Genomic DNA, 288,358 nt, shown 5'->3' with positions numbered 1-288,358 from the left:
TACCCATTTATTAATGTAAAAATAAAAAATCAAAGTTATACAGTCACCTGTCAGCTGATAATCCATAATGCTGGTGTCCCACTAGGATCGGCAACTCTGCTACATCTAGTTGCATTACTGAGCGGTGACATCAGTAATGTTACCGCTCAGCAAGACAGCCTGCTCACACTGAGCTGAGAGTGAGAACGAGGCTGTGTTCGACCGGTGTTAACTTTAATGACGTCACTGCCGATCATACACAGGTGCATTCTCACGCTCAGCTCAGTGTGAGCTGGTTGCTGGGCTGAGCGGTAACATTTGTCACCATTCAGCAATGCAACCAGATGCAGCAGAGTTGGGGATCGTCGTGGGACATCAGCATTATGGATTATCAGCGGATAGGTGAGTATAACTTTGATTTTTTTTTTTTTACATTAATAAATGGGTAAAAGAGGGTCGGGGAGTATTTATTTCAATTAAAGGTATTTTTCTGTGAGTGTCTTTATTACTTTTCACTATGGGGTTAGTAATGAGGGTGTCTGATAGATGCATCTCCATTACTAACCCCTGGGCTTGATGTCAGCGGACATAAAACAGCTGAAATCAACCTTACAAAGCTGACATGAACCCAAAAAATATTACTCCACCGCACCAAGGCAAGTGGGAAGAGCTGGGCAAAGCGCCAGAATTGGATGCGCCTTTTCTCGGGCGGCTGCGGGCTGCTATTTTTAGGCTGGGGAGGGCCAAATATCCATGGCCCCTTCCCAGTCTGAGAATACCAGCCCCCAGTTGCCTGCTTTAGCTTGACTGGTTATCAAAAATAGGGGAACCACACGCTGTTTTTTAAATTATTAAATTTTTTAATTATTTATTTAAATAATTTAAAAAAAAACGGCGTGGGGACCCCTCTATTTTTGATAACCAGCCTAAATAAAGCTGACAGTTGAGGGCTGCCGACTACCTGCAACGGTTATTAAGAATAGAGGAGGCCCCACGTCTTTTGTTTTTATTATTTATTTATTTTTTCTACATAGTGTGCCGGTCAATCACAACCATGCCAATACTTGACATGGCTGTGATAGAGACAAGAGTGCCCACACCAGAAAAGCTTGATGATTGCCTGCCCTGCAGCCTTTCCACAAGCTTTGTTTGGGCTGCCAAACCCAAACCGTAACATGGACTTCCGGGAGAAGTCCGTGTTACGGTTCTGTGCACAGACACTAGGTGTCCGGTATGGACCCCAAACTTTACTGTTCAGTTTCGCCCATCCCTAGTTAGGAATTAACCCCCAAATTCCCTCCCTAAGTGCCATCTGACTGAAACAGAAGCAGAGTGAGTACAGATACGGATGTACAGTAACAGTCACTGGTTGATGCTGTCTGTGTAACACAGCCAGCATCTGCCGTGTATGGTGCTGGCTCAGCTCCTGTGTGTGCTCCATATATGTAGACTTTTAAATCCTATGGTAATAATGAACATTTGAAGGAGCAGATAAATTTCCCAGCATTCTAATTTTCACAGATTATTTTATTAAATTAAGTATTCTATAATTAAAAATAAAAAGTACTTTAATATGTGAATAACAATTTTGGTTGCTCAAGCAACTGTGAACAGTAACAAATAGATAGAGATTAATTTTTTCATGATGTAGCTGCATACTGAAATTGTAACAGGCTGAAAGTCAATCTACTGACTAATTTTGTGTTTTCAATACTTCATTCACCTGACATTCTGTAGTGGAAATGAAATAATGGATGTCTTTTGTTTGAGGAGAGGAATCTGCCTTCCTCCTTATTTGTGAAATGGTGAAAAATTGCTGAGAGATGGTAGCAGAGTCTATGCAGTGGAAAGATTTCAGGACACAGTAGAGACAAGGCATGTCTATTTGTTTAACAAACTGGAGCAGATTTCTTCCATATGTTGAGCACCATTGTGCTTTCCTGTATACTAATGTTGCTGGTCAGTTTTTTTAGCAATCTCTGTACCATGTAATTAGGTAATGTGTTTATTATTTTCTCCACGTTAAGAAGTTTTCTGGTCTCAAAAGCACTCAGTCAGAAAGTCTTGTGTTGAGCCTATTCTTCTCCTCTAAATGGTCACCAACCTGTTAAATGAACTGCTAAATGTGGCACCCCAGGGGTCTGGTTTCCACAGTAACAGCAATGTTATGTCTGAGAGCAGGTGGGAGGTCTCTTGGTCAGGGATCCTGTGCATGCCACACCTCCTGCCCAGTCCTGGGAGGGGAAGAACTTCCCCTATATAAACCTAGGGCTGAGGCAGGGTTAGTGAGTAGAGAAGAAGTAGAGACAGAGAAGAGAAGCAGATATAGGAAAAGAACATCAGGAGCTCTGTGGGCGCAGTGCTACAAGGAGTCAGGGGCTGGCAGCTGCAGAGCTCGCCCTGACTGAGAAGCTATCACCGGACCCGGAGTCCGAGGCTGTGGGGACTAACTCCTATCCAGCAGCAGAAACCGACCGGCAGGGGATTTCAGGTCCTCTGGCCAAGAAACCCGAAGGCACGGTCACACGCGTGGGACCAGCACCGCCGTCGTGGAGCGGAAGCTACTAGAAGGCCCCGAGTCACCGGCCATACGGGTGAGCACCACACGGTACACTCAGGGACGTGGGCTACTTATACCCGCCTCTAGCAAGGTAGCCAGAAGAGTACAGTTAGTTTGGGAGGCCTACAACTCCGCCTGGCCAGGGGAGATCCCATCTGCTCAAGGACTGACCAGGCCCCAATCGCTAGCAGTACTCCGGGAGGGTCTATCTTTGTCACCAGTAAAGACCCTGAACTACACCGTACCGTCTCCGAGTGGTTCCTGCTACCCCCATCATCCACGTCGGCTGCCCTGAGGCCATACCCCTCCCGTTGGGGGTGATACTATCACGCTGCACAATCCTACCACCGGCCTCAGCGGTCTGCCCTGCAGCGGCAGCTCCTTCGCTGCATTCAACGGGTGGCGTAGTCGTACAACATCTACCGCTAATACAGCGCCACTTAGTCTGACTCCCTGGGCACGGACCGGGTCACCGCCACGAGACTACAACCCTCAACAGATCCGGCTCCGGGTAAGCTCCCGCGTGCGCAACGCTGCGCGACACAGGCCCAGGGGTGCGTCACTAAACTCCTTTCTCGTTTTTACTGGTGGACCAAGTGGAAGAAGACATAAAAAAAATTGTTGCGATTTGTCCTCAGTGTGCACAGTTCAAACCCTCTCGGCTGGTTCCTCTCAATCCTCTTCAGCTTCAGCCTACACCAAAAGAGCTCTGGGCTGAGATTTCTATGGACTGTTATAGAACTTTCTGAGGTGCAAGGGTTCTCTTGCATCTGGGTTGTAGTGGTTTGTTTTTCCAAGATGTCTCATTTTGCTTCATTACCAGAACTTCCATCTGCTCCACAATTAGCCCAAGTGTTTTTTCAAGAAATTTTCCAATTCCATGGTCTTCTAGCTTGTATTATGTCTGACCGTAGGATGCAATTTGCTTCCAGGTTCTGGATGGTGCTCTGCAAGAATATAAAAATCTCCTTGGACTTCTTTTCAGGTTATCATCCCCAAAGCAATGGAAAAACTGAGAGAGAGAATCAATCAATTCATGGAACAATACTTGCACATTTTTATCAAACTCCCATCAAGATAATTGGCTGTATCTGGATTCCTTGGCCTGAATTAGCCCACAACAATTCAGTCTCATAGTGTTTTGGGAAATTTCCCTTTGTCACAGTGTATAGTTGAGAGCCTTGTCTTCCTCTGGCAATTGATTTAAAAAGTAAATTTCCTGCTGTGTACAGCATCTCTCTGAGCATTCATAACATCTGGACTCAGGGGAAATTCAATTTTGTTGCTGCTGAAGAGAAGAAAAGTGCTGATAGATACCATTGACCTATCCATAACATCTCTTCTGGAGATTAGGTTTTGCTTTCCATCAAAAACATCTGTTTACAGACTTGTTGCAAGAAGCTAGCTGTTACTTTCATCACTTCATTCCAGAATATTCAGCAGATTAATCCAGTCACTTTCCATCTGAGGTTACCTTCCACCAGGAGCGTAACAATTGCGGTCACAAAGGGTACGACTACGGCCAAGCCCATGGAGTCAGGGGGCTTGCCAATGTCAGCCCCATTTTAAGCTGAATGTGTGTCCTTGGACAAACATTCAGCTGAAATGTATTGCGGCGCAGAGATCCACCCGTTCTCTGCACCGGAATTGCTATAGTGACTGCTGGCCTATCAAAGGTTGGCACATCATCGTGCCCGTCTCGGGTGGCACATTACATCATTCCCATGTGCTGTCCACCACCCTGCACTAGCTATGGAGGAGGAAGAAGGCACAGCTTGCCGCAGTAGCAAGGAAAGTTATTAATAATATAATCATTTATTTTTTTTTTGTGGTTAAATGTCTTAGAGGAGAGTTCCAGGAGGGGGGGACATTATTACCGAAAGGGGCCCAGAATGGAGGCTATTATTAAAGGATGGTACCCAGGACGGTGGACATTATTACAGGAAGAAAGAAAATGACGGCACTTCCACTGCAAGAAATAGGTGTGAACAGGTGCTTACTAAGAGGAGCTACCTCCATATACAATGAACAAACAAAGTAGCACACTGTAACGCTGAGTATGTAAATATGAAGTATGAAATATGAATAGCATTACTGCTGTGGAATATAGAAATAAATGAGAAATCTTAGCGCATAAATTGGCCAATTCATGTGTACCTGACAGCCGCGGTGTGCTTTGTTTGTTCATTATTACAGGAAGAGGCCAGAGTGGGGGACATTAATACAGAAAGGCCCCCAGGACAGGGGCCATTATTTAAAGATGGGGCCTAGGATGGGGGACATTATTACATGATGATGCCAGGATGAGGGACATTATTACTGGATGAGGGGCATTTTTACAGGATGGGACCCAGGACAGGGGATATTATTACACGATGGGGCCAGAACGGAGGACATTATTATAGGATGGGGCTAATGTTGAGTGCGATTATTACCAAATGAGGGCCATTTTTAAAGGATGTTGTCAGGATGGGGGTCTCGGCTGTATTAAGATTTGTGTCGTAGCGAACGCCGCCACTCATCATGAATTTGATGAGCAGCGGTTGACACGCTCCTGTCCATTTTGTCAGAGCTGGATGAAAATGGCGTAAGGAAGCCAAAATTCCTAAAATTTTAGCGCAGCCTCAAGTTGCGCCCAAATTATGCGACTTTTCAAAGCTTTTTACGCCTGAATACTAGCATAAAAGCTTTGATGAATTAGGCCCATTTTCTTTAATGTAAGTAGCAAAGTTTGCAAATGAAGCAGGATCACCATCCCAAACTATTATTAGGTTGTCAATACATTTGAAGAAAATTTTGTTTAGAGAACAAAGGATTATTTATAATGTAGATGTAGTCCTACAAAAATCTAGTAACTAACTACCTAATTCATGGTCACTTTGTAGAAAAAAAAATAAGACTGAGTGAATTTACTCCTTTGGGTAATCATAGGTGTACTACCTGCTAATGATGTTTGCTATTAGGCTGAGTTCACACGATGCGTTTTTAATGCGTTTCCGTGGCGTTTTTGCAGCTGCGTAAACGCCGCAGAAACGCATTAAAAACGCATGGTAGAAGGGCAGCAATGTTCCCCAATTGAAATCCACATGTGCTGTGCTCATGATGCGGATTTTTCCGCAGCGTAAACGCTGCGCTCAAAAATCCGCAGCATGTCAATTAATTTTGCGTTTCCGCATGCGGAATTGCCTTTGCAATGCAATAAAAAACGCAAGGCAATTCCGCATGTCGAAAACGCGCGAAAAACGCGCGATAAACGCTTGCGAAATTCCGCATGCGTTTTTCCGGGAAACGACATGCGGAAATGAAGCGCAAATTTTCCTCTTCATTTCCGCAACGTGGGCACATAGCCTAAATTAGACAAGAAATATTGAATGTGACATTAGTTAGCTATACAGTGTGTGATTTCATTATATGTAAGTCCAACTTTATTGTTTATGTAGCATTTTGTCCCTGTGGATAATACTACATAGGCAAAACGCTCCACCCATTGTTTAAGGGAGTAAAGGAACACATGTGATCTATTAGAACAGTCATAGAACATCATAGACTCATACAACATTTCAAGAAGGCACACTCGATTACTCCGAAATCACTATCATTTGCAGGAGTAGAAAGAGTAAATAGAAATCCAGTATCTACAGTGGGTACGGAAAGTATTCAGACCCCTTTAAATTTTTCACTCTTTGTTTCATTGCAGCCATTTGGTAAATTCTAAAAAGTTCATTTTTTTCTCAATAAAGTACACTCTGCACCCCATCTTGACTGAAAAAAACAGAAATGTAGAAATTTTTGCAAATTTATTAAAAAAGAAAAACTGAAATATCACATGATCATAAGTATTCAGACCCTTTGCGCAGTATTGAGTAGAAGCACCCTTTTGAGCTAGTACAGCCATGAGTCTTCTTAGGAATGATGCAACAAGTTTTTCACACCTGGCTTTGGGGATCCTCTGCCATTCTTCCTTGCAGATCCTTTCTAGTTCCATCAGGTTGGATGGTGAACGTTGGCGGACAGCCATTTTCAGGTTTCCCCAGAGATCCTCAATTGGGTTTAGGTCAGGGCTCTGGCTGGGCCAGTCAAGAATGGTCACAGAGTTGTTCTGAAGCCACTCCTTTGTTATTTTAGCTGTGTGCTTAGGGTCATTGTCTTGTTGGAGGGTGAACCTTCGGCCAAGTCTGAGGTCCAGAGCACTCTGGAAGAGGTTTTCATCCTGGATATCTCTGTACTTGGCTGCATTCATGTTTCCTTCAATTGCAACCAGTCGTCCTGTCCCTACAGCTGAAAAACACCCCCATCCCTTTTGGGATTGTATTGGGCAGGGGATGAGCAGTGCCTGGTTTTCTCCACACATACCGCTTAGAATTATCACCAAAAAGTTCTATCTTCATCTCATCAGACCAGAGAATCTTATTTCTCATAGTCTGGGAGTCCTTCATGTGTTTTTGAGCAAACTCTATGCGGGCTTTCATATGTCTTGCACTGAGGAGAGGCTTCCATCGGGCCCTCTGCCATAAAGGCCTGACTGGTGGAGGGCTACAATGATAGTTGACTTTGTGGAACTTTCTCCCATCTCCCTACTGCATCTCTGGAGCTCAGCCACAGTGATCTTGGGGTTTTTTTTTACCTCTCTCACCAAGGCTCTTCTCCCTTGATTGCTCAGTTTGGCTGAACGGCCCGGTCTAAGAAGACTTTTGGTGGTCCCAAACTTCTTCTATTTAAGGATTATGGAGGCCACTGTGCTCTTAGGAACCTTGAGTAATGCAGAAATTCTTTTGTAACCTTGGCCAGATCTGTGCCTTGCCACAATTCTGTCTCTGAGCTCCTTGGGCAGTTCCTTTGAGCTCATGATTCTTATTTGGTCTGACATGCACTGTGAGCTGTGAGGTCTTATATAGACAGGTGTGTGCCTTTCTAAATCAAGTCCTATCAGTTTAATTAAACACAGCTGGACTCCAATGATGGAGTAGAACCATCTCAAGGAGGATCACAAGGAAATGGACAGCATGTGACTTAAATATGAGTGTCTGAGCAAAGGGTCTGAATACTTATGACCATGTGATATTTCAGTTTTTCTTTTTTAATAAATTTGAAAAAATTTCTACATTTCTCTTTTTTTTCTGTCAAGATGGGATGCAGAGTGTACTTTAACCCTTTCGCAACCTTGAGTTTTGTCGTTTTTGCTTTTTCGTTTTTTGCTCCCCTTGTTCCCAGAGCCATAGCGTTTTTATTGTTGGTCAATATGGCCATGTGAGGGCTTATTTTTTGCGGGACGACTTGTACTTTTCATCGCCATTACTAGTTTTACCATATCATGTATGGGAAAACGGGAAAAAAATTCCAAGTGCTGTAAAATTGCAAAAAAAGTGCAATACCACAGTTGTTTTTTATTTTATTTTTTTACCACGTTCACTGAATGCTAAAACTGACCTGCCATTATTATTCTACAGATCATTACGAGTTCATAGACACCAAACATGTATAGGTTCTTTTATATTTAAGTGGTGAAAAAAAATTCGGTAAAAAAAAAAAAATAGCACCATTTTCCGAGACCTGTAGCGTCTCCATTTTTCGTGATCTGGGGCTGGGTGAGGGCTATTTTTTGCGCACCGGGTTGACGTTTTTATTGATAACATTTTAGGGTAGATCCGATGTTTTGATCGCCCGTTATTGCATTTTATTGCAATTTTGCGGCGACCAAAAAACATAATTCTGGCGTTTAGAATTTTTTTCTCGTTACGCCGTTTACCGATCGGATTAATTCTTTTTTTATATTGATAGATCGGGCGATTCTGAACGCGGCGATACCAAATATGTGTATGTGGGGTTTATTTTTTATTATTTTATTTTGAATGGGGAAAAAGGGGGGTGATTTAAACTTTTATATTTTTTTAATTTTTTTTATTTTTTTAAAAACTTTTTTTTTTTCACTTACTGCATGCTTCAATAGTCTCCATAGGAGACTAGAAGCAGCAGTTGTCTGATCGGCTCTGCTACATACAGGGGACCAGCAGGTCCCCTGTATGCAGCAGAAATGGTCCTGTGCTATGAGCGCCGACCACTAGGTGGCGCTCATAGCGACCAGATCATTACAACCACAGGCGTCTGCTGCAGACCCTGGGTTGTCATGCACGCCCATCGGTGACCCGCGATCACGTGACGGGGTCGCCGGTGGGCGGGGCTTAGGACGCGCTTCCAGAGATTGACAGCGGCATTTAACAGGTTAACAGCCGCGGGTGGATCGCGATTCCACCCGCGGCTGTTGCGGGCACATGTCAGCTGTAAGAATCAGCTGACATGTGCTGGGTTCAGGGAGGGCTCAGCGCAGCAGCCCTCACTGAACGGGCAGTACGCAAATGTGCGTACTAAGACGTCTTGGGCTCTAAAGGGGTTAATGAGAAAAAAAATGAACTTTTCAGAATTTACCAAATGGTTGCAATGAAACAAAGAGTGAAAAATTTAAAGGGGTCTGAATACTTTATATCACATCAGTACAGATATAATTGATCTGGAGATAAATGAAGGATTCCTAGGCTTCCAGTTCAGCTTCCAGGTCAGTGGTACCTGGTGGCAAAACAGGAGTCCTGCAAATCTCTTACCTGTCCCCAGAGAGGCATTTGATTTGTCAAGGCGCTAGCGCAACATCATCTGTTTGACTTGACACACTGATGATGTCACACCAGCCCTGATCAATCAAAAGCCGCACCAGTACAGCATGAGAAAAGTCTTGGAAACAATAGTGGAGGATTTATTATGGAGGATTTTAGTCTTAAATCATTAGCAGAATAGAGAGCCTGGGTAAGGTGGTACAAAAAGATGAGGAAAGAGATGTAGGGTGGTGCAGCACTGTGGAGAGCTTTGTGAGTGTAGTAGATGGGTAACCAGTGTAATCACTGGCACAGTGTGAAGCAGTGTAGCAGCTGGACATAAATATGAAACTGGCTGCTGCATTCAGGATAGATTGGGGAAAGTTTAGTAAGAGGAAGAACAATTAGGAGAGAGTTGCAGTAATCAAGACGATAAAAGCGACAGTAAGAGTTTTGTAGTTTCAAAGGTAAGAAAAGTATGGACTTTGGAGTTGTATTTGAGGTGCAGGTGAAATGAGTGAGCGAGTTATTGGATATAGGGAGTGAAGGAAAGATCTGAGTCAAATATAACTCCAAGAAAGCAGGCGTGCAGCTTGGGAGGATTTGTAGGACCTCACATGGAAATGAAAATATCAGGTTAAGATAGGTTAGTAAAAGGAAGTAACACAAGAATCCTGGTTGTGCAAAGATTCAGTTTCAGATACAGGGAGGATATGATATTAGGGACAATAGACAGACAATTCTGGTACTTTGTAGTAGCGCAGGGCTGATATCAGGAGATGATTATAATTGAGTGCCACCAGCACACAGATGATACTGAAAGCACAATCTGCTGATGGCTTGTACAATCGGGGCTCAATAAAGAGAAAAAATGAGGGAACCAAGGGTTGAACCCTGGGGAACCCCGACACTAAGGGCAAAAGAGGAAGAACAACCAGCAAAATATACAGCGGGTAAAATAATTTTCGAAGTAAATATATTTCTAAAGGTGCTATTCACATGAAATTCTCACCAGATCCAATTCACACCCATCCAATTCACACAGGCAATGAAATCAAATCATAGATGTCCATAAATTAAGTTATGTGTAATAATGAGAAATGACACAGTGAAAAAGTATTGAATACGCTTACTGAAATGTAATTAAGACTTCGTACAAAAGCCTTTGTTGGTGATGACAGCTTTAAGACGACTCGTATTTGGAGAAACTAGTGACATGCTGTTATGATCTGCTACAGGGACTAAGGAAAGACAGGAGATCTGTCCCTACAATAGAACTAAACTAGATCCCTACGATGTAACGGGGAACCTGATCCTGCGATCAGACCCGCTAAAGTCCTCGGCTAGTCTGTACGAAGACCTATAGATGTGAGGGAGGGATCCCTACAAGAACTAGGGACTGGGATAAGTTGGACACCTCCTAGCAGAAATAGTAACAGTCAAAGACAAACACACAACAAAAAGCATAGAGGTCAGAAGACCTAGCAAAACTAACAGAGAACGGCAACAGAGCACCAAGCTAGCTCAAGAGTAGTAAATACAATGAAGTCCAGCCAGGCCAGGAGGGCGGAGCCGGATTAAATAGGCAAAAATGGTCATGTGACCAGCAAACTAAGAAAAACCTAACAGGAGAGTTCTAACAGAACCCCCTCTTCTAAGAGGATCCTCCGGATCCCCTAGGCCCAGGCTTACCAGGAAACCTCCTGTGAAAAGCTCTGACAAGTCTGGAAGCAGAAACATCATCCGCCCTCACCCATGAGTTATCCTCAGGTCCGAAACCCTTCCAAGCGACGAGATACTGCAAACTCCCTCTATACCGTCTAGAATTTAGGATGCGGGAAATTTCATATTCCCCGTCCTCCACCACCGGAGGAACAGTGGCAGAGGCGTCACCATCCGACACATCAGCTTTTTTCAACAGAGAAACATGAAACACCGGGTTAATCTTCCAGGACGTAGGAACCTCCAACCTAACAGCAGATTGGTTAACTATCTGAAGCACCTTAAAGGGCCCTACGAACTTGGGACCCCATTTTTTAGAAGGAATCCTCAATCGCAGATTCTTAGAGGACAACCAAACCATGTCACCAACAGCAAACAAAACCTCTTGCCGTTTCCTATCAAAGTACCTCTTAGATTTTTTGTTAGCCTCCTGAAGATTACCACGCACATCCGTCCAAACTCTCTCCAAATCACCGGAAAAACTCTCCTCCTCAGGCACAGCTGAAACCAATTTGGAGAATGACCCAAAAGACGGATGTCTCCCAGAACAACAAAAAAAAGGCGAACACCCAGCAGAAGAGGATGTATGGTTGTTAAGAGCAAATTCAGCAAGTGGCAGAAACTCAGACCACCCCTCTTGATTGTCTGCCACAAAACAACGCAAGAACTGCTCAACATCCTGGTTCTTCCTTTCAGTCTGGCCATTAGACTCAGGATGATATCCGGATGAAAACGACAAATGAACTCCCAACCTGTCACAAAAGGCACGCCAAAAACGAGCCACGAACTGAGGTCCCCTATCAGAAACAATGTCAGTAGGAACACCATGTAGTCTGACAATTTCCTTGACAAAGGCCTTAGCGAGTGTCTTAGCGCAAGGCAGTTTGATGAAGGGAACCAAGTGACACATCTTGCATCCCTACAAGAACTAGGGACTGGGATAAGTTGGACACCTCCTAGCAGAAATAGTAGCAGTCAAAGACAAACACACAACAAAAAGCATAGAGGTCAGAAGACCTAGCAAAACTAACAGAGAACGGCAACAGAGCACCAAGCTAGCTCAAGAGTAGTAAATACAATGAAGTCCAGCCAGGCCAGGAGGGCGGAGCCGGATTAAATAGGCAAAAATGGTCATGTGACCAGCAAACTAAAAAAAACCTAACAGGAGAGTTCTAACACATGCATTGCTTAGGTGTGATTTTGACACATTCTTCTACACAAACACTCTTCAAATCCTAAAGTCCTCGATTGAGCGTCCTACTTCTGTTCCTATGTATATCCACACTCCTGGTTCTGGTTCTTCTGATGTATCTTGTTTGCTTGTCGGCCTGCCATCCTTCATACCCTGCTGTCCTGGTCCCCATGCTGTCTGGCAAGTCTTGCCCACTGTGCCATTACATTCACTACAGAGCATGGGGCACAGTACCCCTACATTAGCAGCTTGCAAATTTCACCCACAGAGCATGGGGCACAGTACCCCTACATTAGCAGCTTACAAACTTCACCCACAGAGTATGGGGCAGAGTACCCCTACATTAGCAGCTTACAAATTTCACCCACAGAGCATGTTTCCACACTTATTCCATAGAAGCTGATAACAAATTTCGCTCACAGATCATGTATCCACATTTCACCCACAGAAGCTGATAACAGGGGTTATCAGACCAGGAGTTAAGGCTATGTGCCCACGATGCAGAAATGCTCAGGATTTTTTCCTGAGCTTTTCTGCATCTCCCTGGCAGAAAAAACGCATGCGGATTGTACATGCGGATTGTACATGCGTTTTTCCTGCCAGGGACATGCGGATGTGAAGCGTTCTTCACATGCATTTCCGCATGTGGGTTGACAAGCGCTTTCCAAGCGATTTTAGCATCACTTGGAAAGTGCTTGGCAACTTGGTCACACTATATAAATCCAAGAGAACGGCATGGATTTATATACTGTGACCGAAAGAATGGTAAAAAATAAAAAAATAAATCTATACTTAACTTCCGATGGCCCCCGCAGTCTTGCTTCGCTCCGTCCTGGCTGCCGGCAGATCGCGGTACGCTGCACTGAAGGACCTGCCGTCACATGACTATGACGTCAGCGCAGGTCCTCCAGTCCATCGCTAGCTGCCGGCATGAAAGGACGAGTGCAGTTGGGGCCGCCAGAAGGTAAGTATATATTTATTTTTTATTTTATTTTTTTTTTACAGTTTTCTCTGATGCCCAGGTCCGGAGGAGAGTCTCCTCTCCTCTAGACCTGGGTACCATCCGCACATTGGAACGCATGTATTCCTCATCTGCTTATCTAGTGAAGCGGAATACATGCGTTCTAATGCAAGTCAATGGCGGCGAAAACGCAGCACTTCCACAAAATAATTGATAGTGCTGCGTTTTTTTCCGCAATGATAATCCGCAGCGGAAATTTCCGCAGCATGTGCACAGCACATGCGGATTATCATTGGGAAACATAGCAGACCTTCTACCATGCGTTTTTTAAGCGTTTCTGCAGCGTTTTTGCCGCTGCGGGAACGCTTAAAAAACGCATCGTGGGCACACAGCCTTGGGTTCAGCTCCTGCCCACACAAGGACCAGGTGATCAGGTTTACGTTCAGCTACACGGGATACTAGGACAGGGGACCTAATAATAATCTTTAATTATATAGCACCAACATATTCCGCAGTGCTTCACAATTCAGAGGTTCATATACAACAGTCATAAGTAACATAGCGAAAGATAGTACAATAATTAAAGCAAAATTAAAGACGACCCTGCTCGTAAGAACTTACAATCTACAATGAGGTGGGGGTGATACAAAGTACAATGGCTTATTTACAATGATGTTCCAGCCATCTTGAGGGGATGAGGGATAGATAAAGGCTGCATGAGCTCATCACCAGCCAGTATCTGTAGTGGTTTTGGGTTCGGTGGAGACTTATGTTTGGAGAAATCCGGGTTGGAATATAAGAATATAAAAGGACTTCGATTAGGGAATGTGACAGGCCACCCTAAACAGGTGTGTTTTTAGGGAGCGCCTAAAACTGTGTAAGTTGTGGTTCGTCCTAATTTCTTGGGATAGAGCATTCCAAAGAATAGGTGCAGCTCGGGAGAAGTCTTGAAGCCGGGAGTGGGAGGTACGGATTAGTGCGGATGTTAGTCGAAAGTCGCTTGCAGAGAGTAGAGAACGGGTAGGTCGATAAAAAGAAATGAGGGAAGAGATGTAGGGGGGTGCCACACTGTGGAGAGCTTTGTGGGTGAAAACAAGCAAATTAAATTGGATCCTATAATTCATGGGCAGCCAGTGCAGTGACTGGCACAGAGCGGAGGAGTCTGAGTAACGGTTAGCAAAATAGATGACCCTTGCTGCAGCATTAAGGATGGACTGGAGAGGGGAAAGTCGAGTGAGGGGGAGGCCAATTAATAGTTACAATAGTCAAGGCGGGAGTGGATCAGGGCAACAGTGAGGGTTTTTGTTGTTTCCAAGGTGAGAAAGGGGCGGATTCTAGAGATGTTCTTCAGGTGCAAGCGACAAGAGCGGGCGAGAGATTGTATATGAAAGGTGAAGGAGAGATTGGTGTCAAACACAATGCCCAGACAACGCGCCTCAGGCTCGGCGTTATTGCGGTGCCACACATGGAGAGAGATGTCAGATTTAGGGAGGTGAGTAGACGGTGGGAGCAGAAGAAGTTCAGTTTTGGAAAGGTTGAGTTTCAGATAGAGAGCGGACATGATGTTAGAAACTGCGGCCAGACAGTCACTGGTGTTCTATAGTACAGTGGGGGTAAGGTCAGGGGATGAGGTGTATAGTTGTGTGTCATCAGCATAAAGATGGTACTGAAAACCAAATTTACTGATGGTCTGTACAATTGGGGCTGTGTAGAGAGAAAAGAGAAGAGGGCCAAGGACTGAACCCTGAGGAACCTCAATAGTGAGCGGAACGGGGGAAGAAGTGGAGTCAGCGAACAATACACTGAAAGAGCGGTCAGATAGGTAGGAGGAGAACCAGGAGAGAGCAGTGTCCTTTATGCCGATTGAGTGGAGCACAGGGAGTAGGAGGTGGTGGTCAATGGTGTCAAAAGCTGCAGAGAGGTAAAGAAGAATTAGTAGAGAGTAGTCACCATTACATTTTGCTGTCAGAAGGTCATTGGTTACTTTGATGAGTGCAGTTTCTGTAGAATGTAGGGGGCGGAAACCGGAGTTTGATGGGTCTAGAAGAGAGTGAGTGGAGAGGTAACTGGTAAGGCAGGAGTAGACCAGGCGCTCCAAGAGTTTAGAGATGAAGGGGAGATTGGAGACTGGTCTGTAGTTGTTTGTGCAGGAAGGGTCAATGAAGGTTTTTTTTTAATAATGGAGTAATGATGGAGTGTTTAAAGGAGGAGGGGAAGATACCAGAAGAGAGGGAGAGGTTGAAGATTTTAGTTAGGTGGGTGAGTAGTGACGACTGAAGAAAGAGACTGGAGTAGATGTGAGGGGATGGGGTCAGTGGTGCACGTAGTAGGATGAGAAGAAGAGAGGAGACTGGAGACTTCTTCTGTGACTGGGTCAAATGTGGAGAGTAATCCAGAGGGGATGTGGGGAGGGATGGGAGTCACGGCACTTGGTGGCTGGGAGCTGATTTCCTGATGGATGGTGTCTATTTTCTCTGTGAAGTAGGAGGCCAAGTCCTCAGCACAAATGTCCGTGATGGGGGCATGGGCTTTAGGACTGAGGAGGGAGTGAAAGGTGTTGAAGAGTTTTTGGGGTTGTTGGATAGTGAGGAGATCAGGATGGTGAAGTAGGTCTGTTTGGTGAGGTGAAGGGCAGAGTTATATGTTTTTAACATAAATTTATAGTGGATAAAATTTTCTAGTGTGCGAGTTTTCCTCCATAGGTGTTCGGCACTTCTAGAGCATCGCTGGAGAAATCGGTGTGAGCCAGGGCTGTTTTACTCTGTGTTTAGAGATTCTGAGGGTGAGGGGCGCTACTTGGTCCAGCATGCTTCTGAGAGTGTCATTGTAGTGGTTTACAGCCAGATCAGGACAGGACAGAAAGGAGACTGGAGACAGTGATGACTGAAGGAAGTCTGTAAGTGTATGAGGGTTAATGGCTTGTAGATTTCAGAATGTGTGATAGGTAGGAGTGTGCTGGGGCGGGTGAGGATTTGTGAGCGGGAAGGAGAGAATGTTATGATCAAAGAGGGGAAGAGGGGAGTTATTTAGGTGGGGATTGAACAAAGCCAGACAAAGACCAGATCAAGGGTGTTTCCGTCTTTGTGTGTCTCAGAGGTTGAAAGCTGTGAGAGGCCAAGGGAAGTGGTTAAAGATAGAAGCTGGGATGCGAATGAGGAGGTGGTGCTGTTTATGGGGATGTTGAAGTCTCCCAGGATAAGGGTTGGTAACTCTGAGGACATGAAGTGCGGGAGCCAAGCAGAAAAATGGTCAAGGAACTGCGTCGGTGAGCCTGGGGGCCGGTATACGACCGCTACTCTGAGGGAGAGGGGATGGAAGAGCCTGATGGTGTGGACCTCAAAAGAAGGGAAGGAGAGTGATGGAACTGGGAGGATGACCTGGAAGGTGCATTGTGGGGACAGGAGTATGCCGACTCCACCACCAAGTCTGTTCGCAAGTCTCGGGAAATAGGAAAAATGCAAGCTGCCATGAGAAATAGCGGCAGGGGAGACAGTGTCAGAATCCTGAATCCAGGTTTCAGCAGATTGAGAGAGTTGGTCAGAAAGTAATTGTGCAGGAAAAGAAGCTTGTTGCATGCAGACCGTGGATTCCACAATGCACAATTGAAGGAGGGAGATGAAGGAGTACAGCTGATGTTAATAAGGTTAGCAGGGTTTCGATGTGAGGTGGGGGAGAGGTTGAGGTTGGCGGAGGGTGGACCGGAGTTAAGAGAGATATCCCCTGAAATGAGTAGTAGCAGTAAAGAGAGAAAGAGCAGATAGTTTTTCGATTTGTGACGTGGTTTCTTGTGCAATACCTTTGGATAAGATAGAGTGAGATTTTTCAGAAAGTTCAGAAGAGCATGGGAGCTGTACATGGGAGAGGGAAGGAGAGAGGGGCAGATATGGATGAGTGGTGATGGAGGGGGGATGAGGCGGTGAATGTGGATGAAAAAAGCCCTTAGGAATATGGACGCAGGAATAAAGTACATAGTTGGAAGAGACTACAAAGTGTGGGTTACCTGACTCCTGCCCTGAATGATTGCCATTGAAATGACTGTCAGACACTTGTCGAATAGGACACTTTGCTGAAGAGGACAAGTGCGTGCACCCCACACTGCGTGCACCCCTTATGATGCATCTAGATTTATAGGAAGGACTATAGCATCAGGTGAGAGGGATTGTGGGAGCTGCTTGTGACTAAATTGGCAGCTGCTCAGCTCACCAGAGGGGTGGAGAGCTGATCAAAGTCACAGACCTAACACCTTATGCCTGACACAGTATATTACCTCCCATGAGATAGAGTTTACAATGATGGAAGGACAGACATATATCAGTAAATATTGAATACAATGCATCAGATAACAGAGCACAAATACAGCAAGCAGAAATTTTATACCATAGAAATTGTTTCAAGATGAGAATTCAGCAGATGACATAGATACAGCAAGCAGAGATGTTATACCATAGAAATTGTTTCAAGATACACACAGGATCTGGCAACATACAGTTGCACACACACTACACAAGGAACTACAGGAGTTCTCCAGGCACCTCCCTACTGGGGAGGGTGCCTTTTATACAAGATGCCTCTCAGCTATTGGCTGGGGGCATTTTTAAACTATGTTTGCTGCCTCTTTAAGAACAGGGGAGCACGCATTTGCGGGAAGCCTGTGCAGCGTGCACAGGAAGCAGGGGAACAGGAGACGGGAGGTGAACGAGCGCCCAGGAGGTATGTCGAAATCCCTGCATGGAGTGAGAAGGAGAACCATGCAGGAGCACCAGCATTTGTGTTACAATTTGTAATTGCAATAATTTTCTGGCAGAAATGCTTCATTTTCTGGAACAATTTCAAGGATGCCAACAATTTTGGCTATGACTGTATTGTCCCTATATAGTGAGCCAACACTGAAATGTCACATATAGATAAGATAAAGGAAGATAAGTATGATTAGTAACATACCTGTATAGAAAACCAGAAAGGACAAACAAGATAGGAGATTATAGGATTATATTTTGTAATTTTATTTTGTTCCTTTCCCCCCACTCACACCCTACCTTCTCCCTGTTTTCTTATTTCTGTATGATATGAAATATTAATTTTGATTTATATGTGTTGTAAGATGGCCGCCGGACAGGTCCTTGAGGGGAGATATATATCATCGAGGTTGGTCACTTCGGTGATGCAAACCCGGGAAAGCATGCACGTATAGTGCTGAGAGGGTTAATAGGGCGTACCAGGGCCGGGTTTCACGAGCAGTCAAAAGAGATGGGAGGGAATGGCTGCTCACATATCCCCACCCCGTGGGCGTAGGTTCTGTAAATAAAATGGAGACCAAGTGTCTCATTCAGTGTCTGTGGTTGGAGGTGTGGAGACCTCCTATGTGTTTTGCTGAAGGACATTTGTGGCACCCTGCTGTTCACAGGTACCACAGGACCCAAAAGGGTGCGTGGATGGACTTCTCCACAAGAGGCCCTCATTACATACAAACACCTCCACCCTTCCACCTCATACCACCAGAGGGAGCCTGTTAGGGATATATATATGGAGGGTGGAGCCAGGCAGTTCAGTCAGAGTTAGTAGTTCAGAGAGTGTGCTGCCACTGAGAGAAGTGAAGACGCAGCACGTCAGCTGCTGGATTGTGGGCCCCGAGTGTGGCCGAAGGCAAAGAGGAGAGGAGAGAGGAGTTGAGGGAGTAGAGGAGCATCATAGGCTCACCCCCGAGTATACAAACCGGACACCGGGTCCGCACGTACAGGGTCCCTTTATATCCAGTAGGGATCACCGGCATACCTGGAGGACTACAAGTCCCTGGCCGACCTGAAGCTAAACCCATTACAGGACCAGGAACCACGAAGGCCACTGCGCCCAGGGATAGTGGTTGCCAGCGGAAAGTCCTACTACCAAGCGACAGGTGAAGGGAGCAACACGACACAGAAGCTAGGCCCAGTTGCAGGCTGGCCAGGAGCTTAGAGAGAGGGAGACACAGACCAGGAGGCCCTATACCCGCTCACTGGGGAGAAGTCCTGAAGTGCACTTTTCCTACCGAGTACCCTGGACCGTACCTGACATCCGCACCAGTAAAGGTATTGACGCGAATCCCCTGTCTCTGTCAGTTACTCCTGCTGCTCCATCCCGACTGCACTACAAGCCCCAGCATCACCACCCACCATCAAACTCTACACTGCCCTGAGGCCCGCTCCACCTGTGGGGAGCTGTTCCATCCTAGCTGCCTATCAACTGCCTCAGAGGTCTGCAGCAGCGCTGGTACAAATTACCAGAAACCACAGATGGAGTTACGATCAAACTACAAATCCCATATAAACTATCCCCTTTTTGTTGACCGCCCTGGGCCATGGACCGGGCCAGCCACTGTGACATATTCCCCCTCAGCATCCATAGGCCCGGACACCGAGTACCCCACTGCCCTCGGGGCGCGTCATCTCTGGCGTCACGAACAGGATTTCGTGTCCGTTGCCACCGGGTACTGTGTGCCGTAATTGAACTGTGTTTTTACTGTGGTGAACATCGCCGCCATTACCGCGTCTCCGCGCGGGAAGAAGAGGGGCGTAACCGTGGGGAATCGGAGAGGCGTGACTGCTAAAAGTGCGCGAAGCTCAAGCCCTGCCTCGCGCTCTGACGCAGCACCTGGAAGCGTCAGGTCCTGGAAGGAGATCTTTGTCTGCGTAGCTGCGGCCTACCCGAAAAAGAAACAGGATGTAGGCTACGGTTCACTAGGGGGGCGCCAACATGGCCGATGACCAGCAAAATGCCGGAGCACCGGTTAACGCTCCTGTTAAATATTTAATAATGGATATTCATTTTCTCCTTAATTTTGAGTTCTATACACTGCACAAGGATTGTATCAGCCATCGTGTCTAGTTGACATGCGCTATTTGTGTGTGTATTTTTAGTTCACTACCATATGTAGAACAGGTGTGCCATACGACTGGCTATAAAAGCCCATGGTACAGAAAGGGGGGGCTCTCTTGCTCTTCCCACCCCACAAGACACAGAAGAATCTTCATGCTGAGAAGCAGCTGACATGTAGGCATGGACACGTGCTGGACAAAGACATGATTTACCAGCCAGGATCCAAGGAAAGATGGGTGAATCTCAACAATTAAGCTAATTATGGACAAATGGACAATTACTTTATAACTAATTATTGTATGTACCTGCTGCAATCTGATTCTTTTTAATGGACAATCCAAGAATAAATAGATACATTTTTTTATAAGAAAATCTTGATATTGATACTTTGCGAAGTCCTCAGTAGAAGATAAATAATACAGAAAAGAGTATTATTTTACAATGGCGATCCAGCCAGTCCTGTTTTTTAGTTTTTTTTTTAAAGTGAATTTCTTTTTTTGAACAAAGGGGGGGGGGGAGTCCTGATGAGTTGAACAGCTGTTGTTCACGTGTCAGTAAATTCACTAATTTGTCACGAGAAGCAAAAAGGAACCTACAGACCGAGGACTAACAGGAAGCAGAGGTACTAACAAGGAACAGAATCACACAGGAAACGAATCAGACGAACCGGAGACAGGACGTGCTGATAAAGAGAAGCTAAGGAATCTTAAGGTAAGCAAAATATGGATATAATTTCTTCTTTTGCTAAACAAAGTAATATTAATTTCAAAGTTAATGTAGGAAATGACTTAGACGTTTTGTGGCTCAGTTTACACAAAGAATGTGAATTGCAAAATTTACAGTTAACTTCTAAATTGGTAAATAGAGAGAAACACAAATTGCGGAATATTTTATATCTTGTACAAGTATTTCATAATTTTGTACTTGAGATTTCTAAGCAGGAAAATAGTGTAGAAGAAGTGTCAGATGATGATACTGATTCTGACTGTAATGTGGAAAATGAACAAGATTTGAGACACGTGTCTGTAACTGAAGGTGACCTTGGGTCTGACCAAGAGACGGACATACAGAAACCTGACATGGGAGGAGACATGACTGACATACGAGAAACTGACATATTAGGTGATGTGGGAGGAGACGTGAGTGACGTAGGAGGAACGGACGTACAAGAGCCACTAAAAATATCAGAGAATTCAGGAATTACCCAGGCTCAACTACAAATTAAAATGAGGAAAAATTTGCTGAAATTATACAAAATCATGCCAAAATATGATGTCAAAATCCATCCCTGTAGAAATTCAGAGACATTTGAGAGCTTTTCTGATAAGTTTGATTTATCCAATGAGGAGAGGAATCAATTATTTAAAATATGGATTCCTGTGACATTGTCCAGATGTTACTCTCCTAATGGATGGGAAAATGATTCGGACAGGTTAAAATATTTGATTTATTGTGTCACAAAGGATTTTCCCAACATAGAAGATCTGCAGAAACTAAGGATTGGTAGGAAGGAATGAAAATATACATTCATGTCCATATTTGAACGGTAGTACAAAGCTCTCATCAAAAGTGGAAAAGTACAACAAATGATAACAATTTTTGTACAAAAATTCAAATTCCTAAATCCAGTTTCCCAAGTTATGGCATCACAAAAAAAATCATTATTTGAATGTGCTCAGTTGCTGGATTTTGTTAGAAAACATGAGAATTGTGAAAAGAAAATAAATCAAGTTAAATTTACAAAACCAGAGAAGGTAAAATCTTACCAAAAGCCAATATCAAACTCTCCTAGACTGAGTCATCCCCATAGTGAACTCTATCAAATACGCAGAAGATTTCATATATGTTATAAGCCATATCAGCCAGTGCAAAGGTCCATCTCTTCACAGAAAGAGTTAAAAATTCAAAGCTGTGACTTCTCCCTGGAAAGGAAAATGGCTGAAATTGATGGACAGAGACAGGTGAGACGACCAGCTCAAAGTGACGTCATGGAATGTGGACAGAAGAACAGGCAGTTCTCTGAGGTTTTGAAGGATAGAAAAATGTCTTTCCTAAATAGGGCGTTTATGGAGATATTTGAGAGAGACAGAAGATTTGATTTAGGGAGTGGCTAAGAAAAAACTGTAATACAATGTATCATTATTAATTTATAATCTTATACAGTAAAATTGTAGCTACATAGTTTCTAATAGTTCATACAGTTATATGAAAAAGTTTGGGCACCCCTATTAATCTTAAGCTTAATGTTTTATAAAAATTGTTGTTTTTGCCACAGCTATTTCAGTTTGATCTATGTAATAACTGTTGGACACAGTAATGTTTCTGCCTTGAAATGAGGTTTATTGTACTAACAGAAAATGTGCAATCTGCATTCAAACAAAATTCGACAGGTGCATAAGTATGGGCACCTCACCAGAAAAGTGACATTAATATTTAGTAGATCCTCCTTTTGCAAAAATAACAGCCTCTAGTCGCTTCCTGTAGCTTTTAATGAGTTCCTGGATCCTGGATGAAGGTCTTTTTGACCATTCCTCTTTACAAAACAATTCCAGTTCAGTTAAGTTTGATGGTCCGCCGAGCATGGACAGCCCTCTTCAAATGATCCCACAGATGTTCAATGATATTCAGGTCTGGGGACTGGGATGGCCATTCCAGAACATTGTAATTGTTCCTCTGCATGAATGCCTGAGTAGATTTGGAGTGGTGTTTTGGATCATTGTCTTGCTGAAAGATCCATCCCCTGCGTAACTTCAACTTTATCACTGATTCTTGAACATTATTGTCAAGAATCTGCTGATACTGAGTGGAATCCATGCGTCCATCAACTTTAACAAGATTCCCGGTGCCGGCATTGGCCACACAGCCCCAAAGCATGATGGAACCTCCACCAAATTTTACTGTGGGTAGCAAGTGTTTTTCTTGGAATGCTGTGTTTTTTTGCCGCAATGCATAACGCCTTTTTGTATGACCAAACAACTCAATCTCGGTTTCATCAGTCCACAGGACCTTCTTCCAAAAAGAAATTGGCTTCTCCAAATGTGCTTTTGCATACCTCAGCCGACTCTGTTTGTGGCGTGCTTGCAGAAACGGCTTCTTTCGCATCACTCACCCATACAGCTTCTCCTTGTGCAAAGTGCGTTGTATAGTTGACCGATGCACAGTGACACCATCTGCAGCAAGTTGATGCTGCAGCTCTCTGGAGGTGGTCTGAGGATTGTCCTTGACTGATCTCACCATTCTTCTTCTCTGTCTTTCTGATGTTTTTCTTGGCCCGCCACTTCTGGCCTTAACAAGAACTGTCCCTGTGTTCTTCCATTTCCTTACTATGTTCCTCACAGTGGAAACTGACAGGTTAAATCTCTGAGACAGCTTTTTGTATCCTTCCCCTGAACAACTATGTTGAATAATCTTTGTTTTCAGATCATTTGACAGTAGTTTTGAGGAGCCCATGATGCCACTCTTCAGAGGAGATTCAAACAGGAGAACAGCTTGCAAGTGGCCACTTTAAGTAGCTTTTCTCATGATTGCATACACCTGGCTATGAAGTTCAAAGCACAATGAGGTTACAAAACCAAAAAAAGTGCTTTAGTAAGTCAGTAAAAAGTAGGTAGGAGTATTTAAAACAAGAAAATGATAAGGGTGCCCATACTTATGCACCTGTCAAATTTTGTTTGAATGCAGATTGCACATTTTCTGTTAGTACAATAAACCTCATTTCAAGGCAGAAACATTACTGTGTCCAACAGTTATTACATATATCAAACTGAAATAGCTGTTGCAAAAACACCAATTTTTATAAAACATTAAGCTTAAGATTAATAGGGGTGCCCAAACTTTTTCATATAACTGTATATATATATATATATATATATATATATACATATATATATATATATATACTTGTCTAAGTAGAGATTGTGTATAATTGTATTTATATATATATTTATAAAAAAATATATATATATTAATTAATAAATTAGAACTTTATATATAAATTTAAGTAGCAATATTTTGAATTACATTAGAACCAACCAATATATGTATAAGATATTTAAATAATTCTGTTTCTGTATGAATTTGATATTTAATTTTATTTTATTATATTTCCTTAGAGGTTTCATTCCAAAGCAGGATTTGATCAAACAACTCTAAAATGGATTTATTTCTTTATTCACACAGGAAGTTGAAAATTGCATGATTTTATGAGTATAACATTTTATTAATATTTTCTGTGCATGAAGTGTTCATGCTAATTAAAGTAGCTTTACAGCATGACGTGTGACAGCTGCGGCCTTTGAACTTTGAGCTAATAGTATAGAATCCCATTCATTCTATTTCCAGCTGATGTAACTTAAAACCTGGCAGCCAGTGAAAAAAATCTAAGTCAAGTCAAGAGTTTTTTCAAGTGTCTGAAATTTCAGTGACTTACTCTCATATTATATAATATGTACTTAGGGAATATTCAAAGAAATATTAAGATATTAAATATAATTGATAAATTGGGATACAACAATTTTGGGTTAAATATATATATATATCTAAAACTTCATATGTGGAATGTTTGAGTTGAACAGATCTGTGAATGTCAGAGTGAACATGACAGATGAGTAAATCAGCAGCTGCTAAGTGTGATGGATGTGACAGAGGCCTCGTACGTTTGTATGTTTGAAAAAAAAAATGTTTCTTTATGTGAAGGTACAAAAATATATTTAATTCTGAGAAAAATTATAATACATAATTAGGTATTATCTACATATATATATATATTTCAATATTTCTTTAATAATTATTATTTCTTGATTTAACTAATAGTGGATAAGGGCAACCACACATCAAAATGGTTTACAAAGCAAATTTACATTTAGAATAATTTTCCACATGATAATATTCATGAATAACTATGATATTATTTTTAATGGTTACCTAAATAGGTACACATCTCTCTTTAGACAAATCTATGCTACTCATCGATATGAAATTTATGTAAAATGTTTATAGAAGAATAATTATTTTTAATTTGGTTCTGATATATATATAAATTATTTTCTAAAATAATATTTTTGGTATTAAAGGGGAAAAAAATGTGTTTTTGATCCTGATTACATAATCACTTTTGATCAATATTTGTTTTTCACACATTTTAATAAAGAAGAAACAATAATAAGGTACAATGGTATAATTAAGAAGGATATTACATGCAAGTTGCATAGTTTAATAATTTTTGGTAATACAAGGTTATGACAAATATGAAATCATCCAGATAATGGAAATATAAAGGTATTTTCATGGAGAATATAATTACTCTTCATTTGTCATTAACATATGAAGACTTTATTTTTATTTTCATTTTTTATTCTTATTTTTATTTTTCATTTTTAAATTTTTATTCTTACTTACTTTCTTATTTTTTCCATTTTTCATTTTTAATTCTCAATTTTTGATTTTATTTCGGTTCAATATCTCAATTGAGAAAACACATTAATATTTGATAAAATAATGTCTAGTACAAAGAATATTGCTTCATTAAATATAATGATATAAATTAATATAAGAAAAATGTTTACATTTTCTGAGTAAACACAACAATTCATTCATTCATTCTTACATTCATATATTTATTCATTTTAGTTCAGGAGTATACATTCTTTGGTATTATTGGTTTAATAAAGATATAAACACTTGTTGTTTCAAAACACACTGACACCTATGGGTTGGAAAAGGTAATTACACCTATGACATAAAAATATTTTATCACATGGAGAACTTGATTGAATTAATATCTATTATTGTTTATTATTCCAAATATAATTTATTTTAATATTTTGATAATAATTAGATGGATATTATTGATTGCTGTGGTACGCTGTGATATTATAGGTTAGGAAAAATTGCCAGATTTGGTATCAGATTAGGGAATGAAGACTTCAATCAAGACATCGCAATTATGAATTTTATCTTAATAAAGACTTTTCATATTTATAAATCAAAGAGACTCTCAAAGGTTACAAGAAGAAGCAACCGATATCCGGAAGTCTCAGAAGGTAAAGATGTTGTGAATGCTGAGTGTTATAATAGACTGTGTCAAATACAATACAATTCACACCACTGATCACCAGGACGGCAGAGGACGATGATCCTATATGTACTGTGTTGTGTTCAAGTTTCATCACGTTCCAGTGGTTTCTTATCACCTGCAACGCTTCAATGAAAGCTGGTGAACAGGTAATACCTGACATATGTGTCCTGTATATAAAGGACTGAGTACTGGTTATGGTGCTATATAAAGCAGGGAAGTGTCAAGTTAACCCTTGCTTTACTGACCAAAGACGTCACATCTGTTCCAAAAGTGACACGAGACCAGTGCGGACACACGGAAGATTCCAGAATATCCAACGTAAGTCCAGGTGACACTGCACAGATATTAAAGCTACATCCATGGACTTTGTTTTCTTACCAATTGACACACATGATCTTTCTAATAAAGAGTACAGTTTATGGACTTGAACAATAAAGAATACAATTATGGACTGTACAATATCTACACGCTATAATTTATTTCAAAGGAGTTTTCATCTAAAGACTGTGTTATAAAAGAACCAAGAAGAAGACGAGACGACGACCCGATGACATCAGATGATGACGATTGGACCCGCGATTGCTTCAATTTAGATATAGGGAAGTATAATTATACATATTAAATGAATATTAGTCACGGCTTACCATAACATGAATTCACATTATTATATAACAATAATCCGATATTGATATTATTATTATTATTATTATGGAAATTTAATGATATTGCCAAGGAAGAAGGAAAGGAAAAAATGATTGTTATCCTAATGATAAACCTGTCTTCTTTTGAGGATTTTCAGTTAAAGTCCTTTTTATCCTCAAACAGGGGGGAATGTTAAATAATTAATAATGGATATTCATTTTATCCTTAATTTTGAGTTCTATACACTGCACAAGGATTGCATCAGCCATCGTGTCTAGTTGACACGCGCTATTTGTGTGTGTATTTTTAGTTCACTACCATATGTAGAACAGGTGTGCCATACGACTGGCTATAAAAGCCCATGGTACAGAAAGGGGATCTCTCTTGCTCTTCCCACCCCACAAGACATGGAAAAATCTTCATGCTGAGAAGCTGCTGACATGTAGGCCTGGACACGTGCTGGACAAAGACATGATTTACCAGCCAGGATCCAAGGAAAGATGGGTGAATCTCAACAATTAAGCTAATTATGGACAAACTAGATGGTGGCCCGATTCTAATGCATCGGGTATTCTAGAAGAGGTATGCGGCCGACGGGGCGCAATTAGCAGAGCGGTGTTTAAATTTTGTGCCAAAATCGCTGATTGGTCGCGTTCGGCAACCGCGACCAATCAGCAAAGCGGTGTTTAAATTTGGCGGCAATATTGGTGATTGGTCGCGGGCTGCGGCCGCGACCAATCAGCGGACCGTGTTAGTGAGGACTGGAGAGCGTGTTTAAATTTGGCACCAAAATCGCTGATTAGTCACGACCAATCAGCAGAGCGGTGTTTAAATTTGGCGCCAATACTGCTGATTGGTCGAGGCCGCCGGCCGCGACCAATCAGCGATTTTGGCACAAAATTTAAACAACGCTCTGCTGATTGGTCGCGGCCGTCAGCCGCGACTAATCAGCGACTTTGGGGCCAAATTTAAACCCCGCTCTGCATCGCTCTGCTGATTGGTTGCGGTCGCCGGCCTCGACCAATCAGCAGAGCGTTGTTTAAATTTGGCGCCAATCTGGCTGATTGGTCGCGGATGGCGACCGCAACCAATCAGCAGAGCGGTGTTTAAATTTGGCGCCAAAGTCGCTGATTGGTCACGGGCGGCGGCCGCGACCAATCAGCGAACCGTGTTAGTGAGGAATGGAGAGCGTGTTTAAATTTGGCACCAAAATCGCTGATTAGTCGCGGCCGGCGACCAATCAGCAGAGCGTTGTTTAAATTTGGCGCCAATCTCGCTGATTGTTCGCGGCTGATGGCCGCGACCAATCAGCAGAGTGGGGTTTAAATTTTGCGCCAATACTGCTGATTGATCTCGGCCAGCGACCGCGATCAATCAGCAGAGCGTTGTTTAAATTTGGCGCCAATCTCGCTAATTGGATGCATCTGGCATCCGCGACCAATGAGCAGAGCGTTGTTTAAATTTGGCGCCAAGCTCGCTGATTGGTCGCGGCTGGCGTCCGCGACCAATTAGAACAGCAGTGTTTAAATGTCGCGGCAAGATCGGTGATTGGTCGCGGCCGCTATTTAAATGTGGCGCCCAAATCGGTGATTGGTCACGGTCAGCGTCCGTGACCAATCAGCACAGCAGTGTTTAAATGTGGCGCTAAGATCTGTGATTGGTCGCGGCCGCTATTTAAATGTGGCGCCCAAATCGGTGATTGGTCGCGGGCAGCGGCCGCGACCAATCAGCAGAGCGGTGTTTAACTTTAGCGCCAAGATCACTGATTGGTCTTGTGCGGAGAGCGCGACCAATCAGCGAATCGTATTGGTGAGGAACGGGGAGCGGAATCGTATTAGTGAGGAACGGGGAGCGCCGCTGCCTGTGCGGCTACTTCCACTGCGAGAACCCGGGACATGAGCGACTGCTCGCAGCAGAAGTATCCCGACCCGCAGCGCTGCTCCCCGGTCCTCCCTTCACACCCTAACCGCTGATGTCTCCACAGTATCCGCATAGTGTTACAAAGGTCCGGACATTTGTGTGAAAAATCGCTGATTGGTCGCTGGCGCTGCCCGCGACCAATCACCGATTTGGGCGCCAAATTTAAATATCGGCCGCGACCAATCACCGATCTTGGCTCCACATTTAAACACCGCTGTGCTGATTGGTCGCGATATTTGAATTTGGCGCCCATATCGGTGATTGGTCGCGGGCAGCGCCAGCGACCAATCAGCGATTTTTAACACAAATGTCCGGACCTTTGTAACACCATGCGGATACTGTGGGGACATCAGCGGCTAGGGTGTGAAGGGAGGACCGGGGAGCGGCGCTGCGAGTCCGGATGCTTCTGCTGCGAGCAGTCGCTCATCTCCCAGCTTCTCTGAGTGGAAGTATCCGCACAGGCAGCGGCGCTCCCCGGTCCTCACTAATACGATTCCGCTCCCCGCTCACCAATACTATTCGCTGATTGCTCGCGCTCTCCGCACGCGACCAATCAGTGATCTTGGGGCTAAAGTTAAACACCGCTCTGCTCATTGGTCGCCGACGCTGTACGCGACCAATCACCGATTTGGGCGGCACATTTAAATAGCGTCCGCGACCAATCAGTACAGCGGTGTTTAAATGTGGAGCCAAGATCGGTGATTGGTCGCGGCCGATATTTAAATTTGGCGCCAAAATCGGTGATTGGTCGCGGGCAGCGCCAGCGACCAATCAGCGTTTTTTAACACAAATGTCCAGACCTTTGTAACACCATGCGGATACTGTGGGGACATCAGCGGCTAGGGTGTGAAGGGAGGACCGGGGATCGGCGCTGCGGGTCCGGATACTTCTGCTCCGAGCGCCCGCTTATGTCCCGGGTTCTCGGAGCGGAAGTATCCGCACAGGCAGCGCCGCTGACATCCATGCGGCTAGGGCGTGAAGGGAGGACCGGGGAGCGGCGCTGCGGGTCCAATTGGTCGCGGCCGCTATTTAAATGTGCCGCACAAATCGTTGATTGGTCGCGGACTTGGCCCGCGACCAATCACTGATCTTGCGGCCAAAGTTAAACACCACTGTGCTGATTGGTCGCGGACGCTGCCCGCGACCAATCACCGATTTGGGCGCAAAATTTAAATATCGGCCGCGACCAATCACCGATCTTGGCTCCACATTTAAACACCGCTGTGCTGATTGGTCGCGGCCGATATTTAAATTTGGCGCCCAAGTAGGTGATTGGTCGCGGGCAGCACCAGTGACCAATCAGCGATTTTTAACACAAATTTCTGGACCTTTGTAACACCATGCGGATACTGTGGGGACATCAGCGGCTAGGGTGTGAAGGGAGGACCGGGGAGCGGCGCTGCGGGTCGGGATACTTCTGCTGCGAGCGCCCGCTCATGTCCCTGGTTCTTGCAGCGGAAGTATCCGGACAGGCAACGGCACTGACATCCATGCGGCTAGGGCGTGAAGGGAGGACCGCGGAGCGGCGCTGCGGGTCCAATTGGTCGCGGCCGCTATTTAAATGTGCCGCACAAATCGTTGATTGGTCGCGGACTTGGCCCGCGACCAATCACTGATCTTGCGGCCAAAGTTAAACACTACTGTGCTGATTGGTCGCGGACGCTGCCCGCGACCAATCACTGATTTGGGCGCAAAATTTAAATATCAGCCGCGACCAATCACCGATCTTGGCTCCACATTTAAACACCGCTGTGCTGATTGGTCGCGGCCGATATTTAAATTTGGCGCCCAAATAGGTGATTGGTCGTGGGCAGCGCCAGCGACCAATCAGCGATTTTTAACACAAATTTCCGGACCTTTGTAACACCATGCGGATACTGTGGGGACATCAGCGGCTAGGGTGTGAAGGGAGGACCAGGGAGCGGCGCTGCGGGTCGGGATACTTCTGCTGCGAGAGCCCGCTCATGTCCCGGGTTCTTGCAGCGGAAGTATCCGCACAGGCAGCGGCGCTGACATCCAATTGGTCGCGGACGCTATTTAAAATTGCCGCACAAATCGGTGGTTGGTCGCTGTCTTGGCCCGCGACCAATGACTGATCTTGGCGCCAAAGTTAAACACTATTGTGCTGATTGGTCGCGGACGCTGACCGCGAGCAATCACCGATTTGGGCGCCAAATTTAAATATCGGCCGCGACCAATCACCGTTTTGGGCGCCAAATTTAAATATCGGCCGCGACCAATCACCGATCTTGGCTCCACATTTAAACACCGCTGTGGTGATTGGTCACGGCCGATATTTAAATTTGGCGCCCAAATCGGTGATTGGTCGCGGGCAGCGTCGGCGACCAATCAGCACAATAGTGTTTAAGTTTTGCGCTAAGATCAGTGATTGGTCGGGTCCGAAGACCGCGACCAATCATCGAATCGTCTTGGTGAGGACCGGGGAGCGCCGCTGCCCGTGCGGATACTTCCGCTGCGAGAACCCGGGACATAGCGGGCGCTCGCAGCAGAAGTATCCCGACCCGCAGCGCCGCTCCCCGGTCCTCCCTTCCGCATGGAGGTCAGCGGCGCCGGCGGTCCTTCCGCTGCTACCGGCCGGGAGATGAGCGCCTCGCGCCGCTCATCTCCCGGCTGCATCTCCGTCCCGCAGATGGGTCCGGCGGTCGGGTTCCTTCTGCTGTTGCCGGCTGGGAGATGAGCGCCTCGCGACGCAACACCGCTGAGCTCCGTCCCACAGATGAGCCGCCATCTTTTTTTAGAAATCCCCCGGCGCTAATTGGCCGCTGCCGGACCAATGAGCGACGCGGGATTTCTTGGACAGACAGACACACAGACACATAGACAGACAGACAAACAGACGGGATAAGATGATTATATATATAGATGGACAATTACTTTATAACTAATTATTGTATGTACCTGCTGCAATCTGATTCTTTTTAATGGACAATCCAAGAATAAATAGATACATTTTTTATAAGAAAATCTTGATATTGATACTTTGCCAAGTCCTCAGTAGAAGATAAAAAATACAGAAAAGAGTATTATTTTATAGCTCCTGATGCTCAACTCGCGCCCGGCGCTGCTCAGGCCGGAGCGACCGCCCCACCAGCAGGGGTCGTGACTCCGTTGATACCAATGGCCCTGCCATATATCCTTGGAGAAAAATGGCTTCCTCAGTATGACGGCAAACCAGACACCCTGTCTGGATTCAAAAGGAAAATATGCGGTGTACTGGATATGTACTCAATGACTGGTAAGCAGAGAGCCGCTGTTGTGCTGGGACAATTGACTGGTGCCGCAGAGCGGGAAGTTGAAACCTGGCCAGCCGCAGACCAGGAATCAGTATCCATTATCTTTAAGAGACTGCAAACTGTCTTTGAAAACCGCACTGAGACAGATCTCCGGATGAGGATCTACCATTCTACCCAGAAACCTGAGGACAGTATCCGGGACTATGCCTGGCGCTTACAGGAAGCCTTGCAGGCCCTGAAACAGGTTAGTCCAGCCAGCATACAAGATGAGAATAAAATGCTGACTGAACAATTCATCCGGGGGTTGAGGTCCCAGGATGAGAGCAGAACCATACGGTGGTGGGCCTTAGATCATCCAAATGCCACCTTTGACACCCTTAAGGACATGGCTATTAAGGGCCTTCAGCCCTGTAAACATCAGGGACTGCTATCCAGCGTTACCAGGGTGGGGCCACCCCAGTGGCCGCAGCACCCACTGCTCCTTCATTAACGGCTGAGACAAAGATGCAAACAGTGCCCCCTAGCAAGCTGGACAGCCTGCGCTCTGAAGTGCGTCAACTAAGTAAAACCCTGGCCACTGTCCTGAGCACCCTGCAGCTACAGACGGAGCTCGAGCCGGAAGGAAGGATCCTACTCGCCGACAGTCCTGAGGATGTCCCCTGGATGAGGAGAAGAAGGAGGACAACGCCACCCCATAAGAGGACAACGCCACCCCGTAGGAGGACCACCCCACCCCGTGGGAGGACCAACGACCAACGTCGCCCTCCAGGAGATTTCATCTGCTACCATTGCCACAATGCAGGCCACACCGCGTGGAACTGTCCTTTAAACGGGCAAACCCTGGGGCCGAGGGCCGACACCCAGGAGTAACTCAACCAGGCCCATCAAGCTGGTACGACCGGTTCGTAGGAGGAAGGCCTTTCCTGTCCATCGTGCTGGACGGCATAGCAACACCTGCGTTACTGGGCACCGGCTCACAGGTAACCATCATACCTGATGTCCCCTACAAAAGGTAGATGAACTCTAAGGACGTGACAGTGATGGTGGGGAGAGTGGAACTCAAGGACCAAGGACTAATTGCTATAGAATCTAACCCTGGTGATACCAATCTGTATATGATACTTGGTACAAATATTGTTGGTAACTGTTTGGGAGAAGTGTTGTTTTTACTCCAACAGATTGCTGACACTGCCAAACCAGGGCAAAGGAAGGTGCTCCAGAGAGAGATTCGAGCCCTCCTGTACCAGCAACAGGTAAAGCTAAAAGGTGGTGAGATTGGTAATGTACGGGTGACAGACCCGATACCCATTGTGATTCCCCCAATGAGAGAGATGCTGATTTGGTGTAGGGCAGCAATAGGTCTCAAGGGACATAACTACCAGGTGGTAGTGGAGCCCATTAGCTCAGAGCACAGACCTACACTCTTAACTGCTAAAGGGGTAGTTCATGTACGCAATGGGAGGGTACCCATACGTCTCCTAAATTGTGGGGAGAAGTTAAATTGCCAAGATACGCCACTGTTGCCAGATTGTATACTGTGGATAATGATGCCATACACACAGTGGAATCCTTGACCCCACCAGATACAGTGGAGGACAATGACTCCGAAGCTCAGCTGGAGGATTGGTGTCAACAGCTCCATGTTGGAACTGATGCCACTCCTGTCCATCAAAAACACAGTGTCTACAGAGTGGTTCAGGAATATGAACATGTGTTTAGTAAACACCCACTTGATTTTGGAAGGGTTAAAGGGGTACAACATCACATACCCACCGGTAACCATCCACCCATTAAAGAGCGTTACAGACCAGTACCACCAGCACATTACCAAAAAGCCAAGGAAATGTTGCATGACATGAAAAAGGCAGGGGTAATAAGGGATAGCTGTAGCCCCTGGGCAGCTCCCCTGGTCCTGGTCAGGAAAAAGGACGGTAGCATGAGGATGTGTGTAGATTATAGACAAATTAATCGAATAACACATAAAGATGCATACCCTTTGCCCCGTATAGAGGAATCCCTGGCTGCATTAAAATCTGCCAATTACTTCTTTACATTGGATCTCACTAGCGGGTACTGGCAAGTCTCTGTTGCTGAGGAAGACCGGGCGAAGACAGCCTTCACCACCCCGATGGGACTGTGCGAATTCAACAGCATACCGTTTGGACTCTGCAACGCACCCGAAACGTTCCAGAGGCTGATGGAGTGTTGCTTGGGACACCGGAACTTTGAGACAGTGCTGCTGTAACTGGATGACGTTATCGTGTACTCGAGGACGTATGAAGACCATCTGAAGCACCTGGCGGAGGTGTTTGAAGCACTGTCCCGGTATGGGATGAAACTAAAACCTTCTAAATGCCACTTGCTCAAGCAGAAGGTTCAGTACCTGGGACATGTAGTCAGCTCAGAGGGAGTATCGCCAGACCCGGAGAAGGTCACTGCCATCCAGAAGTGGCCTGAACCGAGAAGCATCAAAGAGGTACGGCAATTCCTGGGACTGGTCGGGTACTGCAGGAGGTTCATAAAGGACTATACCAAAAAGGTAGCACCTCTACAAGACCACCTGGTAGGACAGTCCAAAAGAGGAAAGAGTCCCCCATTCCAGTGGGGCAAAGAGCAGACTGAGTCCTTTGCATCAATGAAGGAAGTCCTAACCGGTGAAGAAATCCTGGCTTACCCTGACTACAGCCAGCCTTTTCTGCTGTACACCGACGCCAGCAACGAGGGACTGGGAGCTGTGTTGTCCCAGAAGCAAAATGGCAGAGAAAAGTTAATTGTGCATGCCAGTAGGAAGCTTCGCCCTACTGAGAGGAACCCGGAGAATTACAGTTCCTTCAAGCTGGAGTTCCTGGCCTTGGTCTGCGCTATCACTGAAAGGTTCAAGCATTACCTAGCCTCAATGAAATTCACAGCCTTTACTGACAATAATCCCTTGACACACCTGGAGACAGCCAGGTTGGGAGCCATGGAACAGCGTTGGGTGGCCAGACTGTCGAATTATCAGTTCACCATCAAGTATCGGGCAGGTCACAAGAACACCAATGCTGATGCCCTGTCAAGGATGCCCCACCAGTCAGACACCGAGGGTGAAGTGGATGATTTAGAGGAAGTTGAATTACCTGCTTTCCACCGAAGCGGAGTGGTCCACGAGCAACACGCCACCAGAAGACGTCATGGAAGGACGCTGAACCCTCTACCTCTTCACAGCTGGAAGGAGACCCAGGACAGTGACCCGGTTGTCAGCCTCATCAAAAGACTGATAACCCAAGAAGGTTCTCACCTGGAGAAGGGTTCTCCCCCACAAGCTAAACACCTGTGGAATGAGAGAAGCCGGCTGTTCATCTACAGAGAGAAGCTGTGCAGGAGGTATGTCAACCCCAAGACTCATGAAATGGTGTGGCAGATTGTTGTACCCAGGACGGATATCCAGATGGTGTTGGACGCCTATCACGACCAAGCAGGTCACTTTGGCTGGAAGAAGCTGGAAACCCTGCTGAAGGACCGGTTCTATTGGGTTGGAATGCGGAGCTCCATAGAGAGGTGGTGCCGGAATTGTGGGCCCTGTAGCCTCAGAAGGAAAGACTACAGCAGCCAGAAAGCACCCTTGCAGTCCATCAAAACAACCCAACCCCTGGAGATTGTCGCTCTGGATCACATCAAGCTGTCACCCAGCAGGTCAGGCTATTCCTATGCACTGACCATAGTGGATCATTATTCCCGGTTCCTGGTGGTAGCTCCTGTCAAGGATCTGACAGCAAAAACTGCAGCAAGAACGTTCCAAGCATACTTCTGCAGGCCCCATGGATACCCGGAAAAAGTGCTGACAGATCAAGGCCCTGCCTTTGAAGCCGAGCTGTTTAAAGAATTCTGTCATCTGTATGGGTGCAAGAAGATCCGGACTACGCCGTATCACCCTCAGACCAATGGTTTGTGTGAGAAAATGAACAACATCGTCATAGACCTGCTGAAAACCTTACCCTTGGAAGAAAGGAACCATTGGCCAAACAAACTACCTGTCCTGGTAGATCTGTACAATCACATACGGTACCTGTGAGTTCTACTAATTGTACCCCAGCGTACCTCATGAGCGCAAGACCCGGTAGAACCTGCAGCAGATATGTCCACTGAAGACTGGGATACAAATCGGCAAGAGCAGTACAGGAGAGTACAGGCCTGTGTCGATGACAGTCTAAACAGAGTAAGGGAAAAACAAGAAGAACAGTACAATAAACAGGCACCAGCAGAACCCTTGCCACCTGGAGAGATAGTGCTTAAGCGGAAAAGAAGAGGTCACAAGCTCGATGACCAGTGGGAAAGAGAGCCCTACACTGTGCTAAACTCCAGATTTGACAACAGTAAAACCTGCCTGATCAGTAAAGATGAAGGTAAAACAACCGCAACAGTCTCAAGAGACCACTTGAAGGTGTGCCCAGGTCTACTGAAGACAACGGATGAAGAAGTACCTCCTATAGCACCGGAAGAACCCAAGGAAGATGTGCTTCACACAGTTCTAGGAGATTTCCCTGCGGACTGGCCTCAACTTGATGGAGCAGTTATTATACCAGTAATACACTTCTATCAACCACAAGAAGAACCTGTGAGCGCCCTAGAGGAACCTGCTCAGGAACAGGAAGAGTCCCCAGTCAGAGGAGGATCACCCGTTGAAACAGAGCCTGAAGGCCCAGTGGACAGTGCACTTGCCAGTCCCATAGAGAGATTAAGGCAGTTTTAAAATCTACCAGCACGTACACCTGCTAGATTAACGGAAAGTGCATGCACAGACACTAGCAACACCCCAGTGCTACGAAGGTCCACACGCAGCACACAAGGACAAATCCCTGCCAGGTTTAGGGAATAGCACAAAGTGCCTACATTATAAATAGTTACCCAGTTGGGTATTGCCTATTGTTTATTGTATGAACTGAAATAATATGCGCATTTAGTTACCCGTAAGGGTACAGAGACTTGTAGGCTGAGGACTGTGAGCAGCCAAAAACTGTCCTTGTAAATAGTTGCACTCATTAAAAGTGCCCCCTTATAAGACCACAGAGTAAAAACCCGTTTGGCGTGGCCGAAGACGTGGTCCAGCACCTGGTTCACTTATACTCTGTAGCCACGCCCAGGGCCTATGTTGAGGGTTTTCAGGCGGGTCCCTCATGTTACCCTTGTTACACTTTCTTCGGTGAAATGGACACTGGGTTACGGGACTTACTGTAACTTTATTGTTATTATTGTTATTGTTATTGTTGTTACCTGTTTTGAAAAAAAAAAAATCCTTTAGTCCAGGAGTACTGAATTGTACAAGGGGGGAATGTGGCACCCTGCTGTTCACAGGTACCACAGGAACCAAAAGGGTGCATGGATGGACTTCTCCACAAGAGGCCCTCATTATATACAAACACCTCCACCATTCCACCTCATACCACCAGAGGGAGCCCGTTAGGGATATATATATATGGAGGGTGGAGCCAGGCAGTTCAGTCAGAGTTAGTAGTTCAGAGAGTGTGCTGCCACTGAGAGCAGTGAAGACGCAGCACGTCTGCTGCTGGATTGAGGGCCCCGAGTGTGGCCGAAGGCAAAGAGGAGAAGAGAGAGGAGTTGAGGAGCATCATAGGCTCACCCCCGAGTATACAAACCGGACACTGGGTCCGCGTCTACATGGTCCCTTTATACCCAGTAGGGATCACCGGCATACCAAGAGGACTACAAGTCCCTGGCCGACCTGAAGCTAAACCCATTACAGGACCAGGAACCACGAAGGCCCCGGCGCCCAGGGATAGTGGTTGCCAGCGGAAGGTCCTACTACCAAGCGACAGGTGAAGGGAGCAACAGGACACAGAAGCTAGGCCCAGTTGCAGACTGGCCAGGAGCTTAGAGTGAGGGAGACACAGACCAGGAGGCCCTATACCCGCTCACTGGGGAGAAGTCCTGAAGTGCACCCTTCCTACCGAGTACTCTGGACCATACCTGACATCCGCACCAGTAAAGGTATTGAAGCGAATCCCCTGTCTCTGTCAGTTACTCCTGCTGCTCCATCCCGACTGCTCTACAAGCCCCAGCATCACCACCCACCGTCAAACTCTACACTGCCCTGAGGCCCGCTCCACCTGTGGGGAGCTGTTCCATCCTAGCTGCCTATCAACTGCCTCAAAGGTCTGCAGCAGCGCTGGTACAAATTACCAGAAACCACAGGTGGCGTCATGATCAAACTACAAATCCCATATAAACTATCCCCTTTTTGTTGACCGCCCTGGGCCACGGACCGGGCCAGCCACTGTGACATATTCCCCCCCAGCATTCATAGGCCCGGACACCGAGTACCCCACTGCCCTGGGGGCGCGTCACATTGACCTGAGCGGGTGAACCCGCCATACTGTATGGACTGTTTATTTTCTGTTTTCACTCCGTGCCGGAAAAGGCTGTCTTTTTGGTTGCTTATGCTGAGCGGTTTATGAAGTCTGAATGAACCAGCCTAAACATTTTTATGAAACCGCTTCTTGTGCCTACCTCAAATGCAGCTGAGCGAGTACCAAACTCTACTGCGCTAGTAAGGAGAATGACTTTTCACTCCTCTCCATGTCCATAGTCCCGGCGTGGAGAGGAGTGAATATCCCTGCACCTCACCTCGGCGTCTGAGGGCGCATGGCAGTGACATCATGCGCTGCTCAGATGCGGAGGTGAGATGCTGGCAGAACAGGATGCAGCGCTGGAACACAGGGGAGGAATGTGAGTAGAAGTGTTTATTTTTTTTCATGTGTGCAGTGATGGGGTGCCTCGTATACCAGGATAGTGGAGCCATGCATCCCAGGATTGGGATGAGGGATGCCATGCATACCAGGATTGGGATGAGGGGTGCCAATCATTAACAGAGCTCTTTGTTAGCAATTTCCTGGCACTTGCACCTTATATTTGCACATAGAACTGCTGCTAGTACCCATTATACAAAATTTTGCACATAACTCACTTCTATAACCAGCAATTCTTTGGCACTTGCGCATTATATTTATATATAGAATAGTTGCAATATCATTGGGATTTTTATAATATTGTATATTGGGTCTGAAAAATCCTACAGAGCAATCTTGTGGCACTAGCACCTTAGAATTTGTGAATAGGCGCCAGATAAACTGGTGTACAGGTGCTTCTCACAAAATTAGAACATCCTCAAAAATGTAATTTATTTCAGTTATTCAATACAAAAAGTGAAACTCATATATCATATAGAGTCACTCCAAACAGGGTGATCTATTTCACGTGTTTTTTTCTGTTAATGTTGATGATTATGGCTTACAGCCAATGAAAACACAAAAGTCATTATCTCAGTAAATTAGAATACTTTATAACAACAGCTTGAAAAATGTTTTTAAAATCCGAAATGTTGGCCTACTGAAATGTATATTCAGTAAATTAACTTAACCCCTTAAGCCCCGAGGGTGGTTTGCACGTTAATGACCAGGCCAATTTTTACAATTCAGACCACTGTCACTTTATGAGGTAATTACTCTGGAACGCTTCAACGGATCCCCCTGATTCTGCGATTGTTTTTTCGTGACATATTGTACTTCATGACTGTGGAAAAATTTCTTCGATATCACTTGCGTTTATTTGTGAAAAAAACGGAAATTTGGCGAAAATTTTGCAATTTTCAAAATTTGAATTTTTAAGCCCTGAAATCAGAGAGATATGTCACACAAAAGAGTTAATAAATAACATTTCCCACATGTCTACTTTACATCAGCACAATTTTGGAACCAAAATTTTTTTTTGTTAGGGAGCTATAAGGGTTAAAAGTTGACCAGTGATTTCTCATTTTTCCAACAAAATTTACAAAACCATTTTTTTAGGGACCACATCACATTTGAAGTCACTTTGAGAGGTCTTTATGACAGAAAATACCCAAAAGTGACACCATTCTAAAAACTGCACCCCTCAAGGTGCTCAAAACCACATTCAAGAACTTTATTAAACCTTCAGGTGCTTCACAGGAATTTTTTGAATGTGGAAGAAAAAAATGAACATTTAACTTTTTTCACAAAAATGTTACTTTAGACCCAATTTTTTTTATTTTCACAGGGGTAACAAGAAAAAATGGACCCCAAAATTTGTTGTGCAATTTCCCCTGGGCACGCAGATACCCAATATTTGGGGAAAAAACACTGTTTGGGCGCACGGCAGGGCTCGGAAGGGAAGGAGCGCCATTTGACTTTTTGATTGTAAAATTTGCTTGAATAATTAGCGGACGCCATGTTGTGTTTGGAGAGCCCCTGTGTGCCCAAACTTTGGAGCTCCCCCACAAGTGACCCCATTTTGTAAACTAGACCCCCCAAGGCACCTTTCTAGATGCATAGTGAGCACTTGGAACCCCCAGGTGCTTCACAAATTGATTCGTAAAAATGAAAAAGTGAAAAAAAAACACTTTTTCATTTTTATGAATCAATTTGTGAAGCACCTGGGGTTCCAAGTGCTCACTATGAATCTAGATAGGTGCCTTGGGGGGTCTAGTTTCCAAAATGGGGTCACTTGTGGGGGAGCTCCAAAGTTTGGGCACACAGGGGCTCTCCAAACGCAACATGGTGTCCGCTAACAATTTGAGCCGACAATTTGTTAGCGGATATCATGTTGCATTTGGAGAGTCCCTGTGTGCCCAAACTTTGGAGCTCCCCCACAAGTGACCCCATTTTGGAAACTAGACCCCCCAAGGCACCTATCTAGATTCATAGTGAGCACTTGGAACCCCAGGTGCTTCACAAATTGATTCATAAAAATGAAAAAGTGTTTTTTTTTTCACTTTTTCATTTTTACGAATCAATTTGTGAAGCACCTGGGGGTTCCAAGTGCTCACTATGCATCTAGATAGGTGCCTTGGGGAGTCTAGTTTCCAAAATGGGGTCACTTGTGGGGGAGCTCCAAAGTTTGGGCACACAGGGGCTCTCCAAACGCAACATGGCGTCCGCTAACAATTTGAGCCGATTTTCCATTCAATTCGTTAGCGGACACCATGTCGCGTTTGGATAGCCCGTGATGTGCCTAATCAGTGGAGCTCCCCCACAAGTGTCCCCATTTTGGAAACTATACCCCTCAAGGATTTTATTAAGGTGTATAGTGAACATTTTGAACCCAGAGGTACGGCACAGAATTTGTTTACATTAGGTCATCATATTGAATAAGTTGTCATTATTCTTGAGCGCAAGTGCTCGCTACTTGAGTTTGCATCGGGTACTCAGGTATGCACCATGTACAGCGTGTGCTCGAGTGACATGCTCGAGTCCCTGCTCCGCATGTTTCACGGTTATTAGACACCCAAAAAAAAACATGCGGGGATCGCTCGTGCATGGCAGGCAATCCCCGTAAAGTTTTTTTGGCCGCGAAGCATATGGGACAGAGACTCGAGCATGTCACTCAAATACTCACGATACTCAATGCATACCAGAGCACCCGATGCAAACTCAAGTAGCGAGCACTTGCGCTCAACACTAGTCGCCATATCGTCATCTTTTTTTCTTACTTTTGAAAAAAATCCCAACCCCAGCCCTAACCCTAGCACAACCCTAGCCCTAGCACAACCCTAGCCCTAGCACAACCCTAGCCCCAGCACAACCCTAGCCCCAGCACAACCCTAGCACCAGCACAACCCTAGCCCCAAACCCAGCCCTAACCCTAGCCCAATCCTAACCCAAGAGTTTATTTTTGACGCCGTTCCTTGTGCGGTATAAGTGATTAGACGACTTTATTCTTCAGGTTGGTGTGATTACAGCAATGCCAGAATCATATGGGGTTTTTATGACTGACAGCTGTCACACACTAAAAGACACATTTTTTGTAAAATCTAGTTTTTGCATCGCCATATTTTGAGAGCTATAATTTTTCCAGATTTTGGCAGACAGTCATGTGGTGGCTCGTTTTTTGCGGGATGACTTGACGTTGTTATTGGTGCCATTTTCAGGCACGTGACATTTTTTGATCGCTTTCTATTCCGATTTTTGGGAGGCAGAATAAACAAAAACCAACAATTCAGAAATTGTTTTTTTTTTTTTTTTTTATTCTGTTCCGCGTGTGGTAAAATTGATGAGGTAGCTTTATTCTTCGGGTCAGTACGTTTACAGCGGTACCACACTTGTATAATTTTTCTATGTTTTGGCGCTTATACACAATAAAAGCTATTTTATAGAAAAAAATATTTTTTAGCATCGCTTTATTCTGAGAGCTATAACTTTTTTATTTTTGGGATGATGGAGCTGTATGGTGGCTTGTTTTTTGCGGGACGAGATGACGTTTTCAGCGGTACCATTTTTATTTATATTTGTCTTTTTGATCGCGTGTTATTCCACTTTTTGTTTGGCAGTATGGTGATAAAGCATTGTTTTTTCCTTCGTTTTTTTTTTTTTTTTTTACCGTGTTCACTGAAGGGGTTAACTAGTGGGACAGTTTTATAGGTCAGGTTGTTCCGGACGCGGCGATACCAAATATGTGTACTTTTATTGTTTTTTTTTTCTTTTTTTTATAATAATATTTATTGATGGGTACATTATATTTTTATTTTGGGTGGATTATTTTTTTTATTTTTTTTTTATATTTTTGCAATTTTTTTTTTTTTTTTTTCCACTTTCAGACAGTTTATACACTTTATTACTTTGTCCCACTCTGGGACTTTCACTTTTTTTTCTCTGATCGCCTGCATGGCACAGGAATGCAGCACCATCCCTATGCCATGCAGGCTATCAGCGGTGCACAGTGTGAAGATTGTTTGGAGATGCACTGCGCATGTTGAAACAATCTTCCTGCTGTCTGGTGACCCGGATGTTGTCATGACGACATCGGGTCGTCATGGCAACACCCGGGAAGCCTTTGCAGACTGCGCTGGAAGCCGGAAGAGGAGGTGAGTATCGGCGATCACCTCCCCTTGCCCCCGCAATGCCGCTATCGACTTCGATCGACTTCGATCGCAGCATCGCAGGGGTTAATGTGCTGGGAGCGGTGCAGGACCGCTCCCTGCACATAGTACCGGGTGTCAGCTGTGACAATCAGCTGACACCCGGCGGCGATCGCGCCTACACAGCCTGTGTGCGCGCGCGATCACGATGACGTACTAATACGGGTCTGGCTCTTAAGTCCCAGGGCACAGACGCGTATTAGTACGTCAGATGTTGTTAAGGGGTTAATACTTGGTCGGGGCTCCTTTTGTATCAATTACTGCTTCAATGCGGCGTGGCATGGAGGCGATCAGCTTGTGGCACTGCTGAGGTGTTATGGAAGCCCAGGTTGCTTTGATAGCAGCCTTCAGCTCCTCTGCATTGTTGGGTCTGGTGCCTCTCATCTTCCTTTTGACAATACCCCATAGATTCTCTATGGGGTTAAGGTCAGACGAGTTTGCTGACCAATCAAGCACAGTGATGCTGTTGTTTTTAAACCAGGTATTGGTACTTTTGGCAGTGTGGACAGCTGCAAAGTCCTGCTGGAGAATGAAATTTCCATCTCCAAAAAGCTTGTCAGCAGAGGGAAGCATGAAGTGCTCTAAAATCTCCTGGTAGACGACTGTGCTGACTTTGGTCTTGATAAAACACAATGAACCTACACCAGCAGATGACATGGCTCCCCAAACCATCACTGATTGTGGAAACTTCACACTAGACCTCTAGCAGCTTGGATTGTGTGCCTCTCCAGACTCTGGGACCTTGATTTCCAGAAGGAATGCAAAATTTACTTTCATCTGAAAACAACACCTACTGGCGTTGTCTATTGTTCATGAGTGGCTTGACACAAGGAATGCGACACTTGTAGCCCATGTCCTGGATACATCTGTGTGTGGTGGCTCTTGAAGCAATGACTCTAGCAGCAGTCTTGTGAATCTCCCCTAAATTTTTGAATGCCAATTTCTTAACAATCCTTTCAAGACTGCGGTTATCCCGGTTGCTTGTGCACATTTTTGTACCACACTTTTTCCTTCCACTAAACTTTCCATTAATATGCATGGATACAGCATTCTGTGAACAGCCAGCTTCTTTAGCAATGACCTTTTGTAGCTTACCCTCCTTGTAGAGTGTGTCAATGACTGCCTTCTGGACATCTGTCAAGTCAGCAGTCTTCCCCATGATTGAGGAGCCTACTGAAACAGACTAAGGGACCTTTTTAAACATGTAGGAAGCCTTTACAGGTGTTTTTTGTTAATTATTCTAATTTACTGAGATAATTACTTTTGTGTTTTCATTGGCTGTAAGCCATAATCATCAACATTAACAGAAATAAACACTTGAAATAGATCACTCTGTTTGTAATGACTCTATATAATATATCAGTTTCACTTTTTGTATTGAAGAACTGAAATAAATTAACTTTTTGTTGATATTCTAATTTTGTGAGAAGCACCTGTATGTAAGCAAATAAATCAATTTGTGGTATTTTTACAGAAATTGTGATCTTAGTTTATAATTGCCATTTGGCTGGATAGTGGAAGTACCTGCATTTTATTTTTAATATTGTTTTTAATATTGATTGAAATAAAATTATTTAATTTTTAAAGACTATTGGATATCTTCCTATGAAAACTAGTTTGATGGATGCTGGTTTTTGTTGTAGTGACATTATAGTTGGGAAGCAGTGACAACAATTGATGTTTGAGTATATTATGCACAGCTATCCAGTAAAGGCCTTAAAGGAAACCTGTCAGGTTCCAAAACACTATTAACCTGCAGATATGGGGTTAATCTTCAGGTTAATAGCATTCTAAATCCATGTAGCAGCCGCACAAAAAGGTCTGCTGCCAAGAGGAAATTAACTTTATTCCTGCTGGCAGCTTCAGGCTTTCAGTCATAAAGGTGTGGCTAGCGTGGCTTTGGTCACCTCTCAGAACATAGTGATCAGTGGCTGAAACCACGCCCTGGCACTGACTGACAGCTGGCTCACCAGTGCATCAGTACAGGAAACTTCTCTGTATCCTACAACAGACGCACAGTGTGCTATATGTGTCTGCTAGAAGACTCACCCAGTGTGTCACTGACCACCACAGAAGAGCAAGATGCACATACACAGATGGTAAACTGGTGTTGCGATTATATTGCCAGCTGGAAGAAGTATTTGGAGACCGATGTGACAGTGTGGTGGGAGTGCTTGATGTGAGAATGGATGTCACTATTGTGTGAGTTTGGATATGGCATGCAACCATTTCTTAGAGCTGAATGTGGCTCTCAAGATAAGAAATCTAGACCACTGTTATACAGTGGGGAAAAAAAGTACACTGCTCAAAAAAATAAAGGGAACACTTAAACAACACAATGTAACTCCAAGTCAATAACTCTTCTGTGAAATCTACCTGTCCAGTTATGAAGCAACACTGATTGTGAATCAATTTCTCCTGCTGTTGTGCAAATGGAACAGACAACTGGTAGAAATGATAGGCAATTAGCAAGATACCCCCTATAAAGGAGTGGTTCTGCAGGTGGTGACCACAGACTATTTCTCTGTTCTCATCCTTTTTGGCTGTTGCTTTGGTCACTTTTTCATTTTCCATTGCTCTCACCCCTAGATGTACAGTAGTATGAGGCGGTGTCTACAGTACAACCCACAGAAGTTGCTCAGGTAGTGCAGTTCATCCAGAATGGCACATCAGTGCGAGCTGTGGCAAGAAGGGTAGCTGTGTCTGTCAGCACAGTGTCCAGAGCATGGAGCAGATACCAGGAGATGTGGAGGGAGCCATAGGAGGGCAACAACCCAGCAGCAGGACCGTTACCTCCTCCTTTGTGCATGGAGGAACAGGAGGAGCACTGCCAGAGCCCTGCAAAATGACCTCCAGCAGGCCACAAATGTGCATGTGTCTGCACAAGCAGTTAGAAACCGACCCCATGAGGGTGGTATGAGGGCCTGACGTCCACAGATGGAAGTTGTGCTCACAGCCCAACACCGTGCAGGAAGCTTGGCATTTGTCATAGAACACCAGGATTGGCAAAGTCGCCACTGGCGCCCTGTGCTCTTCACCGATGAAAGCAGGTTCACACTGAGCACATGTGACAGACGTGACAGAGTATGGAGACGCCGTGGAGAGCGATCTGCTGCCTGCAACATCCTTCAGCATGACCAGTTTGGCAGTGGGTCAGTAATGGTGTGGGGAGGCATTTCTTTGGAGGGCCTCACAGCCCTCCATGTGCTCGCCAGAGGTAGCCTGACTGCCATTAGGTACCGAGATGAGATCCTCAGACCCTTTATGAGACCATATGCTGGTGAGGTTGGCCCTGGGTTCCTCCTAATGCAGGACAATGCCAGACCTCATGTGGCTGGAGTGTGTCAGCAGTTCCTGCAAGATGAAGGCATTGAAGCTATGGACTGGCCCGTCCGTTCCCCAGACCTGAATCCGATTGAGCACATCTGGGACATCATGTCTCGCTCCATCCACCAACGTCACGTTGCACCACAGACTGTCCAGGAGTTGGCGGATGCTTTAGTCCAGGTCTGGTAGGAGATCCCACAGGAGACCATCCGCAACCTCATCAGGAGCATGCCCAGGCATTATAGGGAGGTCATACAGGCACGTGGAGGCCACACGCAATACTGAGCCTCATTTTGACTTGTTTTAAAGGACATTACATCAAAGTTGGATCAGCCTGTAGTGTGTTTTCCCACTTAAAGTTTGGAGGTGACTCCAAATCCAGGCCTCCATTGGTTAATAAATTTGATTTCCATTGATGATTTTTGTGTGATTTTGTTGTCAGCACATTCAACTTTGTACAGAACAAAGTATTCAATGAGAATATTTCATTCATTCAGATCTAGGATGTGTTATTTGAGTGTTCCCTTTATTTTTTTGAGCAGTGCATTTAGTCAGCCACCAATTGTCCAAGTTCTCCCACTTAAAAAAAGATGAGAGAGGCCTGTAATTGACATCATAGGTAGACCTCAACTATGAGAGACAAAATGAGAAAACAAGTCCTGAAAATCAAATTGTCTGATTTGGAAAGAAATTTTTTTCACATTTTGGTGGAAAATAAGTATTTGGTCACCTACAAACAAGCAAAATTTCTGTCTCTCACAGACCTGTAACTTCTTCTTTAAGAGGCTCCTCTGTCCTCCACTCATTACCTGTAGTACTGGCACCTGTTTGAACTTGTTATCAGTATAAAAGACACCTGTCCGCAACCTCAAACAGTCACACTCCAAACTCCACTATGGTGCAGACCAATGAGCTGTTGAAGGACACCAGAAACAAAATTGTAGCCCTGCACCAGGCTGGGAAGACTGAATCTGCAATAGGCAATCAGCTTGGTGTGAAGAAATCAACTGTGGGAGCAATAATTAAAAAATGGAAGACATACAAGACCACTGATTATCTCCCTCGATCTGGGGCTCCACACAAGATATCACCCTGTGGGGGCAAAATGATCTCAAGAACGGTGAGCAAAAATCCCAGAACCACATGGGGGGACCTAGTGAATGACCTGCAGAGAGCTGGGACCAATGTTACACAGGCTACCATCAATAACACACTACACCGCCAGGGACTCAGATCCGGCAGTGCCAGACTTGTCCCCCTGCTTAAACCATTACATGTCCAGGCCCGTGTGAAGCTTGCTAGGGAGCATTTGGATGATCCAGAAGAGTATTGGGAGAATGTCATATGGTCAGATGAAATAAAAGTAGAACTGTTTGGTAGAAACACAACTTGTTGTGTTTGGAGTAGAAAGAATGCTGAGTTGCATCCAAAGAACACCATACCTACTGTGAAGCATGGTGGTGGCAACATCATGCTTTGGGGCTGTTTCTCTGCCAAGGGACCAGGACGACTGATCCGTGTACATGAAAGAATGAATAGGGCCATGTATCGTGAGATTTTGAGTGCAAACCTCCTACCATCAGCAAGGGCATTGAAGATGATCCCAAGCACACCGCCAGGGCAACGAAGGAGTGGGTTCGTAAGAAGCATTTCAAGGTCCTGGAGTGGCCTAGCCAGTCTGCAGATCTAAACCCTATAGAAAACCTTTGGCGGGAGTTGAAAGTTTGTGTTGCCCAGCGACAGCCCCAAAACATCACTGCTCTAGAGGAGATCTGCATGGAAGAATGGGCAAACATCCAAGCAACAGTGTGTGCCAACCTTGTGAAGAATTACAGAAAACGTTTGACCTCTGTTATTGCCAGCAAAGGATATATAACAAAGTATTGAGATAAACTTTTGTAGGTCACCAAATACTTATTTTCCACCAAAATTTGAAAAAAATTTCTTTCCAAATCAGACAATGTGATTTTCAGGATTTGTTTTCTCATTTTGTCTCTCATAGTTGAGGTCTACCTATGATGTAAATTACAGGCCTCTCTCATCTTTTTAAGTAGGAGAACTTGCACAATTAGTGGCTGACTAAATACTTTTTTCCCCACTGTAGATTATAAAAAAAATGTCAATGTTGAAAAAATTATATAGTAAATATTTTTGACATTTAGGCGAAGCTTAAATAGTGATTTTTACAATGTAAAGTTGGATCGCAATTTCATGCTACTATATCCCAACTAATACTAGTAGTCGCGTTGTGACACAATAGTCAAGAAAATCCAAAGCAGCGGTATTTTTGTGTGACTATATTGAATATCAATGTCAAGTGGCCATGAGTCTCCATATAGTCCCAGCCTTACTCACCTAGAGTATTTTAGCCTACTGGGTGTTTAAATCCTTCCTAACATATGATGTACTAATACATCACATCTTTGATGCAGGCTTATTAAATGCAATAAATGGAGTGAAGAAATATCAAAACCCCAGAATGGCATTTTTTTGGTCTCCACTATATTGCAAAAGAAGTTCAATAAGAAGCAATCAAAAGATCATAGCTATCCCAAAATGGGATCAATAAAAACATGGACTCCCTAGTCAAAAAAGAAGCCCTTTCACAGCTACAAAGATGAAAAATGATAGCATTACATGTCTAGGAAAATTGTCAACAAAATGACGGAGATATACTCCACAGTAAAGGGGAACATAGGGAAGCAATTAATATTTGTAACTACCAGACGCGTTTCGAATGGAAAAACATTCTTAGACTTGGTATGAATGTCTAAGCATGTTTTTACATTCGAAAAATGGTAGTTAGTTACAAATATTAATTGCTTTCCTATGTTCCCCTTTACTGTGGAGTATATCTCCGTCATTTTGTTGACCTTATCTCGTGGATTTTAACCATGAAAGAAATAAAGTTTTTAATTAACTTTGGCTTCCTGGGCGCTGGATCAACTTTTTCTTCTCAGCAATTACCAGAGCGCCTGCAGTACTGCTGATCACGGACCCGGGCTGAATACAAGCAACAGAGAGTGAACTGGTATTTTTCTTTGTCTTTTTCTGCTACGAAAATTGTGACATAAGCAGAATTTCCACATTTTTTCCACTACTTCAATAAAAAAAATCTATACAAGCTTGGTATTGCTATGATTGTACTGACCTGGAGAATCATATAGTCAAGTTATTTTTTACAACATAGTGAACACCGTAAAAACACAACCTAAAAAGCAATTAGCGGAATTGAGCATTTTGTGCAATCTCACCGCACTTGAAATTTTTTTTACCCTTTTACAGTACATTGAATGGTAAAATGAATGGTGTCATTCAAAACTACATTTCGTCCCTCAAAAAAAATAAACCCTCATATGGCTATGTGGACGGAAAAATAAAAAAATATGGCTCTTGGAAGAAGAGGAGGAGAAATAGAAAGCGGAAAGACAGAAAATCATCTTGTCGGGAAGAGGTAAAAAATATATCACAATGTGCAGATTTATTCTTATTGTTGTGTACATTAGAGCCTATGCCGTAGCATGCTAGTAAATCTGATAAGCAGTTGTGTTTCAGTTGAAAAACACAACCTCAATGAAAACATCCAGCATTAACTGGTAAAATAATGCTTGCTGGGACATGCAATATAACAAAGATCCCATGATCAAGTGGCCATTAGGTTTGTTCCAAGTATACCATGCTGTTGTTGCTGGAAACAGTGTCGTAACATAGCTCCCAACCGTCCCGGATTCAATGGGACTGTCCCGATTTGAGGGATCAGTCCCGCTGCCCCAGCACGACAGGGCTTTGTCCCGACATTCAATACTCTCTTCTCTCCGTGTGATGTCTTCTCTCTTCATTATTCCTTAGCTCCTCCTCCTTAGGGGTGGGACTGCATCTCTCTGCAAACACAATGTTACGGATTCGGGTGGTGGAACCTCTGTGCTGCGGTTCAAGGAGGGACCAGAGCGGCGTGACTAAGTACCTACTCGGCCTGACCAAGGTCACACGGCGGCTCAATCGACTCCGTTAACCAGGGAGGGACTGAGCAGGGGGACCAGGTGCCACTCTGGGACTGACCTTGTATGAGAGCAGGTGACTCCCATGGGTCAGATGGCAGGAACTGACCGGTACAGTGGATAAGCAGGCTGATTCGGCTGTTAGCCAGACGGGTGCTCCGGGTAGGCAGTGCTGGCGGGCACAACAGGTAACTGGCAGGTGCTTCCAGGTAAGCAGAGCCCATAGACAGACTGGCGGACTGGACTATAGATAGACTGTCTGGCTGGATTGCAGTCAGACTGGTGGGCTGGACTGAAGGGCAGACTGGCGGACAGGACTGACTTTCAGAGGGACCTGAGGGCTGAAGCAACAGTAAGAACACAGAGCAACAACCTTGCACGGGCACCTCCATATTGGAGGAGGTGCTTTAAATAGGGAAAGTCCCCATTGACTGGGGACTTTTTAGGATGGCGCGCGCGGCCCCTTTAAGAGGGAGGGAGCGCGCGCCCTAAGCACAGTGCCCGGGAAGCTGCGTGCACCAGCAGCAGCAGGGAGGTTGGAAGACGCCGGACCAGGATCGCAGCGGTAAGGGGGACGGCGTCTCTGCCTGGCAGGGGGCAGAGACGCCGATGCTACAGTACCCCCCCTTTACGCCCCCTCTTTTTTAGGCCTGCAAGAAATTCTTTAAGAAGAAGAGGGGCATGGATGTTCTCCCTGGGTTCCCAAGACCTCTCCTCCGGGCCAAACCCCTTCCAATTCACCAGAAAAAAGGTTTTCCCTCTGACCCTTTTGGTGGCCAAAATGTTCTCTACCACATAGACGTCCTCAGCGAAGACCGGAGCTGGGGTGGTACCTGGATCGTCAGAAAAAGAATTAAGAACAACTGGTTTGAGGAGAGATACATGGAAGGAGTTGGGAATCCGTAAGGTGGCCGGGAGTTTTAGCTTGTAAGCCGCGGGATTGATTTGGCTCAGAACCTCGAACGGACCGATGAACCGCGGACCCAACTTATACGATGGTATTTTGAGACGAACATATTTGGAGGAGAGCCACACCCTGTCTCCCGGACTGAATTGAGGCGGATCCAGACGTCTCTTATCAGCATGTTTCTTCATCCGCTCGGAAGACTGAAGAAGTGCGGATCTTGTGTCTTCCCAAATAGCAGAAAATTCGCTGACCAGAGACTCCACGACAGGATTGTCCACTGAAGAAGAGACGGGAAACGGAATCCGGGGGTGCTGACCGAACACCACAAAGAACGGGGATTTGGAAGAAGACTCGCTCTCATGATTGTTATAGGAGAACTCGGCCCAGGGTAGGAGCTCAACCCAATCGTTATGGAGATCGTTGACGAAGTGCCGAAAAAAGGTGGTAAGGACCTGGTTGATATGTTCCACTTCACCATTGGACTGAGGATGATAAGCAGAGGAGAAATCCAAGGAGACATACAGCAGCTTACACGTAGCTCTCCAAAAGCGCGAAGTGAACTGGACCCCGCGATCAGACACTATGTGGAGGGGTAGGCCATGGAGACGAAAGATGTGATGGATAAAGTCCTTAGCCAGCACAGATGCAGATGGGAGACTAGGCAGCAGGATGAAGTGGGCCATTTTAGAAAAGCGGTCAACGACCACCCAAATGACAGTACAACCGGCAGAAACAGGGAAGTCCGTAATAAAGTCCATAGCAATGTGTTGCCACGGAGCGGAAGGTACGGGAAGAGGAAGGAGACGGCCGGCTGCAAGATGCCTGAGAACCTTGTTACGGGCACAGGAGGAACAAGCCGTGACAAAATCCGCAACATCCTTGCGTAGGGAAGGCCACCAGTAATGCTGGGCAATGAGCTGGAAAGTTTTCCTCTGGCCAGCATGGCTGGCTAGTTTGGATGAATGGCCCCAGAGCAGAACGTTCTTACGATCCGGAACCGCTACAAAGATCTTACCGTGTGGAAGACGAGACAGGTCAAATGGAGCCACAGTCATTACTTTGGAGGGGTCGATGATATGCAGAGGCTCCTCCTCTTGGTCGGAAGACAGGAATGAGCGAGATAGAGCGTCGGCTTTAATGTTCTTGTCCGCAGGGTGGTAATGTAGAGTAAAGCAGAATCGGGTAATGAACAGAGACCACCGGGCCTGACGCGGATTGAGTCTTTGGGCGTTGTGTAAATAGGCCAGGTTTTTGTGGTCAGTGTAGATGACCACCGGGTGCAGAGCCCCCTCCAGCAGGTAGCGCCACACCTCCAGCACCAATTTGATGGCTAGCAGCTCACGATCTCCTATGGAGTAGTTGCGCTGGGACGAGGAGAAGAGCTTGGAGAAGAAGCCGCAGGTTACCATTCTCCCGGACGGGGATTTCTGGGTGAGCATCGCTCCAGCTCTGGAGGAGGAAGCATCAACCTCCAGGAAGAACTGCTTGTTGCAGTCCGGATGGTGCAGCACAGGGGCAGAGGAGAAAGCTTGTTTTAGGGAGACGAAGGCCTCCTCCGCTTCGGAAGTCCATTCCCTGGGATTTGCTCCCTTACGGGTGAGCGCGGAGATGGGAGCGGTCCAGGAGGAGAAATGAGGGATGAAGAGGCGGTAATAATTTGCGAAGCCCAGGAATCGCTGAATCGCCTGCAACCCCTCCGGTCGGGGCCACTTTAAGACGGCAGAAACCTTCTCAGGATCCATCCGTAGACCAGTCTCAGAGATAATATATCCCAGGAACGGAAGGGAAGTCTGCTCGAAGAGGCATTTCTCAAATTTTGCGTATAGGCGATTCTGCCGGAGCCTTAGCAGAACCTGAAGAACATCCCTCCCGTGTGTGGGCAGGTCCGGAGAGAAGACCAAGATATCGTCCAGGTACACCACCACGCAAGAATACAGGAGGTCACGGAAGATGTTGTTAACCAGCTCCTGGAAGACGGCTGGGGCATTACAGAGACCAAAGGGCGACACGCGGTATTCGTAGTGAACGTCCCGGGTGTTGAATGCCGTCTTCCACTCGTCTCCCTGGCGGATCCGGACCAAATTGTACGCCCCACGAAGATCGAGCATGGTGAAGATCTTCGCGCCTTTAAGGTGGTCGAACAACTCCGAGATGAGAGGCAGGGGGTACTTATTCTTGATGGTAATCTGGTTAAGACCCCTGTAATCAATACAGGGACGTAGTGAGCCGTCTTTCTTCTTAACGAAGAAGAATCCCGCTCCAGCCATGGAGGTAGATTTCTGGATGAATCCCCTAGCAAGTTTCTCTTCTATGTACTCAGACATGGCCCGAGTTTCAGCCAGTGACAAGGGGTAGGTGAAGCATCGGGTAGGTGAAGCACCAGGCACCGAGCACCACGGGGAGGTGAAGCACTGGGTACCAGGTCGATTGGGCAATCATACTGCCTATGAGGTGGTAGTGTCTCAGCTTCCTTCTTGTCGAAGACGTTCACATAGAACCAGAAGGGTGCCGGCAGACCAGGTAGATTAGCCGGAGTAGACTGGGGTCGAGCTGGACGAACCGGGACCGGGCAGGACTCATGGCAATCCTGCCCCCAACGGAGCACCTCACCAGATCGCCAATTCAGGACGGGTTCATGTCTCTGTAACCAGGGTAGACCAAGCAAGATGGAGTGAGAGAGACCGGACAGCTCATGAAAGGAGATCCTTTCCGAGTGCAGCATTCCCACCTGAAGGGTTAAAGGCTCTGTGACGAGCAAGAAGAAGTCTCCCATCCACGGAAGCGACTGCCAATGGTTCAGTCAGACGTATGGTAGGAATCTGACTACAGCCTGTGAAATGAGATTCCCAGCGGCTCCGGAATCCAGGTGGGCAGTCCAGAAGAAGCGGGTCTCAACACTGGAAATGGAAACAGATAGGGTCAAGGACGGAGAGGATTTACTCTTGCCTAGGATGACCTCTCCAAGCGGTCCTAGACACTGGAGTTTCCCGACTTCACCGGGCAGGAATGGATCAGATGCTCTTTACTGCCACAGTAGAAGCAACTCCCCTACGCTCGGCGTGTCTCCAGGCGAGACTTGACCATCTTGGTTTAGTGAATTTGCATAGGCTCAGGGGAACGTGTCCGGGGAATAGCTGGTTGAGAAGCTGGGCTTTGGAATACAGGAGTGATACGCAGAAGTCTTCTCTCCCGTTTTGTCTCATTAGCTCGTTCCAAAAAACGGATGTCAATCCGGGTAGCCAAAGACACCAGGTCATCCAGGGTGGAAGGGATATCACGACCGACAAGCTCATCCTTGATCCGTCCGGAAAGACCCTCCCAGAAGGTGGACACCAGGGCCTCGTTGTTCCAGGCAAGTTCAGATGCGAGGGTTCGGAACTGTATGGCATACTGGCCCACGGTGAGACTCCCTTGGCAGAGACGGAGAAATGAGGAGGCAGTAGAAGATTTTCGTCCGGGCTCATCGAAGACCTTCCGGAAGGCAGTGAGGAAAGCCAGAAGATCGGACACCAGGGGATCCCCTCTTTCCCACAGAGGGTTTAGCCATGCCAATGCCTCCCCGGTGAGGTGAGACATGATGAACGCCACCTTGGCCTGGTCGGTGGGGAACTGATGTGCCAGGAGTTCAAAGTGCAGCGTGCACCGATTTAAGAAGCCCCGACATAAGATGGGGTCACCACCAAAATGTGGAGGTGCAGAGAGCCGGGGTCCAGAGCCGAGTGCTATGGCGCCAATAGGTTGAGGTGCCACCGGAGCAGATGCCGCTTGTCTAGAGACGGACACGGACGGAGTGAACAGCGTGTTCAGGTGGAAGTTGACAGTCCGCAGATAGGAGAGGATAGTCTCCTGTTGGGATCTCTGAAGTGAGACCTCCTGATACAGGTCAGAGAGCGACGGAGCCTGGGGGCCACCGGGTTCCATGGCCAGTGCAAACTGTTACGGATCCGGGTGGTGGAACCTCTGTGCTGCGGTGCAAGGAGGGACCAGAGGGGCATGACTAAGTACCTACTCGGCCTGACCAAGGTCGCACGGAGGCTCAATCGACTCCGTGAACCAGGGAGGGACTGAGCAGAGGGACCAGGTGCCACTCTGGGACCGACTTTGTATGAGAGCAGTTGACTCCCATGGGTCAGATGGCAGGAACTGACCGGTACAGTGGATAAGCAGGCTGATTCGGCTGTTAGCCAGATGGGTGCTCCGGGTAGGCAGGCTGGCGGGCACAATGGCTAACTGGCAGGTGCTTCCAGGTAAGCAGGCTGGCAGGCATGGCAGGTAACAGACAGGTGCTTCCGGGTAAGCAGGCTGGCGGGCACGGCAGGTAACTGGCAGGTGCTTCCAGGCAAGCAGGCTGGTGGACACAGCAGGTAACTGGCAGGTGCTTCCAGGTAAGCAGACGGGCAGAGCCCATAGACAGACTGGCGGACTGGACTGTAGATAGACTGTTGGGCTGGATTGCTGTAAGACTGGCGGGCTGGACTGAAGGACAGACTGGCGGACAGGATTGACTTGCAGAGGGACCTGAGGGCTGAAGCAACAGTAAGAACACAGAGCAACAACCTTGCATGGGCACCTGCATATTGGAGGAGGTGCTTTAAACAGGGAAAGTCCTCCGGCCATTGGCCGGGGACTTTTTAGCATGGCTCGCGCGGCCCCTTTAAGAGGGAGGGAGCGCGCGCGCACCCTAAGCACAGTGCCCGGGAAGCTGCGTGCAGCAGCAGCAGGGAGGCCGGAAGACGCCAGAACAGGACCGCGGCGGTAAGGGAGACGGCGTCTCTGCCTGGCAGGGGGCAGAGATGCCGATGCTACACATAATTAATCAAAAACAATTCTCTGGTCTACTGGGATTCTAACCCACAAAGATTTTTTTTGTCCCTATAAAATTACTAAAAAATAATGAAAAAAAATCATAAAAATGTCATATTCTCATAGTGAGATCTGGTCTCCCGGGGAATCTAAGCCATAGCCTCTATCACTGCAGGCAGTGTGACGCTGAGTCAGGACTCACGGACAAGCTGTGAGACAGGATAGTCAGGAGGTCCAAGGTCAGATAACAGGAGGGCTCGTAGTACACAGGGGCAAGACAAAGGCGTGGTCAAATAACAGTCCGGGGTCAAATGCCAGGAGGGTACGTCAAGATAAGGGGATAAGAGAAACGGATAGTCAGAGGACAAGTCAGGTACCTGGAGTCAGAGAGCTTTAAGAGCAAAAGGGATAACACACACGAATAGTCAAGGCAAATCCAAGGTCCGGCAACAAGATCAGGAAATCACATACAGAGCAAAGCACACACATCACTGAGCAGAGCTACAGTTGACAATGGTCTGCTCATAGCTAGCCAGCTACTGTAAATAGCTATCAAATTAACAAGAATGGGAAACACCTGAAGGAAAGTCTACAGGTTAAGTCAGATTGAGCACCAGGGCTGTCAATCAAAATGCTGACAGCCCAGTATGCCCCAGCTTCAGACTGGACGACTGGGCTTTCACTCACAATACTGACTGTCCAGCACACTCCAGATCCTATAGGGTGGTTGAGCTGTCACTTACAGCATCCCTAGGCCACAGTGAGGGATGAAACTGTGACAGGCTGTAGCTAAAGCAACAGAACATTACCAGTACTATAGCAAAAAAATTAAAAAACAACAATCTTGAACCAGAAGGCAGAGATCCAAGAGGAGGAAGAAGTGGAGGTGGCAGTGGTGGAAGAGGCGGAGGAGGAGGTGGCCAGCACTATTTTTGTTTTTTGTTTGTTTTTATTTTTTTTAGAGAAATTACTTAAAATAACAGAATAAAAAAAATAAAAAACAACACTTTTGAACCGGCGGTGGTCCAAGTGGAGGAGTAGATGGAGGTGGACGTGGCAGTGTAGGTGGAAGAGACGGAGGAGGAGGAGTTAACCAACACTGTTTTTGTCGGGTTTTTTTTGTTTTTTTTAGAGAAATGACTTAAAATAGCATAGAATAAAAAAAACAAGTCGGATGTCCAAGTGGAGGAGAAGGTGGAGGTGGCGGTGAAGGTGGAAGAGGTGGGGAAGGAGGTAGCCAACATTTTTTTTTTTGGGGGGGGGGGTAGGGGAAATGACTTAAAATAACATAAAAAAAAATAACAATCTTGAACCTGGAGGCAAAGGTCCAAGTGGAGGAGGAGGTTGAGAAGGAGTTGGGATGGAGATGTACACGGCACTGTAGGAGATAGCCAACACTGTTTTTGCTTTTTATTTTTTTTATTTATTTATTTTTTATATTTGGGGTGGCCACAAAAGATTGGGAATAACAAATAGAACAAACAAACTGCAGTGGAGTATAATAATGGCTGGGTGCATCTGGTATATACTTCTTTATTCAGCCAAAGGTATGAACAAGCCACGTGAGATCCAAGCCTGGTTCATTTTAACCCCTTTAAAGCCCATGACGTACTAATACGCGTCTGTGCCCTGGGACTTAAGAGCCTGACCCGTATTAGTACGCCATCGCGATCGCGCGCCCACACAGGCTGTGCGGGCGCAATCGCCGCCGGGTGTCAGCTGATTGTCACAGCTGACACCAGGTACTATGTGCAGGGAGCGGTCCCGCACCGCTCCCGGCACATTAACCCCCGCAATGCTGCAATCCAAATCGATCGCAGCATTGCGGTGGCTAAGGGGAGGTGATCGCAATGCTCACCTCCTCTTCCGGCCTCCAGCGCTGTCTGCCGTGACTTCCCGGGTGTTGCCATGACGACCCGATGTCGTCATGACAACATCCGGGTCACCAGACAGCAGGAAGATTTTTTGGTCATGCGCAGTGCATGACCAAACAATCTTCTCACTGTGCAGCGCTGACTGCCTGCATAGCACAGGGATGGTGCTCCATCCCTATGTTATGCAGGCGATCAGAATAAAAAAAGTGAAAGTCCCAGAGTGGGACAAAGTAAAAAAGTAAAAAAAACTCTCAGAAAGTGAAAAAAAAAATTAAAAAAATTGTAAAAATATTTAAAAAAAAATAAAAAAAATAATCCACCAAAAATGAAAATATAATGTACCCATCAATAAATATTATTATGGAAAAAAAACAAAAAAACAATAAAAGTACACATATTTGGTATCACCGCGTCCGGAACGACCTGACCTATAAATTGTCCCACTAGTTAACCCCTTCAGTGTACACGGTAAAAAATAAAAATAAAAAACGAAGCAAAAAACAATGCTTTATCATCATACTGCCAAACAAAAAATGGAATACCACGGGATCAAAAGACGAATATAAATAAAAATGGTACCACTGAAAACGTCATCTTGTCCCGCAAAAAACAAGCCACCATACAGTTCCATCATCCAAAAAATCAAAAAGTTATAGCTCTCAGAATAAAGCGATGCAAAAAATAATTTTTTGTATAAAATAGCTTTTATTGTGTAAAAGCGCCAAAACATAGAAAAACGATATAAATGTGGTACCGCTGTAAACGTACTGACCCGAAGAATAAAGCTACCTTATCAATTTTACCACACGCGGAGTAGAATAAAAAAAAAAAAAAAAAACAATTCCTGAATTGTTGGTTTTTGTTTATTCTGCCTCCCAAAAGCTGGAATAGAAAGCGATCAAAAAATGTCACATGCCTGAAAATGGCACCAATAAAAACGTCAACTCATCCCGCAAAAAACAAGCTGTCACATGACTCTGTCGGCCAAAATATGGAAAAATTATAGCTCTCAAAGTATGGCGATGCAAAAACTAGATTTTACAAAATATGTGTCTTTTAGTGTGTGACAGTTGTCAATCATAAAAACCCGATATCATTCTTGTATCTCTGTAGTCGCACCGACCCGAAGAATAAGGTCGTCTAATCACTTATACCGCACTAGGAACGGCGTAAAAAATAAACGCTAGGGCTGGGGTTGGGGTTAGGGTTGTGCTAATGTTAGGGTTGGGGTCAGGGTTGGGCTAGGGTAGGGTTAGGGTTGGGGTTAGGGTTGCTTTTTTTTTCAAAAGTAGAAAAAAAAAAGAAAAGATGATGATATGGCAACTAGTGTTGAACGCAAGTGCTCGCTACTTGAGTTTTCATCCGGTGCTTGGGTATGCATTGAGTATTGTGGGTGCTCGAGTCTCCGCCCCATATGCTTCGTGGCCAAAAAAAACCTTGCGGGAGTGTCTAACAACCGTGAAACATGCGGGCGGGGACTCGAGCATTTCACTTGAGCACCCGTGATACATGGTGCATACCTGAATACCCGATGCAAACTCAAGTAGCGAGCACTTGCGCTCAAGACTAATGACAACTTATTCAATATGATGACCTAATGTCATCAAATTCTGAGTTGTACCTCTGGGTTCAAAATGTTCACTATACCCCTTGATAAAAATGGGGTCACTTGTGGGGGGTTTCAACTATTTAGGCACATCAGGGGCTCTCCAAACGCGACATGGCGTCCGCTCTCGATTCCAGCTGATTTTGCGTTCAAAAAGTCACACAGTGCTCCTTCCCTTCTGAACTCTGCCGTGCGCCCAAACACTGTATTTTCCCCACATATGGGGTATTGGCGTACTCAGGAGAAATTGCACAAAAGTTTTTGGGGTCCATTTTCTCCTCTTACTCTTGTGAAAATAAAAAAATTGGGGCTAAAACATCATTTTTGTGGAAAAAGTTAGATTTTTTTATTTTCACGGCTCCATTTTATATACTTCTGTAAAGGACTTGGGGGTTCAAGGTGCTCACCACACATCTAGTTAAGTTCCCTGAGGGGTCTAGTTTCCAAAATGGTGTCACTTGTGGGGGGTTTCCACTGTTTAGGCACATCAGGGGCACATCCGCTAATTATTCAAGCAAATTTTACAGTCAAAAAGTCAAATGGCGCTCCTTCCCTTCCGAACCCTGCCACGCGCCCAAACAGTGGTTTTCCCCCACATATGGGGTATCTGCTAATGCAGGAGAAATTGCACAACAAACTGCATAGTGCAATTTCTTCTGTTACCCTTATGAAAATGCAAAAGTGGGGGCTGAAAAACATTTTTGTGGGAAAAATGTGAAAATTTTATTTTTATGGCTCAATGTTAGAAAATTCTGTGAAGCACCTGGGGGTTCAAGGTGCTCACTACACATCTAGATAAGTTCCCTGAGGGGTCTAGTTTCCAAAATGTTGTCACTTGTGGGGGGTTTCCACTGTTTAGGCACATCAGGGGCACATCCGCTAATTATTCAAGCAAATTTTACAGTCAAAAAGTCAAATGGCGCTCCTTCCCTTCCGAACCCTGCCGTGCGCCCAAACAGTGGTTTTCTCCCACATATGGGGTATCTGCTTACTCAGGAGAAATTGCACAACAAACTGCATGGTGCAATTTCTCCTGTTACCCTTATGGAAATGCAAAAGTGGGGGCTGAAAAACATTTTTGTGGGAAAAATGTGAAAATGTTATTTTTACGGCTCAATGTTAGAAAATTCTGTGAAGCACCTGGGGGTTCAAGGTGCTCACCACACATCTAGATAAGTTCCCTGAGGGGTCTAGTTTCCAAAATGGTGTCACTTGTGGGGGGTTTCCACTGTTTAGGTACATCAGGGGCTCCCCAAATGCAACATGGCGTCCGCTAATTATTCAAGCAAGTTTTACATTCAAAAAGTCAAATGACGCTCCTTCCCTTCCGAACCCTGCCGTGCGCCCAAACAATGTTTTTTCCTCACATATGGGGTATCTGCTTACTCAGGAGAAATTGCACAACAAATTTTGGGGTCCATTTTTTCCTGCTACCCCTGCAAAAAAAAAAATTGGGTCTAAAGTAACATTTTTGTGAAAAAAGTTAAATGTTAATTTTTTTCTTCCACATTCCAAAAATTCCTGTGAAGCACCTGAAGGGTTAATAAAGTTCTTGAATGTGATTTTGAGCACCTTGAGGGGTGCAGTTTTTAGAATGGTGTCACTTTTGGGTATTTTCTGTCATAAAGACCCCTCAAAGTGACTTCAAATATGATGTGGTCCCTAAAAAAATGGTTTTGTAAATTTTGTTGGAAAAATGAGAAATCGCTGGTCAACTTTTAACCCTTAGGCTATGTGCCCACGTTGCATTTATGAAGCAGAAAATTTCTGCTGCATAAATGCAAGTTCTCTCCCGGAAAAACGCATGTGGAATTCCGCACGCGTTTATCGCGCATTTTTCGCGCGTTTATCAGGCGTTTTCCACATGCGGAATTGCCTTGCGTTTTTTATGCATTGGACAAAGGCAATTCCGCTTGCGGAAACGCAAAATTAAATGACATGCTGCGGATTTTTGAACGCGGCATAAACGCTGCGGAAAAATCCGCAGCATGTGCATAGAACTTGCGGAATCCCATTGGGGACCATGGGGTGCGGATATACATGCGTTTTTCAAGCGTTTACGCTGCGGAAATTCCGCAGCATATACGCTTGAAAAATGCTATGTGGGCACACAGCCTTATAGCTCCCCAATAAAAAAAAATTTGGTTCCAAAATTGTGCTGATGTAAAGTACACATGTGGGAAATGTTATTTATTAACTATTTTGTGTGACATATCTCTCTGATTTAAAGGCATAAAAATTAAAATTTTGAAAATTGCTAAATTTTCAAAATTTTCACCAAATTTCGGTATTTTTCACAAATAAACGCAAGTGATATCGAAGAAATTTTACCACAATCATGAAGTACAATATGTCACGAAAAAACATTCTCAGAATCAGGGGGATCCGTTGAAGCGTTCCAGAGTAATTACCTCATAAAGTGACAGTGGTCAGAATTGTAAAAATTGGACTGGTCATTAACGTGCAAACCACCTTGGGTTGTAAAGGGCTTAATGAATGTGAGCTTGCCCAACTTGACTGTGGACAAGCAGATGTGCCTGTCTGTGATCACGCACTCTGCTGTGCTAAACACACGTTCCAACAGTACACTTGAGGCAGGGCAGGCCAGCACCTCCAAGGTGTAAAGGGCAAGCTCAGGCCATGAGTTCAATTTGGAGACTCAAAAGTTAAATGGGGCAGACCCATCACTCATTACATGGAGACGTGTGTACACGTACTCTTCCACCATATTGTTAAAACGCTGCCTCCTGCTAATACGGACCATATAGAATGATGGTGCCGAAAGTTGTTGCGTACTGAGGAAGGTTTTCCATATCTTGGCCAGGCTAACCCTCCTTTCAGAGGTGGTGCCAGTGCCCCAGCTGCTTTGGTGACTTCCTCCTCCTCCTCTGCCTTGTGCTTCCACTGAGCCCCCGCTGTCAGGTGGGAACACTGTCAGTAGTACTCTACCAGCATGCGCTTGTGTTCCTGCATTTTCCAATCCCGCTCCAGTGACGGACATAAGGATGGGACGTTGTGTTTGTAGCAGGGATCCAGCAAGGTGGCCACCAAGTAATCAGCACTGGCAACAATCTGGGCAATTCGGCGCATTCACGGCAGCATGTATTGGCTCATGTGTGCCAGGCTGCTAATAGGCAACAACAAGCTGTCCTCGGTGAGAGGTGTATCGTCAGGGTCCTCTGTATCCACTTAGCCATGCTACAGTGATGCCCGTGAGCTGCTTTGAGTGCCACCCTGATGTGAACACGGTTCCTCCTCATCATCCTCATCCTCTAAAACTGTCCCCTGACTGGACGGGTGTGTACCTGCCCGCTGTTGGTACAGGAATCTACCCTCCAAGCCAAGTGTGGATGACTGGCCTGATAATGGTGTCAATGGTCCCTGCTCCTCCTCTTCTTCCACCTCATTCATCATCGCCTGAAGCATTTTTTCAAACAGGCATAGAAGTGGGATAGTAACGTTGATGACGGTGTCATCAGCGCTAGCCATGTAGATGGAGTACTTGAAGCAGCGCAACATGGCACACACGTCCCACATGGAGGCCCACTTGTTAGTGGGGAAGTGGTGTTGTTCCACAGAGCGACTCACCCGTGTGTGCTCCAGCGGAAACTCCACTATTGCCTGCTGCTGCTCGCACAGTCTCTCCAGCATATGCAAGGTGGATTTCCACCTTGTGGGTTCGTCGTATATGGGGAGGTGAGCGGGAAAGCAGAAGTGACGCTGCAGTGCACAGGCGAGCAGCAGGGTGAGAATGGTCCACACTTTCAGCTCTGACATATGTGAGTAATTTTTAAGGAAGCTCTGCACCACCAAATTCAGCACATGCGTCAGGCAAGGGATGTGCGTCAAACTTGCTAGGCCCAGAGCTTCTATGAGATTTCGCCCATTATCGCACACCACCAGGTTGATGTTGAGGTTCAGCGGCACTAACCATTGCACGGTGTGGGATCTTTCCCCCAAACAGATGAGTCTCAGAACAGCCTGCTGTCGGTTCCCCCTATGTACTTTCTCTTTCTCTCCATTGTTGAACGCTGAATACTTTCATGGGACGGTGTGGAGATGCTCGGTGACACTGCTGGTGGTGGTGCTGTCACAATCGCTCTTTGCGGTGAGCAAGGTGGCCCTGCTGATTGGGAGTGGAAGGGAGGCCGAGACCAGAGCAGAAGAGGGAGCAGGAGGAACCTCCTGTTTTTTCAGATGTGTACTCCACTGCGGCTCGTGCTTTGAATTCAGATGCCTAGTCATGCAGGTGGTGCTCAGGTTCAAAACATTTATGCCTCGCTTTAGGCTCTGATGGCACAATGTGCAAATGACCCGACTTGTCGTCAGCACATTGCCTGAAGAAATGCCACGCCAGGAAGCTCCTTTGAGCTGGCTTTGGTGTGCACTGTTCATCGGCACTATGGGCAGTAGCAGCTGACATACTGGCTAGGGGTAAGCTGCTGTGCTTTTGCACCTTGCTCCCTCTTTTGCTTTGCAGCTGGGGCAGCGTGGTCACCTCCTCTTCTTCCAAACTGCACACGTCACACGGATGACCTTCACTTCTGCTGAGGTTTAGGACCTCAACATCCCCCGCTTAATCTTATACCCACTCCTCAACCCTGCCCGCCGGTCTGCACACTGCAGAAAGATGCAGCAGTTGGCACCTGTGTTTCGTCATCATCAGAGATGTGCAGCGGTGGTCTGCTGACCAGGTGCACTAACCCTCCCATGTACTCATTGTCCAAGTGGTTGGGCATCAGTGCACTCAATCTCTTCCACTTGTGGGGCAGGGCCAGGTGGATGGCCTACGGAACCACAGCCAGCCGGGCCCGGACATGTAATGGCTTAAGCAGGGGGACACGTCTGGCACTGCAAGATTTGAGTGACTGGCAACACAGTGTGTTATTGATGGTAGCCTGTGTATCATTGGTCCCAGCTCTCTGCAGGTCATTCACTAGGTCCCCCCATGTGGTTCTGGGATTTTTGCACACCGTTCTTGAGATCATTTTGACCCCACAGGGTGAGATCTTGTGTGGAGCCCCAGATCAAGGGAGATTATCAGTGATCTTGTAAGTCTTCCATTTTCTAATTATTGCTCCCATAGTTGATTTCTTCACACCAAGCTGCTTGCCTATTGCAGATTCAGTCTTCCCAGCCTGATGCAGAGCTGCAATTTTGTTTCTGGTGTCCTTCAACAGCTCTTTGGTCTTCACCATAGTGGAGTTTGGAGTGTGACTGTTTGAGGTTGCGGACAGGTGTCTTTTATACTGATAACAAGTTCAAACAGGTGCCAGTACTACAGGTAATGAGTGGAGGACAGAGGAGCCTCTTAAAGAAGAAGTTACAGGTCTGTGAGAGACAGAAATCTTGCTTGTTTGTAGGTGACCAAATACTTATTTTCCACCAAAATTAGAAAAAAAATTCTTTCCAAATCAGACAATTTGATTTTCAGGATTTGTTTTCTCATTTTGTCTCTCATAGTTGAGGTCTACCTATGGTGTCAATTATAGGCCTCTCTCATCTTTTTAAGTGGGAGAACTTGCACAATTGGTGGCTGACTAAATACTTTTTTACCCCACTGTATTCTGGCCTTACCATTCGACAGCAGTACTTGGCTCTACGAAATGATGTAGAACATCCTGTTGCCTGTATGCACCAGTGGAAGGTTTCATTTGGGCATGCAGCAGGCACAGAACGTCCTCTCCCTGCAGCAGCTTCATCACCAGCAGCTACACCACCACCATCAGCACCATGGCCACGTCCACGTGTGCTATTTGGTGCTCTCCTTATTTTTTCCACTCCAAAAAAGTGCATAGTAGAGAAGAGAAAGAGGCTTTTTGGCAGAGTACTCTCACAGAGACACGTACAGAGTATACAAATGTCAGAGAACCATGCAGAGTACACAAACAGGCTTTCTGGCAGAGTACTCACACAGAGACACGTGCATGCAGAGTATACACACAGACTTTTTGGCAGAGTACTCACACAGAGACGGCTGCAGAGTATACATACAGGCTTTTTGACAAAGTACTCCCACAGAGATGGGTGCAGAGTACACACACACAGGCTTTTTGGCAGAGTACTCACACAGAGACATGTGCTGAGTATACAAATGGGTTTTCTGGCAGAGTACTCACACAGAGACACATGCAGAGTACACACACAGGCTTTTTGGCAGAGTACTCACACAAAGACGGGTACAGAGTACACACATCCTTTTTGGAAGAGTACTCATTCAGAGACGCATGCAAAGTACACAAACAGGCTTTTTGACAGAGTACTCACACAGAAGTGTGCAGTGTATACACACAGGCTTTTTGGCAAAGTACTCCGACAGAGATGGGAGCAAACTAAACACACAGACGCTTTCTGGCCCAGTACGCCCACAGACATGTGGAGAGTACACACAAAGGCTTTTTGGCAGAGTACTCACACAGAAACACGTGCAGAGTATACAAATGTCAGAGAACCATGCAGAGTACACAAACAGGCTTTCTGGCAGAGTACTCACACAGAGACACGTGCAGAGTATACACACAGACTTTTGGCAGAGTACTCACACAGAGACGGCTGCAGAGTATACATACAGGCTTTTTGACAAAGTACTCCCACAGAGATGGGTGCAGAGTACACACACACAGACTTTTTGGCAGAGTACTCACACAGAGACATGTGCTGAGTATACAAATGGGTTTTCTGGCAGAGTACTCACACAGAGACACATGCAGAGTACACACACAGGCTTTTTGGCAGAGTACTCACACAAAGACGGGTACAGAGTACACACATCCTTTTTGGAAGAGTACTCATTCAGAGACGCATGCAAAGTACACAAACAGGCTTTTTGACAGAGTACTCACACAGAAGTGTGCAGAGTACACACACAGGCTTTTTGGCAAAGTACTCCAACAGAAATGGGTGCAGACTAAACACACAGAGGCTTTCTGGCCCAGTATTCCCCCAGACATGTGCAGAGTACACACAAAGGCTTTTTGGCAGAGTACTCACACATAGACTAGTGCAGAGTACACACAGGTTTTTTGTTAGAGTACTCACACATAGATGGGTGCATACTACACACACAGAGGCTTTTTGGAACAATACTCCGACAGAGATGCGTGAAGAGTACAAAAACAGGTTTTTTGAAAGAGTACTCACACAGAGATGCGTAAAGAGTACAGAAATGTTTTTTTTTGGCAAAGTACTTCCATGGAGACGAATGCAGAGTACACGCACAGAGGACTTTTGGCACAGTACTCCTAACAGAGACGAGAGCAAAGTACACACACAGAGGCTTTTTGGCACAATACTCCTCCAGAGATTGGTGCAGAGTACAAACACATAGGCTTTTTGGCAGCGTACTCCAACAGAGAGAGGTGCAGAGTACACACACAGAGGCTTTTTGGCAGAGTACTGACACAGAGACGCATGCAAAGTACACAAACAAGCTTTTTGGCAGAGTACTCACAGAGATTCATGCAGTGTACAGACTTTTTGGCAGAGTATTCACACAGAGATGTGTGCATAGTACACAGACAAGCTTTTTGGCAGAATACTCACACACAGATGAGTGCAGAGTACACACAGGCTTTTAGTCAGAGTACTCACACATAGACGGCTGCATACTACACACACAGAGGCTTTTTGGAAAATGTGCGCAAAGTACACAAATAGGCTTTTTGGCAGTGTACTCACACAGAGACGCGTAAAGAGTACAAAAATGTTTTTTTTTGGCAGAGTACTCACAGAGAGACGCAAGCAGAGTACACAAACAGGCTTTTTGGCAGATTACTTCCACGGAGACAAATGCAGAGTACACACACAAAGGACTTTTGGCACAGTACTCCCACAGAGATGAGAGCAGAGTACACACACAGGCTTTTTGGCATAGTATTCACACAGATGGGTGCAGAGTACACACACAGGCTTTTTGACACAGTACTCCCACAGAAACGGGTATAGAGTACAGTTCACCACACAGAGGCTTTTTGGCACAATACTCTAACAGAGATGGAGAGATGGGTGCAGACTACACACACAGGCTGTTTGGAAAAGTACTCACACAGAGACACGTGCAGAGTACATACACAGGCTTTTTTGGCAGAGTATTCCCACAGAGACGAGTGCAAAGTACACACACACAGGCTTTTTGGCACAGTACTCCCCCAGAGATGGGTGCAGAGTACACACACAGAGGCTTTTTGGCAGAGTACTCCTACAGAGACGTGTGCAGAGTACTAAAACAGGCTTTTTGGCAGAGTAGACAGAGATGTATGCAAAGTACACACACAACTTTTTTTTCAGAGTACTCACAGAGATTCTTGCAGTGTACAGACTTTTTGACAGAGTACTCACACATAGACGTGTGCAGAGTACACAGACAAGCTATTTGGCAGAGTACTCACACAGACGCATGCAGAGTCCACAAACAGGCTTTTTGGCAGAGTTCTCACACAAAGACGGCTGCAGAGTACACAAATAGGCTTTTTGGCAGAGTACTCCCAGAGAGATTGGTGCCAAGTACACACACAGAGGGTTTTTGGCAGAGAACTCACACAGATTCGTGCAGTATACTGTTATGGTAAATATTTATACTTTGTTTGATTATTAGTTTAGACAATTCAATCTACCTATATATCTTTGATAATTTAATATTTTAATATTAGCTTTATAAGTGTTATTCATGAAAGCAATAATACAGGGTGTTATATAGAGCTGTCTTGCTGTTACGCTTTCCTTTGTTTTTTTAAAGTATAGTTAATTTGACAGAGCTAGTTTAGTTCAAGGACAGCTGCATCAGTTTCCATAATTTACAAGTTTGTTATTTCCAATTAAAATGCTTTCTGTATTAGGTAAGGCACATAGCCATACCCTTACTTCTGGGGGTGTAATAAAATACTGGTTGCTTGGGATCTGAGGGCAGACAAGAATTGTACACTCAGACACTGGCTGTGTGTTATTTTCTTTTCTCCGATGCATCGTATTTATTTATTTTATTTATCTAATTTGAACCAAAAGCGTCAGATTTGAAGATAATTTGTATCTCAATCGAAATTAGCTCTTCTTGGAAGGGGCTACCACGACATTACATGGTGCCGAAAACTGGCATGGTTGACTGGACCTCTCTGTGACCCGACAACATGGACCTTTGCCATTAATCACTGAAAATAATTCCATAGTGAGTAGTCCATTGTGTTACAAAGTTTCAGTGCTTTCTGGTGGTCCAAGACGGGCACATAGTGGTCCTACAAGACCATTCTTATCAAACCTCTGCCATTGTTTGGATTTTGTGTGTAAAATTGAACTTATAGAGTTATAAAATAATTTGTTGTCTATTATGTGTTTCAATGTGTTTTTAGAGATATATAACTAACAATTATTGAATGAAATTGGATGAGTAACTGAATATAAAGGGACAAAAAATAAGTCATTGATTGATATAAGAGGTTTCATTAGGCGTGGTCCACTGTATGTGACAGAGGACATTCAACTCACTTTGAATTGAAACAGGCGGCGTGATTGAGATAAGGGATTCTACTAGTGATGAGCGAACGTGCTCTCCACTACTCGGTACTCGCCCGAGCATCATGGTGCTCGACAAGCTTGGCGCTCGGCGAGTATTTCTGGGTTGCTCGGGCAGGAACTCGGGTCCCCTCCCTGCATGTTTGGCACTCTTTAGAGAGCCAATGAACATGCAGGGATTGCCTGCCATGCACTGTAATGCCGTAGCCATGTTGGTTGTGGGCATTACAGTGATTGGCTGGCCGCACAGCGTCATCAGGTGTATTATCAGACCTGGTGCCGCCAAGCTCGTCACAGTCACTCCGGATAAGACAGTGTAGGGAGAGCTGCTGCTGTGTCAGGGAGAGATTTGCTTGTGTATTAGGTAGTGTAGGGAGAAAAACCGTACATTACACATATCCATCTTAACAAACAGTCCTTTTGAGGACTAACTAATCCATCTGCAGAAATATCAGGCAGGCAGTGTATATAGGCAGGCAGGCAGTGTATATAGCAGACTGCAGTGCACATAGCACAAGAGGCTCCATTCCAGTTCTGTCGGCTGCTGCTGTTAGATATTTCTGGAAATAGGCCCAGGTCTCAGGGGCCATGAATCATTTTTTTTGCATCTTAATCCTCATTATTTGCTTAAAAAGCAATCCAGAGAACTCGGTTTTTCTGCGCCATTTGCTTGTTGGCACTGCAGAATACAGCCAGGGCCTTTCCATATTACAGCGCTAAAAATCCATCTATTTAAAACTGTGTTTTCTCCGTCACACGGATCACATATATGTTTTCAGAAAATACTGCCATTTCTGGACTCCATTAAATTTTTTTTCAGTATGTCAGCAAAGTTTTTGACACTGGTTTGCTGTTCAAAACAGTTACCTACAGCCAAGGTATTTAAAACTGTGTTTTCTCCATCACATGGATCACATATACGTTTTCAGAAAATACTGCCATTTCTGGCCTCCATTAAAAAAAAATTTCAGTGTGTCAGCAAAGTTTTTGACACTGGTTTGCTGTTTAAAACAGTTACCTACAGGCCAGGTATTTAAAACTGTGTTTTCTCCATCACACGGATTACATATACGTTTTCAGAAAATACTGCCATTTCTGGCCTCCATTAAAAAAGCAATTGACACCAGATTGCTGTTCAAAATAATTACCCACAGGCCAGGTATGTAAAACTGTGTTTTCTCCGTCACACGGCTCACATATACGTTGTCAGAAAATACTGCCTTTTCTGGCCTCCATTAAAAATTTCTTTCAGTGTGTCAGTGAAGCACTTCACAGCAGTTTGCTTGTCAAACTACTTACCTACAGGCCAGGTATTTAAAACTATGTTTTCTCCGTCACACGGATCACATATAAATTCGCTCCAAACTCAGTCATTTGTAGTGAGCGTGGAAGATACTGTCCTCCATTTAAAATGGGCAAGGCACATGGCAAGGGACGGGGAACTGGATGTGATGGTAATGGTGCATGCAGAGGCTGAGGACAAGGCCATGGGCAAGTCAAAGTTGTGCCACAACAAACACCCACATCTTCTCGCCTGACCTTTCTGTCCCAATTTCTAGGGGACCGCAGCACACCACTATTGAACCCAGAGCAGTGTCAAAAGGTTGTAGGCTGGATAGCGGATAATGCTTCCAGTCACTTAGCCACCACCACCCTGTCTTCCACACGGTCAAGTCTCAGTAGCCGTGAGTCTGGACCGCATATTCCTCACCCTGATCCTCTTTCCTCCCACCATGCCGAGTGCCCGGAGACAACTTATCCCACACTTGGACACTCAGAAGAGCTGTTCACTTTTCCATTTGAAATTCGGGCCTCTCGTCCGGCTAGCTACAAGCGAGTCAAGAGGAGAACGCATGTAGCAATGCCCAACTATTGGAGCAGCCACGGTCACATGAAGGCGACGGTGGGAAAGTGCAATTACTGTCACAAGAGGTGGATGATGATGATGATGAGACACAATTGCCAGAAAGTCAGGAGGAGGACCAGGGTGCGGAAGTGGAAGACGAGGTGGTGGATGATATAGTAACTGACCCAACCTGGCAGGAGGACATGCAGAGCGAGGACAGCAGCACACAGGGGGAGGGAGGCAGAACACCCCAACAGGCAGGAAGAAGCAGTGTGGTGGCCGCAGACAGAAGGCAGGCAACCGTTCCCCGTAACACCAACACGAAGGAAGTTGCCAGTACAAGTGTTAAGTCTTCCCGAGTCTGGTTGTTTTTTAAAGACTCTGCCTATAACCCCAAAAAGGCCATTTGCAACACCTGCCAAGCCATCATCAGCAGGGGTGGCAAAACGACCAGCCTAACCACCACCAGCATGATCAGGCACATGGCAGCAAAGCACCCGACTTTGTGGGCCGAACCCCAGGGTCCAGGAACAGTGTCTGCGGGTGGCACCATTGCTTCTTCCGCTGGTGTGCATGCAAGCCAATCCCCTGTCCATGGTGTATGCGAAGATACCTCCTGCCCTGCACCTGTCGTTGCACACTCTCAAGTAGCAGCATCAGGAAGCACATCCATGTCCTTGTCCCAGCGCAGCGTTCAGTTGTCCATACCCCAGTCCTTGGAACGCAAGCGCAAATATGCAGCCAACGCCCCACAGGCCACACTACTAAATTCTCACATTTCACGACTGCTTGTGCTCGAAATGTTGCCTTTTAGGCTCGTGGAGATGGAAGTATTCCGCAACCTGATGGCGGCGGCAGTCCCTCGGTACTCGGTCCCCAGCCGCCACTATTTCTCCCGGTGTGCTGTCCCCGCATTACACAAGCACGTGTCCCAAAACATTAGCCGTGCTCTCACCAACTCAGTTACCGGTAAAGTCCACCTAACCATGGACACGTGGACAAGTGCTTGTGGGCAGGGATGGTACATCTCGCTGACGGCACACTGGGTTAACATAGTGGAAGCCGGGACCCAGTCAGACCTTGGGACGGAACACGTCCTCCCAACGCCAAGGATTACGGGCCCTAGGTCAATCAGGGTTGCCCCCACGGTCTACAGCTCCTGCACCTCATCCTCCTCAGCCTCCTCATCCTCTTCAGCCTCCATCTCCGAAGTGACCACATCAGTCACAAGCTGGAAGCACAGCAGCACTGCCTCGGCCAAGCGGCAACAGGCTGTGCTGAAGCTAATATGCTTAGATGAAAAAACACACAATGCTGAAGAGTTGTGGACAGCTCTGAAAGAGCAGGCAGATCTGTGGCTCACACCGCTGAACCTACAGCCAGGCATGGTCGTGTGTGACAATGGCCGGAACCTGGTGGCGGCTCTGAGGCGAGGCGAGTTCACACACGTACCATGCCTGGCCCATGTGCTTAACCTCGTGGTTCAGCAGTTTCTCAAATCCTACCTGGAGGTGCTGGATCTGCTTGTTAAAGTACGCCCCCTGTGTGCCCATTTTAGAAAGTCAATTACAGCTTCCGCCGCCCTTGCAGTGTTTCAGCAGCGTTTGCAGCTTCCGGCTCACAGACTGGTGTGTGATGTCCCCACGCATTGGAACTCTACACTTCAGATGTTGGGAAGGATTTGTGAGCAGAAGAGGGCAGTTGTTGAGTACCAGCATCAACAAGGCCGTCGGTATTCAGTTCAGACTCCACACATAAGACCTCAGAAGTGGACATGGATGTCAGACATATGTACCATCCTCCAAAACTTTGAGGACTCCACCAAGATGGTGAGCGGCGATGACGCCATAATTAGCGTCACCATCCAGCTTCTCTGTCTTCTGAAACGCTCTCTGCTCACAATCAAAGAGGATGCATTGCAGCCAGAGCACGATGAGATGGAGCAAGGAACCATACAGGGTGATTACACACAGCCAAGCCTCATCTCATTACAACGTGGATTGGGTGACAATGAGGAAGAGGAGGAGGAGGAAGGACAGGAGCTAGTTTCATGCACTATAGACAGTACTACCTGCACAGCTGTCATACCGTCTGTTCAGCGTGGATGACCAGAGGACAGAGAGGAGGAGGAGGAGGAGAGCATGGTCAGTCATCCTCTTGGTGAGGACACGGAAGTCTTGCCTGTTAGTAGTCTGGCACGCATGACCGAGTTTATGTTACGCCGCCTTTCCCATGACCCACGCTACAAGGAGAACTTTATATCTCTTATTTCTGAGGCGGACAGGTCTACAAAAATGAGGCTGTACCAGAAGGCCCTTGTTGCGGAACTATTAAAAAAATTCCCATCTGAAAACACTGGCAGCAGAGGGCACACTTCGTTGGACAACCAAGGAGTACAGGCGAGAGAGACACAACTTCAATCCAGCAGAGGCAGGGGAACACTGTCAAAGTTCGGGGAGAGTTTTCTCAGACCCTCACATCGGACAGGCCCTAAAGTGCGGGGTACTCTTACAAGGAGTGCAAAGTTTGGGAAGATGCTGAGGGAGTACCTTGCCGACCGTACCAACGTCCTCCGTGATTCCGCTGTGCCTTATAATTATTGGGTATCCAAGCTGGATACGTGGAATGAACTGGCTCTCTATGCCTTGGAGGTCCTGGCCTGCCCTGCCGCCAGCGTTTTATCAGAGTGGGATTTTAGTGCCACTAGTGGAATTATAACTGATAAGCGCATCCGCCTGTCAACTGAAAATGCTGACAGGCTGACTCTTATAAAAATGAACAAGGGCTGGATTGGGCCAGACTTCTCAACACCACCGAATGATAGCAGCGTAACATAAACTCCAATCCAGTGTCTTTTCTTGGGAGGTGTATTCCCATGCACCTTTTCACACCCACACATGGGTATACACTTGCTGATTTTGGCTATTCGCTCTTGTCCTCCTCCTTCTCCTCATCCTCCACCACCATATCACCAGGTTGACCGTGGTCCGTGATGCAACACCCACCTAATTTTTTTAAAGGGTGTTTATCATGCCCGTAAAAAAATTTTTTTATACAGTATGTTCATGTGCATGGGCATTACAAGTATAGGAGGCCCGCTACTTTCTAATGGGAACATTTTTTTATGAGGCCCTCCTCGACGTCTCTTCCAAGGGGCGTTGAAGTGCCTCCAAATTTTTGGCAGCCCTTGCATTCACTGCATAGGCCAACACTGTGGGAGACTCTCTCCTTTCTAATGGGAATTTGTCGTTACTGTGGCCCTGCGCCGTTTCTTTAAATTCTTAGTGGGGTTTTTCCTAAAATTGTCAGCCGTTGGACTCACTGCATACCCTATAACTGTATAGCAGACCCTCTCCTTTCTAATGGGAACATGTCGTACCTTGTTACTGTGGCCCTGCTCCATGTGTCTTTAAATTCTTAGTGGTGTTTTTACTAAAATTGGTCAGCCGTTGGACTCACTGCATACCCTATAACTGTATAGCAGACCCTCTCCTTTCTAAAGGGAACATGTCGTACCTTGTTACTGTGGCCCTGCTCCATGTGTCTTTAAATTCTTAGTGGTGTTTTTACTAAAATTGGTCAGCCGTTGGACTCACTGCATACCCTATAACTTTTTTGCTTCTTTTTGCTAGTGTGAACATGCTCCTATTTCTTGCATGTGTACCATCTTAGACCTCAGTACACATTGCTCGGTTTTTTGTCTTGTTTGCATTCTGTGCAAATTAAGGGTGTGGCATCCCCTTTGTTGAGCTGATTAGTATATATGTAGCTTACCACGGGCCTAGGTGGTCTGGAGTTGGGACCCGGTCCTATTTGTCTACCCTTTTATATGCATTACTTCAACTTTGATATACAGTAAGGTTTTTAATATAGACAGTGTAGGTAAAATCCCAATTTAGGGTCATCTTGTCGCTGGTGGGACGGCTTGTATACTTTTTTTGATCAAAAATAGTTCACTAAGTACCCTATATTTAATATGCAACTTTGCTTTACATTTATATATAATGATGGTAGGGTATGAGATATATTTTTTGTCTTTTGTAGGTTTTGCTTCTTTTTGCTAGTGTGAACATGCTCCTATTTTTTGCATGTGTACCATCTTAGACTTCAGTTCACATTGCTTGGTTTTTTGTCTTGTTTGCATTCTGTGCAAATTAAGGGTGTGGCATCCCCCCTGTTGAGCTGATTAGTATATATGTAGCTTACCACGGGCCTAGGTGGTCTGGAGTTGGGACCCAGTCCTATTTGTCTACCCTTTTATATGCATTACTTCAACTTTGATATACAGTAAGGTTTTTAATATAGACAGTGTAGGTACCGTCCCAATTTAGGGTCACCTTGTCGCTGGTGGGACGGCTTGTATACTTTTTTTGATCAAAAATAGTTTACTAAGTACCCTATATTTAATATGCAACTTTGCTTTACATTTATATATAATGATGGTAGGGTATGAGATATATTTTTTGTCTTTTGTAGGTTTTGCTTCTTTTTGCTAGTGTGAACATGCTCCTATTTCTTGCATGTGTACCATCTTAGACCTCAGTTCACATTGCTTGGTTTTTTGTCTTGTTTGCATTCTGTGCAAATTAAGGGTGTGGCATCCCCCCTGTTGAGCTGATTAGTATATATGTAGCTTACCACGGGCCTAGGTGGTCTGGAGTTGGGACCCGGTCCTATTTGTCTACCCTTTTATATGCATTACTTCAACTTTGATATACAGTAAGGTTTTTAATATAGACAGTGTAGGTACCGTCCCAATTTAGGGTCACCTTGTCGCTGGTGGGACGGCTTGTATACTTTTTTTGATCAAAAATAGTTCACTAAGTACCCTATATTTAATATGCAACTTTGCTTTACATTTATATATAATGATGGTAGGGTATGAGATATATTTTTTGTCTTTTGTAGGTTTTGCTTCTTTTTGCTAGTGTGAACATGCTCCTATTTCTTGCATGTGTACCATCTTAGACCTCAGTTCACATTGCTTGGTTTTTTGTCTTGTTTGCATTCTGTGCAAATTAAGGGTGTGGCATCCCCTTTGTTGAGCTGATTAGCATATATGTAGCTTACTAGGGACCTAGGCGGTCTGGAGTTGGGACCCGGTCCTATTTTTCTACCCTTTTATATGCATTACTTCAACTTTGATATCCAGTAAGGTTTTTAATATAGACAGTGTAGGTACCGTCCCAATTTAGGGTCACCTTGTCGCTGGTGGGACGGCTTGTATACTTTTTTTGATCAAAAATAGTTCACTAAGTACCCTATATTTAATATGCAACTTTGCTTTACATTTATATATAATGATGGTAGGGTATGAGATATATTTTTTGTCTTTTGTAGGTTTTGCTTCTTTTTGCTAGTGTGAACATGCTCCTATTTCTTGCATGTGTACCATCTTAGACCTCAGTTCACATTGCTTGGTTTTTGTCTTGTTTGCATTCTGTGCAAATTAAGGGTGTGGCATCCCCTTTGTTGAGCTGATTAGTATATATGTAGCTTACCATGGGCCTAGGTGGTCTGGAGTTGGGACCCGGTCCTATTTGTCTACCCTTTTATATGCATTACTTCAACTTTGATATACAGTAAGGTTTTTAATATAGACAGTGTAGGTACCGTCCCAATTTAGGATCACCTTGTCCCTGGTGTGACGGCTTGTTTACTTTTTTTGATCAAAAATAGCTCACTAAGTACCCTATATTTAATATGCAACTTTGCTTTACATTTATATATAATGATGGTAGGGTATGAGATATATTTTTTGTCTTTTGTAGGTTTTGCTTCTTTTTGCTAGTGTGAACATGCTCCTATTTCTTGCATGTGTACCATCTTAGACCTCAGTTCACATTGCTTGGTTTTTTGTCTTGTTTGCATTCTGTGCAAATTAAGGGTGTGGCATCCCCTTTGTTGAGCTGATTAGTATATATGTAGCTTACCACGGGCCTAGGTGGTCTGGAGTTGGGACCCGGTCCTATTTGTCTACCCTTTTATATGCATTACTTCAACTTTGATATACATTAAGGTTTTTAATATAGACAGTGTAGGTACCGTCCCAATTTAGGGTCACCTTGTCACTGGTGGGACTGCTTGTATACTTTTTTTGATCAAAAATAGTTCACTAAGTACCCTATATTTAATATGCAACTTTGCTTTACATTTATATATAATGATGGTAGGGTATGAGATATATTTTTTGTCTTTTGTAGGTTATACCCTATAACTGTATAGCAGACCCTCTCCTTTCTAATGGGAACATGTCGTACCTTGTTACTGTGGCCCTGCTCTGTGTGTCTTTAAATTCTTAGTGGGGTTTTTCCTAAAATTGTCAGCCGTTGGACTCACTGCATACCCTATAACTGTATAGCAGACTCTCTCCTTTCTAATGGGAACATGTCGTATTTGTTACTGTGGCCCTGCTCCATGTGTCTTTAAATTCTTAGTGGGATTTTTCCGAAAATTGTCAGCTGTTGGACTCACTGCATACCCTATAACTGTATAGCAGACCCTCTCCTTTCTAATGGGAACATGTCGTACCTTGTTACTGTGGCCCTGCTCCATGTGTCTTTAAATTCTTAGTGGTGCTTTAACTAAAATTGGTCAACCATTGGACTCACTGCATACCCTATAACTGTATAGCAGACCCTCTCCTTTCTAATGGGAACATTTCGTACCTTGTTACTGTGGCCCTGCTCCGTGTGTCTTTAAATTCTTATTGGGGTTTTTCCTAAAATTGTCAGCCGTTGGACTAGCTGCATACCCTATAACTGTATAGCAGACCCTCTCCTTTCTAATGGGAACATGTCGTACCTTGTTACTGTGGCCCTGCTCTGTGTGTCTTTAAATTCTTAGTGGGGTTTTTCCTAAAATTGTCAGCCGTTGGACTCACTGCATACCCTATAACTGTATAGCAGACCCTCTCCTTTCTAATGGGAACAGTCGTACCTTGTTACTGTGGCCCTGCTCTATGTGTCTTTAAATTCTTAGTGGGGTTTTTCCCAAATTTTGGCAGCCCTTGCAGTCACAGCATGGGCATTACCACTATAGGAGACCCGCTCCTTTATAATGGGAACACTTTTTTTACTGAGACCCTCCTCTATGTCTCTTCAAAGGGGTATTGGGTTGCATCCAAATTTTTGGCAACCCTTGCAGTCACTGGATATGCAATAACAGTATAGGAGACCCACTTGTTAATAATGGGAACAACAAAGCATAGCCGGCTGATGGCTCTCTAACAATAGCTAGGGCCGGCTGCTGGCCTTTTAAGAATAGTAAGGGCCATCTGATGTCCCTATAAAAATAGGCTTTATGACTTTCAGAGTCCCTCCATCATAAATAAAACAGGATGTGTCTGATGATGGGTCACACACCACATTGCCAAATAAGGTTGTAAAATGTTAAAATGACATTTCCCGGTGAATGCATTTGTCTTAAAAAATAACGTAAAAAAAACAAAACAATAGGATCTTTCTTTAGTATAAAAAACAGTGTCACCAATTTAACAACCATGTAATCACATTGTTCAGCTCATGCACCTCCTCCTCCATCTCCAAAATGACCACATCAGTCACAAGCTGACAGCACTGCAGCACTGCCTTGGCCAAGCGGCAACAACTGTGCTGAAGATAACATGCTTAATGCTTAATTGACAAACCGCCCAGCGCTGCAGAGTTGTTGAAAGCTGTAACTCAGCAGCCTGATCTGTGGCTCTCACCGCTGAACATACAGCCAGGCATGGTCGTGTGTGACAATGGGCGGAACCTGGTGACGGAGAAATGACAGCCGGGGTAGATACGGTTTCCCTCCATGCCAGTCCTTTCACCGAGCTAAAGAATATGGCTGTCGTGAAATACAACTCCCACTGAGAAGCTGTTTCAGATTGAAAAACATTGTGCCCACCAGAGGATTTGATTCTGAGGGCTAACCTTTCTCCCCCACTCAAGAGCCCCATAGCAGCTGCAAAGTTAGCGCTATCATGAACTCTCCTGACGTAGAAGCCAAGGCACACCAGAGGATTCTCTGGTGGGACCGTCCAACCCTGTCGCGAAGCAGTCCTGGCTAAGAAAAATGTGTGGAAAGGTTCCCAGACACTCTATGGCTGCTTTTTTACTGAGGAGGAAACATGGGGAGAACATACAAAGTCCTTGCAGATGTTGTCCTTGCTGGGATTTGAGCCCAGGATCCTAGCACTGCAAGTCTTCAGTGCTAACCACTGATCCAATGTGCTGCCGTTCACCCTCTAATATCTATCAGGCTGGAGAAACTTGCACCTACTGCCACTCTATCTTCAGCTCCTTTGTGAGAAAATGTATTTGGGCAGCCACTCAGTCTACCAAATAAAATTCCTGAGAAGGAAATTGGGGATGGCTTCGCTACTGGTACTGGGGGCTGTGCTAATACCATGGCGTCGTACCATAGTTGGCTGGAAATATTCCAGGCTGGTAGGAGGTAAGCAAATTGCCACAGAAAAGTACCAGCAGTAATGTTCAGGGACCCGCCCTTGTAGAAGATGGAGACAACACCGGGAGAAATAGTGACGGCTGGGGGCCCAGTATGGACACGAGGCATGAGGCATGTGGTTGTGGAAAGCTTCTGCCTCCACGAGCCTAAAAGGCCACATTTCAAGTGAAAGCAGCTTTACAAGACTTTCTGTGAGAAATGAAACGCAGGGTAGATAGGGTTTCCCTCTATGCCAGTCCTTTCACCGAGCTAAATACAACTGTCAGCAAAAAAAGTTGTGGACTGGCTCCGTACAGTCCCTGGCCACATTCACCTGTCCACCTGTTTGTGGTTAGGCGGTCCTTCCCAGTAAGTGCACTGGGGAGGGCACGGGTAATGTTGTGGGACCCGTGCTTGTGGAAGGCGGAGGCAATACCGGGAAATATAGTGGCGGCTGGGGACTGAGTATGGACACCCGGCTGCCACCGGCATGAGGTTATGAAAAGCTTCCACCTCCATGAGCCTAAAAGGCCACATTTCAAGTGCAAGCAGCTGTCAAAAATTTGGCAGTATAGTATTGCAGTCTGTGGGTGGGAGGGTGGCTGGCTGCCTGCATACTTGCGCTTGCATTCCAAGGAATGGGGTAGGGACAACTGAACGCTGCAGTAGGACAAGGACGTGGATGGTGATTGTTGCAAGTCTGCAATGACAGGTTCATGGCGGGAGGCATCTTCGCATGCGCCAAGGATCACTTATGATGGGCACACTTTTAGGCAGTGACCTGGGAGTCAGAGATGCTTCCAGAGGTCTTCCCCATGCTGTTCCCATGACTTTTCAGCACTGTATGCATGTGTCTGATGATGTGTCACACACCACATGGCCAGATAAGGTTGTAAAATGTTAAAATGAAATTTCCTGGTGAATGCATTTGTCTTGGTTGAAAGCAATGCAAAAGTGCACAAACGCATCAAAAACGCTACTTGTGAACATAGCCCAAGGTGTGGAGGAGTATTTTTGTTTTTGGTTATTTATTTTGCTTTATATACATTGTACATGTCATGGAAAGGATGTTCCTTAACATATTTCCTAGGAAAATCCATTTTGGTTTAGTTTTGGTATGTTGTATTGTGAGTCCGTAAAAGTGGCATAATACCTCTGACAACGTTGTTGACAGAAATGACCTGGGAGTCAGAAATGCTTCCAGGAGTCTTCCCCATGCTGTCCCCAAGTCATTTGAGCACTGTTCCCATCGATTTTGGCAATTTTTAGGCCCTCTGCAGACCGCCAGGGGGAGCCGCCTGAAAAATGCTTGAGTTTCCCATAGACTTACAATGGGCTCGTTGCTCGGGTCGAGCACCCGAGTATTCCAATTTGCTCGACCCGAGCAATGAGTACCCGAGCATTTTAGTGCTCGCTCATCACTAGATTCTACGTGAGGAAAAAAAAAGAGCTCTGTTCAGTAGATCCCTGAATGAGTAAGCTTGAATGAATCGTCACTTGTCATTCTGGGAAAGGTGCACAGAAGTGGTGCCCTGGGTATAATACGGCAGGCTGAGTACTACAGGAGTTTCATGTGGAATTTTTGGAGTTTCTGTGTTATGCTGAACAAATATAATAAGTCTGTTAAGAAACTGTCATAATTGCTGCATTCATTTTAATTCTGTTCTTATCTCCGTGCCGTGTTATAGTAAGAGGATGGTGCTATGCGCAGGGGTGAAGCTGCTGCAGCTGTGTGCAAGTTTTCTGTGCTGAGAAGTGTGTGGGTTTTTAAAGAGACAGTACTGTACAAAAGTTGAAAGTAAAATTGTAAGTTGAAGTTGGATGCTGAAAGTAAAATATGGTGCCTGTTACGGGTCCGAGTGGTGGAACCTCTGTGCCGCGGTGCAAGGAGGGACCCAGAGGGGCGTAACTAAGTATCAACCCGAACCGACCCTGGTCGGACGGCGGCTAACGACTCCGTGACCACGGAGGATCCGGGCCGAGGGACCAGGTGCTACTCTGGGGACGACCTTGTAAGAGAGCAGGTGGCTCCCACGGGTCAGATGGCTGGGACTGACCGGTATGACGGATGGACACAGCATACAGGCAGAAGTCTCTGGTTTAGCTGACAGGTGGTCACGGTACGTGACAGCAGAGCAGGTAGTAGTCTCTAGGTTTACCAGGCGGGTGGTCATGGCAAGTGACGGCAGGAGCCTCCAGGTATGCGACTGACAATGGTTCAGCCAGAGATTTGGTGTGAATACGGTATTTCTCAACCAGGGACCGGGAAACGAGGTTTCCAGCAGCTCCAGAATCCAGGTGGGCGAGTTCAAAGTGACGGTTTTCTCCCCAGGAGATAGAGACAGACAAAGTCAGGGATGGAGAGGGCTTACTTTTGTCTAGGGCGACCTCTCCGAGCGGTCCTAGACACTGGAGTTTCCCGGTCTCTCCGGGCAGGAACGGATCAGGTGCTCCTTACTGCCACAATAGAAACAGCTTCCCTCGGCTCGGCGTGACACTTGGCGAGATTTGACCATCTTGGTCTGGTCGATCTGCATGGGCTCGGGTGAGTGCGCCCGGGGAGTGACAGATGAGGAGACAGGTCTCTGGAAAGTAGGAGCAAGGCGGGGAAACCTTCTCTCACGGGTGGTCTCTTTGGTGCGTTCTTGGAAAAAGATGTCAATCCGGGTAGCTAGTGACACCAGGTCATCCAGGGTGGTAGGAATGTCCCGGCCGGCAAGCTCGTCTTTAATCCGACTGGAAAGACCCTCCCAGAAGATGGACACCAGGGCCTCGTTATCCCAGGCAAGCTCAGAAGCGAGGGTGCGGAACCGTATGGCATATTGGCCCACGGTGAGACTCCCTTGGCGGAGACGTAGCAGAGTGGAGGCTGATGAGGTCTTTCGTCCCGATTCATCGAAGACTTTCCGGAAAGCAGTGAGGAAAGACAGCAGGTCGGACACCAGGGGGTCCCCTCTCTTCCACAGGGGATTTAGCCATGCCAGTGCCTCCCCAGTGAGATGGGACATGATGAATGGCACTTTGGCCTGGTCGGAGATAAACTGATGTGCCAAGAGTTCAAAGTACAGGGTGCACTGGTTTATGAAACCCCGAGCTAGCGCGGGGTTGCCTCCGAAATGGGGAGGTGCAGAAAGCCGGGGACCGGGACTGGATGCCATGGTATGGGTGGGCAGCGGCGCTGCCGGAGCGGGAGTCGTACGACTCGCAGCAGACGCAGGTGGAACATTCAGTGTGTCCAGGCGGGAGTTGACACTCCGCAGGTAGTTCAGGATGGTCTCCTGCTGGGATCTCTGACGGGACACCTCCTGGAATAGGTAAGAGAGCGAGGGAGCTTGGGTGCCACTGGGTTCCATGGCCCGAGCAAACTGTTACGGGTCCGGGTGGTGGAACCTCTGTGCCGCGGTGCAAGGAGGGACCCAGAGGGGCGTAACTAAGTATCAACCCGAACCGACCCTGGTCAGACGGCGGCTAAAGACTCCGTGATCACGGAGGATCCGGGCCGAGGGACCAGGTGCTACTCTGGGGACGACCTTGTAAGAGAGCAGGTGGCTCCCACGGGTCAGATGGCTGGGACTGACCGGTATGACGGATGGACACAGCAAGCAGGCAGAAGTCTCTGGTTTAGCTGACAGGTGGTCACGGTACGTGACAGCAGAGCAGGTATTAGTCTCTAGGTTTACCAGGCGGGTGGTCACGGCAAATGACGGCCAAGCAGGGTGAAGTCTCTAGGCTAGCAGGCAGGTAGTCACGGCAAGTGACGGCAGAGCCTCCAGGTAGGCTAGCAGGTAACAGACGGGTAAAAGGCAAGCGCTCCCAGGTGAGCGGGTTAGCAAGCACGGCAGGTAGCAGGCAGGTGACTGGCAGGTGCTTCCTGGTAAGCAGGTGGACTTGCCCATAGACAGACTGGCGGATGACCGGTGACAGACTGTCGGGATGGAGAGTAGACAAGCTGGCAGACAGGACTGGTAGTCAGGCTGGCAACGGGACCTGAGGGCTGAAGCAGAGGTAAGTATACTGGTGCAACAACTTTTGCTCGGGCACCTCCATTTTGGAGGAGGTGCCTTATATATGGGAGGTTCTCCGGCAATTGGCCGGGGACTCCTTAGGACGGCGCGCGCGGCCCCTTTAATAGAGAGGGAGCGCGGGCACGCCCTAAGCACAGTGCCCGGGAAGGAGCGCACGCCGGCCGCTGCAGGAAGAGGAGCGCTGGAGGACGCCGCGCGGGGAGGTGAGAGGGACGGCGTCTCTGCCTGGCAGGAGGCAGAGACGCCGATGCTACAGTGCCTATTTTAGGACGATTTGGAAGTGATTATTTGGTCATCAGTGTGTGTTTGTACCTGCTTCCAGTTGTGTGTTGTGTGGTTGTTGTACAGCGGGTTAAGGATCAGCAGAGGAGGGGTAGCCAACTGCATGGCTGATCTAGTAGGTGAGAGGCCTATCACACCTGGGCCTTCCTACTTTAGTCAGCAAGTTAGTGGATCAGAGAGCCACGTAAGCTTTCCCACGGTCTATGGAGCTGGTCTGGTAGGTGAGAGGCCTATCACATCTGGGCTTTCCTATTACAGTCAGCTGATCTAATGGGTGAGAGAGCTGCCAGAGCCTTCCCCTTACACCTTGAGAGCTCATTCTGACTTGCTAGAATGTGACCTGTGGACAAGGTCCAGGCACACTGAGAGGGCATTTGCAGAAAGGTGAGCTGTGTGAAGAATAACTTGAAGCCATGGGCAACTTGTTCTGTGTGCAGTCAGGGCCCCCAAGGGGATCCAAAACAGCTATACAGATAGTAAAAAAGACTAAGAAGGAATGGGAGAAGTGTATTTGCAATTGAGAAGGATTACTGGAAGATAGATAGAAGCAGACTTGAGCTGGCTAGGATTTGGTTAGAAGTATTCAAAGCGTCTCTCAATGAGTGAACATAAATCAGAGAAAATAGACATAGAACTGTGCATGTAATCTATGATACATGAAAATGCAGAGACCCCTGTAGTCTCTGTACTTGATGTAAAACTTGCATCCTTTGTGACCCCCTGCCTTATGTAGGAACTGCAGATATGTGTACAGAATCCCCATGGGGTTAATTACTGTGTCCTGTGGTTCCCCATGTCCATGGATGCCCAAGGTGCCTCTGCCCCCATGAGGACCTCGAGTCATGTGCACTTTCTACCTCCTAGGATAGAAAATAACCTGCTGGTCCATGATCCACCATAAGTATACTCAATAACATAACACATTGACCCTGGTCCCCTAGTGAGCTCATCACTCTTGTTACCCAGCTCCTGGCCCCCCTAACATTTATAATGTGTCTCCATGGTGTTGAGGAGGCATATCGGGCCACATATCTAGTCTCAGTCATTTTGCAGCAATCCCTTATTATTGCTGCAGTGTTTCATTAACAGCCTTAGACCTATAGTCCTGACCGTAGTAAACACTAGTCGCCCGGAGTGGCGCAATATGCAATGGGTTGATCTGAAGGAAATAGACTAGGGTGCTGAAGTAGAAAGCATGTCAAAGAAAGAGTTAATTAATACCTGTGCAGCTAAGAAAGGGAATAGGAAGGGGGAGACATTTCCCTGCAGAGGGAGAAACTGTTACATTTATGATACACACTGGAGCAGCCTTTGCAGTATTAATGCAAGAAAACAAATCAGAAGACATACTGTCCCCCAAATATGTCACTTATGAAGGGGTAGAGGGACAAGCTACTAAATTACAAATGACTGAACCCCTCTGACCGAATTTGCATGGTTCAACTTTAATTATGACCCTGGTTTTAGTTTCTCTGATGAATCTTTTAATTTGTTGGGGACAGAAGTGTTGCAGAAAATTGGAGCCCGTATAGAATTTGCTCCAAATGGCCCCAAGATGATTACCCCCTTATTTGAGTGCACCCTGTGTAGTCTCTTGTCCCTGACACTTCCTACAGCCCTGTACAGCACACGCTCTGAACCCCATTCCCTACATACTTGGTTAGAGAACATAACCAGCCAGCTGTGGGCATGTCACAAACTTGATTTGGGAGAACTACCCATTCCCCGGTGACAGTAAAACTTAAACCAGGTGTCCATCCCCCTATATAAAATAGTACCCTATAAGTACTGTGGAGAATGCAGTGATACATGATAACGTCCCAGAGCTCCAGAGAGAAGGTCCTATTGTCCCTATAACCTCCCCATTTAATATCCCCCATATAACTATCAAACGCTGTAATGTTCTAAATCCAGCTACACTATTACCAGTGGATTTAGAAAAGGGAGGAGATTATCAGGATGGGGAAAAGGGAAGGACTGTGAGCCAAAACCTGCCCCTGTAGACTAGCAAATGAGGAAGTTCAGTTTGACATTGACACATGAACATGACTGTCAGGCATTGATGGATGCAGACAAATAGGGCTTGTTAGATATCACTGATGTACCCTCATTAACCCCTCTGCTGAGTATTTTGTAGATGGTTCAAGAGCTTGGGACAGTGAACAAGGATGGTTCATCACCGGGTATGCAGTAGCAACAATAGTAAGGCAGTAACATGAACCATTCTCCTCCATCTGCTCTGTGCAGAGGCTGAGCTGAAGGCACTCGCGGCAGCATGCAATCTGGGAAAAGGTAAAGAAATCAATGTATTTTCAGACTTGAGATATGTTTTAAAGGGTCGCACATGACTTTGGCGCCATTTGGTGGAGCTGTAATTTTCTGGCCAATGCTGGCAAACCTATGAGACTGTAGAACAGCTACTCACAGCACTCAACCTTCCCCAAAGGGCAGTTATCGGCGCACACGGAACAAACTCCCCTTGTAGTAGGGATTGCCTTAGCCGAACAGGCGGCTAAGGAAACAGCACGACTACCTCTGACTGGAATACTGGCCATAGCAGACACAGCCCCGCTAGGGGACTCTGTGACCGAAAGTGTGGAAAGCCCTCTCTTGACAGAGGAGACTGTCACCACACCGGCCGTTGATCGTGAACTACTGCAGGTTTTCCAGACCCAGGCTCCCCCACACGAACAGAATGCATGGGTCAAAGCGGGTGCTGTACGATCAGCATCAGGGGTATGACAGGTAAACACCAGGATTTGCCTCCCACGCTGCCTGTTCCCCATGATGGCTGCCCTAACACATTCCCTCGGTGCTCAACAGGATGTTATGTGTGCAGTGGTGCTACAAAAGTGGTGCGCCCCAGGGTTCCCGAACACGGCTACAAAGTATGTCTCGTTTGTGCGAAACATAACCCCGATAGACCTATTCGAGTGCCACAAAAATGCACACCAAAACCAGATTACCTGTTTCAGAGACTGCAGGTGGACTACATACAGCTACCTAATGTGGGTTTTGTATATAAAAAGTTTCAGCCAGCTCACCTGAGCAATCCGAAGAATGGAGCATAGAAATTCGTCCTGACCAGACACCAACAATACTCTATCCAGCTCCAGGATCCGAGGAAACAGGAAAATTTAAAAATAGCAACTTTATGAGGAAAAATTCAGGTACAGGTGCAATTGAATAGCTGTTACTAGGACATTTTCAGCAATGCATTTCGATCACTCAGAGGCAATCTTTTTCAAAGCTAATTTTTATGATTTTTTTCTAATAAAGTTGCTATTTTAAAATTTTCCTGGAGTTGGATACCTTTTTGGTTTCTTCAGTACCTAAGGTGGGTACTTATGAATACGTCCTGGTATGCATTGATCTCCCTTGGTTGCCTGAAGCTTGGGCCGTGACCAAAGTTAACACAGGAAAAAAAAATGATAAGTGAGGTGGTTTGTAGATACCAGGTAACCAAAACCATAGAGAGTGACAGGGGCACATTTCACTGGAAAACTGATGAAACAGATCATGGCCACTCTGGAGATAGAACAGGTTCCCTATCACTCACAAAGAAGTGGGAAGGTGGAATGCATTAATGGTACTCTGAAATTAAAAATCCAGAAGTGTATGGAGGAAACACACTTGTCCTGGGTAGATTGCTTGCCCATTGCAATATATTCAGTGAGAACCGCCCCAATATGTAGAGAGAAGCTGTCCCCGATGAAATAGTGTTTGGTGGTGTCCCTAAGACAGGATTGTATTTCCCACAGCAGCTGCCGGCCTCCTACAGTTCCCTCACTGAATATGTCTTGGAGTTGCACAAACATTTGACTGTTCCTCATAACCATGTTCTTTCCTCCATCCCAGACCCCAACTGTATAAGCGGCGCACGCACATTGGTACAAGGAGACTGGGTCGTGGTCAAGAGACATATAAGAAGACCACTGAACCCAGATACAGTGAGCCATTTTAAGTGCTACTGACCGCTGCCACTTCTGTCAAGCTCCAAGGCAAAGATACTTGGATCAACGTCAGCCACTGAAAAAGGTCCTGATCCCCGGCAGCAGCAAAGATGATGACCCTGCCCCTCTGGACCATGCTGATGTCAATTGTATTCCTTGCCTTAACTCTCAATGACGTACTAAAGGAGGAGAGGACTGGGACAACAAACTGATAATCTGTCACGCCAGGTGTGAGTGCAACACAGAGAGTCACGCCAGGTATGAGTTTAACACAGAGGGGAAAGGGAAAGGGAGCCCAGACACTAGGGAAAGGGGGAAGAGATGACTTCCTAATCTGGACTAGCGTCACCCTGTCTCCCCCTAACGTCCCTCCGCAGCTTTCGCCGATCACGTGCCTCACCCTACTATCCCTGGCGTAAGGCTAAAGCTGCGGGTGGAAGGAGATGAGCACTAGTCAACCTCCGCTAGCACTCTAAAGACAAAAGGGGAAGACAACACAGGGAAATAATAACTTAGCTTTAGAAGAACTCCAACAGGGAACACGGCCTCAAGACTCCAAAGAGGACGTGATGCTGCTTTAGCCAAGTTCCAAGTAGAAATGAGTAAAACCGGCGACGCCCACCTGGAGAGATCAGGTATATATACATCCAGGCCACAGGGAGGTAGTCGCTGGGTCCTAAAGACAGCCTCCTATCTAGGCAGCTGTCTGCATTGCCAAACGTGGAGATCTCCTGCAAACCAGTGCAGGACGACTGTCTGTCACCTCTGACACACCTGAGATATAAGCATCACCAAGTCCTGCTGCTAGACGTGGACTCTAAAGACGTTCCTAAAAACTGCTGGATATGCACCGTAGCCCAATATCCTCTGATACTATGCCATATCACTCAGTGCCCCTAACTCCATATGAGGCTTTCAACTATAGTTGTTTCCACAAAGAGACTTTTGATTCTGCCCGTTATGACGGAGGAAACCTCATCAGCAGCCACGTGGTACCGGTCCAGAATGTGGGGTGGTTGGAGAGTCCTTGATTACAGATAGCTTAAAACACTGGTGGGGGCTGGACCTAGTAGAAAGTAAATTTCTAACACACAGGGCTAAGAAGTTTCCAGTACGTGAGATTTCAGTAAAGCCTGCGATGCCCACACTCCAAGGACTAGGAAAGGTGCAAGAGCACTTCTTTGATTCGTGATGATCAGTGTTTTCAGAAAAAAAAACATGGAAATTTGGACAATAGCGAGTTGTGGTTTTTAGATTCTGCCCAGACTTGTGAATGGCTTGACCCATTTAAACACCCTTCTGAGTCTAAGACATGCTGAAGGAATGAGGTTGGTTTCCAAAACAACTAAACTTGGTTATGCCAAACCTCAGATGTATGGACTTTTGACTTGTATACATTGTCTTAAAAGACTCACTGACATCATACCCTGCATACTGCCTAAGGATTTATACGTATCTAGTATGTGGTCACCAGGCCTATAAATGGCTTCTCCCGGGTGCAGAGGGAACATGCACCTTAGCACGCCTTACGCCTGCAACCTTCAAACTTCTGCATGGTGGCCTAGATATAAATGCTGTCCCCAAACATTCCCTATATAAACGGGCTGCAGACAATCGCACCAGACCGAATGGTAGACCTCATTTAGTGTAAATGGGGATAGGGAATACAAGTATATTCATTTACCCTTTCATTACATAAATGTTGGTCTTACTAGTGTATATAACCGCTAGAACTGGTGTATTTGTTATGATGAGATTTGCGGACAAGGTATCTGTCAGTGAATGGGATCTGTCCCCCCCCCAGGCTCCCATAGCATGGGGAAGTAGCTGATGGATAAATTGTCTGTAAATAATAAAAAGGGAGAAATTGTTATGGTTAATATTTATATTTTAGTTTGAATATTATTTGGGCGTGGAGAAGAGTGAATATGCATTCTCTTTAGTAGCGGGCACTGAGGATCGCTGAGCCACAGCAGGAGCTGCGGCACTGATGACATTGTGCGCACGCTATTAAAGAACAGGAATATTCACTCCTCTCCACTACCATAGTCCCGGCGTGGAGAGGAGTGAATATCCCCGCCGCTCACCTCAGCGTCTGAGGGTGCATGGCAGTGATATCATGCGCTGCTCAGATGTGGAGGTGAGCTGCTGGCAGAACAGGAACAGTGCTGGAGTTGAGGGAAGGAAGGTGAGTAGAAGTGTTTATTTTTTTAAATGTGTGCCGTGATGGTGGGCCGTGCATACCAGGATAGGGGGGACATGCATACCAGAATTGGGATGAGGGGTGCCATGCATACCAGGATTGGGATGAGGGGTGCCATGAATACCAGGATTGGGATGAGGGGTGCCATGCATACCAGGATTGGGGATGATGGGACCATGCATACCAAGATTGGGGATGAAGGTGCCATGCATACCAGGATTGGGGATGAGGGTTGCCATGCATGCCAGGATTGGAATGAGGGGTGCCATGCATACCAGGATTGGGATGAGGGGTGCCATGCATACCAGGATTGGGGATGAGGGGTGTCATGCATACCAGGATTGGGGATGATGGGGCCATGCATACCAGGATTAGGGATGATGGGACCATGCATACCAGGATTGGGGATGAAGGTGCCATGCATACCTGGATTGGGGATGAGGGGTGCCATGAATACCAGAATTGGGATGAAGGTGCCATGCATACCAGGATTGGGGATGAGGGGTGCCATGAATACCAGAATTGGGATGAGGGGTGCCATGCATACCTGGATTGGGGATGAAGGTGCCATGCATACCAGGATTGGGGATGAGGGGTGCCATGCATACCAGGATTAGGGTGAGGGGTGCCATGCATACCAGGATTTGGATGAGGGGTGCCATGCATACCAGGATTGGGGATGATGGGGCCATGCATACCAGGATTGGGGATGAAGGTGCCATGCATACCAGGATTGGGGGTGAGGTGGCCATGCATACCAGGACTGGGGATGAGGTGGCCATGCATACCAGGATTGGGGATGAGGGGTGCCATGCATACCAGGATTGGGATGAGGGGTGCCATGCATATCAGGATTGGGATGAGGGGTGCCTTGCATGCCAGGATTGGGATGAGGGTTGCCATGCATACCAAGATTGGGATGCGGGGTGCCATGCATACCAGGATTAGGATGAGGGGTGCCATGCATACCAGGATTGGGGATGATGGGGCCATGCATACCAGGATTAGGGATGATGGGGCCATGCATACAAGGATTGGGGATGAAGGTGCCATGCATACCAGGATTGGGGATGAAGGTGCCATGCATACCAGGGTTGGGGATGAGGTGGCCATGCATACCAGGATTGGGGATGAGGGGTGCCATGCATACCAGGATTGGGATGAGGGGTGCCATGCATACCAGGATTGGGATGAGGGTGCCATGCATACCAGGATTGGGATGAGGGGTGCCGTGCATACCAGGATTGGGGATGATGGGGCCATGCTTTCCAGGATTGGGGATGTGGGTGTCATGCAAACCAGGATTGGGGATGAGGTGGCATGCATACCAGGATTGGAGATGAGGTGGTCATGCATACAAGAATTGGGGATGAGGGGTGCCATGCATACCAGGATTGGGATGAGGGGTGCCATGCATACCAGGATTGGGATGAAGGGTGCCATGCATACCAGAATTGGGGATGAGGGGTGCCATGCATACCAGGATTGGGGATGAGGGCTGCTATGCATACCAGGATTGGGGATGATGGGGTCATGCATACCAGAATTGGGGATGAGGGGTGCCATGCATACAAGGATTGGGAATGAGGGGACCATGCATACCAGGATTGGGGATGCGGGGGCCATGCATACCAGGATTGGTGATGAGTTGGCAATATTTACCAGGTTGGGGAAATTTACCAGTAGATGCTGCATTTCCCACCCTAGGCTTATACTCGAGTCAATAGGTTTTCCCAGCTTTTTGTGGTAAAATTAGGTGCCTTGGCTTATATTCGGGTCGGCTTATACTTGAGTATAAGGTGTGTCCAAACTTTTGGTCTGTACTGTATATATATACACACAGACTATATATATATATATATATATATATATATATATATATATATAGCAGTGTATTTCTATGTCTCTGTATTCTAGATGGAGAATAAGAGTCACATTTTTTTCTTCCTACAAAATTACTAAAAAATAATGAAAAACAATTACATAAAAGTCATTTTTAATGTGCTTTTTAATCCCTTCACGACATATGATGTACAGTATATTACTTTGATGCAGGCTCACACACTGAGCCCACATCTTTTCCCACATATGATGACTGATCAGATGATCGAAGCTTCAATTCTCCTAAGGAGACTATTAAATAAAGTAGAAATTAAAATATATTTTTTAAAAAAATATGAAAATAAAACAAGAAAAATAAATAATAATAATACACATATTTGGTATGGATACGTTCAGAAATGTCCAATTTATCAAAATATAAGTAAATTAATCTGATTGGTAAACAGCGTAACAAGGAACAAATCGAAACACCAGAATTACGCTTTTTTTGGTCACCACAACATTGCAATAAAATACAATAAGAGGCTATCAAAGCATTGTATCTTCCCCAAAATAGTACCAGTAAAAATGTCAGCTAAGGGCTGAAAGAATGAGCCCTCACCCAGCCCCATATCTCAAAAAATGAAAACATTTCGGGTCTTGGAAAATGGTGACAAGAGCAAAAAAAAATTTTCATGTTTGGTACCTGCGCACTGAGAGAATCATATTGCCAAGTCAGTTTTACTATATAGTGAACATAGTAAATGAAAACCTAAAAAATAATCGTGGAATTGCATTTTTTTTTGCAATTTTACTGCACTTGGAATTTTTTTCACATTTTCCAGTACATTATATGGTAAAATCAATGGTGTCATTTAAAAGTACAACTTTGTCCCTCAAAAAACAAGCCCATATATGACTACATTGACTGAAAAATAACAAAGTAATGGCTCTTGGAGAAGGGGAGGGAAAAAAACGAAAACTAAAAAACGTAAAATGGCCCAGATGTGAAGTGGTTAAAAATAATAAACATCACAAATCAGCAAATAACACACCCTACAAATAAAGTAGCACTCTGTAGTGCTATAGTATGCAAACATGAAATATCTGAAATTTGAATTGCATTACTGCTCTAGAAAATAGAAATATATTAGAATTCTTAGAACATAAATTGGCCAATTCATGTGTACCCAGCAGCCACGGTAAGGTGACTCTCGTTGCTGGGAACCTGCCTAGTGTGAATCCTCTCTTAGACTAAAGTCTACATGTATATGGGAAGGTAGGATACTGCTATAATTAACGAGATGCGCCGTACATATACTGATCTGCGGAAGCTGCGTTCCTGCAAATAGCAGTATATGTACGACGCAGTGATCGCATGGACTCACGCTGAGCGCCGCCGCGATCACATGTGGGTGTCAGCTCTGAAAGACTCCCCCAGATGAAGGCACGCCCGCCGAAACGCGCGTAGGGGGAGTGGCACCACCGCTTGGCATATCATCACACATGTAAGTTAGAGACTCCCCCACCCCCAGATGAAGACACGCCCGCCGAAACGTGCGTAGGGGAAGTGGCACCATTGCTTGGCATATAATCACACATGTAAGTTAGAGTTTTCTACTATGCTGTATATACTCACCTATTGATAGGGTTTATGTGGGATAACTACTACTGGCTAAGCTATTTGCACTTGGCACTTTATTGGTATTTAATACAAGTCAGTACATTGCTATTTATTATGATATCCGCTCAATTAATCCCTAAGGTTTAAGCTATGCATTAATCATGTTTTCATTACCAATCATGTGTATATGTCATCCCATTGGTGCCCCTTTTTTGGCAATAGCCACTTAAATTTTATCGTCACCTATATTATATTGTTATTGTTTTTAATATTCATTAAATAAATACATTTATCTTTTATACATCTACTATCAGTTCCTGGGATGTCTATTTTTTTTTTTGTGTTCATTCTCATTTTGGCGTTGAACTATTTATAATATGGTCCTGCAATATGATGCATGTTCAGTAATTTTATAATGTCTAGTTTTAGTGTTTTTCTAAAATAGCATTATTCTCAGGGATCAATATAAGTTGTACTTCCCATATACATGTAGACTTTAGTCTAAGAGAGGATTCACACTATGCAGGTTCCCAGCAACGAAAGTCGCCACACCGTGGCTGCCGAGTACACATGAATTGGCAAATTTATGTGATAAGAATTCTCATTTATTTCTATTTTCTAGAGCAGTAATGCAATTCAAATTTCATATATTTCATGTTTGCAAACTACAGCGCTACAGTGTGCTACTTTATTTGTTGGTTATATATGGAGATGACTACTCTTAGTAAATACCCGTACATACACACCAGTTTTCTGTTTTGGAAGTGACGGTCAGTCTTTTTATACCAGCAAATAATACAGACATATTTGGTACCCTTGTAATTGAAATGACCCCCACTAAACAGTAATCAGATTATTTATTGTGATCCGTAAATGGCAGAAATAAATGGCGTCATTGATTTTTTTCTCCATTGAACCAATAAAAATGTAATAAAAATGTAACACTGAGACCGTGTTCACACACAGCGTAAATGCTGCATTTTTTGTACTGCATTTTTTCCTGCACATTTTTTGCAGGTGTCCACACTACACGACGCAATAACACTCTCCTCTGACTATTGTGTGTTTGCTGTGTTTCATTTATGCGTTTTCCCCTTATTTGATGCGTTTTTGGTGCAGATGTGAAGCCGCATTTTTAAAGGGAATTTGTCCGCAGGTTTTTGCTATATAATCTAAAACATCAGGAGATAAAGGCTGAAACACAGAATTCAGGGATGTGTTACTTGTCAAAGTCCGTGCTGTAGTTTACTAACTGTGAAGGATTTATCACTAAGAGATTAACATTGCCGAACTGCAACGCCCCCTCCCCCTGTGATAATCTCCTCACTGTCTATGAACTTTGTACATGTAGAGCCTGGTGTGGGAGGTGTTAGCTTTCTCAGCTCTGCTTCATTCTAAATCTAAAAGCTCTGATTATCTGATATCAGAACAGCTTCACCCAGTAAACTAAGTGATACATCCTTGTATTCAGCTTCTCTTTACCTACATTATTCTGCTGTCAGATGAGGTAGCAAAGTACTTTACAGAAGTATCATTATCATCACAGACAGGGCTATAATGACAAGTAACACCTCTATCCTCAGATAGTAACACAGCATCCACCATTCACAATAGGCAATGTAACAGCTTCCACTGCTCGCCTGTATCACAATGACCTTTGTACACAATCATTAGATGCTTCAATACAGAAGATAGCAGTAATAGACAGACTCTAACCCTATGGTACATGTGGATTTCCTAAAAAAAAGCAAAAAAACCCCAAAAACTGCAACTATGAGTCTAGAATAGCCCCTGTTGCCAGAGTGAAAATTGCAAGATTTTGACTTTTTTTCTATACAGATATAGCAGATCTGATGTAAAAATGGTTCAAATTCTTAAAAAATCTATTTAACAAAATAACCAAATTTAAACTGTAGGGCATTTTCTGATGACACATTCCATTTAAAGAAGTTGTTCAGGCTTGGGACAAAAGTCTGCACTCACTTTATGTGACTGCAGACTGCTGAATCATGACAGGGTGTGGTTGTGCATGCTGTCACGATTTTCCAGTATCGCCGACGTGAAAGGTCTATCATGTGTCCGCATGTCATTTCTATTTAGAGAAGTTGAATGCGTCTAGTTTACACGTGACTGCAAATTGCTTACATGCAGTCACGTGACCACCCTCTTACACTGGCAATACCACTGAATTATGACAATGTGCATACCGCAAGTTGTCACTATTCAGCATTCTTCAGTCACATAGATTGCAGACATTTGTCTCTAGCCAAAACCAGGAGTGGGTGATAAATGCAGAATTGGTGCACTTGTTTCTTTTATACCTTTTCTCTGATTGTTCCTCAAATGGTTTTGGCTGCAATTCCTTAGAAAAAGTACTGACTGAATACTGACCAAATACTGATACTGGGGCCGTGGCCTTAAACAGACTCCAATCTTCTGAAAATGCTTTCACAAGATTGTGGATTGCATAGGGGAATTTTATGCCTATTCAGGAAAAATAGCATTTATGAAGTCAAGGACTAATCTAAGTTGAGAAAGTCTGGTGTTTGATGGGGTTAAAGTAAGAGCTCTGTGCATGCCACTCAATGTTCTCCACATCAAACTTGTTAAGCCACGAACTATGTTGTCCATACCAACCATAGGCGGATTATAATGAGGGCAATCTGGGCTACCGCCCCGGGCACCGGGGCTCCGGGGGCCCATAGCCTGACTGCCCTCATATAATCCTTTGTACACTGACATCTGCAGCTCGGTAGCGTCTAGAGTGGAGTTGATTTTTTGAGGGGATGATGTCACCAGAAGGGGCGGGGCTTCCTTCAATCCAGTGAAGGCCCGATGGCAGGAAGCAGCGTGGAGCTGGAGCTGTGGCTGCTGAAGCGGACAGAGAGGCTGCATGATGGAGCTGTGTGCAGGTGGGAATGAGGACACAGGGCTCAGTGTGAGTGGGCTGAGGATGAATTTTGGGTGCAAAGAAGTGTGGATGATGGTATTGTATGGGGGCTGCATGATGGAGGGTTGTATAGGGAAATGGCAACTGCTACTTGTATAAGGCTGCTTATGGGGGGGCTTTAACAGGAAAAGGGTTTATGTTATATGCGTGAGGCTGCATGGGGAAGGTGATGATGGGCTGTATAGAGAAGAGGGGGATGATGAGGTCTGTGTGGAGAAGGGGGATGATGATGGGGCTGTGAGGAGGGGGGGATTGGGATGATAACGATGGGGGCTGTGAGGAGGGGGGGTGATGATGGGGGGTGTGAGGAGGGGGAATTATGATGATGAGGGCTGTGAGGAGGGAAAATGTTGATGATGAGGGCTGTGAAGAGGGGGAATGATGATGTTGGGGGCTGTGAGGAGGGGGGATGATGATGATGATGGTGGCTGTGAGGAGGGGGGATGATGATGATGATGGGGGCTGTGAGGAGGGGGAATGATGATGACGATGGGGGCTGTGAGGAGGGGTGATGATGATGATGGGGGGGCTGTGAGGAGGGGGGATGATGATGCTGATGGGGGCTGTGAGGAGGGGGGATGATGATGATGATGGGGGCTGTGAGGAGGGGGGATGATGATGATGATGGGGGCTGTGAGGAGGGGGGATGATGATGATGATGGGGCTGTGAGGAGGGGGGATGATGATGATGATGATGGGGCTGTGAGGAGAGGGGATGATGATGATGAGACGGGATGATGATGATGAGGGGGGCTGTGAGGAGGGGGATGATGATGATGGGGCTGTGAGGAGAGGGGATGATGATGATGATGGGGGCTGTGAGGATGGGAGATGATGATGATGGGGCTGTGAGGAGAGGGGATGATGATGATGGTGGGGGCTGTGAGGAGGGGGGATGATGATGATTATGGTCTCTGTGAGGAGGGGAGATGATGATGATGATGGAGGCTGTGAGGAGAGGGGATGATGATGGGGGCTGTGAGGAGGGGGGATGATGATGGAGGCTGTGAGGAGAGGGATGATGATGATGGGGCTGTGAGGAGGGGGGATGATGATGATGATGTGGGCTGTGAGGAGGGGGGATGATGATGATGGGGGCTGTGAGGAGGGGGGATGATGATGATGATGGGGGCTGTGAGGAGGGGGGATGATGATGATGATGGGGCTGTGAGGAGGGGAGATGATGATGATGATGGGGGCTGTGAGGAGGGGGATGATGATGGGGGCTGTGAGGAGGGGGGATGATGATGATGATGGAGGCTTTGAGGAGGGGGGATGATGATGATGGGGGCTGTGAGGAGGGGGGATGATGATGATGATGTGGGCTGTGAGGAGGGGAGATGATGATGATGATGGGGCTGTGAGGAGGGGGGATGATGATGATGATGGGGGCTGTGAGGAGGGGGGATGATGATGATGATGGGGCTGTGAGGAGGGGAAATGATAATGATGATGGGGGCTGTGATGAGGGGGGATGATGATGATGATGGGGGCTGTGAGGAGGGGGATGATGATGATGATGGGGGCTGTGAGAAGGGGGATGATGATGATGATGGGGGCTGTGAGGAGGGGGAATGAGAATGATGATGGGGCGGTGAGGAGGGGGGATGATGATGATGATCGGGGCTGTGAGGAGGGGGGATCATGATGATGATGGGGGCTGTGAGGAGGGGGGGATGATGATGATGATGGTGGCATTGTGTTGAAGGGGGCTGTGGTGGGGGAGTGATGTGGGCCTGTGCGGGGAAGGGTGGTTGATGCTGGATGGCTGCAAGGGAAAATGGGTAATGTCACTCTTGCATGCAAGGTGGTTGCATGGGGCTGCAGGATGTGTTGTGAAAGGAGTGACGCTACTCACATGGGGCTGCATAGTGAAGGGGATAATGTCACTCATGTAAGGCTGCATGCTGAGTGCCTGTGTGGAGAAGGGGGTGATGTTACTTGTGTGGGGATGCATGCCGGGGCTGTGCAGGGAGCTATGTGGGGCTTATACTGTATATAGGTAGTTAAATGAGTTCTCATACTGAATCTAGGTAGCTATGTGGGAACTCATACTGTACATTGGGAGCTTTGTGGAGGCTCAAACAATATGTACGGGGCTGTGTGGGGGCTCATACTGTATGTAGGGGCTATATACCTCACGTGTCTGTGAGGTATATGGATGTTTTGTGACTTAATTACACTGTCACTTAACTGGCCATTTATGATCTGAAAGGTTACTAGTATCTATATTTTATAAATGTTTATTAAATATTATCTGATCACCTATTGAGAATGCCTGGTCAGTTAGAGCAGTGGTCAGGCTACAGAGGGGCAGTCGACAAGGAGCAGGAGCGCCATACCGTGTAAACTTAGGGTGCCAACCTCCGCTGTCAAGAAGGGAATTGTGAAGGGCAAAACTAGTCCCCAACTCCCCGCATTTCTGCTCTTTTTTATATCACTGTTTTTCTGTGCTATGTGTGTGTATTCCTGTCTGTATGTTTTGGGGTTTTTAAACTAAATAAAAAGAGAATTTTTCAAGTTTTTATTTTTGTTAGGGCTTATATGTACACTGCTCAAAAAAATAAAGGGAACACTTAAACAACAGAATATAACTCCAAGTAAATCAAACTTCTGTGAAATCAAACTGTCCACTTAGGAAGCAACACTGATTGACAATCAATTTCACATGCTGTTGTGCAAATGCAATAGACAATAGATGGAAATTATTGGCAATTATCAAGACACCCTCAATAAAGGAGTGATTCTGCAGGTGGGGACAACAGACCACATCTCAGTACCAATGCTTTCTGGCTGATGTTTTGGTCACTTTTGAATGTTGGTTGTGCTTTCACACTCGTGGTAGCATGAGACGGACTCTACAACCCACAGAAGTTGCTCAGGTAGTGCAGCTCATCCAGGATGGCACATCAATGCGAGTTGTAGCAAGAAGGTTTGCTGTGTCTGTCAGCATTCTGTCCAGAGGCTGGAGGAGTTACCAGGAGACAGGCCAGTACACCAGGAGACGTGGAGGGGGCCGTAGGAGGGCAACAACCCAGCAGCAGGACCGCTATCTCCGCCTTTGTGCAAGGAGGAACAGGAGGAGCACTGCCAGAGCCCTGCAAAATGACCTCCAGCAGGCCACAAATGTGCATGTGTTTGCACAAACGGTTAGAAACCAACTCCATGAGGGTGGTATGTGGGCACGACGTCCGCACATGGGGGTTGTGCTCACAGCCCAACACCGTGCAGGACACTTGGCATTTGCCACAGAACACCAGGATTGGCAAAGTCGCCACTGGCGCCCTGTGCTCTTCACAGATGAAAGCAGGTTCACACTGAGCACATGTGACAGACATGACAGAGTCTGGAGACGCCGTGGAGAGCGATCTGCTGCCTGCAACATCCTTCAGCATGACCGGTTTGGAAGTGGTTCAGTAATGGTGTTGGGTGGCATTTCTTTGGAGGGCTGCACAGCCCTCCATGTGCTCGCCAGAGGTAGCCTGACTGCCATCAGGTACCGAGGTGAGATCCTCAGACCCCTTGTGAGACCATATGCTGGTGCGGTTGGCCCTGGGTTCCTCCTAATGAAGGACAATGCCAGACCTCATGTGGTTGGAGTGTGTCAGCAGTTCCTGCAAGATGAAGCCATTGAAGCTATGGACTGGCCCGCCTGTTCCCCAGACCTGAATCCGATTGAGCACATCTGGGACATCATGTCTCGCTCCATCCACCAACGTCACGTTGCACCACAGACTGTCCAGGAGTTGGCGGATGCTTTAGTCCAGGTCTGGGAGGAGATCCCACAGGAGACCATCCGCAACCTCACCAGGAGCATGCCCAGGCGTTGTAGGGAGGTCATACAGGCACGTGGAAGCCACACACAATACTGAGCCTCATTTTGACTTGTTTTAAGGACATTACATCAAAGTTGAATCAGCCTGTAGTGTGTTTTTCCACTTTAATTTTGGGGGTGACTCCAAATCCAGGCCTTCATTGGTTAATAAATTTGATTTCCATTGATGATTTTTGTGTGATTTTGTTGTCAGCACATTCAACTTTGTACAGAACAAAGTATTCAATGAGAATATTTAATTCATTCAGATCTAGGATGTGTTATTTGAGTGTTCCCTTTATTTTTTTGAGCAGTGTATAAGGGCCCCATAGGTTGATCACTTTGGTTGTTGATTGAGGGGGCTATGTGGGGGCTCATATTGTATATAGGGGGATGTCAGGATATTAAGTCATACAATTATGAATAAAAATTATTTTTTACTAGACGGAGGCCCGATGCTATCGCATCGGGAGGGTGGTAATGTCACGATGGGGGCAGGCTTTGCAGCATTGAGAATCTCTCCCCCCCATGTGCTCACCCACCTATAAACTCTCTCTTCCCCCCATGTGCTGACTTCTCCCGTCTGTGCTCTCTTCTTTGACCTGTCTACCTCATGGCTATCCCCCTTGTCTGCTGTCTCTCTCCTTCAAGTGCTGTGTTCTCCTCTCATGTGCTGTCCCATTTGAGCTCTCTCCCCCCTGTGCTCTGTCTCTCTCCCCCCTGTGTGCTTTCTCTCTCTCCCATCTGCTGTCTTCTCCTCTCATGTGATCTCTTCTTTGACCTGTGTACCCCATGTGCTCTCCCGCTTGTCTACTCTCTCTCTCCACCCCTGTGCTGTCTTCTTCCCTCATGTGTTCTCTCGTTTGAGCTGTCTCCCCGCGCAGTAAATCAGACCACCGCCATCTTTGTGCAGGCAGATAGCGGCGGTCACATTAAAACTGCGCATGTGCTCCTCCTGTACAAAGATGGCGGCGGTCAGTGAATCATTCGGCTGATCCCGGCGGCGGCGTGTACGACGTGTTCGCGACAGTGTTCCACTGGTGGTACCGTGCAAGAGGCTGGTACCACCAGCTGTTTCCATATTGAGACACCCATCACTTGGTTGTCCCAATATGGCGGTCGACGAACTTCTGCCGCTTGGAATTCTGGGATCCGGACACATCTAGACGGAACAGGATGTGAAGACATTACAAGGTAAGTATATTATAGATACTATGGTAATATTGAGCAGAATTAATTTCAGCCTATTGGTTCGGCCTCCAGAACAGTCACGGTCTTTCACCCCTGCTCTGTTATGTATGGCGCTGTACATAAGAGAAAAATTTGTGTGTGTTACTAACATGACCTATCACATGATCTATCAAATGGGATCATGTGACATGTCACGTGATACATCCGGTATCTGGGGGGACCCACGCCTTCTAAACTGCTCGAGGCCCTGGCTACTCTTAATCCACCCCTTATACCAACCACAATTGTGTCCATATGCACTTTGTGTTCTATGTAATAAAAATTTGCTGTGCATATGTTCTGTCTTTTAACTGCTTTTAACTACTTCAGGTTTCCAAAGTCGCAAAGTGGTTAAAAGAAATCACTTGAGCAATCTTCAGACAGCACTTTGTGCATATGGAAACAATCATGCTGGAACAGGAAAGAACCTTCCCAAAACTGTTGCCACAAATAGAACCATGCAATTGGCTAAAATGTATTTGTATGATGTAACATTAACATTGCCCATTACTGGAAAAAAGGGTCCTAGCTCAAACATTGAAACACTGCCCAGTATCATTATCCTTCCTCAACAAAATTTTACTGTAGGCAGTATGAATCCATCAGGAGGTTTTATCTGATGATAAACCAAAACAAAATGTATCCATCATACTGGCAGATAGTGCAACGTAATTCACGACTCCAGATAACATGTCTAAACTGCTCCATAGTCCAGTGGTGGTGTGCTCTACACAACACCAGCTGACACTTGGTATTGCACTCGATGAACAGAGTGCACCTGCTCGACCATAGGAGCCTCTTTCATGAATCTCTCCACTCAAAGTTTTTATGCTGCTGTCACTTCCCGAGGCAGGTTGGAACTGTGTAGTGAGTGATGCAATGGCAGAAAGGTGATTTTTATACTCAACATGCTTCAGCATTTGGTGCCCCTTTGCTCTGTGAATTTGTGTGGTCAACCAATCTTGTAGCTGAGTTGTTGTTACAACCAGATACTTCCATTTTACAGTAGTGGCACTTACAGATGATCATAGCAAATCTAGCATATACAAAATGTCGCAAACTAAAATCTTATAACAGCACCACATTTGGAGTAACTAAGCTCCTCAGTACAGTCCATACTACCAGCAATGTTAATCTATGGAGGTAGCATGGCTTTGAACTTGATTTTGTGCTCCGGTTTCCATGTGCACAAGAATCTCTTTCCCTATCAAACTTTGCACTTCATTTTTATTTAGCTTACAAGTCAACCCTACCTTAAAATGGACTAGTAGTGTATATAAGGGTGTGCTCAAAGTCTCCGTAACCCACCTGAAAAAGCACTAGATAAAAACGAAAAAGAATGAACATATGCGCTGCAATGTAAAAATGACTTGCTGTGAATATGGTGCTAAGCATAAATGATTAAACCCCCTTTGAAAAGTAAGATTTTAACCAATATCTTACTTAACACAAGAACAATTTCCAAAATTTTTGAAAATTGAGCTTCATAGAACATTTTTTAACCCATAACATGAAAGTAAGGTTAATAATACAGTTATATGAAAAAGTTTGGGCACCCCTATTAATCTTAAGCTTAATGTTTTATAAAAATTGGTGTTTTTGCAGCAGCTATTTCAGTTTGATCTATGTAATAACTGTTGGACACAGTAATGTTTCTGCCTTGAAATGAGGTTTATTGTACTAACAGAAAATGTGCAATCTGCATTCAAACAAAATTTGACAGGTGCATAAGTATGGGCACCTCACCAGAAAAGTGACATTAATATTTAGTAGATCCTCCTTTTGCAAAAATAACAGCCTCTAGTCGCTTCCTGTAGCTTTTAATGAGTTCCTGGATCCTGGATGAAGGCATTTTTGACCATTCCTCTTTACAAAACAATTCCAGTTCAGTTAAGTTTGATGGTCGCCGAGCATGGACAGCCCTCTTCAAATGATCCCACAGATGTTCAATGATATTCAGGTCTGGGGACTGGGATGGTCATTCCAGAACATTGTAATTGTTCCTCTGCATGAATGCCTGAGTAGATTTGGAGCGGTGTTTTGGATCATTGTCTTGCTGAAAGATCCATCCCCTGCGTAAATTTAACTTTATCACTGATTCTTGAACATTATTGTCAAGAATCTGCTGATACTGAGTGGAATCCATGCGTCCCTCAACTTTAACAAGATTCCCGGTGCCGGCATTGGCCTCACAGCCCCAAAGCATGATGGAACCTCCACCAAATTTTACTGTGGGTAGCAAGTGTTTTTCTTGGAATGCTGTGTTTTTTTGCCGCCATGCATAACGCCGTTTTGTATGACCAAACAACTCAATCTTGGTTTCATCAGTCCACAGGACCTTCTTCCAAAAAGAAATTGGCTTCTCCAAATGTTCTTTTGCATACCTCAGCCAACTCTGTTTGTGGTGTGCTTGCAGAAACGGCTTCTTTCGCATCACTCTCCCATACAACTTCTCCTTGTGCAAAGTGTGTTGTATAGTTGACCGATGCACAGTGACACCATCTGCAGCAAGTTGATGCTGCAGCTCTCTGGAGGTAGTCTGAGGATTGTCCTTTACTGATCTCACCATTCTTCTTCTCTGCCTTTCTGATGTTTTTCTTTGCCTGCCACTTCTGGCCTTAACAAGAACTGTGCCTGTGTTCTTCCATTTCCTTACTATGTTCCTCACAGTGGAAACTGACAGGTTAAATCTCTGAGACAGCTTTTTGTATCCTTCCCCAGAACAACTATGTTAAATAATCTTTGTTTTCAGATCATTTGACAGTTGTTTTGAGGAGCCCATGATGCCACTCTTCAGAGGAGATTCAAACAGGAGAACAACTTGCAAGTGGCCACTTTAAGTAGCTTTTCTCATGATTGCATACACCTGGCTATGAAGTTCAAAGCTCAATGAGGTTACAAAACCAAAAAAAGTGCTTTAGTAAGTCAGTAAAAAGTAGGTAGGAGTATTTAAAACAAGAAAATGATAAGGGTGCCCATACTTATGCACCTGTCAAATTTTGTTTGAATGCAGATTGCACATTTTCTGTTAGTACAATAAACCTCATTTCAAGGTAGAAACATTACTTTGTCCAGCAGTTATTACATATATCAAACTGAAATAGCTGTTGCAAAAACACCAATTTTTATAAAACATTAAGCTTAAGATTAATAGGGGTGCCCAAACTTTTTCATATAACTGTATAATAATATAGTAGTTTAAAGCAAAAATTAATACACCCCACATCAAAAACTACTACATGTAGTATTTTGTTTGACCTATGATTTTTAAGGACAGTACCAAGTCTTCAAGGCATGGAATGAACAAGTTGGCGACATAAATGCAGCAGATGTGTGTTTTTTATCAATACCATGTTCGAAATGTGCATGTCTACCAAGGGAACTAAGGGATGGTAGCATCTTCTCTTTTACTAAAGAGCAGTAAATCTGTTTATTCATTATACCATCAATGAAATGTAGTTCCACGACCCCAGCAGCATTCATCTAGCCCCACGTAAGAACACTGCCACCACCATGTTTCACTGTAGGCACTATGAATTTTTCTAAATTAATTTTTCGAAATGCATGGTGCCTACAGTGAAACATGGTGGTGGTAATGTCCTTATGTGAGATTGCATGAGTGCTGCTGGTGATGGGTAGCTATATTTCATTGATGGCATCATGAATTCACAGATGTACTGCTCTATATTGAAAGAGAAGATGCAACCATCACTGTGCCCTTGCATTTCTGAAAAAGAACAGGGTGAAAGTGATTCAGTGGTGAAGTATGTCTCCTGATCTGAACCCAATCGAACACCTGTGGGGGATTCTGAAGAGACGAGTTGAGCATCACTCTCCATCCGGCATCCAGGCTCTTAGAGAGGTGGTTCTTGAACAATGCGTAAAGATAGATGTTACAATATGTCGCCAACTTGTTCATTTCATGCCTAAAAGATTTGGTGCTGTCCTTAAAAATCATGGAGGTCATACAAAATACTAGATGTAGTGTTTTTTATGTGAGGTGTATTCACTCAACTAATTTGAGTAAAATTGAAGATTATTATTAACCTTACTTTCATGTTATGGGTTAAAAAAAAGTTCTATAAAACTCAGTCTTGTTAAAATGTTGAAAATTGTTCTTGTATTCAGTAAGCTATTGATTCAAGTCTAACTTTTCAAAGAGGTTAAACTCATTTATGTTGAGCACTGTATGTTCAGTCTTTAGAGCTTCTTTTAACCACTTCAGGTTTCCAAACATGCAAAGTAGTTAAAAGAAGTGACCTGACCATTGTTTAGCAAGCTTGCTATGTTCACGTACAATTTAAAAAAATAAAAAACACAGCAAAAAACTACATAAAAGACATAAAAAAAGATGCCTCAGGAAAAACACCACTGGCATTTTCTTCAGCTTGAAAAACTCGGCAGGAATGCCGGCATCTAAAAATATGTCGGGTGCACATACCCTTATAATTTTAGACTTGGGTGTAACTAGCAGGATTAAAGGCATAGTAGCTGCTATGATGCCCACCAACTAAGAAGTCCATCAATCACTATTGACTATTTCTAATAAAAGCTAATGGAAACTGATGTTTCACATCAAGATCAGCTCACTATCCCATGTGTATGGGGGTATCTTTAATAGTTATTGATTATTTCCACAGAAAAGAAGCTTATTCTCATTTTCAAATTAATTTAAACATGGAACAATGGAAGCAGGTGTATGGTGAACTCAGGAAAAACAACTAAAGTGTATGACCAGCTTTTATAAAGATATGTATATTGAGGGTAAACCTAAGAAAGAGGACAGGACGTAGACCTTTATTATTTTGATAGTACTAGGCCCCACTTAATGCTTTGCCTTGAGGCTGCATGTTACTTGTTACAAACCAGAATATAGACCAAGATTAAAGTAAAAAAATGCATCAAATGTAGACAGATATGAATCTATTAAATAATTTATAGAGTAGTTGATTACTTTTTTGAATGTACTGTATAGTGTAGTTGGGTACTTTTTTTTAGTTGTATTTTTACATTTTAGAAAATATAGATTGCTATTAAAATTGTTTGCCTTTCCTTTATGTATTGGTTTTGCCTATGCTACTGTTAATCTAAGGAATTTTACCAGCAATCACTCACATCCTCTGTGCTTTATGCTCAGTTTTCACCTTTGTTTCTAATTTTTATGACACATAGTAAGCAGTGCCATAGCCTTGCTAATTTTACACAACCAGAGCCGTTCCACTAATACAGTCATTATACTAGCTCAATGAGGAATACAGTGAGGTGAAACATTAGAAATAGCTCTGCTTGCCTGCATAAATTAAGCAAAACATGTGTTAGGCTAGATTAAACCCTTGCATGGTTAGTCTATCTGTATACTGTTCTAACCACCATTGTGAATTTACTGACCATTAGGTTCAAAATATGGAAGCCTATCCCAGCATGCCACACAAAAAATGTTACGTGTCCTATTATTTGCTTGCACATATTTCAGAAGTGATTTTTTAAATTATTATTTGTAACATAATTTTTTTCTGTAATATTATCTACAGTAAGAATAGAACAAACTTCTAAGGATATTCAGATTGAAATTTGGAATTCTCTGAAATTCCTTTTACCGCAACAATTTTCAAAAGTTTATAGAAAATCAGAATATATTCAGCTTAAACAGTGTTTTGGAATTTATAAAATTTTTTATGTTATTATATAAACACAGATGAATAAATGTCTTCACTTGAATAATCCACGCAAAAATTATGATTGTACAAAGAGACGTACATACCTCATTTTCTTCAATTTCGTCCCCAGGACCAAAGGAACTACTGTATCAATTTTCCAAACCTGCTTTGCTGCTTTTGGTAAGAACATGGAACTTGCATAAAAAAGCAAAATAATTATCATTCGTCATGTGGACAATAGTGCTGTCAGTCTAGCTTAGGCAAAAGTTTATGCCTTTGATGTGTAGTTTCTATTAATGGAATAAGTCTCTATTCCTAAACCTTACTGGTGTGGATAAATAAGGAGAAAAACACAAGAAAATGAACCTTGGAAAAAGACTTTGAGGTGGGCTCAGGGAAAGTGTGGCTCAAGTTTCAGGAAGGCAGTAGCAGATAGTGCCTAAAATTACAAATCTCTGGTTGATGATAGAAAGTGGAGACTGATATGGGCTTTCAGGAGGAGTCTGCGAAATATACAGTGATTAATTTGTTCAGAACATATTTCCATACATGGAAGGAAAACATTATGAATATTCCTTCAAATATTTTTTTTACATCGTTTTACAGTCATATAACAAAAAATGCTTACTTTTTCATATTCAAGCTATATGGAATAACTGCATAACAAATAACATCTTAAAAGGAACCTATCACCAGGTTTTTCCCATATAAAGTAGGGCCAGCACCTGTAAGCCCTCTGTTACAATATTCTAGAATGCTGTATTTACAGTAATGGCCGAAAGTGTTGGCACCCTTGAAATTGTTCCTGAAAGTGAAGTATTTCTCCTAGAAAATTATTCCAATTACATGTTTTGTTATACATGTTTATTTCCTTTGTGTGTATTGGAACAACACAAAAAAAGCAGAGAAAAAAAGGCAAATTGGACAAAATGTCAGACAAAACTCCAAAAATGAGCCAGACAAAATTGTTGGCAGCCTCAACTTAATATTTGATTGCACACCCTTTGGAAGAAATAACTGCTTCCTATAACCATCACCAAGCTTCTTACACATCTCAACTGGAATTTTGGACCATTCTTCTTTTGCAAACTGCTCCAGGTCTCTCATATTTGAAGGGTGCCTTCTCAAAACAGCAATTTTAAGATCTCGCCACCAGTGTTCAATGGGATTTAGATCCGGACCCATTGCTGGCCACTTCAGAACTCTCCAGCGCTTTGTTTTCATCCATTTCTGGATGCTTCTTGAAGTATATTTGGGGTCATTGTCCTGCCGGAAGACCCACCATGACCTAAGATGCCAACCCAGCTTTCTGACACTGAGAACTACATTGCAAACCAAAATCCTTTGGTAATCAAGTGCCAGAGGCAGCAAAACAACCCCAAAACAACTTTGAACCTCCACCATATTCGACTGTAGGTACTGTGTTCTTTTCTTTATAGGCCTCATTCCATTTTCAGTAACCAGTAGAATGATGTGCTTTACCAAAAAGCTCTGTCTTGGTCTCATCTGTCCACAAGACGCCTTCCAATTTTGGCTTACTCATGTACATTTTGGCAAACGGCAGTTTAGCTTTTTTATGTCTCTGTGTCAGCAGTGGGGTCCTCCTAAGGTCTGCTGCCATAGCTTTTAATTTCAGTCAAATGTCGACGAATAGTTGGTGCTGCAATGATGTACCCTGAACCTGCAGGACAGCTTGAATTTCTTTGGAACTTGATTGTTGCTGCTAATCCTCCATCCAGACTCTCCTGCATTGCAACCTTTCATCAATTTTTCTCTTCTATGCACGTCAAGGGAGATTAGCTACATTGCCATGGGTTATAAACTTCTTGATTATGTTGTGCACCGTAGACAAAGAAACTGTCACTCACAGTGTGGGAAAGACTAAGTGCAACACAAAGGGATGAGGGGAAGGAAGCTCAGACACTAAGGAAAGGAGGGAGTGGAGACCCCTAGGCAGATCTAATAACACCCTGACTAACCTACCGTCCCTATATTGGTTTCACACCCGTGACAGTACCCCCCCTTCTACGAGTGGCCTCTGGACACTCAGGACCAGGTTTCTCAGGATAAGAGGTGTGGAATGAATGAACCAACCTGGGAGCATTCACTTCAGATGCTGAAACCCACAACCTCTCTTCTGGACCATAACCCTTCCAGTGCACCAAGTATTGTAGGGAACGACATTAGAGATGAGAATCTACAATCCTCGAAATCTGAAACTCCAGATTACCATCAACCATTATTGGGGGCGGCGGAAGGGGTGAGGACTCAAGAGGTTCAACATATTTCTTGAGCAGAGACCTGTGAAAGACATTGTGGATCTTAAGAGCCTGAGGTGGCTCAAGACGAAACGCTGCTGGGTTTACGATGGAGGTTATTTTATAGGGACCAATAATTCTAGGTCCCAGCTTCCAAGAAAGAACCTTCAACTTGATATTTGTGTGGTAGACAACCACACAAAGTTATTCACATTCAGGTCCGGACCTGGCAAATGTCTCCTGTCAGGTATACATTTGTACCTGTCTCCCATGATCTTCAAATTACTCAGAACCCCCCCGCCATACCGAGGAGAACGACGAAGCAAATCGTTTCTCCTCAGGAACTCCCAAAGCCCCTTCCCCATTAAAAGTATCAAACTGTGGATAGTAACAGTATACACCAAAGAACGGTGACCTGCCAGTGGATTCTTGATTATTATTATTAAACGCAAATTCTGTGAGCGGTAAGTAAGTCGCCCAATCCTCCTGATTTTCGCAGACAAAACACCTGAGGTAAGTCTCCAAATTCTGATTAATGCGCTCGGTCTGTCCATTTGACTGAGGATGAAGGGCAGAGGAAAAAGGCAGAGGAAAAGGACAGCTGCACCCTCAGTTGAGAACAGAACGCTTTCTAGAACTTAGAAACAAACTGGGTCCCCCCAATCTGACACCACATTGGAGGGAACTCCGTGAAGCTTCATGATCTCATTTATAAACACCTGAGCAAGAGTCTTGGCATTCGGAAGTGCCGGTAATGTGACGACGTGAACCATTTTACAGAACCTATCTACACCCACCAAAACCACAGCTTTGCCTGCAGATACCGGTAGGTCAGTAATAAAATCCATGGACAAATGTGTCCATGGCTTGCTAGGAATAGGTAGCAGAAGAAGAGGGTGTCACCCTGGGCCTTCAACACAACACCCTCCAGTTCAGGGTACAAAGCTGAAATTATTACCCCTTTCTGTAAAATCGGGGCATGGTTCTCATGGTCACCACCACCAGGGAAGCTCCAGGAAAAGCATCAGCTTTGACATTTTTGACCCCTGGACGGAAAGTGACAACAAAATTGAACCAAGTGAAAAACAGGGACCATCTAGCTTGCCTAGGGTTGAGACATTTAGCCGATTGAAGATATGACCCCTCCAACACGCTCCAACCAATGTCGCCATTCTTTGAACGCCAATTTAAGTGCCAAAAATTGCCAAAATTACCAAAAGCTCTCTGTTACCCACATCATAATTTCACTCAGCCGAAGATAATTTCTTAGAAAAGAAAGCGCATGGATGCCATTTACCAGGAGACGGACCCTGAGACAACACAGCACCAACCTCCACCTCCGACGTATCAACTTCCACAATAAAGGATTGGGAAACATCGGGTTGACTGAGTATAGGTGCTGTGGCAAAGCAGCTCTTTAGAGAGGAAAAAGCTTGCAGGGCGGCATCCGACCATTTGGAAAAATCAGACCCCTTCCTTTTCATGTCAGTGAGGGGTTTCACAATTACTGAATAATTTTGGATGAATTTCTGGTAAAAATAAGTAAAGCCCAGAAAACGTTGTAGAGCTGTCAAGTTCTCGGGATGGTCCCAATCAAGGATGGCATGGATCTTCTCCGGATCCATCCGAAAACCCAAAGATGACAACAGGTACCCCAAAAACTGCACCTCCTGGATGGCGAAAACACACTTTTTAGTTTGGCATATATGTTGTTATCCCTTAATATCTGAAGCATCTGTCTAACATGCCCCCGATGTGTCTCAAAATCAGGTGAGTAAACCAAAATATCATCCAGATAGACCACCACAAACCTGCCCACCAAATGATGGAAACTATCATTAATGAAATGCTGGAACACCGCAGGTGCATTGGTCAGACAGAAAGGCATAACCAGACTCTTGAAATGCCCTTCAGGGGTATTGAATGCTGTTTTCCATTCATCCTCCTCTCTGATTCTAACCAGATTGTAGGCTCCCCTTAAATCCAACGTGGAGAACACCTTAGCTCCCACAACCTGGCTGAAAAAATCTGGAATCAGATGAAGAGGATATGGATCCCGGATGGTAATTTGAATTAATTCCCGGAAATCTAAAAAAGGGACGTAGACTGTCATTTTTTTTCTTCATGAAGAAGAACTCTGCCGCCACAGATGAAGATGAGGGTCTGATATGTCCCTTCTCCAGACTTTCCACAATGAAACGGCCAGAAAGATTATATAGTCTGGACTTTGGTCGTTTAGCCCCGGGGGTCAAGTTAATAGGGCAGTCATATGCACAATGAGGAGGCAAATCCTGACACCCCCGCTCAGAAAAAACGTCCTCAAAACCAGACAAAAATGCAGGTAAGGTCTCTGTAGAGACTGTAGAAAAGGAAATATTTAAACAGCTGTCATGCCAGTAATCTCCCCATGCAATGATCTCTCTGGATTGCCAATCCACCAACGGATTATGTTTCACCAACCAGGGTAGACCCAAAACAATTGGGATGGGAAGATCCTCCAGGACATAGCAAGAAATTATCTCACAATGGACCGACCCCACCTTCAGTTTTACACCATGTACAATCTGAGTCAGAACTCTCTGTGCAAGTGAGTCAATGGTGAAGATTAGAATGGGCTTAGCTGAAGTACAGCAAGCAAGAACATGAGCCCAACAATGCTGACTGCTCCACTGTCAACAAACAGAAATTTTCTCGGTTTTGCTCTCTAGCACCACCTCTGCTGTCAGGACAAACCGGGAACTGCAGGTTGAAGATAAATGTACCCCTTGCTTATCCAACTCCAGACTACCAAAGGTTAATAGAGTTTCCTTTTGCTTAGAAATCGAAGGACAGGCCCCAATAAAATGTCCATTTTTCCACAAAAAAACCACACGCCCTTCTTTTTACAGATCTTCGGGGAAATGTACAATGCAGAGGCACCCCCTAACTTCATGGGTTCTCCCCCCCCCCGTACTGGTTCACCGCCAGACCGCCCCCTGAAAAGAAGGCTTGGGAGAAGGTTGTCTCACCCACCTATCCTGAAGATGTCTATCAACACATATAGCCAACGACATGGCAGCCTCCAAGGACTCTGGGGTTTCATACACTGCCAAATCATCTTTCAACTTTTCATGTAAGGTGCTGACAAAATTTGCTTCTAAGAGCTGGGTCTTTCAATTTTGTATCAGTTGCCCATCTGTGGAATTCGGAGCTGTATGACTCCACTGACTGATTCCCCTGATGAAGGTGACGCAACCTGGACTCAGCCAAGAAGATTCAGTCAGGGTCATCATAAATGAGGGCCAGAGCCCTGAAAAAACCCTCCACAGACTGGAGACAAACCGAACCCTGCGGCAAAGAGAAAGCCCAGGATTGAGGATCTCCTTGCAGCAGTGAGATCACAATTCCCACTTGTTGCTCCTCACCTCCAAAGGAGTAAGGACGAAATTTAATATACAGTTTGCAAGCTTCTTTGAACACAAAAAACTTGTCCCTACCTCCTGAAAACCTGTCCAGGAGGTCAACCTTGGGTTCAAGCTGGATCGGGCTACCTGCAGAGACCCCAACATTAGGGATCTGAAGCCGCTGTTGCTGCTGCTGAACCTCATAGCGGAGGTCAGTCACCTCCAGAGACAGCCTGTGCAGCAGCTCTGACAGCTCAACAATGGGATCCATGAAACAAGAAAAAACAACCACACCCGAAAAAAACACACACACACACAAAAAAAACCACGTTTCATTTTTTTTTTTTTTTTATATGCACGGCCGGTGATAATGTCAAGCACAGTGTGGGAAAGACTAAGTGCAACACGAAGGGATGAAGGGAAGGAAGCCCAGACACTAAGGAAAGGGGGAGTGGAGACCCCTAGGTAGATCTAATAACACCCTGCCTACCCTAACGTCCCTATATTGGTCCACACCCATGACAGGAACATCAAGATCTCTGGAGATGGACTTGTAACCTTGAGATTGTTGATATTTTCAACAATATTGGTTCTCAAGTCCACAGACAGTTCTCTTCTCCTCTCCTCTTTCTGTTCTCCATGCTTAGTGTGGCACACACAGACACACAATGCAAAGATTGAGTCAACGTTTCCCCTTTTTATCTGGTTTCAGGTGTGATTTTCATATTGACCACACCTGTTACTTACCACAGGTGCATTTGAATGAGCATCACATGCTTGAAACAAAGTTGTTTACCCAAAATTTTTGAAAAGTGGCAACAATTTTCTCCAGCCAACTTTGGGGGTTTTGTGTGAAATTATGTCCAATTTGCCTTTTTGTTTTCTGTTTTTTTTTGTGTTGTTCCAATACACACAAAGGAAATAAACATGTGCAATTGCAATAATTTTCTGGGAGAAATACTTATTTTTCTGGAACAATTTCAAGAGTGCCAACACTTTCGGCCATGACTGTATTTGCCCAATGCACTCTGCAAGGCAAAAAAAATAGCTTTTAATATACTCACCTACGGCGCACTCCTGTATGATGGGCATCGCTAGTTTTAATCCGGCGCCTCCTCTCTTCTTACAATCTCCATCCTACTTCTTGCTTCATGTGAATGAAGCATCTTATGTTATCCACACAGTGTCCTCCATCACGCTCCTCCTCTTTGGCCTTTCACCGTGCATGTGCATAACAGTACTTTGCTCTGCCATTGGCAGGGTAGACAGAACTGTGTGGATGATGTTTCATCCACGCAAAGCACGAAGGTGGTGCCTGATCAAGACGTGCGACGTCCATAGGACTATACCGTGCCGTAGGGGAGTATAATAAAAGCTATTTTTTATATTATGCAGAACGCATTAGGGACATATAAATAGCATTCTAGTATGGTGTATGTGAGGGCTTACAGGTGTGGTCCCTACATTATATGGGAAAAACCTGGTGACAGGTTCTAGTTAATAATGTACAGGATTAAAATAAGTATCAACATCAAATAGGAAAAGTCAAAATCTTTGATACCCATGCGGTTATTACTGTGTAAAGATCAAGTAGATGGCCATACATCATATTGCTCAGCAAATGAAAAATATGAGAAGCACTTAAAGTGAACCTAACAGCTGATACAAAAAATAGCTTTTATTATACTCACATAAGGCGCGGTATCAGCCACTGGCTGTATGTACTCAGCCATTTATATTTGACTCTGAAATACTGCGACTTTTCAAAGAAAAACATACTTTAAAAGTCCCCGCACTGGAGACTAGTCAGACAGGTAGATCCCTGGTAGCTTTTCCACACTCGGTACCCTGGATTGACAGGTCTCAGTCTACATGCATGTATAACAAATGATGCATGTTGAATCCTACCATCAAGGGACATCCAAGAAGCCTCTGTGAACATTAGTGTGTCTTAACTCCTTCACTTCCGTTTCTTCGTTTTCGTTTTTTCCTCCTTTTTTCCATCCAAATAGCTATTTGAGAGCTTGTTTTTTTGCGGGACGAATGGTACTTCTTAGTGTTGAGTGAGCACTAAAATGCTCGGGTGCTCGAAGCTCGGGCCGAGCTCGCCGTGATACTCGGGTGCTCGACCCGAGCAACGAGCCCAATGTTAGTCTATGGGAGACTCGAGCATTTTTGCCGTGGCACCCCCGGCAGTCTTTTGAAAGCCTAACAAGTGCCCAAAACGATAGTGACAGTGCTCAAATGACATGGGGACAGCATGGGGATCACCCCAGGAAGCATTTCTGACCCCCAGGTCACTGCTGTCAACAATGTGGTCAGAGGTATTAAGCCACTTTTACAGGCTCACAATAAAACGAAAGTGAAACTTTTTTCCTGTGAAATATGTTAAGGAGCATCCTTTCCAGGGAAAAGACTTGTGTATAAGTTAAAATAAATGACCAAAAACAAAAATACTCCTCCACACCTTCGGCTATGTTCACAAGTAGCATTTTTTATGTGTTTTTGCATTTTTGTATTGCTTTCAACTATGACAAATGCATTCACCGGGAAATGTCATTTTAACATTTTACAACCTTATCTGGCCATGTGCTGTGTGACACATGCATAAAGTGCTGAAAAGACATGGGAACAGCATGGGGAAGACCCCTGGAAGCATCTCTGACTCCCAGGTCACTGTCTAAAAGTGTGCCCATCATAAGTGATCCTTGCCGCATCAGAAGATGCAGACTTGCAACTATCCCCATGCTAGTTCTAGTCCCAGGGCAGTGTTCAATTGTACCTCCCCCATTCCTTGCAATACAAGCGCAAGTATGCAGCCTGCCACCCACCCACCCCCAGGCTGCAATACCGTACTGCTTGCTTGCTTGAACTTGAAATTGGGCCTTTTAGGCATGTGGAGGGGGAATCTGGCCACCACGTCATGGCTGTGTTGGCGGCCTGGAATCCATACTCAGTCCCCAGCCGCCCGGCGGCCGGGTGTCCATACTCAGTCCCCAGCCGCCCCGCGGCCGAGTGTCCACACGGTCCCCAGCCGCCTGGGGGCAGTCGGGTGTCCATAAACGGTCCCCAGCCGCCCCCATTTCTCCTTGGAACATCCCCCCAAACACTTTTCTTAGCCCGGCCTGCTTTAGGCAGCATTGGACGAGCCCACCAGAGAACCAGACTCCTCCGGTGGGCCCTGACTTCTCCATCGGTGGAGTTGAGAGTGCCAAGGTGAGGAGCATGATGATGATGACAGAAGTTAGCATCTGCTATGTTTTCTTTTAATGCAAGTGTAAGTGTGCAGCCTGCCACCCACCCACCCCCAGACTGCAATTCCATACTGCTAGCTTGCACTTGAAATGGGGCCTTTTAGTTTAGAGGAGGCCGAAGCTGGTCACTACCTCATGGCTGCTTCGGCAGCGAGGTATTCATACTCAGTCCCCAGCCGCCCCTATTTGTCCTGGTGTGCCTTATACATAACATTAAGCGCATATACCAAAACATTACCTGTGCCCTCCCCAGTGCATTTAGTGGGAAGGAGAGCCTATTCCGCTGTAGTGTGTGCATGCCAAACCCCTGTTCATGATACATGCGAAGATGCCTCCCACCTTGCACCTGTCGTTGCAGACTTGCAACTATCCCCATTCAAGTCCTTGTCCCAGGGCAGTGTTCAATTGTACCTCTCCCATTCCTTGCAATGCAAGCGCAAGTATGCAGCCTGCCACCCACCCACTCCCAGGCTGCAATACCATACTGCTTGCTTGCACTTTAAATTGGGCCTTTTAGGCATGTGGAGGCGGAATCTGGCCACCACGCCATGGCTGTGTCGGCGGCCTGGTATCCATACTCAGTCCCCGGGTGTCCCCGCTTGCTCCCCAGCCTCCAGGGGGTGGCTGGGTGTCCATACTCGGTCCCCAGCCACCCCTATTTGTACCGGTAACCTTTCCCACACTTTTCTTAGCCTGGCCTGCTTTAGGGCAGCATTGGCCGAGCCCACCGGACTATCAGACTCCTCCGGTGGGCCCTGGCTTCTCCATCAGGGGAGTTGAGAGTGCCAAGGTGAGAAGCATGATGAGGATGATAGAAGTTAGCATCTGCTTTGTTTTGTTGTAATGCAAGCGCATGTATGTAGTAGCGGCTAGGCCTGAGGAGGTCAGCGTTTTGGCGCATATCCTACCTCCTCCGAGGATTGCTGGATGTTTTCCTGCTACTATCCAAGTTCTATGACTCCCGTTAAAACAAAGCTTCAGGTGATAAATGATGGATGAGGTAGTGGCAAAGGAGAAAGAGCAGGAGGAACAGGGACCATTCACATCAATATCAGGCCAGTCAACCAGATATGTCTTGTAGGATATGTTTCTGTAACAAAAGGAGCGGTTCGGCTACACAGTTATATGGCATACAGTGAGTGCAATGCCTACCAAAAATTTCGAGGCACTCCAATGCCCCTTGGAAATGACATGGAGGCCAGAGGGCGTTAACTAAACCTTTTTTTCCATTTATAGCAACTGGGTCTCCTGTGCACTGTTGGCCTAAGCAGTGAATGGAAGGCTTTCCAAAAATTATGAGGTACTGCAATGCCCCTTACAAGAGCCATGTGTGGCACCCCAGGGGTCTGGTCACCACAGTAATAGAGATTACGTCGGAGAGCAAGTGGGAGGTTTCCTGGTCAGGATCCCTTAAACATGCAACATCCTCCTGCCCCAGTCCTGGGAGGGGAGAATTCTGCCCTTATAAACTGGATCTGGGGTGGGGTTGAGTGAGTCAGAGAACAGAGAACAGTCAGAGTCAGAGTGAGAGCAAGGGAAAGTAACAGCAAGGAGCACTGTAGGAGCTAGGAGCTAAAGACGAGGTGCTGGAAGCTGAGCAGAGCTCGCCCTGGCAGAAGACAATATGAACCGGACACAGGAGTCCGAAGCTGTGAGGACTTATATATCCAGCAGAAGAAACCAGCCAGCAGGGGATTTCAGGTCCTCTGGCCATAGAAGCCCGGAGGCTCAGTCATAAGCAAGGGACCAGCACCGCCGTCGTGGAGCGGAGGCTAACAGAAGGCCCCAAGTCACCAGCCATACGGGTGAGCACTACACGGTACACTCAGGGACGTGGGCTACTTCTACCCGCTTACAGCAAGGTAGCCAGGAAGAGTGCAGACAGACGGGGAGGCCTACAACTCCACCTGGCCAGGGGAACTCCTGCTTGCTCACAGACTGACCAGGCCTCTTATGCTAGCCAGTACTCCCGGGAGGGTCTACCTTATAATCATCAGTAAAGACCCTGAACTGCACTGCAAAGACTCTGAGTCATTCCTGCGGCGCTCGTGTATCATCACCCCCATCATCCACACTCACTGCCCTGAGGCTATACTCCTCCCGAGGGGAGTTATCCCATTTTATGTTGCGCACACAACACCAGCCTCAGCGCTCTGCCTCGCAGCGGTGGTACTCCCTGACCGCAATCCACGGGTGGCGCAGTCGGACAATTAACCTCAAAACCTAAGAAAGATTGCCACTGGTTTGACCTGCCTGAGCCACGGGACCGGGTTACCGCCACGGAGACTACAGACCCCAGAGACCCGGCACCAGGTATCCCACACACGTGTACACACGGCCCAGGGGGCGCGTCACATGCAGTACAGCATATTACAAACATAAGTCCCATTATTGGGGAGTGGGTGTCCCATAGTATTTGCTTATGCCTTGCAAGCAAAAGCTGCCAAAAATTAGGACGGAGCAACTTGCAATGCCCCTTACAAGAGCCATGCAGTACAGCATATTACAAACATAAGTCCCATTATTGGGGAGTGGGTCTCCCATAGTATTTGCTTATGCTTTCCCAGCAAAAGCTGCCAAAAATTAGGACGGAGCAACTTGCAATGCCCCTTACAAGAGCCATGCAGTACAGCATATTACAAACATAAGTCCCATTATTGGGGAGTGGGTCTCCCATAGTATTTGCTTATGCTTTCCCAGCAAAAGCTGCCAAAAATTAGGACGGAGCAATTGCAATGCTGGCACCCTGGTGGTATAGTGGTGGTGGAGGCTGAGGATAAGGAGAAGAAGATTAAACAGCCGAAACGAGGAAGAGTATACCCATGTGTGGGTGTGAAGCGGTGCATGTGAATACACCTCCCGAAATAACACAGTGGATTTGACTTTATGTTACTCTGCTGTCATTTGGTGGTGATGAGAAGTCTGGCCCAATCCTTGTTCATTTTGATAAGGGTCAGCTTGTCAGCATTGTCAGTTGACAGGCGAGTGTGCTTATCAGTTATAATTCCCCCAGCGGCACCAAAAACACGCTCCGATAACACGCTAGCGGCAGGGCAGGCCAGGACCTCCAAGGCGTACAGAGCGAGTTCATTCCAAGTGTCCAGCTTGGATACCCAATAATTAAAAGGCACAGAGGAATCACGGAGGATGCTGGTACGATCGGCAAGGTACTCCCTCACCATCTTTTGAAACTTTCCACTCCTTGTGAGAGTACCCCGCGCCTCAGGGCCTGTAAGCTGGGCGGGTGTCAGAAAACTGTCCCAGAACGTTGACAGTGTTCCCCTGCCTCTGCTGGATTGGAGTTGCATCTCTCTCGCCTGTACGCCTTGGTTGGGCAATGAACTGTGACCTCTGCCGCTAGCGTGTTCAGATGGGAATTTTTTTAAGAGTTCTGCAGCAAGGGCCTTCTGGTATTGCCCCATTTTTGTAGACCTCTCCACCTCAGGAATAAGAGAGTGAAAGTTCTCCTTGTAGTGGGGGTCTACAAGTGTCACCAACCAGTAATGACTGTCACCCAACATTTTGACAACGCGAGGGTCACGGTTAAGGCAGCGTAACATAAAGTCAGCCATGCGTGCCAGACTCGTAACGGGCAAGATTTCCGTGTCCTCACCAAGATGATGACTGACCATGCTCTCCTCCTCCTCCTCTTCCTCCTCCCCCCTGTCCTCAGGCCACCCACGCTGAACCGACGGTATGACACTTGTACAGGTACTACCGTCTACAACGCATGATAGCAGCTCCTGTTCTTCCTCCTCCTCCTCCTCTCCCTCATTGTCCCCCAATGCACGTTGGGATGAGATGAGGCTGGGCTGTGTGTAATCGCCCGCTACGGCTTCTTGATCCATCTCATCATACTCTGGCTGCAATGCCTCCTCTTTAATTCTCTGCAGAGAGCGTTGCAAAAGACAGACAAGTGGGATGCTGACACTAATGTTGGCGTCATCGCCACTCACCATCTTGGTGGGCTCCTCAAAATTTGTCAGGATGGTACATATGTCAGACATCCAGGTCCACTCCTGAGGTCTTATGTGTGGAGTCTGACCTGAATATCGACGGCCTTGTTGCAGCTGGTATTCCACAACTGCTCTCTTCTGCTCACAAATCCTTTGCAACATGTGGAGGGTAGAGTTCCAACGTGTGGGGACATCACAAACCAGTCGGTGTGCCGGAAGCTGCAAATGCTGCTGCAACACAGCAAGGGCGGCGGAAGCTGTAGCCGACTTGTGAAAATGAGCTGACAGGCGGCGTACTTTCACGAGCAGATCTGGCAACTCGGGTTACGATTTAAGAAACCGCTGAACCACGAAGTTAAGCACATGAGCCAGGCATGGTACGTGTGTGATCTCACCTCGCCTCAGAGCCGCCACCAGGTTACGGCCATTGTCACACACGACCATGCCGGGATGTAGGTTCAGCAGTCTCAGCCACAGATCTGCCTGCTCTTTCACAGCTGTCCACAACTCACAAGCAGTGAGAGGTTTATCACCTAAGCTTATGAGTTTCAGCACAGCCTGTTGCCGCTTGGCAGAGGCAGTACTGCAATGCTTCCAGCTTGTAACTGATGTGGTGATATCTGAGATGGAGGCTGAACATGAGGAGGAGGAGGAGGATGCGCAGGAGCTGTACACTGTGGGGGCAACTCTGACTGACATAGGGCCCGCAATCCTTGGTGTGGGGAGGATGTGTTCCGTCCCAAGGTCCGACTGGGTCCCGGCTTCCACTATGTTTACCCAGTGTGCCGTCAGAGAGATGTACCGTCCCTGGCCACAAGCACTTGTCCACGTGTCCGTTGTCAGGTGGACTCTCCCAGTAACTGCGTTGTTGAGGGCACGGCAGATGCTTTGGGACACGTGCTTGTGTAGTGCGGGGATGGCACACCGGGCAAAATAGTGTCGGCTGGGGACCGAGTACCGAGGGACGGCCACCGCCATAAGGTTGCGGAAGGATTCCGTCTCCACCAGCCTAAAAGGCAGCATTTCCAATGCAAGCAGTCGTGAAATGTGCGAATTTAGGACTGTGGCCTGTGGGGCGTTAGCTGCGAATTTCCGCTTTCGTTCAAAGGTCTGGGATATGGACAATTGAACGCTGCGGTGGGACGTGGACGTGGACGTTGATGCTGTTTCTTGAGAAACTGCCATAACAAGTGAAGACTGAGACGAGGGTGTTATGATCTGCTACAGAGACTAAGGAAAGACAGGAGATCTGTCCCTACAATAGAACTAAACTAGATCCCTACGATGTAACGGGGAACCTGATCCTGCGATCAGACCCGCTAAAGTCCTAGGCTAGTCTGTACGAAGACCTATAGATGTGAGGGAGGGATCCCTACAAGATCTAGGGACTGGGATAAGTTGGACACCCCCTAGCAGAAATAGTAGCAGTCAAAGACAAACACACAACAAAAAGCATAAAGGTCAGAAGACCTAGCAAAACTAACAGAGAACGGCAACAGAGCACCAAGCTAGCTCAACAGTAGTAAATACAATGAAGTCCAGCAATGCCAGGAGGGCGGAGCCGGATTAAATAGGCAAAACTGGTCATGTGACCAGCAAGCTAAAAAAAACCTAACAGGAGAGTTGTAACAGTACCCCCTCTTCTAAGAGGATCCTCCGGATCCCCTAGGCCCAGGCTTACCAGGAAACCTCCTGTGAAACGCTCGGACAAGTCTGGAAGCAGAAACATCATCCGCCCTCACCCATGAGTTATCCTCAGGTCCGAAACCCTTCCAAGCGACGAGATACTGCAAACTCCCTCTATACCGTCTAGAATTTAGGATGCGGGAAATTTCATATTCCCCGTCCTCCACCACCGGAAGAACAGTGGCAGAGGCGTCACCATCCGACACATCAGCTTTTTTCAACAGAGAAACATGAAACACCGGATTAATCCTCCAGGACGTAGGAACCTCCAGCCTAACAGCAGATTGGTTAACTATCTGAAGCACCTTAAAGGGCCCTACGAATTTGGAACCCAATTTTTTAGAAGGAATCCTCAATCGCAGATTCTTAGAGGACAACCAAACCATGTCACCAACAGCAAACAAAACCTCTTGCCGTTTCCTATCAAAGTACCTCTTAGATTTTTTGTTAGCCTCCTGAAGATTACCACGCACATCTGTCCAAACTCTCTCCAAATCACCGGAAAAACTCTCCTCCTCAGGCACAGCCGAAACCAATTTGGAGAATGACCCAAAAGACGGATGTCTCCCAGAACAACAAAAAAAAGGCGAACACCCAGCAGAAGAGGATGTATGGTTGTTAAGAGCAAATTCAGCAAGTGGCAGAAACTCAGACCACCCCTCTTGATTGTCTGCCACAAAACAACACAAGAACTGCTCAACATCCTGGTTCTTCCTTTCTGTCTGGCCATTAGACTCAGGATGATATCCGGATGAAAACGACAAATGGACTCCCAACCTGTCACAAAAGGCACGCCAAAAACGAGCCACGAACTGAGGTCCCCTATCAGAAACAATGTCAGTAGGAACACCATGTAGTCTGACAATCTCCTTGACAAAGGCCTTAGCGAGTGTCTTAGCGCAAGGCAGTTTGATGAAGGGAACCAAGTGACACATCTTGCTAAAACGGTCCACGACCACCCAGATGACCGTGAAACCTTCAGAGGGAGGAAGGTCAGTAATAAAGTCCATAGCCAAATGTGTCCAAGGTGCACTAGGAACCTCCAGAGGGCAAAGCAACCCCGCAGCAGGAGCATGCGAAGACTTGGATCTAGCACACACAGTACATTGGCGCACCCACTTAATGACTTCCTTCTGCCATCCAGGCCACCAAAAACTGCGACCCACAAGTCTCTTGGTCTCAAAAATTCCTGGATGACCTGCCAACCGAGACTCATGACACTCAACAAACAAATCTCTCCTAAAGGTCCTAGGCACAAACAACCTCCCATGGGGAGTGTTAGATGGGGCATTCTCCTGTGCTTTAAGAATCTCATCCTCCAAAACGGAGTCCAAAGCAGCAATCACAACACCTTCTTGTAAAATGGTCTCCTCTTCCTCCTCAACACCGACCATGGGAGAAAAGCTGCGAGACAAAGCATCCGCTTTAACATTCTTGGTACCCGGGATGTAAGTAACGGAAAAATTAAACCGCGAGAAAAAAAGTGACCACCTAGCCTGACGGGCATTCAAGCGCTTGGCAGCATCAAGATAGATCAGATTTTTATGATCAGTGAAAACCTGAATGTCAAAATCTGCACCTTCCAAGAGGTGACGCCAGTGTTCAAATGCGAGTTTAATCGCCAGCAATTCCCGATTACCAATATCGTAATTAAGTTCAGTCTCGGAAAATTTTTTTGAAAAAAAGGCACAGGGATGTACTCCATCCTTGTTTTCCTGAGACAACACCGCACCAACCCCCACCGAAGAAGCATCAACCTCAACCAAAAACGGCTTAGTCACATCAGGCTGCATAAGGATGGGAGCAGAGGTGAACCTCTCCTTTAAAAACACAAAAGCTTCAATGGCCTCAGAAGTCCACTGAACCGTATTAGCACCTTTCCTGGTGAGATCGGTCAGCGGTTTGATAATAATAGAAATTTTTTTTATGAATTTTCTGTAATAATTGGCGAAACCCAAAAACCTCTGTATCGATTTCAAACCAATAGGCCTAGGCCATTCCTGCACAGCTTGAACTTTAACCGGGTCCATCTCAAAACCTTCACTGGAGATAATGTAGCCCAAAAAACTAATTCTCTGTACAGCGAACTCACATTTCTCCAGCTTAGCAAAAAGCGAATTGTCCATTAATAACTGTAATACCTCACGTACGCTCCGCCAATGAGACTCCAGATCAGGCGAATAAATCAAAATGTCATCCAAATACACAACCACATTTTTGCCGATTAAAGGTCTAAGGATATCATTAATAAGATTCTGAAAAAATGCTGTAGCATTGGTGAGACCAAAATGCATAACCAGATTCTCAAAATGACCCACAGGAGTGTTAAAAGCAGTCTTCCATTCATCACCCTCCTTCATGCGCAACAAATTGTATGCCCCCCGGAGATCAATTTTAGAGAACCACTTGGCCCCCACTAACTGGTTAAATAAATCAGGAATCAATGGCAGTGGGTAAGGATTGCGTACAGTAATTTTATTAATCTCACAAAAGTCCAGACAAGGACGTAAACCGCCATCTTTTTTTTTTACAAAAAAAAATCCAACAGCCACAGGAGACTTGGAAGGCCTAATGTGACCAGCGGCCAAGCTTGTCTGTATGTATTCCTCCAAAGCCTTTCTCTCAGGAATAGTAAGATTAAATAAACGACTCTTAGGAAGAGTCACTCCAGGGACAAATTCAATGGTACAATCATAGTCTCTATGGGGAGGCAAAACCTGCGACTCCTCCTCAGAAAAAACTCTCCAAAAATCCTGAATAGGTACAGGCAATTCCCCTCTATCCACAGCAGCAATGCGCCCGTTACAACACTTGTCATAACACTTAGGGCTGCAGGACTTAATTTCATTGGTAGACCAATCCAGTACAGGATTGTGCAATTTTAACCAGGGTAACCCCAATATTACAGGAGAAGGCAAATTATCCAATACCACCAAATCCAAATTCTCTTGATGAATACCATTAATAGTGAGGGGAAATTCACAGACCTTGTGAGTAACACTCTTCAAGGGAGAGCCATCGACAGAAACCACAGCAATAGGGGATGACAAAGTTTTAGGTTCTAATTTAAGTTTTTCCAAGAATCTCCCATCAATCACATTTAGAGTAGATCCACAATCCACAAATACCCGAAATTCAATTAACTCATCCTGAGCAGCAGTAGTGGCAGATAGGAATACTCCCTTAGAATTTAAACAGGCAATACGGGCATGACTGACCATTTTTTTTTCTTTCTTCATACGAAGCACACAGCTCTTAATAAAATGACCAGAATTTCCGCAATAGAAACACAAGCCTTCAGAAAGTCGGCGGTCTTTTTCCTGAGAACGGGGTGCCATAGCCCCAATTTCCATTGGCTCACCATTGTCAGCACTGAACCTCTCAGGACTCGAAGCTGACATAGCAGAGGATTTTCTCTCATTAACCCTTGCACGCAGTCTCCTGTCCACCCGTATAGCTAATTGCATTGCCTCCTGCAAGTTTCCAGGTGTGGGATAAGCAATCAGTAAATCCTTAACCCTTTCACCTAGCCCTGCAAGAAACAAGCTTTTCAAAGCTGAATCGTTCCACCCCACCTGGGCAGACCACCGACGGAAGTGAGAACAATATTTTTCCACATTACCTGATCCCTGCCTCAAACGTCTTAATTCAGACTCAGCAGATGAGACACGATCAGGATCATCGTACAATAAACCCAAAGCAGAAAAAAAACTATCCACTGATCTAAAGCACGGATCACTAGGTTGGACAGAGAAGGCCCATCCCTGAGGATCTTTGCGCAAATGTGACATTATGAACCCTATGCGCTGTGATTCATCACCAGAGGATCCGGGTCTCAAACGAAAATATAATAGACAAGCATTTTTAAAAGAAAAAAAATCTTGTTGTTCGCCAAAAAATAGATCAGGCAGACGTACCTTTGGTTCCACAAAATGCGCTCCAGAACAGCTACTCACGTGTTGTTGGAGCTTGGCCACCTCCAGAGAGAGTCCCTGCAAGCGTTGAGCCAAATCTTGCACCGAGACCATGATGGAAAACTGAAGGTCTTTCCTTAGAGAAATTTTTTTTTTTTTTTTTTAAGGCTGGACTTACTGTTATGATCTGCTACAGAGACTAAGGAAAGACAGGAGATCTGTCCCTACAATAGAACTAAACTAGATCCCTACGATGTAACGGGGAACCTGATCCTGCAATCAGACCCGCTAAAGTCCTAGGCTAGTCTGTACGAAGACCTATAGATGTGAGGGAGGGATCCCTACAAGATCTAGGGACTGGGATAAGTTGGACACCCCCTAGCAGAAATAGTAGCAGTCAAAGACAAACACACAACAAAAAGCATAGAGGTCAGAAGACCTAGCAAAACTAACAGAGAACGGCAACAGAGCACCAAGCTAGCTCAACAGTAGTAAATACAATGAAGTCCAGCAATGCCAGGAGGGCGGAGCCGGATTAAATAGGCAAAACTGGTCATGTGACCAGCAAACTAAAAAAAACCTAACAGGAGAGTTGTAACAGAGGGGGCATCTTTACATGCAGTATGGACAGGGGATTGCCTTGCACACACAACAGGGGGTTCTATTGCACGCACAACAGTGGAAGAAGCAGTGGTGACACCCGCTGACACTGGTCGTGGACCCTGGGGTTCGCCCCACAAAGTCGGGTGCTTTGCTGCCATGTGCCTGATCATGCTGGTGGTGGTCAGGCTGGTAGTTTTGTCACCCCTGCTGATGCTGGCATGGCAGGTGGAACATATGGCCTTTTTGGGGTTATCAGCAGAGTCTTTAAAAAAAATTCCAGACTCTGGAAGACCTACCGCTTGTACTGGCAACGTCCCTCGTGTTGGTGTTACGGGGAACGGTTGCCTGCCTTCTGTCTGCGGCCACCACACTGCTTCTTCCTGCCTGTTGGGGTACTCTGCCTCCCTCCCCCTGTGTGCTGCTGGCCTCACTCCGCATGTCCCCCTTCCATGTTGGGTCAGTTACTAGATCATCCACCACCTCCTCCTCCTCTTCCACTTGCGCACCACGATCCTCCTCCTCACTTCCTGGCAATTGTGTCTCGTCATCGTCCACCTCTTGTGACAGATTGCCAAAGTCGACTTCCTGTGGCCGTGGCTGTTCAAATATTTGGGCATCGCAACATGGGATCTCCTCTTCCACCACTTCAAGCGTATCAGGCGAGGGGCCCAAATATGGAAATGGACCAGTGAACAGCTCTTCAGAGTGTCCAAGTGTGGGATCACTTGCTGTCTGACGACACTCGGCATGGTGGGAGGAAGGAGCATCAGGGTGAGGAGGAGTATGCGGTCGAGACTCACGGCTACTAAGAGTTGACCGTGTGGAAGACAGACCGGAGGTGGTGGTGCCCAGGTAACTGGAAGTATTGTCTGCTATCCAATTAATAACCTGTTCACACTGATCAGTTCTCAATACTGGTGTTGTTCTGTGCTTCCCTAGTAATTCGGTCAAGAAGTGGGAGCGAGAAGATGTGGCTGTTGGTTGTGGCACATTTTCACCTTGGCCACAGCCCCGTCCTCTGCACGAACCATCACCAGAACGTCCACTTCCACGTCCCTTGCCACGCGCCTTGCCCATTGTAAATGAAGTAAAATAGCTTACACTTGCACTATCAATGGAAAAAGGGTAATAAAGAGTAGATTAGAACCGTGGAAGAGGAAAACCACAGTTATTGTTTACTGGTGTATACCACACTTTTTTAAATAGAGATATTTGCGGTTGAACAGTGAGCGACACACTCAAACTGCTTTTTTTTTAGATACCAAAGGCCCAAAACTGGATAGTACAGCGATTTGACCCGTGGAACTGCGAAACCACACTGGGATGTCGGGCCTACACAAGACTATTTTCAACAGATATATTTTTGTGTCACAACAGTCAGGAGACACTACTGTTTTTCTTTACGGAAAAAACTACCAAAACCTGAATAACAGAGATTTTTTACCGTGCAAAACCACAGTTATAATTTACTGGTGTATACCAGGCTTTTTAAAATATATATATATTTGCGGCTGAACAGTGAGCGACACACTCAAACTGTTTTTTTTAGATACAAATGGCCCAAAAGTGGATAATACAGAGGTTTGTACCGTGGAACTGCAAAACCACACTTGTATTTCTCGGGCCTACACCAGACTATTTTCAACAGATATATTTGTGTCTGAAAAATCAGGGAGACACTATTTTTTTTTTTTTTTACAGCAAAAAATGCAAAAAGCAGGATAATAGAGATTTTTTACTGTGGAACAGCAAAAGCACACTTCTGTCTCTCTGGTCTACACCAGACTATTTTCAACAGATATATTTGTGTCTGAAAAATCAGGGAGACACTATTATTATTTTTATACAGCAAAAAATGCCAAAAACAGGATAATAGAGATGTTTTACCGTGGAACATCAAAACCACAGTAATAATTTAATGGTGTATACCAGGCTTTTTAAAATATATATATATTTGCGGCTGAACAGTGAGCGACACACTCAAACTGTTTTTTTTAGATACAAATGGCCCAAAAGTGGATAATACAGAGGTTTGTACCGTGGAACTGCAAAACCACACTTGTATTTCTCGGGCCTACACCAGACTATTTTCAACAGATATATTTTTGTCTTAAAAATCAGGGAGACACTATTTTTTTTTTTTTAACAGCAAAAAATGCAAAAAGCAGGATAATAGAGATTTTTTACCATGGAACAGCAAAAGCACACTTCTGTCTCTCTGGCCTACACCAGACTATTTTCAACACATATATTTGTGTCTGAAAAATCAGGGAGACACTATTTTTTTTTTTTTTTTACAGCAAAAAATGCAAAAAGCAGGATAATAGAGATGTTTTACCGTGGAACATCAAAACCACAGTAATAATTTACTGGTGTATACCAGGTTTTTTAAAATATATATATATATTTGCGGCTGAACAGTGAGTGACACACTCAAACTGTTTTTTTTAGATACAAATGGCCCAAAAGTGGATAATACAGAGGTTTGTACCGTGGAACTGCAAAACCACACTTGTATTTCTCGGGCCTACACCAGACTATTTTCAACAGATATATTTGTGTCTGAAAAATCAGGGAGACACTATTTTTTTTTTTTAACAGCAAAAAATGCAAAAAGCAGGATAATAGAGATTTTTTACCATGGAACAGCAAAAGCACACTTCTGTCTCTCTGGCCTACACCAGACTATTTTCAACAGATATATTTGTGTCTGAAAAATCAGGGAGACACTATTTTTTTTTTTTTTTTTTACAGCAAAAAATGCAAAAAGCAGGATAATAGAGATGTTTTACCGTGGAACATCAAAACCACAGTAATAATTTACTGATGTATACCAGACTTTTTAAAATATATATATATTTGAGGCTGAACAGTGAGCGACACACTCAAACTGTTTTTTTTAGATACAAATGGCCCAAAAGTGGATAATACAGAGGTTTGTACCGTGGAACTGCAAAACCACACTTGTATTTCTCGGGCCTACACCAGACTATTTTCAACAGATATATTTGTGTCTGAAAAATCAGGGAGACACTATTTTTTTTTTTAACAGCAAAAAATGCAAAAAGCAGGATAATAGAGATTTTTTACCATGGAACAGCAAAAGCACACTTCTGTCTCTCTGGCCTACACCAGACTATTTTCAACAGATATATTTGTGTCTGAAAAATCAGGGAGACACTATTATTATTTTTATACAGCAAAAAATGCCAAAAACAGGATAATAGAGATGTTTTACCGTGGAACATCAAAAGCACACTTCTGTCTCTCTGGCCTACACCAGACTATTTTCAACAGATATATTTGTGTCTGAAAAATCAGGGAGACACTATTATTATTTTTATACAGCAAAAAATGCCAAAAACAGGATAATAGAGATGTTTTACCGTGGAACATCAAAACCACAGTAATAATTTACTGGTGTATACCAGGCTTTTTAAAATATATATATATTTGCGGCTGAACAGTGAGCGACACACTCAAACTGTTTTTTTTAGATACAAATGGCCCAAAAGTGGATAATACAGAGGTTTGTACCTTGGAACTGCAAAACCACACTTGTATTTCTCGGGCCTACACCAGACTATTTTCAACAGATATATTTGTGTCTGAAAAATCAGGGAGACACTATTTTTTTTTTTTTAACAGCAAAAAATGCAAAAAGCAGGATAATAGAGATTTTTTACCGTGGAACAGCAAAAGCACACTTCTGTCTCTCTGGCCTACACCAGACTATTTTCAACAGATATATTTGTGTCTGAAAAATCAGGGAGACACTATTTTTTTTTTTAACAGCAAAAAATGCAAAAAGCAGGATAATAGAGATTTTTTACCATGGAACAGCAAAAGCACACTTCTGTCTCTCTGGCCTACACCAGACTATTTTCAACAGATATATTTGTGTCTGAAAAATCAGGGAGACACTATTTTTTTTTTTTTTTACAGCAAAAAATGCAAAAAGCAGGATAATAGAGATGTTTTACCATGGAACACCAAAAGCACACTTCTGTCTCTCTGGCCTACACCAGACTATTTTCAACAGATATATTTGTGTCTGAAAAATCAGGGAGACACGATTTTTTTTTTTTACAGCAAAAAATGCAAAAAGCAGGATAATAGAGATTTTTTACCGTGGAACAGCAAAAGCACACTTCTGTCTCTCTGGCCTACACCAGACTATTTTCAACAGATATATTTGTGTCTGAAAAATCAGGGAGACACTATTATTATTTTTATACAGCAAAAAATGCCAAAAACAGGATAATAGAGATGTTTTACCGTGGAACATCAAAACCACAGTAATAATTTACTGGTGTATACCAGGCTTTTTAAAATATATATATATTTGCGGCTGAACAGTGAGCGACACACTCAAACTGTTTTTTTTAGATACAAATGGCCCAAAAGTGGATAATATAGAGGTTTGTACCGTGGAACTGCAAAACCACACTTGTATTTCTCGGGCCTACACCAGACTATTTTCAACAGATATATTTGTGTCTGAAAAATCAGGGAGACACTATTTTTTTTTTTTTAACAGCAAAAAATGCAAAAAGCAGGATAATAGAGATTTTTTACCGTGGAACAGCAAAAGCACACTTCTGTCTCTCTGGCCTACACCAGACTATTTTCAACAGATATATTTGTGTCTGAAAAATCAGGGAGACACTATTTTTTTTTTTTTACAGCAAAAAATGCAAAAAGCAGGATATTAGAGATGTTTTACCGTGGAACATCAAAACCACAGTAATAATTTACTGGTGTATACCAGGCTTTTCAATATATATATATATTTGCGGCTGAACAGTGAGCGACACACTCAAACTGTTTTTTTTAGATACAATTGGCCCAAAAGTGGATAATACAGAGGTTTGTACCGTGGAACTGCAAAACCACACTTGTATTTCTCGGGCCTACACCAGACTATTTTCAACAGATATATTTGTGTCTGAAAAATCAGGGAGACACTATTTTTTTTTTAACAGCAAAAAATGCAAAAAGCAGGATAATAGAGATTTTTTACCATGGAACAGCAAAAGCACACTTCTGTCTCTCTGGCCTACACCAGACTATTTTCAACAGATATATTTGTGTCTGAAAAATCAGGGAGACACTATTTTTTTTTTTTTTTACAGCAAAAAATGCAAAAAGCAGGATAATAGAGATTTTTTACCATGGAACAGCAAAAGCACACTTCTGTCTCTCTGGCCTACACCAGACTATTTTCAACAGATATATTTGTGTCTGAAAAATCAGGGAGACACTATTTTTTTTTTTTTACAGCAAAAAATGCAAAAAGCAGGATAATAGAGATTTTTTACCGTGGAACAGCAAAAGCACACTTCTGTCTCTCTGGCCTACACCAGACTATTTTCAACAGATATATTTGTGTCTGAAAAATCAGGGAGACACTATTATTATTTTTATACAGCAAAAAATGCCAAAAACAGGATAATAGAGATGTTTTACCGTGGAACATCAAAACCACAGTAATAATTTAATGGTGTATACCAGGCTTTTTAAAATATATATATATTTGCGGCTGAACAGTGAGCGACACACTCAAACTGTTTTTTTTAGATACAAATGGCCCAAAAGTGGATAATACAGAGGTTTGTACCGTGGAACTGCAAAACCACACTTGTATTTCTCGGGCCTACACCAGACTATTTTCAACAGATATATTTGTGTCTTAAAAATCAGGGAGACACTATTTTTTTTTTTTAACAGCAAAAAATGCAAAAAGCAGGATAATAGAGATTTTTTACCATGGAACAGCAAAAGCACACTTCTGTCTCTCTGGCCTACACCAGACTATTTTCAGCACATATATTTGTGTCTGAAAAATCAGGGAGACACTATTTTTTTTTTTTTTTACAGCAAAAAATGCAAAAAGCAGGATAATAGAGATGTTTTACCGTGGAACATCAAAACCACAGTAATAATTTACTGGTGTATACCAGGCTTTTTAAAATATATATATATTTGCGGCTGAACAGTGAGCGACACACTCAAACTGTTTTTTTTAGATACAAATGGCCCAAAAGTGGATAATACAGAGGTTTGTACCTTGGAACTGCAAAACCACACTTGTATTTCTCGGGCCTACACCAGACTATTTTCAACAGATATATTTGTGTCTGAAAAATCAGGGAGACACTATTTTTTTTTTTTTAATAGCAAAAAATGCAAAAAGCAGGATAATAGAGATTTTTTACCGTGGAACAGCAAAAGCACACTTCTGTCTCTCTGGCCTACACCAGACTATTTTCAACAGATATATTTGTGTCTGAAAAATCAGGGAGACACTATTTTTTTTTTTTTTTACAGCAAAAAATGCAAAAAGCAGGATATTAGAGATGTTTTACCGTGGAACATCAAAACCACAGTAATAATTTACTGGTGTATACCAGGCTTTTTAAAATATATATATATTTGCGGCTGAACAGTGAGCGACACACTCAAACTGTTTTTTTTAGATACAAATGGCCCAAAAGTGGATAATACAGAGGTTTGTACCGTGGAACTGCAAAACCACACTTGTATTTCTCGGGCCTACACCAGACTATTTTCAACAGATATATTTGTGTCTGAAAAATCAGGGAGACACTATTTTTTTTTTTTTTTACAGCAAAAAATGCAAAAAGCAGGATAATAGAGATTTTTTACCGTGGAACAGCGAAAGCACACTTCTGTCTCTCTGGCCTACACCAGACTATTTTCAACAGATATATTTGTGTCTGAAAAATCAGGGAGACACTATTTTTTTTTTTTTTACAGCAAAAAATGCAAAAAGCAGGATAATAGAGATTTTTTACCGTGGAACAGCAAAAGCACACTTCTGTCTCTCTGGCCTACACCAGACTATTTTCAACAGATATATTTGTGTCTGAAAAATCAGGGAGACACTATTATTATTTTTATACAGCAAAAAATGCCAAAAACAGGATAATAGAGATGTTTTACCGTGGAACATCAAAACCACAGTAATAATTTACTGGTGTATACCAGGCTTTTTAAAATATATATATATTTGCGGCTGAACAGTGAGCGACACACTCAAACTGTTTTTTTTAGATACAAATGGCCCAAAAGTGGATAATACAGAGGTTTGTACCTTGGATCTGCAAAACCACACTTGTATTTCTCGGGCCTACACCAGACTATTTTCAACAGATATATTTTTGTCTGAAAAATCAGGGAGACACTATTTTTTTTTTTTTAACAGCAAAAAATGCAAAAAGCAGGATAATAGAGATTTTTTACCGTGGAACAGCAAAAGCACACTTCTGTCTCTCTGGCCTACACCAGACTATTTTCAACAGATATATTTGTGTCTGAAAAATCAGGGAGACACTATTTTTTTTTTTTTTTTACAGCAAAAAATGCAAAAAGCAGGATAATAGAGATGTTTTACCGTGGAACATCAAAACCACAGTAATAATTTACTGGTGTATACCAGGCTTTTTAAAATATATATATATTTGCGGCTGAACAGTGAGCGACACACTCAAACTGTTTTTTTTAGATACAAATGGCCCAAAAGTGGATAATACAGAGGTTTGTACCGTGGAACTGCAAAACCACACTTGTATTTCTCGGGCCTACACCAGACTATTTTCAACAGATATATTTGTGTCTGAAAAATCAGGGAGACACTATTTTTTTTTTTTTTACAGCAAAAAATGCAAAAAGCAGGATAATAGAGATTTTTTACCATGGAACAGCAAAAGCACACTTCTGTCTCTCTGGCCTACACCAGACTATTTTCAACAGATATATTTGTGTCTGAAAAATCAGGGAGACACTATTTTTTTTTTTTTTACAGCAAAAAATGCAAAAAGCAGGATAATAGAGATTTTTTACCGTGGAAGAGCAAAAGCACACTTCTGTCTCTCTGGCCTACACCAGACTATTTTCAACAGATATATTTGTGTCTGAAAAATCAGGGAGACACTATTATTATTTTTATACAGCAAAAAATGCCAAAAACAGGATAATAGAGATGTTTTACCGTGGAACATCAAAACCACAGTAATAATTTACTTGTGTATACCAGGCTTTTTAAAATATATATATTTGCGGCTGAACAGTGAGCGACACACTCAAACTGTTTTTTTTAGATACAAATGGCCCAAAAGTGGATAATACAGAGGTTTGTACCTTGGAACTGCAAAACCACACTTGTATTTCTCGGGCCTACACCAGACTATTTTCAACAGATATATTTGTGTCTGAAAAATCAGGGAGACACTATTTTTTTTTTAACAGCAAAAAATGCAAAAAGCAGGATAATAGAGATTTTTTACCATGGAACAGCAAAAGCACACTTCTGTCTCTCTGGCCTACACCAGACTATTTTCAACAGATATATTTGTGTCTGAAAAATCAGGGAGACACTATTTTTTTTTTTTTTTACAGCAAAAAATGCAAAAAGCAGGATAATAGAGATTTTTTACCATGGAACAGCAAAAGCACACTTCTGTCTCTCTGGCCTACACCAGACTATTTTCAACAGATATATTTGTGTCTGAAAAATCAGGGAGACACTATTTTTTTTTTTTTTTACAGCAAAAAATGCAAAAAGCAGGATAATAGAGATTTTTTACCGTGGAAGAGCAAAAGCACACTTCTGTCTCTCTGGCCTACACCAGACTATTTTCAACAGATATATTTGTGTCTGAAAAATCAGGGAGACACTATTATTATTTTTATACAGCAAAAAATGCCAAAAACAGGATAATAGAGATGTTTTACTGTGGAACATCAAAACCACAGTAATAATTTACTGGTGTATACCAGGCTTTTTAAAATATATATATATTTGCGGCTGAACAGTGAGCGACACACTCAAACTGTTTTTTTTAGATACAAATGGCCCAAAAGTGGATAATACAGAGGTTTGTACCTTGGAACTGCAAAACCACACTTGTATTTCTCGGGCCTACACCAGACTATTTTCAACAGATATATTTGTGTCTGAAAAATCAGGGAGACACTATTTTTTTTTTTTTTTTACAGCAAAAAATGCAAAAAGCAGGATAATAGAGATTTTTTACCGTGGAACAGCAAAAGCACACTTCTGTCTCTCTGGCCTACACCAGACTATTTTCAACAGATATATTTGTGTCTGAAAAATCAGGGAGACACTATTTTTTTTTTTTTTACAGCAAAAAATGCAAAAAGCAGGATAATAGAGATTTTTTACCGTGGAACAGCAAAAGCACACTTCTGTCTCTCTGGCCTACACCAGACTATTTTCAACAGATATATTTGTGTCTGAAAAATCAGGGAGACACTATTATTATTTTTATACAGCAAAAAATGCCAAAAACAGGATAATAGAGATGTTTTACCGTGGAACATCAAAACCACAGTAATAATTTACTGGTGTATACCAGGCTTTTTAAAATATATATATATTTGCGGCTGAACAGTGAGCGACACACTCAAACTGTTTTTTTTAGATACAAATGGCCCAAAAGTGGATAATACAGAGGTTTGTACCGTGGAACTGCAAAACCACACTTGTATTTCTCGGGCCTACACCAGACTATTTTCAACAGATATATTTGTGTCTGAAAAATCAGGGAGACACTATTTTTTTTTTTTTTTTACAGCAAAAAATGCAAAAAGCAGGATAATAGAGATTTTTTACCATGGAACAGCAAAAGCACACTTCTGTCTCTCTGGCCTACACCAGACTATTTTCAACAGATATATTTGTGTCTGAAAAATCAGGGAGACACTATTTTTTTTTTTTTTTACAGCAAAAAATGCAAAAAGCAGGATAATAGAGATTTTTTACCATGGAACAGCAAAAGCACACTTCTGTCTCTCTGGCCTACACCAGACTATTTTCAACAGATATATTTGTGTCTGAAAAATCAGGGAGACACTATTTTTTTTTTTTTTACAGCAAAAAATGCAAAAAGCAGGATAATAGAGATTTTTTACCGTGGAACAGCAAAAGCACACTTCTGTCTCTCTGGCCTACACCAGACTATTTTCAACAGATATATTTGTGTCTGAAAAATCAGGGAGACACTATTATTATTTTTATACAGCAAAAAATGCCAAAAACAGGATAATAGAGATGTTTTACCGTGGAACATCAAAACCACAGTAATAATTTACTTGTGTATACCAGGCTTTTTAAAATATATATATATTTGCGGCTGAACAGTGAGCGACACACTCAAACAGTTTTTTTTAGATACAAATGGCCCAAAAGTGGATAATACAGAGGTTTGTACCTTGGAACTGCAAAACCACACTTGTATTTCTCGGGCCTACACCAGACTATTTTCAACAGATATATTTGTGTCTGAAAAATCAGGGAGACACTATTTTTTTTTTAACAGCAAAAAATGCAAAAAGCAGGATAATAGAGATTTTTTACCATGGAACAGCAAAAGCACACTTCTGTCTCTCTGGCCTACACCAGACTATTTTCAACAGATATATTTGTGTCTGAAAAATCAGGGAGACACTATTTTTTTTTTTTTTTACAGCAAAAAATGCAAAAAGCAGGATAATAGAGATTTTTTTACCATGGAACAGCAAAAGCACACTTCTGTCTCTCTGGCCTACAGCAGACTATTTTCAACAGATATATTTGTGTCTGAAAAATCAGGGAGACACTATTTTTTTTTTTTTTACAGCAAAAAATGCAAAAAGCAGGATAATAGAGATTTTTTACCGTGGAAGAGCAAAAGCACACTTCTGTCTCTCTGGCCTACACCAGACTATTTTCAACAGATATATTTGTGTCTGAAAAATCAGGGAGACACTATTATTATTTTTATACAGCAAAAAATGCCAAAAACAGGATAATAGAGATGTTTTACTGTGGAACATCAAAACCACAGTAATAATTTACTGGTGTATACCAGGCTTTTTAAAATATATATATATTTGCGGCTGAACAGTGAGCGACACACTCAAACTGTTTTTTTTAGATACAAATGGCCCAAAAGTGGATAATACAGAGGTTTGTACCTTGGAACTGCAAAACCACACTTGTATTTCTCGGGCCTACACCAGACTATTTTCAACAGATATATTTGTGTCTGAAAAATCAGGGAGACACTATTTTTTTTTTTTTTTACAGCAAAAAATGCAAAAAGCAAGATAATAGAGATTTTTTACCGTGGAACAGCAAAAGCACACTTCTGTCTCTCTGGCCTACACCAGACTATTTTCAACAGATATATTTGTGTCTGAAAAATCAGGGAGACACTATTTTTTTTTTTTTTACAGCAAAAAATGCAAAAAGCAGGATAATAGAGATTTTTTACCGTGGAACAGCAAAAGCACACTTCTGTCTCTCTGGCCTACACCAGACTATTTTCAACAGATATATTTGTGTCTGAAAAATCAGGGAGACACTATTATTATTTTTATACAGCAAAAAATGCCAAAAACAGGATAATAGAGATGTTTTACCGTGGAACATCAAAACCACAGTAATAATTTACTGGTGTATACCAGGCTTTTTAAAATATATATATATTTGCGGCTGAACAGTGAGCGACACACTCAAACTGTTTTTTTTAGATACAAATGGCCCAAAAGTGGATAATACAGAGGTTTGTACCTTGGAACTGCAAAACCACACTTGTATTTCTCGGGCCTACACCAGACTATTTTCAACAGATATATTTGTGTCTGAAAAATCAGGGAGACACTATTTTTTTTTTTTTTACAGCAAAAAATGCAAAAAGCAGGATAATAGAGATTTTTTACCGTGGAACAGCAAAAGCACACTTCTGTCTCTCTGGCCTACACCAGACTATTTTCAACAGATATATTTGTGTCTGAAAAATCAGGGAGACACTATTTTTTTTTTTTTTTTACAGCAAAAAATGCAAAAAGCAGGATAATAGAGATGTTTTACCGTGGAACATCAAAACCACAGTAATAATTTACTGGTGTATACCAGGCTTTTTAAAATATATATATATTTGCGGCTGAACAGTGAGCGACACACTCAAACTGTTTTTTTTAGATACAAATGGCCCAAAAGTGGATAATACAGAGGTTTGTACCGTGGAACTGCAAAACCACACTTGTATTTCTCGGGCCTACACCAGACTATTTTCAACAGATATATTTGTGTCTGAAAAATCAGGGAGACACTATTTTTTTTTTTAACAGCAAAAAATGCAAAAAGCAGGATAATAGAGATTTTTTACCATAGAACAGCAAAAGCACACTTCTGTCTCTCTGGCCTACACCAGACTATTTTCAACAGATATATTTGTGTCTGAAAAATCAGGGAGACACTATTTTTTTTTTTTTTTACAGCAAAAAATGCAAAAAGCAGGATAATAGAGATTTTTTACCATGGAACAGCAAAAGCACACTTCTGTCTCTCTGGCCTACACCAGACTATTTTCAACAGATATATTTTTGTCTGAAAAATCAGGGAGACACTATTTTTTTTTTAACAGCAAAAAATGCAAAAAGCAGGATAATAGAGATTTTTTACCATGGAACAGCAAAAGCACACTTCTGTCTCTCTGGCCTACACCAGACTATTTTCAACAGATATATTTGTGTCTGAAAAATCAGGGAGACACTATTTTTTTTTTTTTTTACAGCAAAAAATGCAAAAAGCAGGATAATAGAGATTTTTTACCATGGAACAGCAAAAGCACACTTCTGTCTCTCTGGCCTACACCAGACTATTTTCAACAGATATATTTGTGTCTGAAAAATCAGGGAGACACTATTTTTTTTTTTTTTACAGCAAAAAATGCAAAAAGCAGGATAATAGAGATTTTTTACCGTGGAAGAGCAAAAGCACACTTCTGTCTCTCTGGCCTACACCAGACTATTTTCAACAGATATATTTGTGTCTGAAAAATCAGGGAGACACTATTATTATTTTTATACAGCAAAAAATGCCAAAAACAGGATAATAGAGATGTTTTACTGTGGAACATCAAAACCACAGTAATAATTTACTGGTGTATACCAGGCTTTTTAAAATATATATATATTTGCGGCTGAACAGTGAGCGACACACTCAAACTGTTTTTTTTAGATACAAATGGCCCAAAAGTGGATAATACAGAGGTTTGTACCTTGGAACTGCAAAACCACACTTGTATTTCTCGGGCCTACACCAGACTATTTTCAACAGATATATTTGTGTCTGAAAAATCAGGGAGACACTATTTTTTTTTTTTTTTACAGCAAAAAATGCAAAAAGCAGGATAATAGAGATTTTTTACCGTGGAACAGCAAAAGCACACTTCTGTCTCTCTGGCCTACACCAGACTATTTTCAACAGATATATTTGTGACTGAAAAATCAGAGAGACACTATTTTTTTTTTTTTTACAGCAAAAAATGCAAAAAGCAGGATAATAGAGATTTTTTACCGTGGAACAGCAAAAGCACACTTCTGTCTCTCTGGCCTACACCAGACTATTTTCAACAGATATATTTGTGTCTGAAAAATCAGGGAGACACTATTAATATTTTTATACAGCAAAAAATGCCAAAAACAGGATAATAGAGATGTTTTACCGTGGAACATCAAAACCACAGTAATAATTTACTGGTGTATACCAGGCTTTTTAAAATATATATATATTTGCGGCTGAACAGTGAGCGACACACTCAAACTGTTTTTTTTAGATACAAATGGCCCAAAAGTGGATAATACAGAGGTTTGTACCTTGGAACTGCAAAACCACACTTGTATTTCTCGGGCCTACACCAGACTATTTTCAACAGATATATTTGTGTCTGAAAAATCAGGGAGACACTATTTTTTTTTTTTTTACAGCAAAAAATGCAAAAAGCAGGATAATAGAGATTTTTTACCGTGGAACAGCAAAAGCACACTTCTGTCTCTCTGGCCTACACCAGACTATTTTCAACAGATATATTTGTGTCTGAAAAATCAGGGAGACACTATTTTTTTTTTTTTTTTACAGCAAAAAATGCAAAAAGCAGGATAATAGAGATGTTTTACCGTGGAACATCAAAACCACAGTAATAATTTACTGGTGTATACCAGGCTTTTTAAAATATATATATATTTGCGCCTGAACAGTGAGCGACACACTCAAACTGTTTTTTTTAGATACAAATGGCCCAAAAGTGGATAATACAGAGGTTTGTACCGTGGAACTGCAAAACCACACTTGTATTTCTCGGGCCTACACCAGACTATTTTCAACAGATATATTTGTGTCTGAAAAATCAGGGAGACACTATTTTTTTTTTTAACAGCAAAAAATGCAAAAAGCAGGATAATAGAGATTTTTTACCATGGAACAGCAAAAGCACACTTCTGTCTCTCTGGCCTACACCAGACTATTTTCAACAGATATATTTGTGTCTGAAAAATCAGGGAGACACTATTTTTTTTTTTTTTTACAGCAAAAAATGCAAAAAGCAGGATAATAGAGATTTTTTACCATGGAACAGCAAAAGCACACTTCTGTCTCTCTGGCCTACACCAGACTATTTTCAACAGATATATTTTTGTCTGAAAAATCAGGGAGACACTATTTTTTTTTTTTTTTACAGCAAAAAATGCAAAAAGCAGGATAATAGAGATTTTTTACCGTGGAACAGCAAAAGCACACTTCTGTCTCTCTGGCCTACACCAGTCTATTTTCAACAGATATATTTGTGTCTGAAAAATCAGAGAGACACTATTATTATTTTTATACAGCAAAAAATGCCAAAAACAGGATAATAGAGATGTTTTACCGTGGAACATCAAAACCACAGTAATAATTTACTGGTGTATACCAGGCTTTTTAAAATATATATATATTTGCGGCTGAACAGTGAGCGACACACTCAAACAGTTTTTTTTAGATACAAATGGCCCAAAAGTGGATAATACAGAGGTTTGTACCTTGGAACTGCAAAACCACACTTGTATTTCTCGGGCCTACACCAGACTATTTTCAACAGATATATTTGTGTCTTTAAAATCAGGGAGACACTATTTTTTTTTTAACAGCAAAAAATGCAAAAAGCAGGATAATAGAGATTTTTTACCATGGAACAGCAAAAGCACACTTCTGTCTCTCTGGCCTACACCAGACTATTTTCAACAGATATATTTGTGTCTGAAAAATCAGGGAGACACTATTTTTTTTTTTTTTACAGCAAAAAATGCACAAAGCAGGATAATACAGATTTTTTACCATGGAACAGCAAAAGCACACTTCTGTCTCTCTGGCCTACACCAGACTATTTTCAACAGATATATTTGTGTCTGAAAAATCAGGGAGACACTATTTTTTTTTTTTTTACAGCAAAAAATGCAAAAAGCAGGATAATAGAGATTTTTTACCGTGGAACAGCAAAAGCACACTTCTGTCTCTCTGGCCTACACCAGACTATTTTCAACAGATATATTTGTGTCTGAAAAATCAGGGAGACACTATTATTATTTTTATACAGCAAAAAATGCCAAAAACAGGATAATAGAGATGTTTTACCGTGGAACATCAAAACCACAGTAATAATTTACTGGTGTATACCAGGCTTTTTAAAATATATATATATTTGCGGCTGAACAGTGAGCGACACACTCAAACTGTTTTTTTTAGATACAAATGGCCCAAAAGTGGATAATACAGAGGTTTGTACCTTGGAACTGCAAAACCACACTTGTATTTCTCGGGCCTACACCAGACTATTTTCAACAGATATATTTGTGTCTGAAAAATCAGGGAGACACTATTTTTTTTTTTTTTTACAGCAAAAAATGCAAAAAGCAGGATAATAGAGATTTTTTACCGTGGAACAGCAAAAGCACACTTCTGTCTCTCTGGCCTACACCAGACTATTTTCAACAGATATATTTGTGTCTGAAAAATCAGGGAGACACTATTTTTTTTTTTTTTACAGCAAAAAATGCAAAAAGCAGGATAATAGAGATTTTTTACAGTGGAACAGCAAAAGCACACTTCTGTCTCTCTGGCCTACACCAGACTATTTTCAACAGATATATTTGTGTCTGAAAAATCAGGGAGACACTATTATTATTTTTATACCGCAAAAAATGCCAAAAAACAGGATAATAGAGATGTTTTACCGTGGAACATGAAAACCACAGTAATAATTTACTGGTGTATACCAGGCTTTTTAAAATATATATATATTTGCGGCTGAACAGTGAGCGACACACTCAAACTGTTTTTTTTAGATACAAATGGCCCAAAAGTGGATAATACAGAGGTTTGTACAGTGGAACTGCAAAACCACACTTGTATTTCTCGGGCCTACACCAGACTATTTTCAACAGATATATTTGTGTCTGAAAAATCAGGGAGACACTATTTTTTTTTTTAACAGCAAAAAATGCAAAAAGCAGGATAATAGAGATTTTTTACCGTGGAACAGCAAAAGCACACTTCTGTCTCTCTGGCCTACACCAGACTATTTTCAACAGATATATTTGTGTCTGAAAAATCAGGGAGACACTATTTTTTTTTTTTTTTTACAGCAAAAAATGCAAAAAGCAGGATAATAGAGATGTTTTACCGTGGAACATCAAAACCACAGTAATAATTTACTGGTGTATACCAGGCTTTTTAAAATATATATATATTTGCGGCTGAACAGTGAGCGACACACTCAAACTGTTTTTTTTAGATACAAATGGCCCAAAAGTGGATAATACAGAGGTTTGTACCGTGGAACTGCAAAACCACACTTGTATTTCTCGGGCCTACACCAGACTATTTTCAACAGATATATTTGTGTCTGAAAAATCAGGGAGACACTATTTTTTTTTTTACAGCAAAAAATGCAAAAAGCAGGATAATAGAGATTTTTTACCATGGAACAGCAAAAGCACACTTCTGTCTCTCTGGCCTACACCAGACTATTTTCAACAGATATATTTTTGTCTGAAAAATCAGGGAGACACTATTTTTTTTTTTTTTACAGCAAAAAATGCAAAAAGCAGGATAATAGAGATTTTTTACCGTGGAACAGCAAAAGCACACTTCTGTCTCTCTGGCCTACACCAGTCTATTTTCAACAGATATATTTGTGTCTGAAAAATCAGGGAGACACTATTATTATTTTTATACAGCAAAAAATGCCAAAAACAGGATAATAGAGATGTTTTACCGTGGAACATCAAAACCACAGTAATAATTTACTGGTGTATACCAGGCTTTTTAAAATATATATATATTTGCGGCTGAACAGTGAGCGACACACTCAAACAGTTTTTTTTAGATACAAATGGCCCAAAAGTGGATAATACAGAGGTTTGTACCTTGGAACTGCAAAACCACACTTGTATTTCTCGGGCCTACACCAGACTATTTTCAACAGATATATTTGTGTCTGAAAAATCAGGGAGACACTATTTTTTTTTTTTTTACAGCAAAAAATGCAAAAAGCAGGATAATAGAGATTTTTTACCGTGGAACAGCAAAAGCACACTTCTGTCTCTCTGGCCTACACCAGACTATTTTCAACAGATATATTTGTGTCTGAAAAATCAGGGAGACACTATTATTATTTTTATACAGCAAAAAATGCCAAAAACAGGATAATAGAGATGTTTTACCGTGGAACATCAAAACCACAGTAATAATTTTCTGGTGTATACCAGGCTTTTTAAAATATATGTATATTTGCGGCTGAACAGTGAGCGACACACTCAAACAGTTTTTTTTAGATACAAATGGCCCAAAAGTGGATAATACAGAGGTTTGTACCTTGGAACTGCAAAACCACACTTGTATTTCTCGGGCCTACACCAGACTATTTTCAACAGATATATTTGTGTCTGAAAAATCAGGGAGACACTATTTTTTTTTTAACAGCAAAAAATGCAAAAAGCAGGATAATAGAGATTTTTTACCATGGAACAGCAAAAGCACACTTCTGTCTCTCTGGCCTACACCAGACTATTTTCAACAGATATATTTGTGTCTGAAAAATCAGGGAGACACTATTTTTTTTTTTTTTTACAGCAAAAAATGCAAAAAGCAGGATAATAGAGATTTTTTTACCATGGAACAGCAAAAGCACACTTCTGTCTCTCTGGCCTACAGCAGACTATTTTCAACAGATATATTTGTGTCTGAAAAATCAGGGAGACACTATTTTTTTTTTTTTTACAGCAAAAAATGCAAAAAGCAGGATAATAGAGATTTTTTACCGTGGAAGAGCAAAAGCACACTTCTGTCTCTCTGGCCTACACCAGACTATTTTCAACAGATATATTTGTGTCTGAAAAATCAGGGAGACACTATTATTATTTTTATACAGCAAAAAATGCCAAAAACAGGATAATAGAGATGTTTTACTGTGGAACATCAAAACCACAGTAATAATTTACTGGTGTATACCAGGCTTTTTAAAATATATATATATTTGCGGCTGAACAGTGAGCGACACACTCAAACTGTTTTTTTTAGATACAAATGGCCCAAAAGTGGATAATACAGAGGTTTGTACCTTGGAACTGCAAAACCACACTTGTATTTCTCGGGCCTACACCAGACTATTTTCAACAGATATATTTGTGTCTGAAAAATCAGGGAGACACTATTTTTTTTTTTTTTTACAGCAAAAAATGCAAAAAGCAAGATAATAGAGATTTTTTACCGTGGAACAGCAAAAGCACACTTCTGTCTCTCTGGCCTACACCAGACTATTTTCAACAGATATATTTGTGTCTGAAAAATCAGGGAGACACTATTTTTTTTTTTTTTACAGCAAAAAATGCAAAAAGCAGGATAATAGAGATTTTTTACCGTGGAACAGCAAAAGCACACTTCTGTCTCTCTGGCCTACACCAGACTATTTTCAACAGATATATTTGTGTCTGAAAAATCAGGGAGACACTATTATTATTTTTATACAGCAAAAAATGCCAAAAACAGGATAATAGAGATGTTTTACCGTGGAACATCAAAACCACAGTAATAATTTACTGGTGTATACCAGGCTTTTTAAAATATATATATATTTGCGGCTGAACAGTGAGCGACACACTCAAACTGTTTTTTTTAGATACAAATGGCCCAAAAGTGGATAATACAGAGGTTTGTACCTTGGAACTGCAAAACCACACTTGTATTTCTCGGGCCTACACCAGACTATTTTCAACAGATATATTTGTGTCTGAAAAATCAGGGAGACACTATTTTTTTTTTTTTTACAGCAAAAAATGCAAAAAGCAGGATAATAGAGATTTTTTACCGTGGAACAGCAAAAGCACACTTCTGTCTCTCTGGCCTACACCAGACTATTTTCAACAGATATATTTGTGTCTGAAAAATCAGGGAGACACTATTTTTTTTTTTTTTTTACAGCAAAAAATGCAAAAAGCAGGATAATAGAGATGTTTTACCGTGGAACATCAAAACCACAGTAATAATTTACTGGTGTATACCAGGCTTTTTAAAATATATATATATTTGCGGCTGAACAGTGAGCGACACACTCAAACTGTTTTTTTTAGATACAAATGGCCCAAAAGTGGATAATACAGAGGTTTGTACCGTGGAACTGCAAAACCACACTTGTATTTCTCGGGCCTACACCAGACTATTTTCAACAGATATATTTGTGTCTGAAAAATCAGGGAGACACTATTTTTTTTTTTAACAGCAAAAAATGCAAAAAGCAGGATAATAGAGATTTTTTACCATAGAACAGCAAAAGCACACTTCTGTCTCTCTGGCCTACACCAGACTATTTTCAACAGATATATTTGTGTCTGAAAAATCAGGGAGACACTATTTTTTTTTTTTTTTACAGCAAAAAATGCAAAAAGCAGGATAATAGAGATTTTTTACCATGGAACAGCAAAAGCACACTTCTGTCTCTCTGGCCTACACCAGACTATTTTCAACAGATATATTTTTGTCTGAAAAATCAGGGAGACACTATTTTTTTTTTAACAGCAAAAAATGCAAAAAGCAGGATAATAGAGATTTTTTACCATGGAACAGCAAAAGCACACTTCTGTCTCTCTGGCCTACACCAGACTATTTTCAACAGATATATTTGTGTCTGAAAAATCAGGGAGACACTATTTTTTTTTTTTTTTACAGCAAAAAATGCAAAAAGCAGGATAATAGAGATTTTTTACCATGGAACAGCAAAAGCACACTTCTGTCTCTCTGGCCTACACCAGACTATTTTCAACAGATATATTTGTGTCTGAAAAATCAGGGAGACACTATTTTTTTTTTTTTTACAGCAAAAAATGCAAAAAGCAGGATAATAGAGATTTTTTACCGTGGAAGAGCAAAAGCACACTTCTGTCTCTCTGGCCTACACCAGACTATTTTCAACAGATATATTTGTGTCTGAAAAATCAGGGAGACACTATTATTATTTTTATACAGCAAAAAATGCCAAAAACAGGATAATAGAGATGTTTTACTGTGGAACATCAAAACCACAGTAATAATTTACTGGTGTATACCAGGCTTTTTAAAATATATATATATTTGCGGCTGAACAGTGAGCGACACACTCAAACTGTTTTTTTTAGATACAAATGGCCCAAAAGTGGATAATACAGAGGTTTGTACCTTGGAACTGCAAAACCACACTTGTATTTCTCGGGCCTACACCAGACTATTTTCAACAGATATATTTGTGTCTGAAAAATCAGGGAGACACTATTTTTTTTTTTTTTTACAGCAAAAAATGCAAAAAGCAGGATAATAGAGATTTTTTACCGTGGAACAGCAAAAGCACACTTCTGTCTCTCTGGCCTACACCAGACTATTTTCAACAGATATATTTGTGACTGAAAAATCAGAGAGACACTATTTTTTTTTTTTTTACAGCAAAAAATGCAAAAAGCAGGATAATAGAGATTTTTTACCGTGGAACAGCAAAAGCACACTTCTGTCTCTCTGGCCTACACCAGACTATTTTCAACAGATATATTTGTGTCTGAAAAATCAGGGAGACACTATTAATATTTTTATACAGCAAAAAATGCCAAAAACAGGATAATAGAGATGTTTTACCGTGGAACATCAAAACCACAGTAATAATTTACTGGTGTATACCAGGCTTTTTAAAATATATATATATTTGCGGCTGAACAGTGAGCGACACACTCAAACTGTTTTTTTTAGATACAAATGGCCCAAAAGTGGATAATACAGAGGTTTGTACCTTGGAACTGCAAAACCACACTTGTATTTCTCGGGCCTACACCAGACTATTTTCAACAGATATATTTGTGTCTGAAAAATCAGGGAGACACTATTTTTTTTTTTTTTACAGCAAAAAATGCAAAAAGCAGGATAATAGAGATTTTTTACCGTGGAACAGCAAAAGCACACTTCTGTCTCTCTGGCCTACACCAGACTATTTTCAACAGATATATTTGTGTCTGAAAAATCAGGGAGACACTATTTTTTTTTTTTTTTTACAGCAAAAAATGCAAAAAGCAGGATAATAGAGATGTTTTACCGTGGAACATCAAAACCACAGTAATAATTTACTGGTGTATACCAGGCTTTTTAAAATATATATATATTTGCGCCTGAACAGTGAGCGACACACTCAAACTGTTTTTTTTAGATACAAATGGCCCAAAAGTGGATAATACAGAGGTTTGTACCGTGGAACTGCAAAACCACACTTGTATTTCTCGGGCCTACACCAGACTATTTTCAACAGATATATTTGTGTCTGAAAAATCAGGGAGACACTATTTTTTTTTTTAACAGCAAAAAATGCAAAAAGCAGGATAATAGAGATTTTTTACCATGGAACAGCAAAAGCACACTTCTGTCTCTCTGGCCTACACCAGACTATTTTCAACAGATATATTTGTGTCTGAAAAATCAGGGAGACACTATTTTTTTTTTTTTTTACAGCAAAAAATGCAAAAAGCAGGATAATAGAGATTTTTTACCATGGAACAGCAAAAGCACACTTCTGTCTCTCTGGCCTACACCAGACTATTTTCAACAGATATATTTTTGTCTGAAAAATCAGGGAGACACTATTTTTTTTTTTTTTTACAGCAAAAAATGCAAAAAGCAGGATAATAGAGATTTTTTACCGTGGAACAGCAAAAGCACACTTCTGTCTCTCTGGCCTACACCAGTCTATTTTCAACAGATATATTTGTGTCTGAAAAATCAGAGAGACACTATTATTATTTTTATACAGCAAAAAATGCCAAAAACAGGATAATAGAGATGTTTTACCGTGGAACATCAAAACCACAGTAATAATTTACTGGTGTATACCAGGCTTTTTAAAATATATATATATTTGCGGCTGAACAGTGAGCGACACACTCAAACAGTTTTTTTTAGATACAAATGGCCCAAAAGTGGATAATACAGAGGTTTGTACCTTGGAACTGCAAAACCACACTTGTATTTCTCGGGCCTACACCAGACTATTTTCAACAGATATATTTGTGTCTTTAAAATCAGGGAGACACTATTTTTTTTTTAACAGCAAAAAATGCAAAAAGCAGGATAATAGAGATTTTTTACCATGGAACAGCAAAAGCACACTTCTGTCTCTCTGGCCTACACCAGACTATTTTCAACAGATATATTTGTGTCTGAAAAATCAGGGAGACACTATTTTTTTTTTTTTTACAGCAAAAAATGCACAAAGCAGGATAATACAGATTTTTTACCATGGAACAGCAAAAGCACACTTCTGTCTCTCTGGCCTACACCAGACTATTTTCAACAGATATATTTGTGTCTGAAAAATCAGGGAGACACTATTTTTTTTTTTTTTACAGCAAAAAATGCAAAAAGCAGGATAATAGAGATTTTTTACCGTGGAACAGCAAAAGCACACTTCTGTCTCTCTGGCCTACACCAGACTATTTTCAACAGATATATTTGTGTCTGAAAAATCAGGGAGACACTATTATTATTTTTATACAGCAAAAAATGCCAAAAACAGGATAATAGAGATGTTTTACCGTGGAACATCAAAACCACAGTAATAATTTACTGGTGTATACCAGGCTTTTTAAAATATATATATATTTGCGGCTGAACAGTGAGCGACACACTCAAACTGTTTTTTTTAGATACAAATGGCCCAAAAGTGGATAATACAGAGGTTTGTACCTTGGAACTGCAAAACCACACTTGTATTTCTCGGGCCTACACCAGACTATTTTCAACAGATATATTTGTGTCTGAAAAATCAGGGAGACACTATTTTTTTTTTTTTTTACAGCAAAAAATGCAAAAAGCAGGATAATAGAGATTTTTTACCGTGGAACAGCAAAAGCACACTTCTGTCTCTCTGGCCTACACCAGACTATTTTCAACAGATATATTTGTGTCTGAAAAATCAGGGAGACACTATTTTTTTTTTTTTTACAGCAAAAAATGCAAAAAGCAGGATAATAGAGATTTTTTACAGTGGAACAGCAAAAGCACACTTCTGTCTCTCTGGCCTACACCAGACTATTTTCAACAGATATATTTGTGTCTGAAAAATCAGGGAGACACTATTATTATTTTTATACCGCAAAAAATGCCAAAAAACAGGATAATAGAGATGTTTTACCGTGGAACATGAAAACCACAGTAATAATTTACTGGTGTATACCAGGCTTTTTAAAATATATATATATTTGCGGCTGAACAGTGAGCGACACACTCAAACTGTTTTTTTTAGATACAAATGGCCCAAAAGTGGATAATACAGAGGTTTGTACAGTGGAACTGCAAAACCACACTTGTATTTCTCGGGCCTACACCAGACTATTTTCAACAGATATATTTGTGTCTGAAAAATCAGGGAGACACTATTTTTTTTTTTAACAGCAAAAAATGCAAAAAGCAGGATAATAGAGATTTTTTACCGTGGAACAGCAAAAGCACACTTCTGTCTCTCTGGCCTACACCAGACTATTTTCAACAGATATATTTGTGTCTGAAAAATCAGGGAGACACTATTTTTTTTTTTTTTTTACAGCAAAAAATGCAAAAAGCAGGATAATAGAGATGTTTTACCGTGGAACATCAAAACCACAGTAATAATTTACTGGTGTATACCAGGCTTTTTAAAATATATATATATTTGCGGCTGAACAGTGAGCGACACACTCAAACTGTTTTTTTTAGATACAAATGGCCCAAAAGTGGATAATACAGAGGTTTGTACCGTGGAACTGCAAAACCACACTTGTATTTCTCGGGCCTACACCAGACTATTTTCAACAGATATATTTGTGTCTGAAAAATCAGGGAGACACTATTTTTTTTTTTACAGCAAAAAATGCAAAAAGCAGGATAATAGAGATTTTTTACCATGGAACAGCAAAAGCACACTTCTGTCTCTCTGGCCTACACCAGACTATTTTCAACAGATATATTTTTGTCTGAAAAATCAGGGAGACACTATTTTTTTTTTTTTTACAGCAAAAAATGCAAAAAGCAGGATAATAGAGATTTTTTACCGTGGAACAGCAAAAGCACACTTCTGTCTCTCTGGCCTACACCAGTCTATTTTCAACAGATATATTTGTGTCTGAAAAATCAGGGAGACACTATTATTATTTTTATACAGCAAAAAATGCCAAAAACAGGATAATAGAGATGTTTTACCGTGGAACATCAAAACCACAGTAATAATTTACTGGTGTATACCAGGCTTTTTAAAATATATATATATTTGCGGCTGAACAGTGAGCGACACACTCAAACAGTTTTTTTTAGATACAAATGGCCCAAAAGTGGATAATACAGAGGTTTGTACCTTGGAACTGCAAAACCACACTTGTATTTCTCGGGCCTACACCAGACTATTTTCAACAGATATATTTGTGTCTGAAAAATCAGGGAGACACTATTTTTTTTTTTTTTACAGCAAAAAATGCAAAAAGCAGGATAATAGAGATTTTTTACCGTGGAACAGCAAAAGCACACTTCTGTCTCTCTGGCCTACACCAGACTATTTTCAACAGATATATTTGTGTCTGAAAAATCAGGGAGACACTATTATTATTTTTATACAGCAAAAAATGCCAAAAACAGGATAATAGAGATGTTTTACCGTGGAACATCAAAACCACAGTAATAATTTTCTGGTGTATACCAGGCTTTTTAAAATATATGTATATTTGCGGCTGAACAGTGAGCGACACACTCAAACTGTTTTTTTTAGATACAAATGGCCCATAGAACTGCAAAACCACACTTCTATTTCTCTGGCCTACACCAGACTATTTTCAACAGATGTATTTGTGTCTGAAAAATCAGAGGCACACTTTTTTTTTGGGGGGGGGGGGGGACACCAAAAGGTTAATAAGATGGGTATTTGTACATTGTGAAGAAGGAAAAAAAAAGAGGATTTAGATAAAAAAAAAAGGATTTTTCCTGGCCCCCAAAAATCAACAGGAGCAGCACACAGGACTGTAATGCAGCGTTTGCTGGTATAACCACTGCGTCTCCTATACAGCCTGCCTGCCTGATATACCTGGGATGGATATTAGTCCTGAGAAGGACTGTTTGTTTGATCTGGCAGCCTTTACAGACCCTACACTAGCTATTTTGCAGGATATATCTCTCCCTAAATCAGCAGCGCTGTCCCTACACTGTCTGATCCAGAGCGACTGTGTCCAAGATGGCGGCGCCCGGTTTTAAATACTCGAGGTGACGCTGTGCGGCCAGCCAATCACTGTAATGCCCACAAACAACATGGCTGCGGCATTACAGTGACTGGCTGGCAATCCCTGCATGTTCATTGGCTCTGTAAAGAGCGCCAAACATGCAGGGCGGAGACCCGAGCTCCCGCCCGAGTAACCCGGAAATGCTCGGTGCTCGCCGAACATCCCGAGTAGCGTGATGCTCGGGCGAGTACCGAGCAGTGTTGAGCATGTTCGCTCAACACTAGTACTTCTGAATTATACCATTCATTTTATTGTGTGCTGCACTGGAAAGCGGGAAAAAATTCCAAGTTAGTCGAAATTGCAAAAAAGTGCAATGCTATGATTGTTTTTTGGTTTTCTACTTACCATGTTCACTATACAGTAAAACTGACCTGGCAATATGATTCTCCAGGTTGGTATGATTTCGTTGATACCATATATAGTTTTGTTTTTATTTAAATGGGGAAAAAAAATTGTGATATGGGGCTATGTGAGAGCTTCTTTTGATACCATTTTGGGGTAGATATGATGTTTTGAACACCTGTTATTGCAGTTTATTGCAATGTTGCAGCAACCAAAAAAAAAAACGTAACTCCGGCGGTTTGATTTTTTTCTTGTTATTCCGTTTACTGATCATATTCATTTATTTTATATTTTGATAGCTATGACTTTATGAGTGCAGCGATACTAAATGCATGCATTTATTTTTTTTAATTATTTTATTTTTAATGGTGCAAAAGGGGGGTGATTTGAACTTTCATGTTTTTTTTTTTTTTTTTTTCACTTTTTACATTATTTCTTAGTCCCTTTAGGGGACTTGAAACTGTGATCATCTAATCGCTTGTGCTATGCACAGCAGTGCTACAGCACTGCTATGTATAGCAAAAATCATGGTCTCCTATGAACGCAAGATAAAAGCTGGCTTTCACAGAAGTACCATAATGACAGGCACAGAAATCATCAGCAGACCCTTGGCTGTCATGGCAACCCATCAGCGACTGTGATCATGTCTCAGGCACACCAATGGGCGCATAGAATGACGCGCCCCCCTGTTGGCACGTTTATTGCTGCTGTCAGAGATTGACAGCGGCATTTAAAAGGTTAAAAGTCACGAGTGAAGCTTCGCTCCACTTGCGACTGTTAGAGGCAGATGATGGCTGAATAATGCCGAGCCCGTATCAAAGACAGGGAGCCAGTGTAAGGTGCCTGAATGAGGTAGTCGTAGGCAAGCTACTGCTTCTGCACGCTCTGGCACCCTACAGGAAAATCGTGTGCCAGTCTCGGTGTGCTGCTGTGTGTGGAGTTCATCACAGTTACTTGTGGCCCATAGGCCTCCACTGGCTCCAGGTTTTCATCTTCCAGAACTGCAGCACACAATCCAAGGTACCCCGTATACTTTAAAACAGTCAAACTTTTACTGAGAAGTTTACAGTCATTACAATGAAACATGTAGGATAGGGCACAACAGGTTACAGTCTTTCCCTCAGGTACCGGACATAATTTTAGCTCTAGTTCTTGGTCTGGGTAGAGCATCCCTCTTGCTAACCTTTTTAGCACTAGAACTTCTTCTCCACCACATGAAGTGCACCCAAATTCCATTACCTCCCATCTCTTAAAGCATGTGTCCATATTTCCACCTGTAATAATTCCACCTTCAGTAAATAGGCATTAGGCCACGGCCCCACTATCAGTATTTGGTCAGTATTCTGTCAGTATTTTTTCTCAGGAATGGGAGCCAAAATCGGGTGAGGAACAATCAGAGAAAATGTATAATAGAAACAAGTCACCAATTCTGCATTTATCACCCACTCCTAGTTTTGGCTCCCACTCCTGAGAAAAAATACTGACTGAATACTGACCAAATATTACCTACAACCAAATATTACCTACAACAGTAAGGGTAATACTATATGTATTTACACATCACATTTTTGCCATGGTTTTATTGCAAAAAATGCAGCATTTTAGGCTGCGTGCCCACGATGCGTTTTTCAAGCATTTATGCTGCGGAATTTCCGCAGCGGAAACACATCAAAAACGCATGGTAATCCGCACCACATGGTCCTCAATGGCATTCCGCAATGTTAATGCACATGCTGCGGATTATTCCGCAGCGTTTCTGCGGTGCTCAAAAATCCGCAGCATGTTCATTAATTTTGCGGAAGCGCAGCGGAATTGCCACCATTGACTTGCATTGAGACTCATAGAATCCGTGTCTGTACATTTGTACATGCGGATTATATGCGTTTCAATGTGCGGATGGTACCCAGTTCTGGAGGAGAGAAGACTCTCATCCATACCTGGGTACCATTGTACCTGTGAAAAAAAGAATAAAATAATAAATAAAGTTTATATTTACCTTCTCGCGGGCCAGCAGCGATTCTCCTTCCAGGACCTGAGATGACGTCGCGGTCATGTGACCGCAGGCTGTCTCGCGAGATGCCGGCAAGCCAGGAAGGAACCAGGAAGGAGCGCGACAGCACACGCGGCGGCATCGGGGGTGAGTATAGCTTTATTTTTTTATTTTCACGGTCACACTATATAAATCCATGCTGGTTGCATGGATTTATACAGTGTGACCTAGTTGTCAAGCACTTTCCAAGTGATGCTATCACCTGGAAAGTGCTTGTCAGTCCGCATGCGGAAACACATGCGTTAACGCATGTGGATACGCATGTGAATCCGCATGTATTCCGCATGTATTCTGCAGGAAAAACGCATGCACAATCTGCATGCGTTTTTTCTGCCAGGGAGATGCAGAAATGCTGCAGAAATTTTCTGCTTCATTTCTGCATCGTGGGCGCATAGCCTTAATATCCCATCAAAGTGAATGAGATTTCTGAAACCCCATGCATATGTTGCTTATTCTTTTATATTTGAAGAAGCTTCAAATCCGCAGCATGTCAATTCTGCATTTTTGCAGGCTTTTTCACACATTCTAATGAATGGGAGAAAAATGCATAAAAAAACGCATGGAAATTACGGCAAAAACACACTCTTTTATGCATATCGGAGACATGACCAATTTCATCCGAGCATGGTCCGATTTTCACGGACTGTCAGATGGAGAAGGTGGAGAATTTTTTTTTTTTATAAATTTCTCCACGTTCGAGAAAATCAGATGACATTCGTACCACACTGATCAAACTCTGATCAAAGTCTCATCAGAATAATTGATCCGATTTTTCTCATACGTAAAAAAATCGGACGTCTGAATGAGGCCTAAGAGTACTATTATTGTTCTTTCTGTTGGAGTTATTCACTTTTCCCGTCTTTTCCATCTGGCTGCAGAAATGACAACAAAGACACATCTAACTTCTCACATTTCAGGCACAGTTATCCCCAACCTGCATAAACTCCTTATCCTGCTGATACCCCAATACTGATCCGCTGGTGCCGTATGTATCGCTATTACTGCACCTACTGTGTGCCCACTAAATTTTCCTCCTACTGGAGCCTTATATTCCCCTTTCAATGCATTCATAAAGCATATGGCCCTACTGTACCCCACCCCTCAACTGCCCCGAAAAAGTATAGCAACCCCAACACAGTATAATCCCCCAACTGTGACCCTCATATAGCCCTCCATGCAGTATAATGGGCCTACATACAATATAATGGCCCCTCACCTCTCCACACTGTATAATGGCCCCCACACAGCATGCTGGACCCCACACAAACCTTCACACTGTATAATTGCTTGTATTAGTTTAAAGGCCCCCACATAGTCCTCCATACAGTATAATGCACCTCATAGTCCATACAGCATAATGCACCCCATAGCCCATACAGTATACTGCATCCCCATAACCCATACCGTATAATGCACCCCATAGCCCATACAACATAATGCATCCCATAGTCCATACAGTATAATGCATCCCCGTATAGTATAATGCACCCACATAGTCCATACAGTATAATGCACCGCCATAGCTCATGCAGTATAATGCACCCCATAGCCCATACAGTATAATGCACCCCCATATAGTATAATGCACCCCCATAGCCCATACAGTATAATGCACCCCATTGTCCATACAGTATAATGCACCTCCATAGTCCATACAGTATAATTCACCCCTATAGCCCATACAGCATAATGCGTCCCATAGTCCATACAGTATAATTCATCCCTGTATAGTATAATGCACCCCATAGCCCATACAGTATAATGCACCCCCATATAGTATAATGCACCCCATAGCCCATACAGTATAATGCACCCCTATAGCCAATTCAGTATTATGTACCCCCATAGCCAATTCAGTATTATGCACCCCCATAACCCATTCAGTATAATGCACACTCATAGCCCATTCAGAATAATGCAGCCCCATATAGTATAATGCACCCCATAGCCCATTCAGTATAAAGCACCCCGTAGCCCATACAGTATAATGCACCCCCATATATTATAATGCACCTCATAACCCATACTGTATAATGTACCCCCAAAGCCCATTCAGTATAATGCACCCCCAAAATATTATAATGCACTCTATAGCCTATTCAGTATAATGCACCCCCTTAGCCCATACAGTATAATGCACCACCATATCCCATACAGTATGATGCACCCACCATAGCCCATTCAGTATAATGCACCCTATGTAGTATAATGCACCCCATAGCCCATTCAATATAATGCACCCCCATAGCCCATACAGTGTAATGCACCCCATAGGCCATACAGTATAATGCACTCGCATATAGTATAATGCACCCTATAGCCCATTCAGTATAATGCACCCCCATAGCCCATACAGTATAATGCACCCCCATAGCCAATTCAGTATAATGTACCCCCATAGCCAATTCAGTCTTATGCACCCCCATATAGTATAATGCACCCCCATAGCCAATTCAGTATAATGTACCCCCATAGCCAATTCAGTATTATGCACCCCCATATAGTATAATGCACCCCCATAGCCCATTCAGTATAATGCACACTCATAGCCCATACAGTATAATGCACCCCCATATATTATAATGCACCTCATAACCCATACAGTATAATGTACCCCCAAAGCCCATTCAGTATAATGCACCCCCAAATATTATAATGCACTCTATAGCCTATTCAGTATAATGCACCCCCTTAGCCCATACAGTATAATGCACCACCATATCAGATACAGTATTATGCACCCACCATAGCCCATTCATTATAATGCACCCTATGTAGTATAATGCACCCCATAGCCCATTCAATATAATGCACCCCCATAGCCCATACAGTGTAATGCACCCCATAGGCCATACAGTATAATGCACTCCCATATAGTATAATGCACCCCCATATAGTATAATGCACCTTATAGCCCATTCAGTATAATGCACCCCCATAGTCCATTCAGTATAATGCACCCCCATAGCCCATTCAGTATAATGCATCCCCATAGTCCATACAGTATAATGTACTCCCATATAGTATAATGCACCCCATATAGTATAATGCACCCTATAGCCCATTCAGTATAATGCACATCCATATATTATAATGCACCCCATAGCACATACAGTGTAATTCACCCTATAGCCCATTCAGTATAATGCACCCCCATAGTCCATTCAGTATAATGCACACCCATAGCCCATTCAGTATAGTGCATCCCCATAGTCCATACAGTATAATGTACTCCCTTATAGTATAATGCACCCCATATAGTATAATGCACCCTATAGCCCATTCAGTATAATGCACCTCCATATATTATAATGCACCCTATAGCCAATTCAGTATAATGCACCCCCATATATTATAATGCACCCCATAGCACATACAGTGTAATTCACCCCATAGCCCATTCAGTGTAATGCACCCCCAAAATTATAATGCACCGTATAGCCCATTCAGTATAATGCACCCCCATATAGTATAATGCACCACCATTCAGTATAATGCACCCACAAATAGTGTAATACACCTCCATTCAGAATAATACACCCACATATAGTATAATGCACCGCCATTCAGTATAATACACCCCCAATATAGTATAATCCCCCCACAATGTTCTAAAAAAAGTAATAAAATACAATACTCAACTCTGTTCCTCGTTCCCCGCTGCTCCGGTCGCCGCAGCTTGTGTTATGAATCTGAAGCGTCGCACATGTCACCGTAGAGGACTCCACTTAGTGACGTCATCGCGCTGAGACATCAGACGCTAAGGAGAAATGATGGGGGGAGGAAGCATCAGCTGACACGACCTCCTCCATCGCTTTAAGCTGTATCGACAGATGCCGATATAGTTGCACTTGCGGGGGGCCCCCAGCTCACGCGCCCCATAGCAGCCATGCTGGGAGATCGTGTCTCCGTGCTCTGATGCAGAGCTTAACTGTATCGGCGCACGCTGATAGAGTTAAACGTAGCATAGCTCCGGCTGGGCCCCTCAGAGCGCAGTGCCCAGGGCTGCCGCAGCCTTTTTCCCCCCTGTAGCTACACTACTGACCATACGTCTTCCAGGGTGGGTTTTTATTAAAAAAAAATCATGCACCCATTGGTCCTTATTTCAACAGGATGCAAAATACCTTTCTTATATTTAGAGGAAAAGTGATTTAAAACACTTTTCCACCCTGGAAAGGCGATTTAAAGTGATTAACCCCTTGGCGTCACAGTCAGTTTTGACCTTCATGACAATTTTTTTTTCCCTTTTCAGTTGTTGCGTCCCAGGAGCCATTACTTTTTTTTTTCTCGGTGACAGTCACATGAGGGCTTGGGGTTTTTTGGGGATGAGTCATGTTTGTCAGTGGCATCATATAACTTATTAACAAACTTTTATTAACTCTTCATGGGATGGAATATAATCAAAACAAAAATTCTGCTATTGTTTTTTGTATTTTAAATTTAACACTATATGCCGTACTGTCCGACCAAAGCGTTAACTTTATTCTGTGGCTCAGTACAAATATACCAAATTTATATAGTTTTATTTATTTGTTATTACTTTTTATATACTTTTATTCCTATTATAGAATTAATACACTGAAAAAAATCATGTGTTTTAAGAGTCATAAGTTTCACAACTTTCTGTCAGCACAGCTGTAGTAGGAATTTTTCTCATGACAAGCTGAAGTTTCCATTGGTGTAATTTCATGCTATACATGACTTTTTGATCACTTTTCATTAACTCTTTGGGAGGCAGAAAGAACAAAAAAACAGCATTTGTCTGCTTTGTGGTTTTATTTTTTAAACGTCATTCACATTTCAGTGTAATTTTTCTGTCATCTTTATTCTGGTTGATATGATCATGGTAATATCAAATGTTTAGAGGTTATTTCATGTTTTGCTTTTGATCAAGATATATATATTTTTTTAAATCCTTTTTTTTTGGTCACTGTATTACAACACCCAAAACTTTTATATTTTTCCATAGATGGAGCCGAATATGTTTTTTTGCGAGACAAGCTGTAGTTTTTACTGTTACCATTTCTGAGTACTTTCAATTTTTTAATCACTGTTTGATTCTTTTTTTTGTTTGGTCAGGGACATGAACAAAATAGTTTTTTTGGGTCGTCAATTTGTAAGAGCTCTAACTTTTTCAGTTTTCTGTTTAAAGAACTGTATGAGGTCTTGTTTTTTTGTATATCGAGCCTTAGTTTTTATTGGTACTATTTTTTAATAAATATGACTTTTGATAACTTTTTATTTTTTAAAAGTTAAAAAGAAAGGAAATTCTAGCATAGTATTTCATGTTTTATTTAACCAGGTTCACCATGTGTGCTAAAAAATAATTCAAGTGCAACAATACTAAATATATTGTTTTTGCAGGGGGTGGATTTTTTAGCCAAAATTTTTTTATTATTAAATCTGTGATTTTATGTTTTTTATTTATTTATTTTTTATAACACTTCATTTTTTTTTTTTACAATACCTGCTAATCTCAAATGGGGACTTGAATATGATCCTGTTGAATACATTGTACAACTTTCATAGTATGGTGAATTGTCTTTCCTGTCAGTGTTTGACTGACAGACTATTAGGCCATGCTACTGGCAGCATCTGAATGACTGAAGGATATGGCAGACACGGAGGCCATTAACAGGCCTCCGGTTGCCACAGCAGCACATCGGCACTCCGCGATCGTGCTGCGAGGTTGCCTATGGGCTGAGAGAGGGAGCAATCTCCCTTTGTAAAACTCCTCACATGCCACTCTCACAGTTGACAGCGGAATCTGAAGGGTTAAAGTGCAGGGATAAACGCTATGTCTGGTCTCAGCACACACAAGACGAACTTAGCTGTGTATAACAGTCAGCTGTTGCTGCAGATGACACAGGTACAACTCCTGTGCTCATGCCATCCATCAGATGTAACTGCAAACCTCCAAACTTTTGAAGAACAGAAAGAGGGACAAATCATGCGGTGCGCTGCGGAAAATTTTGACCATGCCCCTGGTCACACCCCAATCCACGCCCATTTACAATTTATTTCTACACTGGCTGGAGGAGATGTCAGAGGGTCAGTGATAGTGAAGGAAATTCAGCAGACACCCGAGACTGCAGAGCGTAGATCCAAATCTGGGACTGTCCGCTGTATCCGAGACAGTTGGAACTAGAGATGAGCGGATGGATTCATAGGGCTCTGGTCCAGCATGCAGATCAGTGCTACCTGGCAGCTTGATGGGAGGCCACGAATCTCATACTTTCCAGCGTTTCCTGTGCGGATTTTGATCCCCCTGGGCTGGAGTGACGTCATCTGTGCCTCCTGTTCATCTCTAGTTGGGACCTGTGGATTATTTTTTGTTCCTTCATTCACAGTCGGAGCCGCTAGAACTTTCTTATCTTTATGCAGTTTCAGTTCGTGACATCTGGCTTTTTTGTGTCTATAAGGCCATGTTCACACATTGCAGAAATACTGTTTTTTTCAGATGTCTGCACCAAACTGCACAATAACAATCTTCTTCCCCTTATTTGATGCATTTTTGGTGCAGATGTGAAGCCGCGTTTTGTAATGTGTTTTTATAGAACAGAAAAGCTTTGATTCATCACTTAAGGGCTCTATCACACGTCCGTGTTTCGAGTACGTGTGGTGTCCTTTTCCACACGTACTGGAAACACTGACACATGTAGAACATGTCACATGTTAGTGTGTTTTCATGGACCGTGCGTCCGTGTGCAATACATGCTGACATGTCCGTTTTTTACCAGCAGCATGGGTCGCAAAATGTCCCGCATACATGCACCCTGATGACACATGGATGACATCCATGTGTCATCCGTGTGACACGTACCGGTGCCTGGGAATCAGCGGTACTGTTCACACTGTTCCCAAGTGCCGGGTGCTGCAGGCGTCTGTCATCATGGTCCCCTGCTGGCGTTGCGATCAGCATGAGCAAGTGACAATGTTGACAGTTGTATTCCGCCCCCGCTGTGCCCAGCAAGTGTAAAATAAGAACAAAATAAAAAAACATTATAATCACCTTTACAACTAATTCCCTGAAGCCATTTTCCCCTGAAAAAAATAAAATAAAAAACAAACATAATACTCACCTGTCCGACATACTGTCCCATGCTGTAATCTATCTGACTGACAATTCCACATAACCTCCGCAGTGGCTTGAAGTGACCGCACCCGCTGAGGAGCAGAGGAGAATGACTCACTGCAGCGAGCAGGGCCCTGAACTGCGCTGAGCTTACTGGGTGACAGAACACCGCTCTGTGAGCTCAGCGCAGGTCAGAGGCAAGCTCGCTGCAGCGAGTCATTCTCCTCTGCTCCTCAGCGAGTGCAGTCAGATGGATTTTAGAGTGAAACACTTATTACATCTTTGGACAGGTGAGTATTAGTGATGAGCGAGCATGCTCGTTACTTGAGATTTACGAGCATGCTCGGGTGTTTTCCGAGTATCTTCAGCATGCTCGGGTGTTACAGTATGTTTGAGTCACTCTGTGCGCATGTTTTGCGACTGTTTGACAGCTTTAATACATGTGAGGAATGCCTGTTTCTTAGGTATTCCTCACATGTATTAAAGCTGTCAAACAGTCACAAATCATGCACACGAGTGACTCAAACATAACACCCGAGCACGCTGAAGATACTCAGCGAGCACCCGAGCATGCTCGCCGAAAGGGTTAACAGAACATACTCGCTCATCATTAGTGAGTATAAGTTTGTTTTTTTTTATTCCTATTTTTACACTAGGAGACAGCGGGAGCAGAATGCTACTCTCAACATTGTCACTTGAAAGTACTGATCGCGGCGCTGGCAAGGGACAATGATGAGGGCAGCGTTCAGCACCCGGCACTTGGGAACAGCACTAACTGTACCACTGATTCCCAGGTGCCAGTACATGTGATACTGATGTGGTACACGGTTGCCACATGTATCATACACACGGACACGGATATCTCCAGTACTGGTTTTTCCAGAACCAGAAATATCCGGATGTGTAAAAGAGCCCTAATAAAGTATCTGCAGTTTTTTACAGGTGTATTTTTGTAGGCTCCACATAGAAGCACAAAACCACACAGTTCAGCAGTGTCCTTGGGCGCACACCGGGCGTATTTTTTATTAACGATTTTTTACATAAATGGGGAAAAGAAAATGTCATGGGTGTGTCAGAAGTGACAGACAGTCACCCTGCTGGTTGCAGAAGATCTCTTCGTTTAGCATTACAGACACCTTCTTAGCTGTCTCACTCTAGGACCCAGCGACTACCTCCCTCTGGCTAATTGACACCAAGGCTGGGTGTTTAAATACTGACTGTTGCTAGAGGGAGGGGGCGGTGATATTCACATGACCCCTTGTGAAGGCTTGGATTAAGTGCAGTTCTTACTTCCTCTCTGGTGCTAAGAGGATGTGTGTTCCATCTCTCTGAAGTTGACTCAAGCTAAGCTACTTCCCCCGTGTCTGTCTCCCCTTGCTATCTTTAGTTGTCAGTAGGGATCGACTAACACTCATCCCCCCCTTCCTTATCCAGGGCCAAGCGCTAGGGAAATACAGGGATAGGTTCCTGTGCGGCGATTGGTGTAGAACCAATATAGGGACGTTAGGGGAGACAGAGTGATATATCAGCCTAGGAGGTCTCCACTTCCCCCTTTCCCTAGTGTCTGGGCTCCCTTCTCCTCATCCCTTCGTGTCGCACTTTGTCTTTCCTATACTGTGCGTGACAGAAAAAGGGTTGAGACATATTATAAATACGCAAAGAAGCAAAAAAGAACAAAGTAAAAGCAAAATTTAAAGGGATGAAAGATATATGTAAAATAAAGGGTTGAAAGGGTTAAGAATGAGAAGGGGGTAGGAAAATATGGTTTATTAAGGAAAATGGGAAAAAGGAAAAAGAAAAAATGGGATAAAAAAAGGGATAGAATAAAAATGGAAAAGATTGGTACAATATGTACAGGATACGCAAGGGAAAGGGGTTATGATACACATATGAGATACCTTATACATAAAACATTTAAGAGGTAGGAGGGGAAGAAAAGGAATGGGAAAGGCAAGGAAAGGAAAGGGTAAAACAGGTGGACAGACAAGCATACAGATAAATACTAACTTTTAAATATTGTAAAATACTTTGTTGAATTCTAATAGTGGGCGCGGTTCTCATGAAATTACATCCACTTTTTCCATTTTTGTGCAAAAAAAGCAGCAGATATCTCTTCTTTCTGTGGTCTGAAGACGCTGCTGAACTCTGCGGTTTTGGTTCATTTTTTCTCTATAGGCTTCTTCTGAAGAAAACACATGAAGAAAAAAACGCCTTTGCATTTTTAACTGCAAAATCAAAAGCTTTTTTGTACTATTAAAAAAGAGTTATTATTATTATTATTAATTTATATAGCGCCATTGATTCCATGGTGCTGTACATAAGGGGTTGCATACCAAATACAGATATCACTTACAGTAAACAAACTAACAATGATAGAACGGTACAGAGGGAAGAGGACCCTGCCCTTGCGGGCTTACATTCTACAGGAATGGGGGAGGAGACAGTAGGTTGGGGGGTTGCAGTAGCTTCAGTGTTGGGGGTGGCAGAAAGCAAGGTCATGGCAGGCTGTAAGCTTGTTTGAAGAGTTGGCTTTTCAGGTTCCGTCTGAAAGATCAAGGTGTGGTGGATAATCGGACGTGTTGAGGCACAGAATTCCATAGGACGGGGGATATTCGAGAGAAATCTTGGAGGCCTCTGCTTCATATCTGCATCAAAATCACAAGAAATAAGGTGGAAAACACGTTAAAGAAACGCAACAAACAAGCAATAATCAGAGAAGATTGTTATTGCGCCATATGGTGTGGACACCTGCAGAAAAAAACAGCAGAAAGAACGCAGGGTACTGCCCTTTTTAGGGCAGGAGCTATCGCATGGCGCATGACAGGGATATCAAAAAGCACCATTATCGTGTGTTTCCTGCCAATGAAACCTGTGATTCTCTATGGACCGTAGTATGACTTCATCAGATTTGGGTGAGACCTAACTTGCTTGTTATGAGCACAGCTCGCACTGCTCCAGCAGAGGCCCAGAGAATTCTGTGGACCCTCCGCCTTGCTTTTGTATGTTTGGGGCAGAAACACTTCAGCTGAAATCTGGAACATCATTTTAAGGTAGTACTTGTAACATCCCTGGCGGCGTGCTGGCATGGCTTACCACCTCCCACCATGCAAGACCGCCATCTTACCTATCAATCCAGGCTTCACACTTTGCTCCAGTACCTGCTGTGTCTCTTGTCTGATTGCTTAGGGCGGCGGCGCGGCTACCGCTTGATTCTTATAGTTAATGTGTGGGCACTCCTAATGCCTCCCCAGCCTATTGCTGTGAGTCACTGGATACTTAAACCCCCTCCACCCAGTAGGGGGTGCCTGAGCAACACGTTCCTTCAGTGTGTTCCTTGCAACTGAGTTGCCAGGTCCTATCCTGTATCTTGTCTGTTTCCGCCACCCTGGGGGCTGTATACCCAGGCCTGTTACCTGTATCTGTGACATCTAGTCTGTTCCACCACCCTGGGGGCTGTATACCCAGGCCTGTTGCCTGTATCTGTGACTTCTAGTCTGTTCCGCCACCCTGGGGGCTGAGTTCCCAGGCTCGTTCCTGTATCTTGTTCCTGGTTCAGTTCCTGTCTGAACTGTGTCCTAGCCCGTTACCTGTTTGTCTCTATGTCCGAACCTTCCCTTTTCCTGCAGTGTCTGAACCTACACCTAACTCCAACTCATTGTCTCTGTACTTCTGTTTGTGAGTTTTGTGTCCACTCGCTACTTCATTGTAAGTACCTTGTGTGTATCTGGTTCTGCTTGTCCTGTTTCCCTGCCTCTGTATCTACCTCCTGTGTTCTAACTATATTCCTGTATTTTCCAGTCTGTTCCATGTGAACAGAGCCCTGTCCTGTCTGCCTGCACCTTCTGCGCTGTTTTGCTCTGCTTGTCCACTGCACCTGCGGTTTTGCTCTGCTATGCTTGTCCACCGCGCCTGCGGTTTTGCTCTGCTCTGCTTGTCCACCGCACCTGCGGTTTCGCTCCACTCTGCTTGTTAACCGCACCGGCGGTTTCGCTCTGCTTGTTCACCGCATCTGCGGTTTCGCTCTGCTCTGCTTGCTCACCGCATCTGCGGTTTCGCTCTGCTTGTCCACCGCACCTGCGGTTTCGCTCAGCTCTGCCCCGCTTGTCCTCCGCGCCAGCGGTTAAGCTCTGCTAGCCCACCACACCCGCGGCTCTGTTCCTGTATCCCAGTCTATACTGGTCCCTATCCAGCCTGCGTTCATATCTTAATGTATTTTCCAGTCTGTTCCACGTGAACAGAGCCCTGTCCTGTCTGCCTGCACCTTCTGCTCTGTTCTGCTCTGCTTTTCCACTGCACCTGCGATTTCGCTCTGCTCTGCTTGTTCACCGCATCTGCGGTTTCGCTCTGCTCTGCTTGTCCACCGCACCTGCGGTTTCGCTCTGCTCTGCTTGTTCACCGCACCTGCGGTTTCGCTCTGCTCTGCTTGTTCACAGCACCTGCGGTTTCGCTCTGCTCTGCTTGTTCACCGCACCTGCGGTTTCGCTCTGCTCTGCTTGTTCACCGCACGTGCGGTTTTGCTCTGCTCTGCTTGTCCACCACACCTGCGGTTTCGCCCTGCTCTGCTTGTTCACCGCACCTGCGGTTTCACTCTACTCTGCTTGTTCACCGCATCTGCAGTTTTGCTCTGCTCTGCTTGTTCATCGCATCTGCGGTTTCACTCTGCTCTGCTTGTTCACCGCATCTGCGGTTTTGCTCTGCTTGTCCACCGCACCAGCGGTTTCGCTCAGCTCTGCCCCGCTTGTCCTCCGCGCCTGCGGTTCTGTTCTGCTAGTCCACCGCACCCGCGGCTCTGTTCCTATATCCCAGTCTGTACTGGTCCCTATCCAGCCTGCGTTCATACCTGCCAGTACCCGCCTGTCTGGATACCAGCCGTGCCTGCCAGTACCCGCTTGTCTGGATACCAGCCGTGCCTGCCAGTACCCACCTGTCTGCATACCAGCTGTGCCTGCCCATTCCTGCATTCCCCGGTGTCGGTCAACAGCTGTTACATAGTTACATAGTTTATAAGGCCGAAAAAAGACTAGCGTCCATCCAGTTCAGCCTATTTCTTGTGCACTGCAGCTATTCCGCAGTGTTGATCCAGGGGAAGGCAAAAAAAAACATGCGGTATAGGCCAATTTACATCATTGAGGAAAAATTCACTTCCCGACACCAATCTGGCAGTCAGATTAAATCCCTGGATTAATTAATTAAGCATAAGATGTAATTTTATTGTTCTCAAGAAAGGCGTCCAGGCCTCTCTTGAACTCTTTAAGTGAGTTGGACATCACCACTTCCTCTCCCAGAGAGTTCCAGAGTCTCACGGCTCTGACCGTAAAGAATCCCCTTCTATGCTGGTGCAGGAACCTCCTTTCCTCCAGACGCATAGTGTGCCCCCTCGTCTTTGTCACCATCCTTGGTATAAACAGGTCATGGGAGAGATCTCTGTACTGCCCCCTGATGTATTTATACATGTTTATGAGGTCTCCCCTAAGCCTTCTCTTTTCCAACGTAAATAGGCCTAATTTTGACAACCTATCTGGGTATTCTAGTCCCTCCATTCCCTTTATTACCTTAGTCGCCCTCCTTTGTACCCTCTCTAGCTCCAATATGTCTTTCCTGAGCACCGGAGGCCAGAACTGTGCACAATATTCTAAGTGCGGCCTTACCAGCGCTTTATACAGAGGAAGAACAATGTTCTCATCATATGCCCCTATTCCTCTTCTGATGCATGCCATGACTCTATTTGCCTTCGCAGCTGCTGCCTGACACTGGGCACTCCAATTTAATTTGCTATTAACCAAGACGCCCAGGTCCTTCTCCATGTCAGATTTCCCCAACGGTTTCCCATTTAATAAGTATGGGTGACTGCTGTTTTTCTTTCCCATGTGCATGACCTTACATTTATCAGCATTGAACCCCATTTGCCATTTTTTGGCCCAACTCCCCAATTTATCTAAATTCTCCTGTAGCTGTGCCCTATCCTCATCTGTATTAACTACTTTACAAAGTTTAGTATCATCTGCAAATATTGCTATTTTACTATGCAACCCTTCCACTAGATCATTAATAAATATATTAAATAATATAGGGCCCAAGACAGACCCTTGAGGCACCCCGCTAGTAACCCTGACACACCCTGAGCTTACTCCATTGATAGCCACCCTCTGCTTTCTATCACTCAGCCAGCTATTTACCCACTTGCACACATTATCCCCCAGACCAAGCATTCTCATTTTATAAACCAACCTTTTGTGTGGCATGGTATCAAACGCTTTGGAGAAGTCAAGGTATACAACATCCACTGACTCTCCCCGGTCCAGCTGTGAGCTCACCTCCTTGTAGAAGGCGATCAGGTTTGTTTGGCAGGAGCGATCCCTCATGAATCCATGTTGATATGGAGTTAGACAGTTATTATCATTAAGATATTCTACAATAGCATCTCTAAGAAATCCTTCAAACAATTTACCCACAACAGACGTTAAGCTTACTGGTCTATAGTTCCCAGGGTCACTTTTAGACCCCTTTTTGAATATTGGTACCACATTTGCTTGGCGCCAGTCTAGTGGGACAGTCCCTGTCCATAAAGAGTGCTTGAATATAAGATACAGCGGCCTGTCTATCACATTACTTAATTCTTTTAGTACACAGGGGTGTATGTCATCTGGGCCTGGTGACTTGTCTATTTTGATATTATTTAGGCGTTTCTGAACTTCCTCCTGGGTTAGGTGGGTGATATTTAGTGGAGGGTTTACTTTATCACTCTGCATTTCCTCCGATAAATTGTTTTCTTTTGTGAAAACAGTGGAGAAGAAGCTATTGAGTAGGTTTGCTTTACCCTCATCGCCCTCTATGATTTTACCCAGGTTATTTTTCAATGGGCCAACTCCATCAGTTTTAATCCTTTTACTGTTTATATAGTTAAAGAACAGTTTGGGATTCGTTTTACTTTCCTTGGCAATTAGTCTCTCTGTCTCCTCTTTTGCTATTCTTATTTGTTTCTTACAGATTTTGTTTTTTTCCCTATAAGATATTAGCGCTTCCTCGCTGCCTTCTTGTTTAAGTTTACCAAAAGCCCTTTTTTTGTTTTTCATTGCCCTCTTGACTTCCTTATTTAGCCACATTGGCTTTCTCCTATTCCTAGCCCTTTTATTCCCATAAGGTATGTTCCTTCTACAGTGACTATGTAGGACTGTTTTGAAAATTTCCCATTTTCTATCCGTGCTCCTATTACTAAAGATACTATCCCAGTCTATAAGGTGAAGGGCATCTCTTAGCTGATCAAACTTTGCCCTCCTGAAGTTCAGTGTTTTTGTGACTCCCTTGCTGGGCACCCTACTGAAGCCCTTGTGGAATTGTATAATGTTGTGGTCACTATTTCCCAGGTGCCCCCCGACCTGCACCTCAGTTATTCTGTCTGGCCTGTTAGTTAATATTAAGTCTAAAAGGGCCGTCCCTCTAGTTGGTTCCTGCACAAGTTGTGATAAATAATTGTCTTTGATAATTGACAGAAATCTGTTTCCTTTCTGAGATCTACAGCTTTCGGTTTCCCAGTCTATATCGGGGTAGTTGAAGTCCCCCATAATAATCACCTCGTTATTTTTTGCTACTTCGTCTATTTGTCTCATTAATAGACTTTCCGTGGCTTCTGCTATATTTGGTGGTTTATAACAGACTCCTATGATAATTTTATTATTGTTTTTTGCCCCATGTATCTCCACCCATAAGGACTCGACCTCCTCATTTCCCTCCCATACATCCTCCCGTATTGTAGGCTTTAGACACGTCTTTACATATAGACAGACTCCACCCCCTTTCCGATTTCTTCGATCCCTTCTAAACAGACTGTATCCCTGTAAGTTAACTGCCCAGTCATAGCTTTCATCTAACCATGTCTCGGTTATTCCCACTATGTCATAGTTACCTGTAGATATTTCTGCTTCCAGTTCATCCACCTTGTTTGTCAGGCTCCTGGCATTTGCTAGCACGCAGTTTACACAATTTTGTTTTGTTCCAATCTTCTCCCTGTGGATTGTATTAGAAATTTTCTTACCTCCCTTCCAAGTATCTTGTCTTGGACCTTCTTTGTCGCACTTCATATCTTTCATTAGTATGTTCTCTGGTTTCATGTTCGTGTCCGGCGTTTTTCTTCCCATCCCCTCTTCTTCTAGTTTAACGCCCTCCTGATGAGTGTTGCGAGTCTCCTGGCGAATGTGTGTTTCCCGGGTTTGTTGAGGTGTAGTCCGTCTCTGGCAAGGAGTCCGTCATAGAGGTAATTCACACCGTGGTCCAGGAATCCAAATCCTTGTTGTCTGCACCATCGTCTCAGCCAGTTGTTCACATCAAGGACCCTGTTCCATCTCCTGACGCCATGCCCGTCTACTGGAAAGATAGAAGAAAAAACTACCTGCGCATCCAGTTCTTTTACTTTCTTCCCCAATGCTTCAAAGTCCTTGCAGATTGTCGGTAGGTCCTTCTTTGCCGTGTCATTGGTGCCAACATGTATCAGAAGAAATGGGTGGACATCCTTGGAACTGATGAGCTTCGGTATCCTATCGGTAACATCCTTGATCTTCGCCCCTGGGAGGCAGCATACTTCTCTTGCGGTTATGTCCGGTCTGCAGATAGCTGCTTCTGTTCCTCTCAGTAGTGAGTCTCCCACCACCACCACTCTTCTTCCCTTCTTGGCTGTCCTTTTTCTTGTCGCTTCTGGGTGTTTCTGGGTGCTCTTTTCTTTTTTGCTTGCTGGTAGTTCCTCATCCATAGGTGTGCCATCTTCGTCCTCCACAAGTCCTTGGAATCTGTTTCTCAGTTGTGTGGTTGGTGGTGTCTCCATGGTCTTCTTGCTTCTTTTGGTCACTTGCCTCCACTTGTCTGCCTCTGGAGGTTCTCTGGCGCTTCCTTCACTTTCCGTGACCAGTAGTGACGCTTCTGTTCTGTCCAGGAAGTCTTCATTTTCCTTGATGAGTTTTAATGTCGCAATTCTTTCTTCCAGTCCCTGCACCTTTTCTTCTAAAAGGGCCAGTAGTCTACACTTCTGGCAGGTGAAGTTGGTTTCAGCTTCTGGTCGATCTGTGAACATGTAGCACATGTTGCAGCTCACCATGTAGGTTGTCACATCTGCCATGCTGCTCCTTGTCCCTGCTGACATGATGTCTGTCTTCTTTCTTGTGATACCCTAGGATAAACAAATTAAACAAATTCGCGCACCGTAAGGCGCGCGGTTTGGCGATGCTTTCCAAGCAGCTGGTCCCGGCTGTACCCAACGATCTTCTAGCTGAAGAAGACTCTTCGCTTTTCCCAGAAGGCACCTGCAATATGCAAATTGTCCTCTTCAAGCTTCAATCCTTGGTTTGGCGATGCTTTCCAAGCAGCTGGTCCCGGCTGTACCCAACGATCTTCTAGCTGAAGGAGACTCTTCGCTTTTCCCAGAAGGCACCTGGAATATGTAAATTGTCCTCTTCAAGCTTCAATCCCTGGTTTGGCGATGCTTTCCAAGCAGCTGGTCCCGGCTGTACCCAACGATCTTCTAGCTGAAGGAGACTCTTCGCTTTTCCCAGAAGGCACCTGGAATATGCAAATAGTCCTCTTCAAGCTTCAATCCCTGGTTTGGCGATGCTTTCCAAGCAGCTGGTCCCGGCTGTACCCAACGATCTTCTAGCTGAAGGAGACTCTTCGCTTTTCCCAGAAGGCACCTGGAATATGCAAATTGTCCTCTTCAAGCTTCAATTCCTGGTTTGGCGATGCTTTCCAAGCAGCTGGTCTCGGCTGTACCCAACGATCTTCTAGCTGAAGGAGACTCTTCGCTTTTCCCAGAAGGCACCTGGAATATGCAAATTGTCCTCTTCAAGCTTCAATCCCTGGTTTGGCGATGCTTTCCAAGCAGCTGGTCCCGGCTGTACCCAATGATCTTCTAGCTGAAGGAGACTCTTCGCTTTTCCCAGAAGGCACCTGGAATATGCAAATTGTCCTCTTCAAGCTTCAATCCCTGGAGCTGTGACCAGGGTCTGACCTGGAGTGGCACCTGGTCCCTCTGCTCAGTTCACGGAGTGGACTGAGCCGCCGTGTGACCTTGGTCGGACCGAGTTGATACTTAGTTATGCCCCTCCAGGCACTCCTCGGTTCATGGTCCAGTGGGATTACTAACCACGCTCATGCCAGTCAGTCCGGGTGCGAGCATAACAGTTTGCTCAGGCCATGGTCCCCGTTGAGCCCCTGTGTCACCCTGGCCTGGATGCCACAAGTGTAAATAAAGCTGTGTCTGAGAGCAAGGGGGAGGTTCTCTAGTCAGGGGAACATTAGCATGCAATGCCTCCTGTTTCAGGCCAGTAGGGGGAGCTGGCTGCCCCTATAAAAGCTGGTACTGGGGGCAGGGTTAGAGAGAACTGGACGACCTATCTGAGGATTCAGGTCCCAGAGCAGAGAGGGACAGTTGTATTGCACCTAAGAGGAAGTGTGGCAGGAGGAGAGCCACAAGCCAGAGACAAGAGGTGAAGAGAGCCTGTTTTGGCAGATAAAAGACTTACTTTACCAGACTTTGGTGTCTGAGGCTGGGAGGATTCCACATCCCCCAGCAGATAACCAGTCTGCAGGGGACTGTATATTCCTTGGCCTAAGAAGCCTGGAGGCCCTGCCACAACAGAAGGGACCAGCAAAGCCGTACAAGGCTGGGAGCAGAAAGGAACCCACGTCGCAGGTCATACAGGCGAGAATACACGGAGAGCTCGGAACCGTGGGCTGTTACCCTACAAGGAGGAGATAGCCAGAAGGAGCGCAGAAAGCACGGTAGGCCTACACCCTCACCCTGACCAGGGCCAATCTCCCAATTGCTCTCAGACATCCAGGTCCCCTCCTAGCCGGGACTGTTTATGGGTCAGTTTACCTGTTCTAGTAAAGACCCTGGACTGCAACCTGTTGTCTGTGTGCTTCTTCGCGCCTCCAGCACTACCGATACTGGGACTCTCACCACCATCACTCCCACTATCCATTATACTGCCCTGGGGCCGCACTCTTCCCGTGGGGAGTCACACTACCCTAGCTGCACACCTCATCAGCCCCAGCGGTCTGCATGCAGCGGCGGTTCCCAATAACCACAATCCACGGGTGGCGTAGTCGGACATAATCAACAAGTACATAGCAGACTACCACTGGTCTGACCACCCTGAGCCGCGGGACCGGGCCGCCACTACTACCCCCATCGTTTCCCTATTGCCCGGATCCGCGTGCCCTACGGCCCAGGGGGCGAGTCACCCCAAGGCCCTTCTCTCTTGGAGACATTTGAATCCTTGTCTGGCGAATACATGCACCAAGGAAAAAAAATTTCTCAAGCTGAAATCCAGGCGATTTACGCACCAGCCCAAATGGAACTATCAGCACTCATCCCTGCGGATCCACCACGGTACTATGGGGATCCAAAACAAAGCCGTGCATTTGTGGAGCAATGTATGCTGCATTACAAATTCTATGCTCACTATTTTCCCACTGATCGGGTTAAAGTAGCATTTCTGATGTCCTACCTAGCGGGTGATGCCTTGAATTGGATCACCCCCCTATGGGAAGCATGGGATCCTATCGTCTCTGACCTGCAGGCCTTCCTGGTGGCCTTTCTAATGGTCTTCGATGACCCTAACCCTGAAGCTTCTGCTAAAGCTTCCCTTCCCAATATCCTGGAGCAGTCCCAATGGGTGATGCGTGTAGGTAGCCCACCAGTTCCTCAGCCAGAAGAGGCTGCTGCCCACACAGGATCCACACCGGATGACAATGCTCCACAGAATACTTCTTGTAACATCCCTGGCGGCGTGCTTGCATGGCTTGCCACCTCCCACCATGCAAGACCGCAATCTTACCTATCAGGCCAGGCTGCACACTTTGCTCCAGTACCTGCTGTTTGTATGTCTCTTGTCTGCTGGCTTAGGGCGGCGGCGCTGTTGCTTCCTGATTTTTAAAGCTGCAGTGTGCGCAGTCCTAATGCGTCCCCAGCCTATTGCTGTGAGTCACTGGATACTTAAACCCCCTCCACCCAGTAGGGGGTGCCTGAGCAACACTTTCATTCAGTTTGTTCTGTGCAACTGAGTTGCTAGGTCCTGTTCTGTATCTTGTCAGTTTCCACCCCTGGGGGCTGTATACCCAGGCCTGCTACCTGTATCTGTGACTTCTAGTCTGTCTCGCCACCGTGGGGGCTGAGTTCCCAGGCTTGTTCCTGAATCTAATTCCTGGTTCAGTTTCTGTCTGAACTGTGTCCTAGCCCGTTACTTGTTTTTCTCTATGTCTGTACCTTTCCCTTTTCCTGCAGTATCTGAACCTGCACCTAACTCCAACTCGTTGTCTCTGTACTTCTGTTTGTGAGTTTTGTGTCCACTCGCTACTTAATTGCAAGTACCTTATGTGTATCTGGTTCTGCTCGTTCTGTTTCCCTGCCTCTAACTCCTGTGTTACAGCTATCTTGTTGTGTTTTCCAGTCTGTTCCATGTGAACAGAGCCCTGTCCTACCTACCAATCTGCGGGTTTTGCTCTGCTCTGCCTGTCTACCGCATCTGCGGGTTTTGCTCTGCCCTGCTTGTCTACCGCATCTGCGGGTTTTGTCTACTTTGCTTGTCTACCGCACCTGCGGGTTTTGCTCTGCTCTGCTTGTCTACCGCACCTGCGGGTTTTGCTCTGCTCTGCTTGTCTACCGCACCTGTGGGTTTTGCTCTGCTCTGCTTGTCTACCGTACCTGCGGGTTTTGCTCTGCTCTGCTTGTCTACCGCACCTGCGGGTTTCGCTCTGCTATGCTTGTCTACCGCATCTGCGGTTTTGCTCTGCTCTGCTTGTCCACCACACCTGCGGTTTTGCTCTACTTTGCTTCTTTACCGCACCTGCGGGCTTTGCTCTCTTCTGCTTGTCTACCGCACCTGTGGGTTTTGCACTGCTCTGCTTGTCTACCGCATCTGCGGGTTTTGCTCTGCTCTGCTTGTCTACCGCATCTGCGGGTTTTGCTCTGCTCTGCTTGTCTACCGCATCTGCGGGTTTTGCTCTGCTCTGCTTGTCTACCGCATCTGCGGGTTTTGCTCTGCTCTGTTTCTCTACCGCATCTGCGGGTTTTGCTCAGCTCTGCTTGTCTACCGCACCTGCAGCTCCGTTCCTGTGTCCCAGTCTGTAATGGTCATTATCCTGCCTGTGTTCCTACCTGCCAATACCCATCTGTCTGCATACCAGCTGTGCCTGCGAGTATCCACCTGTCTGTATGCCAGCCTAACCTGCCTGTTCCTGCATTCCACGGTGTGGGTCAACAGCTGTGACCGGGGTCTGACCTGGAGTAGCACCTGGTCCCTCTGCTCGGTTCCTCCCTCGTTCACGGAGTCGACTGAGCCGCCGTGTGACCTTGGTCGGACCGAGTTGATATTTAGTTACGCCCCTCCAGGCACTCCTTGGTTCATGGTACAGTGGGATCACTAATCATGCTCACGCCAGTCAGTCCGGGCGTGTGCATAACACTTCTCTTCCCAACCTCAAGAGGCAGTCCAGACGTGCAAGGCGTAGATGTATACCGTCACGCCAGGTTCTGTCCTCCCAAAGACCTCCTGTTCCCCAGCCTGTAGAGGCAGCTACCCGCACAGAATCCATGAAGGATGACCATGTTCGTCAGGCAAAGCAGAGGCCGGAACTCAGTCACAAAATTGGATTGCGGTCCCGCTGCGGTTGTTTGGGAGACACCCTGACGGTCTTTGTCCAGCGAAGGTTGGAGATTCCCAAGACATTAGGCCTGTAGGAGAGGTAGTCCTTGGCGTTAGTGTTTCCTCTCCACAGATGACCATGACTGTCTCCGTGGCAAGTGAAGGCCCCGGATTAACCGGAAGTTTCGGGCATAAAGCCTTGAAGAGTCGGTGTCTGATTCCCGTCCGACAACTCCAGAATCCGGTTTGGGCATTGTCAGCGGAAGGACGAGCCCTACTCAGAAACAGTCAAAATATGTCTGTACAAATTAAGCTCCAGATTGGAGCATTACACATGAAGAAATTCACACTCCAGGTGCAGTCTGGTTTACCCACAGGTCGTCCAGAGCCGAGAGATCTAGTGCCCGCTCAGGTCTGGAGATCCTGCATGGTGTTTCCTGGGGGACTGCTGAGGTACAAGGGGTGTCCAGTCCCCATATCTTCAGGACAGTCAGCAGTGTCTTCTTCTTCTTCTTCACCAGATCTGCTAGTCGCTGACTCGCTGTGCGCTGAAGTCTCCGAAGGAAGGGAAGCGGAGCCATTGTCCCCACTCAGTCTCGACGATTGTACCAATGATCTGGCTTCAGGTACCACCCCGCCTCGCAGACGTGTCATCTCAGAAACCAGACTGAAGTTGGTCTCTAAGCAAGGATCCTCCATCTCTAATAAATCTGGCAATAAGTCCATGAAGGCGGTGGCTACCTCCAAGTCTCTGCACCCCTCCAACCAGGCAGAGGACTTCCAGTTGTCTCCTGAATCCTCCGGGGTGCTACCTGATAACAAATGGAGAGAGACTTTTCTGCACCCTGTACCTGGTACTTCTCCCACTTCATCCAGTAAGCTTGGCAAAGTGTACTTCAAGGCGGTGGTTACCCCCGAGTCTCTGCACCCCTCCAACCCGGTGGAGGATCTCCAGTTGTCCCGTGAATCCTTTGGGGTGCTACCCGATATTAACAAATGGAGAAAGACTTTCCTGTGTCCTGTTCCTGGTGCTTCACTCACTTCATCTGTTGCTGAGGATGGCTCGATGGGAGGAAGCATCCTAGTCACCAAGATGGTGAGACCAGTTTCATTCCCTCTAGTGGACAGAAGAGGTAATCTTCTTGAAGAGAAGGATCAGCCTTCAAATTCTCTGCAGAAAATCCTTGCAGGCTTGAAGAAGAGGGGGCGTAAAGGGGGGGGGGGGTACTGTAACATCCCTGGCGGCATGCTGGCATGGCTTACCACCTCCCACCATGCAAGACCGCCATTTTACCTATCAATCCAGGCTGCACACTTTGCTCCAGTACCTGCTGTGTCTCTTGTCTGATTGCTTAGGGCGGCGGCGCGGCTACTGCTTGATTCTTATAGTTACTGTGTGGGCACTCCTAATGCCTCCCCAACCTATTGCTGTGAGTCACTGGATACTTAAACCCCCTCCACCTAGTAGGGGGTGCCTGCGGTTTTGCTCTGCTCTGCTTGTCCACCGCACCTGCGGTTTTGCTCTGCTCTGCTTGTTCACCTCACCTACGGTTTCGCTCTGCTCTGCTTGTTCACCACACCTGCGGTTTCGCTCTGCTCTGCTTGTTCACCGCACCTGCGGGCTTTGCTCTCCTCTGCTTGTCTACCGCACCTGCAGGTTATGCTCTGCTCTGCTTGTCCACCGCATCTGCGGTTTTGCTCTACTCTGCTTGTTCACCTCACCTGCGGTTTCGCTCTGCTCTGCTTGTTCACCGCACCTGCGGTTTCGCTCTGCTCTGCTTGTTCACCGCATCTGCGGTTTCGCTCTGCTCTGCTTGTTCACCGCACCTGCGGTTTCGTTCTGCTCTGCTTGTTCACCGCACCTGCGGTTTCGCTCTGCTCTGCTTGTTCACCACACCTGCGGTTTCGCTCTGCTCTGCTTTTTCACCGCACTTGCGGTTTCGCTCTGCTCTGCTTGTTCACCGCACCTGCGGTTTCGCTCTGCTCTGCTTGTTCACCGCACCTGCGGTTTTCCTCTGCTCTGCTTGTTCACCGCACCTGCGATTTTGCACCTGCGGTTTTGCTCTGCTTTGCTTATTTACCGCACCTGCGGGCTTTGCTCTCCTCTGCTTGTCTACCGCACCTGCGGGTTTTGCTCTGCTCTGCTTGTCCACCACATCTGCGGTTTTGCTCTGCTCTGCTTGTCTACCGCACCGGCGGTTTCGCTCTGCTCTGCTTGTTCACCGCATCTGCGGTTTCGCTCTGCTCTGCTTGTTCACCGCACCTGCGGTTTCGTTCTGCTCTGCTTGTTCACCGCACCTGCGGTTTCGTTCTGCTCTGCTTGTTCACCGCACCTGCAGTTTCGCTCTGCTCTGCTTGTTCACCGCACCTGCGGTTTTGCTCTGCTTTGCTTGTTCACCGCACCTGCGGTTTTGCTCTGCTCTGCTTGTCCACCGCACCTACGGTTTCACTCCGCTCTGCTTGCCCACTGCACTGGCGGTTTCGCTCTGCTCTGCTTGTTCACCGCACCTGCAGTTTCGCTCTGCTCTGCTTGTTCACCGCACCTGCAGTTTTGCTCTGCTCTGCTTGTCCACCGCACCTGCGGTTTTGCTCTGCTCTGCTTGTCCACCGCACCTGCGGTTTCGCTCCGCTCTGCTTGTCCACTGCACTGGCGGTTTCGCTCTGCTCTGCTTGTTCACCGCACCGGCGGTTTCGCTCTGCTTGTTCACCGCATCTGCGGTTTCACTCTGCTCTGCTTGTCCACCGTACCTGCGGTTTCGCTCAGCTCTGCCCCGCTTGTCCTCCGCGCCTGCAGTTATGCTCTGCTAGCCCACCGCACCCGCGGCTCTGTTCCTGTATCCCAGTCTGTACTGATCCCTATCCAGCCTGCGTTTATACCTGCCAGTACCCACCTGTCTGCATACCAGCCATGCCTGCCAGTACCCACCTGTCTGCATACCAGCTAACCTGCCTGTTCCTGCATTCCCCGGTGTGGGTCAACAGCTGTGACCGGGGTCTGACCTGGAGTGGCACCTGGTCCCTCTGCTCGGTTCCTCCCTGGTTCACGGAGTCGACTGAGCCGCCGTGTGACCTTGGTCGGACCGGGTTGATACTTAGTCACGCCCCTCCAGGCACTCCTCGGTTCATGGTCCAGTGGGATCACTAACTACGCTCACGCCAGTCAGTCCGGGCGCGAGCGTAACAGTACTGACATCTACTTTGAGTTCTGTAGTACTTCCTTAATAAAACTCTTTGTGCCACCTTAATACCTCCTTGCTTTTCCCTCAACCACACACACTTCTATCTTCTTGGCCTTTTTTCTAACACTCAGTAAGTCAGCTGTAAAGTAAGGTTTTTTTGTGTGTTAAGTGTGTATACTTTTTGGATATATGTGTTTATTGTGTACATGTGTACAATGTGTGCGAGTACTTATGCTCATATTTAATGTGTGTTTTATGTCGTCAGTGTGAGTGAGGGGTGATATGGGTTATGGGTGACTAGGGGCTCTTTTTCCACAAAACTCGGATCATCCTTTACTGAATGAGGGCCCCCACCTTCACACTGACAGCTATACATGCATTGTACATGAGAATAAATATCCATACTTCATACACATGTACACTAACTTCTTGGCAACTGCTTGGGTTGAGCTATGGGCCCTCAATCACTGATGATAGAGACGGAGAGTTAGAAAATGTTCTCTTTCCATATTAGTAAAGCCATAACTGGCTAAGGGCCCGCTCCCATTTCCCATCTCTGCTAGAAAGGCCTCTTTCACACATCAGACTTTTTGGCACGTGTGTCATCCATCATTTTTGCAAACAGATCCTGAACCGATTACACTGAATGTTCTTTTTCATTCTTTTTTATTGCGGAAAAACAAAATAAACTGATACATACAGTGGGTACGGAAAGTATTCAGAGCCCTTTAAATTTTTCACTCTTTGTTTCATTGCAGCCATTTGGTAAATTCTAAAAAGTTAATTTTTTTTCTCATCAAAGTACACTCTGCACCCCATCTTGACTGAAAAAAACAAAAATGTAGAAATTTTTGCAAATTTATTAAAAAAGAAAAACTGAAATATCACATGGTCATAAGTATTCAGACCCTTTGCTCACACACTCATATTTAAGTCACATGCTGTCCATTTCCTTGTGATCCTCCTTGAGATGGTTCTACTCCATCATTGGAGTCCAGCTGTGTTTAATTAAACTGATAGGACTTGATTTGGAAAGGCACACACCTGTCTATATAAGACCTCACAGCTCACAGTGCATGTCAGAGCAAATGAGAATCATGAGCTCAAAGGAACTGCCCAAGGAGCTCAGAGACAGAATTGTGGCAAGGTTACAAAAGAATTTCTGCATTACTCAAGGTTCCTAAGAGCACAGTGGCCTCCATAATCCTTAAATGGAAGACATTTGGGACAACCAGAAGTCTTCCTAGACCTGGCCGTCCAGCCAAACTGAGCAATCGTGGGAGAAGAGCCTTGGTGAGAGAGGTAAAGAAGACCCCAAGATCACTGTGGCTGAGCTCCAGAGATGCAGTAGGGAGATGGGATAAAGTTCCACAAAGTCAACTATCACTGCAGCCTTCACCAATCGGGCCTTTATGGCAGAGTGGCCCGACGGAAGCCTCTCCTCGGTGCAAGACATATGAAAGCCCTATAGAGTTTGCTCAAAAACACATGAAGGACTCCCAGACTATGAGAAATAAGATTCTCTGGTCTGATGAGACGAAGATAGAACTTTTTGGTGATAATTTTAAGCGGTTTGTGTGGCAAAAACCAGGCACTGCTCATCACCTGCCCAATACAATCCCAACAGTGAAACATGGTGGTGGCAGCATCATGGTATGGGGGTGTTTTTCTGCTGCAGGGACAGGATGAATGGTTGCAATTGAAAGAAACATGAATGCAGCCAAGTACAGATATATCCTGGATGAAAACCTCTTCCAGAGTGCTCTGGACCTCAGACTAGGCCGAAGGTTCAGCTTCCAACAAGACAATGACCCTAAGCACACAGCTAAAATAACAAAAGAGTGGCTTCAGAACAACTCTGTGACCATTCTTGACTGGCCCAGCCAGAGCCCTGACGTAAACAATTTTTGGAACCAAAATTTTTTTTTGTTAGGGAGTTAGAAGATTTAAAAGTTGACCAGCGATTTCTCATTTTTACAACAAAATTTACAAAACCATTTTTTTAGGGACCACACCATATTTGAAGGGGTTTATATGACAGAAAATCCCCAAAAGTTATACATTCTAAAAACTGCACCCCTCAAAGTGCTCAAAAACACATTTAAGAAGTTTATTAACCCTTCACGTGCTTCACAGCAATTAATCGAATGTGAAAGGAAAAAATTAACATTTAACTTTTTTCACTAAAATTTTACTTTAGACCCCAATTGTTTTTAGTACGCTGATACCCCATATGTGAGGGAAAGCCATTATTTGGGTGCACGGCAGAGCTTGGAAGGGAAGGAGCACCCTTTGACGTTTTCAACGCAAAACTCGCTGCAATTGACAGCGAACGCCATGTCACGTTTGGAGAGCCCCTGATGTTGCTAAACAGTGGAAACACCCACAAGTGACCCCATTTTGGAAACCAGACCCCTTAAGGATCTTATTTGGATGTGTGGTGAGCACTTTGAACCCTCAAGTGTTTCGCAAAAGTTTATAACGTAGAGCCGTGAAAAAAAAATCATTTTTTTTCAACAAAAAATATCTTTTAACTGCAATTTTGTTTTATTTTCACGAGCGTAACAGGAGAAATTGGACCACAAAAGTTGTTCTGCAATTTCTCCTGAGTACGCTGATACCCCATGTGTTGGATAAAACTACTGTTTACGAGCACGTCAGAGCTTGGAGAGGAAGGAGTGACGCTTTGGAATGCAGACTTTGATGGAATGGTCTGTGGGTGTCATGTTACGTTTTCAGAGCCCCTGATGTGTCTAAACAGTGGAAATGCCCAACAAGTGCCCCCCTTTTAGAATCTAGACCCCCCAATGAATTTATCTAGATGTGTGCACCTTGAACTCCCAGGTGCTTCACAGAAAATTACAATGTTGACTTGTGAAAATAAAATAAAATCCATTTTTTTCCACAAAAAAATGTTAATTTAGTAAAAAAAAAATTTTTTCACAAGGGTAACAGGAGAAAGTCTGTTGTGCAATTTCTCCTGAGTACGCTGATACCCCATGTGTTGGAGAAAACTACTGTATGGGTGCATGTCAGGGCTTGGAAGGGAAGGAGTGACACTTTGGAATGCAAACTTTGATGGAATAGTCTGTAAGCATCATGTCACGTTTTCAGGGCCCCTGATGTGCCTAAACAGTGGAAATGCCCAACAAGTGCCCCCTTTTTGGAAATGATTCCTGATATGTGAATTTTCCATTGCAATGTCATACATCAGTTGCGTAGGACAACCTGACGAACACTACACAACTGCCATAGGACAACCTGACAAACAGGTTGTCATACGTCAGAAATTAATTTAGTAGTGCATGGAAGTATGGTACCTTCTGAAGCATTCTTTCATACACAGGCCAGGTTTGTCGGGGCAGGTGTCGCATTGATAAGTGTTGACCTTGAGTATTCCCCTTTTATAACACACTCGGCACCTCTTTTGTGATTTACCTTTTTCTCCTGTTTGAGAGACCTCGCCTGGAAAATGCTACCCTGGCACGATTCGAGGTCCTTCAGTTCCGGAAGTACTGGGGCTCGCTCCGTCACCACTGCCAAATATCAGGGCCTTGATCACTATCTCCTGGAACTGAAGGTATGATGTAGAAGTATTGCCTGCACATCGTGATAGAAGGAAAGCATTGTGCATTACCACATGTACGAAGTGCACGGCCAGCTACTTGTAGCACATCTTGGCCTTTCTCAAAGCACTGTACGGCTGGAGGACTTGATCAGAGAGATCAACTCCCCCCATGTACTTGTAGGCCACTACCCAGTCTGGCTTGACAACCTGTGTAGAGGAACCTCGTACAGTGCTGAGGGTGCTGCCATCACAATGTATGGTGGTCACATTGGGCTCTTCTGTCACCCCTTCTGAGCATCTGCCCAATTAGCATCTTCGGGAGGCCTCTCTGATTTTTGCTGACAGTACCGCAGGCTGTGGTAGCTCGCGCAGAAAGGACTTGAAGAGCGGGATGCTGATATAAAAGTTATCCAGGTAAAGGTGATAACCTTTATCCAGCAGTGGGTGCACAAAATCTCACACAATTTTCCCACTCACTCTCAGAACAGGGGGGCATTAAGGGGGTTTAATCCGGGAGTCCTTCCCTTCGAAAACTCTAAACTTGTGATTGTACCCTGAGGTACTCTCACACAATTTATACAGCTTAATTCCGTAACTGGCCCTCTTACTGGGCAGGTACTACCGGAATCCAAGCCTCCCCTTAAAATGAATTAGGGACCCATCCACGCAGATGTCGCTTTGGGGCACGTACACTTCAGCAAACTTGTTGTTGAAGTGCTCGATGACTTGCCGAACTTTGAAAAGACGATCAAAGTTCAGGTCATCGCGTGCAGGACGCCTTGCATTATCATTGTAATGCAAGAACTTGTGGATGGCCTCAAAACGTGTCCTAGTCATGACCATTCGGAACACTGTAGTGTTATACAAAACGTCAACACTCCAGTATTGCCGAACTTCTGGCTTCTTCAGGATCCCCATATGAAGGACCAGGCCCCAAAACTTCATCATTTCTACTGCGTCTACAGAGGACCAGTTAGAAAATGATGAAGAGCGGTTTTGTTCCAAAAATTGATGAGCGTACAAATTAGTTTGGCCCACCATAAGGTTTACAAAATCCTCAGAGAAAAAGACTTTTTCAAAGTCTATTTCTGGAAGGCCGGTGGTGTCAAACTTGATTCTTGATTCCGCCACAGAATCAGGAATCAGTGGCTCATAATTTTCGGGGGGGCGAGGTCCTTACGGGGTCAGTAGTGGGGAGCGCTGGTTCATCTACTCTACTGGGGTGACTGTGTGGCGGTTCAGCAGCACCTGAGTTGGAAGATTAGGAGCAAGAGGAGACGACGACGAGAAGTCAGAAAAATAAGGAAAGGTGGGATCTTCTCCCTCGCTGTCAGTGTCAGAGGCAAGGAATGCGTATGCCTCCTCCACTGAATAGCGGGTTTGGGATGAGCGGGACATTTTTTTTTTTTTTTAATGTGTGTGGTGCGTGTATGTCAGTACTTTATTTAGAGTGTGTGTGTGTCAGTGTGCTTGGTGTAAACTTTTTTTTTCTGGAAGAAAAAGATTAAAAAAAAGGAACAACCGTAGGTGGTGCAAACAGCGAGCACAAGTGTGGATCAGTGAACTACGTCACTGATCAATGCTCGGCGGCTACTGGATGTGAGCACGGATGTGGTACAAAGGAGGGGGAAGTGTAAAATAGCGAGCACGAGTGCAGATCAGTGATCTGCGGTCACTGATCAGCGCTCAGCCGCTGCAGGAAGCACCAAAAAAAAACTGACAAAAGTCGAGCGATCAAGTACTGATCAGCACTTGGTGGCAGAAAGGAGGATGGGAAGGGGGGAAGGGGAGAGAGGGTGATTGGGGTGGATGAGAAGGGATCAAAAAATCCTACTTACAGTTGCCTTCTGTCTGATGTCTTCTGTCTGATGTCTTCTGTAGCAGCAGTGCTTGTGGTGTCACAGACTTCTGTGGCACCACAAGGCCCAGCATGGCACACGATCAGACAGTGCAACTGCCCTCTACAAAAGAAAACAGTTAGTGGAAAAAAAAGTGTAAAGCAGAGAGCAAGAGTGCTGATCGGTGATTTGTGTCACCGATTAGCGTTTGGCGGCTGCTGGATGCACGCACAGAAGTGCTGCAAAGTGGGAGGAAAGTGGAGAGGGACAAAAAAAAGTCCTGGAAAACAGCGACAAGGTCGTTGATCAGTGATGTCATCACTGATCAGCGTTCGGTTGCTGCAGGATGCACGAATAAAAAAACTGCCAAAAAACGAGCGATCAAGTACTGATCAGCGATCAAGTACTGCTCAGCGTTCAGTGGTAGAAAGGAGAGTTGGGGAGGGGGATAAAAAGAGGAGGGCGAGAGGGGGATGGGGAGGAGGGAGGAGGTGAGAGAGGGGGATTAGGGTGGATGAGGAAAAGATCAGAGATGGACTTACCCAATTTCCTCTGTTCTTCTTTCAGCAGCAGCAGGATCAGCAGCAGCGAGCCGGATCAGGAGCAGTGGACCGGATCAGGAGCAGGAGAACCAGCAGTTGCTTACCTCAGCAGTGACAGAAGCAGGAGCAGGTCGGAGAAGGAGCAGACCCAAGCAGCAGCAGACCGAGCAGCGATCAGAGCAAGAACAGCGACTGGAGCAGGTAGGAGAAGGTCTAGTGGTGTCACAGAGGCTTCTATGAGGAGATGCAGGGCGGTCACAGGGGGGTGTCATCATCGATCGCTCCAATCAGAGCCGGCTGGGGCCAGGGCAGACATCACAGGGGGTCAAAGGGCGGTAACAGGCAGGTCACAGGCTGGTCACCGCCCGTGACTGCCCGGTCACGCTCTCTGATTGGTGCGATCGATGTCATTGTCGATTGCATCAATTAGAGCATCCTGGGGCCAGGGCTGGTTGCTAGGCAACAGGCTAGAATCGGTGCTCTTAGGAGTGTCGATCCTAGGCTGCACAACACTGTTTCAGGCAACCTAATTGCCTAAAACAGTGAGAAGTGCTGCGATTGGCTGTTCAGAATTGAACAGCCAATCACAGCAAATGTGGTTGCGGGGAGGGGGGGTTGGCGACACCCCCCAGGATGATGACGCCATCTACTCTAAGGTAAGTTGGCGCCAGAAATTTAATGCAATCACTGCGACTTCAGTCGCGGGACTGCATTAAAGATTGTGCGTAATAGTACACACCTGGTCCAATAGGCCCAGGGCACAGGTATGTACTATTACTGATCACGTCAGAAAGGGGTTAAAGTATGTAGTATAAGAAATTAGACAATCACAGGGAACTAAGGGGACTAAAAAAAATGAAGAAATAAAAAAAAATGTTTAAAAAATATATGATAAATAAAAAAAATATAAACATTCAAATCACCCCCTTTTCCTCCAATAAAATAAAGAAATAAAAAATTGCATAAAAATTAAACGTATTTAGCATCACCATGTGAAAAAAAAGTCCATTCTATCAATATATAAAATTATTGAAACCATTCTTTTGTACTGCTTTTTCTTTGCAGGTTTCCAATTTGGTCTACATTGGATTTGATGGACTACTTTGGACTGGCATGGGATCCATATCTTTAAGAAAATGGACACAGAGGAATGGTGTCAAGAATATTTTTTTTTAAGTAAAGTATTTCTATTTTTGTATCAGTTTTTTTACAGCTTTAGCAATGTATCTAACAGACAACTTTCCACTTAATATTGCTGGAATTTGGCATCAGCCACTGTTGTTGTCGCCCAAGGGCTGTTCTCCCTCCCCCTACACTATTATTTAACTACCCAACACAGAGGTATTGAGAAGAGCCAGGTTAACTTTGGAGTGACTGCTGGCTGGTGTTTTTAGGGTGTAAAGTGACCAATATCCATGGACCTTCCCATCCAGATAGTATCAGTTTATCAGTTTGCTATTGTCATTTTTACCTTATGTAATGTGAGAGGAGCCCATGTTATTTTTGTTTTCTAACTCTTCATTTCTGCAGAATCGAGTAGTCTGTATTCCACAATACTGAGGCCATTTATTTCTGTCTATTTTTTATTATTATTATTATTATTATTAATTTTTAGAGCACCATTGATTCTATGGTGCTGTACATGAGAAGAGGATACATATAAAATACAAATATGAAATACAGTGAACAAACTAACAATGACAGACTGGGACAGAGTGGGAGAGGGCTCTGCCTATGTGGGCGTACATTATACAGGTATTCTTTAGGATAGAAGCAGGTAATTTTTGCCTTTTTGAGCCCCTGATTACATCTTCAAGCTAACACTGAATTAAATATTTACATGTGAAACAACCAATTTTACCTATTTACATTTTCATAACCAGCCACTACAAAACCAATGCCAGTAAACTGATCCTCTCGGGATGGGAAAGTCCTTAGATATTGGTTACTTTCTAATCTAAAATTAATAGATTGCAGCCATCACAGGCACAAGCTATCACAATGGATGGTCTTTTTCTGGGGGTAACGACTTCTTTCCCATTTCTCCTGATGTTTTAGGCAGTGAATTAATAGGGAGTGGGTGTCAATTTTTGAGGCAACAAAACAACGCAGTGTTTGTCAATGTTAGAATCTATGTTGTTTTACTATCGCCCATCTTGTTGTGGTTTGCTGGCTTCTAGTCTTTTCCTCTGGTGCCGGGTGTCTTGGTTACGTGATCTCTTCACTCTTTATTACTCAGCACCTGTCTCCCATTCCCCGCTGGACATCAGTGTTGTTACGCTTGTGCTCTGGCTAAGTTGCCTTGTTAAGTCCTGGGACTTCTTGTTCCACAAGTTTTGTTCCCTTTAATCTTCGTTTCTGCAACTAACTTTTCTGTTAGGAGGTCTCCTGATTTTGCTCCCAGTCCTTAGATCTTTTAGGGACCCCTTTCCCCTTTCTTCAGGTCTTCGTTTGAGTTCAATGCAGGAGTTTCAGTGGGGCTATTCACAAGGAATAGGGCACTCACCCCAGTGTAGGGTTTAGCTAAGTCTCAGTGCAGGGAAAGCTTTTCCCTCCTATTCCTTAGCTCTAAGCTGCAGAACATAACAGTATGTCCAGCCCCGTTTAAAAAAAAAATAAAAAAAAGGGTTTTTTTTTTCTCCTCTCCTCTCCCTGGGATTTCTTCTGTATGAGTACCATCCAGGAGCTTGCTCAATGCTTGAAAGGGTTGACTCTGCAGGTTGCCGGTCTTCAGCAGTACGTGAGTAAATACCCTGCAGAACGCTATGAAGAACCTAAGGTAGGATTACCTGAGTGTTTCTCGGGGAAACAACAGGATTTTTTTTCATTTAAAAATGCTTGTTTGTTGTATTTTCGGCTCAGACCTAGATCTTCTGGGAGTGAACTACAGCGTGTAGGGATTATTATGTCTCTATTGCGTAAAGAACCTCAAATCTGGGCGTTTTCCTTGTCTCCTGATGATCATTGTTTGAGGTCTGTGGAGGCATTTTTTGATGCCATGGGTTTGCTGCATGATGATCCTGATCGGGTTACATCAGCTGAGGCAGAGCTCTGACGTCTCAAACAGGGTTCTCTTGATGCTGAGAGTTATTGCACCCTGTTCAGACGATGGTCTGCAGAGGTCAGGTGGAACGACCCTGCACACAAGTTTCAGTTTCTGGCAGGCTTGAGTGAAAAGGTTAAAGATTTGCTCATTGCATTCCCGGCACCTGATACTCTGCAAGTTGCCATGTGTAACATACCTGGCGGCGTCCTTGCATAGTGGTCCATCTCCCACTGTGCAAGAGCGTGCACTTGATCTCCAGTCCAGAATGTCTTTCTGGCTTCCCTCCATGCTGTCTGTTTGTGTCTGTTTCTGCTGCTTAAGGGCGGCGCCCGATCACTTCCTGCTTTTTGTACCTGCTGTGGGTCACACCCCTTGTGCGTCCTCAGCGTATTGCTGTCTGTCACCTGGTATTTAACCCAGCTGCTCCAATCAATCCCTGCCTGAGCATTGTGTTTCATTCAGTGTGTGCTTGCACTCTGAAGGTGCTAGGTCCCGTTCTGTGTTCTCTTGTCTGCCTATCCTGGAGGCTGTACTTCCAGGCCTGTCTGAACACACTCCTAGCCTGTTCCTCTCGCCTTCTAGGGGCCGATTACCTAGACCCGCTCCTGTATCTTGTCTGTCCAGTCTGAACACGCTCCTAGCCTGTTCCTCCCGCCTTCTAGGGGCCGATTACCTAGACCCGCTCCTGTATCTTGTCTGTCCTGTCTGAACACGCTCCTTGCCTGTTCGTCCCGCCTCTCTGGGGGCCGTATTCCCAGACCCGCTCCTGTATCCCGCTGCAGTGTCGGTCTCCTCCGTACACTCAGTTCCAGTCTGTACTCTCTCCTATCTTTTACCTGTTTTTTCTCTATGTCCGTTCCTTTCCTTTTTCTGCAGAGTCTGAACTCGTACCTAACTCCTGCTTGTTGTCTCTGTACTCCCGTTTGCGAGTTTGTGGTCCACTCGCTACTTCACTGCAAGTACCCTGTGGGTATCTGGCTCTGCCTTTCCCTTTCTGTCTGTACCGTGTGAAGAGAGCCCTGTCCCCCCTGCTCAACCTTGCTCCGCTCTGACCCCTTTGCTCACTGCTCCGGCAGTCTCGTTCCGCTCTGACTCCTTTGCTCACTGCTCCGGCAGTCTCGCTCCGCTCTGTCTCCTTTGCTCACTGCTCCGGCAGTCTCGCTCCGCTCTGACTCCTTTGCCCACTGCTCCGGCAGTCTCGCTCAGCTCTGACTCCTTTGCTCACTGCTCCGGCAGTCTCGCTCCGCTCTGACTCCTTTGCTCACTGCTCCGGCAGTCTCGCTCTGCTCTGACTCCTTTGCTCACTGCTCCGGCAGTCTCGCTCTGCTCTGACTCCTTTGCTCACTGCTCCGGCAGTCTCGCTCCGCTCTGACTCCTTTGCTCACTGCTCCGGCAGTCTCGCTCTGCTTTGACTCCTTTGCTCACTGCTACGGCAGTCTCGCTCCGCTCTGACTCCTTTGCTCATTGCTCCGGCAGTCTTGCTCCGCTCTGACTCCTTTGCTCACTGCTCTGGCAGTCTCGCTCCGCTCTGACTCCTTTGCTCACTGCTCCGGCAGTCTCGCTCCGCTCTGACTCCTTTGCTCACTGCTCCGGCAGTCTCGCTCAGCTCTGACCCTTTGCTCACTGCTCCGGCAGTCTCGCTCAGCTCTGACCCTTTGCTCACCGCTCCAGCGGCCTTGTCCTGCTCTACTCTTGCTCACCGCTCCAGGCTGTCTTGTCCTGCCCTGCTCTCGCTCACCTCTCTGGGCGGCCTCACTCAGCTGTGTTTGTCCGCCACATCTGTGGTTCTGTTCCTGAGTCCCAGTGTGTACTGGGTTCTATCCCGCCTGTGTTCCTACCTGCTAGTGCCTCCCTGTCTGCACTCTAGCCGTGCTTGCCTGTACCCCCCTGCCTGCATACCCGCCTGCCTGCATACCAGTCGTGCCTGCCTATTCCCGCCAGTCTGTGTGCCAGCCTACCAGTCTGTTCCTGTATTCCCCTGTGTGGGTCAACAGCAGTGTCCGGGGTCTGTCCTGGAGTAGCACCTGGTCCCTCTGCTCGGTTCCTCCTTGGTGCACTGGCGTCGTATGCCGTCGTGCGACCCTGGTCGGATCGGGTGAATACCTAGTTACGCCCCTCCAGGCATTCACTCTCCGGCACGGTCCAGTGGAATCACACGCACACGCCGCTCAGCCTGGGCGTGTGCATTACAGCATGCTCAGGCCATGGTTCCCGTTGAGCCCCACGGCCTTCGCTCTCTGAGAAGTTTTCCAGTGAATACGTGCATTAAAAATAAATAAATATTTTTTTTTTCCCTTAGCTGAGTTCCAGGCGAATTACGCACCCGTCCAGATGGATCTATCAGCTCTCGTTCCTGCGGATCCGCCACGTTACTATGGGGATCCAAGACAGTGTCGTGCATTTGTGGAGCAATGCATGCTACACTTTAAGGCCTACCCTCTCTATTTTTTTCCTTCCGATTGGGCTAAAGTGGCCTTTATGATTGACTACCTAGCGGGTGATGCCTTGAAATGGGTCACCCCCCTATGGGAAGCATGGGATCCTGTCGTCCTTGACCTGCAGGCCTTCCTGGTGGCCTTTCGTATGGTCTTCGAGGACCCTAACCCTGAAGCCCCTGCTGAAGCTTCACTTCCCAATATCCCGGAGCAGCCCCGACGGGTAATGTGTGTGGGTAGCGCACTAGTCCTCCTGCCCGAAGAAACTACTGCCCACCCAGAATCCACACAGGATGTCTACGCTCTCCGGAATACTTCTCACAACCTCAAGAGGCAGTCCAGACGTGCTAGACGTAGAGACAAGCCGTCACGCCAGAGTCTGTCCTCCCTGAGACCTCCTGACCCCAACCTTGAAGTCCCTACTGAAGCTTCATCTCCCTGTATCCCGGAGAAGCCCCAACGGGTAATGTGCGTGGGTAGTGCACCAGTTCTCCTGCCCGAAGAGACTACTGCCCATCCAGACTCCACACAGGAGAACTTCCTGCACCCGGCATCAGATGCTTCACCCACTTTAACCAGTGTGCATGTCCAAGGATGCTCCGAAGCTGTGATTACCTCCGAGTCTGTGCACCTCTACTACTTGGCGGAGGCCTTCCTGTTGCCTCCTGAATCCTCCGGGATACCACTCGATGACAAATGGAGAGAGACTTCTCTACACCCGGTACTCGATACTTTGTCCGCTCCGTCTTGTGAGCCTGACAATGGGTACCCCAAAGTGCTAGTTACCCCCGAGTCTCTACACCCCTCCGACCAGATGGAGGACCTCCAGTTGTCTCCAGAACCCTTCGGGGTGCTACCTGGTAGCGAAAGGACAGAGACTCTCCTATACTCTGTACCTGATACCTCGCTCGCTTCGTCCAGTGAGTCCAACCTAGTGTACTCCGAAGCAGAGGTTACTCCCGAGTCTCTACACCTCTCCGACCGGGCGGAGGACCTCCAGTTGTCTCCAGAACCCTTCGGGGTGCCACCTGGTGGTGAATGGACAGAGACTTTCCTATATCCTGGATCTGATACCTCACTTGCTTCGTCCAGTGAGTCCGACCTAGTGTACTCTGAAGCAGAGGTTACCCATGAGTCTCTACACCCCTCTGACGAGGCGGAGGACCTCCAGTTGTCTCCAGAACCCTTCGGGGTGCCACCTGGTGAAGGGACAGAGACTTTCCAATACTCGGTACTCGATACCTCGCCTGCTTCGTCCAGTGAGTCCGACCTAGTGTACTCTGAAGCAGATGTTTTCTCCGAGCCTCTGCACTCTTCCGACCCGGTGGAGGACCTCCAGTTGTTTCCTGAATCCTCCGGGGTACCACCAGATAACAAAGAGACAGTGACTTTTCCTCATCCTGTACTTGATAGCCTGTCTATTTCTTCCTGTGAGTTTGACAAGATGTACCTCGAAGCAGAGTTTACCCCCAAGTCTCTGCTCCCCTCCAACCCGGTGGAGGACTTCCAGTTGTCTCCTGTACCTTCTGGGGTGCCACCTGAAAATATATGGAGAGAGACTTCCTTGTGTGCTGTTCCTGGTACTCCACCCGTTTCGTCTGTTGCTGAGGATGGCTGGATAGGAGGTAGCATCCTAGCTAAACAGATGAGACCAGTTTTTCCTGTGGACAGTGGAAGTGATCTCCTTGAAGTGAAGGATTGGCCCTCGAATTCCCTGCGGAAGATTCTGGCAGGCCTGAAGAAGAGGGGGCGTAAGGGGGGGGTACTGTAACATACCTGGCGGCGTCCTTGCATAGTGGTCCATCTCCCACTGTGCAAGAGCGCGCACTTGATCTCCAGTCCAGAATGTCTTTCTGGCTTCCCTCCATGCTGTCTGTTTGTGTCTGTTTCTGCTGCTTAAGGGCGGCGCCCGATCACTTCCTGCTTTTTGTACCTGCTGTGGGTCACACCCCTTGTGCGTCCTCAGCCTATTGCTGTCTGTCACCTGGTATTTAACCCAACTGCTCCAATTAATCCCTGCCTGAGCATTGTGTTTCATTCAGTGTGTGCTTGCACTCTGAAGGTGCCAGGTCCCGTTCTGTGTTCTCTTGTCTGCCTATCCTGGAGGCTGTATTTCCAGGCCTGTCTGAACACGCTCCTAGCCTGTTCCTCTCGCCTTCTAGGGGCCGATTACCTAGACCCGCTCCTGTATCTTGTCTGTCCTGTCTGAACACGCTCCTAGCCTGTTCCTCCCGCCTTCTAGGGGCCGATTACTTAGACCCGCTCCTGTATCTTGTCTGTCCTGTCCAAACACGCTCCTTGCCTGTTCGTCCCGCCTCTCTGGGGGCCGTATTCCCAGACCCGCTCCTGTATCCCGCTGCAGTGTCGGTCTCCTCCGTACACTCACTTCCAGTCTGTACTCTCTCCTATCTTTTACCTGTTTTTTCTCTATGTCCGTTCCTTTCCCTTTTCTGCAGAGTCTGAACTCGTACCTAACTCCTGCTTGTTGTCTCTGTACTCCCGTTTGTGAGTTTGTGGTCCACTCGCTACTTCACTGCAAGTACCCTGTGGGTATCTGGCCCTGCCTTTCCCTTTCTGTCTGTTCCGTGTGAACAGAGCCCTGTCCCCCCTGCTCAGCCTTGCTCCACTCTGACCCCTTTGCTCACTGCTCCGGCAGTCTCGCTCCGCTCTGACTCCTTTGCTCACTGTTCCGGCAGTCTCGCTCCGCTCTGTCTCCTTTGCTCACTGCTCCGGCAGTCTCGCTCAGCTCTGACTCCTTTGCTCACTGCTCCGGCAGTCTCGCTCCGCTCAGACTCCTTTGCTCACTGGTCCGGCAGTCTCGCTCCGCTCTGACTCCTTTGCTCACTGCTCTGGCAGTCTCGCTCCTCTCTGATTCCTTTGCTCACTGCTCCAGCAGTCTCGCTCCGCTCTGACTCCTTTGCTCACTGCTCCGGCAGTCTCGCTCCGCTCTGACTCCTTTGCTCACTGCTCCGGCAGTCTCGCTCCGCTTTGACTCCTTTGCTCACTGCTCCGGCAGTCTCGCTCCGCTCTGACTCCTTTGCTCACTGCTCCGGCAGTCTCGCTCCGCTCTGACTCCTTTGCTCACTGCTCTGGCAGTCTTGCTCCGCTCTGACTCATTTGCTCACTGCTCCGGCAGTCTCGCTCCGCTCTGACTCCTTTGCTCACTGCTCCGGCAGTCTCGCTCAGCTCTGACCCTTTGCTCACTGCTCCGGCAGTCTCGCTCAGCTCTGACCCTTTGCTCACCGCTCCAGGCGGCCTTGTCCTGCTCTACTCTTGCTCACCGCTCCAGGCGGTCTTGTCCTGCCCTGCTCTCGCTCACCTCTCTGGGCGGCCTCACTCTGCTGTGTTTGTCCGCCACATCTGTGGTTCTGTTCCTGAGTCCCAGGGTGTACTGGGTTCTATCCCGCCTGTGTTCCTACCTGCTAGTGCCTCCCTGTCTGCACTCTAGCCGTGTTTGCCTGTACCCCCCTGCCTGCATACCCGCCTGCCTGCATACCAGTCGTGCCTGCCTATTCCCGCCAGTCTGTGTGCCAGCCTACCAGTCTGTTCCTGTATTCCCCTGTGTGGGTCAACAGCCGTGTCCGGGGTCTGTCCTGGAGTAGCACCTGGTCCCTCTGCTCGGTTCCTCCTTGGTGCACTGGCATCGTATGCCGTCGTGCGACCCTGGTCGGATCGGGTGAATACCTAGTTACGCCCCACCAGGCATTCACTCTCCGGCACGGTCCAGTGGAATCACACGCACACGCCGCTCAGCCCGGGTGTGTGCATTACACCATGTAGTTAGCTATCCGTGTGAATAGAAGGTTGAGGAACAGACAGAATGAGGAGAAGTTTCCTGTATTGCTGGATTCTGTTTCTCACGATATTCCTGGCGACACTGGGGAACCTATGCAGGTCGGGGCAATGTCATCCCGTTCCAAGGAGAGGGACAGGAGGTTCTCTGAGGGACTTTGCTTGTATTGCAGTAAGGCTGATCATTTCTTAAAGCAATGCGAGGTTCACTTAAGGAAAAAAAAAAAAAGGTCAGTAGAAATAACACTCCCGTTCGCATTGCGTTTTTACGTTCTACTTGGGTGTTTTTTACTGGTAATACCACCTGTCAGGGTCGTTCGATTGAGTTTCAGGTTATGGTGGATTGTGGTTCTGCACTTAATTTGATTGATCAACAAGTTTTTCAAAAGTATGTTTGATTCTGCACCTTTGTCGTCTCCTTTTCCTGTGGTGGCGATTGATAATACTCCCCTGGAGCATGGGAGTATTCTTCGAAAGGTCACTGGGTTTCCGCTTACTATGAATATGGAACATCAGGAGCAGATTGACTTATTTGTACTTGTTAAGTTGCTGTTAGAACCCTCCTGTTAGTTCTTTTTCTATTTTATTGGTCACATGACTTTCTGCCTATATAATCCAGCTCCGCCCTTCTGGCCTTGCTGGACTTCAGTGTTACATTTACTCTTAAGCTAGCCAGGTGCCTTGTACCTAACTCTGTAATTTGCTTGGTCTTTGGACCTCTAGTACTTTTTGTTTGTCTTTGCTCTGCTACAATTTCTGCTAGGAGGTGTCCAACTATATCCCAGTCCTTAGTTCTTGTAGGGACCCCTCCCTTATATCTATAGGTCTGCGTTCAGACTAGCCGAGGACTTAGGCGGGTCTGTTCACAAGGAACAGGTCCCCCGCTGCATCGTAGGGAATCAGCTTAGTCCTATTGTAGGGACAGTTTTCCTATCTTTCCTTAGTGCTTGTAGCAGTTCATAACAGTAAGTTCAGCCAAAAATAAAACACTCTAAGGAAAGTAATCCAGAATTCAGCATGGTGTCGGTTCAGGAGTTGGCTCAACGCCTGCAGGGACTGTCTTTGGAGGTGGCCGAGCTCCAGCAACACGTGAGTAGCTGTCCTGGAGCGCATTTTGTCGAACCAAAGGTAGGACTGCCAGATTTTTTTTATGGTAAACAGCAAGATTTTTTTCCTTTAAAAACGCTTGTTTATTATATTTTCGTTTAAGACCCAGATCCTCGGGGAATGAATCACAGCGCATTGGGTTTATAATGTCACTTTTGCGTAAAGAACCACAGGGATGGGCCTTTTCTCTACAACCTAATGATCCGTGTTTTAGATCTGTGGAAGATTTTTTTTCTGCTATGGGGTTGTTGTATGATGATCCTGATCGAGTCTCATCTGCTGAAACGGAATTAAGGCGTTTGAAGCAGGGATCAGGTGATGTGGAAAATTATTGTACATACTTCAGAAGATGGTCGGCCGAAGTGGAATGGAATGACTCAGCATTAAAATGTCTGTTTCTTGCTGGTCTAGGTGAAAGGGTTAAGGATCTGCTGATTGCCTTCCCAAAACCTGGCACCTTGCAGGAGGCAATGCAATTAGCTATACGTGTGGACAGGAGACTGCGTGCTAGGATTAATGAGGAGAAATCTACTGCTATGGCAGCTCCTAGTTTTCAGAGGGTCTGCTCGGAAGGTAGAGAACCGATGGAGATTGGGGCGATGTCACCCCACTCTCAGGAAAAAGACCACAGGTTTGCTAAGGGATTGTGTTTTTATTGCGGTAAATCTGACCACTTTATTAAGAACTGTGTGCTTCGTTTGAACAAATAAAAAAAAAGAGGTCAGTTACGCTCGTATAGCTTGTTTAAACTCAAAAGGAGTATTTCTTTCTGGAAGCACCTCATTCCAGGAGGAGTTGATTGAATTTCGGGTATTTGTGGATTGTGGTTCATGTGATTGATAAGGGATTTTTGGAAAAATTTAAATTGGAATCCAAACTTTTGTCATCTCCTATTTCTGTGGTTGCTGTTGATGGCTCTCCCTTGAAATGTATTACTCACAAGGTTTTTGAATTTCCCCTCAACATTAATGGTATTCACCAAGAGAATTTGGATTTGGAGGTATTAAATAATTTGCCTTCTCCAGTGGTTTTGGGGTTACCTTGGTTAAAATTGCACAATCCTGTACTGGACTGGTCTACTTGGAGTCCTAAGTGTCATGATAAATGTTGTAACGGTCGCCTTGCTGCTGTGGAAAGAGGGGAATTACCTGTACCTATTCAGGATTTTTGGAAGGTTTTTTCTGAGGAGGAGTCACAAGTTGTGCCTCCTCATAGGGACTATGATTGCACCATTGAGTTTGTTCCTGGAGCTACTCTTCCCAAGAGTCGCTTATTTAATCTGACTATCCCTGAGAGAAAGGCCTTGGAGGAATACATACAGACAAGCTTGGCCGCCGGTCACATTAGACCTTCTAAGTCTCCTGTGGCTGTTGGATTTTTTTTTTTTAAAAAAAAGACGGCGGTTTACGTCCATGTCTGGACTTTCTCAAAATTAATAAAATTACCGTACGCAATTCCTACCCACTGCCATTAATTCCTGACTTGTTCAACCAGTTAGTGGGGGCCAAGTGGCTCTCTAAAATTGATCTCCGGGGGGCATACAATTTGTTACGTATGAAGGAAGGTGATAAATGGAAAACTGCTTTTAACACTCCGGTGGGTCATTTTGAGAATCTGGTTATGCCTTTTGGTCTTACCAATGCACCAGCGTTTTTTCAGAACCTTATTAATGACATCCTAAGACCATTGATTGGTAAGAATGTGGTGGTGTATTTGGATGACATTTTGATTTATTCGCCGGATCTGGAGTCTCATTGGCAGAGTATACGTGAGGTATTGCAGTTGTTAAGTGACAATTCGCTTTTTGCTAAGCTGGAGAAATGTGAGTTCGCTGTGCAGAGAATTATTTTTTTGGGCTACATTATCTCAAGCGAGGGCTTTGAGATGGACCCCGTGAAGGTTCAGGCGGTGCAGGAATGGCCTAGGCCTATTGGTTTGAAATCGATACAGAGATTTTGGGGTTTCGCCAATTATTACAGAAAATTCATTAAGAATTTTTCTATAATTGTTAAGCCGCTGACCGATCTCACCAGGATAGGTGCGAATACGGTTCAGTGGACTACGGAGGCCATTGAAGCTTTTGAGTATCTCAAGGAGAGGTTCAGTTCTGCCCCCATCCTTATGCAGCCTGATGAGACCAAGCCTTTTTTGGTCGAGGTTGATGCTTCTTCGGTGGGGGTCGGGGCTGTTTTGTCTCAGGAAAACAAAGATGGAGTACATCCCTGTGCCTTTTTTTCAAAACAAAATTTCTGAGACCGAACTTAATTACGATGTTGGTAATCGGGAATTGCTGGCTATTAAACTCGCATTTGAACATTGGCGTCATCTCTTGGAAGGTGCTAAATTTCCCATTCAGGTTTTCACTGATCATAAGAATCTGATCTATCTTGATGCTCCCAAGCGCTTGAATGCCCGTCAGGCTAGGTGGGCACTTTTTTTTTCGCGGTTTAATTTTTCTGTTACTTACATCCCGGGTACCAAGAATGTAAAAGCTGATGCTTTATCTCGCAGTTTTTCTCCCATGGTTGGTACCGAGGAGGAGGAGAGCATTTTACAGGAAGGTGTTGTGATAGCAGCATTGGACTCCGTTTTGGAAGATGGGATTCTGAAAGCCCAGGAGGATGCCCCGTCTAACAATCCCCATGGGAGGTTGTTTGTGCCTAGGAACTTTAGGAGAGATTTGTTTGTGGGGTGTCATGAGTCTCGGTTGGCAGGTCATCCAGGAATTTCTGAGACTAAGAGACTTGTAGGTCGCAGTTTTTGGTGGCCTGGGTGGCAGAAGGAAGTCATTAAGTGGGTGCGTCAATGTACTGTGTGTGCTAGATCTAAGTCTTCTCATGCTCCTGCTGCGGGGTTGCTTTGCCCTCTGGAGGTTCCTAGTGCATCTTGGATGCATCTTGCTTTGGATTTTATTACTGACCTTCCTGCCTCTGAGGGTTTCACTGTCATCTGGGTGGTCGTGGACCGTTTTAGCAAGATGTGTCACTTGGTTCCTTTCATCAAACTGCCCTGCTCTAAGACACTCGCTAAGGCTTTTGTTAAGGAAATTGTCAGACTCCATGGCGTTCCTACCGACATTGTTTCCGATAGGGGACCTCAGTTCGTGGCTCGTTTTTGGCGTGCCTTTTGTGACAGGTTGGGAGTTCACTTGTCATTTTCATCTGGATATCATCCTGAGTCTAATGGACAGACAGAAAGAAAGAACCAGGATGTTGAACAGTTTTTGCGTTGTTTTGTTGCTGACAATCAAGAGGGGTGGTCTCAGTTTCTGCCACTTGCTGAATTTGCTCTTAACAACCATACATCCTCTTCTGCTGGGTGTTCTCCTTTTTTTTTGTTGTACTGGGAGACATCCGCTGTTTGGGTCATTCTCCAAATTGGTATCGGCTGTGCTGGAGGAGGAGAATTTTTCCGGTGATTTGGAGAGAGTTTGGACTGATGTACGTTGTAACCTTCAAGAGGCTAACGAAAAATCTAAGAGGTACTTTGACAGGAAACGTCAAGAGGTTTTGTTTACGGTTGGTGACATGGTTTGGTTGTCCTCTAAGAATCTGCGATTGAGGATTCCTTCTAAGAAATTGGGCCCGAAATTTGTAGGGCCGTTTAAGGTACTTCAGGTAGTTAACCTATCTGCTGTTAGGTTGGAGGTTCCCACCTCCTGGAAGATTAATCCGGTGTTTCATGTTTCCTTATTGAAAAATGCTGAGGTTTCGGATAGGGACGCCACTGTCTCTGTTCTTCCGGAGGTGGAAGATGGTGAATATGAAATTTCTCGCATTCTTAATTCTAGATGGCATAGAGGGAGATTGCAGTATCTCGTCGCTTGGAAAGGTTTCGGTCCCGAGGATAACTCCTGGGTAAAGGCGGATGATGTTTCTGCTCCTAGACTTCTCAGACAGTTTCACAGGAGGTTTCCTGATAGACCTTGGCCTGGAGGATCCGGAGGACCCTCATAGAAGAGGGGGTACTGTCAGAACCCTCCTGTTAGTTCTTTTTTTATTTTGTTGGTCACATGACTTTCTGCCTATATAATCCAGCTCCGCCCTTCTGGCCTTGCTGGACTTCAGTGTTACATTTACTCTTAAGCTAGCCAGGTGCCTTGTACCTAACTCTGTAGTTTGCTTGGTCTTTGGACCACTAGTACTTTTTGTTTGTTTGTCTTTGCTCTGCTACAATTTCTGCTAGGAGGTGTCCAACTATATCCGAGTCCTTAGTTCTTGTAGGGACCCCTCTCTTATATCTATAGGTCTGCGTTCAGACTAGCCGAGGACTTAGGCGGGTCTGTTCACAAGGAACAGGTCTCCCGCTGCATCGTAGGGAATCAGCTCAGTCCTATTGTAGGGACAGTTTTCCTATATTTCCTTAGTGCTTGTAGCAGTTCATAACAGTTGCCTTCCCAGATCGTCCTGGGGTTGCCCTATTTAAAAGTGCATAATCCTTTGCTGGACTGGTCGTCTGGTTCCATAAGATTCTGGTGTCAGGGGTGTTATGGTAAGTGTTGTAATGTTCACATTGCGGCTGTTGTGAGGGGGGAGTTACCTGAACCCATTCAGGATTTTTGGAGGGTTTTTTCGGAGGTGGAGTCGAAAGCTTTACCACCTCATAGAGATTACGATTGCGCTATTGACGTTGTTCCTGATGCTAAGCTCCCTAAGAGTCGATTGTTTAATCTGACAATTCCCGAGAGGGAGGCTTTGAAGGAGTACCTTCAGACTAGTTTAGCTGCAGGTCACATAAGACCCTCTAAGTCTCCTGTGGCGTTTGGGTTCTTTTTTGTCAAAAAGAAGGATGGGGGTCTTAGGCCATGTCTGGATTTTCGGGAGATTAATAAAATCACTGTGCACAATCCTTACCCGTTACCACTTATTCCGGATTTGTTTAACCGATTGACCAGAGCTAAATGGTTTTCTAAGATTGACCTTCGTGGGGCATACAATTTGCTGCGGGTGAAGGACGGAGATGAATGGAAGACAGCTTTTAACACCCCGGAAGGTCATTTTGAGTGAATGTCATCAATGACATTCTGAGAACCTTGATTGGTAGGAGTGTTATTGTTTATCTGGATGACATTTTGATTTATTCATCGGATCTTGAGTCTCATTGGCAGAGAATCCGCAAAGTTCTTCAGATACTGAGAGATAACACACGCTTTGCTAAATTGGAGAAGTGTCAGTTTGCTGTCCAGAAAATTCGTTTTTTGGGTTACTTTGTCTCTTGTGATGGTTTTGAGATGGACCCGATGAAAGTTCAGGCTGTGCTGGAGTGGCTGAGGCCTGAGGGTTTGAAGTCCGTACAGAGGTTTTTGGGGTTTGCCAATTATTACAGGAAATTCATAAAGAATTTCTCTGTCATCGCTAAACCCATTACTGATCTCACCAAGAAGGGTGCTAATACAGTCCAATGGTCCACTGAGACAATTGAAGCTTTTAGTATCTCAAGGAGAGGTTCAGCTCTGCTCCTGTTTTTATCCAGACGGATGAGACCAAGCCATTTTTGGTTGAGGTGGATGCCTCATCTATAGGCGTACGGGCAGTTCTGTCCCAGGAGGGTGAGGATGGGGTGCATCCCTGTGTTTTCTTTTCAAAATTTTTTTCTGAGACACAGCTCAACTATGAAGTTGGGAATCGTGAGTTGTTGGCTATTAAACTCGCGTTCGAGCATTCGTAACATTTTTTGGAGGGGGCTCGACATCCTATACAGGTTTTCACTGAACATAAGAATTTGATTTATCTGGACGCAGCTGAACGTTTGAATGCCCGTCAGGCTAGGTGGGCACTGTTTTTTGCCGGGTTCAATTTTTCCGTAACCTTTGTCCCGGGGACAAAGAATGTTAAGGCTGACGCTTTGTCTCGTAGTTTCTCTCCAGCGGTGAATGCTGAGAGGGAGGAGTGTATTTTGCAAAGAGGGGTGGTGGTGGCCGCATTGGATTCTGAGTTGGAGAATAGCATCCTAGGAGCTCAGAGTGCTGCACCAACTAACACTCCGTGTGGTAAATTGTTTGTGCCTTGAGCTTTGAGGAGAGCGTTGTTTGTTGAATGTCATGAGTCTCGGTTGGCGAGTCACCCAGGGATTTCGGAAACTAGGAAGTCTATTGGTCGAAGTTTCTGGTGGCCAGGGTGGCAAAGGGAAGTCATCAAGTGGGTGCGTCAGTGTTCTGTGTGCGCTAGGTCGAAGGCCTCTCACGCTCCGGCTGCGGGGTTGCTGTCCCCCTTGGAAGTTCCTAGTTTGCCATGGACGCACCTTGCCATGCAATTTTATCACTGATCTGCCTTTATCGGAGGGTTTTTCTGTCATCTGGGTTGTTGTGGACGATTTAGTAAAATGTGTCATCTGGTTCCGTTCAACAAGTTACATTGCACCAAGACTCTTGCTAAGGCTTTTGTGAAGGAGATTGTCAGGCTCCATGGTGTTCCCACGGACATTGTTCCCAATAGAGGACCACAGTTTGTGGCTCGCTTTTGGCATGCTTTTTGTGACAGATTGAAAATTAACTTGTCATTCTCGTCGGGGTATCATCTAGAGTCCAATGGACAGACTGAGAGGAAGAACCAGGATGTCGAGCAGTTGTTGAGATGTTTTGTGGCAGACAATAATGAAATGTGGTCAGAATTTCTATCACTTGCGGAGTTTGCCCTTAATAATCATACTTCTTCCTCGGCTGGTTGCTCTCCTTTTTTTTGTTGTACTGGCAGGTATCCATCTTTTAGTCCATTTTCCAAAGTTGGGGCTGCTGTACCGGAGGAGGACAATTTTTCTGGTGATTTGGAGAGGGTTTGGACCAGTGGACGCCTGAACCTTAAAGAGGCTAACAGGAGATCAAAAAGGTATTTTGACAAAAAAGAAAGGAGTCCTTGTTTGCTGTTGGGGATATGGTTTGGTTGTCCTCTAGGAATCTTCGTTTGAAAATTCCTTCTAAAAAACTGGGGCCTAAATTTGTGGGTCCTTTCAAAGTGGTTCAGATTGTCACCTCGGCAGCAATGAGGTTGGGCATTTCCTCGTCCTGGAGGATTAATTCTGTGTTTCATGTGTCATTACTTAAGAAGGCGGACACGACTGATAAGCAGGTGAAGCCTACTGTTCCTCCTGTTGATGAGGACGGTGAATTTGAGATTTCTCACATTTTGGATTCCGGGTGGCATAGAGGAAGATTACAGTATCTTGTGTCCTGGAGAGGTTTCGGGCCCGAGGATAATTCCTGGGTGAAGGCCGAGGACGTCTCGGCCTCAAGGCTAATTAAGGCTTTTCACAGGAGATTTCCTGGTAAGGCTCGGCCTAGAGGATCCGGAGCATCCTCGTAAAAGGGGAGGTACTGTTAGAATCTCTGTTGTTTTACTATCGGCCATCTTGTTGTGGTTTGCTGGCTTCTAGTCTTTTCCTCTGGTCCTGGGTGTCTTGGTCACGTGATCTCTTCACTCTTTATTACTCTAAGGCTAAGTTGCCTTGTTAAGTTCTTTGTGCTTAGGACAATTGATATTCTGGGACTTCTTGTTCCCTTTAATCTTCTTTTCTGCAACTAACTTTTCTGTTAGGAGGTCTCCTGTTTTTGCTCTCAGTTCTTAGATCTTTTAGGGAACCCTTTCCCCTTCCTTCAGGTCTTCGTTTGAGTTCAGTGCAGGAGTTTCGATGGGGCTATTCACAAGGAATAGCTGAGTCTCAGTGCAGGGACAGCTTTTCCCTCCTATTCCTTAGTTCTAAGTTGCAGAACATAACAGTCAAACACCTCCATTACTAATACTATAATAAATTTTTACAAAAAAAACATAATAATTTGTTTAAAAAAAAAATAAAAGAGCACAACCCTACATCATTTTATTTTGACCATTTTATTCACTAACTAAATCTCATGTTGGTCCAGCGTAGTCCATCAAATCCAATGAAGTCCAAATAGTGGTAGGAAAAATGAAAGAAATCTCACACGCTTTATCTTAATGTTCAAAGCGCTTTCCTCCTTTATGCTGCAGACTTTGTCCTGTCTTATTTCTGAATTACTGGATGGTGAGCCCGAAGAATGATGATCTCTGTTGAGCACTGTGTTCTCCAGTCCAACACTGCCTGTGATGCTCCATGGACCATAGTATGATAATCAGATTTGGGTGAGACCTAACTTGATTATTATGAGCACAGCTGTTATAGGGCACTTTTTTCGTTAATAGCTGTTGCCTATACATTTCTGGATTTTGGCTCTCCGGTTAATTGGTTAATTGAGGCCTTTTAACCTGTGTGCATTTGGGCTAATCCCCCTATTGACTATTTTTTATATATTTTTTTAATTAAAATTTATATTTCTCTCCCTACAGCAAGTATATTATTAAAACTGTGTATAATATTGTTAGTCTATTTTCTATACATTTTCTTACTGAACTGAATACTTAATAAAAAAACAACAGCTGAAAATGCAAAAATGGTAAGCATGTGAAAGTATGCGAACAATGTCTAGTACTAAACAAAGCACTATTTTTACATACAGTACAAGAGTCTGCTCACTGAGAACTGCAGCTAGAACTGTCTTAAGTGCAGTTTTCCTTTTTTTGAACAAATCATCCATTGTCTGCATTTACTAATCTGGTCATGGTTGGAATGTGCTGTGAATCTTTCCTTGGTCAGCCAAAGGAAACCAGGTGAAAAAGAGCAGTTCAAGGTCACTTTGATGACAGGGATGGCCTGATGAGACTTTTGAGGTGCCAAGTGATTTCTGTAAAAGTTTCAAAATTCTGTTAACCATCTTGATTGCACAGCAACAGAACATAGCAAAGAACAGAATAAAGAGAAAATGGCAGTTCTTCATGTGGCACGTAAAAGTTTGGGCACCACGAGTGTTGAGCGAGCACTAAAATGCTCGGGTGCTCGAAGCTCGGGCCGAGCTCACCGTGATACTCAGGTGCTCGACCCGAGCAGCGAGCCCAATGTTAGTCTATGGGAGACCCGAGCATTTTTGCGGTGGCACCCCCGGCAGTCTGTAGAAAGCCTAAAAAGTGCCCAAAACGATAGTGACAGTGTTCAAATGACATGTGGACAGCATGGGGATCGCCCCAGGAAGCATTTCTGACCCCCAGGTCACTGCTGTCAACAACGTGGTCAGAGGTATTAAACCACTTTTACGGGCTCACAATAAAACGTTCACGTTCAAAAACTAAACTGAAACGGTTTTCCTGTGAAATATGTTAAGGAACTTCCTTTCCAGGGTAAAGACTTGTGTATAAGGTAAAATAAATAACCAAAAACAAAAATACTCCTCCACACCTTGGGCTATGTTCATAAGTAGCATTTTTTATGCATTTTTGCACTTTTGTATTGCTTTCAACCGTGTCAAATGCATTCACCGGGAAATGTCATTTTAACATTTTACAATCTTATCTGGCCATGTGCTGTGTGACACATGCATACAGTGCTGAAAGACATGGGAACAGCATGGGGAAGACCCCAGGAAGCATCTCTGACTCCCAGGTCACTGCCTAAAAGTGTGCCCATCAGAAGTGATCTTTGCCGCATCAGAAGATGCAGACTTGCAACTATCCCCGTGCAAGTCCTTGTCCCAGGGCAGTGTTCAATTGTACCTCCCCCATTCCTTGCAATGCAAGTGCAAGTATGCAGCCTGCCGCCCACCCACCCGCAGGCTGCAATACCATACTGCTAGCTTGCACTTGAAATGGGGCCTTTTAGTTTGGAGGAGGCTGAAGCTGGCCACTACCTCTTAGCTGCTTCGGCAGCGAGGTATCCATACTCAGCCCCCAGCCGCCCGGCGGCCGGGTGTCCACGCTCGGTCCCCTGCCACCAGGGGGCGGCCGGGTGTCCATACTCGGTCCCCAGCCGCCCCGTGGCCGGGTGTCCACACACGGTCCCCAGCCGCCTGGGGGTGGCCGGGTATCCATAAACGGTCCCCAGCCGCCCCTATTTCTCCTGTGAACACTTTTCTTAGCCTGGCCTACTTTAGGGCAGAATTGGACAAGCCCACCAGAGAACCAGACTCCTCCGGTGGGCCCTGGCTTCTCCATCAGGGGAGTTGAGAGTGCCAAGGTGAGGAGCATGATGACGATGATAGAAGTTAGCATCTGCTTTGTTTTCTTGGAATGCAAGCGTAAGTGTGCAACCTGCCACCCACCCCCAGGCTGCAATACCATACTGCTAGCTTGCTTGCACTTGAAATTGGGACTTTTAGGCATGTGGAGGCAGACGCTGGCCACCATGTCATGGCTGCGTCGGCGGCCTGGTATCCATACTCAGTCCCCAGCCGCCCGGCGGCTGGGTGTTCACGATCGGTCCCCAGCCACCAGGGGGCAGCAGGGTGTCCATACTCGGTCCCCAGCCGCCACGCGGCCGGGTGTCCACACAAGGCCCCCAGCCGCGTGTCCATAAATGGTCCCCAGCCGCCCCTATTTCTCCTGTGAACTTCCCCCACACTTTTCTTAGCCTGGCCTGGTTTAGGGCAGCATTGGACGAGCCCACCAGAGAACCAGATTCCTCCGGTGGGCCCTGGCTTCTCCATCAGGGGAGTTGAGAGTACCAAGGTGAGGAGCATGATGATGATGATAGAAGTTAGCATCTGCTTTGTTTTCTTGGAATGCAAGCGCATGTATGTAGTAGCAGCTAGGCCTGAGGTGGTCAGCGTTTTGGCGCATATCCTACCTCCTCCGAGGATTGCTGGATGTTTTCCTGCTACTATCCCAGTTCTATGACTCCCGTTAAAACAAAGCTTCAGGTGATGAATGATGGATGAGGTGGTGGCAAAGGAGAAAGAGCAGGAGGAACAGGGACCATTCACATCAATATCAGGCCAGTCAACCACACATGTCTTGTAGGATATGTTTCTGTAAAAGGAGCGGTTCGGCTACACAGTTATAGGGTATACAGTGAGTGCAATGCCTACCAAAAATTTCGAGGCACTCCAATGCCGCTTGGAAGGGACATGGAGGTCAGAGGGCCTTAACTAAACCGTTTTTTCCATTTATAGCAACTGGGTCTCCTGTGCACTGTTGGCCTAAGCAGTGAATGGAAGGCTTTCCAAAAATTATGAGGATCTGCAATGCCCCTTGAAACAGACGTGGATTACAGCATACTAAAAACTTTCTACCCATTATTGGGGAGTGGGTCTCCCTTAGTGTTCGCCTATGCATTGAAAAGCAAAAGCTGACTAAAATTAGGAGGAAATGCAATGCCCGTTGGAAGAGTCGTGGAGGATAGAATTAATTAAAACCAACATTTCAATGCCCCTTGGAAGAGTTGTGGAGTTCAGAGTGGTTTAACAAGACGGTTTTAATGCCCCTTGGAAGAGACGTGGAGGTCGCAATAGCTTAACAAGACGGTTTTAATGCCCCTTGGAAGAATGGTGGAGGTCACAGTAGCTTAACAAGACGGTTTTAATGCCCCTTGGAAGAGACGTGGAGGTCGCAGTAGCTTAACAAGACGGTTTTAATGCCCCTTGGAAAAGTGGTGGAGGTCGCAGTAGCTTAACAAGACGGTTTTAATGCCCCTTGGAAAAGTGGTGGAGGTCGCAGTAGCTTAACAAGATGGTTTTAATGCCCCTTGGAAAAGTGGTGGAGGTCGCAGTAGCTTTACAAGACGGTTTTAATGCCCCTTGGAAAAGTGGTGGAGGTAGCAGTAACTTAACAAGATGGTTTTAATGCCCCTTGGAAAAGTGGTGGAGGTCGCAGTAGCTTTACAAGACGGTTTTAATGCCCCTTGGAAGAGACGTGGAGGTCGCAGTAGCTTAACAAGACGGTTTTAATGCCCCTTGGAAGAGACGTGGAGGTCGCAGTAGCTTAACAAGACGGTTTTAATGCCCCTTGGAAGAATGGTGGATGTCGCAGTGGAATAAAAATACAATATCAATGCCCCTTGGAAAAGTGGTGGAGGTCGCAGTAGCTTAACAAGACGGTTTTAATGCCCCTTGGAAAAGTGGTGGAGGTCGCAGTAGCTTAACAAGACGGTTTTAATGCCCCTTGGAAGAGACGTGGAGTTCAGAGTAGCTTAACAAGACGGTTTTCATGCCCCTTACAAGAGCCATGCAGTACAGCATATTAAAAACATTATTCCCATTATTGGGGAGTGGGTCTCCCATAGTCTTTGCCTATGCCTTCCAAGCAAAAGCTGCCAAAAATTAGGACGGAGGAACTTGCAACTGTTAGGATCTGCAACATAAACTAAGGAAAGATAGGGGAAAGCTGTCCCTACAGTAAGACTAAGCTGAATCCCTACGATGTAGCGGGCTGCCTGTTCCTTGTGAACAGACCCGCCTTCGTCCTCGGCTAGTCTGAACGGAGACCTATAAAATTAAGGGAGGAGTCCCTAAAAGAACTAAGGACTGGGACAAAAATGCGACACCTCCTAAACAGAAGTTGATGCAGAGCAAAAAGGACAAACTGACAAAAAGTACTAGAGGTCCCAGAGGACCAAGAACTGAAAGAGATAGGCACCGAAGCACCTGGCTAGAGAGACAGTCAAAACAACACTGAAGTCCAGCAAAGCCAGAAGGGCGGAGCTGGAATATATAGGCAGATGGTCACGTGACTGCAAAACACAAGATAGAAAAAACGAACAGGAGGGTTCTAACAGTATCCCCTCTTTTATGAGGATCCTCTGGATCCTCCAGGCCCAGGCCTACCCGGAAACTTCCTGTGGAAAGCTTTAACAAGCCTAGGAGCAGAGACATCATCCGTCCTTACCCAGGAGTTGTCTTCGGGACCAAAACCCTTCCAGGAGACAAGATACTGTAATCTCCCTCTATGCCATCTAGAATTCAAGATACGCAAAATTTCAAATTCGCCGTCTTCCACCACAGGGGACTCTGTGACAGTGGCGTCCCTATCAGATACGTCAGCCTTTTTCAACAAGGAAACATGAAACACAGGATTAATCTTCCAGGAAGTAAGAACATCCAACCTAACAGCAGATGGGTTAACAACCTGAAGCTCTTTAAATGGACCCACAAACTTAGGACCCAGTTTTTTAGAGGGAATCCTCAACCGCAGTTTCTTCGAGGACAACCAAACCATGTCACCCACAGTAAAAAAAACCTCTTTACGTTTCCTGTCAAAATACTTCTTGGACTTCTTGTTAGCCTCTTGAAGGTTGCAACGTACATTAGTCCAAACTCTCTCCAAATCACTGGAAAAATTCTCCTCCTCCGGCACCGCCGACCCTAATTTGGAAAACGAACCAAAAGACGGATGTCTCCCAGTACAACAAAAAAAAGGAGAACACCCAGCAGAGGAGGATGTATGATTGTTAAGAGCAAATTCTGTGAGAGGCAGAAACTCAGACCACACCTCTTGACTGTCTGCCACAAAACAACGCAAAAACTGTTCAACATCCTGGTTCTTTCTTTCAGTCTGTCCATTAGACTCAGAATGATAACCAGACGAAAATGACAAATGGACTCCCAACCTGTCACAAAAAGCACGCCAAAAGCGAGCCACAAACTGAGGTCCTCTATCAGAAACAATATCCGTGGGAACGCTATGGAGCTTGACAATCTCCTTAACAAATGCCTTAGCGAGTGTCTTGGCGCAGGGCAACTTAATGAATGGAACCAAATGACACATCTTGCTAAAACGGTCCACGACCACCCAGATGACAGTAAAACCCTCGGACACAGGAAGATCAGTAATAAAATCCATAGTGAGATGCGTCCAAGGCGCACTAGGAACCTCCAGAGGGCAAAGCAACCCCGCAGCAGGAGTATGTGAAGCCTCTGACCTAGCGCACACAGTACACTGACGCACCCACTTGATGACTTCCTTCTGCCATCCAGGCCACCAAAAACTGCGACTGATAAGACTCTTAGTCTCCGAAATTCCTGGATGACCTGCCAACAGAGACTCATGACACTCCACAAACAAATCTCTCCTAAAGGCTCTAGGCACGAACAACCTCCCATGGGGAGTGTTAGATGGAGCATCATCTTGAGCTTTCAGAATCCCATTCTCCAAAACGGAGTCCAAAGCCGCCACCACAACTCCTTTCTGTAAAATGCTCTCCTCCTCGGCACCGACCGCAGGAGAGAAGCTGCGAGATAAAGCATCGGCTTTAACATTCTTAGTACCAGGGATATAGGTAACAGAAAAATGAAACCGAGAAAAAAAAAGTGCCCATCTAGCTTGACAGGCATTCAAGCGCTTGGCAGCATCCAGAGAGATCAAATTCTTATGATCTGTGAAAACCTGAATAGGAAATCTAGCGCCTTCCAAAAAATGACGCCAATGTTTAAACGCGAGTTTAATAGCCAGTAACTCCCGATTTCCAACATCATAATTCAGTTCGGTTTCCGAAATTTTTTTCGAAAAGAAGGCACAAGGATGTACTCCACCCTTGTTCTCCTGAGACAAAACTGCTCCGAGACCCCGGTGAAGCATCGACCTCGACCAAAAAAGGCTTGGTCTCATCAGGCTGCATAAGGATAGGGGCAGAACTGAACCTCTCTTTGAGATACTCAAATGCTTCAATGGCCTCAGTAGTCCACTGGGCAGTATTCGCACCTTTCCTGGTGAGATCGGTTAGAGGTTTAACAATTACAGAAAAATTCTTGATGAATTTCCTGTAATAATTGGCAAAACCCAAAAATCTCTGTATAGATTTCAAACCAATAGGCCTAGGCCATTCCTGCACAGCCTGAAGCTTCACAGGGTCCATTTCAAAGCCCTCGCTGGAGACAATGTAGCCCAAAAAAATTATTTTCTGCACAGTGAACTCACATTTCTCCAGCTTAGCAAAGAGTGAATTATCACTCAATAATTGCAAAATTTCACGTACACTCTGCCAATGGGACTCCAGATCTGGTGAATAAATCAAAATGTCATCCAAATACACAACCACATTCTTACCAATCAGAGGTCTCAGGACGTCATTAATAAGGTTCTGAAAAAATGCAGGTGCATTGGTAAGACCAAAAGGCATCACCAGATACTCAAAATGACCTACCGGAGTGTTAAAAGCAGTTTTCCATTCATCACCCTCCTTCACACGTAACAAATTGTATGCCCCCCCGGAGATCAATTTTGGAGAACCACTTGGCTCCCACTAACTGGTTAAACAAGTCAGGAATTAACGGTTATGGGTAGGAATTGCGTACGGTAATCTTATTAATTTCACGAAAATCCAGACATGGACGTAAACAGCCGTCCTTTTTTTTAACAAAGAAGAATCAACTGCCACAGGCCACTTAGAAGGTCTAATGTGACCAGCAGTCAGGCTAGTCTGTATGTACTCCTCCAAGGCCTTTCTTTCAGGGATAGTAAGATTAAACAAGCGACTTTTGGGAAGAGTAGCACCCGGAACAAACTCAATGGCGCAATCATAACCCCTATGAGGAGGTAAAACTTGCGTCTTCTCCTCCGAAAAAACCCTCCAAAAATCTTGAATAGGTACAGGTAATTCCATCTTTTCCACAGCCGCAATGCGACCATTGCAACATTTATCATAGCACTTCGGACTCCAAGACTTATTCACATTAGTAGACCAGTCCAATAAAGGATTGTGCAGTTTTAACCATGGCAATCCTAGAACAACTGGAGAGGGTAAATTATCCAAAACAACCAAGTCCAAAATTTCTTGTTGAACTCCATTGATAGTGAGAGGAAATGCAGCAGTCTTGTGAGTAATACATTTCAAAGGAGTGTTATCAATTGCAACCACAGAAATAGGTGATGACAAAGGTTTGGATTTCAATTTAAGGTTTTCCAAAAACCCTTTATCAATCACATTAAGTGTTGAACCACAATCCACAAATACCTGAAATTCAATCAAATCTCCCTGCAGAGTAGTACTTCCAGAAAGGAATACTCCTGCAGAGCGTAAACAAGCTATACGGGCGTAACTGACCTTTTTTTTTTCTTTACTTAAACGACGCTCACAATACTTAATCAAATGGTCACCTTTACCACAATAAAGACACAATCCCTCAGCGAACCTCCGGTCTTTTTCCTGAGAGCGACATCCCCCCAACCTCCATCGGTTCCCCACCATCAGAGCAGATTTTCTGGGGACTAGGACCTGACATTACAGGAGTCTTTACCTCATTGAGCCTGCACCTCAGTCTCCTGTCTATGCGAACAGCTAACTGCATAGCTTCCTGCAGAGTCTCAGGTGCAGGGAATGCAATTAGCAAATCCTTAACCCTTTCACTCAGACCAGCAAGAAATAAACATTTCAGCGCCGAATCATTCCACTTAACTTCAGAAGCCCACCTTCTAAAGTGTGTGCAATAATTTTCAACATCATCAGACCCCTGATTCAAACATCTAAGTTCTGATTCAGCAGATCAGATTCGATCAGGATTGTCATATAATAGCCCCATAGCAGAAAAAAATTCTTCAACAGAACTTAAACACGGATCATTAGGCTGGAGAGAAAAGGCCCAACCCTGTGGTTCTTTGCGCAAAAGTGACATAATAAAACCAATGCGCTGTGATTCCTTCCCAGAGGATCTTGGTCTCAAATGAAAATATAACAAACAAGAATTATTAAAGGAAAAAAAATCTTGCTGTTTACCATAAAAAACATCAGGCAGTCCTACCTTCGGTTCCACAAAATGCACTCCAGGACAGCTACTCACGTGTTGCTGCAGCTCGGCCACCTCCAGAGACAATTCCTGCAGGCGTTGAGCCAACTCCCGGACGGAAACCATACTGATCCCCGAATTTCTTTCCTTTTAGTTTTTTTTTTGGGCTGGACTTACTGTTAGGATCTGCAACATAAACTAAGGAAAGATAGGGGAAAGCTGTCCGTACAGTAAGACTAAGCTGAATCCCTACGATGTAGCGGGCTGCGTGTTCCTTGTGAACAGACCCACCTTCATCCTCGGCTAGTCTGAACGGAGACCTATAGAATTAAGAGAGAGGTCCCTAAAAGAACTAAGGACCGGGACAAAAATGGGACACCTCCTAAACAGAAGTTGATGCAGAGCAAAAAGGACAAACTGACAAAAAGTACTAAAGGTCCCAGAGGACCAAGAACTGAAAAAGATAGGCACCGAAGGACCTGGCTAGAGAGACAGTCAAAACAACACTGAAGTCTAGCAAAGCCAGAAGGGCGGAGCTGGAATATATGGGCAGATGGTCACGTGACCGCAAAACACAAGATAGAAAAAACTAACAGGAGGGTTCTAACAGCAATGCTGCCAAACAAGAGCCATGCAGTATAGCATATTAAAAACATTATTCCCATTATTGGGGAGTGGGTCTCCCATAGTCTTTGCCTATGCCTTCCAAACAAAAGCTGCCAAAAATTAGGACGGAGGAACTTGTAATGCTGGCAACACGGACCACGGTCACCCTGGTGGTATAGTGGTGGTGGAGGCTGAGGATAAGGAGAAGAGCAAAATACAGCCGAAATTAGGAAGCATATACCCATATGTGGGTGTGAAGCGGTGAATGGGAATACACCTCCCGAAATAACACAGTGGATTTGACTTTATGTTATTCTGCTGTCATTTGGTGGTAATGAGAAGTCTGGCCCAATCCAACCCTTGTTCATTTTGATAAGGGTCAGCTTGTCAGCATTGTCAGTTGACAGGCGAGTGCGCTTATCAGTTATAATTCCCCCAGCGGCACTAAAAACACGCTCAGATAACACGCTAGCGGCAGGGCAGGCCAGGACCTCCACGATGTACAGAGCGAGTTCATTCCAAGTGTCCAGCTTGGATACCCAATAATTAAAAGGCACAGAGGAATCACGGAGGACGCTTGTACAGTCGGCAAGGTACTCCCTCACCATCTTTTGAAACTTTCCACTCCTTGTGAGTAGTGTTGAGCCACCCCCGTAGTGTTCGAGTTCGGTTCGGTTCGTCGAACTGTTCGTCGAACACCTTCGAACACCGTTAAAACCAATGGCAGGCAAACAAAAACACATAGAAACACATAGAAAACACCTTCAAAGGTGTCCAAAAGCTGACAAACTGCTCAGAAGACACAACTAACACATGGAAAAGTGACAAGTACATATAATCATGCGAAAAGAAAAGAGGTGGAGGAGTAAAAGGAGGGGGAGACACAGATATAGGCATGTCATGCCCTTCTAAAACCAAAAAAGTGCGAAGCCGACACGGCCAGTCCGTTCCTGCCCGTGCGACCTCCGTGTCGCCGGGTTTGTGACAGAGCCGCGGTGGACTCTGACGGCCAGCCCCCCTCTCCCAATAGTGGTGCCTGTCCGCTGGTGGGTCGAGCGAGCCCCCCTGTGGTGGAGGCAGCTCTAAGCTTTTTAATTTAAATTGTCTCTCTAATTTGAATGAATACACTTTAAATCCATTTACAAGGATCTATTGGAGGGCAAGTCTCATGCCAGCAGCCGCGTAATTCCAGCTCCAGTAGCGTCCACTAAAGCTGCTGCAGTTAAAAAGCTTTTATAAGGATCGAGCTCGGCTGTCCACCGCAAGGCATCCTACTGCCAGTCCCAGCCCCTATGCCTTGGGGTGCCTCCTGATGCTCTTCACTGAGTATCCCGTGGTCCCGAAGCATTTCCTTTGAAAAAATTAAGTGTCCAAACTACAGGTGGTGTAGCTTGCTTAACAGCCGGGATAATCCGCTGACTAGCAGACACTGCTACTAGGCACAAAGTATTTCCTGGGCTAGTTGCAGTAAAAAATTTGTAATTAGATACTCTCGTTGGATGCTGAGAAAGCATTCCATAGAGTCTCCTGGCACGCCATATATGATTCTCTTAAAAAGCTTGGGGTAGGGGTCTAGGGGACCCTTTTATAGCCAAAATCACGGCCCTATATCACAATACGTCACCTAGGCTGAAGATAAATGGAACTGTAGCACCCTGAGGGCTCGGTTGCTACAGAGGTATTGCACCTCACCCAGAGGTGTGATATCTCACTCTCAGGTAAGGATGGAGTGTGGATCAGGACCCGACACCTGCATGCATTACACCACATTGCCGTGGGGCAGGGCGACCAATATGCCTCTGAGATTGGCACGACAGTCCCTGTCCCTGGCTGGAGTGGGGGGAGGGAACACTGAGGAAGGGGAACCCTGTAGTGCAGGAGCAGGGAGGAAGCAGTTCCTGGGTGCATTGAGAAGGGAGTATAAAAGGTGGGCACCATCTTAGTTCAGTGCAGAGAAGTCTGAGCAGAAGTGGCAGGGAGCAGGGGCTCTGCATGAGCTCTGCTCCGGAGGCGGGCCTAGTAACAGAGGCCCAGGCCTGGAAGAGGGAGAAGGAAGGAAGAGGAGCGGAGAAGGCTCCAGGAACGAGGAATGAAGGGATCCCAGGGGTGCGGACGGGCGAGTCGCAACCGCACGCCCGAATCCACCTGCGTGGAGGGGTCAGGCCAAAGGGGGAGACCGGTCCCCGAAACTAGTGGAGGCAGGAAATGACCCTCAGCTAGAAACCGGAGGCTGTGACATTTTATGTGGCGCAGCCCCTCGCTACACCCGCTAGGAAGGCACCACATAGGGTCAGGGAAACTGGCGCCAAGTTTACCAAGAGGAGGCCCGAGGCAGCCGGACAGAAGGGTTGGTAAGAAAGGCCAGACAAAGGACACACAAAGGGGGTCCTGTGAAGCGCTCCAAAGTTATCTGGGAGTTGTCTGAGCCCCTCACCTGGTGAGCACAGTACGACGTGGGCAGCCGTTACCTGCAGACGTGGTCTGGATACTAAGAACTGTGAGTAAAGGCCCTGGACTGCATCACTGACTCCGTGTCGTTACTGCTGCTGCCCTGCACCATCACCCCCATCCTCCGCATACACTGCCCTGAGGCTATACTCCTCCCGTGGGGAGTTATGCTACGCTCTGCTGCACCTACAACACCAGCCTCAGCGGTCTGCCCTGCAGCGGCGGTTCACTCTGACCGCAATCCACGGGTGGCGTAGTCGGACATTTAAACATCAAAACCACATAAATAGTTCCGCCACTGGTTTGACCACCCTGAGCCACGGAAACGGGTCGCCGCCACGAAGACTACAACCACCAGCATCCACCAAAAAGGGTCCGGCTCCGGGTGTCCCAAGGCCCAGGGGGTGCATCAGAACATTTTCATCACCTTTCACAATCACCAATGGGACAAGGCAGGGATGTCCTCTGTCCCCTCTCTTATACATCCTAGTGACGGAGCACCTGCTCTCATCAATTCACCATAACCCCAATATTAGGTGGATTGAGGTGGGAGGCACCGAGTACAAGTGCTCTCTATTTGCTGATGATGTCCTAGTATATATCACTCAATCACATATATCCATCCATGCTGTTATGGCTGAAATAGATCACTTTGTTACATGGTCAAATTTTAAAATCAATGCAGCGAAGTCTGAGGCCCTCGATGTCTCCCTCCCCAAATCCATATAGGATTCCATCCAGTCCAACTTTCCCTTTGCCTGGCCCTCACAGGGTATCAAATACTTAGGAATTCCTATTCATAGAGACCTCTCCCATCTATGTTATCTTAATTTTGGGCCCTTTATTGAACAACTCCATACAGACCACGGTTGGCAAGTTAGAACTGTAAGATTCACTACGTGAACCACTGGTGTTTTGTGGAAAAGCACATGTACACTGTGTTCCAAATTATTATGCAAAAAGTGTTTAGGAGTGATAAGGGAAGAATTTGTTTGTTTGTCAGTTAAACTCATTGATGGTGATGTGTGTCAGGGCTCTTTATATCACTGTAAGCAATTGCAGACACCTGTGCTAATTAGTTTGGCAGGTGTGTCCAATGAAAGGCAAGACTACTTAAGAAGGCTGTCTCACATTATTAAGCAGCCTACATTTTCTGCCAAAATGGGAAAGAAAAAGGATGTGTCGGCTGCTGAGAAGCAACAAATTGTGGAGTGTTTAGGTCAAGGCATGACTACAATCAACATTGTGCGATGATCAGGATGAAGTGTCTTGGCAATCAAGAAGTATGTAGCTGATTCACAGTACACACGTGTGCGTGCTGATAAGGACAAATTGAGGACTCTTTCCTACAGGCAATTACGTCAGGTTAAAAAAGCAGCGGCAAAAAAGCCTTGTCATAGCAGCAGACAAGTTTTTGAAGCTGCTGGTGCCTCCAACGTCCCCCGAACAACAAGATGCAGGGTCCTTCAGAGGTTTGCAGCTGTGCATACGCCATCCTGTCGACCTCCTCTATCCACTTCACACAAGCAGAAACGGCTCCAGTGGGCCAAACATTACATGAAGACTGATTTCAAAACTGTTTTGTTCACGGATGAGTGCCGTGCAGCGCTCGATGGTCCAGATGGATGGAGTGGAGGATGGCTGGTTGATGGACACCCCACGCAAACACGGCTACAGCGCCAACAAGGAGGAGGTGGAGTAATGTTTTGGGCTGGAATCATGGGGAGAGAGATTGTCGGCCCCTTTAGGATCCCTGAAGGTGCTAAAGATGAACTCCATAATGTATGTGGATTTTCTCAAACAGCACTTCCTGCCATGGTTCAAGAAGAAGAACTGTGTATTTCACAGCAAGATCATTTTTTGCATGATAATGCACCATCTCATGCTGCACATAAAACATCTGCATCTCTGGCTGATATGGGCATAAAAGGGGACAAACTTATGGTGTGACCCCCATGCTCCCCTGACCTCTACCCCATTCAGAACCTCTGGAGCATCATCAAAAGGAGTGTCTATGATGGCGGGAGGCAGTTCACATCTAAGCAACAGCTCTGGGAGGGTATTCTGTCCTCATGCAAAACAATTGAAGCAGAAACCATCCAAAACCTGACAAATTCAATGGACGAGAGAGTTCAGAAGCTCCTTTCGAACAAGGGGTCCTATGTGAAAATGTAACATCACCTAGAATAAAGTTTTGAGTTGAAAACTATTTGATTTCAGTTTGTAATAACCTGCTAATGCTTATAATTTCAAAATGACCATTTTTTTGGTCTTTATTAAAATGAAAAGGTTGATCGAAAAGTTTGGGGGATCTAAGAGTGTGGCAACCCAGTAGTCATGATTACTTCGAATTCTGACAATATGAGGGTCATGTTGCAGGTAGTGCAGCAAGAAGGCACTTATGTGTCTTGCGCATCTCGGAGCCCCAAGATTATTTTCCGGGCTAGATGCAGCTAAAAATTATTTTTAATTTTAAATCTGGTGGAGCTTAGTATAGATGGCCTAATAGGATCAGTGCTGCACACTGCTACAAAGCCCAAATTAGTTTCCAGCCAAGATACAGATAAACATGATTAGTAATTTGAAAGCTTAAAACGGTTGGTAGGGTGATTTTAACCAATCATCAAGCTTTTACTCTCCCCAGGTTGACACAGGGGTAGAAAAGTCGTTTCGGATCCATGATTTGTTCATCTTTATGAACGTGAGTCTGTCTACATTATCAGTGGAGAGCCGCGTGCGCTTATCTGTCAGCACACCACCAGCAGCGCTGAACACACGTTCAGACAGAACGCTGGCTGCGGGGCATGACAAGATCTCCAAGGCGTAAGTGGCTAGCTCCGGCCATTTATCCAGATTGGAAGCCCAAAAAGAGCAAGGGTCCAGTGACACAGTCATGGCTTCAATGTTTACTTGGAGATACTCCTGTACCATCGTCTCTAGGCGTTGACTATGTGTCAGACTTCTTGTCTCCTGTGGCCTTGCAAAGGATGGGCTAAAAAAGTGGTGAAATGATTCCGCAAAATTGATGTTACCAGCAGATACTGTGGTTCTGTTACGGTTTGAGTGCTGAACACTTGACGGTCCCACGGTTGGCAAGTTGGAACTGTGAGATTCACTACGTGCACCACTGGTGTTTTGTGGAAAAGCACATGTAAGATTCTGCAACAGTCTCTGCTGATACTCCTGCATGCGTGCATCCCTTTCTATGGCAGGAATAATTTCTGCAAATTTACTTTTGTACCGGGGATCTAACAGTGTGGCAACCCAGTAGTCAGGATTATTTCTAATTCTCACAATTCGAGGGTCATGTTGCAGGTAGTGCAGCAAGAAGGCACTCATGTGTGTTGCGCATCCAGGAGCACCAAGTCCCTGTTGTGTTGGTGGCGAGGTAACAAACATGCTTCCTTCCTCTGTCCTCTCCCCCCAACCTCGCACAACAGAAATGTGATCAAGGTCTCCCTCATCTGATGAGTCTTCCATCAGTTTGTCCTCCACTTCTTCCTGGGCTCCTGCACCTTCCTCACTAGTTTGGCTGCTACCATGCGCCCTGGTAAAACCATCTCCCCCACCCTCACATGCCTGCCGCCTTGGTGCTGCCGACCGTCTGGAGCTTGCAGATGTTAGCCCTTCCGCATACAACTCCTCCTCCTCTACTTCCTCCACCTCCTCTTGTGCCACCACCTGACTCCGAATTCTGTTTAACATGTGCTCCAGCATGTAAATCACCGGAATAGTCATGCTGATAATGGCATCGTCAGGACTAAACATCTTCGTCGCCATTTCAAAACTGTGCAGAAGGGTGCATAGGTCCCTGATCTGAGACCACTCCTCCAGCGTGATTTGCCCCACCTCTGGATCTCGTTGGCCCAGGCTATACGTCAGAACGTATTGCACAAGGGCTTGTCGGTGCTGCCACAGTCGCTGCAACATGTGCAGAGTTGAATTCCACCGGGTAGGCACATCGCATTTTAGCCGGTGAAGTGGCAGGCCCAACGACTTCTGTAGAGATGTAAGTCGCTGAGCTGCGGGATGCGAACGGCGGAAGTGAGCACACAGCGACCGTGCCCTCTGTAGAAGGCCATCTAGTCTGGGATAGTGGGCTAAAAATTGCTGGACAACCAGGTTCAACACGTGAGCCATACAAGGCACGTGTGTGACATTGCCCCGGCGAAGGGCCGCACCCAGGTTTGCAGCATTGTCGCACACGGCCTTCCCTGGTTTCAGGTCCAGTGGAGACAACCATTCATGAAATTGGTTCTCCAGAGCTGACCACAACTCCTCAGCTTTGTGAATCACATTTCCCAGACATTTCAAAGTAAAAACCGCCTGATGACGTTGAGCCCTACTGCCAGCATAGTAAGGAGGTGTGCAGGATCCCTTCTGCGCAGTTAGAAAGCTTGTGGCATGACCAGACAGGCTTTGGGTGCAGGTGGAAGACCGAGAGGAGGTTGAGGAGGCAGAAGCAGTGGAGGAACTTTGACATAAAGAGGATTGACGCACAACTCGTGGGGACGGCAAGACTTGGACAGCAGCCCCTTGTCCTGCTGTCACCATAGTTACCCAGTGCCCAGTCAGCGACATGTAACGCCCCTGTCCATGCCTACTCGTCCAAGTGTCTGTGGTGAAATGCACCCTGTCACACACAGATTTTCTCAAAGAAGTGGTGATGTTGTGTGCGATATGCTGGTGGAGCGCAGGCACACCTTTCTTTGAGAAGTAGTGCCGACTGGGCATCTGGTACTGGGGCACTGCGACAGACATAAGGTCTCGAAAATCCTCTGTGTCCACCAGGCGGAAAGGCAGCATTTCTGTAGCCAAGAGCTTGCAGATGGTGAAATTCAACCTCTTAGCTTTCTCATGGCTAGGAGGAAATGGTCTTTTACTTGGCCACATCTGAGGGACCGAGGGCTGGCTATTGTGCTTAGACGGGGTTGATAAGGGTGTCCCCGGAAAACTGCTGGTCTGTGAGGAAGATGCAGGCGGACATGTTAGGTTGCCTTGATCCAAAGGTGGTGCTATCGTTGTCGGACAGCGCTCAACACCAGCTGGTGTTACCACCTCCAAAGAAAATGATGACCTGCCAATCATGCTGGCTGTTGCGGGTAAAGAGGTGGCAGGTCTGCGCCCCAAAACAGGTGTGACTGCTGTCCCCCCAGTCACAGAGGATGAAGAGGCCGCGGATGCACAAGATATGGCAGACGGTGGTTGGCCCGGCCGGCTAGGCCGCATTGTAGCACACTGAGCTTCCCACTGCAACTTATGCTTCATGTCCATGTGCCGGTTTATGCATGAAGTACTCAAACTATGTATTTTTTGGCCTCTACTTAGCTTTTGCTGACAAATGTTACAGATAACACGAGTTGGGTCATCTTTATCGATCTGAAAAAATGCCCAGGCTATGCAAGGCTTAGCACCCATGCGACCTGAAAAGCCACCACGACTTGTGGTCAGAGGCAGAGTTGTGTTTGAGGATGCAGTTGTTGACGTGCTTCCAGTACTACGTCTCTGTCCAGGAAGGCGCAACCTGACCTCGTCGTCACTAGCATCTTCCTCCACCTCCTCTGCTGACCTCATCTCTTGGCTGACTGTGGGTTGACAGTAAGTGGGATCTCCAACCTCATCATCATCACCCTGTGCGTTATCACACCCGTCGTCCTCAGAGCCAACCTGCTCCTGCCCTGACAAAAAACTAAAGTTGTCGCTCCAATCAGGTATTTGAGTCTCATCATCGTCTTCCTCATTGTCTCCACCAACAGGAGTTACAGTTTGGGAATGAGGGTCTACATTATGGTCAGAACCTTCTGCGTCTGGTCCTGGATCTGACTCATAAAGATTCTGGGCATCAGTGCAGATCATTTCCTCGTCTGGATTCACAGAAGCGCTGGAGTCGACCTCTGATTCCCAGGCTATAGTATGAGTAAACAGCTCTGCAGACTCAACCATCTGTTCTACCTCATACTCAGACGGGCAGCTGGAGATTTGGGAGCTGTGAGGAAGCAAGTGCGATTGGGGTGACACCTTTGAGGACTGGAGTATTTGTGATGTTGAAGTTGATGTGGAGGAGAGCCCACTTAAAGGAGCACTTGATATCCGTTGAAGCACCTGCTGTTTTTGTGCCTCATCTGGAATTTGTAGCGATTGGCGTGGCCGTAAGAAAGGGATCTTGTCACATTGTCCGCTAAAAGAAGTAGACATTTTAGTTTGGCTGGAAGATGGTCTTTCTTCTGCAGATGTTACTGTTGCTTTAACACCTACCCCACGGACACAACCTTTTTTCCCCTTCCCAACACGCCTATTCCCCTTTCCACCAGCAGCAGGCCTTTTTCCACTCATTTTGGTGGTTAACTAATTCACAACTCTGGAGTTGTTTGCACAAAAAAACAATGGATGGGAACCGAGCAGAGCTGAGTGGCCAAACTGTGGTATTAGGCAAAAAGTATTGGCTGGGTTAGATGCAGAAAAAAATTATATTCAATTTGCAACCTGATGGAGGTCAGTATAGATGGACTAATAGAACAAGTCCCACACACAGCTAGAAGCCCAAATATTTTTTCAGAGGTAGATGCAGAAAAAAATTGTATTCAGTTTGCAACCTGATGGAGGTCTGTATAGATGGACTAATAGAGAAAGTCCCACACACTGCTAGAAGGCCAAATATTTTTTCAGAGCTAGATGCAGACAAAAAATTATGTTGAATTTGCAACCTGATGGAGGTCAGTATAGGTGGATTAATAGAACAAGTCCCACACACAGCTAGAAGCCCAAATATTTTTTCAGAGGTAGATGCAGAAAAAAATTATATTCAGTTTGCTACCTGATGGAGGTCTGTATAGATGGATTAATAGAACAAGTCCCACACACAGCTAGAAGCCCAATATTTTTTCAGAGGTAGATGCAGAAAAAAAATATATTCAGTTTGCAACCTGATGGAGGTCAGTATAGATGGACTAATAGAGAAAGTCTCACACACTGCTAGAAGGCAAAATATTTTTTCAGAGCTAGATGCAGACAAAAAATTATTTTTAATTTGCAACCTGATGGAGGTCAGTATAGATGGACTAATAGAGAAAGTCCCACACACTGCTAGAAGGCCAAATATTTTTTCAGAGCTAGATGCAGACAAAAAATTATTTTTAATTTACAACCTGATGGAGGTCAGTATAGATGGACTAATAGAGAAAGTCCCACACACTGCTAGAAGGCCAAATATTTTTTCAGAGTTAGATGCAGATATAAATTATTTTTAATTTGCAACCTGATGGAGGTCAGTATAGATAGACTAATAGAGAAAGTCCCACACACTGCTAGAAGGCCAAATATTTTTTCAGAGCTAGATGCAGAAAAAAATTATATTCAGTTTGCAACCTGATGGAGGTCAGTATAGATGGACTAATAGAACAAGTCCCACACACAGCTAGAAGGCCAAATATTTTTTCAGAGGTAGATGCAGAGAAAATTATTTTTAATTTGCAGCCTGATGGAGGTCAGTATAGATGGACTAATAGAGAAAGTCCCACACACTGCTAGAAGGCCAAATATTTTTTCAGAGCTAGATGCAGACAAAAAATTATTTTGAATTTGCAACCTGATGGAGGTCAGTATAGATGGACTAATAGAGAAAGTCCCACACACTGCAAGAAGGCCAAATATTTTTTCAGAGCTAGATGCAGACAAAAAATTATTTTGAATTTGCAACCTGATGGAGGTCAGTATAGGTGGACTAATAGAACAAGTCCCACACACAGCTAGAAGCCCAAATATTTTTTCAGAGGTAGATGCAGAAAAAAATTATATTCAGTTTGCAACCTGATGGAGGTCTGTATAGATGGATTAATAGAACAAGTCCCACACACAGCCAGAAGCCCAATATTTTTTCAGAGGTAGATACAGAAAAAATATATATTCAGTTTGCAACCTGATGGAGGTCAGTGTAGATGGACTAATAGAGAAAGTCCCACACACTGCTAGAAGGCCAAATATTTTTTCAGAGCTAGATGCAGACAAAAATTTATTTTTAATTTGCAACCTGATGGAGGTCAGTATAGATGGACTAGTAGAGAAAGTCCTACACACTGCTAGAAGGCCAAATATTTTTTCAGAGCTAGATGCAGATATAAATTATTTTTAATTTGCAACCTGATGGAGGTCTGTATAGATGGACTAATAGAGAAAGTCCCACACACTGCTAGAAGGCCAAATATTTTTTCAGAGCTAGATGCAGAAAAAAATTATATTCAGTTTGCAACCTGATGGAGGTCAGTATAGATGGACTAATAGAACAAGTCCCACACACTGCTAGAAGGCCAAATATTTTTTCAGAGGTAGATGCAGATAAAAATTATTTTTAATTTGCAGCCTGATGGAGGTCAGTATAGATGGACTAATAGAGAAAGTCCCACACACTGCTAGAAGGCCAAATATTTTTTCAGAGCTAGATGCAGACAAAAAATTATTTTGAATTTGCAACCTGATGGAGGTCAGTATAGATGGACTAATAGAGAAAGTCCCACACACTGCTAGAAGGCCAAATATTTTTTCAGAGCTAGATGCAGACAAAAAGTTATTTTGAATTTGCAACCTGATGGAGGTCAGTATAGATGGACTAATAGAACAAGTCCCACACACAGCTAGAAACCCAAATATTTTTTCAGAGGTAGATGCAGAAAAACATTATATTCAGTTTGCAACCTGATGGAGGTCTGTATAGATGGATTAATAGAACAAGTCCCACACACAGCTAGAAGCCCAATATTTTTTCAGAGGTAGATGCAGAAAAAAAATATATTCAGTTTGCAACCTGATGGAGGTCAGTATAGATGGACTAATAGAGAAAGTCCCACACACTGCTAGAAGGCCAAATATTTTTTCAGAGCTAGATGCAGACAAAAAATTATTTTGAATTTGCAACCTGATGGAGGTCAGTATAGATGGACTAATAGAGAAAGTCCCACACACTGCTAGAAGGCCAAATATTTTTTCAGAGCTAGATGCAGTCAAAAAATTATTTTTAATTTGCAACCTGATGGAGGTCAGTATAGATGGACTAATAGCGAAAGTCCCACACACTGCTAGAAGGCCAAATATTTTTTCAGAGCTAGATGCAGAAAAAAATTATATTCAGTTTGCAACCTGATGGAGGTCAGTATAGATGGACTAATAGAACAAGTCCCACACACTGCTAGAAGCACAAATATTTTTTCAGAGCTAGATGCAGAAAAAAATTATATTCAATTTGCAACCTGATGGAGGTCAGTATAGATGGACGAATAGAATGATGCTATGCCCAAAAGATTTTACTTCACTAGGTGCAGTAAAAAAATTGGTATTCTATACACAGGTGGTATATCTTGCAACACAGATAGGCTACTCCACTGACTAACACACTCTGCAATAGGCCAAAAAGGATTAGCTTTGCTAGATTCAGCCAAATGCTGTTAAAAAAACTTGCACAGCACTGGCACAGACCTGCCTGGCAAAAACTGATAGGAACTGATGTAACCTATTCCTGAAAAGGACTGCAGTTCAATTAGTCTTTACTCCCACAATCTATCTATTTAAGAGCACAGACCTGCCTGATAAAAGTCGTAGGAAATGCTGTAACCTAGTCCTTAAAAGGACTGCAATCACAACTATTTCCTACTCCCAAGCTATCTGTAGATTTGTGCAAAAATTGGCTTGAAATTAACAAGGTATAGCGCACACAGCAACATCGGTGCCGTCTAACACGCAGCTGCAGCAGTGAGAAAATGGTGGCGACGGGGAAAATGGCTTGGTCTTATAGGGCAAGGACATGTGACATACACTGCCAATGACACATGCCCTTGCTTGTGTGAAAAAAAGCACTTCGCTCTGTGTGTGCGCTGCTGATAGGCTGACAGATTGCACCTCCCCACTGTAAATGCGGGAAAGAGAAAAAAAATGGAGATCTTCATTATTCCTGCAGAGATCCATCCCCTGCCCCTCCCCCCACCCCGCTGTACACTCAAACTGCGTATTAACATTAGTTTTCATCATTACTGAGAAAAAATCCAGTTATGATTTTGGTGCACGAACAGTTATCGAACATAACCTCGAACAGCCGAATTTTTCTCAAATCGTTCGTGTTCGCCGAACGGCTCGAACACCGCCCAAAACAGCTCGAATTTGAGATTGGCGAACAGTTCGAGTAGAACAATGCTCATCTCTACTTGTGAGAGTACTGAGCTGGGCAGGTCTCAGAAAACTGTCCCAGAATGTTGACAGTGTTCCACTGCCTCTGCTGGATTGGAGTTGCGTCTCTCTCGCCTGTACGCCCTGGTTGGTCAACAAACTGTGACCTCTGCCGCTAGCGTGTTCAGATCGGAATTTTTTTAACAGTTCTGCAGCAAGGGCCACATTTTTGTACACCGCTCCACCTCAGGAATAAGAGAGTGAAAGTTCTCCTTGTAGTGGGGGTCTAAAAGTGTCACCAACAAGTAATGACTGTCACCCAACATTTTGACAACGCGAGGGTCACGGTTAAGGCAGCGTAACATAAAGTCAGCCATGCGTGCCAGACTGGTAACGGGCAAGACTTCCGTGTCCTCACCAAGATGACGACTGACCATGCTCTCCTCCTCCTCCCCTCTGTCCTCAGGCCACCCACGATGAACCAACTGTATGACAGTTGTACAGGTACTACCGTCTACAGCGCATGATACCAGCTCCTGTTCTTCCTCCTCCTCTCCCTTATTGTCCCCCAATGCACGTTGGGATGAGATGAGGCTGGGCTGTGTGTAATCGCCCATTATGGCTTCTTGATCCACCTCATCATACTCTGGCTGCAATGCCTCCTCTTTAATTCTCTGCAGAGAGCGTTGCAAAAGACAGACAAGTGGGATACTGACGCTAATGATGGCATCATCGCCACTCACCATCTTGGTGGACTCCTCAAAGTTTGTCAGGATGGTACATATGTCAGACATCCAGGTCCACTCCTGAGGTCTTATGTGTGGAGTCTGACCTGAATATCGACGGCCTTCTTGCAGCTGGTACTCCACAACTGCTCTCTTCTGCTCACAAATACTTTGCAACATGTGGAGGGTAGAGTTCCAACATGTGGGGACATCACACATCAGTCGGTGTGCCAGAAGCTGCAAACGCTGCTGCAACACAGCAAGGGCGGCGGAAGCTGTATCCGACTTGCGAAAATGAACTGACAGGCGGCGTACTTTGATGAGCAGATCTGGCAACTCGGGGTACGATTTAAGAAACCGCTGAACCACGAGGTTAAGCACACGAGCCAGGCATGGTACGTGTGTGATCTCGCCTTGCCTCAGAGCCGCCACCAGGTTACGGCCAATGTCACACATGACCATGCCTGGATGTAGGTTCAGTGATCTCAGCCACATAGATTCCTTGATAGGGCGTTAGATTCCTTGATAGGGCGTTGATCCAGGGAACTAGTCTGATTGTCGTATGGAGTCGGGAAGGAATTTTTTTCCCCAATGTGGAACTTAGTGTTTGCCACATGGTTTTTTTTTGCCTTCCTCTGGATCAACAAGTTAGGCTATGGGTTGAACTAGATGGACTTAGTCTTCCTTCAACCTTAAAAACTATGTTACTTTGTTACTATGTTACAGATCTGCCTGCTCTTTCACAGCTGTCCACAACTCACAAGCAGTGTGATGTTTGTCACCTAAGATTATGAGTTTCAGCACAGCCTGTTGCCGCTTGGCTGAGGCAGTACTGCAGTGCTTCCAGCTTGTAACTGATGTGGTGATATCTGAGATGGAGGCTGAACATGAGGAGGAGGAGAAGGATGATGCGCAGGAGCTGTACACTGTGGGGGCAACTCTGACTGACATAGGGCCTGCAATCCTCGGTGTGGGGAGGATGTGTTCTGTCCCAAGGTCCAACTGGGTCCCGGCTTCCACTATGTTTACGCAGTGTGCCATCAGGGAGATGTACCGTCCCTGGCCACAAGCACTTGTCCACGTGTCTGTTGTCAGGTGGACTCTCCCAGTAACTGCGTTGTTGAGGGCACGGCAGATGTTTTGGGACACGTGCTTGTGTAGTGCGGGGATGGCACACTGGGCAAAATAGTGTCGGCTGGGGATCGAGTACCGAGGGACGGCCACAGCCATAAGGTTGCAGAAGGATTCCGTCTCCCCTAGCCTAAAAGGCAGCATTTCCAACGCAAGCAGTCGTAAAATGTGCAAATTTAGGACTGTGGCCTGTGGGGCGTTGGCTGCGAATTTGCGCTTTCGTTCAAAGCATTGGGATATGAACAATTGAATGCTGCGGTGGGACGTGGACGTTGATGCTGTTTCTTGAAAAACTGCCATAACAAGTGAAGACTGAGAGGAGGGGGCATCTTTGCATGCAGTATGGACAGGGGATTGCCTTGCACGCATAACAGGGGGTTCTATTACACGCACAACAGCGGAAGAAGCAGTGGTGACACCCGCTGACACTGGTCGAGGACCCTGGGGTTCGCCCCACAAAGTAGGGTGCTTTGCTGACATGTGCCTGATCATGCTGGAAGTGGTCAGTCTGGTAGTTTTGTCACCCCTGCTGATGCTGGCATGGCAGGTGGTACAAATGGCCATTTTGGGGTTATCAGCAGAGTCTTTAAAAAAATTCCAGACTCTGGAAGACCTACCGCTTGTACTGGCAACGTCCCTCGTGTTGGTGTTATGGGGAACTGTTGCCCGCCTTCTGTGTGCGGCCACCACACTGCTTCTTCCTGCCTGTTGGGGTACTCTGCCTCCCTCCCCCTGTGTGCTGCTGGCCTCACTCTGCGTGTCCTCCTGCCACGTTGGTTCAGTTACTAGATCATCCACCACCTCCTCCTCTTCCACTTGCCCACCACGATCCTCCTCCTCACTTCATGGCAATTGTGTCTCGTTATCGTCCACCTCTTGTGACAAATTGCCAGCGTCGACTTCCTGTGGCCGTGGCTGTTCAAATATTTGGGCATCGCTACATGGGATCTCCTCTTCCACCACTTCAAGCGGAGCAGGCGAGGGGCACAAATATGGAAATGGACCAGTGAACAGCTCTTCAGAGTGTCCAAGTGTGGGATCAGTTGCTGTCTGACGACACTCGGCATGGTGGGAGGAAGGAGCATCAGGGTGAGGAGGAGTATGCGGTCGAGACTCACGGCTACTAAAACTTGACAGTGTGGAAGACAGACCAGAGGTGGTGGTGCCCAGGTAAATGGAAGTATCATCTGCTATCCAATTAATAACCTGTTCACACTGATCAGTTCGCAATACTGGTGTTGTGGTGTGCTTCCCTAGTAATTCGGTCAAGAAGTGGGAGCGAGAAGATGTGGCTGTTGGTTGTGGCACAGTTTCACCTTGGCCGCGGCCCGGTTCTCCACACGCACCATCACCAGAACGTCCAGTTCCACGTCCCTTGCCACGCGCCTTGCACATTGAAAATGAAGTAAAATAGCTTACACTCGCACTATCAATGGAAAAAGGGTAATAAAAAGGAGATTAGAACCGTGGAAGAGGAAACTCACAGTTCTATTTCTCTGGTCTATACCAGACTCTGTTAAACAGATATATTTGTGTTTGAACAGTCAGGGAGACACTATTACTGTTTTTTTTACGGCAAAAAATGCCAAAAGCAGGCTAATACAGAGATTTAACCCGTGGAACTGCAAAACCACAGTTCTATTTCTCTGGCCTACACCAGACTCTTTTAAACAGATATATTTGTGTCTGAACAGTCAGGGAGACACTATTACTGTTTTTTTTACGGCAAAAAATGCCAAAAGCAGGATAATACAGAGATTTGACCCATGGAACTGCAAAACCACAGTTCTATTTCTCTGGCCTACACCAGACTCTTTTAAACAGATATATTGGTGTCTGAACAGTCAGGGAGACACTATTACAATTTTTTTTTTACGGAAAAAATGCCAAAAGCAGGATAATACAGAGATTTGACCCGTGGAACTGCAAAACCACAGTTCTATTTCTCTGCCTACACCAGACTCTTTTAAACAGATATATTGGTGTCTGAACAGTCAGGGAGACACTATTACATTTTTTTTACGGCAAAAAATGCCAAAAGCAGGATAATACAGAGATTTGACCCATGGAACTGCAAAACCACAGCTCTATTTCTCTGGCCTACACCAGACTCTTTGAAACAGATATATTTGTGTCTGAACAGTCAGGGAGACACTATTACAGTTTTTTTTATGGAAAAAATGCCAAAAGCAAGATAATACAGAGATTTGACCCGTGGAACTGCAAAACCACAGTTCTATTTCTCTGGCCTACACCAGACTCTTTTAAACAGATATATTGGTGTCTGAACAGTCAGGGAGACACTATTACATTTTTTTTTACGGAAAAAATGCCAAAAGCAGGATAATACAGAGGTTTGACCCGTGGAACTGCAAAACCACAGTTCTATTTCTCTGGCCTAAGCCAGACTCTTTTAAACAGATATATTGGTGTCTGAACAGTCACAGACACACTCAATTTTTTCTTTGGGGGGGGGGGGGGGATACCAAAAGGTTAATAAGATGCGTATTTGTACAGTCTGACTGAGGAAAAAAAAATACAGGATTTAGATGAAAAAAAAACAGATTTTTCCTGGCCCTGAGACCGGGGGATAAGTCTAGCAATTTGACCAACAGGAACACACAGGACTGTAATGCGTAGCATCGGCGTCTCTGCCTCCTGCCAGGCAGAGACGCCGTCCCTCTCACCTCCCCGCTCCCCGAGCGGTGTCCTCCTGCGCTCCTCTTCCTGCTGCGGCCGGCGCGCGTTCTCTCCTGGGCACTGTGCTTAGGGTGCGCGCGCGCTCCCCCTCTCTTAAAGGGGCCGCGCGCGCCGTCCTAAGGAGTCCCCGGCCAATAGCCGGAGGACCTCCCATATTTAAGGCACCTCCTCCAAAATGGAGGTGCCCGAGCAAAAGTTGTTGCACAGTTTCTTATCTCTGCTTCAGCCCTCAGGTCCCGCTGCTAGCCTGACTCCTCGTCCTGCCTGCCAGCCTGTTATCTGCCCATTACCTGCCAAGCCTGCTCACCTGGAGCGCTCACCTGTTACTTGCCTGTTACCTGCTGTGTCTGTCAGCCCACTCACCTGGGAGCACCCACCTGTTACCTGCTGTGTCCGTCAGTCCTCTAACCTGGGAGCGTCCACCTGTTACCTGCCTGTTACCTGCCTTGTCTGTCTGCCCGCTCACCTGGGAGCACCCGCCTGTTTCCTGCTAGCCTACCTGGAGGCTCTGCCGTCACTTGCTGTGACCACCTGCCTAGTAAACCTAGAGACTACTACTTGCTCTGCTGTCACGTACCGTGACCACCTGTCAGTTAACCAGAGACTTCTGCCTGCTTGCTGTGTCCATCCGTCATACCGGTCAGTTCCAGCCTTCTGACCCGTGGGAGCCACCTGCTCTATTACAAGGTCGTCCCCAGAGTAGCACCTGGTCCCTCTGCCCGGATCCTCCCTGGTCACGGAGTCGTTAGCCGCCGTCCGACCAGGGTCGGTTCGGGTTGATACTTAGTTACGCCCCTCTGGGTCCCTCCTTGCACCGCGGCACAGAGGTTCCACCACCCGGACCCGTAACATAATGCAGCATTTGCTGGTATAACCACTGCGTCTCCTATACAGCCTGCCTGCCTGCCTGATATCTGGGATGGATATTAGTCCTGAGAAGGACTGTTTGTTTGATTTGGCAGGCTTTAGAGACCCTACACTACCTATTTCGCACTATATATCTCTCCCTAACTCAGCAGCACTCTCCCTACACTATCTGATCCCGGGCGACTGTGTCCAAGATGGCAGCGCCCGGTTTTAAATACTCGAGGTGACGCTGTGCGGCCAGCCAATCACTGTAATGCCCACAAACAACATGGCTGCGGCATTACAGTGACTGGCTGGCAATCCCTGCATGTTCATTGGCTCTGTAAAGAGTGCCAAACGTGCAGGGCAGAGACCCGAGCTCCCGCCCGAGTAACCCGGAAATGCTCGGTGCTCGCGTAACATCCCGAGTAGTGAGATGCTCGGGCGAGTACCGAGCAGTGTCGAGCATGCTCGCTCAACACTAGGCACCACTGGTCAAAATTACTTTTATTGTGAACAGTTAAGCAAGTTGAAGATGAAATGATCTCTAAAAGGGCTAAAGGTGAAGATGACACATTTCATTTGTATATTAGGCAAAAATAATATATTGTCATTTTTTACATTTTAAAAATTGCAAAAATGAAAATGGTTAGTACCTAGTAGCACCCCCTTTTGCATGTATCACAGCTTGTAAATGCTTTTTGTAGCCAGCCAAGGATCTTTCAATTCTTGTTTGAGGAATTTTCATCCATTCTTCCTTGGAAAATTCTTCCAGTTTTGTGAGATTCATGGGTTGTCTTGAATTTACTGCTATTTTGAGGAGGTCTAGCCACCTTTAGTTTTTTTACAGAAGGTGTTTTGTTTGCATCAAGAATTTGTTGAAATTTCATTGAATCCATTCTTCTCTTTATGTTCCCCGTGCCATTGCCTGCAACACAACCCCAAAGCATGATTTATCCACCCCCTTTTTTAATGGTTGGCGAGATGTTCTTTTCCTGAAATTCTGTGCCCTTTTTTTCCAGATATACCTTTGATCACTGTGGCTAAAGAGTTCTATTTTAACCTCATTGGTCCACAGGACTTGTTTCCAAAATGCTAAAGGCTTGTTTTGATGCTCTTTTGCATACTTCTTACACTGAATTTTATTGTGAGGACGTAGGAGATGTTTTCTTCTGATGACTCTTCCATGAATGCCATATTTGTGTAGGTGTCTCTGAACAGTAGAACAATGTACCACAACTCCAGAGTCTGCTAAATTTTTCTGAAGGTCTTTTGCAGTCAAGCAGGGTTCTGATTTGCCAATCAAGAAATCTCACAAGCAGCTGTCACTAAAATTTTGTTTGGTCTTCCAGACCTTATCTTGACCTCCACTGTTCCTGTTAACTGCCATTTCTTAATTACATTTCGAACTGAGGAAAGGGTTCTTATAGCCTTCTCTTACATTATGAGCCTCCGTCATTTTCATTTTCAGAGTGCTAGGCAGATGCTTAGCAGAACCCATGGCTGCTGTCTTTTAGCACAAGGCTAGAGGAGGCTGGGTTTTTATAAAGCGGGGAATTTACATCACCTGGCCTTTCCTAACAATGATAGTGAACAAGCCATAACTCTAATTAAGGCCTGAAACCTTGGCTAAAGTTATCTGAGCACAAAAATTTTCAAGGGTGCCCAAACTTTTGCATTTGCCCATTTTCCTTATTGTAATTTTTAAATTGGAAAAAATGACATATATATATATTTTTTTACTTAACATACAAAGGAAATGTGTCATCTTTAACTTTAGGTCTTTTAGAGATAATTTTATCTTCAACTTGCTTAACTGTTCATAATAATAGTAATTTTGACCAGGAGTGCCCAAACTTTTACTAGCCACTGTAGACATTTGACTGTGTATTTGGAGTTATACAGGACTATTTTTTTGTACTATTGCCCTAAAAAATAACAGGCAGGTAGTTGCTAACATAGGCAACTAACTGCCTGTTGTACCTAGGTCTGGCTCAGAGAGGTCACAGACTGTTCCTGCTGGTGATTCAGCTGCTTCACATTAACACAGAAGCTCTTCCTTTTCTGGGCTGCTCTGCCAAATTGGTATGACTGCCAACATCATGCTGATTGACAGACGGCTCCCCTCAGTTAGCAACTACCCATCTGTTAGTTCTTAGGCCCTCAGAAAAAAAAATTATATAGTCCTGGATAATCTCTTTAATGTCTTACTAATTCTGTGTAGGCTAGGGTTAGATTCTAGCTCTGCAGGCTCTAATTAGGTTCACCTGGCTAGCTCTGCATATGAACAGGCTAGGTGTTCATCTAAGTCAGTCAGCGGGGTGGGTGGGGTGGCGAGGGGGACCAGAGTGGATTTGTGTTGGAGCTCGAGAGGGACACATTTTTTGCTTCTCTCCGATCTCTGAGCTCTGCTGTATTGTGACAATATTACAAACCTGTCTGCCTGTGAGATGGAGGCTGGACCTGAGAGGAGCCTGCAGATGTGTTATGTATAATCACACACAGCTCTGCAGTAAGATCAGGAAAGCATAGATTGGCCATTACACATCACACTGGTAACTCCCCCTTCATGTAGCATAAGCTCTAGTAGCAGAGTTATCTTCCAGACAGTGTCCTCCTCAGAGCCTGGAAGAGGTCATTTACATGAAGTGATAAAAGTTGATTTCTCAACAACAATGCATCTGATATGAAACTGACAGGTATGACTTTTTTCAGCAGTCTATAGCCTGTATGCCCATAGTAATAGTTTAGATAGGTCAAAAGTGGTGACAGATTCCCTTTAAATGGGAGATCAAGCTCAGTGCTTATCTACTAAGAAATGTGAAGGATTGCTTGCTGTGTTCCGTCTGTACATTACTTAGGTCTTTCTCCCGCAGGAGCAGTTTTCAGCTGATAGGTGGGTGTGCTAGCGTCGGACCCCCACCGATTTCATATTGAAAAACTATCCAGCGGATTGCTAATAAATAAATAGACCCAGAGAACCCCTTTAAGGTGCCATACATGTTGACTTAAAGTGTGGTTTGGGCACAGTGCAGGGCTCAGAAGAGGAGGCCATTAGACTTTCCAAGTGTGGATTTTACTGCATTCACTGTATGATAAAAGATATCAGTTTTATATAGTTTTTTTTATGTTTTACTTCTTTTGTACAGTAATATAAATTTTTTACAAACAATAATTTGTTTTTCAATCATCATACTGTGTAAGGTGTAACTTTTTTAATTTTTGTCGATGGAGCTATATAACAGGTTGTTTTTGGAGGGACAAGATAATTTTTTTATCAACACCATTTTTATTTTACTATGTGATTTTTTAATCACTTTTCATTGTGTGTCAATATGAAGAAAAAGCTATATTTTTGGCATATTTTTTATTTTATTTTTTACAGTGGCATGAGAGAATTGGCATGAGAGAATCCCAATCACGGTTTGCCAATCGGAGAAGATTAATGCTGCTGTAGCTATTGACAGCGGCATCATTAAATGCCCACAATCGGCACTAGCACCGATTGCAGGGTGTCAGTTATGAGATACATCTGACACCAGCTGATGATTTCACCGGCACTGTTAGAGAGCCTACGATTTACATGTACTGCTGATGTCTAGAAGGAGTTTATATTCTTTTAGATAATTTGCCAAAATAACTGTCTTTTTAGAATGATAGTGATGTGCAGGACCGGCATTAGGGGGTGGGTTGGGAAATTGCCCAGGGTCCTCACTCTCTTCGAGGCCCCCAGTGTTTACAGCCAGCAGGAGCTTCACTTACAATAGCATTATCAGTGAATACCTGAGGGCTAGGCGTAACTGCTCCAGTGATGAAGCATTCTTTAGGGAGAGCAGAAATCTTTTTGAGAAATTTAGATCTAGAGGATACCCCAAAAAAATCCTCTATAGAGCCTTCAATAGAGCCAAGAAGAGTGATAGAGACATGTTACTAATGTCCCCCCCAAAAAAATTCCAGTCCTAAAATGATTAGGCTAATAGGAATGTATGATGAACATACCTCGGATATTTATAATATCATGTGGAAATTCTGGCCATTACTAAGAGCAGACCCAGATATTAGAGATGTGATTAGTAAACATCCAAGTATCACATATAAACGAGGTAAAAACCTGGGAGAATATCTCACTCATAGTCATTTCCAGAACAAAGAAGATCCCCTTAGGAATATCAACACTACAGGAGTCTCTAAGCCTAGTGGTACATGCAGTTTTTGCAGATACTTACCAAATACTAGTGAGTTCAGTAATCCATCTGATCAGAGGATATATAAAATTAGGGATAATATAAATTGTAAGACCAAAGGGATTATATATATAGCATGTTGCTCTTGCCCTATGATATACATAGGGAAAACAATACAAGAATTTAGGAGACGTATTTCTAAACATCTGAGCAGTATAAACACTAATCTGGATACCCCCCTCTCTCGCCACATGAGAATAGTTCACTCTGAGAATCCATTAAAATTACAATTTATTGGAATTAGACAGATGAAGTTGGGGCCCAGAAAAGGCAATCTTGATAGAATTTTACAGCAAGAAGAAGCTAAATGGATTTTCAGACTGAACGCTCTTGGGGAGGGGGGTTTAAATGAGGGATTTACCTATACATCCTTCTTATAATTTATCGATGTGAAGCCTGCAAATATAATATAAAATAAAATACTCTATTGAATATTGTTATTATGGTATAGTAATTTTAATGCACCCTGATTGAAACGCCCATATACCCAAAAATCTAGTTACCTTTTTTGCAGTCATATTTTACTCTTAATTATGATCAATAATGAATAGGATATCATTACTATTATCACTATATAGGTTAAACAATAATTATTTATAGGTTTATTAACCATAGTGGAATGGAATATTGATATAAATGGAAGTGTTTATCCCCTTATAGCTATCTGTGATATATTGACAATAAGAAATCTCTGTTGTATGCGCAGTGAAGTCTAATTACTCCAAGAAATTAAATTAGAGCGTAAATAAATCAAGTAAATAGACATGCACATTGTGTAAAAGGAATGATATAACAGGACGTTGCCTACGTGGTACCACGTGACTAGAACATGTAAGGGTCCTGATATGCATGATCTTTAATGATCCTAGTAACCTGTGCAATTATAGAAAGAAATATGAAAAAAACCTCGGCTACGTAGTACCACATGTTAAAAAAAAATTAGAAACCATATGTGTCAGGACCTTTATATATATATATATTTTTTTTATTTATTTATTTATTTTTTTTGTTACCTTAGTAACCGCAGAAATGAATATGCTAAGGGAAATAACTTTGCCTATGTGGCATAATCTGATTGGAGTAAGCAAATGTGCTGCTATATATGCCTTCTATTGATTTGGACCAATGGTGCAGACTTCATGACTGATGTGCATAAAGAAAAGGACCTTGCCTATGTGGCCTAATCTGATTGGAGTAAGCAAAGGTCCTGTTATGCATCTCCTCTATTGATTTGGACAAATTGTGCAGACGTAGTAAATGATACGTATCAAGAAAAGGACCTTGCTTATGTGGCGTGTTTCGATTGGAGCATGTGTCGGCCATGACATGAATCCCTCCTATTTTGAGTCAGCTGATCACGCAAGTGCAGCAATCGTTTAACACTACCTTCCACTTGTGGATTGGATGTAGGTAAGCTAATGCAGATTGGTTCCTGAAACTGAGGCATTCAGGCTATTATGAGAATGCTGATATATCGCTTTAATCTCCACCAATGTGGTTCCTTCTGGCCTGAATGACAGCTTTATCCTCCAATCATTTAAATGGTAGGTAACATTATAATGATATGATCTTCATGATTGGAAATAGGGGAGTCTATTCTATTGGCACATGGCTACAACAATACACATTGGCTTAGAGCCCAAACAGAGGTGATAAAAGTTACCTGGCGGCCATTTTGGGTGTCATTTAGCCTCTATCCCCTGAAGACGCCGGTTAGGCGAAACATGTCGGGGAGGCTATAATTTTAGTTTACAATAGGACAGGTAGGGAATAGTGCAATAAGTGGTCCGCGGCCACAAGCATATGATAATGGAAATAGATAGGATGGCTATTGGATACACAGTTATGCCAATTGAATAATCCTGATAGTCCTCACTACCTGTTACAACTCTCCTGTTAGTTTTTTTTTAGTTTGCTGGTCACATGACCATTTTGCCTATTTAATCTGGCTCCGCCCTCCTGGCTTTGCTGGACTTCATTTGTATTTACTACTGTTGAGCTAGCTTGTTACTCTATTGCCGTTCCCTGTTAGTTTTTGCTAGGTCTGCTGACCTCTACGCTTTTTGTTGTGTGTTTGTCTTTGACTGCTTCTATTTCTGCTAGGAGGTGTCCAACTAATCCCAGTCCTTAGATCTTGTAGGGATCCCTCCCCCACATCTATAGGTCTGCGTTCAGACTAGCCGAGGACTTTAGCGGGTCTGATCGCAGGATCAGGTTCCCCGTTACATAGTAGGGATCTAGTTTAGTTCTATTGTAGGGACAGATCTCCAGCCTTTCCTTAGTCTCTTAAGCAGATCATAACAGTAAGTCCAGCCAAGTAAAAAAAAAAAAAAAAAAATTTCTCTAAGGAAAGACCTCCAGTTTTCCATCATGGCCTCGGTGCAAGATTTGGCTCAACGCTTGCAGGGACTCTCTCTGGAGGTGACCATGCTCCAACAACACGTGAGTAGCTGTTCTGGAGCGCATTTTGTTGAACCTAAGGTACGTCTGCCTGATCTATTTTTTGGCGAACAACAAGATTTTTTTTCTTTTAAAAATGCTTGTCTATTATATTTTCGTTTGAGACCCGGATCCTCTGGTGATGAATCACAGCGCATAGGGTTCATAATGTCACTTTTGCGCAAAGATCCTCAGGGATGGGCCTTCTCTCTCCAACCTAGTGATCCGTGCTTTAGATCAGTGGATAGTTTTTTTTCTGCTTTGGGTTTGTTGTACGATGATCCTGATCGTGTCTCATCTGCTGAGTCTGAATTAAGACATTTGAGGCAGGGATCAGGTAATGTGGAAAAATATTGTTCTCACTTCCATCGGTGGTCTGCCCAGGTGGGGTGGAACGATTCTGCTTTGAAAAGCTTGTTTCTTGCAGGGCTATGTGAAAGGGTAAAGGATTTACTGATTGCTTATCCCACACCTGGAAACTTGCAGGAGGCAATGCAATTAGCTATACGGGTGGACAGGAGACTGCGTGAAAGGGTTAATGAGAGCAAATCCTCTGCTATGTCAGCTTCGAGTCCTGAGAGGTTCTGTGCTGACAATGGAGAGCTGATGGAAATTGGGGCGATGGCACCCCGCTCTCAGGAAAAAGACCGCCGACTTTCTGAAGGCTTGTGTTTCTATTGCGGAAATTCTGGTCATTTTATTAAAAGCTGTGTGCTTCGTATGAAGAAAGAAAAAAAAATGGTCAGTCATGCCCGTATTGCCTGTTTAAATTCTAAGGGAGTATTCCTATCTGCCACTACTGCTGCTCAGGATTAATTAATTGAATTTCGGGTATTTGTGGATTGTGGATCTACTCTGAATGTGATTGATGGGGGATTCTTGGAAAAACTTAAATTAGAACCTAAAACTTTGTCATCCCCTATTGTTGTGGTTTCTGTCGATGGCTCTCCCTTGAAGAGTGTTACTCACAAGGTCTGTGAAGTTCCCCTCACTATTAATGGTATTCATCAAGAGAATTTGGATTTGGTGGTATTGGATAATTTGCCTTCTCCAGTAATATTGGGGTTACCCTGGTTGAAATTGCACAATCCTGTTCTGGATTGGTCTACCAATGAAATTAAGTCCTGGAGCCCTAAGTGTTATGACAAGTGTTGTAACGGGCGCATTGCTGCTGTGGATAGAGGGGAATTGCCTGTACCTATTCAGGATTTTTGGAGAGTTTTTTCTGAGGAGGAGTCGCAGGTTTTGCCTCCCCATAGAGACTATGATTGTACCATTGAATTTGTCCCTGGAGCGACTCTTCCTAAGAGTCGTTTATTTAATCTTACTATTCCTGAGAGAAAGGCTTTGGAGGAATACATACAGACAAGCTTGGCCGCTGGTCATATTAGGCCTTCCAAGTCTCCTGTGGCTGTTGGTTTTTTTTTTGTAAAAAAAAAAGATGGCGGTTTACGTCCTTGTCTGGACTTTCGTGAGATTAATAAAATTACTGTACGCAATCCTTACCCACTGCCATTGATTCCTGATTTATTTAACCAGTTAGTGGGGGCCAAGTGGTTCTCTAAAATTGATCTCCGGGGGGCATACAATTTGTTGCGCATGAAGGAGGGTGATGAATGGAAGACTGCTTTTAACACTCCTGTGGGTCATTTTGAGAATCTGGTTATGCCTTTTGGTCTCACCAATGCTCCAGCATTTTTTCAGAATCTTATTAATGATATCCTTAGACCTTTAATCGGCAAAAATGTGGTTGTGTATTTGGATGACATTTTGATTTATTCGCCGGATCTGGAGTCTCATTGGCGGAGCGTACGTGAGGTATTACAGTTATTAATGGACAATTCACTTTTTGCTAAGCTGGAGAAATGTGAGTTCGCTGTACAGAGAATTAGTTTTTTGGGCTACATTATCTCCAGTGAAGGTTTTGAGATGGACCCGGTTAAAGTTCAAGCTGTGCAGGAATGGCCTAGGCCTATTGGTTTGAAATCGATACAGAGGTTTTTGGGTTTCGCCAATTATTACAGAAAATTCATAAAAAAATTTTCTATTATTGTCAAACCGCTGACCGATCTCACCAGGAAAGGTGCTAATGCGATTCAGTGGACTTCTGAGGCCATTGAAGCTTTTGTGTTTTTAAAGGAGAGGTTCACCTCTGCTCCCATCCTTATGCAGCCTGATGTGACTAAGCCGTTTTTGGTTGAGGTTGATGCTTCTTCGGTGGGGGTTGGTGCGGTGTTGTCTCAGGAAAACAAGGATGGAGTACATCCCTGTGCCTTTTTTTCAAAAAAATTTTCCGAGACTGAACTTAATTACGATATTGGTAATCGGGAATTGCTGGCGATTAAACTCGCATTTGAACACTGGCGTCACCTCTTGGAAGGTGCTGAATTTCCCGTTCAGGTTTTCACTGATCATAAAAATCTGATCTATCTTGATGCTGCCAAGCGCTTGAATGCCCGTCAGGCTAGGTGGTCACTTTTTTTCTCGCGGTTTAATTTTTCCGTTACTTACATCCCGGGTACCAAGAATGTTAAAGCGGATGCTTTGTCTCGCAGCTTTTCTCCCATGGTCGGTGTTGAGGAGGAGGAGGAGACCATTTTACAAGAAGGTGTTGTGATTGCTGCATTGGACTCCGTTTTGGAGGATGAGATTCTTAAAGCACAGGAGAATGCCCCATCTAACACTCCCCATGGGAGGTTGTTTGTGCCTAGGACCTTTAGGAGAGATTTGTTTGTTGAGTGTCATGAGTCTCGGTTGGCAGGTCATCCAGGAATTTCTGAGACCAAGAGACTTGTGGGTCGCAGTTTTTGGTGGCCTGGATGGCAGAAGGAAGTCATTAAGTGGGTGCGCCAATGTACTGTGTGTGCAAGATCCAAGTCTTTGCATGCTCCTGCTGCGGGGTTGCTTTGCCCTCTGGAGGTTCCTAGTGCACCTTGGACACATCTGGCTATGGACTTTATTACTGACCTTCCTCCCTCTGAAGGTTTCACGGTCATCTGGGTGGTCGTGGACCGTTTTAGCAAGATGTGTCACTTGGTTCCCTTCATCAAACTGCCTTGCGCTAAGACACTCGCTAAGGCCTTTGTCAAGGAGATTGTCAGACTACATGGTGTTCCTACTGACATTGTTTCTGATAGGGGACCTCAGTTCGTGGCTCGTTTTTGGCGTGCCTTTTGTGACAGGTTGGGAGTTCATTTGTCGTTTTCATCCGGATATCATCCTGAGTCTAATGGCCAGACAGAAAGGAAGAACCAGGATGTTGAGCAGTTCTTGCGTTGTTTTGTGGCAGACAATCAAGAGGGGTGGTCTGAGTTTCTGCCACTTGCTGAATTTGCTCTTAACAACCATACATCCTCTTCTGCTGGGTGTTCGCCTTTTTTTTGTTGTTCTGGGAGACATCCGTCTTTTGGGTCATTTTCCAAATTGGTTTCGGCTGTGCCTGAGGAAGAGAGATTTTCCGGTGATTTGGAGAGAGTTTGGACGGATGTGCGTGGTAATCTAAAGGAGGCTAACAAAAAATCTAAGAGGTACTTTGATAGGAAACGGCAAGAGGTTTTGTTTGCTGTTGGTGACATGGTTTGGTTGTCCTCTAAGAATCTGCGATTGAGGATTCCTTCTAAAAAATTGGGTCCCAAGTTCGTAGGGCCCTTTAAGGTACTTCAGATAGTTAACCAATCTGCTGTTAGGCTGGAGGTTCCTACGTCCTGGAGGATTAATCCGGTGTTTCATGTTTCTCTGTTGAAAAAAGCTGATGTGTCGGATGGTGACGCCTCTGCCACTGTTCCTCCGGTGGTGGAGGACGGGGAATATGAAATTTCCCGCATCCTAAATTCTAGACGGTATAGAGGGAGTTTGCAGTATCTCGTCGCTTGGAAGGGTTTCGGACCTGAGGATAACTCATGGGTGAGGGCGGATGATGTTTCTGCCCCCAGACTTGTCCAAGCGTTTCACAGGAGGTTTCCTGGTAAGCCTGGGCCTAGGGGATCCGGAGGATCCTCTTAGAAGAGGGGGTACTGTTACAACTCTCCTGTTAGGTTTTTTTTAGTTTGCTGGTCACATGACCATTTTGCCTATTTAATCCGGCTCCGCCCTCCTGGCTTTGCTGGACTTCATTTGTATTTACTACTGTTGAGCTAGCTTGTTACTCTATTGCCGTTCCCTGTTAGTTTTTGCTAGGTCTGCTGACCTCTACGCTTTTTGTTGTGTGTTTGTCTTTGACTGCTTCTATTTCTGCTAGGAGGTGTCCAACTAATCCCAGTCCTTAGATCTTGTAGGGATCCCTCCCCCACATCTATAGGTCTGCGTTCAGACTAGCCGAGGACTTTAGCGGGTCTGATCGCAGGATCAGGTTCCCCGTTACATCGTAGGGATCTAGTTTAGTTCTATTGTAGGGACAGATCTCCTGCCTTTCCTTAGTCTCTTAAGCAGATCATAACACTACCTGCGCCTATATTGGAATTTTAATATAAATTACTACTATAATAAGGATTTAATTATTAAAAGTTAAGTTTTATAGAGCTTTAGTTGGGGGTTCTATTTGCCAACAGGCAATATGTTAATGACTTAAATTGCCCCTATGCTGTCTCTGGCTGAACAGTGTTGGCTAGTTTAATTATATATGGAGTCAATGGTCAACTCTATATAATTGTTCCTTAATATGGCAGGCTTCCTTTCACATAAATCAGATATAGAAAATTGGAAATTAGAAGTGTCTCGGGTCTTTTCTACTACTGAATCTCTCTTTAAATCGAGTGGCATTTTCTCTATATTTAAGAACCTAACTAGAACTCTGAAACAACAAGTACGAGTGTGGTGGGAAATAGCGAGCTTAGAAACATACTTACAGAAACGTATAGTCTACAGAGGTCTTAGGATTTCATTGACCCCTAATGCCCATAGAGAAGATTCTCAATTTATTAAGGGCTGGGAAAATATACTGACAGAAAGTTCTTTGAGATTAATGAGCTACAGACTTGATTACGAAAGGCAGCAATTGATCAAAATTAATGAGCAATTGGAGAAAGAGATCCTGGAAGCACAGCAATTTGCGACACAACCAGACTTTGCCAGATTAGAAAGTGATCTACAAAAAAGTATTGAAAATTTGAAAAGTGAAATCAAAGAGCGTAAACATCGAAAATATATTAGAGATCTTGGAGACTTTGAAACAGGACAAATATATAAACCCAGAGGTACAAACCAGAGGTCTAATAGGCCAAAAATAACTGAACACGCTGAAACAGACCTCTCAGGATCTGATAGCTCAGTGGATAGACAAGTGTCTATTGGAGGAACTAAACGTAAGAGTGGCTTTAGGAGGAACTATAGACAACGAAAGGATTCCTTCCCTAAATCATGGGGGACTCACAGGAGCCAAAATGCGTACTCAGAAAAAGATATGTCCAATATTTCATCGTCAGCATCCTCCTTATCTTCCTCCATCCCACCACCGGTCACAAGAACAGAATTTTTACAGCCAACAATTCCAGCAATGTTTGGCAATGTAAATGTACCCCAAATACAGACTTCCGTAATGAACAATATAAGTGTTACACCACTGCGTCCACAAGGCCAGTCCAATATGAATCAATTGGCACTGTGTCCACAAAATGTCTTTACAACATCACAGGCAGGCACTTCGACTTCTTTTTTAGGGGTAAATCGGCCAGTCTAACGAGAGATCATGAAAACAACCTTCAAATTTTCAATGTCTCCTCATGTGTATTAAGCCATAATCATATTCGGCTCCTTCAGAAGGGCCTATCTTTCACGCCCAGACCAAAATTTGATGTGTTTATGTGGACAAAAGATTTGAATCTTTTCGCTAGAAAGCTTGCACTCCACAAATACCATATAATAAAAAATCGAGATCCTCTGAAGAATCAGAGAAATGAAAGTGAAGCAATTTTAACATTGGAGACATTGGAAAATGATAATGAAACTGGCCAAATATCTATTGCACCCCCCTTTTCCTCCTTGAAACCTAAAAGTAAAAATACTCCTAGTTTCTCTCAATATCATAACATTGATGCCTTTGTTAATATGGCACAGATAGAACTAAAAAAGCTATCTAAAAAGAGACCTGCCAAGGATAAGAATTTGAGTCGAGAGGCGGAAAAGGCAATTAAAGAATTGCAAACATACAACAATGTTGTTATTAAACCCTCTGACAAGGGGAACAACATTGTTGTTATGGACGTAGTGGATTATAAGAAGATGGTTCTAGATCTACTTAACGACAAAGATACTTATAAGCGGTTACTCAGGGATCCCACTGTTAAATTTACTCAAGAGTTACAATCAATTTTGAAGGAAGCCCTTGACGCTGATTATATTACTGAGGATGAATATAAGGTTCTGTTCAACCCTACCCCTACAATGGCTACCTTTTATGCATTACCCAAGATGCATAAGAGAATAAGACCGATACCAGGGAGACCTATAGTCTCAGGTAATAACTGCCTCACAGAAGGAATAAGTCAATACATTGATCAGATGCTCTCCCCCTTTGTGCACTCCCTCCCCTCCTACGTTAAAGACACTAAGGATATGGTTTCAAAACTACGTAATGTCACAGTCTCAGCACAAAAAATACTAACCAGCCTCGATGTAGAGGCTTTATACAGTAATATTTCTCATGAATTAGGTGTCACAGCTGTATCTTACTTTTTATCCACTAAATCGAAGCACTTTAAAGCACATAATGATTTTTTGCTGTCACTTTTATTATTTACTTTAACACATAACTTTTTTACCTTTGACGGTGCCTTCTATCAACAGATAAGGGGCACCGCCATGGGTACATCATGTGCACCAAGTTTTGCAAATCTTTTTCTAGGGTGGTGGGAGGACACCTTAGTTTTTATTGAAGATTTGAGTTCTTTCACTAGTCACATTTTATTTTGGGGGAGATACATAGACGATGTATTGATTCTGTGGGAAGGAGACATCAAAATATTTGAAGATTTTGTAGCCATCCTGAACAAAAATAAGATTGGAATGCTTTTCACCTATGAGGTAGGGTTGAACAGGATCAATTTTTTGGATTTGACTATTTCTATAGACAGAGAAGGTAACCTCCTTACAGATATATATAGAAAGCCCACGGCCACTAATAATCTCCTTCATTGGAAAAGTTGGCATCCACCGTCCTTAAAGGCCGGTATTCCAGTTGGCCAATACCTGAGGGCTAGGCGTAACTGCTCCAGTGATGAAGCATTCTTTAGGGAGAGCAGAAATCTTTTTGAGAAATTTACATCTAGAGGATACCCCCAAAAAATCCTCTATAGAGCCTTCAATAGAGCCAAGAAGAGTGATAGAGACATGTTACTAATGTCCCGGTAAAAAAAATCCAGTCCTAAAATGATTAGGCTAATAGGAATGTATGATGAACATACCTCGGATATTTATAATATCATGTGAAAATGCACATTGTGTAAAAGGAATGATATAACAGGACGTTGCCTACGTGGTACCACGTGACTAGAACATGTAAGGGTCCTGATATGCATGATCTTTAATGATCATAGTAACCTGTGCAATTATAGAAAGAAATATGAAAAAGACCTCGGCTACATAGTACCACGTGTTAAAAAAAATTAGAAACCATATGTGTCAGGACCTTTATATATATATATATATATATATATATATATATATTTTTTATTTATTTATTTTTTTTGTTACCTTAGTAACCGCAGAAATGAATATGCTAAGGGAAATAACTTTGCCTATGTGGCATAATCTGATTGGAGCAAGCAAATGTGCTGCTATATATGCCTTCTATTGATTTGGACCAATGGTGCAGACTTCATAACTGATGTGCATAAAGAAAAGGACCTTGCCTATGTGGCCTAATCTGATTGGAGTAAGCAAAGGTCCTGTTATGCATCTCCTCTATTGATTTGGACAAATTGTGCAGACGTAGTAAATGATACGTATCAAGAAAAGGACCTTGCTTATGTGGCGTGTTTCGATTGGAGCATGTGACGGCCATGACATGAATCCCTCCTATTTTGAGTCAGCTGATCACGCAAGTGCAGCAATCGTTTAACACTACCTTCCACTTGTGGATTGGATGTAGGTAAGCTAATGCAGATTGGTTCCTGAAACTGAGGCATTCAGGCTATTATGAGAATGCTGATATATCGCTTTAATCTCCACCAATGTGGTTCCTTCTGGCCTGAATGACAGCTTTATCCTCCAATCATTTAAATGGTAGGTAACATTATAATGATATGATCTTCATGATTGGAAATAGGGGAGTCTATTCTATTGGCACATGGCTACAACAATACACATTGGCTTAGAGCCCAAACAGAGGTGATAAAAGCTACCTGGCGGCCATTTTGGGTGTCATTTAGCCTCTATCCCCTGAAGACGCCGGTTAGGCGAAACATGTCGGGGAGGCTATAATTTTAGTTTACAATAGGACATGTAGGGAATAGTGCAATAAGTGGTCCGCGGCCTCAAGCATATGATAATGGAAATAGATAGGATGGCTATTGGATACACAGTTATGCCAATTGAATAATCCTGATAGTCCTCACTACCTGCGCCTATATTAGAATTTTAATATAAATTACTACTATAATAAGGATTTAATTATTAAAAGTTAAGTTTTATAGAGCTTTAGTTGGGGGTTCTATTTGCCAACAGGCAATATGTTAATGACTTAAATTGCCCCTACGCTGTCTCTGGCTGAACAGTGTTGGCTATGTACAAGGTGTGAAGGCCTGGGGTCTTCCATGGGCGTAATACTACTCAGACAACACAGGATGAGGGTAAAACAGTGTGGCAATACTTTATTGAACCACCAAATGGACAATAAAGACATAGAACAGTCCCAGCAAAAACCCAAGATGGTACAACACTACACAGTCTCACCCTTCCACTGGCCCATGTGGGAATAGAACAGCTGCGACTTTGGGATTTCCAGGGCCAACTACCTCAACCAGTGACCTCTCGCTTTTGGCGGGCCCCCACAGAGAGAATGTAGCGGCAAGCTTAGGAAGCTGACAGTCCATCGAGGTACAAGGCCAGGAGACACGAGGGTCCCACCCTGACCTCTATGAGTTTCTATGGGGCCAGATGACTGGCTGGTCCCAATCTGGCTTCTCCGAATGTCTCCATCGGTTCCAGGCAATCGGAGGGTCCCACCTGGCAACTGCAAACAACATATCCATGGGGCCAGGTGACTTCATCGTCCCATCCTGGTCTCCCAAAATGTATCCATAGGTTCTTTGACGGTCAATGGAGCAGATCCGTATCTTTCCAGTCAGGGCCGTATACCCTTAGGCCGGAATCATGTAGAATCCAAATCTGTGTATCTCTGGATCGAGCCATGCTATAAGCTACTCTCTTGAAGAGTATCTCTGATCTTTGATTCTCCTTGTAAAGTATCTTTCAATTCTGCATGCTACAGAGGCATATGTTCCTTAAATAGTTACAATTGTCTTTTGAAGTACACATCCACATGTCAAGGATTAGGGAGGGTATTATTCTACAGGGCTCAGGTCTCATTTTTGTGCATTTAATCAATTTACATAGTTGGTATAGCAGGGGAGGACTCTTTAAATCAACATCTAGCTGGCTTTAGTATAATATGCAATTAGTATAGTAACAAACATCATTGTTTCACCCGGAGTCACTGTACTTGACCAGCCAAAAAAAACACACATATATTCACAAGTCAACACAAACACAATAGTGTATTTCTTTTGGCTTAACAAATCTAGACGTCTGACTGATTAAGATAAGAAGATGTTTCGTCACATTGCTCCCCCATCTTAATTAGCCAGACGTGATAGGATCTCAATCATCCTTCTCCACTTATTTATGACAGTCCATCAGCATATCTTTAAGCATAGACATGAATATAAGAGGTCTCACCTTCATGAAACCAAAACTTTGCATCAACCAGTTTCCTCAGAGCATATTCCATGTCTTCCTTGCGAATAAACTTCACGCGTAATTGATGACAACCGACTCTTATCCATACCGTCCACACATGCCGTCCTCAGCATCCTGTGTTTCCTGACCTAAATCCGATAAGTGTTGGTGGCCTGGTATTCAATCCGTTGAAGCTGGCACAGCTCCTGTAGTTGCCATTTCTTGTTGCTGCTTGTTAAATATTATTTACAGATATTCATTTTATTCTGAATTCTGTACCATACATTGCATAAGACTGCATCAGCCATCGTGTTAGGGTTTCTAGATGACATGCGCTATTTGTGTATTTTTAGTTTGGTGTAAGTTAGTACCATAAGTAGAAGAACAGCTGGTATAACCAGCCTATATAACCCATACATGAAAGGGGGCTCTTGCCATTTCACAGAACACTAGATGAAGGATCAACGAGTGGAGGTCAGATGACAAGGCCCAGACACATGGTGTCATCCTGACACATGTGCTGGATAGAGACAGAGGCAACCTACCATCCAGGATCCCAGGAAACGATGGGTGAATCTATGGACAAATGGACAATCACTTTGTAACTATTTCACTTATTTTATGTAACTACTGCAATTATTCTTTTTAATGGTCAATCCTAGAATAAATCGATACATTTTTTTATAAGAATATCGTGATATATATTTTTTTAATCAATCACATCTGATAAGAAGTTCTCTATAAAAATATACTTAAATAAGTATTTTTTACACTGCTGTATATCCTCTTTGGTCCTCCTCCCAAGGCAGGGCTGGTGGGGTTGGACATGATAGCATTCGAAACCCACTGTGCATGCCTCACCTATGGTCTGCTGGCTTTGTCTATATGCCTCCCTGGTTGTGGAACCCTTTGGACGGTGTGTGCTAACACCAGTCCCCTTGCAGCTCCCCCTAGATCCATTGGGCTGAGTAGTATCTCACTGTTGCCACCAAAATGTGAAGACCCAGGGTATTCCATGAGAGTAATACTACTCAGACAACACAGGGTGAGGGTAAAACAGTGTGGCGATACTTTATTGAAGCACCAAACAGACAATAAACACATAGAACAGTCCCAGCAAATACCCAAGATGATACAACATTACACCGTCTCACCTTTCCGCTGGCCCGCTTGGGAATAGAACAGCTGCAACTTTGGGATTTCCAGGGCCAGCTACCTCAACCAGTGGCTCCTCGCTTTTGATGGCCCCCACAGAGAGGAGGTTAGTGGCAAGCTTAGGAAGCTGACAGTCTATCGAGGTACAAGACCAGGAGACACGAGGGTCCTACCCTGGCCTCTGCGAGAGTTTCCATGGGGCCAGATGACCGGCTGGTCCAAATCTGTCATCTCCAAATGTCTCCATGGGTTCTACGCGACCGGAGGGTCCCACCTGGCAACCCCATACAACATATCCATGGGGCCGGGTGATTTCATCGTCGCAACCTGGTCTCCCAAAATGTATCCATAGGTTCTCTGATGGTCAGTGGAGCAGATCCTTATCTTGGCCATAAACCCTTAGGCCAGAATCTTGTAGAATCCAAATCTGTGTCTCTCTGGATTGAGCCATGCTACAAGCTACTCTCCTGAAGAGTGTCTCTGATCTTTGATTCTCCTTGTAAAGTCTCTGTCAATTCTGCGTGCTACAGAGGCACATGTTCCTTAAATAGTTAAAATTTTCCTTTGAAGTACACACCAACAGGTCAAGGATTAGGGAGGGTATTATTCCACAGGGCTCAGGTCTCATTGTTTGTGCATTTAATCAATTTACATAGTTGGTATAGCGGGGGGGGACTCTTTAAATCAACATCTAGCTGGCTTTAGTATAATATGCAATTAGCATAGTAACAAACATCATTGTTTCACCTGGAGAACAGTCAGTCCTTGACCAGCTAAAGAAACACACATACATTCACAAGTCAACACAAACACAATAGTGTATTTCTCTTGGTTTAGCAAATCTAGACATCTGGTTGATTTAGATAAGAAGCTGTTTTGTCACACAGGTATGTATATATTACACTTTATACATGACATACACTATGCAGACAGATACAGACATGGCCAAAAGTGTTGGCCCCCTTGAAATTGTTCACCTCTCAACTAGAATTTTGGACCACTCTTCTTTTGCAAACTGCTCAACTGCTCCAGGTCTCATATTTGAGGGTGCCTTCTCCCAACAGCAATTTTAACATCACTCCACAGGTGTTCAATGGGATTTAGATCCGGACTCAATGATGGCCACTTCAGAACTCTCCAGAGCTTTGTTTCCATCCATTTCTGCGTGCTTCTTGAAGTATGTTTGAGGTCATTGTCCTGCTGAAAGACCCATGACCTAGAACGCAAACGCAGCTTTCTGACACTGGGCACTACTTTGCGACCATCATTTGGTGATCTTCAGATTTCATGATGCCTTGCACACAGTGAAGACACCCAGTGCCAGCGGCAGCAAAAAAAACCTGAAACATCTTTGAACCTCCACCATATTTCTGGCACTTCTTAATAGGAATTTTGGACCACTAATTTTTTGCAAACTGCTCCAGGTCTCTCATATTTGAAGGGTGCCTTCTCCCAACAGCAATTTTAAGATCTCTCCACAAGTGTTCAATGGGATTTACATCTAGACTCATTGCTGGCCACTTCAAAACTCTCCAATGTTTTGTTGACATATTTTTCTGGTGCTTCTTTAAGTATGTTTGGGGTCATTGTCTTGCTGGAAGACCCATGAGCTAGGATGCAACCCAGCTTTCTGACACTGGGCACTACATTGTGACACAAAACCCTTTGGTAATCTTCAGATTTCATGATGCCTTGTACACAGTCAAGGCACCCAGTGCCAGAGGCAGCAAAACAACACTAAAACATCTTTGAACCTCCACTATATGTGACTGTATATACTGTGTTCTTCTCTTTGTAGGCGTCATTCCTTTTTCGCTAAACAGTAGAATGATGTGCTTTACTAAAAATCTCTATCTTGGTCTCATTTGTCCACTAGACACTTTCCCAGAAGGATTTTGGCTTACTTGTGTACATTTTGGCAAACTGCAGTCTAGCTTTTTTTTGCTTCTGTGTCAGCAGTGGGGTCCTTCTGGGTCTCCTGCCATAGTGTTTCATTTCATTCAAATGTCGACGGATAGTTTGCACTGACACAGATGCACCCTGAGCCAGCAGGACAGCTTGACATTCTTTGGAAGTTTGGAACTTGATTGGGGCTGTTTATCCACTATCCAGACTATCCTCCATTGCAACCTTTTATCAATTTTTCCCTACCATCCATGTCCAGGGAGATTAGCTACAGTGCCATGGGTTGTAAACTTCTTGAATATGTTGTGCACTGTGGACAAAGATCAAGATCTCTGGAGATGGACTTCTAACTTTGAGATTGTTGATATTTTTCAACAATATTTGAAGAATGCCTTCTCCCAACAGCAGTTCTAAGATCTCTCCACAGGTGTTCAATGGGATTTAAATCTGGACTTATTGCTGGCCACTTCAGAACTCTCCAGTGCTTTGTTTCTATCCATTTCTGGGTGACAACTGGACTCAAACCCAGCTTTCTGCCACTGGGCTACAGTGCAACCCAAAATCCTTTGGTAATCTTTAGATTTCATGATGCCTTGCACACAGTCAAGGCACCCAGTGCCAGAGGTAGCAAATCAACATCAAAACATCTTTGAACGTCCACCATATTTGATTGTAGGTACTGTGTTCTTTTTTTTGTAGGCAAAAAACTGTATTTTGGTCTCATCTGTCCACAATATGCTTTCCCAGAAAGATTTTGGAGTACTCAGGTGCATTTTGGCAAACTGCAGTGTAGCTTTTTTATGTCTGTGTGTCATCCTCCTGGATCTCCTGTCATAGCGTTTCATTTCATTTAAATGCTGACCGTTAGTTCGCGGCTACACTGATTCACCCTGAGCCTGCAGCTTGAATTTCTTTGGCACTTGATTGGGGCTGCTTATCCTGCATTGAAACCTTTCATTATTTTTTCTCTGCCGTCCACATCCAGGGAGATTAGCTACAGTGCTATGGGTTGTAAACGTCTTGATCATGTTGCACACAATAGACAAAGGTAAATCAAGATCTCTAGAGATGGACGTATATCCTTAAGATCATTGATATTTTTCAATAATTTTGGTTTTCAAGTCCTTTGACAGTTCTGCACAATGCAGGAACTACCTGTCAATCTGGGGTAGCAGAGCATGGAGAAGTCGCTGGTAGTGTTGAGCGATACCTTCCGATATCAGGAAATATTGTATCGGATTGGATCGGACCGATACCCAAAAAGTATCGGATATCGCCGATTCCGATACCGGAAACCAATGCAAGTCAATGGGACACAAATATCGGAATGAAAATAAACCCTTTCTTTCCTTGGAGGTTAATTCTACATGAAGGAAAACAACTAAGAATAATGTAGAATGTATTACGCGAAAAGCCGGCAATTCATCAGCGGCATACACCGGTACCCGACAATTTACAACAGAAAGAATAGAGCTTCACACATAGATTAGATAGATAGAACCATGTCAGTCACATATATATGAAGTACAGTGACAGTGTTGCTTATTGTACTTGTCATTTAGTGTAAAGGATTTATAAAAAAAAATAATAGTGTTTTCATGCACCGTCTCTTTAAAAAAGCCGGCCGGCATTTCAGCAGCGGTACCCGACAATTTAGAATAGAAGGAATAGAGAATCACACAAAGATTAGATAGATAGAAACATGTCAGTCACATATATATGAAGTACAGTGATAGTGTTGATTACTGTACTTGTCATTTAGTGTTAAAATAAAGGATTTATCTAAAAAAAAATTGGCGTAGGGTTCCCCGTAATTTTAGGCTCTAGCGGAGGTTAAGCAGACGGCTGGGGCAGATGTTTGAAGCCTGGGAAGGGGGTAATACCCACGGAGCTCCCCAGGCTACTAATATCAGCCCCCAGCGGAATACCTAGCCTTTACTAGCTATTAAAATGGGGGACCCCCCCAAAAAAATGACTTGGGATCCCCCCTAATTTAATAGCTAGCAAAGGCTAGGCAGAAAGCTGGGGGCTGATATTAATAGCCCAGGAAGAGTGCCATGAATATTGGCCCCCTCCCAGGCTAGAAACACCAGCCGTCAGCCGCCCCAGAAATGGCGCATCCATAGGATGCGCCAATTCTGGCACTTAGCCTCGCTCTTCCCACTGCCCTGTAGCGGTGGCAGTGGGGTAATAGGGCTGGGGTTGATGTCAGCTTATAATGCCAGCTGACATCAAGCCCAGGTTAGTAATGGAGAGGCATCTATAAGACACCCCCATTACTAACCCCATAGTCAAAGTTAAAAAAAAACACAAACACCCAGAATAAAGTCCTTTAATTGAAATAAACACACAATTCTTTATTGTTCTAAATTAAACCATACTTACCATCACACCCATTCCAGCTGAAGCCAACGATCTCCTGCAATAAAAGAAAAATAATAAAGCAACATCATCCTTACCTTTCCATGGTTCCCACGACAGCTTCAGCTCTGCTACATCGAGATGACAGGCTGGACCGCAGCAGAACGCTGCCATCCAGCCTGTCATCCCGCAGACACTGAGAAGCGCAGGCATGCTTGCGCTCCTCAGTGTCTGGCTGTGACGGCATCCAGATGAGCCGACAATGAACTCGGCTCACCTAATGGACTTCATTGACAGAGTGGGAAAATTCTCCTGCACTCAGCGCTTCAACGTGAGAATTTTCCCATGCTGTCAGTGACGTGCATGAGGTGAGTTCATGTCCAATGAACTCAGCTGACCTCATGCACGTCACTGACAGCGTGGGAGAATTCTCACGCTGAAGCGCTGAGTGCAGGAGAATTTTCCCACGCTGTCAGTGACGTGCATGAGGTGAGCCGAGTTCATTGGACATGACCTCGGCTCATCTTTATGCCGTCACAGCGAGACACTGAGGAGCGCAAGCATGCCTGCGCTTCTCAGTGTCCGCGGGATGACAGGCTGGATGGCAGCGTTCTGCTGTGGTCCAGCCTGTCATCTCGATGTAGCAGAGCTGAAGCTGTCGTGGGAACCATGGAAAGGTAAGGATGAGGTTGCTTAATTATTTTACTTTTATTGCAGGAGATCGTTGGCTTCAGCTGGAATGGGCGTGAGGGTAAGTATGGTTTAATTTAGAACAATAAAGAATTGTGTGTTTATTTCAATTAAAGGACTTATTTCTGGGTGTTGCGTTTTTTTTAAATACTTTACTAGAAATTCATGGTGGTCATGTCTAATATTGGCGTGACCCCATGAATTTCGGGCTTAGGGCCAGCTGAAAATGCCAAGCTGGCCCTAACCCTTTTATTACCCAGTGAGCCACCGCACCAGGGCCCTGGATGAGTTGGATACAGCGCCAGAAGATGGCGCTTCTATGAACGCGCCATTTTCCGGGGTGGCTGCGGGCTGCAATTTGCAGCGCGGGTGGCCCAGAAAGCTTGGGCCTCCCAGCGCTGCGAATTCCAGCCCCCAGCTGCCTAGTTGTACCTGGCTGGACACAAAATCAGGGCGAAGCCCCACGTCAATTTTTTTTTAATTATTTCATGAAATAATTAAAAAAAAGGGCTTCCCTATATTGTTGTGTCCGGCCAGGTACAAATAGGCAGCTGGTGGTTGGGGGCAGCCCGTTCCTTCCTGCTGTACCTGGCTGGACACAAATATAGTGCGAAGCCCCACGTCAATTTCTTTTTTAATTATTTCATGAAATAATTTAAAAAAAAGGGCTTCCCTATATTGTTGTGTCCGGCCAGGTACAAATAGGCCGCTGGTGGTTGGGGGCAGCCCGTTCCTGGATGCTGTACCTGGCTGGACACAAATATAGTGCGAAACCCCACGTCAATTTTTTTTTAATTATTTCATGAAATAATTAAAAAAAAAGGGCTTCCCTATATTGTTGTGTCCGGCCAGGTACAAATAGGCAGCTGGTGGTTGGGGGCAGCCCGTTCCTGCCTGCTGTACCTGGCTGGCATACAAAAATATGGCAAAGCCCACGTCAAAATATTTGGGAAAAATTAATTAAAAAATAAATAATAATTTAGGGACTGCGTCTTTATTAACCCCTCAAGTGTCATTTAGTGTTAAAATAAAGGATTTATTAAAAATAAAATTGGCGTGGGATCCCCCATAATTTTAGTCTCTAGTGGAGGTTAAGCAGATGGCTGGGGCAGATGTTTGAAGCCTGGGAAGGGGGTAATACCCACGGAGCTTCCCAGGCTACTAATATCAGCCCCCAGCTGAATACCTACCCTTTACTAGCTATTAAAATGGGAGACCCCCCCAAAAAATGATGTGGGGTCCTCCCTATTTTAATAGCTAGCAAAGGCTAGGCAGACAGCTGCGGGCTGATATTAATAGCCCAGGAAGGGTGCCATGAATATTGGCCCCCTCCCAGGCTAGAAACACCAGCCGTCAGCCGCCCCAGAAATGGCGCATCCATAGGATGCGCCAATTCTGGCACTTAGCCTCGCTCTTCCACGCTGCCCTGGTGCGGTGGCAGGGGGTAATAGTGGTGGGGTTCATGTCAGCGCCAGCTGCCATGAAGCACAGGTTAGTAATGATGGGCGTCTATAAGACACCCCCATTACTAACCTACAAAGTGTTAAAAATAAAAAACACACACTACACCCAGAAAAAAATAATTTATTTGAAATAAAACACACCATTTATTTAATTCATAGTTTACTAAAAAAAAATAGTTACCTGTCCACGTTCCTGCGCTGATCTCCCATGCACAGCTGTCACATCTGGAGATGGAGATGGTGACAGCTGTGCATTTCTGCTGTAAGCTCACGCTGCCGGGAACACATCCGCTCCTGGCAGCGTGAGCCCCTGACTGAGGTCACTGGAGTGCATTCAGTCAGCGCAGCTCTGGAGACCTCCTTTACGGCACTGCTGTACCGTGGGAATTTCTCACGGTACAGCGGGGCCGTAAAGCAGCTAACCGGATCAGCGCTGCCTGAACTCCGGCGAACCCGCTTATGCAATGAGCATTCTAGCGGCGGCTGCGGTTCAGAGCGGTCACATTCTATCTGGCGGCTCTAAACTGGAGATCATCGTGGGACGCTCGTGGACTACTACGGAGGGGTAAGGATAAGGTTGTGGTTTATTATTTTATATTTTATTACAGGAGATCGATGGCTTCGGGGAATTAGGTGTCTAGGTGAGTATAGGTGTAGTTTTTTATTTTTTACTTTATTTTAGGTGGCGATCGGCGGGGACAGGTAATGTATAAACTAATTTATTGTAGGTAACCACTGGCCACCAATGACATGTATTTAAAATTTATTGGGGACCATGGGGCAGTTTAAATAGCAGGATCAGGATGATGGGAACTACTGCTCCCATCGAGCTGATCCTGCTGGCAGGAGTGGACGGGGGACAGATATAGGCCGATGGGAGTAGTAGTGTCACATCGGCCTATATCTGCCTGCACGCAGACACCGGCAGACATCGCACAGACACAGCACACACCCGCAGACATCGCACAGACACCTGCACACCCGCACACATCGCACAGACACCCACACACACTAATCATGACGGGTCTGGGAGGTGAGGCTGACCTGTGCGGCCGTGGGAAAGTTCATGTGAGTTCATGCAATGCAGTCAAGCATGAACTCACATGAACCCTCTGAGAGCACCGCAGCTACTTCAAATGAACAGCTGATCGGCATCACCTGATACCTCAGCTGTCCATTTGAAATAACCGGCGAGAAAGCGCAGCACAGAACGGGAAAGCCGGCGGTGAAGTCTTTTCACTGCCGGCTTCCCCGCCCGGGTCCTTCGCTCCCCGCTCCTTGGTGCTGCGCTCCCCGCCCGGTCCTAACTTATGATCGGGATGGGAGGTGGCGAGGGGAGCGTAGGATCGGGGTGGGAGGCTGCGGGGAAGCAGTATGGGGCTGTGTGATTGTTTAAAAGCCGGCGGATTTTTACCGCCCGCCGGCTTTTAAACAATCAGGAGAATTCTCTCAGGCTGGGATGACATTCTGATGACAGGCTGGATCGCAGCTGAGCGCTGCCATCCAGCTTGTCATCCTTCAGAGACACTGCAGAGCGCAGGCATTATGGGAACTTCCGATTCGGGTATTCGATATTCTAAAAGTATCGGAATTATGTATCGGAATTCCGATACCGCGAATATCGGCCGATACCCGATATTTCAGTATCGGAATGCTCAACACTAGTCGCTGGCGACCAGCCTCTTGGGCAAGTCATCCTGGTTGCATTGTCCCCAGCTGCATATTACATATATGTCTTCTCTGAAATGCGGCAGCATCAGAGTGAAACGTACACGGCTGCAATATTAGAGCCAATGTCTGATTCATGAGGTGTCGTGCAGTAGGAACCAGCTGTCAGGCCCCTTATCTTGTGGCAAAATATTATTGGAAGACTCATAGGTTACATGGCGTCACTGCAGTCTGCAGATTACATGTAATAGCTCACTGTGGGAATATAAGGCTATGTGCCCACGATGCAGAAATGAAGCAGAAAATTTCTGCATCTCCCTGGCAGAAAAAACGCATGCAGATTGTGCATGCGTTTTTCCTGCAGAATACATGCGGATCCACATGCGGATTCACATGCGTTTCCGCATGCAGATTGACAAGCGCTTTCCAGGCGATAGCATCACTTGGAAAGTGCTTGACAACTAGGTCACACTGTATAAATCCATGCAAACGGTATGGATTTATACAGTGTGAACCGTAAAAATTCAAACAAATAAAGCTATACTCACCCCCGATGCCCCGGCGTGGCTGCAGCGCTCGTTCCTGTCTGGTTCCCGGCTGCCGGCATATCGCGAGACAGAGCGGTGAAGGGCCTGCGGTCACATGACTGTGACGTCACCGCAGGTCCTCAAGCGATGCCGGCATTCAGAGAGAAGCCTTCGGAAAGGTGAGTATAAACTTTATTTGTTATTTTATTCTTTTTTTACAGGTACAATGGTACCCAGGTCTGGATGAGAGTCTCCTCTCCTCCAGAACTGGGTACCATCCGCACATAGAGACGCATAGAAGCCGCTTGTACAAATGTACAGTCGCGGTTTCTATGCGTTTCAATGCAAGTCAATGGCGGGAGTTCCGCTGCGCTTCCACAAAATTAAATGACATGCTGCGGATTTTTGTACGCAGCATAAACGCTGCGGAAAAATCCGCAGCATGTGCATACAACATGCGGAATCCCCTTGGGGACCATGGGGTGCGGATTACCTAGCGTTTCACAAGCGTTTCCGCTGCGGAAATTCCGCAGCATAAACTCTTGAAAAACGCTACGTGGGCACCCAGCCTAAGCCATTCTATCAATGTAATGTTACAATAGTAACAGAGATGTATCATGAGGTTCTGCAGCAGCTGAGGTGTATTGTGATGTTTTGCAGCAGCTGATGTGAATAATGAGGTTCTGCAGAAGCTTAGGTGTATTATGAGGTTTTGCAGCAGCTGAGGTGTTTTTTATGGGATTCGGCAGCTGCTGAGGTGTATAATGAGGTTCTGCAGAAGCTGAAGTGTATTATGAGGTTTTTGCAGCAGCAGAGTTGTTTATTATGAGCTTCTGCAGAAGCTGAGATATATTATGAGGTTTTGCAGTAGCTGTGGTGTGTTTTATGGGGTTCTGCCAGGGATGCCAATTGTCCAGAAATTTCTGGACAGTCCGTAAAAATAGGGCACTTTTTTTGTGTGTTTGCACACTCTTTCTTGACTTACATATACATACGCTGTACATTGGTGTGTGTAGCATACAGTGTTTGTGTCTGTCACATAGTTCATAGGTGTAAACTTGTCAGCAATCTCCCAATGAACAAGCAAAATGCTGCTCATTCATTGAATGATGGAATTGTTTATGCCGGAACAAAAAAAATATTTTTTCTCTGCAGCACAAATTGCACATATGCTGCTGATAACATGATACTGCATGAGGACAGATTGATCTATTAGTGATTGTTCTGTGCCCATCATTCTTTGTCAGCTGGTGTAAAAAAGCCAGAAAAGCGCCGTATAATTTGAATATTTTCGATCACTCTTGTTTAACAGCCTGAGCTCAGCCCATATCAATGCAACCTAAATGTTTACATGCGTTTTTTCAGCTGTCTTTTTGTCTCTTTTATGCATGTATGTTAAGTTCAGTGAAAAAAAAATCTCATTCTGGTTTAGGCACAAAAAACGCTGAAAAAAAGCTATATGTAAATTGCCTCTTCGGAGAAAAAGAGGACTTGAACTCTATAGCGCCACCTATTGGAAGTAGCAATCCTACAAGTCACAATCAACTCTTTATCGAGTCGTGCAATATGACTTAGGATAAAAGCCAAATAAAAGAAAAAACGCTGAAATCTTGACAAATGCTGAACAAAAAAAAAAACATGATGTGTGCATGAGATTTCTGGAATCTTCTGTATTTTGCTGGTACTTCGCATACTTCCCTGCTGAAGCTGCTCATTAGAGAAGAGCAGTCTTCTTGCCGTTAATTATGTCCCTTTACATACCAAACAAGGCCAACATTTTCTCCAATCTCTAGATGTAAAATTTTGAAATCAATAGGCTCTGCAGAAAAAAGTTAATCTCAAAGTATCAGGTAAGGATCAATCCAATTTTGACTGCTTTAAGACTGTCTGTAGGCTGGATGCTCGTCTGCCATCTGTCATGTATACATATCCCTTATTGTGTAACTTTCCCCAGTATAATGACTCTATACTGCAGGTTACAAGATTTGCAGTAGTTGTCAGAATGTGGCATTTTCATATCTGCTTATTGGTACAGCTATTCTATAGCGGCAGGAAGAGCATAATTTCTACTTAATGCAAGAGCAGCATTCTATATATCTACAGTATCTATATATTAAATGTCAGCTTTTTTGGGAGGTTCCTAAAAGTTTTTTATACCTTGGTGCACTCATTATTGCTGTTCTATCAAATGTGGATACATTTAAGGCAAGAAACAAAATCGGAGGGACCTTAATGCAGCACTGTATGGAGAAGATTACATGTATATTGGAAGGTAACCAAGCCAAAACATAGGTAGGGAAGAATGGTAAATGTGGGAGAATTCATAAATACAAACAGTATATTACTGATGGTAGCACCCACTTGGTATAGGAATCATTTCTAGCCAAAGAAATTGACAGCATTCGGAGAAGCAATCAGCTTTGGCTTAACTCTAATAGAATTAGTCTTACGTTTTTACAGAGCAATAGTCGTGTTCCGGGAACTTCAGCCTGCAACTAAAAAGCACTATACATATATGAAACAAGGGGGTCGGGATGGTTATGACAATTGCTATTGTTACCCTTGCAATTTGAAGCAGAGTTATCATTCTTCAGGTCTTGCATTGTTAAACTATAAGGCGATCATCACACACATATACCGTCATGGTTGCTAGTGTTAACACTTTTGAAATTGTTCCAGAAAATGAAGTATTTCTCCCCGAAAATGATTGCAATTATACGTGTTTTGTTATACACGTTTACTATCTTTGTGTGTATTAGAACAACACGAAAAAAATGAGAAAAAAGGCAAATTGGACATCATTTCACACAAAACCCCAAAAATGTGCCGAATAAAATTGTTGGCACCTTTCCAAAATTGTGGGTAAACAACTTTGTTTCAAGAATGTGATGCTCATTCAAATTCACCTGTGGCAAGTAACAGGTGTGGGCAATATGAAAATCACTTCACTGACTGTGGTGGACTAGAATTTTAAAAATTCACTTTTATTGAAAACCATTTAAAATAGTATTATCTAATCCACCGTACTTTTCATGGAGTCTATCCAATATGACTCAATATAATTGCTCAATATTAAATACTAACAATTTAAAAATTCTAAGCCGTGTGCATTATTTCACTATAATATACTCCCTTTGGGACAATAAATCCATTGTTGTACTGTAACAAGATTTAAAAATCCAAGGTGCTTATTTAAAGTCTTTCACATCAAATCAAGCTACTTCCAATGTGTTTCCAATTCAGCCCATACACACTCATATGAATAATTCAGGATCTTGATTATTGCACTTTGCCCTTCTCCATATTACTTCTGTTACTGTCCCTTTAAATTTTAACAAAAAGGTATTATATTCACAATTTCCTTCCAAATATCCTCTGCTCACACGCTCAATCCATAAAACTGCTGTAAAAGGCTCCTTAAGAAACATTTTACTGCAACCTATTACTCCGTTACACCACTGTATAGTTTCATTCCCTGACTCATGTGCTCTGATATATCACATGCAGATACACTGCCTCCCTAATTTCATTCATGTTCTTACTGGGACATACTAAATTTTCAATTCTTGAACTCCCTATACTCAATGCGTTTCACCCATTGATCTATGGACACATCAGGAGGTTTGGCTTATGTCATGTTACTGTGTTAACCAGTTTCATTTAAATACAGGAGCTTTAAACTCCAGGCCATGATATAAGCACGGACGCCGAACATTAATAGATAAAGTACCGCCCCCTCCTTCTGACATGCAGTCGCACCTGCCAATCACCATTCTCCTCTGATGGGGTCAATCACCTAATTCCATGTCAGACGCGAATGTCTATACATCAGCTGAGTTGCCGTGGGTAACCACGATACACAGTGCTATACTGCAGCGTCAGAGAAGGTTAACCACTTATTGTCCGGTCAGTATTATAGAGTACTATTCACATATACTTCCCACTATCCCACTTATACTTTACACTATCCATCAGGGTCTAGCACGTATACCAACGCTCAATTCTAAAAGTCTAATAGGCACAGATCAGGTTAATCATAATTGGCAATATGTTAACGCACTTGATATAACTTAACTTTCCAGATCTATCATATATCAAAAAGAACATAAATCCTACACTCCCACACAATTCAAAAAAATGATTAGAGTGGCATGATCTAATACTCGCCTACCACTTACAAATAATTACTCTTGAGTCTTGATAAATTATACATCCCATTATGCCCAACATATATATCATGATAATAAGAAATCTCACTTATGCGCTATTCCAATTGAATATTATGTTGATTTTCATATTAAGACTCAACTGATTATCCACTGATCGATAGAGTACAGTCATTTAGGAAGTTTAAATAAAAGGGGTGCATGAGATGTTCTCATTCAGACCTAATGGAGTAACTATTTTTAACCTATAAATCCATTGCGCTTCCTTCTTTAGAATCTTATTGTCCAAGTCTCCTCCTCTAGGGAATGCTAGGGGATTGCCTTATAATTTCCTCCATGTTTTTCCCATATATGACTTGAGATGGGAGTATCTTCTTTCTTCCGAATATCTCCCAGATGTTCTAAGATTCTTCTCCTAAATTGTCGGCTAGTTTTGCCGACATAACTTTTAGGGCAGTCACATTTTGCCAAATACACCAAACCCTCCGTACGACAGTTTATAAATTCCCTGTTGTAGAAGGTTTTTCCAGTTGTGTCACTTGTAAATGAGCCCTTTTTATGCACTGATTCACATGCCTTACATGATCCACATCTATATGTGCCCTTCATCTCTCATCGGTTTAGCCATGTTGGATCAGCTTGCTTTGGTTGTAGATGGCTATGAACCAGCTGATCCTTTAAATTCCGTCCGTGACGGTAAGTAACTGACACTTTAGGGCCATGCAATCCCTCAGATCGGGGTACATCTTAAGGACCTTCCAGTATTTATTTAAGACTTCCATCAATTCCTTTGCTTTATGATCATACAGGCCTATCAAGCGAATAATACCCTCATTGCTTTCTTTCAATTTTGGGACCAGTAGAGAACTTCTATTAACCTCTCTTGCATGATAGTATGCCGGTATCAATATGTTATTAGGATATCCCCGCTTGATGAATCTTCTTTCCAGTTTTTTTGCTCCTTTCTGAAAATCCAAGAAAGAGGAGCAGTTCCATCTTAATATTAAGAACTGCCCTTTCGGGATTCCACGTTTTAAAGGCAGCGGATGATGGCTCTTTCACTGTAGGAAGTTATTTGTGTCCATTGATTTTCTATATAGGTCATTGACCAAAAGACCCACGGAGGCTTTTTGAATAACTATGTCCAAAAACGATAATCGACACTGATATATCATGGAGGTAAGTCTTAAGCTCACCTTGTTGTTATTAAGGGCCAATACAAATTTGTCAAACTGCCTCATGTGGCATTGAGCTATAAAGAGCCTCCACATCAAGACTTACAAGGAACAATCCATCCTCCACTTGTAGATCTTCTAGTATCCTAAGGACATCCATTGTGTCTCGGACATAGGAGGGAAGGACCAGCACAAATGGTCTTAGAACCGTATCAATATATGTGCTAATGCTATGTGTTACACTTCCTATGCCCGAGACAAACGGACATCCCATAAGAGGAAAAAATCTCCATAAAAATAGAAAATTTATTAATGAAAAGTATTAAAAAAATTTCAGAGACATAAGATGTAGTGATGAGCGAGCATGCTCACTACTGCTCGGTGCTCGCCCGAGCATCTCACTGCTCGAGATGCTCGGCGCTCGGGTATTTCCGGGTTGCTCGGGCGGGAACTCGGGTCCTTTCCCTGCATGTTTGGCGTTCTTTAGAGAGCCAATGAACATGCAGGGATTGCTTGCCATGCACTGTAATGCCGTAGCCATGTTGGTTGTGGGCATTACAGTGACTGGCTGGCCGCACAGCGTCATCAGGTCTATATCAGACCTGGCGCCGCCATGCTCGTCACAGTCTCTCCAGATCAGACAGTGTAAGGAGAGCTGCTGTTGTGTCAGGGAGAGATTTGATCGTGTATTAGGTAGTGTAGGGAGAAAAATCGTATATTACACATATCCATCTTAACAAACAGTCCTTCTGAGGACTAATCCATCTGCAGAGATATCAGGCAGGGTGTATAGGCAGGCAGTGTATATAGCAGACTGCAGTGAATATAGCACAAGAGGCTCCATTCCAATTCTGCCTTCTGCTGCTGTTAGATATTTCTTGAAATAGGCCCAGGTCTCAGGGGCCAGGAATACTTTTCTTTGGATCTTAATCCTCATTATTTGCTTAAAAAGCAATCAAGAGAACACCGTTTTTCTGCGCCATTTGCTTGTTGGCACTGCAGAATACAGCCAGGTCCTTTCCATATTAGAGCGCTAGAAATCCAGCTATTTAAAACTGTGTTTTCTCCATCAAACGAATCACATATACAGTACGGACCAAAAGTTTGGACACACCTTCTCATTTAAAGATTTTTCTGTATTTTCATGACTTTGAAAATTGTACATTCACGCTGAAGGCTTCAAAACTATGAATTAACACATGTGGAATTATATACTTAACAAAAAAGTGTGAAACAACTGAAAATATGTCTTATATTCTAGGTTCTTCAAAGTAGCCACCTTTTGCTTTGATGATTGCTTTGCACACTCTTGCCGTTCTCTTGATGAGCTTCAAGAGGTAGTCACTAGTGTTGAGCGAACATGCTCGACACTGCTCGGTACTCGCCCGAGCATCACGCTACTCGGGATGTTCGGCGAGCACCGAGCATTTCCGGCTTACTCGGGTGGGAGCTCGGGTCTCCGCTCTGCATGTTTGGCGCTCTTTACAGAGCCAATGAACATGCAGGGATTGCCAGCCAGTCACTGTAATGCCGCAGCCATGTTGTTTGTGGGCATTACAGTGATTGGCTGGCCGCACAGCGTCACCTCGAGTGTTTAAAACCGGGCGCCGCCATCTTGGACACAGTCGCTCCGGATCAGACAGTGTAGGGACAGCGCTGCTGATTTAGGGAGAGATATATCCTGCAAAATAGCTAGTGTAGGGTCTGTAAAGGCTGCCAGATCAAACAAACAGTCCTTCTCAGGACTAATATCCATCCCAGGTATATCAGGCAGGCAGGCAGACTGTATAGGAGACGCAGTGGTTATACCAGCAAACTCTGCATTACAGTCCTGTGTGCTGCTCCTGTTGCTGAAATTGCTGGACTTAGCTCCAGGTCCCGGGGGCCAGGAAAAATCCTTTTTTTTTTAATCTAAATCCACTTTTTTTTTTCCTCCTTCACAATGTACAAATACCCATCTTATTAACCTTTTGGTGTCCCCCCCCCAAAAAAAAAAAGTGTGCCTCTGATTTTTCAGACACAAATATATCTGTTGAAAATAGTCTGGTGTAGGCCAGAGAAATAGAAGTGTGGTTTTGCAGTTCTATGGGCCATTTGTATCTAAAAAAAACAGTTTGAGTGTGTCGCTCATGTTATGTTCTGCTACCAAAGCTAAGGAAAGAGAGGAGATCTGTCCCTACTATAAGACTCAGCTGAATCCCTACGATGTAACAGGGAACCTGATCCTGCGATCAGACCTGCTAAAGTCCTAATCTAGTCTGTACGGAGACCTATAGATTTGGGGAGGGAATCCCTACAAGTACTAAGGACTGGGAGGAATATGGGACACCTCCTAACAGAAATAGCAGCAGACAGAAGAACAAACAAAATAGATAGAACCTAGAGGTCCGTAGACCAAGCAAACTAACAGAGTTAGATACAGAGCACAGGCTAGCTAGAAAGTAGATATACAATGAAGTCCAGCAAAGCCAGAAGGGCGGAGCAGGATTAAATAGGCCAACAAGGTCATGTGACCAGCAAAGGAAAAAAAACCTAACAGCAAGGTTCTAACAGTACCCCCCCTTCTAAGAGGATCCTCCGGATCCCCTAGGACCAGGCTTATCAGGAAATCTCCTGTGAAACGCTCTGATAAGTCTGGACGCGGAAACATCATCTGACCTCACCCAAGAGTTATCCTCGGGTCCGAAACCTTTCCAGGCCACAAGATACTGCAAACTACCTCTATACCGTCTAGAGTCAAGGATGCGAGAAATTTCATATTCCCCGTCCTCCACCACCGGAGGAACAGAGGCAGAGGCGTCACCATCCGACACAACAGCTTTTTTTAACAGAGAGACATGAAAGACCGGATTAATTCTCCAGGAGGTAGGAACCTCCAACCTAACAGCAGATTGGTTGACAACCTGAAGCACCTTAAAGGGCCCTACAAACTTGGGACCCAATTTCTTAGAAGGAATCCTCAACCGCAGATTCCTAGAGGACAACCAAACCATGTCACCAACAGCGAACAAAACCTCCTGTCGTTTCCTATCAAAGTAGTCTTTAGATTTTCTGTTGGCCTCCTGAAGATTACCACGCACATCCGTCCAAACTCTTTCCAAATCACCGGAAAAATTCTCCTCCTCAGGCACGGCAGATCCCAACTTGGAGAACGACCCAAACGACGGATGTCTCCCAGAACAACAAAAAAAAGGCGAACAACCAGCAGAAGAAGATGTATGATTGTTCAGAGCAAATTCGGCAAGTGGCAGAAACTCAGACCACCCCTCTTGATTGTCTGCCACAAAACAACGCAAGAACTGCTCAACATCCTGGTTTTTCCTTTCTGTCTGGCCATTAGATTCAGGATGATATCCGGACGAAAACGACAAATGAATTCCCAACCTGTCACAAAAGGCACGCCAAAAACGAGCCACGAACTGAGGACCCCTATCAGAAACAATGTCAGTAGGAACGCCATGAAGTCTGACAATTTCCTTGACAAAGGCCTTAGCGAGAGTTTTAGCGCAGGGCAGTTTGACGAAGGGAACCAAGTGACACATCTTGCTAAAACGGTCCACGACCACCCAGATGACAGTAAAACCCTCAGAGGGGGGAAGGTCAGTTATAAAGTCCATAGCCAAATGTGTCCAAGGAGCACTGGGGACCTCCAAAGGACAAAGCAACCCCGCAGCAGGAGTATGTGAGGACTTAGATCTAGCACATATAGTACATTGGCGCACCCACTTAATGACTTCCTTCTGCCATCCAGGCCACCAAAAACTGCGACCCACCAGTCTCTTGGTCTCAGAGATTCCGGGATGACCTGCCAACCGAGATTCGTGACACTCAACAAACAAATCTCTCCTAAAGGTCCCAGGCACAAACAACCTCCCATGAGGAGTGTTAGATGGGGCATTCTCCTGAGCTTTAAGAATCTCATCTTCCAAAACGGAGTCTAAAGCAGCTATCACAACACCTTCTTGTAAAATGTTTTCCTCTTTCTCAGCACCGACTATGGGAGAAAAACTGCGAGACAAGGCATCCGCCTTAACATTCTTAGTACCAGGGATGTAAGTAACGGAGAAATTAAACCGCGAGAAAAACAGTGCCCACCTAGCCTGACGGGCATTCAGGCGCTTGGCAGCGTCAAGATATATCAGATTTTTATGATCCGTAAGAACCTGAACGGGAAATTCCGCACCTTCCAAGAAGTGGCGCCAGTGTTCAAATGCGAGTTTAATAGCCAATAATTCCCGATTACCAATATCGTAATTCAATTCAGTCTCCGAAAATTTTTTTGAAAAAAATGCACAGGGATGTAATCCATCCCCGTTATCCTGAGACAATACTGCGCCAACCCCCACAGAGGAAGCATCAACCTCAACCAAAAACGGCCTAGTAACATCAGGCTGCATAAGGATGGGAGCAGAGGTGAACCTCTCCTTGAGATACACAAAAGCTTCAATGGCCTCAGAAGACCACTGAACCGCATCAGCACCTTTCCTGGTGAGATCAGTCAGAGGTTTGACAATACTAGAAAAATTTTTTATGAATTTTCTATAGTAATTGGCGAAACCCAAAAACCTCTGTATTGATTTCAAACCAATAGGCCTAGGCCATTCCTGCACAGCCTGAACCTTAACCGGATCCATCTCAAAACCTTTGCTGGAGATAATGTAGCCCAAAAAACTAATTCTCTGTACAGCGAACTCACATTTCTCCAGCTTAGCAAAAAGCGAATTGTCCATTAATAACTGTAATACCTCACGCACGCTCCGCCAATGAGACTCCAGATCTGGCGAATAAATCAAAATGTCATCCAAATACACAACCACATTTTTACCGATCAAAGGTCTAAGGATGTCATTAATCAGATTCTGAAAAAATGCAGGAGCATTAGTAAGACCAAAAGGCATAACCAGATTCTCAAAATGACCCACAGGAGTGTTAAAAGCAGTCTTCCATTCATCACCCTCCTTCATGCGCAACAGATTGTATGCCCCCTTAAGGTCAATTTTAGAGAACCACTTGGCCCCCAATAACTGGTTAAACAGATCAGGAATCAATGGCAGTGGGTAAGGATTGCGTACCGTAATTTTGTTAATCTCACGAAAATCCAGACAAGGACGTAAACCGCCGTCCTTTTTTTTTACAAAAAAAAATCCAACCGCCACAGGAGACTTAGAGGGCCTAATGTGACCGGCGGCCAAACTTGTCTGTATGTATTCCTCCAAAGCCTTCCTCTCAGGAATAGTAAGGTTAAATAAACGACTTTTAGGAAGAGTCGCTCCAGGGACAAATTCAATAGAACAATCATAGTCTCTATGGGGAGGCAAAACCTGCGATTCTTTCTCAGAAAAAACTCTCCAAAAATCCTGAATAGGAACAGGCAATTCTCCCCTATCCAAAGCTGCAATACGCCCGTTACAACACTTGTCATAACATTTATGGCTCCAGGATTTAATTTCACTGGTAGACCAATCCAGTACAGGATTGTGAAATTTTAACCAGGGCAAACCCAATATTACTGGAGAAGGCAAGTTATTCAACACTACCAAATCCAATTTCTCATGGTGAACACCATTAATAGTGAGAGGAAATTCACTGACCTTGAGAGTAATATTCTTCAAAGGGGAGCCATCCACAGAAACCACAGCAATGGGGGATGATAAAGGTTCAGGTTTTAAATTGAGTTTTTCCACGAATCCCCCATCAATAACATTCAGTGTAGACCCGCAATCAACAAACACCCGAAATTCCATTAATTTTTCCTGAGCAATCGTGGAAGCAGCTAAAAATATACCCTTGGAATTTAAACAGGCAATACGGGCGTGACTGACCATTTTTTTTTCTTTCTTCATACGAAGCTCACAGCCTTTAATCAAATGACCAGATTTTCCACAATAGAAACACAAGCCTTCTGAAAAACGACGGTGTTTTTCTTGAGAGCGAGGTGCCACCGATCCAATCTCCATCGGTTCACCACTGTTAGTACACACATTATCATAACCAGAAACTGACATAGCAGAGGATTTGCTCTCATTAACCCTAGCACGCAGTCTTCTGTCCACCCGTATAGCTAATTGCATAGCCTGTTGCAAATCCTCAGGTGTAGGATAAGCAATTAGCAGGTCTTTAACCTTTTCACTGAGCCCAGCAAGAAATAGACTTTTCAGAGCAGAATCGTTCCACCCTGTTTGAGTGGACCAACGACGAAAATGTGTACAATATTTTTCCATATTACCTGATCCTTGTTTTAAACGTCTCAACTCAGTCTCAGCTGATGCCACACGGTCAGGATCATCATATAATAGTCCTAAAGCAGAAAAAAAACTATCCACTGATCTGAAGCATGTATCACTAGGTTGCAAAGAAAAGGCCCACTCCTGAGGCTCTTTGCGCAAAAGTGACATTATGAACCCTACGCGCTGGGATTCATCCCCAGAGGACTTGGGTCTCAAACGAAAATACAATAAGCAAGCATTTTTAAATGAAAAAAATTCTCGATGTTCACCAAAAAATAAATCCGGCAAACATACCTTAGGCTCCAAGAAATATGCCCCAGGACAGTTACTCACGTGCTGACGGAGCTCGGCCACTTCCAGAGAGAGTCCCTGCAGGTGTTTAGCCAAATCCTGAACCGACACCATGATGGAACAAAAAAAAATCTTTCCTTAGAGAATTTACAGGCTGGACTTACTGTTATGTTCTGCTACCAAAGCTAAGGAAAGAGAGGAGATCTGTCCCTACTATAAGACTCAGCTGAATCCCTACGATGTAACAGGGAACCTGATCCTGCGATCAGACCTGCTAAAGTCCTAATCTAGTCTGTACGGAGACCTATAGATTTGGGGAGGGAATCCCTACAAGTACTAAGGACTGGGAGGAATATGGGACACCTCCTAACAGAAATAGCAGCAGACAGAAGAACAAACAAAATAGATAGAACCTAGAGGTCCGTAGACCAAGCAAACTAACAGAGTTAGATACAGAGCACAGGCTAGCTAGAAAGTAGATATACAATGAAGTCCAGCAAAGCCAGAAGGGCGGAGCAGGATTAAATAGGCCAACAAGGTCATGTGACCAGCAAAGGAAAAAAAACCTAACAGCAAGGTTCTAACAGCTCATTGTTCAGCCGCAAATATATATATTTAAAAAAGTCTGGTATACACCAGTAAATTATTACTGTGGTTTTGATGTTCCACAGTAAAACATCTCTATTATCCTGTTTTTGGCATTTTTTGCTGTATAAAAATAATAATAGTGTCTCCCTGATTTTTCAGACACAAATATATCTGTTGAAAATAGTCTGGTGTAGGCCAGAGAGACAGAAGTGTGCTTTTGCTGTTCCACGGTAAAAAATCTCTATTATCCTGCCTTTTGCATTTTTTGCTGTAAAAAAAAAAAAAAATAATAGTGTCTCCCTGATTTTTCAGACACAAATATATCTGTTGAAAATAGTCTGGTGTAGGCCCGAGAAATACAAGTGTGGTTTTGCAGTTCCACGGTACAAACCTCTGTATTATCCACTTTTGGGCCATTTGTATCTAAAAAAAAACAGTTTGAGTGTGTCGCTCACTGTTCAGCCGCAAATATATATATATTCAAAAAAGTCTGGTATACACCAGTAAATTATAACTGTGGTTTTGCTGTTCCACGGTAAAACATCTCTATTATCCTGCTTTTGGCATTTTTTGCCGTAAAAAATAAATAGTGTCTCCTGATTGTTCAGACACAAATATATCTGTTGAAAATAGTCTGGTGTAGGCCCGAGAAATACAAGTGTGGTTTTGCAGTTCCACGGTTCAAACCTCTGTATTATCCACTTTTGGGCCATTTGTATCTAAAAAAACAGTTTGAGTGTGTCGCTCACTGTTCAGCTGCAAATATCTCTATTTAAAAAAGTGTGGTATACCCCAGTAAACAATAACTGTGGTTTTCCTCTTCCATGGTTCTAATCTACTCTTTATTACGCTTTTTCCATTGATAGTGCAAGTGTAAGCTATTTTACTTCATTTACAATGGGCAAGGCGCGTGGCAAGGGACGTGGAAGTGGACGCTCTGGTGATGGTTCGTGCAGAGGACGGGGCCATGGCCAAGGTGAAAATGTGCCACAACCAACAGCCACATCTTCTCGCTCCCACTTCTTGACCGAATTACTAGGGAAGCACAGAACAACACCAGTATTGAGAACTGATCAGTGTGAACAGGTTATTAATTGGATAGCAGACAATACTTCCAGTTACCTGGGCACCACCACCTCCGGTCTGTCTTCCACACGGTCAACTCTTAGTAGCCGTGAGTCTCGACCGCACACTCCTCCTCACCCTGATGCTCCTTCCTCCCACCATGCCGAGTGTCGTCAGACAGCAAGTGATCCCACACTTGGACACTCTGAAGAGCTGTTCACTGGTCCATTTCCATATTTGGGCTCCTCGCCTGATACGCTTGAAGTGGTGGAAGAGGAGATCCCATGTTGCGATGCCCAAATATTTGAACAGCCACGGCCACAGGAAGTCGACGTTGGCAATCTGTCACAAGAGGTGGACGATGACGAGACACAATTGCCAGGAAGTGAGGAGGAGGATCGTGGTGCGCAAGTGGAAGAGGAGGAGGTGGTGGATGATCTAGTAACTGACCCAACGTGGAAGGAGGACATGCAGAGTGAGGCCAGCAGCACACAGGGGGAGGGAGGCAGAGTACCCCAACAGGCAGGAAGAAGCAGTGTGGTGGCCGCAGACAGAAGGCAGGCAACCGTTCCCCGTAACACCAACACGAGGGACGTTGCCAGTACAAGCGGTAGGTCTTCCAGAGTCTGGAATTTTTTTAAAGACTCTGCTGATAACCCCAAAAAGGCCATATGTTCCACCTGCCATGCCAGCATCAGCAGGGGTGACAAAACTACCAGCCTGACCACCACCAGCATGATCAGGCACATGGCAGCAAAGCACCCGACTTTGTGGGGCGAACCCCAGGGTCTACGACCAGTGTCAGCGGGTGTTACCACTGCTTCTTCCACTGTTGTGCGTGCAATAGAACCCCCTGTTGTGTGTGCAAGGCATTCCCCTGTCCATACTCCATGTAAAGATGCCCCCTCCTCTCAGTCTTCACTTGTTATGGCAGTTTCTCAAGAAACAGCATCAACGTCCACGTCCACGTCCCACCGCAGCGTTCAATTGTCCATATCCCGGACCTTTGAACGAAAGAGGAAATTCGCAGCTAACGCCCCACAGGCCACAGTCTTAAATTCGCACATTTCATGACTGCTTGCATTGGAAATGCTGCCTTTTAGGCTGGTGGAGACGGAATCCTTCTGCAATCTTATGGCAGTGGCCGTCCCTCGGTACTCGGTCCCCAGCCGACACTATTTTGCCCGGTGTGCCATCCCCGCACTACACAAGCACGTGTCCCAAAGCATCTGCCGTGCCCTCAACAACGCAGTTACTGGGAGAGTCCACCTGACAACAGACACGTGGACAAGTGCTTGTGGCCAGGGACGGTACATCTCTTTGACGGCACACTGGGTAAACATAGTGGAAGCCGGGACCCAGTCGGACCTTGGGACGGAACACATCCTCCCCACACCGAGGATTGCGGGCCCTATGTCAGTCAGAGTTGCCCCCACAGTGTACAGCTCCTGCGCATCCTCCTCATCCTCCTCCTCCTCATGTTCAGCCTCCATCTCAGATATCACCACATCAGTTACAAGCTGGAAGCACTGCAGTACTGCCTCAGCCAAGCGGCAACAGGCTGTGCTGAAACTCATAAGCTTAGGTGATAAACCTCACACTGCTTGTGAGTTGTGGACAGCTGTGAAAGAGCAGGCAGATCTGTGGCTGAGACCGCTGAACCTACATCCCGGCATGGTCATGTGTGACAATGGCCGTAACCTGGTGGCGGCTCTGAGGCAAGGTGAGATCACACACGTACCATGCCTGGCTCATGTGCTTAACCTCGTGGTTCAGAGGTTTCTTAAATCGTACCCCGAGTTGCCAGATCTGCTCGTGAAAGTACGCTGCCTGACAGCTCATTTTCGCAAGTCGGCTACAGCTTCCGCCGCCCTTGCTGTGTTGCAGCAGCGTTTGCAGCTTCTGGCACACCGACTGGTGTGTGATGTCCCCACACGTTTGAACTCTACCCTCCACATGTTGCAAAGGATTTGTGATCAGAAGAGAGCAGTTGTGGAGTACCAGCAGCAACAAGGCCGTTGATATTCAGGTCAGACTCCACACATAAGACCTCAGGAGTGGACCTGGATGTCTGACATATGTACCATCCTGACAAACTTTGAGGAGGCCACCAAGATGGTGAGTGGTGATGATGCCATTATTAGTGTCAGCATCCCACTTGTCTGTCTTTTGCAACGCTCTCTGCAGAGAATTAAAGAGGAGGCATTGCAGCCAGAGTATGATGAGATGGATCAAGAAGCCGTAGCGGGCGATTACACACAGCCCAGCCTCATCTCATCCCAAACGTGCATTGGGGGACAATGAGGGAGAGGAGGAGGAAGAACAGGAGCTGCTATCAAGCGTTGTAGACAGTAGTACCTGTACAAGTATACCGTCGGTTCAGCGTGGGTGGCCTGAGGACAGGGGGGAGGAGGAAGAGGAGGAGGAGAGCATGGTCAGTCGTCATCTTGGTGAGGACACGGAAATCTTGCCCATTACCAGTCTGGTACGCATGGCTGACTTTGTTACGCTGCCTTAACCGTGACCCTCGCGTTGTCAAAATGTTGGGTGACAGTCATTACTGGTTGGTGACACTTGTACACCCCCGCTACAAGGAGAACTTTCACTCTCTTATTCCTGAGGTGGAGAGGTCTACAAAAATGGGGCAATACCAGAAGGCCCTTGCTGCAGAACTCTTAAAAAAATTCCCATCTGAACACGCTAGCGGCAGAGGTCACAGTTCGTTGCCCAACCAAGGCGTACAGGCGAGAGAGATGCAACTCCAATCCAGCAGAGGCAGGGGAACACTGTCAATGTTCTGGGACAGTTTTCTGACACCCACCCAGCTTACAGGCCCTGAGGCGCGGGGTACTCTCACAAGGAGTGGAAAGTTTCAAAAGATGGTGAGGGAGTACCTTGCCGATCGTACCAGCGTCCTCCGTGATTCCTCTGTGCCTTTTATTTATTAGGTATCCAAGCTGGACACTTGGAATGAACTCGCTCTGTACGCCTTGGAGGTCGTGGCCTGCCGCTAGCGTGTTATCGGAGCGTGTTTTTAGTGCCGCTGGGGGAATTATAACTGATAAGCGCACTCGCCTGTCAACTGACAATGCTGACAAGCTGACCCTTATCAAAATGAACAAGGGCTGAATTGGACCAGACTTCTCATCACCACCAAATGACAGCAGAGTAACATAAAGTCAAATCCACTGTGTTATTTCGGGAGGTGTGTTCCCATGCATCGCTTCACACCCACACATGGGTATACGCTTCCTCATTTCGGCTGTTTTTTGCTCTTCTCCTTATCCTCAGCCTCCACGACCACTATACCACCAGGGTGACCGTGGTCCATGCTGCCAGCATTGCAAGTTCCTCTGTCCTAATTTTTGGCAGCTCTTGCTTGGAAGGCATAGGCAAAGACTATGGGACACCCACTCCCCAATAATGGGAATAATGTTTTTAATATGCTGTACTGCATGGCTCTTGTAAGGGACATTGTAAGTTCCCCCTTCCTAAATTTTGGCAGCTTTTGCTTGGAAGGCATAGGCAAAGACTATGGGAGACCCACTCCCCAATAATGGGAATAATGTTTTTAATATGCTGTACTGCATGGCTCTTGTAAGGGGCATTAAAATCGTCTTGTTAAGCTACTGTGACCTCCATGTCTCTTCCAAGGGTCGTTAATATTGTCTTTTTATTCCACTGCGACCTCCACCACTCTTCCAAGGGGCATTAAAAGCGTCTTGTTAAGCTACTGTGACCTCCACGTCTCTTCCACAGGGCGTTGATATTGTCTTTTTATTCCACTGTAACCTCCACCACTCTTCCAAGGGGCATTGATATTGTCTTTTTATTCCACTGCGACCTCCACCACTCTTCCAAGGGGCATTAAAACCGTCTTGTTAAGCTACTGCGACCTCCACATCTCTTCCAAGGGCATTAAAACTGTCTTGTTAAACCACTCTGAACTCCACGTCTCTTCTAAGGGGCATTAAAACGGTCTTGTTAAACCACTCTGAACTCCACAGCTCTTCCAAGGGGCATTGACATGTTGTTTTTAATTACCTCTAACCTCCACGACTCTTGCAACAGGCATTGCATTTCCTCCTAATTTTTGTCAGCTTTTGCTTTTCAATGCATAGGCGAACACTAAGGGAGACCCACTCCCCAATAATGGATAGAAGGTTTTTAATACGCTGTAATCCACGTCTGTTTCAAGGGGCATTGCAGTGCCTAATAATTTTTGGAAAGCCTTCCATTCCCTGCTTAGGCCAACAGTGTACAGGAGACCCAGTTGCTATAAATGGAAAAAACGGTTTAGTTAAGGCCCTCTGACCTCCATGTCACTTCCAAGGGGCATTGGAGTGCCTCGAAATTTTTGGTAGGCATTGCATTCACTGTATGCCTTATAACTGTGTAGCTGAACCGCTCCTTTTGGTACAGAAACATATCCTACAAGACGTGTGGTTGGCTGGCCTGATATTGATGTGAATTGTCCCTGTTCCTCCTGCTCTTTCTCCTTTGCCACCACCTCATCCATCATTCATCACCTGAAGCTTTGTTTTAACGGGAGTCATAGAACTGGGATAGTAGCAGGAAAACATCCAGCAATCCTCGAAGGAGGTAGAATATGCGCCCAAACGCTGACCACCTCAGGCCTAGCTGCTACTACATACATGCGCTTGCATTCCAAGGAACAGAAAGCTAAGGAGGTGGATGGCCTCATGATCATGAATAATTTACTTGTTGTGTAGGAGGCCGACCACTGCTGCTGTCTACCTTCTGAACTTTGTGTTGAAGCCTGATTGACCCAGGACCCGCAATCCTCTATGTCTGGAGGACGTGTTGCATCCCAGTGTCCAACTGTGTCCCGGCTTCCACAATATTAACCCAGTGTGAAGGCGTCAGTGAGATGGACCATTCCTGGCCACATTCACTTGTCCACGTGTTTGTGGTTAGGCTGTCCTTCCCACTAAATGCACTGGGGAGGGCACAGTTAATGTTTTGGTATGCGCGCTTGTGTATAAGGCGCACCGGGACAAATAGGGGCGGCTGGGGACCGTTTATGGCCACCCGGCCACCCCCACGTGGCTGGGGACTGAGTATGGACACCCAGCCGCCGGGCGGCTGGGGACTGAGTATGAATACCAGGCTACCGACGCAGCCATGACGTGGTGGCCAGATTCCACCTCCACATGCCTAAAAGGCCCAATTTAAAGGGCAAGCAAGCTAGCAGTATGGTATTGCAGCCTGGGGGTGGGTGGGTGGCAGGCTGCATACTTGCACTTGTATTGCAAGTTATGGGGGAGGTACAATTGAACACTGCCCTGGGACAAGGACTTGCACGGGGATAGTTGCAAGTCTGCATCTTCTGATGCAGCAAGGATCACTTCTGATGGGCACACTTTTAGGCAGTGACCTGGGTGTCAGAGATGCTTCCAGGGGTCTTCCCCATGCTCTTCCCATGTCTTTTTAGCACTGTATGCATGTGTCACACAGCACATGGCCAGATAAGGTTGCAAAATGTTAAAATGACATTTCCCGGTGAATGCATTTGTCACGGTTGAAAGCAATACAAACGTGCAAAAACGCATAAAAAATGCTACTTGTGAACATAGCCCAAGGTGTGGAGGAGTATTTTTGTTTTTGGTTATTTATTTTACCTTATACACAAGTCTTTACCCTGGAAAGGATGTTCCTTAACCCCTTTCCGACCTGGTCAGTAATAGTACGCACCAGGTCGGGAAGGCCGGTTCAGCGGGGTCTCCGGCGGTGAGCACTGAAGCGAGCACATGTCAGCTGATTATTGGAATTGCAATCCACCCGCGGCTGTTAACATGTTAAATCTCTGACAGTGGCATTTAACTCGCGCTTCCGGGAGTCCTAAGCCCCGCCCATCAGTGACCCCGTCACGTGATCGCGGGTCACCAATGGGTGGGCATGACAACTCAGGGTCTGCAGCAGACACCTGTGGTTGTCATGTCTCAATTGCTATGAGCGCCACCTAGTGGTCAGCGCTCATAGCAAGTGAGCATTTCTCCTGCATACAAGCGATCTGCTCATCGCTTGTATGCAGTAGAAGCAATCAGACAAATGCTGCTTCTAGTCTCATCTGGAGACTATAGAAGCAAGCAGAAAGTGTAAAAAAAAAGTTTTTAAAAAAATAAAAAAAATAAAAAATATATAAAAGTTTAAGTCACCCCCCTTTCGCCCCATTCAAAATAAAATATATATATATATATATAAAAAAAAAAACACATACACATATTTGGTATCACCGCGTTCAGAATCGCCCGATCTATCAAAATAAAAGAAATATTAATACAATCAGTAAACGGCGTAACGAGAAAAAAATTTTAAACGCCAGAATTAAGTTTTTTTGGTCGCTACAACTTTGCAATAAAATGCAATAACGGGCGATCAAAACATCGGATCTACCCCAAAACGGCATCAATAAAAACATCAGCCCGGCACGGAAAAAATAAGCCCCCACCTGGCTCCAGATCCCGAAAGATGGAGAAGCTAAGGGTCTCGGAAAATGAAGTCATTTTTTTTTGTTTTTTTTAGGAAGCTTTGGATTTTTTTTTCACCACTTAAATAAAAAAGAACCTATACATGTTTGGTGTCTATGAACTCGTAACGACCTGGAAAATAATGATGGCAGGTCAGTTTTAGCAATCTGTGAACGTGGTAAAAAAAGGACCCAAAAAACAACTGTGGAATTGCATTTTTTTTGCAGTTTCACTGCACTTGGAATTTTTTTCCCATTTTCCAGCACACGATATGGTAAAACCAGTGATGGTGTTTAAAAGTACAACTCGTCCCGCAAAAAATAAGCCCTCACATGGCCATATTGAACGAAAATTAAAAAAGTTCTGGCTCTGGGAAGAAGGGGAGCAAGAAAGGAAAACACAAAAACAGAAAGACCCATGGTCGTTAAGGGGTTAACATATTTCACAGGAAAGCACTTTCACTTTCGTTTTTGAACATTTTATTGTGAGCCTGTAAAAGTGGCTTAATACCTCTGACCACGTTGTTGACAGCAGTGACCTGGGGGTCAGAAATGCTTCCAGGGGCGATCCCCATGCTGTCCCCATGTCATTTGAGCACTGTCACTATCGTTTTGGGCACTTTTTAGGCTTTCTACAGACTGCCGGGGGAGCCGCCGCAAAAATGTTCGGGTCTCCCATAGACTAACATTGGGCTCGTTGCTCGGGTCGAGCACTCGAGTATCACAGTGAGCTCGGCCCTAGCGTCGAGCACCCGAGCATTTTAGTGCTCGCTCAACACTAGTAGTCACCGAAAATGGTCTTCCAACAATCTTGAAGGTGTTCCCAGAGATGCTTAGCACTTGTTGGCCCTTTTGCCTTCACTCTGCGGTCCAGCTCACCCCAAACCATCTCAATTGGGTTCAGGTCCGGTGACTGTGGAGGCCTTTCCCATGACCCTCACGTTCTCAAAATTTTGGGTGACAGTCATTACTGGTTGGTGACACTTCTAGACCCACGCTACAAGGAGAACTTTCTATCTCTTATTCCTGAGGCGGACAGGTGTACAAAAATGGGGCAGTACCAGAAGGCCCTTGTTGCGGAACTATTAAAAAAATTCCCATCTGAAAACGCTGGCGGCAGAGGGCACACTTCGTTGGACAACCAAGGAGTACAGGCGAGAGAGACACAACATCAATTCAGCAGAGGCAGGGGAACACTGTCAAAGTTCTGGGAGAGTTTTCTCAGACCCTCCCATCGCACAGGCCCTGAGGCGCAGGGTACTCTCACAAGGAGTGCAAAGTTTGAGAAGATGCTGAGGGAGCACCTTGCCAACCGTACCAACGTCCTCCGTGATTCCGCTGTGCCTTATAATTATTGGGTATCCAAGCTGCATACGTGGAATGAACTGGCTCTCTATGCCTTAAAGGTCCTGGCCAGCCCTGCCACCAGCGTTTTATCAGAGCGGGTTTTTAGTGCCGCTGGTGGAATTATAACTGATAAGCGCATCCACCTGTCAACTGAAAATGCTGACAGGTTGACTCTTATAAAAATGAACATGGGCTGGATTGGGCCAGACTTCTCAACACCACCGAATGATAGCAGTGTAACATAAGATAACATGCTTAATGCTTAATTGACAAACCGCCCAGCGCTGCAGAGTTGTTGAAAGCTGTAACACAGCAGCCTGATCTGTGGCTCTCACCGCTGAACATACTGCCAGGCATGGTCGTGTGTGACAATGGGCGGAACCTGGTGACAGAGAAATGTCAGCCGGGGTAGATACGGTTTCCCTCTATGCCAGTCCTTTCACCTGTGCCCACCAGAGGATTTGATGCTGAGGGCTAACCTTTCTCACCTGCTCAAGAGTCCTATAGCAGCTGCAAAGTTAGCGCTATCATGAACTCTCCTGAGGTAGAAGCCAAGGCACACAGAGGATTCTCTGGTGGGAACGCCAACCCTGCCGAGAAGCTGTCCTGGCTAAGAGAAGTGTGTGGGAAGGTTCCCGGACACTCTATGGCTGCTTTTTTACTGAGGAGTAAACACACGCAAACACGGGGAGAACATACAAAGTCCTTGCAGATGTTGTCTTTGCTGGGATTTGAACCCAGGATCCCAGCGCTGCAAGGCTTCAGTGCTAACCACTGATCCAATGTACTGCCGTTCACCCTCTAATATCTAACAGGCTGGAGAAACTTGCAGCTACTGCCACTCTATCTTCAGCTCCTTAGTGAGAAAATGTATTTGAGCAGCCACTCTGTCTACCAAATAAAATTCCTGAGTAGGAATTTGGGGATGGCTTTTCTACTGGTGCTGGGGGCAGTGCTAATACCATGGCATCGTACCATAGTTTGCTGGAAATATTCCAGGCTGGTAGGAGGCAAGCAAATTCCCACAGAAAAGTACCAGCAGTAATGTTCAGGCCACATTTCAAGTGCAAGCAGCTTTAGAGGACTTCCTGGGAGAAATGACACGCAGGGTAGATACGGTTTCCCTCTATACCAGTCCTTTCACCGAGCTAAATACAACTCTCAGCAAAAAAAAGTTGTGGACTGGCTCTGTACCATCCCCGGCCACATTTACCTGTCCAAGTGTTTGTGGTTAGGCTGTCCTTCCCAGTAAGTGCACTGGGGAGGGCACAGGTAATGCTGTGGGACACGTGCTTGTGGAAGGCGGAGACGATATCGGGAGAAATAGTGGCGGCTGGGGACCGAGTATGGACACCCGGCCGCCTCCGGCATGAGGTTGTGAAAAGCTTCCGCCTCCACGAGCCTAAATGGCCACATTTCAAGTGCAAGCAGCTGTCAAAAATTTGGCAGTAAAACTGGGACTTTCCCATGCCTTCAGTGCCACCAGTGTAGTAATGTGCTATGAGGCAACTTAATACATCATCCACATACAGGCATAAAATATACGATCAAGGACTACTATACCTGTGACACTTTGTTTGTTGTTTAACTCATTAAATGTCCATGTGGACTTTTGTATATTGGTGAAACTACCCAACCTATCAAAGACTGAATATATAAACATAAATCTACAATTAGGTGTAAAAACTGGTGATGAGCGAGTGTGCTCGCTACTGCTTGGTACTCGCCCGAGCATCTCACTGTTCGAGATGCTCAGCGAGTACTTCCTGGATGCTCAGGCGGGAGCTCGAGTCCCCGCCCCGCATGTTTGCCGCTGTTTAGACAGTAAATAAACATGCAGGGATTGCCTGCCACTCACTGAAATGCCGCAGTCATGTTGGTTGTGGCATTACAGTGATTAACCGGCCGAATAGCATCATCGGGTCTATATAAGACCTGGCGACCCTATGCTCGTCACAGTCTACCCTTCAGACAGGCAGAGTAGGGAGAGGTGCTGCTGAGTTAGAGGGAGAATTGGCGGTTTATTTAGTTAGGTATTCCAGAGCAATACACATCTAAACTAACAGTCCTTCTAAGGACTAATACAGATGATTAATCCTGGTGATAGCAGGAGTTAGGCAAGCATAGTTTGTGGAGAGTACATATAGCAGAATAGGGTCCATTGCATGTTCTGTCTGCTGCTGTTACTGATATACCTAGCCCTAGATATCAGGGATAATATTCTTTTTGCTCTTAATCCTGATTATTTGCTTGAAGAGCAATATAATACACCATTTTTACTTCTCCATTTGCTTGTTAGCAGCATACAGCCAGATTTGTTTGTTTTTAATAGCATTGCTGTATTGTGGAAGAAGAGAAACTTGTCCATCATCAGACGTGATCCGATATTACTGCGGTAATAATTGTGACATTTTTGGGAGCGTGGCAATATTATACTCCTAAAGTCTGACAGTTGTGTGTTGTTCAAACTATTCACACTTGGTCGTTGACCAATACCATACTACAAGGCCACTGCTGAAAACCGTGGTCATCAGACGTGATCCGATATTACTGCCGTAATAATCGTGATATTTTTGGGAGAGTGCCAAATATTATACTCAATTCAAAGTCTGACAGTTGTGTGTTGTTCAAACTTTTGCCACTTGATTGCTGACCAATACCATACTACAAGGCCACTTCCTAAATCTGTGGTCATCAGACGTCATCCGATATTACTGCAGTAATAATCCTGACATTTTTGGGAGCGTGACAAATATAATACTCCATTTAAAATTAGCAAGGCACTTGGCAAGGGACAGGGAAGTGGTCGTGATTGTGATGGTGCACGCAGAGGCCGTGGCAAGCTGAAATTGTGCCTGCTGAGGGAACACCCACATCATGTCGCCCTTCCTTCCTGTCCCACTTTGTAGGGTGCCACCCACTATTGAAGTCAAAGTAGTGTGAAAAGGTTGTTGGGTGGATAGAAGATAATGCTTCCAGTCAGTTTGCCTCCACCAGCATGGTCCAGTCTCAGTAGTCGTGAGTCTGGACCACATATTCCGCACCCTAATCCTCCTTCCTCCCACCATGCTGAATGCCCGGAGACAACTTCTCCCACACTTGGACACTCCAAAGAGCTGTTCACTTTTCCATTTATAGATTTGGGCCTCTTGCCCAGCCCGCTTCAAGCGGGGCAAAAGGAGATCGCATGTAGTGATACCCAAATATTTGAGCAGCTACTGTCACATGAAGGATGAAGGTGACAGTGGGAAAGTGCAATGCAAGAGGTGGATGATGATGATGAGACATAATTGCCAGCAAGTCAGGAGGAGGCCCAGGGTGCGTATGTGAAAGACGAGGTGGTGGACAATGAAGTAAGTCACCCAACCTGGCAAGGTGACGTGCATAGCAAGGACAGCAGCACAGAAGGGGAGGGATGCATAGCACCACAACAGGCAGGAACAAGCAGTGGGGTGGCCACAGACACAAGGTGGACAACTGTTCCCCAGAACACCAACACGAGGGAAGTTTCCAGTCCAACTGTTAGGTCTTCCCGAGTCTGGCTTTTTTTTAAAGACTGTAAAGTTAACCCCAAAAAGGCAATGTGCAACATCTGCCATGCCAGCATCAGCAGGGGCAGCAAAATTTCCAGCCTGACCACCACCAGCATGCTCAGGCACATGACAGCAAAGCACCCGACTAGTTGGGCCGAACCCAAGGGTCTAGAAATGGTGTCTGCAGGTGACACCACTGCCTGTTTCACTGTTGAGTGCACGCCAATCCTCTGAGCATGGCACATGCAAAGATGCCTCCCACACTGCACCTGTGGTTGCACACTTGCAACCACCACCATCAGCAACCACGTCCACGTCCTTGTCCCAGCACAGTGTTCAGTTGTCCCTACCACAGTCCTTTGAACTCAAGCTCAAATACGCAGCCAACCATCTAGAGTCCATAGCACTAAACTGCCACATTTCTCAAATGCTTGCACTTGAAATGTTGCCTTTTAGGTTCATGGAGACGGAATCTTTCCGCAACCTCATGGCGGCGGCTGTCCCTCGGTACTCGGTTCCTAGCCGCCACTATTTCTGCCGGTGTGCCGTCCCCACCTTACACAAGCAAGTGTCCCAGAACATTACCCGTTCCCTCACCAATGATTTACTGGGAAGGTCCACCTAACTACAGACACGTGGACAAGTGCTTGTGGCCAGGGACAGTACATCTATCTGACGACACACTGGGTTAATATAGTGGGAGCTGGGACCCAGTCAGACGGAACACGTCCTCCCGACGCTGAGGATTGCGGGCACTCGGTCAATCAGGGTTGCCCCCACATTCTACAGCTCCTGCACCTCCTCCTCCTCCTCCTTTTTTAGTCTCTGTCTCCAAAATGACAACATCAGTCAGAAGCTGGGAGCACTGCAGCACTGCCTCGGCCAAGCGGCAACAGGCTGTGCTGAAGCTAATATGCTTAGGTGACAAACCGTACACCGCTGAAGAGTTGTTGACAGCTGTAAAAGAGCAGGCAGATCTGTGGCTGGCACCGCTGAACCTACAGCCAGGCATGGTCGTGTGTGACAATGGCTGGAACCTGGTGGCGGCTCTGAAGTTTGGCAAACTCGCACATGTACCATGCCTGGCCTTGTGCTCAACCAAGTAGTTCAGCGGTTTCTTAAAACCTACCCAGATCTGCCTGAGCTGCTTGTGAAAGTACGCTGCTTGTGTGCCCATTTCAGAAAGTCACTTACAGCTTCCGCCACCCTCGCCGTGCTTCAGTAGCGTTTGCAGCTTCCAGCGTCACCATCCCGCTTCTCTGTCTACAGAAACGCTCGCTGCTCACAATTAAAGAGGAGGCATTGCAGGCAGAGCAAAATGAGATTGAGCAAGGAACTATACAGGGTGATGCCACAAAGCCCAGCCTCATCTCATCTCAATGCGGATTGGGTGCTAATGAGGAGGAGGAGGAACAGGAGCTGCTTCCTGTGCTACAGACGGTACTACCCGCACAACAGTCATACTATTTGTTCAGTGTGGATGGCCTGAGGAGAGGAAGAATGAGGAGGAGGACCAGGAGGAGGATAGGGAGGAGGAGAGCATGGACAGTCATCCTCTTGATCAGCACAGGGAAGTCTTGGCTGTTGGCAGTCTGGCACACATGGCTGACTTTATGTTCCGCTGCCTTTCCCATGACCCTCGCGTTGTATGCATTTTGGCCAACACGAATTACTGGTTGGTCTAGACCCACACTACAAGGAGATCTCTCCTTCCCATTACGGAGCGGTCTAATAAAATGTTGCAGCACCAGAAGGCCCTTGTGGAAGAATTATTTAAAAAATTCCCATCTGAAAACGCTGGTGGCAGAGGTCACAGTTTGTGGGACAACCAAGGAGTACAGGCAAGGGAGACACAAATACGATGCAGCAGAGGCAGGGGAACACTGTCAAAGGTGTGGAACAGTTTTCTCAGACCCTCCCAGCGCCCAGGCCCTGATGCGTGGGGTACTCTGACAAGGAGGAAAAAATTTTGGAAGATGCTGAAGGAGTACCTTGCCGACCATACCAACATCCTCCATGATTCCTCTGTGCTTTATAACTATTGGGTATCCAAGCTGGACATGGGGCATGAACTGGCTTTCTACGCTTTGGAGGTCCTAGCCTACCCTGCCGCTAGCGTTTTGTCAGAGTGGGCTTTTAGTGCCACCGGGGGTATTATAACTGATAGGCTCATTCTCAGTCAACTGAGAATGCTGATGGTTAAACTCAACCTACCTAGAGCAACATAAATAATAAGGCACTTCCTTATAAGTAACAAAAACCTACAAATTCATGGAAGTCATAACGCCATAATATTAGAAAAACACACATAAATCTTTATTAACAGAATATTAAAACCAATTAAAAAAGGGGAAAAACACTACACTGTGTTCCAAATTATTATGCAAATAATATTTTCTCAGATTTTCCCAAATTGCCTATATGAATTGCAGTCATTGTAATTTTCCAGTCAAATAACTATTAGGGTATGTGCACACGATGCAGAAATGAAGCAGAAATCATTTCTGCATCTCCCTGGCAGAAAAAACGCATGCAGATTGTGCATGGGTTTTTCTGCGGAATATATGCGGATTCACATGCGTTTCCACATGCGTTTCTGCATGTGGATTGACAAGTGCTTTCCAGGCGATTTTAGCATCACCTGGAAAGTGCTTGACAACTAGGTCACACTATATAAATCCATGCAAACGGCATGGATTTATATAGTGTGACCCAAGAGAGTGGTAAAAATAAAAAATAAATGTATACTTTACCCTCCGATGGCCCGCGCTGTCCTGCTTTACACTCCGTTCTCCCTCGCCGGCAACTTTGAATTGAAAGACCTACCGACGTCAGCGTCACGTGACCCGTCACATGACTCTGACGTCAGCGCAGGTCCTTCAACTCACTGCAAAGTGCCGGGAACCAAGCAGGAGCGGTGCGATAATGCCCGTCTCATGCTGCACATAACACATCTGCATCTCTGGCTGCTGTGGGCATAAAAGGGGACAAACTTATGGTGTGGCACCCATGCTCCCCTGACCTCAACCACATTGAGAACCTCTGGAGCATCATCAAAAGGAGTGTCTATGATGGCGGGAGGCAGTTCACATCTAAGCAATAGCTCTGGGAGGGTATTCTGTCCTCATGCAAAACAATTGAAGCAGAAACCATACAAAACCTGACAAATTCAATGAATGAGAGAGTTCAGAAGCTCCTTTCGAACAAGGGGTCCTATGTGCAAATGTTACATCACCTAGAATAAAGTTTTGAGTTGAAAACTGTTTGATTTCAGTTTGTAATAACCTGCTAATGCTTATAATTTCAAAAATGACCTTTTTTTTTTCTTTATTAAAATGAAAAGGTTGAAAACTCTGCTGTGCATAATAATTTGGAACATGCATTTTGAGTGCAGTTTGAGTTTTTTATTTTTTAAAAAATATACTGTTATCATAGGCAGTTTGTACAAAAACCTTTCAATTGTACTCTAATAGTTACCTGACTGGAAAAATACAATGACTGCAATTCATATAGGTAATTTGGGAAAATCTGAGAAAATATTATTTGCATAATAATTTGGAACACAGTGTAGTAGAAAATAAATTAAAAATGGGAAAAAAAATTTTTAATGAGGTTTTCCTCTACGTCTCTTCAAAGAGGTATTGGAGTGCGTTCAAATATTTGGCAGCCCTTGCAGTCACTGCATGGGCATTACTTTTATAAAGGACCCACTCCTTAATAATGGGAACATTTTTTTTTACTGAGGCCCTCCTTTATGCCTCTTTAAAGGGGTATTGGAGTGCGTTCAAATTTTTGGCAGGCCTTCCAGTTGCTGCATATGCAATTACAGTATAGGAGACCCACTGTTAGAATCTATGTTGTTTTACTTTTCAGCCATGTTTTTGTGGTTTGCTGGCTTCTAGTCTTTTCCTCTGGTGCTGGGTGTCTTGGTCACGTGATCTCCTCACTCTTCATTACTCAGCACCTATCTCCCATTCCTCGCTGGACATCAGTGTTGTTACGCTTGTGCTCTGGCTAAGTTGCCTTGTTAGTTCTTTGTGCTTAGGACAATTGATATCCTGGGACTTCTTGTTCCACCAGTTTTGTTTCCTTTTATCTTTTCTTCTGCAACTAACTTTTCTTTTAGGAGGTTTCCTGTTTTTGCTCGCAGTCCTTAGATCTTTTAGGGACACCCTTTCCCCTTCCTTCAGGTCTTCATTTGAGTTCAGTGCACGAGTGTCGGTGGGGCTATTCACAAGGAATAGGGCACCCACCCCAGTGTAGGGTTTAAACTGAGTCTCAGTGCAGGGACAGCTTTTCCCTCCTATTCCTTAGTTCTTAGTTGCAGAACATAACACCCACTCCTTCATAATGAGAACATTTTTTTTTACTGAGGCCCTCCTCTGTCTATTCAAAGGGGTATTGGAGTGCATCAAAATTTTTGGCAGCCCTTGCAGTCACTGCATATGCAATAACTGTATAGGAGACCCATTCCTTAATAATGGGAACAACAAAGCATAGCCGGCTGATGTCCCTCTAACAATAGTGAGTGACGACTGCTGGCTCTCTAACAATAGTAAGGGCTGCCTGATGGTCTTTTAAAAATAGGCTTTGTGACTTTCAGAGTCCCTCCTTTATAAATAAAAAAGGATGTGTCTGATTATGTCTCACACACCACATGGCCAGATAATGTAGTAAAATGTTAAAATGACAATTAATGGTGAATGTATTTGTCATCGTTGAAAGGAATGCAAAAACACATCAAAAACGGTACGTGTGAACATAGCCCAAGGTGTGGAGGAGCATTTTTATTTTTGGTAATTTACTTTGCCTTATATACAAGTCATTACCCTGGAAAGGATGTTCTTAACATTTTTCCTGGAAAACCATTTTGGTTTAGTTTTTGTATGTGTTATTGTGAGTCCGTAAAAGTGGTGTAATACGCTGACAACATTGTTCACAGCAGTGACCTGGGAGTCAGAGATGCTTGCAGGGGTCTTCCCCATGCTGTTCTCATGTCATTTCAGAAATGTTCACATCGATTTTTTTGGCCCCCTGCAGACCTCCCGGGAGGTGGGGGGGAGCTGCGTCAAAAATGCTTGAGCTTCCCATTGACTTACATTGGGCCGAGCACCCGAGCATTACGATTTGCTTGACCCGAGCAACGAGCACCTGAGCATTTTAGTACTTGCTCATCACTAGTGATTTTATGAAAACTGTGCTGCTGAACTATGCAACTTTGGTGCTTTTTTCTATAGGACAGGGATTTAAAACTCAAATTAACAGAGGACAAAAATTAAACACTTGAACAAAGTTACAGGCACTTGATATTTATAATTAAATCACGACAGAAAAAAGGGGGGGGGAATGGGTTGGGGGAATCTGCCTAGGGTAGGGAGAACACCAATACAGCAAGAGAAGTTAGGCCATGTGCACACGTTGATTATTTGGTGAGCTTTTTACATCAGTATGTGTAAGCCAAAACCAGGAGCGGAACAGTCAGAGGAAAAGTATAATAGAAACATGTCAGCACTTCTGCATTTTTCACCCACTTCTGGTTTTGCCTTACAAATACTGATGTAATGAACTGAAGAAATACTCAACGTGTGTATGTAGCTTTAGGGTTGTGGGTATGGTTGATAGCAGTATACAAGTGAATGCAAAGGGTGTGGTGTCTCTCAAATAGAACGAAATATAGGGGTGTAGAGATCATCTGAAATACATAAATAGCACTGAAACAGTATTTTTTGGGCCATAAGACGCACTTTTCTTCCCCAAAATTTGGGAGGAAAATGGGGGGTGTCTTATGGTACGAAAGTGGTGGTGGTGGAGTGGGATCGGCGGCAGCAGGTGGCGGCGACGACAGCGGCAGCAAGTGGCAGTGGCGGCGGCAGCAGCAGGTGAGGTATCTGCCTGGGAGCAGGGGCCTTGCCGGGTACAGGGGCCAGTGTCTTGCTCTGAGCGGCGTAAGCGGCTTCTGGTGCGCGCAGCCATCTTTCTGAAGCTGATCTACAGGAAAATAGCAAGACACCGGCCCCGGTACCAGGCCCCAGCCACCAATCACCCAGGCTCCAAGCCACCAGCCACTACTCACCCAGGCCCCAAGCCCCCAGTGCCAGCCACCACTCACCCAGGCCCCCAGGCCCCAAGCGCCAGCCACCACTTACCCAGGCCCCAAGCCCCCAGCCACCACTCACCCAGACCCCAAGCCCCCAGCGCCAGCCACCACTCACCCAGACACAAAGCCCCCACCGTCAGCCACCACTCATCAAGGCAACTAAGTCCCCAGCGCCAGCAACCAAACGCCAAGCGCAAGCCACCAGGCCCCCAGCCCACCAGAACCAGGCGCCCAGGCCACCAGCGCCAGGCACCCAGGCCACCAGGCTCCCAGCGCAAGCCACCAGCGCCAGGCCCAGCTTCCTGAAGGACCCTGCCTCCTGTGACCCCTGCTCCACCGCCCCTCCAGGTAAGATACCTATTCAGACTATAAGATGGACCCCCATCTTATAAAAAAAAAAAATCCTATTTTTCCACCCCAAAATTTGGGGTGCATCTTATGGTCTGAAAAATACGGTATATTCGCAGAGTCAAGATGGTAGGGAGTGAATAAAAAGGGTAAGATCTCATAAAGAAAGGACTACAATGTACAAAAAAAAACAAAATGGAGAATAGCATACCTGTGCCCAGCTTGTAGAGGAGATAGAAAGTAATAGGTGCCATGCCTGCTGAGATGTATGGGAGAGCACAAGGGGAGTACGCGATGATATAGGGAGAAGAGAAGGGAACTTCTGGCTCAGGTGAATGCCGGTCAGGAAGGGCATCATAGCTGGGTAGCGCGTTATTAAGGGGCGTGTTGTAAACAGCCTTGTAGCAACCAGGGAGAATGCTGGACCGGAAATACGGAATTGTAGTATTAGCCGTGCATAAGCTGTCTACGGCGGGCCAGCTCTAGTAGACATTTGGTATTTTTCACTGGGCCAAATATAATTACACTGCGAGCCAGATTTGGTCAAGGGGCCTGAGTTTGACATCTATGCTCTAGAGGCTTCTATGTGGAACCTAAAAAAAAACGAGTGTAAAAAACTGTAGTTACTTTTTTAAGTGCAGAATCAAAGCTTTTCTATACTATAATAAACACATTAAAACACTGCTTCGTATCTTCAGCAAAAACGCATCAAATAAAGGGGAAAAGGCTTAAAAAATGCAGCAAAAATGCAATTACCAGGGATATTCTTATTGTGTAGTTTGGTGTGAACATGGCCTTACAGACACAAGAAACGCAAGTTGTCATATAGTGAAGGTTAAGTGAAAGGTTAAGTGAAAATCAGAAGCAATGAATGAATGAGCAAAAAAATAAATCCTTAAGTCCCAACTAGAGATGATGTGACATGCAGAAGTAGTGCTGTTGTGCTTCAGAAGCACTCAGCAACTAGAGGGGTTAACACAGTCACAGGAGACAGGGAGTGGTTAGCAGAACCCCAGGGGGATTGTGGGGGAGTTGCTTACTGTTCTGGCTGGAGCCATAGAGAAAGGTGGTGTGTGATCTGTATCTCACAAAAGACAAGGGAACAGAATTCAGGTCAGGAGGGAAGCTAAACACAGGTCAGATAGACTCCCTGAGCTAAATCAGGAAGACTGCCCTCTCTGACACCACAAATCACCATAAGGAAAGAATTCAAGATCCTGGGACAGATTGGAGAGTGTGAACAGAAAGTGAAACTGTCTTATATGAACTTGTTGCACCAGATCGATGCAGGCTTACAGAAAGGTTACCAGCCAGATGAGATCGTTGAGGGGGTGGTGAAAGCGATCAGACCAGGATTGAACCTCCGTACTATGCTAGAAATGAAGAGTCAATTGACCCTACCACAGCTGAAGATGATTTTAAAATGGCACTATAAAGAAGAGAGTACTTCAGAATTGTTCCACCGACTCATTAACCTCTCACAGAAAAATAATGAATCACCCCAAAGTTTCTTGTTCAAAGCAATTGAACTGAAGGATAGACTGTTGTTTGCATCCAGAGATGTAGAAGTGGAGGAGAGGTTTGATGCTGGACTAATCCAGAAGAAGTTCTTGAGATCATTGGGAACGGGGTTAATCAGCAAAGACATCAAGTTTCAGCTGAAACAGTACCTAGAAGACCCTGGCATTCTGGACAAAGACCTAATTGAAAAAATTAATGAGCCAGCTAGTTTGGAGTTAAAGAGTGAACAAAAGTTAAA

The sequence above is a fragment of the Phyllobates terribilis genome, unplaced genomic scaffold, assembly GCF_046119375.1.
Source record: "Phyllobates terribilis strain yellow unplaced genomic scaffold, ASM4611937v1 Scaffold_2__4_contigs__length_985480577, whole genome shotgun sequence".
Classification (NCBI taxonomy): domain Eukaryota; kingdom Metazoa; phylum Chordata; class Amphibia; order Anura; family Dendrobatidae; genus Phyllobates; species Phyllobates terribilis.
Note: the sequence above shows the minus strand (reverse complement) of the source record.